At 40.7% G+C, this 208218-nt stretch overlaps 7 protein-coding genes across 17 annotated transcripts; 4 read left to right on the top strand and 3 right to left on the bottom strand.

Annotated features, from left to right (window-relative positions):
- Positions 1 to 2704: 2704 nt before the first annotated feature.
- Positions 2705 to 66061, top strand: plcb4b (phospholipase C, beta 4b). 2 transcript variants are annotated; one of them, XM_079365532.1, is made up of 40 exons: positions 2706 to 2969; positions 6453 to 6498; positions 21362 to 21428; positions 35963 to 36060; positions 40643 to 40723; positions 41440 to 41499; positions 43673 to 43816; positions 46614 to 46693; positions 46863 to 46916; positions 47158 to 47239; positions 47347 to 47447; positions 47873 to 47930; positions 48774 to 48882; positions 49209 to 49419; positions 49631 to 49724; positions 49916 to 49995; positions 50087 to 50171; positions 50277 to 50367; positions 50458 to 50553; positions 51289 to 51437; positions 51673 to 51768; positions 51907 to 52057; positions 52236 to 52320; positions 53258 to 53382; positions 54299 to 54350; positions 54914 to 55016; positions 55264 to 55428; positions 56622 to 56826; positions 57559 to 57647; positions 57801 to 57957; positions 58051 to 58100; positions 58553 to 58618; positions 58992 to 59107; positions 59271 to 59346; positions 59449 to 59624; positions 59775 to 59876; positions 60132 to 60189; positions 60831 to 60917; positions 61509 to 61545; positions 62721 to 66061. In XM_079365532.1, exons 4-40 carry the CDS (start codon positions 35977 to 35979, stop codon positions 62795 to 62797), a joined length of 3732 nt encoding a protein of 1243 aa, XP_079221658.1. In that variant the 5' UTR covers positions 2706 to 2969; positions 6453 to 6498; positions 21362 to 21428; positions 35963 to 35976; the 3' UTR covers positions 62798 to 66061. The 2 variants fall into 2 exon arrangements, with proteins under 2 accessions (XP_079221659.1, XP_079221658.1); XM_079365533.1 differs by lacking the exon at positions 61509 to 61545 and having other exon boundaries at positions 2705 to 2969.
- Positions 66062 to 66661: 600 nt separating this feature from the next.
- LOC306829863 (uncharacterized protein) lies at positions 66662 to 68457 on the top strand. The gene has a single exon (XM_079353059.1). The coding sequence runs from the start codon at positions 66820 to 66822 to the stop codon at positions 68428 to 68430; it is 1611 nt and encodes a 536-aa protein (XP_079209185.1). The 5' UTR covers positions 66662 to 66819; the 3' UTR covers positions 68431 to 68457.
- An 858-nt stretch (positions 68458 to 69315) lies between these two features.
- Positions 69316 to 75155, top strand: lamp5 (lysosomal associated membrane protein family member 5). The gene is made up of 6 exons (XM_079339173.1): positions 69316 to 69846; positions 70371 to 70549; positions 71106 to 71237; positions 71659 to 71755; positions 72449 to 72637; positions 74053 to 75155. The coding sequence occupies exons 1-6, from the start codon at positions 69795 to 69797 to the stop codon at positions 74226 to 74228; spliced, it is 825 nt and encodes a 274-aa protein (XP_079195299.1). The 5' UTR covers positions 69316 to 69794; the 3' UTR covers positions 74229 to 75155.
- Positions 75156 to 79483: 4328 nt separating this feature from the next.
- Positions 79484 to 126616, bottom strand: pak5 (p21 protein (Cdc42/Rac)-activated kinase 5). 3 transcript variants are annotated; one of them, XM_079354521.1, is made up of 12 exons: positions 125994 to 126616; positions 119762 to 119985; positions 117958 to 118002; positions 93607 to 94443; positions 88848 to 89057; positions 88523 to 88664; positions 88265 to 88419; positions 86998 to 87131; positions 83532 to 83658; positions 82291 to 82416; positions 82036 to 82170; positions 79484 to 81303 (listed from the first exon to the last, which is right to left on the bottom strand). In XM_079354521.1, the coding sequence occupies exons 1-12, from the start codon at positions 126046 to 126048 to the stop codon at positions 81148 to 81150; spliced, it is 2346 nt and encodes a 781-aa protein (XP_079210647.1). In that variant the 5' UTR covers positions 126049 to 126616; the 3' UTR covers positions 79484 to 81147. The 3 variants fall into 3 exon arrangements, with proteins under 3 accessions (XP_079210647.1, XP_079210648.1, XP_079210649.1); XM_079354522.1 differs by lacking the exon at positions 117958 to 118002 and having other exon boundaries at positions 125994 to 126615; XM_079354523.1 differs by lacking the exons at positions 117958 to 118002; positions 119762 to 119985; positions 125994 to 126616 and adding an exon at positions 110112 to 110345.
- Positions 126617 to 152885: 26269 nt separating this feature from the next.
- On the top strand, positions 152886 to 163076 carry LOC306830841 (uncharacterized protein). Of its 2 annotated transcripts, XM_079354548.1 has the most exons (8): positions 152886 to 152928; positions 157402 to 157558; positions 158622 to 158664; positions 158893 to 159504; positions 160500 to 160588; positions 160658 to 160832; positions 162173 to 162267; positions 162607 to 162691. In XM_079354548.1, exons 3-8 carry the CDS (start codon positions 158623 to 158625, stop codon positions 162608 to 162610), a joined length of 1017 nt encoding a protein of 338 aa, XP_079210674.1. In that variant the 5' UTR covers positions 152886 to 152928; positions 157402 to 157558; position 158622; the 3' UTR covers positions 162611 to 162691. The 2 variants fall into 2 exon arrangements, with proteins under 2 accessions (XP_079210674.1, XP_079210673.1); XM_079354547.1 differs by lacking the exon at positions 162173 to 162267 and having other exon boundaries at positions 162607 to 163076.
- A 72-nt stretch (positions 163077 to 163148) lies between these two features.
- LOC306830804 (mitogen-activated protein kinase-binding protein 1-like) lies at positions 163149 to 188144 on the bottom strand. 3 transcript variants are annotated; one of them, XM_079354495.1, is made up of 33 exons: positions 187878 to 188144; positions 186710 to 186801; positions 184781 to 184840; positions 183722 to 183779; positions 182641 to 182811; positions 182084 to 182221; positions 181642 to 181824; positions 180599 to 180759; positions 179396 to 179585; positions 178445 to 178576; positions 178137 to 178324; positions 177962 to 178053; positions 177745 to 177870; positions 177222 to 177292; positions 175687 to 175808; positions 175472 to 175547; positions 175102 to 175213; positions 174899 to 174962; positions 174412 to 174522; positions 174099 to 174256; positions 173855 to 173892; positions 172430 to 172630; positions 171798 to 171937; positions 171516 to 171655; positions 169600 to 169791; positions 168506 to 168572; positions 167622 to 167777; positions 167019 to 167185; positions 166101 to 166727; positions 165916 to 166003; positions 165555 to 165802; positions 164603 to 164688; positions 163149 to 164108 (listed from the first exon to the last, which is right to left on the bottom strand). In XM_079354495.1, exons 1-33 carry the CDS (start codon positions 187980 to 187982, stop codon positions 163863 to 163865), a joined length of 4806 nt encoding a protein of 1601 aa, XP_079210621.1. In that variant the 5' UTR covers positions 187983 to 188144; the 3' UTR covers positions 163149 to 163862. The 3 variants fall into 3 exon arrangements, with proteins under 3 accessions (XP_079210621.1, XP_079210623.1, XP_079210622.1); XM_079354497.1 differs by having other exon boundaries at positions 165714 to 165802; XM_079354496.1 differs by having other exon boundaries at positions 167019 to 167182.
- Positions 188145 to 189017: 873 nt separating this feature from the next.
- mgab (MAX dimerization protein MGA b) lies at positions 189018 to 205311 on the bottom strand. Of its 5 annotated transcripts, none has more exons than XM_079369267.1 (22): positions 204764 to 205311; positions 201862 to 203243; positions 200195 to 200660; positions 199903 to 199999; positions 198962 to 199075; positions 198735 to 198854; positions 198022 to 198132; positions 197597 to 197909; positions 196209 to 196416; positions 195875 to 196112; positions 195495 to 195673; positions 195145 to 195346; positions 194826 to 195055; positions 194496 to 194738; positions 194140 to 194401; positions 192780 to 193471; positions 192603 to 192700; positions 192437 to 192476; positions 192177 to 192344; positions 191624 to 191735; positions 190713 to 191357; positions 189018 to 190629 (listed from the first exon to the last, which is right to left on the bottom strand). In XM_079369267.1, the coding sequence occupies exons 2-22, from the start codon at positions 203181 to 203183 to the stop codon at positions 189749 to 189751; spliced, it is 6741 nt and encodes a 2246-aa protein (XP_079225393.1). In that variant the 5' UTR covers positions 203184 to 203243; positions 204764 to 205311; the 3' UTR covers positions 189018 to 189748. The 5 variants fall into 5 exon arrangements, with proteins under 5 accessions (XP_079225393.1, XP_079225394.1, XP_079225395.1 ...); XM_079369268.1 differs by having other exon boundaries at positions 205178 to 205311; XM_079369269.1 differs by having other exon boundaries at positions 205197 to 205311.
- Positions 205312 to 208218: the final 2907 nt, after the last annotated feature.

The following is a 208218-nucleotide window of genomic DNA, read 5'->3' as shown; positions in this document are numbered from 1 at the left end:
TTGTTTTATTCAGTCCTTAATTGGGTTATGTTTGTCCCTTGTTTTTGTCTTATCATGACTTTTTTTTTTTTAAATTTACTGAAAGTAGAGATTTCAATGTTGTTGTTGTTGTTGCTTTACACCTGAAGAGGATTGCTTGTGTGCAACTAAAGTGTGTTACTGCATTACAAGAAAACAGACTGCATGAAGGTGTGTGTGGCAGCATCCTTGTGGCGACGGGACATGTATGTACAGTGGTGGAAAGTGTGTGTATGGTATGTACTTATGTCCCTCTTCGTGTTCGAGTTTAGTGGAGGAAGCTTTGTTGACCTACTTCCTATGATCACCTTGGTAACAGGATGTTTCAAATAGCCCAAAGAGGAACATGTATTTGATCACTTTCATGATTGGATCAATGGTAGCCACCTTGAAGACTGAAAAGCACTTATATGGGTCATGCAAATTAGCTTGGATGTCTGTCGCTATGCAAACACACAATTAGGACTTGAGCCTGACGATGCATGACCACTTGTGTGTGGAGAGTACAGGGGAAATTGTGCATGCGCGTAAATGTCATTGGGCGTGTTTGTTTTGTTCATCTTGTTCCTGAAAAGTTAACTGAATCACCTTATTCGGGTTACCTTTTTCATTGAGTGTCATTTTACTGTGGATGGGAATATTACTGTGTGCCTTCTTTGCTTTAACGTTGACAGTGTTAACACATTTTGAATCTTCAACACAAACCTGTTACTCATTGTGTGAGTGTTTTTGGCTTGGTGCATGTTTACCATAACCTTCAAGCTTGTGCTGTAGAGTGTGATTTTTCAGCTATGTGTTGTGCGTGTGTGCATGTGCGTGTGTGTTTTCCGGACTGCATAAACTCTGTCCTTTCCAATCTCAGCTTCTCAGCAGAATCCCAATAGACAACAGAAGATAAGACAGGCCAGTCCCCCATAACAACCACTGTGACAGAGGCCTCCATGCATACCGGCAACTAGGAAGTGAGCTCATTAACCCAGAGTTCAGGATGGAAGGAGGGCGGCTTTTTAATAAGAATCTCTGGGTTATATAAACAGTGAAGCCCTCCCAAACTCCCAGGAATATTATCACCCTGTGTCTGTCCATCTGCTGCGAGTTTGAAGAGGAGGGCAAGGAGGAGGTGTCCTGTAACTGGGTTTTAATGAGACACTACAGGACAGCAGAAGAGGAGAGGACCACAGGGTGCTGCTTGGAAGGTACAGTAAGAAGCCACACGGACACACAGACACGTTAACAGACATGCCATAGTACTACTTAAAAATGATAACAGACTCCTTTCAGTCCTCGGTCTTAAATCTAATCCCAGCCCTCTGCACTGTGCATTGAATATTTAAACCTAATCCAGTCTTAAAACAAAACCCAAGCTGTAAGCCTGAAGTAATTCTTATTTTCCTTCTATCTATTCTGAATTGATTCTAATTCTAGTATCTATAAAACCATGACCTACAATGTCCTCTCAAGAAGGATGAGAAAAAGCACTGTGACCTTGCTTTGAAGGACTCCCCTCATCCCTCTCCACATCTTTCTCTTCTTCATAACGGTATAAATGTAGGAGCATGCCCTGTATCAGAGGGACTTTCCTTCTAATTTTACAGCAGGTTTATTCTAGTTGTGTCTTTCTTGTCACGGATTGCTACCTAATAATCAAAGAATTATTGACTTGCACAGGGTACTCCATCGATTTCAAAAATGAGGATCAGTTTGTTCCCAAAATAACCCTTCTGATGTCATCAAGCTTACTTTGGGTTGCTGTGGAGACTGCAGATTATGAAAACAAAGCCTGTGTGAGCACTGACATTCATATACAGGGGCAGGGAGGGAATAATGAACTGCACAGTTGCTGTGCATAATGACAAATGCAGGAATGTCTGAGCTCTGTTCCCAACATGCATCTATTGTGAACATGACATGCAGAACTTCATTGTTGGAACAGACCACTGTTGATTAGTGCCTCTCCAATTTCCAAAAAAGTTGCATTTTATTTCTCTAAAGCACCCATTAGGCACCATTTCTGGCTTCCTCATTTGTTTGTTCTCCTCATCCTGTTTTAACAGCAAACCTTGGAAATCAATCATAGAATCATAGACCATATTAATCAATGGCAGAAGTATTGCGATAAAAACTGATAATACTGTAATATGGTGTTGTCCATTATATAGAGAGTACTTTTCAACATCAATTATAATCCAATACAAAGTGCTACTCAGTGGTGGAAAAATCATCTAGAGAAATCATATTTTCAATATGTTTTTTAAAGAAAATAGGTATCAATACAGCCTTAAGGATTAGAAATGAAAACAATAGAAATACGATTCGACTAAAATAAGGTACAAAGACTTGTGTCAACCTACAAAGATGGGTAAACTCTGTCTGTCGCATATTTGCAAAAACGAATAGTCTACTCATTCAGTGGGGCCGTACTTAGAAATACAGTCAGAGACATGCAGACTGTACAGTAGCCTGTAGTGGAAACACAGAGCAGTATTACTGTGGCTTTAGGCTGCAGAGGGAGGAGGGGGAGGCCGTGTTTGTCTTTTTCAACGCATGGCGACTACAGTAGTCAGCTGTTAGAAAAGCAGGGAGGAGCTGGGTCTAGTTCTGCTGGATGACTCACTCTGTCAACCCTAGTAGATAGGTACAGTCATTCACTGTCGTGCACGCGTACATGCTTTTCGTCAGTCACTCACGCGCAGGCACGTTTTAGAGGGAGCGCGCGCTGCTGAAGAGGGGTTCCTGATCAAAGCGCATCAGGGCCGCTCAGTCTCCACTGGAGGGCGAGTGGTACAAGAGCACCGGGACACTCCGACAGCACAGAGACACGGCAGAGAGTCAGAGGGAGACGGGACGCAGACAGAAAGAAAACACGGACCCTGACTCTGCAGAGCATCTTTTCTTTTTTTTCGCCGCTGGATTAAAACCCGTCCCGAGCCGCAACCAAACACCGAAATCACGTAAGAATCAAACACACTGTAAGGCTGCGTCCGAAATGTCTCTCGCATTGCTGCTGAGGATTTATTCAGAAGTATTGTGCAGATGACTCCTTTTGAAATAGTCTAGACTGCTCTCTATGTAACGTTATTTAAAAATGGTCACGGCTGCTGCTGAGACAGGACCTTTCATTTAAACTCCCATCACGTTAGCTTCAGTCAAAATCCTGCTCGCATCATTCAGACATCGCACATCCTCTCCCTGCCTGTCTCTCTCTGTCTCTCTCTGTCACACACACAACTACTGGAGACTGGAGCCTTTGCTAGCTTGTTAGCAAGACACATTAAAATGAGCTTTTAGCAATTTGGTATTGCATTTGCTCTCGCCTTGCTGGACGTGATAGCTTCGTTTTTAGGTAAATTGGATACAAAGGAGAGCCTCTGTGGATTAAAAAAACTTGATAAAACGCATCGGTTATTGGTGTTTCCAGCGTCTCTGAGGTTAGCCTTGGGAGCTAGCTGTAGCGGGACAGATGACAGGCACTCTGCACACAGCTGCACAGTAACCATAAAAGTCACCCGACAAACCGGACTAGCATGTCTTCTCATCTCTAATATGTACACAGTCGTGTTTACATTGTGGGTTTTCACCTTTAGTATTTGCATCCTGTTTACCTAAGCAATTTTTGTTCTATATGTAATGTTGATTTAATCTGTTGAATTGGTGCATTCAAAGACTGATGCCGCACAGACTGGAAGGCAGCACGTTGAATGTGTGTGTGCTGCAGCTGCCGTGCATGCATACATCTCAGACTGCAAGGTGTCATTGAGTCCCTGTCAGAGCAAAGTACAAGTAAAGAACAGAAACAGTGCCTTTAAGTCTTTATTCAATATCAAATATTATTTTCACAAATTCAGTGCAAGCAATGGATATGTACATTTGACAGTATCGAATGTATAGTTCTTATAATCACCAACATGTCTGTTAATATTTGATCTCTTTTAAGGGAATATATAATCCTCTGTCATGAAAGTTATTGAGGACTACACATTTTAGTCTTGAAGCGGTGACATTGACTCGAGGTTGAACATCACTGTGCACTTTCTGCAGCTTCTAATCTTTTTTTTTTTTTTTAGGGTATGTTTAAAAGAAGGTGTCAGTCTTTTCTGACAGTTTAAATGTCAACTATACAGAGGTTGACAGAGTCAGTCAGGTGGTTCCTTTTTTAAAAAACAAACAAACAAGAAAAAAAAAAACCTGTTTTATCGCACACACCCAAAAGGAAGACAGTGCTATTTGTTCAGTTCAAATCCCCATATGCTTATTTGCGGTGCAAATAGCCTGTCATGTAGGATTTAATGGAAGCTTTCTGATTGGCAGCCTGAAAAAGGTTAATTGATTGATGTGTTTACGTGGGACCATGAGAGGCTTGTTGCATCATCTGTGCTTCTGCTCGCACTGAAAGGGGTTTTTACTTACAGGTTAGGAGCCTTATATTTGCAAAGGAACAATTATTCTGAATAAGCAAAGATGTCATCTAATTTGACCTCCTGTGACTTTTACTGGAAAAGCACAAAAGGTTTATCCCCACCTCTCCATTTGCAAACTTTTCCTCTGCTGCTAATGAAAGATCACAACTATTATGTAAAGAAAAGAAAAAAAAACAAATTGTGCTCTGTGCTTATTGACACTGGCACGGAGACGCTTCTCTAGTGATTATGGAGGCAAACATCACCCTCCCCTCACACAGCGACAATCCCTTACCTGTGGCTTAAAGCCGGACTGTGAAGCATTTTGATGAATCGAGGGGGACTAAGAAGCTTAAAGGCTAACTGAGGGCATGCAGGTGTGTTTATTGTGTTCTTCTTTTAACCAGATGACACTCATCTAGAATTTTGCTTGGTCAGTACCTTTCATGGAAATATTTAATTACACTCTGGAGATGCAGCGTAGTACACTGCTGTCATGTTGCCTTCATTTTCATAACAGGAAAACTACATATTTAAGTCTTTAATGGAAACCCTCGCTGTTTTTCTACTGCACTTATTTTGACCAGGATTTTGGCCCATCATAAAAAAAATACATGAAAAAAACAAAAATCATCCTTTGCAACCCATGATTGACCTTCTATTATCAAGCTGCTGAACAACCTTTATTACATCTTAAATTAAATTTTGCCAGCACTGATGTGCTGTATTATTCTCAGGAGAATTTTGTCTATTTGGTGAGTGCCGACTGTCCCAATTTTGAGAGTTTCCTGGGTATTTCTGAAAGCAACTCTTAACTTGTGTTGCCTGCTCTCTGCTTTTTTTTTTTTTTTTTTCCTTTACTAAGTGAAGTAAAAAAAATAGCATGGATTGAAATGCAGAGCATGGCCGTGTGCTCTGTGTGAGATACAGACAGCGGGAGTGCAATTCAATTTACTGTTTGGAATTGGATAGATTTGAGCGACGTTCCGGTGTTCGTTTAAACTTTGTGTGCGTTCAAGCAGGCACAATCCCAATATTTTCCTCTGAGTCAGAGAAAGGTCGACAGAAAAGCGAGATTTTGGCTCTTTGAGGAACATATAGCGAATAACTGAGATGGTTGAACAGTATATCCAAGTCCTGGCACGTACACGTCTGACATTAAGTCCATGTTTCTTCACAGACTGTGTTGCAGACATATAGTGTTATGTTGATGAGGCTATCAAGTATATCACATATCAAATGTTGCACTTCTATGGGAAGCTATTTGGGAAACCTGTTTCTCTCTGTTTGTATGTTTTCACTTCCACTTACAGATGGAACTGCTCTGAAAATAGAGATTTATCCTTCTTAGGTTTCCCTTGAAGTCCATCTCCCTGCAATGCCAGTTTAGTTCACATCACCATTTCTTTTTCTTTTTTTTTCTTTCAATGATTACTGTCGTGCCACCTCATTCGTTTCCTATCTTTCTTTATTTGCGCTGCTTCTTTTTATAATTACAATAGTCTGGTCTTGGGACGCGTGCTGTCTGCAGCTCCATCACACTGTTTTGATGGAGATGATGAGGGTTTTTTTATTTATTTATTTTTTTATCACGATGCAGTTTTCTTCCCACAGCAGCCTGAACAACCTGTCACTCATCCTCAGGGATGTTTTAAAGCCTGATGGTGAGATCTTTTTGAACGTGGAAGTGACAGACAGGCAGCCAGATGCAGCGATAGGTTAACAGAGAAGCAGCCTGGCACACAAACTGACAGACGTGTATTGAGGGAGAATGTTGAATCACAGCCCTGGATATGTCTGCCCCTTTAGTCAAAGGCTTGCATGAAGCAGTTTGTCGATATAGTGATTTACTTTGCGTTTTTCTTGGCAGGGAAGAAGCGGTTTGTGCTCATCCCTCTGTGTGGTTTGCCTCCGCTCCTGCCCTTTTATATTGCATAGCAGGATTTTAGACCTTCAACCAAATAAGTCCACATTCATGCCATTGTGATTCATGAAATTCTCTTCCTTCCTTCTCTATGTCCTTTTTTGTCTCTGCAGGCAAAGACATGAGCTTCTCCCGCTGAGCCTCGTTGATGCTGAGCTGGTGAGTTTTGATCGTGTTTTTGACTAGGTTACATTCACTCAGTCCTCGTTAGCTTCTCTCCAACCACACTGCTGGCTAACACCATCTGGGAGCGAGTGATGGAAATGCTCTGTTCCTTTTGCCTCTTCATTTTTAGCTTCCAATTTCCAGAGCACCCGGTTCATGCTTGCATATTAATAGCTTAGACTGCATTAAGTAAATTAATTAAAGTGTATGCATAATGTGTATGAAACATATGGCCTCATCCAGCCCACAGGCTTACCTGAAAAGTGATGTAATCTATTTGGATGCGTCAGTGTAATTTAACGCACAAAAAAAAAAAAAGAGGCTGAGGCTCGAAAAATAATCTGCTTCAAGCAGGTGAGGAATGGGGAGGATCGTCCTGCTACTTATTATTAAGCACAGCCATCCAGCCGTCTCATACTTTACCTTTTTATACACGGTGTAGTTGCTTTCATAAACAGATGCTCTTCTTTAAATTATTCAGTATTGCAAACACGAAGCATCAAGAGATGGAAACATTTTGACATCACATTTTTACTACGAGATGAAGAGCACATGAGCATTGACAAGCATTTTGCGTGGATGCTGCTGAGTGCTTCCCTCATGCTCAGGAATTTTTTTTTTTAAAGGGACTGAGAGGTGATTTCTCTCTTTAATATGTTCTGTATTAATGTCATCTGTATTCATGATGTGATGTAGCATGCAGGCTGTCTGCGGCTTCATTTCTAGATTCTTAAAGCTTTATTTTTAATAGAATGTAGAGTTATACATTTTAATTCATCGTATGTACCCGTTCAAAGGCCGGGGAAACTGTATGAAAGGGCAATACATGAAAACAGACACTTTTTTCCAACATTAGCAATTGTGAACGTACTTTAGTAGACACATAAAATAGATACATTAACATAACATGGGACCTTTAAGCACAATACATTTTGATAAATGGGAAAATACCACCACATATGATACTGTTTGGAGGCAGATATGTTTGTCTATCTTAAAGAAGCCTTGAAGTTAAATCATGTGGCTCACTCCAGTGTTAAAGCTAGAACAGCATTATCGCTGTTTGTTTTACAAGCATGGTGTCTGTAGTGACATACATGTATCATAAAAGGCGTTCATATCCCAAGTTTCAACGTGAAGTTTCATACTTTATTCACAGGTTCATCATTCTTTCTCAGATCATACACATTCTGTATACCTAAGATTATCCTGCTGGCTTTTCAAATTGCCTATCTGCTTCTTGGTTTGCCTGGAGCTGATACATTTTGTATGAATTACTTTTTTTTTTTTTTAAATGACTGCACTTTGCAGTAGCATGCTGAGGAGAGGAAAAGATGATATAGCACCTTCTATTGAAAAATCAAAAATGTAATAAGATCATGTAAACTCTATAAGTCACATTCAAATCATGTGAACATTGTTGATGTTGTAAGAAAACCCTCTTTAGAAATATAAATATCTATGATCGATTGCCGTAAATGAATCAGGTTTGTTTTGAAAATACTAAATCTTTAAGGGGTGCAGATGGCCTAGTGGTTTTATTGTGTCTGATGTACGGAGGCTATCATCCTCGAAGTGGGTGGCTGAAGTCCGATGTGCAGGACTTTACCTGCATGTCATTCCCCACTCTCTCTCTCTCTCACTATCTTCTATGGTATCTGAATAAAGCCCCCCCCCCCAAAAAAAAAGAAGAAAAAAAATTGCTAAGCTAATTGTTCTTATGGAAGAGAACAGAAGTAGCTAGTAATTCTGAAAGTCAGCTTCAACCTGAACACTATTTCATTTGCACTAGCCAATGCAAAGCGGTTGCTCATATCTCCCTCAAAATCGCTGTTGACCATCTTCACACCTTGACCATACTACCATTTGAAGCTCAAAGGCCTGCGTCAAAAGCTGCTGTGTTGTTCGCCATCATACAGGAAAGTAGTTAATTGAGGGGTTATAAATTGCTTAACAAATACACAAAAAGTCATAAACATCATCCCAGTGGGATAGTAAAACTATTCATGTGGGTGCAGTGAGTGGGCGTGGCCTAAGGGCTCAGTGGCGCGCTTAGAAAAGCCTCCCTTAAGAGGTTTCTTTCACCTACATGCATGACATTTTTTAGCCATAGCTGTGTCTCAGTGCATCTTGCAGCTCAGTCTTCCTTATTGAAACTAAAAAATCACACTTGATGATTTTTGCGCGTGCGTTTTAATGAAACTGCAGGTCCTAATGATTATAATGAGACATGCTTCCTTCAGAGCTGCAACCCTTTATTGTTGCAAACTTTAAAGTTACACATCACAGATGTTTAAATTGAAAATTCAAAAAGGTGTGATCTCTTTTTTCTTTTTGATAAAAAAAATATGTCAGAAGTAAAAAATGTAGAGCAAATGAAGCAGAAAAGATTTAAAAGTATAGAAATGAATTGAAGTATAATACGATTCAGTGATATCGCTGAACCCGATCGTTACCCCAGTGACCCTGCTGAAGGCTGTCTGTTTCTCGTGCTGGTAAAATTGTCCCTTAAAGTCAAAAATCTGCGACGAGCACGCCTATTAAACGAGCCTGAACTCCAAGTGAAATGACGGTGAAGACGATAGAGTGTGTGTTGCACATAGCTGTGTGTTTTCCCTGCAGCCTGAACGCAGACACTCATGTCGGGAACACGTGTACCAGCAGAATACCACAAAGCCACCCCCCTGACCTGCAAATTTCCACTTCAATCATAAAACTTAAATGGCTGACATTGCTCCAAGATGTGGTTATGCATGAAGTGAATCCATTGAGTCATCTGTCCTAGTTTAATGGCTCTCATTTAGTCGCTGTCATTACATTATAACATGTGATGACACTTAAGTACGGATGATTGTTAAAAATCAATCCTTATATTTTTGAAGACAGTAGTAATATTCCTCAAATACTCTTTTGTTGTTCAACATAAATACAATCTGAGCCTTAACCAAAGTTTAGAAAATAAGGATTTTCTCTTAATGTTTCCTATTCAAGGCAAAACATTTCTTCCTCTTTGTGAAGCGAATGATCTGTGGCTCTCATGCAGCCCGATCCTCGCGTGGTCATCCAATCAGAACATCTGTGACATTAAAATGTTTTGGGGTTTTTTTGCTCCAAAAAGGTGAAATCATTTACGACAAACTCTCAACATTGACACTCTTGTTTCTCTTGGACAAATTAAAACAATGATCTGAAATCACGTATACACAACGTGCAATTGTTTTTACGTAGAATCATGTCTTTGTTGTTTGATTGTTTGTTTGTTTGTTTTTTTTCTATATCTCAACATTTTTGTAAACGACGGAAACCTCAAAATCATTCTCAAACACCTCAATGATTCTTCTCAATTGATACTTCTCAGTGACAGTGACTCTCAATTCTAAGTGATTGTCAAGGCTTACATAAAAATCAAATCAAATGAAAAGTCCAGAATAGTTCGTTCTTCCAAATATTCATCCTAAAACTTCAGGAAACATCTTGAGCCATACTCTCTCTCTCTCTCTCTCTCTCTCTCTCTCTCTCTCTCTCTCTCTCTCTCTCTCTCTCTCTCTCTCTCTCTCTATATATATATATATATATATATATATATATATATATATATATATATATATATATATATATATATATATATATAAACGAACACCATCTGCTACACTTAGACCTACAGGCAATGTAAAGTCACCATTTAACCAAAGTCTTTGGACTGTGGAGGGCAGCCAAAGTACCCAGAGTAAACCCAGACATTAATATGAATAACCTGCACAGAAGCCCTGTCAACAGGGATTCAAACCAGGAACCTCCTCACTGTGAGGAGGTTACCTTGACCACCACCTGCAAACAAACAACGGTCTTTCAACTTACCATTTTAAAGCTAAACTCTCCTGATCATAATAATCCACGAATCCAGTAAAAGGTAAAAGATTTAAACCAAACGCATTAACGTGCCCTAACTAGTCATTGTTAGAAATAAGCTCTACTGTATTTCCAGTGAAATCATCCTGGTTTGGATTTAGGCTTTGTTCCTTTTCTGTAATCAAAGTAAAACGTGATTTTGTATCAAGTCTGTCAAATGAGGTCACAGGGTGACCACTTGGCAAGGAATCCTTCTCACATACTCAACGAATCACTTTGGGATCATGGATGCTCACTCTTGTCGGTCTTATCCACTTTTCAAAGGCTCGGTTAATCCCAGCATCGCCCTTTGCTCTCGAGCCTGATATAACTCAACACCACTCCCTCAGTGTCAGCTTCAAATATCACATAACTGATCAAAACTCAACATCAGCGTCACTGTTCCAGATGTTGTAGATAAATCTGCTAGAACAGTGTTGGAGGCTGAACGAGAGAGAGAGAGAGATCAATGATGAGTGTGTCTTCACTACAAGGGTAAGTGTGGCTCCAGGGTGAATATAATGACAGGGGTATTCTCTGCAGACTCGCAGAGAGAAATATAGAGAGAGATGAAGCGCAAGAGAGAACGGGGAGGAAGCTGCTTACTTTCACTCCAACTGTTGAGAGCTGCCGTCATCAAGTCAATATTTACTCTGTCTTAATAAAAAAAGAAATGGCAGCTTTAGCTTAGCTGATTCAGTAGCAGGCAGGGGGGGAGCATCCTGGTTTGTGTTGAAGGTTTTGAAGAGAAAACGGCACATGAGTGATATTAAGTGTAGCTCAGATACATGTGTGACTGTAAACTAGATATGAACTGAAAAGGAAAGCTGCTAACACCCCTCCTCTACTCCTTTGTTGCTTTCCCTCTTGCTCCTTTTTAGATGCACTCACGCTGTCAGTGTGCACACTCACTTTACCCGTGGCTCAATCCACTGTGGGGATACATGTGAACGCAATTTGCACTTCCAATTAAACTGTCGACCTTCGCTCCAGAATGCAAAACTTGATTTTGCACCGTCCTCTCCTGGATAGCTATTTTTACCCAGCCAGCCCAATGATAAAGAATGGGAGCTTCACAATTCACTGACAGGGATGATTGAAGTCAGCAAAATGATAAGTACATTTTTCATCCTGTCAGTATTTGAGAAAGGAGAGCTATTTAAACACTAAACTAAAGTCATAATTGATTTTTAAAATGTTTTTTCTGTTAACTTTTATTCTCTAATCTCTAAAATAGAGCAAAAGTCACCAGGCAGAGAAAAAGAGAAATATTAGTAGTGGTAGTAGGATAAGAATTGTTACATCAATGAATACGCATTTTCCCAGAGACATGAATGAGTCCCAAACTTAATAAACGCCTTGACTCTTAAGCTGCAGTATTTGTATTTGTTTATTTTTTTTCAGAATATTTTTTATCATTGCCAGGTACATTTACATCTACGAGGAATTTGTCTTGGTGTATTGGTTTGAAGAAAAAACGAGGCTAAAATAACAAGTACTTGAATAAAACATACCATACCATACCACATTTATTTATATAGCACTTTAAATACAACCAACATTGTGCTTTACAATACACAATACAACAATCGTCCAAGATCAATCATACAAGATACAAAGCCACAAAATATCAAATACTCATCATGAAACTGTTGGGAAAGCCAGAGTGTATAAATGAGATTTGAGGCGTGTCTTAAAGACCTGAAGGGTAGGAGCTTGTCCTATACTCAGGGGCAGATTGTTCCAGAGCCTCGGGAACATGAGAAGCAATTACCAATATATAAAATAATGTCAAATATAAAGGATATTAAAAAAGGTTGCATGAAAGAAAACATTGTTTATGTTGTTGTGTGATTGTACACAGAACTGCAGCTTCTACTCACTTCATTCTGGCAAAGGCACATCATCCCACTGTGAGTTGTTTTTGAAGACCAGAATCGTTGAAATGGACCCAGTGATTAAAACCAACCCATCAATAAAGTCACAGAATGCTGCTGCTTCAACTTAGAAACTTGTGATTCTCTGACTCTTGCATTGTTTTGGTGCTGAACTTGTTTCATGGTTAGATCGCCTTCATCGTTCATTTCATCAATCCTTGAGTTCTCTTTAGTTATAGAGGTTGTTGCCTCTTTAAAAAAACACAACAGCTGATTAAACTCTGTATAAACACTGAATGAAACATTATCAAGTTAAAGCACTTTGAACTACAGGCCACATTGTTGCCAATGTTAGCATCAAGACAGTACCTGATGGAAACTCTGTAAAGGTCTGGCTGATAGCCGGTGCTCATAGCAAACTGACAAATGGGCCTTCTATGTGTAAAACATGAGACCCATGAAGCTCAGTAGATCGTGGCACCAAACTGAAAAAAGAGGAACAAATTGTTAAAGCTTTGAATCAAACTGCCAAACTCAATGTAATTGACAACACACGGAAGTACAGCCCAAAATTATCTGTAAGCTCGGTTGTTTGTGGTGCAGCCATAAACAGTTTTCCACATCATAAATGAAAGTGTCTAATCTTAATATAACTGGACCCAAAACCAGTGCAACTGCAACTTTTGCGTCTTTCAGAGACAATATGAGTTCTTCAAATGATTAAAAAAGCAGTTTGAAGACATGGCTGAATGCTGATAAACAGCAGAATCGAGCGAGCTAGCCTAAAGCATGCAGAGCCTCTAACTCAGCTCCAACACATGACTGGCTGGTCAGATCAGATGACTTGATTAACAGCAGGAATGTGCCTTCCTCCTCTGTCTACAGCGCTGCTCTTGTCTTCCTGGGACTGGTGAGGTGTGTGTGTGTGCGTGTGTGTGTGTGTTTGTGTGCGCGTTGCATGTGCCAGAAGAGCATCTTTAATCAGCCCACTTCTTTACGGAAAAAAACCCAAAAACGAGTCCAAGTAATGATGTAACATTTAGCAGCTGAGCTTATCACTTATCCTGCTCAGCTAAGTTGAAATGCAGAATGTGGAGCACAGCACAATTGTCTCTATTTTATTATTGACTTGCATAATCTAATGGCTGCGAGGGAATGCCTGCTTTTCTACAGATAATCCCAGAGTGCAGGAATGAAAGGTATTTAATATGAGCCTAATTTATGCCTTTAATTGTTTTTATGCAGCCAAAGACAAAGTGGACTTTTTATGTTTATTCTTTATCTAAGCATTTACAGTTCATAAATGAAAGGAGAAAAGCCCCTCTGACTGTTGGACCAAGGGAAACAAACACATCTGTGGCTGAGTATAAACGAGGGACATAACAAACAGCTCACTCACATGGGTCTCTGAACTGTGCCAGAAGTCCAAGGTCATCGGCCGTTTTTCTTTCGACACTACTTGTATGTCATTTAAACAAACCTCGAGTTAGGGACATGAATCTGTTAGATGGCTTTTCATGAATAACTGAAATAACATCAGGAGAAGAGTGTTATGGATCTTAATTTAGTTGATGCTGTGGGACAGAGTTTAGATCATACATACATATATATGTGTGTGTGTGTATATATATATATATATATATATATATATATATATATATATCACACATTTGTTTGAGAGTTGAGTAAGCTTAACTTAATCTAAGAAAGACAGAGCTGGTTAGTTATTCAACAACAAAGTTTATCTAACCAGAACTTTAAGTTGATGATAAAGTTTGTCTGACTGATTTTAATTTTGATACAAATATCTTGAAGAAAAGACTGTAATTGTTGAATTATTCAAATCCTTTGACTTAATTCTATGAAAGTGTTGACAGTTTTTTAAATTAAATGTCACTTTCATCGTTCACGGCCACACTCTCCGTCACACTTACAGGCCTTGTTACTTTAATCCCACTTTGTTCAATGCCACCTGTCTGCACTCTGAATGACGTTGTCATCCCTGAGTGGTGCGGGTTGCAGGCTGATTTGGCACCTAAACAACCTTGGGAAGTATAGTTCAGCACAGTGTAGTACTACATGTACTGACATTGTTTGGGCAGAAAGACTCTTTTATTACAGCTCATGAGTATGAGAACTCGTTTAACCGAAACCGTCATCAATATCTATCATGGTTTTTTAATTAAATAGAGGATTCTTCCTGTTTTCTAAATTATTTTACATTTATAATAGAGGTCAATAGTGACTGCCCACTTTTTCAGTTAAAGTCCTTTTTTTATTAATATTGAATGTTTTCCCATTCACATCCTCTACTGACATGTCACACAATCCTTACATCAAGATATTGGCGCCTTGTACAAGACAACCAGCAAACATGTACGTATACTCGTGACTAGGACTGGACCTGAGAAAAATGAGATCGCCATAATTACCGTTTTATCACCCAGGCCTACTCGTGACTATAGTACATATGAAGCTTGACACCTATGAGTCGATTTTTCACGATTTCATGATTAATCTTTACGCCCCTTTTGTAATGCTAACTTTATTTGTACAGCGCCATGAAAAAGAAATGTTTACAAAGTGCTTTGATAGTCGAAGCGAAAGAAGGGAGTCAGGACAATAACAGAATGAATATCAACAGTCAGGCAAAAAAAAAGTAACACAATAGTATGAATGCAAATACAAGGAATAAGAAAGATGCAACAGGCAGGTAAAACTACGAAGCAACTCCATGAAAAAAAAATCCAATAAAAACAACCAGCAGACGTGCCTAATGAGGGCATAGCACACATATGTGCTTCTTCGGTTTAAATCTCAAGTAAACGTGAGCCAATGTAAGAACACTACGAGAGATCACGGTACATTCTTTCTTCTCTCGGTGTTCCTTCTGGATCATATGTGTTCTTGAGCAGGGCACGCCAAGCTCTGCCAGATACCGAACACGCTGCGTGAAACAACCAGAGTCAAATAAAGGCGAGTCCTACTCCAGTAGCTTCTTCATCTTTCTACATACAGCATACAGCAACATGGAATTATTGTATTCTCGAGGCTTCATCTGTTTCATACCTGCACAGAGTATGCTGCTGTGTAATGGTCGTTGATATCAGCTGAGGTTCATTCGTTTTCTTTCTCTATCATGTTCATTTGTTTGTGATTGTAGCTTTAAATCCTGGATAACTTTGCTGTTAATGTCATCCTAAAAATGAGGCCGTTTGAAGGGGAGACGGGCTCTCCCAGTGTGCATGCGTGCGTGCGCGTGTGCAGAGACACCCAGATGTCATTTGGTCCGAGTTAAAGAGCGTCATCCATCACTCCTCAATGCGAAAGATGTGAGGCTTTCTGTGCGAGCTCACTCTGAATCACTAAGGAGAAAAACTCTCCCTCTCACCTCTCTCTCTCTCTCTCTCTGTCTCTCTCTCTCTCTCTCTCTGCCGTCTCCTGACAGCATCACGTAAAGAAGAAAAAAAATGGAGAAGTTAAAGTGTGTGTGAAATGTTTTAGTGTGTGCGCAGCTCTCTCTTTGTCTGGCTGCCTCCTCTTCCTCCACCCTCGCTCTCTGCTTCTCTCAGGACTCGTCTCCTCTTTCTTTACCTCCCATTTCAATTTCACCCACGTTCTACTGAGAAGACAGCCAGGAAAAAAAAAAGTGTTGTTTCAAGACAGTCATTCATTCAAGCCAGAGCTGGAGTTTCATTTCATTCGTTGTTCTTTTTTTTTTGTTTTTCTTAAGATGTGAGAAATAGATCGCAAACATCGTAAGAGCCATTTGATTAATGAGGAAGTCTGTTCTGCATTATCACCTCGCCAAATGTTGCACAGTGAAATGTATACAGACAACACAATCATCATCTCAGGTTTACAGACTCTCCACACAGTAAACAAAACGTTGTGCAAACACATACATATATGTGCATGCACTCAAGCTTTTTTTTTTTACAATCAACGTATTTTAGGAAATGGAAGAATGAAAGAAAGGACACTCACATCATCAGTGTGACTTTACATGGTTAAAAGCTAAGTTGTTAAAGCTATATAAGGTATAGGGGATCTTATTTCCTGTAGGATCTTTATGGTCAAATGTCCACTTTATGTTTTGTGTCTGCAGTGTAATCTGTTGAAATCCTCTGCACTCTCAAATGAATGATCGGTATATATTTCAAGGTTTGTGTAGAGTTATTGGCTATTAGTCCAAACATGTCCCTTCAGTCCACAGAAAACTTTTCACTTCTCATTCTCCCGTCACTTTTTCCTCTTCGGCATTTTTGACAGCACTTGAACTTCGCTGTCGTATTCACCTGACTACGACACAGTGCGGAAACCACATGGTCGCAATTGCAGTTAGAAATGGCGAATTCACCAAGCGTTGTCCTTGGGAAACCTTGGTCTTCATGATAACACGCGTCAAGACTCTGACGAGGGCTGGAGGGTGGAACAAAATATGCCGTATGCGGCTGCCTTGCACTTTTTTTTTATGTGCAGGAAAAACCCTGAATAGCTTCTCTGAGTATCAGCTGGTTACCTGGCAACAGCACAACAGCAAGTCAATAGGTTCTCAAGATTACAGGAAAAAAGTGTCTCAATAAGTGGTCTTGAAAGTCCTAAAAGTTCTTTTTTAATCTCTGTTGGACTTTTGAACAGAGCAGGCTGTCCTGTTCTTTCCTCTATTCACCTTTTTCATTTAACTCGTACACCATGAAACTACTTCTCCGTGTGTTTATATTTCTGACAGACCGTTAGAATAAACCTGCCTTCGTCACATCTTAGTTCTTCAGCACTTTCCAATCTGAACCCTGCAGCTGTATGGGACAGCAGCTTTATAAACAGTTGCGCTGGGATTTGTCAAAGGGTTCCTCTCCTCCGGTCACAAAAGTGGTGTTGTTTATTTCCCCTTCACAGAGACTCTCAAAAGAGCGATATAGAAGGAAGAAAAAAGAAAAAAAAATCTGACATCCGGGATGATATGAGAGTGTCCTCCTCTGCAGTACACTGACGGGTGCTGTTTGTTGCTGCCAAGCAGGCAACAGAGAGTCCCACAGAGAGCTGCGTGTCAGGCTCCCAGCTGGCTCGATCTCTTGAGTTGGGGTCACATGCTTTTAGCTCTTGATTCTCCAGTCACTTTCTTCGCACCTAAACAAGCTTCCTGTCACTGTTCTGGTCTTTTGCCTCTCAAAACACACAGCTCTATTTGTCTATGGCTTATCTGCAGACATTAAAAGTAAGCCCAACTTTCCTGTATGTGTGTGTGTGAAAGTATGTGTGCTATTTTAAAAACTGGACTATTCATAGTAACATTGATAATGTCACTTCCCCCGCCACATCCCATCTACTGATATCTGTGTGGATGTGTGTGTGTGTGTGTGTGTGTGTGTGTGTGTGTGTGTGTGTGTGTGTGTGTGTGTGTGTGTGTGTGTGTGTGTGTGTGTGTGTGTGTGTGTGTGTGTGTGTGTGTGTGTGTGTGTGTGTGTGTGTGTGTGTGTGTGTGTGTGTGATAACAGTGCTGTCCTTTTAATCAGCACCCCGCTGTGGTTCCCCTGTGGAGCTGTGTGATGATGGTGGAGCTGCCTCTGTTTACACCGTTTCAATCCTGCGGCAGGTGGGGGTGAGATTACCAGCCTCTCACCTGTTGCCCTAATCAAAGGAATTATTGCCACACAATTAATGAAAGTCACGCGGAATGGCACCTTTTGGGGGGGGGGGGACACATACTGTAATCTCACCCACTGAACGTGCCTTTCAGACTGTAAGCACGTTCTTTGTGGCACATTGTGTATCCGTTCCTCGACTCTGCTTTAAGTTGGATCAGCTGTGATTTTCCGTGCTGACACTCGTGCATGTTGAGTTCTGTTTGGTTGAAGTTGTCGAATCTTACTTTTTCAAACCAACAAACGGAACAGAAAGTAACAGTGCTGTTTATTTTCACTCTGCAGGACCTGAAGTAGGAACAGTGTCCTCCGTTTGGAATAATCTGTTTTGTATTCTGTCACTTTTGTTGCCTTGCTTTGATGACGGATGACTGCTGGAAGCATTTTCTACTTCATAAAAAAACCACGAGCACTGACGGTGTGTTTTTAGTGTGGTTCAGTTCAGTCCCGTCTCTGAGCTTTTGAAATGAAAAAGCTTAAGGGTTAAACTAAACTAAAAGAATCTGCCATTGTGTATTAATGCAATGAAGATATGTCGTGGAATCGATATGAATTTCCTTTCCTAAACGTTCATGCTTGCCAACCTCAGAGAAAAATGAAAAGCACTTTTTAGAGAATCCAAACACTGTGGCCTTCACCTTATTGGTCAGAAACAAGCATGTCAGATGTGTTGATAACATTATTTTCTCCTTTTTTGGGCTTTAGGCACTCAGCAGACTTCAGGATGCATATTGTTATGTAGATAAAGATCATTAGAAGGACTATTTGAGCAGAGGTCCTGGACTGTTAAAATGTGGCCTATGGTTGCCCACCATGTGTTTGGCTTATAAAACAACCGGGGGCACATTGACCCCCTTTGGATCCAGAATAGGCTGATTTAATGTTGAAATAAAAAGAACATTCGCTGCTAGTTTCCTTACTGCACCTGTGCTACTTTACACCTCATGTAAGACCATTTAAACCCTCATCTTATCCCTCTCACAGTCCAGCCTTTGACCTCCGTGAGGGCGTCTCTGTAGCTTCATCACTGGTTTATTAAATGACGATTCCCCTGTTTGTCCACCAGCTGTCCCTTGAACTCTCTGGATCTCACTGTTGAGTTCTCACCAGGAGGCTCAGCTGAACATTCAATACTGGTTTCTGCATACATGACACAACTTCCCTTTTTTTTTCTCTCTCTCTCTCGGTGCAGAGTATCCACTGATCCTCTCCCACGGTGGAAGAGGCCTGTGAACAGCTCTCAGCCGTTAAGGCCACTTGACATGTGGAATATTTGATCTACACAAGCTGCCACTGTGGGAGAGGATCACTCACATGAAGAGGAGATGAAACTGAGAGAGCCCATAGATGAGTCCAAACACAGAATGGATTAAGCACGATCAATACTGAGTCAATCAATGACTGATTACCTGTCGAAGAAATGTCAGCTCCCGAAATTACTTCCTGATTACTAATTGATGTAATTGATTTGTGTTGAACTCTTTCATGAAGCAACTCGTTTTTGGTTCAAAGACCAATAAAGACCATTTCATCACGGTAGTCTGAAGCCCAGATTTCCTTTGATACAGCTTTAGGTCTTCCCGCCCTTCAGGTAGCAAAAGAGGCACAAATATTTCAGTTTTACAAAATCAGCTCTTCAACCAACACGGCATGTCCAGGTTTGCTGCATTCTGAGTCACCACTAACAGCAGCCATGCGTGTTTCAAGCAGCTCTGTGTCTTACTAAGTAAATACAAGATTGTCTTTCTGTCCAAAATGAATGTGACATTAAACACCAGCGGAGTAACTGAATAAAGCAGTGTCCAGTAAAGATGTCTTTAGAAGGAACAACATGCCCATTGAGTAGCGTCCCTGCCATGGTATCACTGTATTATTTTTTTCATATCAGTTTCCTCCTCTTTGGATGACAGTTGAAGTTGCGTTCAATGCAAGTGCGCCCTACAATTCCACCATATTGTCCGAACTATTTAAAGTATAAGTAAGTAAAGCATCAATGTCAGCATAAGTTTCATCCCACCTTCATCTAAATGAGAACGTTACATGGACAGCAACTTCATTCAGTGTCCTCCCTTCCATTCATTTATAACGGTGCCCCTCAGACGCACCAAATGTTTTTATATCCTCGTTTCACTGCAGCAGGGCGCCAGCATCTTTTTTTTTTCTTTCTTTCTTTCTTTTTTGTGCGTTCATCTTTCCTAAGAAAGACATGTGTCTCATGAGGGCGAGTTTTCTTCTTAGAGACACATGTCCTTTACGGTTTTAATCAAGTCTTGTTATGGGTGTTCATGAAACGCAGATAGTTGAGCGTCTCTAAAGACGGTTCCCCTGGGAACGACACATCGTTCAGGAAACGGGCATCCAGGACGTAATGGACAGAGAGCCGGTGTAAATGACCAAACAGTGGGAATGAAAAATGTCTCCAGGATAACATCCTTAGGATGCTGTGATAGCATATATTTGTAATTTAATATATGCTGACATCAGAACGCGTGTTCAGTAATCTGGTACATGTTACAGTGTTGTCGTCATTCGACACTCATTGAGTCTCTTTCAATTCTCTTAGAAATAAAAACCTTTTGATTGTCTGTATGATAATCCTTCTGCAAACCGGAACAGAGTCTCCAGTCACAGGATACGCTTTTATACTGAGCTCACAAAAATAAACATGAATAAGAAGGCAAACTCCTGGATGTAAATAGACTCTGCTTCTCCATATATGGTTCTTGACATCCATCCTGTCGTGTCTTCATTTATCTATCAAAGTGTATATCTGGCATGAAGAGAGCGTTCCTCTCCTGTGTCAGAGCAGTGACGATGAGGCGAGGTAAGAAACTCGGAAGTGTTGGACAATCTGTTTTGTCTTTGGTTCGGAGGCGTGAGGATATAAGCAGTCCTGCCTTCTTTACCACCTTAGTCTTCTTCCTTTTTATAGCTGCGTCTCACTGACCATCGCTCTGACCCGATCTGTCCTGAGCAGATACGTTTGATGCTTCCAGTTGACTCCGAGCAGACACGGAGGTGCTGCCTTTTGTCTCATTCCCACCTCGCTCTCTGACGAAGGCAGCCGTTCTTTAGGGAAGCTTTTTTTTTTTTTCCGAATAAAAGTTTATTAAGCAGAAACCAGAGGAATGATTAAAAATCTACAAACGCCAAATAGGATGAGAAGAACGAGAGAGAGAGAGAGAGTGATTACACCCCTGTGTGTGTGTGTGTGTGTGTGTGTGTGTGTGTGTATGTGTGTGTGTGTGACGAGCTTGTTTGTGTGTCAGTGTCTCCCCTGAAGGCATCACGAGTATCTGTAATAACTGTAAGTGTACAAGATGCAGCTGAATAATGAACTGAAACTGGAAGCTGGATTTGTGCAAATTACACGTCACTAATATCATGTTTGCTCCATCCCCCCCCCTTTCCTCTCTCTTTCCATTATCTCTCTGATCTTCTGTCTAGAGTGGTCCAGTGCTGTCCTCCGTCGTGTCCCCTCCCCTCAGTTTTCTGTCCCTCTGTCTCTTACCTGGTAAGTGCAATTTTATTTAACTCCCACATATACATCACAGAAGCTTTCAAGGTGTTTCAGTCCTTTACATAATCGTCAGCTCACAGCCTTGCATCAACAGCAAATCGCTGTGGCCATTAAAACACACTCGGTCATTTTATTGTGCGTCGAAGGGGGTTGTGATGGCGACCTAGTGCTTTGCTTTCTTCAGATTCAGACAGATGTACGATTTAGAAAGAGTTAGAAAAGTGCAGAAGACAATGCTTTGTTGTTACACAGTGACAAAAACAATTACACACAGTTCAAATTCAATAGCACGGATGCAGTGGTCTAATATTGATCAGTTCTGGACTTCTTAATATGAATGGATCAAACAGAGGAAATGGCCACAAAAGCCAGTTAGTCTGCTGTTTGTTTGTTGTTTTTTAGCTTGGATGTAAAGTACAATCCAGAGTTCATGCCTCCATATAACTGCAAACTGTTGTTTAAAGTGTGGCTGAAGGGAGGAGAAATCTGCTGTAAAAGAGGAAAAAAGAAACTAAAAATGACAAGGAAAGCTACACAAGCCACATTTTAGCCTGCAGTACGTTTTTTTTGGAACAATAATGTGTTATATCGGTCCAATTTATTTCCTTGTAAAAAACAAAATCAGTGTATTTTCTTGTTGGAGCTCGTACTTAGGTTAGAGTGTCTCTAATCCAGGTGTTATTCGTGTTAAACAGTCAGCTACAGTCCTGAGCCTTACAAAAGACGACTGATACGACTGACTTTAGTAAAGATCACAGAGGAGCTTGACGGATCAGTTTTTTACTGAAGCCATTTTTTGACCTCTAAATAATCGTTACAGTGCCAAACAAGGAGAAAAAAAAGGTCTGTCTGTATACACAGCCGGCTCTACATCCACAAACTTGCACCTGTAACCTGCTGAGTTCAGTTTGAATGAGGATTTTATCACGAAGTCAAGCTCGTAAAAGCTTATCAAACTTCACACCTGGCTCTCACCTTATCTCATCAGTCGTCTGTAAACGACCTCATCTTGTTAAAGGGTAGGTATATGAACCTTCTTCTTCTTCTTGTAAACTTAGTTATAGTAAAGAATACAACATACAGAGTCGTCTTTCATCTGATGAGGCAGAGATTCTGCCTTTACAGAATGTAACAAACAACTTCCAAGTGCCAGGAAAGGTCTGATGTTTTGGCGATGTAGGAAATAAAAGCAATGTTTAGCAGGAGCTAAATGCAGCAACACAACACACTAGCTTTAGTTACAGGACACTATCATCTGCATTAAAGACCATTCCTCGCTAAATGTACATTTAATGTTGAAATGAGTCCCCTCTTTGGATCCTCTCAGGCACTGCTTTTTTTTTTGTAGAGAATTAAGGGACTGTGTGTGTGTGTGTGTGTGTGTGTGTGTGTGTGTGTGTGTGTGTGTGTGTGTGTGTGTGTGTGTGTGTGTGTGTGTGTGTGTGTGTGTGTGTGTGTGTGTGTGTGTGTGTGTGTGTGTGTGTGTGTGTGTGTGTGTGTGTGTGTGTGTGTGTGTGTGTGTGTTCTCTGGTAAGGCATGAGGGTTGGTTGGTTTGGGTGGGCTACACTGTCCTTCTGTCTCTATAAATACCCAGTATCCCATTCAAAGCAAAAATGTGCTTGTTGTGTGTGTGTGTGTGTGTGTGTGTGTGTGTGTGTCTTTATGACGCCACTGCAGCCAGGCAAGCTAGAGGCTATTACTGGCCGGCCAGGTTGCTATGGAGACCAATGGTGTCAGAGCAGAGCAACATCTGTGATGTGTTTGTCAAGAAAGGTTTTCCTCTCTCGGTTTTTACCTTCCCTGTCGCTCTGCCAGTCTCGTTCTTAAACTCTTCGACTGATGAAAAAAAAAAAAAAAAAAAACTCCAGCCTCTCACCGTTAGGGTTTTCAAATATTAGTAAACCGGACACTTGAATGTTGAAACGATTTTGAAGCTTGTTATTTCTTGGCCAATTGTTCAGCTGCTCTGTGCTCAGTGGTGCTCACAGTCGGCCCTCAGGGCGAGTCAGTCAGCGGGGACCCCGGGACTCTTTCACTGGCGCTCACACCAGTGGAAAGCACACATTCTAGGGAAGCATTTAACCCCTGCTCCCTGTCTTACCCCCTTCCTGCACCCTCTCTCAACAGCTCCCCTCTCTATATGGACATGTTCTATTTCCACCGCTCCTTTCTCCTGGCTGCCTTATCTTCAGCTCAGCGGGGCACAAATTCTCTTTTAATAGGTACTTATTTGGGCAACAGGAGAAATCCCATAGTTTTGAGTAAGTGCTTCTCCCTCCCACTATCATCCCCTTTGCTCAGTTCTCCTCATCATAACATCTCAAGCTTCTGTTTGTTACTTACTTTCTCCTTGGCTGGGTAATCCCTCACACCCCATGTTTCTCTATGAGAGCGGTATCAGTCAGGAGAATGGAGGAAATGCTGCTATTTTAGCAGTTTACATTCTCTGAGATGGAGATGACCCGTGTTGTGGAGTTGATAGTATCATGTATTCTAAAGAAACATTTTAATCATCGAAAGGCACTGTGTCAGGGATGCTATAAATTCTTCTTTGTCATATCCAGCAAAACCGTAAATTTTAATGTGGAGGGAGAAAAGCGAGGGAAAAATGTAATCCCTGATAAATGATTTACATACGTGTAAAAATAACTTCACATGGGTCAATGAGAATATGTTGTGTCTCAGTGTGTGTGTGTCCTCCATATCTTTGACCATGTTTGGGCAAACCTGGCTGACGAAGGTCTTCTGCAGTAAATGTGTGGCTGGGCAAACTGAACCTTTGACTTCTTAATCTGGTCTAATTGAGACCGTCACACACAGGACAGAGCAGCACAGGGGGCTGTGATGTAACATTCATTTTGGGATCATTTGGTATTTTTCACTCGGCGGGCATTCCTTTTGCAGAGGCCAGTTATCTAACATCCATTCTAAAATTAACTGGCTTGTGCAGGTTGCCCTGAACCCACCTTCATCACCTCCAAGTGAAACATCATCCATACGATCAGACGAAGCCTTTATTAGATTCTGGCTGTGTCCTCACATGCCTCCTGGAATATTATACTACTGATTTGAAATGTTACCTCTTGAGGAAGAGCGTGGACCAAAGAGACTTGAACTCTTAAGAAGGTGTGTGATTGATTTAGTTCACACTGATCACAGATGTGCTGTTTACTCAAACTCTTTCATTTGATCAACACCTTGCTAATGTTTACATATTATGGAGTTTACACACATATATCAAGTCTTTCAATGCAAATGTTCCAGTTAAATGTCCTTTTTATTAACCAAACGTGGATGCTTCGCCTCATGATAAATGACTTTTACATATTCCATTTGGTGCCTTTATTTACAAACCTCATGTAAAGGACAAATAAGGTACTGAAACCCAATTGCACAAAACAAATACAATGTTTATTTAAGCAAAAAGGCAGAAGGCAATCGAAAACGCGCTTATTTTCAATGTCCAAACTGAAATAACTACAGCGGTAATAAGTACACGAACCACGAGGAATCACCGGGAACCACAGAAAAAAAAAACAATATGAACACACAAGGGAAACAAGCAACACTATGATTGACTGACCAAATTAGAGCAGAACATAACAAATAAGCAATACGAAACAAATACACAAACAACAAAACTAAACAAGTCCAAATCATGACAACAAATATTTATCATTGTGCTAAACAAAGCTGCTTAAACCAGCTATATTGCGGGGATTCCCATAGTTAGCTTAAATCTTTTGTTCATTACAATTCCCTGCCTCAAGGTTTATTTGTATTTTTTATTTTATTTTTTTGCTCTGCTTAATTAGAAATAAAAGTAGTGCAGGTACAGTTCTGCCGTCTGTTTACAGAACGCAGGCGAGGTTTTGAGCACAGAGCTGTGTTCTAGTCACAGGGTACAGTTATGTGTGCTAATGCGTCAGCCTGGCCCCTCCACTTCATTACATTCAGGGAACTCCCTGACTAAGTGCCTTTTTAAACAAACACACAAACAAATTCATACACACACAGCGTCCAACATGCCATGTGCTCTAAATAACTCTGATGAAGATGGTGGATAATCTGGGGATAGCCCTAACCCTTCTCTCTTACCTCCTCTGCTTTAATCCTTCTGCACACATAAACAGACACAGACACACACTCAACATTCATTTCACAAAGACTGTAGACCCTTATTTATGAGTGGAAGGCTCTGTCCATTAGGCCATGTGTTTAATTCTTTGTGTAACTGAATTTGGCAGAGGGCAGAAGTGGATGACTATATATAGAACTCTTGAGTATGGTTGTGTGTTTTATGATCTCATTTACATCCACATCTGCTGTTCAGTCGGGATGAACCCTGGAGACTGGCCTAACAAAGCACTTGTTTTTCATAGTGAGGGAGATCCTTACTGCTGCATTTGAATAGTGAGGAGTGTACATGTTTTGTGTGTTACCGGTGTGTTGTTAGTGCTTGTGTGTGCACATATATGTTTTGTCGGACCACAGTTGGTCACTGTCAGTGTGTGGGACTAAAAGTCATCCCATGCTCGAGTTAATTATGTAACCCAGGGCCAGGAGCGTGATGGTGATCCTCAACTATAAAAGGCAAAGAAGAGAACCGAAAGGGTCATTCGGCTTGGAAAAAGACATTCTTCCCTTCAGCAGCATATTACTTCCTCAACAACAATCCCATAGAAACAAACATTGATACCGATTTTTTTGCATGTAACCAAAGAAAGGCTTATGTCAGCCAGAGGACAGCAAAAACTTTTCTTTTTTTTTTATCTCCATGAAATAGCCCTTTATATCTCCCCATCAATTCTGCACACATAGAGCATATTATTCATTTATGTGGGATCACAAACATATGTGTTTCAAAATAAAACGTTGTTGTCTACTAAAGACAAGAGAGACAGACTTTTTTGTTTTTGTTAAGAGAGACTCGACCTTTTCATATTACACACAATATATAAATTAGAATTCTTCATGGAAGAATACCAGAATAAATGTACTATATTAATATATATATATATATATATAATGTTTGTTGTATATATATTAGTTTTTATGTTGCACATTTTGTGTTTAGGAAAAAATAATAATTAGTGTAGCAACATACAGTAATTACCTTTTTTGAGGGTATAAATGGTATGGGATTTAAGTCAGTGTTTGACACATATGCACCTGAGGCTACCCAAATTCATGGATACCATCTAATGGACTGGGTTCATGATTTTCAAACACTAGCAGGATTTTGAAAGTAGCATTCTCAGTGTGCCGTCTTCACCCACACCTCCCCTCTGCACTCCCTCAAAAACCACGTCTCTCAAGTTCATGCACTTGCACCATCTATCCAGAAGCGGACCTCAGCTCATGCTTTGAGTGTGGGCTCGTGCATGCATGGGGTAGAGATCGAGCAGGGAGACAGGGAGGCTTGATTGGTTCATCAAACTGGTACCTCTTGGCAGACTTACAGAATTACAGCTCCTATAGATGACGGATTTCCTTAGTTCTTTGTCAGATCACATGAATTATTAATTACTGTCAGGACCTAAAGACAATTTCAACCAAAATCTTAAAAAAGTGTATCTGGAGGAAATGATCAACTCTGCCTTTAGGACTATTTCAGCTTCACTCGAGCTGTTTGCTCTACCAAAAAAAACATCTACAACTCCCCCACACTCACCTCCTTCAAGAAATCTCTAAGAAGTCACCTTTTCAACACTGCCTACAATCACTAACTCCCATCCTCCGCTCTTACATTGATCACTTGTTTTTGTTTGTTTTTTTGTCAAACGGTATTTAGAAAAGTGCTTTATAATGTATTATTATTATAACACCAGATGCATGATTCTGAGATGTTAAAAGACACAAAATAACAAATTAAAACAGAAAATATTTGTTCAAAATAACTCATAAATATATTTGGCGTACATACAACATCTACAGCCAGGTGTGTCTGCCTTAAAGTCATTTAACATTCCGACAAAAAGCGTGGAACTTTCTGGTAAGAAGAGAGGAGGCGAAATCTGCTTCTACATAAACATAGGTTGGTGTACAGCTTTCCCAGTCGGGAGTTCTCATTTGTTCTGGTCAGTGTTTCCATCCCTCCTCAGGCCTGTGTAACAGAGGTTACAGCACCGAGCTCACCAGATTAGAGATGTGGAGGAAAAACTCCCACAATTGCTGCTCATCATTCTGAGGGATATTGACTCGCCATATCTCACCCATAAACTTCCAAAATACAGACAACATATAAAGCGTCCAACCAGGGATGTTAACACACTGGGTCGCTGCAATGTCATTTTAAATGGACTCATTGCTCTGTTCCCTATTCAACTTTATAATGGGTCAGAAGACAACACAGTCCTTTCGCAGACACTGCTATTAATTATACTTTATACATAAATATAAAGAATGTATACATATATATGTGAAGAACGTTTGGGCAGTCTTATGATTGGCATACATTGCTTTTAGTGTGGGACTTTATCAAGTTTAAATTTAGTACTGCGGGTCGTTAGTAACACATTGTTTGGATTCTACAAAGCTCCTCACAAGTGACCGAGCCCAAAAGTTGTTTTCCTCCAACTCCATTAAGTTTACTCACAAAGGAACTCGAGTATTGTCAGATTTTGTCTGACATCAGACTTGTAATGGCACAAGCCATTGATCCAACAAATAGTCAGACTGTACGCTTAGAGACATTGTAGAAAGTATACAAAAAACAAGGTTTCAAGAACATTTAACCTCTTTTTGGTGAACATCCATTTATTTATTGGCTCACAGCGCAGGAAGTCTTATTTAGAGCTGTTTTACATTTGAAGTTCAGATTTGTGACTCCAGAAATGTAAATCGGCCATCAAATAAAGAGAACTGTTGGCAAATGGGACCAGTGTTAAGTGAAACATTATTGGCTATCCCCGTGGTGTATCTTTGGGCTGAGAAGCCTGAGTGGGCTGAATAAAAAAGAATAAACTTAGAAACACTTGGGTCAACAGAAGTTGGCAGGCAGTGGAGTTGAGGGCGTGCTCCTGTAAAGATCTCCCAGAGTTCACACAGGCACAAACATGCAGGATCTCCATCCTTGTTCAGCTCGGTATATGTTTACTCAGGGATGCTTCCAGCACCATGCTGTTAATGACTGAATGAAAAATGAAAACAGATGCAGGTTATAGTAGCATTGATTTTACTGCCATATGTGCTGTTTGCTCCAAGAACAGAGGTCTCTGGGGTGTTATATAACACCGAGACTCTTATTGAATTAAAGACTGCTTTATTCAGTGTAAACACTAACAGTTTTGATGATATTTTTCTGTGACTCACCATCTGAGTGTTGTTTGACTGACGTGTGCAAACTATGGGCGAGCAGGAAGCCTTCTGCTAACTGGATTCTATCTGATAGCACAGAGTTTAATCCAATTCATGGTAATGTCATTTTAAAAGCCAGAGCCAGAAAGCTGTAGTCTGTCTACAGTCTTCAAATTAACATCGCCTCAGGGCAACCTGTTGAAGCTTCTTTCCAGGATGTTGTGCATGTGCTTGTTGTGTGTGTGGATCCTGGTTGGTCATTATCATGCCAGACAGATGTAACTAAAGCAGGTGACTTGAATTTTTGTTTTGTTTTTCCATCCTTGCTAATCCTCTTTATAGGTATGCTGGGAACATGACACAACATTTTCAACACTCACTGTAAAATGACTACCATCATGAAGCTTTGATTCAGTTTGTATTTTTAAGTGCATCAGTTGGACAAAACGGCACATTTTGAGTCTTCAGTGTACAGTTCAACATAACTGCTGTTGCTTATTGAAGCTCTTTTCTGCAGGATTGGTCTCCCTCCGGCCTCAAGGTTTCTCCTCATTTCCTCCCTTCCCCCCCTCCTGCTGATCACACTCAGTGCCACAAAAACTAATATGACATGTTGTTATTTCTCCGACATTGAAATGAGACTTGTCTTTGGTATTTCAGTGTAATACAACAGGCAGGAGGCAGCTGTGTTAAGGCGTAGGCTAGATAAGGGATGTCCTATGAAGATAAATAATGTGTGTTGAATGAGTGTTCAACTTGTGGAGAAAACTATCCTCAAGTGTCTCTGTGGTTACACGCGTTAAATCTTTTGCACGCTTGAAATGATAAAACAGGGATTTTAGTTTGCGCTCAGATCAGACTAATCACACATATTACTTGTTTTATGAGTGACAACAATGCAACAGACTCGACATTTGGAGTTCTACAGTACTTCATACCCCATCAAGACCTCGCTCTTTCTCACTCTGTTTCATTTGTCTGTTATTCCAAATCGTCCCCCAAACTGTACGAGTCCCTCACACATTGTTCACACACGTTCGTCCAAGTGTTCCATTGTGGAAAACATTCAGGCTTATCTCGTTTCATGTTGTTATCACTCAGCAGTTTTCTGCCGTTTGTTTGTGAACGCACGGGAGCAGTGTATGGTGTGTACTTACTTTCAAGCTCCTGTAGCCAGAAGAAAAGACAAATATCCTTGACAAACAGATAAGCCTTAACGACAGTCAAGTTTACAGGGTAGACTGGAGACCCGGATGCAGCCTTGAGACAGTAATGCGATTGTGCTGCATTTGTGTGCAGTAAAACATAATTGTATGTAGGCCAAGCAAGTTGGGAACGGAAAGACAATGCTATATCCGACCAGATGTTATTGTTATAGCATGCTAAGCTAAGTACAAATATAGATCTGCTTTTTCTTTTGTTTTGTTCAAAACTACCATGAGTTTAGTGATTTTAACAACCTCATCATGTTCACACGCCTTTGAGAAATATTGAAGAAATCCAATCAGACAATCAGAATTTAGTGTCAGGAGTGATTTGATTTGTTCTTCTAGTAGTGTCAACCATCAATGTATCTGTGGGCATTAACTGTAGTAATCCACCCTGTTCTTGCTTGTTGATGGGTTCTGAGTTGGCTAAATGACCAATATAGCAAAGAGACTGAAGTTATAGATGGCAATACAGAATCAAGATGCACCTACTGTGAACAAGTAGATAACTCTGTCGGAGGGGAAAACTTCACCGTACATCTCGTGTTAAGGAAAGTTCATGCAATTTATATTTTCAGATCATAAAGACATTTTTTTGGAGCAGCCTAGATCAAACACTGACACTTTTACTGGGATTTTTCAGTCAATCCATACATGGTCAAACCCAGAGCACCTTGGCAATCACTGTCAAGCTGCATGATGAAGACCACTGTATGTGAAACAATTATCATGAGCTTTAACTCTGAGCAGCTGTCAGAGAGAACATAAAACACTGAGCGAAGGAACCTGTGTTTCTTTCCTCTGAGGCTACAGAAGAAAACATTAGAGAGAAATTATCTTCAACTGGAATTTGAATTATTTTAGAAGTTGAAGGAAGGCAGAAATGGAAAGGGGGGGGGTCATTAGTTTGATTGATTACTGCTACTTGTTATGTATCAGGGTTCACTTTGCCTTATTGACTGGTTAGCGTATGATTCATCAAAGTGCTGTATTTAAACTGCAATGTTCTGGCTATCATCCCAGTCAAAGAAACAACAACAAGTATGACAACAACGGTGAGTAGTAGTCATAATTAGGTTTGATTTATCGTCAAGTGGTAAATGTTTAACGGTGAGTTTTATAGTCCTGGCAATGTTGATTCAATCATTAAACCTTTATTTATACTGGAGAGATTATTTAGTGGAACACTCATTGTCAACGCCATAGACCCAGCGACTAAATCCAATAAAAGACCGACAGCAGGGCAGAGAAATAAAAGGTCATTGATGTCTTTAAAATTAGAATTATTTTCACAAAACGGACAGAATTAAAAAAAAAAAAAAAAAAGATACAGGTATTTAAGAAAAAGTCCACGAAACTCAGTTCAGTCTGAATCATCTAATTTGTTGGAATATTAAGAGCCTTAGCTCTTGTAATGTAGATTAATCTGAGATACTGTAGTTCTTTTTGTACTTGTAAGATCTCCATTTCCAGTCGGGTTAGATGAGGTGACATTTTAAACGAATGCATGATGATGGTAACACAGAAATCATCAGGTGATGATTTGAACCGTTCGATCAAACGAGGCATGAAAGTGAGTATGACTTAAAAGGCCTGTTTTTTTCTCTCTCTCTCTCTCTCTCTCTCTCTCTCTCTCTCTCTCTCTCTCTCTCTCTCTCTCTCTCTCTCTCTCAGTTTTTCGAGTTTCACTCTGTTGGACAGAGTTTCAAAACATGTTGTTTGTAATGTTTAAGCCTCTTTAATCCCCAACAGGTATTAAGTAAAGGAGCGCTTTGGTTCATGTGCACGCCTCGTCAGATCTGTGTGTCTGTGTGTTGTTCACCCTCGTCCATTTCAGCGTGTCCCCAGTCAACCCTTCCACCACTGGCTGACTGATGTAGCAGTAGCCTAATTTTAGTTTATGAGGTGTGGGACCGCTGGGTGTTACCCTAGCTGCCATTTTAGATGAGGAAGCTGGGAACGGCGTGCCTCATGAGGCCCCCATCTATCGTAATTATCTCATCGTCAGGGGTTGGACAGGGGGCTCGGACCTCGCTCGCCTCCTCCAGCTTCCCTCAGCTCCTCACATGCACGATCACACGTACAGGAGCGCACGCCCGGCGGGGGTGCTGCTGTTGCCTCACAGAACCTCTGCATGCCTTGCTCCTATTGGACAGATTCGGTTTCGCTGAGGAAAAATGTTATCTAATGCATACTGTTGAGAGTGGAAAGATCTAGGCTACCACAGGACAGCACAACCCAATTAGTCCAAATTAGGCATGTGAGTGTGCTATCTAAATCATTTAGAATCTGATTAAGGATATCATCTTCATCGACAGACTCAGGAGTCCATTAAAAACAACATTCCTAATCCCTAAATATTCACGATTCGTCATTTCTCTCAGAATTGCTTTTTATGTTGTTTGATCATCTACGCAGGGTGCAGCGCATCTCCGCTCGCCTTCTCTCTGTGGGTTGGTGTTTTTGGCGCTCTGCCTGGTTTCAGTTCTTAATCTCCACAGGAAGAGTGCATCTGTGTTGTCATTCCCCTGACAGGATGTGTGTGTGTGGTGGTCCCCTGGTAGGATGACACAGATGGAGGAGGGCTGGGTTTGATGCTGTTAGATTCTTTGTCATATATAACCCGGTGCATTCACCCTTGTGACGCTTCAACATTCGGCAGAATTGATTGTAGAGCAGTTTAAATTGATGCATTGACATTTTGATCGTCAACATCTTAATAAGCAGGATCTGTGATTTTCAGTACTTGAATGTCTCCTGCCCACTTCCTGTGTCTGTCGACATCAGACTGAGAAACCATTTTAAAGATGATGCAGCAGAGCTCACCAGGAGCTCCAGGCTGTACTTGTGAAGATATCCTGGCCACTGCAGGGATGACAGAGAAAAAGTCAGACCAGGTCAACACATGTGGGAAATCCTCCTTCTTCCTTTAGTCATGGTTGTGGAAATGTCGCGTTCACCTCGAGGTTAAACAAATCTAACTGTATTATTGTAACCGATGTGTTTGCATGCAGAAACACGTTTATTGTTGCCCTTATTCTGAAAGAGACACCCTTCTCAGCTTTGATCTGGACACATTCAAATAAACAGTCCTCTTACATGCTGTTAACATAGAGCTCTGCATACTGTGATTAGTTGGTTTGTCCTCCAGCTGAAACGATTCCTTGACTCAATCGAGTACTTTCATTTCTAAAAGAAGCCTCGAGGCAAATCATTAACCTTCGATTAAATCCAGATTATGATACAGCGCTCTGTCAGCAGCCAGGCATGAAATACTAAGTATATGAAATTTACAAAGTCTTATTTACGTTCAGCAGAGCACGAGATGTCTCAGGCCAACCATGAAGACATATTACATATGTTGTGATAATATGATAATATGCTGTTTACATGCCTGGTCTGCTGTTTGAGCAGTTTTGATGTCACATCTTAAATACATCAGGCCTATTTTATAAAAGTAACTGCATTATTTTATTATTAAATGCACTGCGTCCCTAAGAGATGAACACAATAGTACATGGTCTTAACCATAACGCTAATAAATAAATACATCTCAGGTGAACAGGTATACTCTTCAGTATAAATTACAAATCAAATTGAATCTGGATGATATAATCTAAAGTCAAAATCCAGTCATTGACATCAAGAATAATGAGGCCTCTAATCAAGAGTTATTACGTCTTAATGAATCTGCACACTGGGGGTGGGTTTATCTCTGAGGAGTAATCATCCACACACTTTGACTCGCTCACGTCCTGAAGCCTCTCTTCAGCTGCGTCTGTCATACCGGCTGCCCACCCGGCTCGTGCGTTTCTGTAATGTCTGTTTTTGATGTTGTTTCTGATCTGTGATCCCGACATCAAAAGCAGACCACCCCCCCCCCCCCCCCCCCCCCCCCCCCCCGCCACGCTGCCCCCACCCCCCCGCCATGTCACAAACAGCTGTCTACCTCGTCCATCTCCCCCTGCCCACAACTGTTCTGTTTTATCTCTCCCCACACTTCTTATTTCACTCTCTCACTCTCTCTCTCTCTCTCTCTCTCTCTCTCTCTCTCTCTCTCTCTCTTTTCCCTTCTTGCCCCCTCTCCCCTGCTTTGTGTCTTCATTTACACCCTGTGCTTTTCTTTTCTTTGGTCTCTGTCTGATGTGTCTCTTGCCTTTAATCTCTCTCCCTTTAACGGCATCTCGAGCACTCTGTAACTATTTCTCACTGCTTCTGCATCAACCTCAATCTATCTACCACTTCTTTCCTCCTGTCTGTCGACTTCCAGTTTACACTTTCAGCTTTTTGCTGGGCGGTAAATCGATGGTTTCATCATGCACTGTAATGTGCAGACGCAGGCAAGTACACACCCACTCATGTCGCCTCAACTGGAATCGACTTTTCACCACCTAAAACCTGTTGTGAAAACTTTGAAAAGAATCACACCTTCGTTCCACCTCTGCTGCTTGATAGAGTCGATATTGCTGCAGCCTCTACTGTTCTTTTTCTTTTCATTAGAACATATGTCGTCTGTGATTATTAGTGTAGCCCTAAAGACTGAAACAAGTCCTTATGAAACCCCATCTCACAGTATTCCCATAATGACTTCATACCAGATGAGCTCCCACACTATACATAGTCTGTCACGTTCTCAGTTTTGCCTGACACATTTGCAGCTGACGTCAAGAGAGCCTATATTTGGGTGGTGTCATCAACAATATAACAGTTTCCTGAAAAGACCCCCCTCCCCTCCCTGAGCTGGATATGCTGCGTGATGCTGCACGTGCAGGCGTGGCACATGAACCGTGTGTGTGTGTGTGTGTGTGTGTGTGTGTGTGTGTGTGTGTGTGTGTGTGTGTGTGTGTGTGTGTGTGTGTGTGTGTGTGTGTGTGTGTGTGTGTGTGTGTGTGTGTGTGTGTGTGTGTGTGTGTGCGTGCGTGCGTGTGTGTGTGTTCATTTTACATCTCTTGAATCTTACATGACTGGCTTTATGAGCCTGGTCATGTGATCAGTAGCTTCACCTGGGCGGAGGTGATGACAGCAGAGGGAAACAGACAGCCGTGACACGACCTGTTTGCAAACAGGGTACCCAACAATGAGCACTTCAGAAAAGTTCCTGTAAACGCTTTTTGATAAGGTTACCAGGGTTTGAATTGTTTTTATGTCTGTATTTAAACCCAGAATTTCATTTTAGGAGCTAAAGGATGATAGTGAGAGACAAAGCAAAGCAAAGCCATCCTGAGCTTCAAAACATTTTTTTTAACGTTCTGTTGTTGTGCCAGTAACTGCATTATCAAGCGTTTGCAAGACAGAGCCTTGTGAAGATTTTTATAACCACAAAGATTGATTTGTTTCTTCTTTAAAAGAAAAAACGAACATGAGGCTAGCCCATAGTCTTGTCTAGACTTTGTTTAAAATCGCTGTCTATTAAAAATCCCATATCGGCTGAGAGAATGTCTGCACAGCTTAATGTTTGACAACTGGATTTATTCCAAAGGAATATCCAAGTGCACACATCTCGAGCTGACAGTCGGACTGAGTAATAAAAGCCTCTGAGAACGTAACCACCACCTTCCTCTCTGTTCGGGGTCAATGATGATCCCATGAAAAACTACATTTTGTGTTGCTGATAGTTCATACTCATTGTCTTGCAGTTGTGGATCATTTAGATCCAGTTTTTGTCCCCAACATTTGATGGATTAATTAATGTTCTATTCAGTATTTGTTTGCGGGCAGTGATCAGGATATACACACTTGAAAACTGAAGTGTCTGTTCTTAATTGTATCCTTAATAATCCGAACTAATAATATCTCCCAAATCCTACATATCAGATCTTATCCATTTGTAACTGATTTGTTGTTTATACTTTAGGATGCCGCCCTAAAGGACCTTGTACAGTAACAATGACAGACAGAGGAAGGCCGATGTTGTGCGTTAAATGTACTGTACCATGAAACCTCTATACACCTGCTGCAGTGCTTTAACTACTGACTTTTTGTCCGTTTGTGTCCATGTTCCCCCTCCCTGTTTGTTTCAGGTCTGTGAGCAGCCATGACGAAGTCCTACGAGTTCAACTGGCAGAAGCACCTGCCTGAATTCATGCAGGAAGGCGCCTCCTTCGACAGGTTTGATGAGGTAAAAATGAAGTGTTGGATCCTTGTGACGTTTCCCCACTGAAAGAAACAAAACTGTTCATGGTATATTTATCATATTATTATTATTATTATCTATTATTATATGTAGAATGGAAAATCATGAGATTTACCCATGAAGGTTTAGCTCTGCAAAGAATAACCTTGTGGACCCTGAGAAAGGTCTTAATGATCATCTTTAATGCTTAATGATTGTCCACAGCTCAGTCAATAGTATGCACACTCACAATATAGCCTCGCGAAGGTGTTTCCTCTGACCTAATTCCTTATTGTTGTAGTGAGGGATGTAGGTGTAGAGAAGCCCCGGTGATCAGCCTCAGTCAGAGGCGTGAGCATGGCGACTGCTTGTCTGCAGCAAGAAAAAACCCCCATCTATGTGAGATCTCAGAGAAAGATCATATTGTTTGTTTTTATCGACAATTAAGGATTTGATCTCACGGATCTCCTGGTCTTCACTGATCATTATTTATTTTGTAAGATTGAAATCAGTGGAAAATCGGGATGGATTACTACGTCGTATGACTTCACAGTTAAAGGGCTTCACTAAAGACAAAACACCAACAATGCGGTAACAAGATAATAACAAAATATGATTATCTACTGCTCAGTTTCAGTCACAACCCAGTTATTCTATCCAACATCACTGGACCAAAATGATACATCATCATTATCAGACATCCCTTTGTAAGCTCCGTAGGTTTGTCTTCAGTGTACTGTACATATGACCCCATGATCATCCTTTTCTCCTTTTGCCCACGTTTCCTCTCGCTAACTTAATCAGGACACTTAGCTGGGACATTAGCAGAGCAAAAGCAAAGTGTGTCACACACATGCCTGCCCACACACACACACACACACACACACACACACACACACAGGGTGTGGATACGACCGGATACAGTCGCCTTGCACACATCAGGAAATCCTCCTCGGTCCTCTCCGTTTATGTGGGCGACGGCGGGCGGGAGGAGGATCCCTCTAAGGCAGAGGAGAAAAAAAAACTTGAGAAAGTGGAGGGAAAAGCATTGTCAAATCCACAGCCGTGTCAAAGGGAGCTGTGAAAGTGGGCCGGCATGCCTCTGAAGAGACTCCTCAGTGCGTTGCTGCTGTGAATATGAGCCAGGCCGAGGCAGGACAGGGTTAGGACTGGCCTGAATCTTAATAAGGTCGACCTCTGTCAGTCGCCTTAAAGGCTCAAATTAGAGTTCACCTGGGAGATACCACAACCCCCTTAACACTGCAATTAATGGTTTATCCATGTCATACATGTTATAAATCACTTACATTGATAATTGTTTCATATTGACTCTGTCTTACTCTGGTGATATATTCTGACTGAAGCACAATCTTTGTGTACGTGAGTGAGTGGATGGCAAATAACATGGCCTGCAGGGGACATCTGCTTCTATCGACTTCAGCTGGGTCCACCGACAGTCACACACACACACACACACACACACACACACACACACACACACACACACACGCTCTTTAGAATTACCTGTGATACACATACACACAATAATGCTAAACAGCATGCATCTCTTACACAAAACATTCTCCACTGAGTGACACCCCATAGAGTAACAGATGGGCGAGTCAGGTGATGTTTATTTGTGTGTGTTAAAGTGTTCCTGCGTCTTTTTTTTTTTGTGCAATTCAAAGCATTTTAAGGGACTTCTATCGTTACAGGAATCTCTAAATGCTACATATAGTAACTATTTCTCTGTAGGACAAAACATATGAAATATTTAGTCTATGCATGAATACTATAATGAATGATGTGACACTTACTCTTATTAATACCAGCAATTGTGTTTTCGATTTTCTTATTCTTATTTTGTTCTTGCTTTTTTTTTTTTAATTTTGGCTGGCGCTAATAAAAGTGTCATGTGACTTCTTTACCTCTCCTGTTTAGCCTAGAATATGTAGAGCACAGGAAGAACCTTAACATGCTCTATAGATGACCCATAATGCATCAGAGTCCGTCCTAAAGTGAGATATTTCAGATGTGCGTCCCTTGTGTGACATTTCCAAAGTAGGTCAAAGGTCAATGAGGCATGATCAGTCAAGTGTGTGTCTGTGTGTGTGTGTGTGTGTGAGAGAGAAAGGGGGAGTGCCATCTTGTCGAAATTATTCGAAATCAATCACTAAGATCGACCTGATGGTTTGTTACCATGGGAACTGCACAGCCTGGACAGGAGACCCTTGTTTCTACAGCTCAATCATTTAATAATTTAGTATTTACACAGTGATGAAACTGCTGTCTTGATAGTCATTTGTTCTCAGTCAGTACTTCCGTATTTTAGTGTAAGATCCCACTAAGACATTGATCACTCTAACTGGGTCAAATGTTGCCTTTAACTGTTTGTTGAAATCTTGCATCCATCTAAAAATACTAAAACGAAAATCGTACATGAACATGGAGGCGGAGAAGGCAATCTCAAAAAATAGCATACTTTACAAAATCTTATAATGGAACTGATCACCTTCTCTTTGAGGCTTCAGAAACTGGACATTGCATATAAATCTGAGACAACCTTCTTTCCATTTGATCCTGAAGTTTTTAACACCTGTGTGTACACACCAACAAAAAATAAAAAGCCTTTTTTGTTTTGCCTCATTTTGTTCCGTTTTATAACGGTATCGTAAATAATATACTCTATATATAAACTGTAAAAGATGGATCACGGGAAGTTGTCTTCCCAATGATGACAGTCTAATAATGTTTGACTGTGGGATTCCAAATAAAGTATAAAATTCAATTGGGAAGAAAATCAAAGTGTATATCTCTAAAATCAGTTGTATCTGGTGTCATCGACTCCATTTTTGACAAAGAGTCTCGGGTGAATACAGCTCTGTACTTTTTCCGGTAACGAGTAATATTAAAAAAAAAGACATTAAAGTTGGCAATATGAGCATATGATACATGCAGTGTGGGTTTTGTACTCCTCTTCATGAATATGTATGACATAAATAAAATTCATTGTGACACACCTTTATAGGACATGGGAACATAGAAGACAGGTTAAGACGTTTGGCAGGTGTTACACAGATGATCCAGTGTGAGCTTCATGAGAACAAGATAAGAGAATTAAATGGCTCTCTGCCTCTCACTGATAAACACGAGGTGGTCTGTGGTGACAGTGACACGACGTGCAACACACGTTGCTTGACTCAACCTAAAGGAATGGTTAGTTCAGTATTTTTGAAGTGGGACTGTATGAGGTCATTATGAAGTATCTTAGCCACAGCAGATGCCAGTCAGCACCAGTATCTATCCCTTTAATAAAGTGACTGCTGACATGGCCACTAAAAACATGAAATCATCTTAACTGCATGCTTATTGGAATATAATCACGTTAATGTTGTTCCCCATGAACAGTCTTTATTCCATATTTGTAAACATCTGGTTTTTGGATTTTTTTTTTGTTTAGTTTAAAAGCTCCTTGTTATGGACAGGACAAGAACAGAGAGGGATCAACAGACACATCCAAACACATGCTGAGCTCCACTCGACCAGACACTAAGCATCCATCCAAACCATCCATAGATGGTCGTGTCTTTAACTAATTGTTCCCTTGTGTGTGGAAAGGCTGAGTGTTCCCATAAAGCCGTCTGTGAGTGTAACACTAGCCTGCTGTACATAAAGTGTTGAACAGTCAGGACTCATGTGGGAGCCTCTCTCTCACAGAGTCCTCCTCTGGATGTGCAGCTGAAGCCTCTGTCAGGTTTGATTCACATGAAAGCGACTCAAGCTTTTAACGGCACTTACAGAAGTCTCCATCTATCCTAAATGGAAATAGGATTGTTTAATTGGTTTTAATGACCGTTTTAGATTACATGACAGAACCAAATAGATTGCTGTCTCAGTCCTATTCACACAGAGGCAATATCCTTAATTAATAATACATGATGTGTGTGTGAGTGTGTTAGGCTTTTCCCTTATTGTTAATAGTGAAAATGTGACTGAGCACGACCCGACATCCCTACTCTCTCATGTCTCTCTCTTTTCTTCTCCTAAGATATATTCAATATATATATTATATATTCTATTCAGATATGCTATAGGGGTGTTTAAATTAGTCGTTTCTACAATACATCACGATGCAGACTTGGACGGTTGATGCAGTGACAGAACATCATCGATTTTCGGGTACTTGTAGACTTCGGCCTCAGCTGGACCTATATTATTTATTTATTTGGTTTACAATGTAAATACATTTATGTTGACAGAGAGCACTTTCTAAATAATAAAAAAGGGAGTCCATGTTTATCTGACTGCTTGTCTTCATCGATAAGGAAGTAGCGAAGTGCTGTCATATAGAAAACTGAGGATGAAACCTATCGTGATGAGTCGCGATATTGAATTGAAACACGTGACAGGAACATCATAATTGGATCGATGGGGAGACCAGTGATGCACAGCCCTAATAGGCCTAATAGTGTGCGTGTGTGTGTGTGTGTTTCTCTTACAGAGTAGCTGTTTAATGTGTCTCCATATCAAAAGAACTGTCGAATGAAAAGAACGATGACGCCTGTTCTCTCTGTTCCCTCCTTTGCAGGATCCGTTCATGTTTGAGCCCAACTGTCAGATGAGAGTCGACGAGTTTGGCTTCTTCATCACCTGGAAGAGTGAGGGGAAGGTACAACGTCACACTCTTCTGTCTTAAAGGGAATCTGTCTGAGAAAGAAAAAGTTTTCTTGTGTCTGATATAAACAAAGAAAAAATATCTAGCTCATCTTGATTGAAATATTCTTTAAACACATGTTCCTGAAAATAAAAAAGCCTACCATTGTAGAGCTGTAATATTGTAATATGAACTTCATAATTGTCTCAACACATAAACATCCGGTGGTTGTAGCTACAGGTGGGGGTTTTTAACACTCGAAACTGGGAAGTTAAATCAAACAATGTGACACAACTTTCATCACAATGTCTGATTCATGTGAGCTATAAAAAAAACATCTCAAAACCAAGAAGCATAAAGTAGACACTTTACGGTGACACGGTTTCTACACGTTTATACAGACGACAAAGCCTTATTCATGACTACTTCTCTCAGAACAGTTGTTACAGTCAGTGACTATAGTTGTTAACACGACATGCCAGTTCAGTACTAAACAAGTCAATCATAGCCTGTGTGTGCAGCGTAGAAGCTAAAGCTATAAAAGCTACAACCTCCTTATCTCATGCGATGTCGTCAGAGACTGCAGACTGTCATACTGAGAATCAAGCCCTGGATAGTTTATCATAATGTCTAATGTAAAAAAAAAAAAAAAACATGTCATCAGAGAAAGGATTGCAGAACCAGTCGCTGTGACTCTTCACCTTCTTTTCTCTCTCTTGTTGTTTCGACAGGAAGGCCAGGTTCTCGAGTGTTCACTCATCAACAGCATTCGAGTTGGTGCTGTCCCAAAGGTGAGACCTCGGGAAACACAGCGTCCTCACTTCTGTTTTCACAATACTCACTCTCCCTCAGCCCATCCCTCCCATCATTCAGTGACTCACTCCCACAGTCAGACACTTATGTTATGCTTTACCGAGCCAAGGCGATGTGACTTCTTCTATTGACTGACTGAATGATCTTGGACTCTCACTGCTGAGCTGTGTCAAAGAACTAGAAGAACACAAACCTGATATCTTTATTTCACTTTCTGCAAACCTAGTGTTGTTCCGTGCGTATGAAATATGAACTATTGACAGTGACACATGATGTTGTAGTATTTTGCATCATGCAGAACAGATTCATTTTAAACGCTGCTTGGGAATGCCTGCTTTTAATTGGGACGCAAGCCAGTTAAAGTCAGCAGGCTGACAGGAGTCACTTGTGTACACAGAGCACACAGCGATTACCATGTTGTGTATGCAATGTTGACAGCAGGAGGTGGTCTGTTTGCTTGGTGCAGACGTGTACATGTGTGTGTATGTGCATGTGCATGTGTAAGGGCACGTACACAGATGCTGCAGCCTGATAGCAGCTCCTCCTGTTTGTTCAAAGGCTCTCTGCTGAAGCAAACTAAGAGGAACTGATAGCAGGGCTTCTCCTCAGAGGCTAACTCGGTTACACAAGCCCCCAGAGCTGTTTCACATAATCCAATGAGCTGGGAGAGATGAATTGTATTGGATGATTGCTGGCCGAGGCATTGAGATAGGAGAGCCTGTTGCCTGTTGTTGTTAATTCAATCGTACAACTAAAGTACTTTACTGTCTTCTGTGGTGATGATGGTGGCAGACTGACTGCTGTTTTCTTCACTGATTAATCAGGGGATTGTCGTTGTATGTATCCTTTATTGTGTCTTAGAGAGCTCAAGTGATTTGTTGTGTTTATTGTTTTATCATCAGACATAAATGTTGTTCATTCTGCATCAAGTAAAAACAATGAATCATAAAGTACAGTACATTTTACAAATTATAACATTTTTCAGATTTTTTATTTTTTTTTGTCAAATGAGATGATGTAAGATGATTGGTGGAGAGAAGTAGGACAAGAAAACAAAAGCATGAGCCATGATTCATGTCATTCATAATGTGAATAAACTATTATTGGGTCCCGAAGACTTTCTTTAGAGAGAAGGGTAGTATAAACCAAACCAAAGTTATTATCTAAGGCTAGCACTAACTCTGTTAGCAGTGTACTTCCTGAATTGAAAGTAACTGTGATATTTTTTCTAATGCTAATTTTGTTTTGTTTTGTTTTTTTCAAAATATCCGTACAAACATTACGTCTCTGATCATTGCAATTGTGTTCTGAAGAGAGCACTTCTCTGGTTTTGACTTTTGAAAAACAAGGTAGCCCACCCTTAAGTTTTTTTTTTCTTTATAAATTTTCAGACCATTTTTAAGTTAGTGCTAAAAATAATGACAGTTAAATTATAAACTCCTCAGGAGATTGTTTACAGAGGGACCAAATCAACTGAGAATCACCCCCTGCTGGCTTTTACATATACTGCTGGTCTGTGTTCCCTTCATTTATCAAACCCTAAAAGCAAAGCATTGTTCATCTAGAATAAGTTCTTAGTAGAGCTGACCTGTTTACATCACATTATCCACTGGTATGATATTTACATCAACAGTTGTGCAAATAACACAAACAACTTGCATTTCTCTTTTCTGAGGTGTGGACCCCACAGTCATTTCTGCTTACACTCTCAGTCCTCCTCTAATAAAGAGGCATCTCAAGTCATGTTCAACACATTTAAAGCTGTTTTCATTAGAACTGTCCTTCATGCTGATTGTACTTGTATGCCTCTTTAGTTGAATAAACCGGCAGCAAATATCATCCGCGTTAACACTGATGCATTTTAACAAATGCAAAGAAGCATCCCGCTCGTTTTCTTGAACCATCTCTCTCAGTGGGTTTTCTTATCAGAGACTGTTAACTTTAAGACCTACACGAGTACACTTCCCTTTTTACATTTCTTCTTCTTACTCTCAGTCACTGAGGCTATCCAACAAGTTAACCACTACGTTTGTTTTCTATCTTTTTCTTCCAGTTTCTCTCTCTCTGCCTGCGTCTGTTTCCTTATCTTTACGTCTCTCCCACAGGATCCCTTTTAACTGTCTAGCTTGTTTTTTTTTGTTTTTTTTGCAGGACCCCAAGATCTTGTCGTCATTCGAGACCATTGGAAAAACAGAGGCAGACTTGGAGGGCTGTATCATCTGCATCTGCAGCGGCACAGACCTGGTCAACCTCAGCTTCATGTTCATGGTGGCAGAGAATCCAGACACAGCAAGGGTAAAAACATGCATTGTTTCCTTTCTGATCCTTCCTTTAATACTTTTCATTTGATACTGGTGATGTGAAGTCCTTGAAAATCAAGGATATTTTACATCAATATATCTTCACATCTCTCTCTCTCTTTCTCTGTGAGGTTGCAGAAGCTGCCTGCCGGCTTCCCATTAATCCATACACTTTCTACAGATGGCAATTTGACTCATATCCATGATGGTCAGGAAACATATGCGGTCCAGAAGCCGTGTCTCAGAACGTCTTCTAAGCATCTGTAGTACATCCTGTGTTCATTCAACATTTCCACATGACATAAAAGCTAATAGAGCACAGCAACACAGCAGATATTTGATTCACAGACGAAGCAAATTGCCATGTGAATGGTTCATATGCCATCTCCCACACACAGCAGATCTGGCCTTGGTTCACTCTGATAAATAGACACATTTGGAATGAGTCATTTTTCTCTGTCTCACCCGATCGCTTTCTCCCTCAGTCCTTCCTGCACTCTCGCTTTTACAGTTATTTTCTCATCCTTTTTCTCTTTTTTAGCTCTCTCTCTCTCTCTCTGTATTTTGTCTTTTTGTTTCTCTTCCCGCTCATTAAGGAAAAAGCTCTTAAGCAATTCTCACTGCCTTGTTTCATTTCTTCTCACCATAATGCCATCTTTTTTTTTTTTATAGATGAATAGGCAGACATTATTAATGCTGACCCCTGCTGGCATACATCCAAACATTGTACTAACCATCCATAGTCCACAATACACACATGTATCTGCAGATTAAACGTCAATTTTTTTGGGCTGAATTGATCCATATTTGAAGATCAAACATTCTAACAAACAATACAAAAAGTCAGTCTCATTGGTGACAGAATGAAAATGCTAAACAAAGAGAATTAAAGCCTATGTTGGGTTTCTCCTTCAAAGCAGAAAGTTTTTTTTTGTTTGTTTTTATTACAAATCTTATAAAAAGACATGAACACGAAATAGATCTTTTCTGTTTCCTCTGTTGCACAAAACCTGTTTGTTCCTGATGAAGTTGTTCATCTTTGATAATTAGTCCCCAAAATGGGCTCCATTTGTAAAGGAAAAGTGTTTTCCTGAAACAGCTGGGCACTGCAGCTTTTCTAAAACAGTACTCACTTGTTGGGGACTATTTATAGCTGAGATTAATTCACATTTCACACACTAGTAAGCATTTACTGCAGCAGGATTTTGTGTGTGGGATTGAGTCAAATGAGTCTGGACTGCCGCTGTTCCTTATAATAGAAGGGTTAGCTGTAACAATGTGGCTCATTGACATGCTTTTAATAGTTTGGAAAATGACTGGGCTTGTACTTTGATATTGTTGCAAAGCTTTAGAAAATAAAGCAGACATGACCTGTGAGGAGGAGTACAAAACGATCAAGCTTTTGGGTAAATATCAGGAGTTTTTTTACAGGAGATTTCTGCATTTGTGAAAGCCCTAAAAGTGAGATACATTTTTATCATTTATATAGTGGCAGGCACATTGCTGCCCAGTTATTAAATATCAAGGAGCTCGAGCAAGAACTATTCAATTGACAACTTGTCAGACCGAAATTAATAGCAAACAGCAAACAGATACCTCTTGACTTACCTACTCCTTCACTATAGTTGTTGTCATTAATTGCTTTTAATTATGTTATTAATATGCTGATTACACACAGCTAACTCACCACATGACAATATCTCACACACACACACACACACACACACACACACACACACACACATTATGTCATGTATTCAATGTTGTCAGATCAGATGAAAAAATGTTGACAGAATTTAAAAACTCAACCAGTTTCAAACCAGATTGAGCTGAAAGGGATTTTTCTTGGCACCAGTGTTAGTGTTTATGTGTTTCCCATGAAGGGATGTTTTTGAGTTGCCGGCTGTTTTAAATGATGTTAGCACTCCAGGGAGTTCACGGCCACAGGCCTGCCAACGATATCATACAACAGCCTGCAGCACAGAGCCCTGATGGGTGAAAGGAACAGACACATAGATTCAGGTACACAATTGAATACACATTCATTCTCTCTCACAACATGACACACATACACGCACACCGTCAGCACCTCCCAGCATGCAGGTGGCCCTGAGTAGCAGACCTCGGGAGATGACTGGGTTATTTACCTCAGCCGACACACAGTGTGTCACACACACACACACACACACACACACACACACACACACACACACACACACACATATAACTTCCTCATGCCCAAACAGACTTCCCCTGCTGCTCCTGTGATCTCGTTAATGTTTTAATACTTATGACAGAAGAACAGTTGCTACAGAGAAAGTCAAAGACAGTCAGAGACGGAGAGTAAGAAGGGTCAAAAATGTTCCGAATGTTGTCCTCAGTGATGTTTTTGTTGATGAAGATAGCAGTGTGTTCACGTCGAGCTCCAAGGTCTCATCTCTGACTGTTTGTTTAATGTCACTGTGTGTAACCTTGCTACAGCCCACTGACTTTATCAGTGTGTGTGTGTGTGTGTATTGCAGTCTAGGCATTTCCCCACTGGTGTGTCTGTTTGTGTGTGTGTGTGTGTGTGTGTGTGTGTGTGTGTGTGTGTATTGCAGTCTAGGCATTTCCCCACTGGTGTGTCTGTTTGTGTGTGTAAAATACTCTGTCCAATTGCTATGTGTTTATTTCCCAGAAGACCCCCATGTCTATACACACTCTTCCCCTCTTGGATGCAGCGTTGGTGTGGTCTCTGTAGTCAATGTGTTGGTCGAGTGTGCGCTCAATCCTTGTTCTTGTTTTTTTGGCAGAAATGGATCGAGGGTTTGAGGTCGGTGATACACAACTTTAAGGCCAACAACGTCTGTCCAATGACCTGCCTGAAGAAACAGTGAGTGCAGGAAATAGAACTCTCCAAGTTTGCCTTTAGATATTTAGATTTTGTGCCTGGAGAGTCAAGTAATAGTTCTTCCCAATGCGTGTCATAAACTCTAGTAAGAAATCACCTGTTTTTCTAATCTTTGCCGGCCTCTGTGTTTTCATTTCCTCCTCTCATGTAGTTGGATGAGAATGTGCTTCCTGACTAATGTGAATGGCAAGATTCCTGTAAGAGGGTAAGAATACATTTAAAGGGATATTCGGTCGAAGTGTCAAATAATGTTAAAATATATTGTTAAGAAATATCACAAATGTTTTCTCTATTGATATAGTTAATTAAGTTTTTTCCAATATAGCACAATATTTTGAATCCAAACCTCTTTTTTCTGAATTATTTTACAACTCAGAATTGTTGCCACTTGATGGCCCTTATATTTGATCGACCAGTGTGCCAACATATTTGTCTTCCTTTCACAGCATCACTCGAACATTTGCATCAGGAAAGACAGAGAAGGGGATTTTTCAGGCTCTGAAGGATCTTGGCCTCCCGAGTGGAAAGGTCGAACAAAACAGACTTTTGCCATCAGATAGAGCATGCACGCCACACTAAACTATTCGCTGTGTTTCCCTTGTATTCACACATGTGCGCTTGATTGTCTTCCACAGAATGACGAGATCGAACCAGAAGATTTCCCCTTTGACATGTTCTACATGCTCACACAAAAGATCTGCCCTCGAACAGACATCGAGGAACTCTTCAAGAAGATGTGAGATTCTCCCCCCCCCTTCTTATTTGTCAGTGTTACTTGTGACTGATATTGTAATTAAAGTTAAGACATAATAAAACCCCCAGACAATGAAGTTAACAGTAGATCATTTTGGTATAACCCTTTTACCTGTGCCTCAATAAAACAATGATATTCACTTGAAAATATTCCCTCAGTTTGAGCTACTGCACCATGTTGAAATAATCTGGACAAATATTTCCGCGCCTGCTGCACTAACTAATGTCTGGACAGCCTAACCTGCTTTGACAACAAAACATCATCTGAAAATCAAGATTAACATATTATCACTAAGAGTGTAACGTTCAAGTCTGATGCCCTTGTTCTAATTTTAACTGGATGAATGTCTGTGAGGATGTTTATTTTAAGAAGCATAACTTTTTGTTTTCTAATTAATTCCTTTGCAGCAATGGGAACAAAACTGATTATTTAACTGTAGACCAGTTAGTCAGCTTTCTGAATGAAGTAAGCTCTTTATCATTCATTAACTTCTCTGTGTATTTTGCTTGCCCCTGCCCCTCTCTGCGCCCCCCTCCCCCCTCCTGCTGTGGTTAGAAGTTGCCTTCCAGCTGAACTGGACATCAGCCACTTCTCATGAAACCATCATGTATCAGAACTGCTGACTTCCATTCAGCCTGTGAGGGCAACTTCAACCAACTCCCCAATCCTGAATTCCCACCCTCGTCTTACTCCCCGCCTTGCCTCCCTGTGTCTGATTGGTGTTGTCATGGCAATAGGAGGGTAGAGGCTTTTTATCCTGTTGCTTCCTGCTGTCTGCGTCTGTTTTCTGTGGCTGTGCTCCTCCGTGTGGCTGAATACCTGCTTAGTCTCCCACTGCATGTGTGCTGCCTCATCACAGTCTAGACCAGCCAGTGGAGCCAAAGCTTTGGTTAGATGAATTCCCACCTGGCTGCATGAGTGGGCAGCCACATTGTAACGATGTTTTGAAGCTGATTTGATTGATAAGAGCTGCCTTGAACCTCCACAACACATTCAACCTCTTCGCTCTCAAGCAAACACGTAATCATTGCACCTGTTAGTCTGGCTCTCAGTTTTGTAAACATCTTAAGAATTATTTTGTTTGATACATTCTGGTTTAAATGAGGTAATTTCTCAAAGTACTGCACTGATTCACTTGAGAGCAATCCAAGTAAGGAAAAAACTGTTTTTGAATTGAGCACCTTTGGCACCCTGCCCCTTGTTGCATTAAGTTGACCCCCCCCCCTCCCCCGCCAATTTGTTGCATCTCATTTGTTTGACAGTAAGTTGAAAATATGTTCCTTTATCAAGTCGTGTGTTACCCCTCAGAACCAGCGTGACCCCCGGTTAAATGAAATCCTGTTCCCATTCTACGACCCCAAGAGGGTGATGCAGATCATCGAGAAATACGAGAGGGATGAAGAGCTCAAGAAGAAAGGTAATGGATGTGCAGGAAAACAAGAGGCTGGGAGTTACTTTAGACGGCACTGCCACCTGCCTGTGAACCTTTAAAACTACAGTGTCATGTAAAATCACCAGCACAGTTACACACCAGTGACGTTTTATTTTCTTTTTTTCCCTGTTCTGGGCTTTTCAATAGTTATAGTAAGTGGTGCTACTCTGTAACAAATGTAGCATCATTGGGAAAAGTGATACATTTTAGCAACCTTTCTTTAACATCTTTATTCGAAATTCTTGACTACATTCAGCTACTTTACTCTTTAACCCCGTTCTGACTTTCACTGCTCGTTCTGTCTGCTCCAGGTTGTATGTCCAGTGACGGCTTCTGCAGATACCTGATGTCAGATGAAAATGCTCCAGTTTTCTTGGACCGTTTGGAGCTGTACCAAGAAATGGACCAGCCTCTGGCCCACTACTTCATCAGTTCCTCCCACAACACATACCTGACGGGGCGACAGTTTGGAGGAAAGTCTTCAGTAGAGATGTATCGCCAGGTTCTGCTCTCTGGATCCAGGTAAAGTGTTTCCTGGACTGTTGAGGCGGTGATTACTCTTCAAGGCAGAAACATTAACACCCAACATAGAGGCTTTGGCAAAGCTGTTCTTATTCTACAGACATATATGCATGTGCAGAATCTGCTTTGTTAACATGTGCAGCCTGAACAGGAGAACATTTTTTGAAATAAAAGTGAAAGCAGGTTTGTGTGCGTTTTTCCATCCCGTCAGATGTGTGGAGTTGGATTGCTGGGATGGAAAAGGAGAGGACCAGGAGCCCATCATCACCCACGGCAAGGCCATGTGCACAGACATCCTGTTCAAGGTAAACGCACAAACACAACAGTGCGAGTCTGTTTTCTTCCCGCTTCAGTTCAGTATAACTCAATGAGGTTTCACTGCCCTCTGCTGTTGAGAGTATGAAATGCACAAGTCTTGGTACGTCATCACATTTCTTCTTTTGTTTTTGTGCTTCATCTTTATCTTTTGTTTCTTTCTTCTCCTCTGCCCTAACAGGATGTTATTCAAGCCATCAAGGAGACAGCATTTGTCACTTCAGATTACCCTGTTATTTTGTCTTTCGAAAACCATTGCAGGTGTGTATACAACGAGTTATTAGCGAGGTGTTGATGGGTAGGGATCATTATCCTTTACAGATATTTCACATCTCTGTGTTTGTATCACCAGTAAACCACAGCAGTACAAGATGGCCAAGTATTGTGAGGAGATCTTTGGGGATCTCCTCCTCAAACAGCCTCTGGAAAACTTCCCGGTAAGGACTCTCCTTTTATTTCACAAAGTCTTTCAGAGTTGATTGCCTTTAGAGGATTGTCTTCTATATTTGAACTCGTGATTTTTTTTCCTCTCTTTTGGGCAGATTGAACCTGGGCGCCCTTTACCCTCTCCAAATGACCTCAAACGTAAAATCCTCATCAAAAACAAACGTTTAAAACCTGAAGTTGAGCAGAGTGAGTACATGACTCCCACTGTTGACCTGTTCCTGTTCTTTTACGATTTATGTTTTTGTAACGAGTCATGTGCGTGTATGTGTCATACAGAACAGCTCGAGGCCTTTAAGAAACACATGGAGGCAGGAGAGACCAACACTACAGCCATCATCATGGGAGAGGAGACTCAAGAGGAAACAGAGAATGGTCAGTTTAATGCGACTACGTTTGTACAAAGGCCATCTTTTTTGTTGACGGACGCTGTGGGGGCCGGACTTTTAGAAGTTGGTGTTGGGTGGAAATGTAACACAAGTATTTCAGCCTTGTGGTGTTAGTATTAGTATTAGTTTATTTAAAAGGGAACAGTGCAATTTCATAAAACACATGATAATACATGGTTAAAAAAAAGCCAGAATTAGCCAGAAGGCTAGTTTTCATCTGTAGTCCCCTGGCCATGATGGGATAAAAATTACAATTTAAAAGTAAGAAAAGAAAAAGTGGAAGAGAGAGAGAGTAAAAAAAGCACACAATGCATGTACAATATAATACAAAATATACCTTTACAATTAAGAAAAAAATACATCATAACACAAAATAATATCAAAACATCACGACAGGCTTTATTTGTGTGTTTATTGTTTAATCACCCACAATCATTAATGTTCTGGAGGCGAGATGGAAAGCCTCAGGGGGCCAGTTGATGATCACTGGTTTAATGTGCAATGTTTAGGACTCTCTTCAATTAGAGAGTAGAGAAGGACACAGAATTTAACGTACACAACATGACACAAAGAATAGACACTTTCAAAAGGGGCATTGGTGCTCAGTTAGGTGAAATTTCTTTGAAGCCAAGCTTGTAAAAAAAAAAAAAAAAAGACTGAATGCATCAATAAAAACATTTTGTGCTCTGGACTTAATGTGTTTTTGTGTTTGTTTGTGTAGGAGAAAAAGAGGCTGAGGATAAAGATCTGAATTCAGAGGCTCCCAGCATCCTATCAGAGACGCCCAGTGAGAAAGAGGCCAACAGTGTTTCTCAGAGTAACGCCGTCAGCTCCGGGAAAGAGGAACAACGCACTAACAGTATCAAGAAGGTGTGTGTGTGTGTGTGTGTGTGTCTTTCCTTGAAACTGTTACAACAATGTTTCTTTTCACCTTTAAGATTCTCTTAGTTTTTCAATGATTTTGATATTTTTGTTGTTTATTTTGTAGGATCCTTTTTTTGATCATTGATTATCATGGAAGAATGAAAGTGCTGACACTGATGCCAAGAGGGAACATTTAAATTCAGTTGTGTGTGGGTTGGGTTTTTTTCCTGTCTGTTTCCAGGTGCCAGATGATGATGTGACAGAGATATCAGAAGCCACAGAAGCAACAGATAACACAGATATCTCAGAAGCATCTGACAAAGAAAATAACAAAAAGGCAAGGGCAAAGACTGCAAATACACTTTTTCCTTTACAACGAATTAACTACTTCTTGGGAAAAGCATAATGTTTGTTTTTTTTAAATCAGATATATTGAAATGTCCTAAGAATATTTGATTGTACCTGTCCTGTGCAGGGTGGAGAAGGGGGAGAAGAGGAGAACGCTGAGGAGGCTCTGATAGCGCAGTATACGTATGTTGGAGCTACCACAAACATCCACCCATACCTGTCAGCCATGGTCAACTACGCACAACCCATCAAGTTTCAGAGTTTCGACATGGCCGAGGGTTAGCTTCTCCTGTTCTTACCGTCTTGAAATTTTACATTTGTTTTGATTGTGACCCTGACAGATTTTTGTTCATTAATACAAAGAATGAAATCAAGGATGTTCAGTGAATATTTAGGTCACACGTGTGGCTGTGGATTAAAACACCATGTCATGAGCTCTTTTCTTCTCTCTTTCAGAAAAGAACATCCACCATAACATGTCGTCTTTTAACGAGTCTGTTGGTCTGGGCTACCTGAAGACCAATGCCATAGAGTTTGTCAAGTATCTTTTGAGCTTAAAGTCCCAGCTGTGCTGCATTTCTCTCAACACGTGTCTCGAAAGGCCTTTCAACAGTGTAGCATGTAACTGCTAATCACTCAGTGCCACATCCCTTTAAGTATTAAAGGGTGATTAAAATGACTCTTCTATGCTACCAGAAACTTCAAACCTGCACTTAGGGGCCGAGGAAACAAGTTGAAAAAACAAGATTGGAATATCACAGTATACGTTTGATTAACATTAGCTTTTTAACATTTGCAGTTATTCAGCGTCATTATCAGACACTTCAGCATATTTTATTTTTATGTCTCACTTAAACTTTGGAGGGAATATTTGGCCTTTTAACAGCTACTGTTTTTCTGTAATCCTTTGCTGTGTGCATACTGTGTCCTAACGTTAGCTTCTGTAAAGAAGGTTTTCCATCTGTCAAAAACAGATGACATTTAGAGAGCACTGATAGTGAACCAGGCCAGAAGCTGAACATCAACACTGACACATGAGACGTAAAGATGAATGGAGTTGCTGATTCAGTCTGGTTCATCACTACAAGGAAAGCTCTTTCACTTTGTAACATTGACGTCTGATACATGTGTTGTTGAAAGTAAAGATATGTCTTTAAAAGTGTGAGTTTTAACTGAATAGATTGAGGTCACCTCAATAAGAACTGATGGTGGGTCAGAGCTGCTGTCGGAAAGAACACGAGGCCTCTTGAGGCCGTTGTGCCTTTGGACTATGTGACTTGGCCAGACACACAAACTATTTGACTCTCTCTCCCCCCCAATGGAACTACTTGACCCAGGCTGTTCACACTAAAAATAGTCCTGCAGTCTATTTACCACACATATACACACAAGCACTAACATGCGTACTCACACATGCGCTGGAACACAGATGCTCTCTCCCCCCCCCTTTCATTTTTTTTTCCTGAACTTCAGTGCAGCTACAACAAGCGTCAGATGAGCCGGATCTACCCCAAAGGAGGCCGGGTGGATTCCAGTAATTACATGCCTCAGATTTTCTGGAACGCGGGCTGCCAGATGGTCTCACTGAACTTCCAGACCCCAGGTACCACAGCACACAACACAGGACCTCTGACCCCACACCCACACACGCTCACAGTATGAACGTATTACAAGCACATACATACTGTATACAGATGTAAGCGCTTGATCAACCCTCTGATTCAAAGAGGACAGAAGATGAGCTTGTGACCTCGCGTATTCAGACATCATACTGTGAGCATCATGAAGACACGCGTGTCACCTCCAGCCCAACTTATACATGCACATGTCCAATTAAGTGCAAACTTACTTCAAGATAAACAAAACTTAATCACACTTCAAATGAAGATCCTTTTTGAAATGATATGTGAGCTTGATGGGTCACATCAGCCAGATTACAACAGAGCGAGTCATCTCAGTGTAACTGACAAAACATGTGCCTGATAAATGTTCCTGAAACCTCCAACATAAACTTTACAAAAATGTTGCAGCTTCCAAAGATTATCCCCGATTCTTGTTGTGAATATTTCTAAGGTAGATCAGGAAAACTGCCCACATCAAACCCTCTGGTCTGGTTTTTGTTTTTGATGATCTGAACCTTTAAGCATAAACAGTTTGTATGTCATTTTGTAACTTCCATTTTCCCTTTTCTTGATTTCGTGACGCACAGCCACATTTTTTTTTTTATAAAGTATTAGTGCCACACACACACAGACCAATACAGTGAGTGACGCCTGACAGCAGACAGCTGCTACCCCACGGCTGGAGGCAAAAGAAGTCAGACCATATGGCCTGCTGGGAGCGGAGCATGTGTAGTGCTTAGGGGAAAGTGAAAAAAAAAAAGCAACAACAACAAAAAAAAAATACTTCCACAGAAAATGAAGCAAATGAACTGAATTGAACATTGAAAAAAATATTTGCTGTTCCTGTAGGTATGGTTAGCAGCTGATTGATGTGTCTGCTCTCCCTTTCTCTCTTAGATCTGTCCATGCAGCTGAATCAGGGGAAGTTTGAGTACAACGGCTCCTGCGGGTGAGAGCAGCTCTTTACTTCATTCTCCCTCGCTCATTCTTCTCCTATCCCTCCATTCTCCGCCCCTTTCTCGAGCTCATCAATTAAAGCATGTCACATCCCATTAGTTGTTGCCAGAAGCAACCAAAGCTCCCGTCTGCCCTGAGGGCCAGTGAGTGCTTCAGGGATTTGAGCTCCTCTTCGCCCGCCTCTAAAGTTCTCTGCAGTCATCTATCTCCTCTTCTCTCCATCACTGTCTCCATCCCTCGGCTCTAATACTGTCCCGGAGGGCAGAGATTTCACTGCTAATGCTGGAAATCTCATATGTGGGAAGATGGGAGCTTTTGAAGACACCCATCATTACTAATGTCACTCTGCCGGGCCCGAGGTTAACACACACACACACACAGGCTCCCACACACAAAGCTGCAGTACCTTCCTGTTCCCAGTAGATTATAACAGAGCTTAGTTTCAACTACAATTCTCTGAAATCAAATATTGTGCTGCTGAATAAAATCCTCTATTGATTTTTTCTGTGCACTCATTTCCTCCGTTTGTTTTCTGTGTTTGTGTTTGTGTTTCAGGTACCTGCTGAAGCCTGATTTCATGCGGCGATCAGACAGGATGTTTGACCCTTTCTCAGAGACACCGGTGGATGGTGTCATTGCTGCAACCTGCAGCGTACAGGTCAGGTCATGTGATACCTCTCCCAAGCTCAGAATGTTTCACTAAAAACAAAGATACAATGAAATTACAACATTTGACTCAAAATGTTGTATTTAGTTTTAAACAGAGCTTTTGCCTTGTCACACCCATCAGCACTTGGTTACTTGGCAATACTGATCGTGCTTTGTTGTAACTCATACCTGCAGTGTGGAGATCCAATGCACAGCTGTTTTTAATAGTCATTGTTGTGTTTTTTTCTTTTCTTCAGGTGTTTTCTGGACAGTTCTTGTCAGACAAGAAAATCGGGACGTACGTTGAGGTCGACATGTACGGGCTGCCGACGGACACCATCAGGAAGGAGTTCAAGACACGCATGGTGATGAACAACGGCCTGAACCCAGCATACAACGAGGAACCCTTCGTCTTCAGAAAGGTACGGAGAGACGCGTGGCCAGGGCTTGTTAGGTGAGGTGTGACAAACGATAGCGGGGCAAGACCAGGAAGCAGTATTTGTTTTCCTTATTGTGTTTTTAGGAGAGGAAGAAGAGCGGTAAACAAAGAGCAGCAAGAACAAAGGAACAATGTGGAGAAACAGAGAAAGAAACAATTAGTGAAGGTGGAAAGATATTAGAGATATAGAGCAAAGGAGAGAGAGAGAGAAAAGTGTGTGTTATAGTGCTGCTCTCAGCAGAATGAGGAGTCTCTCAGCCATGACTGTGACTCCAGCTTCCTAATACACACCATCAATCACAGGCTGCCGCAGTGCTGCCCTGCTCACACACACACACACACACACACACCACTATCAAAGAGGGGCATCACAAGCAGAGCTGCAGGCAAGATCAGTGTCTTATATCTAAACACAAACGCCCCCAAACACTGACACACCTTTAACATGCGTGCACACGCAACACAGTCAGAGCGAGCGATGGCACACCAGCAGCACACTTACAGATCCGCAAGGTTACGTTTCCTTCAGCACATACACAAGGAGGAGCTTCCACCCATTCATCTCCAGCGAGTATTTTCTGGCCTTATCTCTTACCTTCCCTCTCGTATACATATTATTCATCCTCCTCTCTCCGCGTTCACGTCTCCACACACAATGCCAGTTAAGAGTCTTTTTTTTTTTTTCCCCCAGTGTAGTGACATACAAGCTCATGCACAGACACAAGTTACACACATTTATATGCAAGATATGCTCTGCTCCCTGTATGCATGCTAGCTAGGATGATGGCTTTGTCAAAAGTAAGATATGCTGTCCTGTGTCCTATCCGGTGTGAGGTGCTATCTTGAGTTTTCCTGTATCACACTCAGACTGTCCCCTGATAGTATCCTCTGCTCTGTCATCTTGCCCTTGCCCTCAATGATGCTGTTTCTTGTTTAGCTTAAAAAAAGTGAGTCTTTATGCTGCACCGGTAGTAAAATAGTTTGTCATTTACCTGTTTCCACCGCAGAATGAGTAAAGTAGAGAGTTGCACAGTTCTGATCCGACTCCTTCATTTCTGACTTACTTTTTGTCCCCACACTGCCTTTTCCTTATCCTTCCTCCATCACATCTTTTTTCACCATTATCCCATGCTCCCCCATCCCCATCCGACATTTCCATACCTCCCTCCCTCCCAGGTGATATTACCGGACCTGGCAGTGCTGCGTATCGCAGTTTACGACGACAACAACAAGCTGATTGGCCAGCGCCTCCTGCCTCTGGACGGTCTGCAGGCTGGCTACCGTCACATCTCGCTGAGGAACGAGGGTAACAAACCTCTGTCGTTGCCCACCATCTTCTGCCAAATCATTCTCAAGACTTACGTGCCAGACGGATTTGGAGGTGAGGGAAGCAGACACACTCAAAAATATGCTGATGCAATAGTTAAAGTTTGTGGTACATGTTCTCCTCTTTGTTTGTGTAGGTTTGTTCGATACTTTCTGAGTTTGGCTTCCACGTACTCTTACTCTCTGCCTCTGGTTAGTTTGAACATGCAGGGTAATGGCATGGTACAAATGATGATGGCAGTGAATCTGCAGTGTAAGACTGTTTAAAACACGCAGCAGCATACTAATGATCTGGACAGTTGGAATTGTCATTAAATAAAGCCAAGGGGCTTGCACTGAGAAACCATTACTGTAACCATTAGCTGTCTTCTCGGCCAGACATGCAGCACAGTACTAGGAGCTAAAAAAAACCTCTTTCTTTAAAAAGTGTAAGACTACTTCAAACAAGATTATAGCCCGGTATCTGCCTACATCCTTTCTCTGAATAATGACTCCGTTTTTCATCATGTAAGGGGACAGCCTTTGTGAAGGATCTTCTTTAAAAGGATTAAATGTTACTTGTTAAAAAGAGGTGCTTTAAACCCTCTTTAAAAAAATCCTAATTTGTCATTAGTCAATACAAGCAGCATCTGTTGCATGTGAATGTCCTCAGAGAGTCAACCTGCTCAGAGGCTCTTTCTGATGTTCTTTTCATTTACACATTATGAAAACTACTGAGCCAAATTGGGATTTTCTACAAAACAAACAAAAGAAGAAATCATTTTAAGTATTGTTGCATTTGTTTCAGCATTTGTGGATGCACTATCAGACCCAAAGAAGTTCTTGACCATAGCAGAAAAGAGAGCAGACCAGATGAAGGCGCTGGGGATCGACACGGTACACATGACACACACACACACATACACACACACACACACAATGTTTTTCTTTGTACTGATAGAAACTCTTATGGACAACCTGCATGAACGTCCATACTGAGCTACAACTGCATTCATCCAATAACCTAAAGTGATGATTTCCATTTTGTAGAATGACATTGCAGATGTTCCCAGTGGAAGCTCTAAGAACGACAAGAAGGGAAAGGGCAAAGGAGACACCGTGAAGGCCAATGTGACACCACAAGCCAGCTCAGATACTGCCCAGACCTCGAACTCTTCCCAAAATAACACCGCAGAATCCAAGAAGGGTACAGTCTCTCTTAATCTCATAAACATTTTTTAAAACAATATATTAATGCTAATTGGATGGTGTTTTTATCAATTTTCCTTTTCCGTTTCAGATACTGCACTCGTGCCTAATGTCAGCATTGATGACTTAAAACAAATGAAGGTTGGTAACTTAACTCTGCAAAAACTCTCCAACAGCTCCGTCTGTGTGTCAATAATGATAACGTTCAAACATTTCCAGAAAGAACACTCCAATTATGAGGCAAGAGTGAAGTTGTTCATCATTTATTTTATTCAAGTACAGAGTATGCAAGTGTAGTATGACCATAGTGAAATAAATCTAAGTGTTTTTTGTTTTTTTTAAAAAGGAAGATAACAGAGTACCTTCAACTGAAGAGTAAGAGAGAGCAGTTCAGTTTTAGAGAGCAGCGATTTCTAAAAACTGTTCCTCAGCTTTAACTCCCAATATTATCTCTTCAAAAAAAGAGATACCTCAGAAGATGCTGCACAGATGGAACTACTGTTCTGTAGACATATCCTGAAGTGTCTGTAACCCTCTCTCATGCTGGCCCAGTCTGCTCCCGTTAACAAACACACAACTCTCTCTCTCTGCAGACGTACCTTAAACTGATTAAAAAGCAACAGAAGGAGCTCAACACTTTAAAGAAGAAACACTCAAAGGTGAGTGATTGTTTTCATGGTGAGCTGCTGTGTGACGCTAATGCAAACAGGCTGCTGCTTATTCTGAACAGTCATTGAAGCTCAAAGGGGCGAACACGGGAGGGGGGGGGGGGGGGGGGGGGGGGGGGGTCATAGTGGCTGATTAATGATCACACTATTAAATCCTATTGTATAACTCATGGTAGAATAATACCATGCACTACTCATCTGTTGATCCAGTGAAGGGTGCTGCTGTCTCATTGCTCATGTCAACAACAACGTAATGCAGTACGGCTACGTGATTTGTATCCATATCCGTATCTCTTAATGGTTTGATCACACTGAAAACATACTAAAGTGATGTATGTTTTTTTGATTTTTTTTTTTTTAACAGGATCAAAATACAATGCAGAAATCTCACTGCACACAGGTGGACAAGATGGTGTCTGCACATGATAAGGAAAAGTCAACACTGGAGAAACTACTAGAGAAAGCCATCAAGAAACGAGGGTGAGTTGGAGAAAATGCCGAGCATAATGCATCGTGTTACGTACTGAATCGTGTTTCGTTCCCATTAGCGAACGTGAATCATCCCTGTGCCTTTCATTCTTTTCTGATCAAAGCGCCATGACTAAATGTGACATGAATATATTTTCATATTTTTTTCTCTCAGAGAAAACAACTGCCAAGAGCTGAAGAAGGAGACAGAGGATAAAATCCAAACTCTGGTCGCCGATCACAAAGTCAAGGTAACACTAAACCAGCACCTGTGAAACAATTATTTGAGCTTGATGCTAGTATGATGCTGACTCAAGTTTGTACGGCTGGTTTCTGTGTGTGTTTGTGTTTAGGTAAAGGACATCACAGCACAGCACACAAAAGAGTGGTCAGAGCTGATCAGTAGTCACAGCAGTGAGGAGCAGGAGATGAAGGACAGCCACGTCACACAGCAGTGTGAACACCTCAAGAAACTTCTGGCAACTGTCCAGGAGCAGCAGACGATGCAGCTAAAACTCATCCATGAACGGTGAGACACTCTCTCACACACACACACACACACACACACATTCAGATGCTTGCATATACACTCAGAAATGCTTCTAAAAGTATTATTGCTTTTGTAAAGGTTGCTTTTTGTGCTCAAGTTTCCTTTCCTTTTTTTGTCCCACAATTTTAGGCAGAGCAAAGAGATGAGAGCCAACCAGGCCAAGATGTCCATGGAAAACAGTAAAGCCATCAGCCAGGACAAGAGCATCAAAAACAAGGCAGAGAGAGAGAGGTGGGTCACACATAAATAAGAATAAATATATTAGCATAGCCTCTTTTTAACACCCTCTCTCTCTCTCTCTCTCTCTCTCTCTCTCGCTCTCGCTCTCTCGCTCTCTCGCTCTCTCGCTCTCTCTCTCTCTCGCTCTCTCTCTCTCTCTCTCTCTCTCTCTCTCTCTCTCTCTCTCTCTCTCTCTCTCTCTCTCTCTCTCTCTCTCTCTCTCTCTCTCTCTCTCTCTCTCTCTCTCTCTCTCTCCCTCCTGTTTAGGAGAGTGCGCGAGTTAAACAGCAGCAACACTAAGAAGTTCCTGGATGAGAGGAAGAGGGTATGTTCTTTCAACTTAAAAGATAAAAAAAACATACAAGTGACTCTCTCCTTTGAGGCATAATGATGCTGTTTAGCTTCTTGTAGTTTGTTTTACAGAATAAACACAAGAATCATTTCTGATTTCTAAAGAGAAGCAGCGTTTGTAATGTTGTCGGGAAAGATCTCCAAACATTATCTCAAATCGTTTTCATCTTGATATTTAGGATATAAGTGTTTTCTTTTTTAAGTTACAATACCATCAGCCTGATTTATATGTGAAGCAACCATTCTAAACCTTTTGAATGTAGATGTTTCACACTAAGAGCATGATGAATTTGAAACAGTATGATATGGGGCGGCTGTGGCTCAGTGGTCTGGGTTTGATCACAAGCTCCTGCAGCCTCATGTCCAAGTGTCAAAGGAGATACTGAACCCCAGATTGTTCCCTCTGCTAAGACAGCAGCGTCTGAGTGTGTATAAATGTGTAGGCGTGTCCTGCTGTGTCAAAAGCACTTTGAGTGGTCAGAAGAAAACCACTCAAGTCCACAAGTAAGCAATGCTTCATGAGTGTAGTATTAAATATGAATCATGCCTTGAGTTTTGTGGTTAAACTTATTGAAGTTGTGAAACAGTTACTGAATGTGTCCTGTGTGTGTGCAGCTGGCTATGAAGCTTCAGAAGGAGATGGAGCAGCTAGAGAAAAATCAGAAGGACCAGGTGGAGAAACTGGAGAAGTTCAACGAGCAGGTACACAACTCAGTAACAATGAACCACAAACTGGAACCCTTATAGGCATTAAACTGTAATTCTCCATCTCCACACAGCTGAACTCAAGCAGACCCTCTCTCTGTTTATGGTCCTTTGTGCTCCACTGCTTCTTAACTGTTCGTGAAACTTGAGACTGGAGACAAGTGCAGCTCCCTGGCTGATTTGGTCTCCAGATAATGGCTGCAGTTTGTATCACTTGTGATGTAAACTGGAATTAGTTCTAGTTTGGCAGGAAGTCTTTCATATAGTTGGGATTATTGTTGCCACACAGTCTACACTCTACAGAAAAATAAAACTGGTCCCAAATACTAAACACTCAGCTCAGATTGAAGAATCCAAAACGCAGCTCTCTTATCACGATTCACCATTACAGACACATCTGCTTTACATGTTCTCAATGTCAACAACACACAAGTAGAAACTAGAGTTCATATTGCATGTACAAGTATATATAAAGGTCTCGTATCTCCATCTGTCCATTTGATTTTTGCCATAATTCACCCTCTGTTATCTGTGTGTCACATGTATGTACATGTTTGTTTTTAATATCATTTGCTTTTTCCGGCACAGCTTTTGAAATCACACCATGCAAACAAACAGGTTCAAGGTAGGCCTCTGCATCTCATCCCACACTACCTCTGATACCATCCGTCTGTCGGTGCATCACTAAATGATCATGTGCCTCTTTTTTTCTTTGCCTTCTTTCTTTCAGTCATGTTCATCACTTGTTGCACTTAGCCTGTTAAAACCCGTATTAAAGCGTCTACTATCAGGAGCAGTCTCGAGGTGATTCACCTCCGAGTAAAGCCGGGAAATAGTAGACACCAAGTCTGTCTGAAGAAATGACACGATGAAATACAGAAAGAAAGTGATTCATTAGTCTTTGAAAGCCCATTCCCATACTTAACTCTGCAGCTCTCAGGGTGTGAGCAGTGCCAACTACAAGCTTGAGTCATTTATCACCATGACTCACCAGCTATTACTAAGCAAAAACAGCCAGCTCCCAACCTGCCCCACTGTGCTTTCACTCCAGCTTTGTGTCATTAGTTTTCATAGTATGTGACAATGTCCCTCTGCGCTCATTGTGTGGTCAAAATTACTCATCACTCCTGCTGAGCATAAGGTTTGTGTTACCTGCAAACAGAAGCAAGGACATTGACGCAGCAGGAGAGATAGAGGCTGAGACACAAACAGGTTCGTGATTCTCATATCAGAATCTGATTCAGCCTGAAATGAGGATCAGTGAGTCTTAGGAAGCCATATTCAATTCAATTCAGTAAACTTTATTGACATGAATATGACAATATTGACAGGCAATGCATATAATAAGGAATACAATACTGAATAGTTATAAGTCTTAATAATTATGTGTGAAGAAACACTTTACACAGGGGATTTATCATGTACATAGCATATGACAACAAAGCAGAAGAAGTAGAGAAGAGGACTTGAGTCTCTGTGAAGCAGACATTGATGTGTTCAAATGTGTTCTCTGCGTAGAGTTGTTTTTTATTCATAGGTAAACGTGCTGGTGTTATGTATCAGTTCAGTCAGGCTAAGGATTAAAACGTATTGTCAGGCTTTCATTCTCTTGATTTATTTGACTAATGGACTTCACCTGAGCCAGGCCAAACCAGAGCATACTGTACAATCATATCTCAGACATACAGCTTATTATTGTCGCTCTTTTGTTTGCATAAGGTAAATAAAGGTAGTGTCAAATCAAGTTAGTGCTTCAGTTTCTGCGTCTGTATTTCTCTGACTTTTTTTGTCTCCTCAAAGGCCAAGGACATGCAGCAGATGGCGAAGTTGGAGGAGGAGATGGACCGCAGACCTGCCACGGTGGTGTGAGCCCCTGAGATCGAGACACAAGCACACAAACACAGCCACACACTTGCACACACGTTCACTCATCTACATACGCAGGTGCAGGTGCAGAAACACTCAACCCGCAGAAAGCCCTCCACAACCTCTCCACATCATTGTCTCTGTATTTAGTTTTTCTATTCAGACATAAACTCGCAGTAGCCCACCTCACCTCTCCATTTCTGCACCGATCCCTCCCACTTCCTTTACACCACTGAGCCACTGGCGCTTCTCACTGTCTGACAGGGTTTAACCACTTATTGAACGAGGGAGTGTAACCTCGGAGACGACGCATCGTAGAATGAGACGAATCCCCTCCTCCACTGTATGTACAACTACATTTTCTATCACCTTTCGCGTTCTCCACTTCTTACGGGCAACATAAGATGCAGCTTTTGGTGTAGACGTACACGAACACAGTCACTCACAGGGAGTGGATCGCTTCTCACCTTTTCACTTGTTTTGTTTTGTTTTTTTAAATCGGTACCTGAACAGTCTCTTCAGAAACAGGGAGAGAGGGGACGAGTATGTTTAAGATTAAATGTCAATTCAGCACAAACAAGTAACTTTGTGAGAGTACACTGTATGCTACACACCAGTCGTGTCCTGAGCACTTTGTATGTTATAGGCCATCCTAACAATGTGGAACATGTAGCAGTGCACTACTGTAGGATTACTGTATTTCAGTTAGAATGTATTTTTAAAAGAAATTCACTGTATGGAGGAGTGACAACGCGCCCCATGTCACCTCCTCCTACGATGAAAGCTGTTTAACTTAAAGATGTATCACTGACTTGTTTTATTGTTCGACAATGATTGAGCCCCCGTGAAAAGGCTTATTATCCTGCCAAGTCAGAAGACTATGAAGGGATCACAATGCTTTGTTTGTCAGCGATGATTCCTCTGTAAAAACTTTTACAACGACAAACGCAAAACCCCAGAGCTGACTTGTAACCTTTTACCCGGTACGTTCATGCCTAATTGAGACGTACCATTTCTTTTTTTAAACTTCTCGTGCGTAGTCATCCCAAATTTTAAACTCGCAAACCTTTTACTCCACTTTGTGGCTTAAAAAGACAAACGTGATTTGCTCCGAATTTGATGTGTACAAAATACAGAAAAGGACACTAAATGAATTTGCTAATCAAAGAGAAGTTGTGGTCAGATCCTTATATCAGAAGAAACAGAATTGTGCTTCACTTTTGCCTTCAATGGGGTTATTTCACTGTTGCATCCCTGCAAATAAATAGTAATAACCCTTTTTAAAAATGTATTGATAATACAAAGGGAACATGTTACACTATGTTAAAAGGTCAAATAGGATTGAAATAGGTCCTTGTATTGAAGAGTTGTGCATTCGGATCTCTTGTCATGTGTGCCCAACCTGTACTACACTGGTAACAATATAATCGTCTCTCGGCAGCACATCATTCATTTTGCTTTTTTTTTTTTTTTTAAGTCAACAAGAACTTGGCAGAAGTCAAAGCCGCTCAATCATTTATTAAAGATGTTGTTGAGTTGAAGATCTCCCTTAATAGCCTCTTGACTGCACATTTGCAACCTGAGCTTGTAATCCTCACACTCCTGCTGGCCGTCGGTCCGAGGAGATCACGCTGAAGAGCCACATTAGATTTGTTACAAGGCCTGTGACATTGTAACCAAACACTATACATTGTTAATGGGCCAGATGTCCCTCTGTGTGTCAGAGGTTATATGTACATTAGGGCTGAACCAGATTCCCAGTTTTGTCAGCGGGATCAGATTTGACTAAATAAAAACCTTCGACCATCATTCCAATCAGTCTCAAGTTTAGTCAGACACGGCTGCAGTCGGCAGGACATTCAGCATGTCAGGCTCACTACTTTCTTACTGTTTGAAGCCATTTCATCCTTGAAGCGTTGAGTAGACACAAACTGTGAACTGTGTTTTTCCTGGTTTTAATAACTCGTGCTATCTGTTTTAAACTTTAACCTGTAGGAATGAATGGGCTCAAAGTAAAAACCTTGTTAGCAAACACTGAAGGTTCATTTGTTATTTGGTTTACAAAGTTAATTGCTTGTCATGCTGCTGTCCTGGATTGCTCAGTGATTAATGACATCCAAAAAAAACTTCCTAATCCCGGAATTCAACTAACAAAAAGAGAGTTGATTCAATTTGAATCTGTAGTCTGACAGACTGAGGATCTACAAAGATGATGGGAGCAGCCTCGCTGTTAAAGTAACGGTTTATGGGACTACAAAAATGTAGAAGCACTTCAGTACACAGACCTGCTCAACAAACAGCCAGTAGAGAAAAAGAAATATGAAGAATTATTTGAAGTTGTGTGGGGTGATGAAGGATTTGTGCACAAATGTTCACATAACAAAGATCTACCAAAAAGACTAAAATTATCGAAATGTAATATGAAAACCATAAAACTAGGGGATAATAGCACCTCTAGGGGTCTTTGGCCTTTTGAAACCGTTTTGTTTTTCTTTTATTCTGCTGTAACACACACAAAGGGTAGATGGGACGTTATTGTATATACTGGAATGTATGTAGTTGAACTGACTCTTTTGACCAATTGTGTTCTGTCATACAAGGGCTCAGGGGATGGAGTGGGTCTGAGTGATGTTGGGGAAAAACATTTATCAACCACTGGGTTTTTTGTTTTTTTTGGTTTGTTCTTTTTTTGTTTGTGTTTTTCCGGTCTGCCCTTAATGCACCACACAACACAGTATGAAGCTCTCACCACATATCTAGTGCAGAGATAAAAAGGTAAAAGTGCTTTTAAATTTATTTCATCGCTTTCAAATGTGCCACTCAGTGTCTGTTAGGAAGTTAAAATTATTTTATGAATGATAAAATGCCAAATTAAGGGGTTATTTATATGAAGATATATATATATAAATAAATGAATATATATATTATATATATTAGATATGTGTAGTTTGATATTATTATGTTTGTTAGAGGCTTTTTTGCACTAGTTGAATGTTTCTGTTGTGTGATACATGTAACCTTCTGCTATCTAGTTTGTCAAAAAGCAGATTATTTTTGCAGAGCAACTTCACTGATTTGATTTCCTGGTTTCTACTGTATCTCCTCTTTGTTTTCTATTTGAACTGTAGCTTGTCATCAAACCATTCTGTGCGTGTTTTTTGTATTTATATTGTATTGTTGAACTTCAAGCAATGAAAATACTGTTGTTATCCAGCTCCTTTAATACTGTTTTATAGTATATGTACCAATAAAACAAGGTGTAAAATGGGACATAACCACATGGCTCTGTTGTGATTCTTTTAAGTGTGGGTCATTGTTACTTTTTATTTTTTATTTTTTTTAAGGCTTGGTGTATCAGAACAGCTTCACAAATGAATTATCTGACAATTATTATTGTATTTGTATCTGTCACTGTGTCCGCAGATCATTTATGGTTGACATTAGGAGCATCTACAACAGTGAGTTCCAACCAAGCAATCTGATTGGACAGGAGGCATCCTGTGCGTCACAATAAAGGAGAAGACAGCACTGGGACTTTTTATGGTTAGTCGTTCAAAACAAGAAGTTCTGAATACTTGGATTTAACATTTAGAGCTGACACGAATTTTTTTATTTATCAATCTCAGAGGAATCACAAAACAGACTTATTTTTATGATCGAATTAATTCATTTTAACATAGAAGTAATGTTTGGTCCCAAGTAGCTGCTCTGTGGTAATCATCGACAGGAGCAGAGTATAAAGAGAATAATAGAATAGAACATATGGGTTGCTTGGCAACAGTTTCGTTTCGGTGAAATTGTGAAACGAGTTAAGTTCGAATCACAGCAGTGCTAATATTCCGCAGCCTGCAGCATCATTCCGTCCCGTGTTCGCACAGCTCCGCTCTTTAAAAAAAAAAATCACATTCAACAATTGACATCTCTGATTAAAAAACCAGATCCACTTTGAACACAGGCAGCACTGCAGCTCTTGATTTTGAATACACGCAGAGAAGCCTATTTACATTACAAAGACGAACAAAGAGCGCTAATTATGTTTGCGTTGCCCGGCAACTCAGAGGCGCCACCTTTCACTATAAAACAAGCGTCAGCACTATTCTGCGGGACAGATTCAAACATACTCAGTGATAGGATAAAAAAAAATGTAGGCTACTTTCTCCAATATTTTTTTTCCCCCAGAATCATGCTGAAAGCTCAGATGAAGTCGGATGAACAAACGGGTATTAAGATCCTCCTGGAGGCGATGTCCAGAGACAAAGTCCACCTCGCCAAGTTCGTTCTAGATGCGCTGGATGGAGAAATCGTGGACTTCAAAACAGAGAGTGCACAGACTCCTCTAATTGCTTCGATCTTGCTACCTGACCGTCGGACGCGGTGCAGGTTCATAGAGCTCCTCCTCCAGAGAGGAGCCAATGTGAACAGTCAGGACGGAGACGGACGCACCGCTCTCAGTCACGCCTGTGAGAAAGGCTGCCTGGACGCTGTAAAGCTCCTTGTCCGGAACAACGCAGACCCAGAGATTGTTGACGCGTGGGGAAACACTGCGCTCATGTATGCAGCAGTGGCAGGTGATTCAGCTGTGGTTGAGTTTCTGGTGAGAGCTTTCAAGAGGCTGGGTCTTCAGGTAGACCGTCAGAATAAAGCAGGAAACTCAGCAGTGGAGGTGGCGAAGTTTCTTGGTCACACTGAGTGCATCTCTGCGCTCACTTACAGCTCCAAGAAATATCGTGAGGTACATGGAAGTAGTTTGAGTTGCGGGGATACAAATGAAAAGGTCGAAATTAAACTTGGACATGTATCGGAAAAACTTGAGGCTATCCAAACACATAACCACACAAATTGTCAGTCGGTTCAAAAATGCATCTGGCAAACAAGGCCTCGGATAAAGAAGAATCGGCTGTCATCAATGGACTCCATAGAAGAGTTTGAAAGAGAGGATGACCTTTCCCTTTCGCTTATAAGTGAGCAGGTCTTCTCCGGAGTCCTCACCCCTAAACCCCCTCCAAGGACTTTCGACCACTCTCCTTTCTCTAAGCAGAGAGAGGTAGAAGGACTGACTACCTCTGATGATTCCCTCCATCCTCTGATACAAAGCGGTGAAGCTCAAAAAACCGTGTTCCTTTCACCCCGGCCAAGCAGCAACTGTCCAAAACACAGCACTCCATCTGCTCCTGGCATCTTGCTGACCGCCAACGAAAGTGACAATAAATCCAAGAGAATCCAAAAGAAGCCAGACTTCCGTATTAGGAGATTTCACGCGAGCTACTATCAGAAAAGAAGTAGTCTGCCAACCAGTATCCTTAGCCCCTCTCCTCCAGAGCGCACATTGGAGCCTTTGCGTAAATCCAGAACCGAGACAAGGCGCGAAACTTCCCCGTGCAGGGCTGAACATCTTCAAAGTGCCACATCAACCGCGACTTTTTCTGCGTTTAGCGGTAAACTCTTTCGCAGATTTACTTCCCCGGAGTTTAAAGAAGGGGGCGTGAAGGAGCTTGAGCAGGATGCGGTTGTGATGTCAGGAAGAATGCCGCGATCGGAAACTTTTCCACAGATCATGAAACATCCAAAGGTGGGCAGCAAACCCAGCGTCGACAGCATCAGCTCAGTCCAATGCGAGTTTGACTTTCACTTCAGAATTCCGTAAAGAAACTACTGTGCGTTATGCGTAAAAGGTGTTGTGTTGTCCTTACCGTAAAACAACAAAATTATAATTCAAGAAAAACGTTTTCCAATTTTAATATCCTGACGCCATCAAAGGACAAAGTAAAGGGAAATTAAGCGGAATTATTTGAAATAAGTCTGACACTTTGTGAAGGTTGTGTGCGTAGAGCCACTGAGCCTCCAGTCTGACACTGTATAGCAGCTTCTGAGTGAAATCGGTAGAGAAGAAGTCTAACTTAGTTTTACTGTGAATGGTGTTCAGCAGTATACGCCACTCCTTTTGGAGAGGGTGGGGGGTTGCATGATAGGGGGAGGACTGCTGGGCAATGAAAAACAAATGATCCTCTAAAAAACATTTACTTGCCCTGTGCTTAGCCTCTTCAACTGTTTTCATTTTTCAGCGCATCTGTGTAATATTCAATTTTGGGTGCAGTGAATAAATGATTACTTGTGAACTAATCACGGTCTGATGTTGGGTTTGTGTGTGTGTGTGTGTGTGTTTGGGTGGGCACTTAGGTTATTGTTGTGTACAGTGTTTTACGTACATTTATGTAGGTAATAATCTGTATGTGCGTGTCAAGTCTAGAACTGACCGCTCGTAAATTCAAGGGCAGGGCTTTAGCGGTTCTTGTTGTAGAATCACTTGTGTCGTTAATTCTAAAACATATCACTGTAAAAAAAATGGCTGTAAAACTCCATCTGTCCAAATGTGCTTTTAAAAGGCGTTTTAAAGTTTCCCGTGCTTATGAGGTGATTTTTTTTCAGCACTCATTTTCATGAACTCTCAGCTTCAACCTTGCAGTTGTGAAGTTTGACAGAGGAAGGAGGGGGGAGGAGGGAGGGCGGGGGTGTTGCCGGCGTTTCCCCAAACATACATCATTTCAGCCCAACCTACAGCAGCTAGAGATGGAGACCACAGCAATGCGGGGATAACTGAGACTGGCTGCCTGCTCCTTCTCTACAGAAGACAAACTCAGGTGACGGACTTTTTTTTACCCTGATAAAAATGCGCAGGAGCTCAGTCCTGCAGCTGTCACGGGGTTAGAAAACAGCCAACCTTGCAGTGAGAGGTCGGTGTGGATTGTTAAGGACAGCTCCGAGCTCCTAGACCGGATCTCACGTCCGACCTGGAGACGTTTTTGCTGCATTCACGATGATCGGAGCATGACTTCTGGGCGCTGAGTTGAGGCATCCCTCCTCCCTCTCTCTCTCTCTCTCTCTCTTTCTCTCTTTCTGCTCCCGCCCCCCTCTCTGCCTGTCTTTTTTTGTAATTTCTTTCCGTGGGTTCAGTACCGGCAGCCCAGTCACTGAGCCCATTTTGTTGCAGTACCGGGGAAGCTAAGAGCGATGGGTCCACTCGGTTTCAGCACCACGGAGAGCGCCAGACTTCTGTTTTTTGGTAAGACAGCGTGTGTGCGTGCGTGTGTGCGTGTGTGTGTGTGTGTGTGTGCGTGTGTGCGTGAGTGTATATGTGCAGTTGTCGTGACTCCTTACTGCAGTGTGTGCGTGCGTGCGCGCGTGCACGTGTGTGCATCCTGTAAGCACGACTTTAGTATGTGGACGTTCGTATATTTCACCTGATATTTCACCCTCACATGATTCTAAAAGTGCTTCAAACATGATCGGAGTTTCACTTCGTCACTTTCGGACGCTGTTTAGTCTGCAGCCAGGCGCGTGCTGTTGCTCCCCTGATGCTGCAGATTTCTCTCACCGATATTTCCACTTGATTTTGACTTTGTCGTGAGAAAACTGGGGCGATAAACACCGGTATCGGGGTGTGGGGAAACATCCGCTTACCATAACATTTCTGCTGATTCTGCAGATACTCGTGTGTGTCTCTCTTGTGTGGGTGCATGAGCATGTGTGGACCCCATCTGTTTCACCGCTGTCCCCTCTTTATATTCTGCTCATCTCCGTGGTCAGGTGTACTCGCGCTGTCCGTGGTGCTGGCGGAGCAGGAAGGAGAGAATCTGTCCGGTCTCTCCAATAACCCGGACAAAGCCATCTTCGCTGTCCGGGAGAACGGCACGACATGCCTGATGGTGGAATTCGCCGTAAGATTCCTCGTGCCATATGACGTGCTCGCGCTCAACGGGATAGACGTAAGGAATCCCCTCGTGCATTTTATTACATGTGGAGCCTTCAGAAAGAGGGAAAAAACCTGAAAAGACGCTGATTGTTTTAGGCATTTTAGCTGCATGTTGCTTTGTGTCGGTGAGATTCAAGGTTTAATGATATGCGTAACCATGGTTTCAGAACCGGGGAAATTATAAATATACGAATTAGTCTTCCATTTTCTTTAACATTACTGTTGATTTTTTTATATAAGCTCAAATGTATTTTTAAAACATTGAAACTGTATTTTTAAGCAGCTCCTTTTGTGTGCAGTCGTGCGTAAAATGGTCACGACGCACCAGAGCCACCATTCTTCGAAATTAAAGTGTTTATAATAACTTTAAACGATCATTTTTGCTTTGATTTTGCCTGTGTTAAAAGTTTGTTCAATAACCATGCCTGTTTGGGTAGCTTTTCACACGTTTAGGTTGGTGCGTAAAAACGAGGTGCCAATTTTTTCACCTTTTCTATAGTGATAAATAGTCCCTGAGAGGTCCCAATGAATCTGTCAACTTTAAAGTTTTTTTTTTATATTTCTTGCAGCTGATCACCGAGCAGGCCGCATTCACTCTGCCCCTTGGTGCAGAAATCGAGGGGAAATGTGCGAGCACGGAGTCGGAGATCCATATATCCTGGAAGAACAAAGCCTACATTCTTAGCATCTACTTTTCTAAGGTGGGCGAGAAACGGCTTTGACGTGTCAAAACATGCACCAAAAAGACTGAATCAGCGACTGAATAATAAAGACACCACACATCATTTCAATATATTTTTACAAATTAGATGTCCACTGTCCACGGAGTGTCGCATTTCTGTGGAGACAGAAGCATAGAAATTCTTCCAGTTTTAGTCAAATTGATAAACAGGGACTATTTTCCTTGAACTGGATTGAAAACCGTACTGCGGGTTGATATCTGTATGTAACAGAATATCCGCAAGAAATGTAAGTTGTCTCATCGTCATATGATTATACAGATGTTTAAATATCATCAGTGGACAGCAGACAAGAAGGGACAAAGGGGTCTCTGTGTACAGTAGAAAGGCCCACTCCGACACTCGTAGGTCAAAGTGTGTGTCTCCTCCCTTTGTGTTGCAGGAGTTCCGAGAGAAAGGCATCGAGGTGTGGAAGATTAGCAAGGTCCAGTTCGTTTACGACACCTCGGAGACATCGCATTTCATCAACGCTTACAACCGTGAGTGTGTGTGTGTGTGTGTGTGTGTGTGTGTGTGTGTGTGTGTGTGTGTGTAGTAGCGGCTCAGCATGTTTGTATCCTGCTCTCAACACAAGCACATTTCATTCATGTCACATTGGCATTCATCTTGAATCAGAGGCTGATTCATACAGGATTTATTATTTCCACCCACGTGTTGGAAAGAGTTTGAACAAGAATGATTGTAGATGTAAGATGATCCTGGTGAGAGGCTTCCAGCTTGAGAAAAAAAAAACGTGTTTTACAACATAAAATAAGAAGGCTTCATTTGTAATGAAATCACTGTTATAAACATTATGAATATCAATATTATTACATTTAATTTCTCCACAATATAATCATTTAAAGGTGGATTTTTTTATTCACTGAACTCTTCCACTAAACTCCTCATATAGGTTAACAAATGTACATTTTAAAAAATTTGAATATCTGAGTTTTTTGGGGTTTTTCATTTTATTTTATTTTGGAGGGTTTGTTTCCTGTTATTTTGTGGTTCATCCAACTGATTTATTTTTGAAATGGTTAGACTTTTGGAATTGGCTTGAATGTTTTCTTACCTCGGCCTCTTCTCGCTCACCCTCTCTCCCTTACTCACACACAACTGTACACACACACAGTTTCATAAGAAGGCCCTCATGTCTTTATATTCTCACATGACTCATCCTTTCTCTCCAGCTGGGAGGCACACAGCCAGCACTCACCGCCTGTCAGCCCTGGTGACACCTGCTGGGCACTCCTTTGTGTGCACGGCCCAACAGACCCTCACCCTCATCTCCAGCGATCACCAGAAGGGCATCACCATGTCCATGTACGACATCCAGATTCAACCCTTTGACATCGCCTCTGACTTCATGTTCAGTGAACGTAAGGAAAACACAACTTCTTTTTTTTTTTTAGGCAATCGTAAAAAAACAGCAAACATCCAGGAGGGTGGTGAGGCAGAGACAACTTTACATCTCTTTCTTTGCTATGACTCATTCACTCACACAGACACACACACACACACAGACACACACACACACACACACAGACACACACACACACACACACACACACACACACTCACACAGACACACAGACACACAGACACACACACACACACTCACACACACACACACACAAACACACACACACACACACGCATGCACTATGCTACTGAGAGGGAGAGGAACTAATAGGAGAAAAAAGGCGGTGGGGAATAAAGAGTGATATATGACACAGAGAGAGCGACAGAGAATGGGGTGGGTGTCATTAGGACTTAATGACTGTGGTTCGATCCTCACCCTGAATGCAGCTTTTACAGACTGAATTTACCTGCACGCCGTCCTCTGGAGCTGATCACCTTGAAAGAATCATTTGCAGTAAGCTGCTGTAAACCAGGCAGTGCTCTGCTTCACAGCCTCCTCCTGGTGTGCATTACCGTCAACTGTCCACAGGGAGAAACCCCTCCAACTATGAAACACACACATGCAGACACACACACACACACACACACACACACACACACACACACATACACACACACACACACATACACACACACACACACACACACACACACACACACACACACACACACACACACACACACACACACACACACACACACACTCGTCTTCTCCACTCTCTGTAACCTAAAAACATACAGTATGTGTTAATTGTCAAAGATGTAAGAAAAAAAACACACTTCTCCATTTTCCATAAACATGTATGAATCCAAAACTACACTGCAGATACAATATATTAGCACTATGCACTGGCCAACATTATCATTACAGGCCAAGAAATATGACTCGGATTAAGTCCGAAAATTTACCAGACTGGTTTTCAACTGTAACATAATAAGAAAGCCCTTTTGATGCATGTGCAACACAAACATATGTATCCACTAACTGTTTTCTGTGGTCACATCAAGTTATGAAGTTGAATTTTTCAAATTCACGTGCTGCAGGTTCTCAAACATGAATGTTAGCTGGTTTCTTTCCACTTATTCAAATTTAGGCATTTAGATAGTGGTTGGACAAAACTATTCATAGACAAAAGTATCTCAGATCAAAATGAAATGAAAAGCGTAATTAGTTGCAGAATTTTGCAAATGAAAACATGATATAATAATATGATGTAGAAACCATAAGGACTTGGGTAAAGGTTGATAAATGTGACAGAAATTGAAAAATATTATAATATTAATCTATTTAAAGACACTAGAAAAGCATACTACATCTTAAAATCAATTACAGCTCAGCAGCTGACTGTGTTCATAATTCCTCTATCTGCAGCCTACAAGTGCATCACCGACCAGAGGGAGCGCCTAGAGGAGACCCTCCCCCTCATATTGGGCTTCATTCTGGGCTTAATAATCATTATCACGCTCACCGTCTACCACTTCCACCTGAAGCTGACAGCGAACCAGCCGCAGTTCCCCCGAGATACCTCCATGTACAAGAACATGTAGCCCCCCCACCCCCCACCCCCCCAAAGCTAAACCGATAATAAAAGACTTCTTTCTCCTCGATGTCCCAGGCCGACAACACCACAGAGGAACTTGCTGTACAATGGACTGAATCCCTGACAGAGAGGTAGTGTTGCCTTTACTGCAGGCCATCTGAAAACACTGGGAGTTAATGGCACAGCTTGAGGCCTAGAATGGTTGTAGTGGCGGGGTAAACCAACAAAAAAAACACATTTGACTGCTCAATTTAACCTTAAGATCATAAAATCCTTTTCCCCTTCAAAAAAGAGAAATTTCATGAAAACAAAGACATAGGTTTGTGCTTTTATGACACCTACTTTTTCCATGACAACACTTGGGTCAAGTGAATTATCATTCAAGCCAACTTATCGATCTTCTTTATCAAGAAAAGCCAGAAATTGTCAGAGCTTCTGCTGTCATCTGTCAACACTTTGTCGTCTTCTCCTACCTATCTCTCTGTCTCTCTCAAACTGCTGCTAAATATTTCAAACACCTACTGTTGGTTCTGTATTTGCTGATCTTGGTATGTCTTTTTTTTCTGAGAATCTCCTTAGTTATATTTTTGAATGCAGCCATAGTGTTTCACAGTGGACCAGTCTTGTAGTGTGTGCAGTACAGTGGCATTCAGATTCGCTGTTTTTGCTTTGACTTCTATAAAAAATCTTTTTGTCATGCCATCTAATGGAACATATCAAAAAGAAAGATATATGAAAAGATCTGACAACAATTCTGCACTAAATGAATTGATCAGAATGCCATATAAGAGTGTTTATGAATATTCAGAGAGGTAATTCAATTAAAAAAAAAAAGTGTGTGTTATATTTTCAGAATCAAAGTCTATGCATAAACCTCTGCTGATGCAATTTTGTGCAGTATTGTTCTGTTCATTGAAATAAATTGCTGAACTCATCTTTAAACACCTGTCAATTTTTTTAATATCCTGCGAAATAAATAAGCTATGTTGTAAAAAAAAAAGGAAAAAAAAGACTACAAGACTAACTAATGAATCAGAGCGTCTGTAAAAAGGTGACTGATGGTCCTGTCAGAGGAGACGCTGCAGGAATGAGGTATTGATTTTGTCGTTGGACTCTCGCCCTTCGGAAACGCAATATGAACAATTCTAATTGAAAATAAACAGAGTATTTGTGTCAGCTACACCTATTTGTTTTCGTAGCGTGGATGCCATACATCATTCTCGGTCAAAACCTTGAATCCAGCTTTTCACTCAGACTTGCCATGTGGGAAATGGTCTAACAGACAAAATGTCACCTAAAGACATTAGACTTTTTATGACCTAGGCCTACTATTTGAGAGAGATTGTTCAGTTAACACATCAGACTTTCTTCTTTTACATCTGTACCAACCACATCTTTAGGGCAGAATATTTGTGTCTCAGCTGTCACTTTAAGATATATCTGCACATTCAAAGATAAAAGCCCTTTTCATTCATTCTACTTAAGGTTTTTAAAATCAAAAGGTAATAAATGAAAGCTAGATAAAAATAAATAAAATAAAATAAAAAAAACATCACCCAACACAAGTCAAGACCCAGACGCAGCAAACAATCATGGACATCAAACAATGATGATCTGGTGCTTGTTTTGCTCAACAATAAAAGAAAGAAAAAAACAAGGCAAGTGGGTGAATCCCATTTTGAAGAGGAGTGAGGAACTTGGTGACTTTCACTGTTAGGTTCAGGAGCTGAAACTTTACCACAGCTGCTTCAGGACCTACTTCAGGATGTCTGTGGGACAGTTTGAAATACTGCTTCAACAGCTAGCTCCAAGCTGAGGAGGCAGAGCAACAATTTTAGGAAACCGATAGACCCGGAGCAGCAATTAGCCGTATGTCTGAGGTAAGAGGATACTCTGCTGTAAAATGTATCACGTGTTGACTTGTCTTGACTTGAGTGGCGTGATGTTTTTTTTTTTTGTTTTTTTTTAATTGCGTTGCCAATGTGCATAGACAGGCGTGTCAAAATATGCCTCAGAATTATTCACAATTTGGTGCGCTTATTCGCGTTGACCTTGGTGTGCAAAGGCCTTAAATCTCAGGGTTAAACATTTCATTTTTATTTGTGAATTAAATGGTGTTTAGTGTTGGAGTTGTTTCAGTGTTGATCCATTGGTGTTAGCCTCACTCTGCACAGAGTTAATTAATAACTGAGCTCTGCCAGGTCTCCCGCTCATTTCACATCGTAGTTGGAGAGACAGAAGAGTTGAGTTTTGCTTCTGTGAAGTTCTCCATGGTAAGTAAAATACAATCTAATTTAATGAAATAAAGTGAATTAATTCTTTGAACTACTGTAAAATATTATATTTGTGGAGAATATGTACTTTGAAACACCTTGTTTTTTGCTATGAACTAAATGGCTAGAGTTACATGTCACATTGACAAGCTAATGTTAGCGAGCTGTATCTTGCAGTCAGCTAACCATTAAAATCATTAAGCTATCAATGAATGCAAACAACTTTAAACCTTTTAGCAAGTATGTGTTTTTATGGTTACGTTCTTTCTTTCTTTTCACTGCACTGTTCAAGCATTATGGCTGTCCTCTTTGCCCATTCATTGTTGGCCACAGTACTATATGTGTGATGCATTTATTGACCTATATTTGTGTTGTAATTTGTCCTTTTTGTCTCTCAGAAAATCGGTGGACTGAAAAACAGGAATCACTGAGGATACTGATATATATATATATATATATATATATATATATATATATATATATATATATATATATATATATATACACACACACACACCCAGTGATTCGATGGTGACCAGTGTTTTCTTGACAGTGTTTTATCATATTCTCTCGACCTTATTGCTTAATATAAACTCAAAACACGCCTGATGTCGGGAATATTACAAACGCATGTTTTGTGGTCAATTAAATTTATTTTTGAAGAAAAATGTTCGTCCTCTGTCTCTATCGTCTCAGATGTTTTATTGTTTGGTAAGTGTCAGTTACTCAAAATAAATGTAAGAAATTACATTTATTGCATACTTTACATAGTTTAAAGCAGACTCTAAGCTGTGTCTGTTTATTACTAAAAACCTTTTGAGCTGGAATCTTTGTTGTGTGTAGCCTACAGAATAATAAAGTTGTATTCTTAGTTGCACTGATATTATAAATCTTTAAAACGCTGAATTTAGTTATTTTATCATCTATAGTGCCTATTCATCGTAAACTGTGATAAGTTGAAGTAACATCAAAGTTCTTTGCATCAAAGTTCCCTGCCGGCCCTCCGTCGTGGGTGTGGGAGGCAGGCAGGTTCAGCGGAGGTCGTCCGAAAAAATTCAGAGGGGCATCATCATTATTGACACTATTATCCCTCGACTGGTTGACATCTTTTATCCAGATCAAGACAAATGCATGACGTATATCTGGCATCTCTGCTCCGACTTTTTACTGTAACATCTACTTAATATTTTTGTTTAAATTTGATTTATTTGTTTGTGTGCTGTATTTGAATCTACTCAATAGGTTATTCTTTAGTAACTGATTTGAGTTATATTAACTCAACTTTTAACAAAGTTAGATTTCATTAATAATAATGTGTGCAATCTGTTGCCTCAATTTTATTGAGTAGTTAATGTGTATCTCTTTAAACAGTGAAACAAAATATGCTCGTATTAAAACATCGGAAACTGCACAGCTCCTACTTAAACTGCTAACTAGCAAAATATTCAGAGACTAAGGCTTTATTTAGAAATCCAAGAAATGTGCCTGTAAGTCCGCCCAGAGCTTTAATAACAGCCGGGAGTCACTAAACAAAGTTCACAGAAAAACTTCAACTGTTGAGCTTCAAGTTCTTCAAACATGGCGCCGTCTTCAGCCCACTTTGTTTGGTTTATAGTAGTGGCTGGTATATGCGCCAAAAAAAAACCCCATCCCCTTTATTTATTTTAAAAGAAATCCCCTGACATTTAATGGAGACAAGTAGAGCCAACATGGTGGAGCAAAGCATTACTTCCTGGACTCAAGAGGTCACCACTTCCCTCCAACTCATCAATGACCAAATCAAAATAGGAATGAGCAAGTTAAAAGGCAAAGTAATTCATATTAGCAATGTATACTGTTTTACCTTATCTAAAAATTACGTTTCATTTAAATTACCGAAACTCATCAAAAGAGCTTACACTCGGGTCTGCAAAATTTTCTCCAGTAAAAGTCCACATTAAAACAGAAACGACACAGGTGTGACAACTTAGGTTAATTAGTAACACTGTTGCCCCGTCCCCCCAAGAAATACGGTGATTGCACTTTCAAAACCTTGTTTTAATTAAAATTACATAATTTGGAGACAGCCCTTCTTTCTCTGTCGCCCCCACTGATTCAAAATAAGATTTTGAGGGACGACATAGTGAATTTCTTCTTTTTATATTAAGATGTGTTTTTGTTGGAAAAAAGTCATATTTAAAGATACAGATACTGGCAAACACATTTTCAGGCTGATACAATTAAAGGAAATGACCTAAATCTTCATGATAGATGGCTCCGACTGTAAGCTATGACATAATCAATTATATTAATTAGGCCCGCCTCTTTTTTTGTGGGCCGTCTAAAGATCTGCTTTGAAAAGGATGAGTATTAGATTAAAAAACATTTTCACAGATGTCATTTGGCTGTACACATTCACAGCTGTTTGGTTAATGGTGTCTTTAATGTAACTGGGGCTCCTCTGTTTGAAGCAGTTCAGTGTACTCTGTGGATGTTTGATATTATTCACCTTAATGTGACTTCACAGCGTTGAGTTTGATCTTCATTGATGCCCTGGAGTCTCACTGGCCTCGACACTAGTGCTTTTATTTACTGGGCCGTCAGCAGAGGTATCTTTCTCTGAGAAAGAAGCTCCATTCTCTGTCCGAGCTAAATCAATATTCCATTATAGTGCTTTAGAGGGAAATAGCTTAGAGGAAAGAAAGAGAAATAACCTCGTACATTAAAGCAACACCCATCCACAAATGTGTCTTTCTGCTTCTCCGATCTGTGGCGAGGTTAGGTTGAGAAAGTTGGAAATGAGAACTGTTGAATTTAAAGATTATGGGGCATCCAAACAACAAAGAAAAACAGTTGATGGCTGAAAGGAAGTACTTGGATCTGACAGTGTGCTGTTTAAACAAATCTCTGCTTGATATGAAACACAGGGAGGAAAAGAAGAAGGTGAGGGAGAAGAAGAAGAAGAAGTAGACTGTAGCGGTTGATGGAGGAAAAATCCATGCAACACATCTCAATGTTTTAATGGGCGTTTTTTAATTGAAACCAGCTTCACTGATAACAAACATGCAATATCACTGTACAAGCCAACACCACAGATAAGTGTTACTCATTCAGGCCCTGACACAGTGTCGAGGATAAGCCAGCACACACGCAAACACACACGCACACTTTCAGATGTTGTACAGAGATAAACACACTCTACATCTTTTGCTCTTTGACATACAAACAAACACACTCACACACACGTTCACAAACACACAGTCATATTTACATATCACAGTGAATTATGGTTAAAAACTATGCAGGGTGGAGGATTACACTGTTGTCCCGGTCCGACCACAGATGAGGATGGGAGCACAGCTTCAGTGATAGCGAGTGTGTGTGTCTGACTGAGGCGGGATAAGGAGTGAGATGACGACAGTGAGGATGTGAGTAGAAAATGAGACCTTTTATCAGCGGGCTGAAATCTTGACGACAAGCAGGCTTCACTTTAGAAACAGGATGAGACTCGTTATATAGAGAAAAGAAAATGGACCTGCTCACTCATTCTGTGCTACATTTAAATGCATGGTGTAATTACAGTATCATAAATACAGGGCTTCATAAAGAGGATTGGGGGTATTGCTTGGATGATATGACAACTGATATCACTGTCTGCCAATGCGCTTTAAGAAATGTAAAACAACTCCCAACAAAAACAGAACAAATGAAAAGAAAACAAAAGGCCACACTACCAAAAAATAAACCTTCAGTTCCAATAAATAAATAAATACTTTAAAACGTCATACAAAATTCTGAAATTACCCTTTTTCCCAACATTTAATGGAAGTTCTGTCTACAAATGTAAGATAATAAATATATTTAATATTTTCAGTAACAGTTAGGTTGAGTTGTTTTATTTGGGATATCTCTTATATCTTTAAGCAAAAACTGGATTATAAACAGTAGGAAAGATCTCTGCAGAAATTCTATTTAATACTGCTCATATCACAATGGTTACGACACGATAAAATACTGCAAATTATCAAAACTGTACAGAAAAACTTACAAGTTTCTCTAAAATACATTTTCACTGTTAGTTTGTGAGAAGAGAGAAAGCTCATCTCCGTTCGACTAGCGGTGCAGCAGCCCCGCCCTTCATGTGGACAGACGACACCACTTTACGAGTCCAAAAAAAAGCCCCAACCTCTGTGCTGATTGTTCTGCAATCTGCTGCTCTGGTCTGAAGCACAGTGCAATGTTCCAGGGTCCCTCCACCTTGTCAACAGTTTGCATCGCCTTCCTCTGCTCTGACGCTCCTGCTACTGGCTACTTCAAGTCTACATATGGATGAAGACTCAGTGTAGGAAGAAAAAGGACTGCAGCAGGACATTTCTACTGGACATCTGGATAGTTCCTCTGTCAGAATCCACTCTTCTTCTCCAGTTCTAAGTTTCAAAATGGTAGACTTGTTTTCTTCTTTTCTCCATCCTGTGTTCTTTAAATGTTTCTTTAGATATTCCTCTAGCTAATCTACGTCACGGTTACAAGTGAGAGTGTTAGTGTCTTGCCACCGAGCGGTGGGTTGTTTGGCTGGGTGAGGGCACTGACACCCCGGTTGTGTGTGTATGTGTGTGTGGTTTTTTTTGTTTGTTTTTTTTTAGTGTAGAGGATGGCAGTTCTGGGGCTGGAAAGTCAGCGGTGGCGATAGTGTCTCATGAGGGGCACAATGCAAGAAGGAGGTCCAGACAGCTTAAGGAAGGGGTGCTGGAGGAGTTCCTGAGCTGTGGCTCTCTGAGACGGCTCCCTCACCAGCATGAGGTCCAGGAAGGAGCGCAGTACCGACGATACCTGAAGATGTAAAGAAAGGCTTCAGATCTGCTACTTTACATGAATGAAAAGCCCATAGTCGTTCTAACACAGAATTATTTCCAAAACTCTGATTTACGGACAAAGACATTAAAATCTGATGACACTCCTGTCAGGCTCCTTTGTATTTTTCTAACATCCAATTGTTAGCATTCTAAGTTGCTAAACTGGGATGTTGAACATGAAAAAAAAAAATCCCATGTTTTCATGACAAAAGACTTATGTCAGTCAAAGTCAAAGAAAAAACCCTGTCAAAAACAAATATCAAATATAAAAAGGACAAAAACAAACAGTGGAACTGGAATACAGTAAAACGTTATCGTTGTGACATTATCCCTAACTTCAGAACTGTGCCATTGAACAGCCTAAAAGAACTTCTAGTAATCAGGTTTCAAGTCTCACCTTCCAACAAGTTTACGAAATACCAAGGAAAACTACAACTGATCTCATCCCATTCATACAAATCCACGTGCCACTAACAAAACAGCAGTAGCAACCTGGGGTTACAGTAATTGTCTTGCTCAAGGACACATTATACAGATGGCTGCAGGAGCTGGGGATCGAACTCCCAACCTTTTGGTTAAGAGAAGACACTTCTGAGCCACAATCGTATGGTTTAATTGCATTTCAGATTGAAAATAATATATATATATTTTTCATTTAATCAGGAACGCTAACATCTTAAAACCCTTGCCATGTATTTATCTTTCTCACCTTGTGTGACTCTTTTAGCCGCGGGGGTAGGTTGTCTCGTATCCTCCTCATGGCCTGCAGAGGGGGTTCGTTGAAGTATGGGGGTTCTCCATCCACCATCTCGATCACCATGATGCCTAGAGACCAGATATCCACCTGGATACACAAATGAGAAAAATCGATATTTTTACCGTAGCTAAAAATGTGCTATGACTTAAGAAGTCTCCGAGGCCCTTGGGGCAAAAATGCCAATCCATTCGTGTGTGTCCTTCTCACCTCGGTGCCGTAAGGCAGTCTGGAAATGACCTCCGGCGCCATCCAGTAGGGCGTCCCCACGAGGGACTTCCTCTTGGGCACCTCTTTGGAAACTTGGGCACAAAAGCCGAAGTCTGAAAGTTTGATCTGCACACACACACACACACACACACACACACACACACACACACACACACACACAATGCTGTGTTCAGGTAATACTCTTCATCATGATGCACGAGTGGGGGACTTACAGTAGAGTGTGTTTAAGTTCAGAGCCTCTTTGTTTGATGCTGAGAAGTGCACTAACCCATTGTGATGAAGAGCTTTCATAGAAGACACTAATCTCCCGTATTAGGGGTTAATTATCCTTCAATTAATCACGTCTTATCAGCTCGTTATGAGGAGTTAGGCAAGATTTAATTACTGGGACACAAGGGGTAATAGATGATGATGAGTTTCTGGCACTGGCTGGTGACAAGCAGCAGGAGTGGCCCCTCCATGGAGAAGGGCAGTGAGTGTGTGTATTAGACTGAAATCACCACTGACAGAAACAAGGTTTGCAGTATTGGTTATGAATAAGATTTTAGATACTGAAGTGTATTATACTTGCGACACAGTGTGATATGAACAATTATGTGAACTGTAAGTGTGCTGCTAAAATGTGAACTTCTGGTAAAGCAATTAGTGTTCTGAAGGAAGAGCTTGATTTACCATCAAAGAGAATGAAGTGGTTTATTAAGAATGTGAAGGATAACATTTGGGTCTAAACAGGAGTAAACAGATGTTGACCTCAAGCTACACAGGTGGAGATGAAATTAGGGAGTCAACTCTGCATGGAATTGTAAACCTTAAGGCCATAAGTCCAGAATAAACATAAGGAGAGTAACATGTATGAGAAGGTGTTGACCTGAATGACATTTGTTGACCTATAAGGTCCAAATAAGGACATGGATGTTCTGCTGTTGCTTTGACCAATGCTGTATAAATACCAGTCTGTTTCTTTGTTCGAGAGGGATCACAACTGGCTGGTGACTCTCCCAGGTACCATGGCTAACCTGGATTGATGCTGTTTCTTGACTTTGTTAATAAACTTCTTATATTACAAGCAAGTCAGTGTCAGCGGCTATTTCTTCATCATCTACACATCATCATCAAAGACGGGGTAACTACAATATCTTCAGGACGTTTATTAACGTCCTGTTGGGAGGAGCGTGGTTTGCAAATATACACAGACACAAAGACTGATGATGTGCACTCACCCTGCCATCACTGGTCAGGAGGATGGAGTCGCTCTTGATGTCACGGTGGATGACGCCCTGGGTGTGCAGGTAGGACAAAGCCCTCAACACCGAGAGACACACGGTCGCTATCTGCTCCTCATTCATCCTGTTATGACACGCACAACACCAATGTGTAAGCAATGAAGGAAGACGAGGGGCATAAACGACCATACTTGACATGAAATTAAATGCATGTAGTCCAGAACAATGACTTAGAAACTCCATAATGAAGTTTAGTTTTTAGCTACAATGACAAGTATTCATTAAAGGACCAAACCATCAATGGGATGCAATTTGACAATTATAATTACAAAATAATGTAATGATGATTCTGAATCTTGTGGAGTCTTTCTCTCAGTCCATCCACTCAGACCACACAACTGACAACTTAATCATTATGTCTCAACGTTCATGGTCATTTACTAAGCAGCTCTTACACAGAGTGTCCTTACGAGTGTATATTTCTACAGTGAGCATAATTCTCTATATTCATAACTGAATATTTGTTCATTCATCACTTTATATACAATAAATACACTTTTACTGTATAGTTTGTAGTTTATTGCATGTGATACTGTTTCCTCTAGTTTGCTTCTGTACTACATTTCTCTCCAGTGCATTATGGGAAAATGTATGAGGGGTAAAGGAGGACAAAGGATGTTATATTAGTCATAAATATGAAAAACAAATTGAGGAAGCTGAAATATCCGATTTATTTTGAAAGTTAGTGATGACTGTTGACTGGCCGAGGTCTTTGCTGTTATTTTGTAGCATTACAGACATTACAGTTAAACACAGCTAAGATGAACAGGATGTTTCCCCGTGTAGCCTGCAGCGGCTGTAGCTGTGATGTGCAGAGTGAGCAGGAGGGTCCCATATGGAGAGCCGGGGCGATGCAGTGCGACTGACTGAACTTAAACTCACAGCTCCACTGAACATTTGACATCCCGACCCAGCTGGCCGGGCCACTCTGTGTTTATGAGTGTGTGCGTGCCTTTTACATACAGTACATGTGCAGGGACGGAGATAAGGTCTTTGCATGTAGTATAGATGCATGGTTTTGTTTGCATATAAAGTACTCATTAAAGACCATTCAATCTAACGCTCAAAATCACACACATAAAAACCCCTTCATCTGCTTCAGTTTGGAAGATCTCACTGTCACTTGTAACCTTTTTATTATGAGAATCATCCCGTAGGCACAACCACACACATGCACACATATATGAATACAGATTGCACCAGATTTAACTGTCACACATGTATGCGTCAGATAAATGAGCTTTCAGCTAATGGGAAAACAACCGGCGAAGTCAAAGTGAACAGGATTGAGATGTGTTTGCAAAAAAATAAATAATAATATTTCACCTCTCGCTGTCCCCCTTTTACCTACCCCCCCCCCCCCCCCCACCACCACCACCACACACACACACACACACACACACACACACACACACACACACACACACACACACACACACACACACACACTTTTAAAAGGGAAACAGGATCACTGAAATAGAAAATTGTTTCAAACACAAAGTGAAAAACAATTTTAATAAGCCTGGAAGGGTTGCCAAAGGGAGGAGAATTACACACGCACCTACGCACACCAACACACACACTCCAGCGAGCACAAATACATCTGCTTGTGCACTTACATTGAGTAAAGTCCCTATGAAGTACAGCTCATTAACAATCTCTGGAGTATAATTGAAAATTGAACGTGATAGAAATAGTTAAGGTACACAGACACCAACTGTGCTGCTGTGGACACGGTGTGTGTGTGTGTGTGTGTGTTCATGGAGTTCCTCGTGTGCGTGGATGTTGGGTGTGTGTAACTCAAACAACCCTGCAACCTGACGAGGTTTGCGAGGCAAGCAGCAGTTATTTCCACAACAAAAGGCTCAACAGAAATAGCACAAAGGTTACACCTGGACAAATACAGCTGAAATGCAGAGAAAAAAAAACAAGCTGCCATGTTTGTGACATCATCCGTTTGGATAAACATAAGGCCTACAATAAAAACCGAGAGGTTCAAATCTCATCGAGCTCATTTGCAACAACAAACTTGTGAAAAGGATTAAAGGGTGTGTTTGAAAGAGAGAAATTAATGCCCTATAATATCCTCTTTGGTGAAATTTCCATCAGTGCTTCTAAACGCACTTGTGCATACTGAAACTGTCGGCCTCACACAGACACAAACACTGAACACACAAACAGGCCAACATCTGTGTGGGAGATGGTTCAAAGTACTTGATGGTAGCAGCGGTGCTCAGTCTCACCAAAGCGTGTTATTAGCATCCAACACTGCGCAGCGCTAATGCTGACACTCCACGCAAATGACTGTAATTAAACACCAAGCTCAAAGTAAGCTTAAAACAATGAGGCAGCAGCTCAGACACACGACTCGACAACGGAGAAGCAATTAGTGAAAAGTTTGAGAACAATAATCCTTAAACTATCAAACAGTGGAGTGGATTACAACCCATCTGCTTCTTTCTGCTTCTCCTTTCGTGACATCAAGTTGTTGTGAAGTTTCTGATGCGCGGGGGAAAATGTAATAACCTCATGATAATAAAGCACATCTTTTTCCTCACACTATTAAAACCCATCTCATGTCAGCTCCTTCACTTCCTTATTCTGGGTAAAGTGCTGAATGGTTTTTGTGAAAAAAGCTTTGATTAAAAAAAACAATCTAATATGAAGCTGAAGACGGTAATATTGAAGCTTGGCTCCGTTTACAAATGAAGACTAGAACACAGGGAATAAGGAAGCCTTACTCTGTGAAAAAGTAACATGAACCAGCCAACCATGCATCTCACACTCACAAAGCGTTGACTCGTCTGGTTTCCAGGCAACTTCCTCAGAAACTGGTCACGTACATTTCAGGTTCAAAGTTTTGGATGTGATGGTGGGTTGATTGTGTTGCTTTTGGGAGTTAGGCAAGCCTTTTCTCTTTTTCAAGGCTCAAATCAAAGTCATTCATCAGCAAAGGACAGTTGGTATTTATCTTACTATACAAACCAGTATGTCAGAAACATTACCGATAAGCCTCTTGTTTAAAATGTAAAGAATGTTTGCTTAAATCAGTTACTGGTCCTATTTCTCGTAAAGATCGTTCTCCAAGTTATACTTCATACAACTACTTGAGAAACAATCAGCTATGTTTTTTTTTCTTCTCCAAGATCTGTTTCTTTGTTTGTTTGTGCCTGTTTTCAGCATGTGTCTGTCTTGTCTTTCATTGTTTCTGCTTTTTAACATGTTATCATGCATGTACAACACTTTCGACTCACAGTAGAACAAGTCATTGTTCATTGTGCAGAGTTGTTTCTTCATGCAGGTCAATCTTCTAAAGTCACATTGCACATTTACTTCAGGCTATTTTGTGTTTTGAACACAGAAGGTCCTTGGTACTTTTTTCTTAACATTTAGGAGAGGTTACCTGGTGTGAGTCACAATGTCTGTGAGAGCCCCGCCCTCAAGAAACTCCATGACAACCCACAGCTCGTCTCCCACCAGGTAGCTGTTGTACATGTCAACAACGTTCTCATGATGGTAGTCCCTCATGATCACCACCTGAAACACACAGGAAAATAATGCCGGCTCACACATCAGTATGTATGGATATTAGGTGTTTGATTGGAATGTTAACTGATAGAGAGCTAACAAAAAACATCCAATAAACTATATTTATTCTTATCACAAATGTACTATTTAACATAGTAGATTGAATAATGTTAAATATCTTATTCCATTTGTTTATTGAATTTCAGTTAATCTATCAACTCAACGTATACGAATGTGTTCTGGAGGCTGAACTATAAAAAGGTTGAATTCAGGGATTAATAGGATTACACAAAGCAAATTAGTTCCCAACTGAACACCCACTGCTTCACATCTGTGTTCACTGTACACACACTAACACACATCAATGCATTCCTTATCTCATGCTTCTACAAACACACACACACACACACACACACACACACACACAGAAATCCAAAAATAGAACAGTGCAATAAAACTAAATAAAAGAAATCCAGGGGTCGACCTTTGCTTAATTCAATATTTTTTTAAGCAAACAAGCAATCAAGTCTGTCTTCAAATGTGGTTAATTTCAGTGAAAATGGCACAGAGCTCATTTTTCAACATTTAGGTTACTATGAATAAAAAATGCTCCGTATAGATCTATTGCCTCGGGTTTTCAGTGTGAATGGAACTTAGGAAATAAATGCAATTAAAGATGTAAAAACGTGCTGTGGTTTAATTACTATGTATATGGATGTATGGCAGTGAAAAGAAGCTATTTAATGTGTGTGTTTTTTAATCACTAAGCCTGTTTGTGTTCTGCTGTAGGATCGTGAGATTTATTTTCATCTATGTGGCACAAAATGAGTCATTTTAATGGTGTTATTTAAACCAGCTTCATTCCTTTTTTGCTGCCTTTTTTTAAACTATGAACAATCAATGACTAATGTGACTCTGAATTTGTTTGGGTCAAAGTGATCTACAGTAACATAAGAACATCAGACAACTGGTCTGAATGAAAAAATGCAAATGTATAAAAGCCAATCTATGGAAAATGTGCTGCTGTAATAACGAAAAACATTCAGCGATATTAGTCAGTGTAAAATGTCACTGTCGTATATATGTGACCATGCCAGAGTTAAGTGTACTGCAATTTGTCCCATCTCTGTCAGGCTTCACACCTCATTAAAGAGCAGCTCTCTCCTCTGCTGTTTCCTCAGGTCCATCTTCTTCACAGCTACCTGCTTGCCGCTGTGTTTCTCGCTTGCGATGCACACGATACCTGTGGAGCCTTCGCCAATTTTAATAAAGCTGTCCAGGTATTCTCGAGGGTCACCTGTATCCAAACACAATCACAGCACAATTTTGAAAGCCACCCCAGGACAACAAAAAGTTTCTATCTGGCATGTCGGTGTCATTGTGTGATGTTCATTTCTCACCTGGGTTTACGACGAGTTGAAGTGCGGCTCTGAACTGCTCATGGGAGACTCTGGAAGGTTGGGTGTCAGAGCTGGAGCCCCAGGAAGGAGGCGGGTATGCCCCCGGGGGTATGTAGGGTGATGAAGGCTGTGAGTAAGCCCCCTGTGTTTTAAACCGACACATACAGGATGTACCATTGACAGGGAGACAGAGTGAGGCGAGTGTTATTTATTTAAAATAAATTCAATTTAAAAGTAGAATTCAATCTGTATCAGTTGTAAAAAAAAAAAGCCTTCCTGTAGCTTCTCTCACATGTTGGTCATTGATTTTATGTGTATACTGTACCTGAGGGGTGTACGGCGGGCTGGGCTGAGAGGGGGGGTGGTGGTACGGTGAAGGTTTGTAATGGTGAAATACAGGAGGGTAGGGTAGGTGTGCTGGGGGGTAACCAGGCGGCTTGGGGTGACTCAGAGTCTGCTTAAGAGGCCCTCTGGGGTAGGTTTCACCGCCTGTAACCTGAGGACTGCCATCACGTAATGGACGCTCGTAGTCGCCCTGGAGAACAGAGCAAAACAACAACGCTTTTATTGATTGATCATGATATACATGGTGTGGTGGAATGGTGTTCATGTCTGACTGTAGGATTGTCCTGTGTTGCCCACATCGGCTTCAACGCATGACCACCTAAACTCCATCAGTAGTAAAATGTCAGCTCTACTTCTAGGTATGTCTGCATATACATCAACCTGTGACAGAGCAAACAGAGGACTTCAGTCCAGAGAACATGGACCATACATTATCATAACCCCCCAGAAGGCTCCACAGCTACTCCATTCATCCACCAGGAGCACAGGGAGCATCCAGATCTAGGACACACCTCTTCCTTAAGATCCCATACACACACAGTAAGACTGTATTAAAAGACCTACCAAAAATTCAGTTGCATGACTCAGCAGAACTGGTCTGACTCATAATAGTCCAGGTTTACACTCACATATGGGCGCGCACACACACACACACACACACACACACACACGAAAATCTTTAGGAAAATATGAACTAAGTACTTTTTAGACCTCATTTTTATGCCGTGACCAAATATATCCTATATACAAATGTAAATAAATATATAATATAAATCACAGCTAATGAAAAAGAGGAGAGAGTTTAAAAACAAATCGTGGGTCTTTCATTGTCTTTGACATGTTTGATACAAAACACACTTGAAAAAGGCCAAGCTATGGTTGATACTGCACCACAGCAACATCAGAACAATAATCACCTTTTGTGTACATTGGTTATTATATATCTGCTACAATACTAAATCCAAACAAGCGCAGCCATCAACACCATGACGCTGTCAATGGGTCAACTTAAGCCAGTTCAGCATGGATGCTTTGCTCACTCAGTTAATAGGTTCGAGGTTTCATATAAAAAAAGGAGAGGAATGACAGGACTAAGCATGCACATAAATAAAGTGTGTCGTGTCAGAAATATCAAAAAATGAAAAAAAGATGGCATAATGGCTTAACATCAGTAGTCCAGAGGGAACTTTTTTAAGACAAAGTACAGTGACACAAAAGGATTGGATTAAACTGCCTCTGCCACACCTTCCAGTAATGATCTTTAAGCAGCATGTGTTTCCTCCTTATAATTCTCAAGAAAAGGATAAGAAAAAAACTCCTTCCTTTTCACTTTGCATTTATTTGGTTCTCTCACAGTGCTGCTCGCTCTTCCTCCACGTTCTCTCTCTCTCTCTCACGCACACACACACACAGGGCAGGAGGAGGAGCCCTGATGTGTTGGGATGGTGTATAATTACATGGTGTGAACCCCTTTAATCAATCACTCTCAGGCAGGTGTAGGAAGAAGGGAGGAAGTTGGGGAGGGGGGATGCCTGGCTGCTGGGACAGCCCCGTCTTCAGCCCCCCTATCACTGGCCGGCACTGCTGGCTGGCTGTCAGCCAAGGGTCTCCTGATCCATGTTGGTTAAACGCGCATTAATCTGAGTTTGGCAGGGTAATCAACAACCTAACTCAACTGTGAAATTGAATTCCGCGGTGGAACATCGTTCGGCCGCTTTTATGCTAAGGCTGCAGAAAGGGAAAGTGCCGCAACATCAATTTGTCACCGAGAGCTGCTGCACTGAGCTCGCAATGCCACAAAACACAGAGAGAGAGAGAGAGAGAGAGAGAGAGAGAGAGAGAGGGAGGGAGTGTATTTGCGTGTGTGTGTGGCCAAGTCTCCATGCGGTCTACTGTTATATCCCCATCGGCTCCAAACAACAGCAGGGAGAAAGAAGGATTTACTTCAGCGGTGTGAGTGGGCTGAATGAAGGAGAGAGAAGAAAGGCAGAGAAAGAGAGGGGAGAGAGAGAGTGGGGTGGGTTTGTTACAAGGTCCATGAGCCGAGAAGAATAGTTATTCTTAAGCTGCAGGATGACTCCTTGTTTCTCTTTTTTTTTTCTCACCACTGAAACTAAATCTACAAACATCACAAGACAAATTAGGGGTTTTTATTCCTGAGACAGATTTTCACAATGGTCTATATTTAATTCAGGATTTTGCCTGAATTAAATACACACCTCAGAAAGTCTTTTCGCAACGTCAGCTATTTGGATGTATAGACGAGCATTTTGGAGTCTTTAATCTTGACATCCCTGAACAAACTGCACATTCAGGAAGCAAATGAGCCTCATAAAGCAACACTTTGCAGAAAATGTATGAAAAAAATGACCTTCTCCTGCATCATTTTCAATCCTGCTTCTCTTGCACTCTCCATGGCATTTCTCTCTATGAGTGGCTATTTACTGAAGCATGCAGGTTAAATGGTTTTTCATCAAGGCACCCTGGGATCTACATCAGCAAACTCAGTTTTCTTCTCAGCAACTGGACTCACAGTGTGACAAGATGGGGGATGGTGGAGGGTTGCGATAGGAGCAAGCTCACCTGTATGATGAGCCTAATGGGGCACTGAAAGAATGATACTAATGACATATAAAGAAATAAAACAAAGAACGTATTTTAACGTATCTTTTGCCCCCCCACTACTTTATAACCTATTCGAGAATCTTCGCCTGTAGCCACTGCAGTTCAGTTTGACGATATTGGTTTTAAAAACTCAGCAGGGGAAACACACACTGGAAACATATGGCTACATTACACAGCCATAACACACGGGAGGTTTGTTTTCTCTTGTCAGTCTGACTCTGTGTGTGAAGGGATCTCTGGAGTATCTCAGCCTTTTCCCGCTGCTCCATTGGAGCAAATCACAGGCTGCGTCAAGCTCTGCAAGTGCCAACGTACTTACAGTGAGGATGTTTGTCAGACAACGGGACGCTTTGAGAGATGGTATTAATGTCAAGACATGTAGATATTTGTTTTAACAATAGAGTCAAACACAGAATTTGTCTTTTCAACCAGTTGGACACCAAATGTGTTGTATGCAAAGCTTTCAATAAAAACAAACACTCTCTCTTGTTCTCTTTCAGCAGAATTGTACAGTAGAAATTAAAGAAGAAATGCAGTTGTGTGCTGTTTTAGGATGCTCTGGGTGTAAATCGCAAGTATAGATACAATACCTTATTATACGGATTTAAAGACAAAGGAAGTATCTTTGACTATTTACATTTGTATATTTTACATCACACAGTCTGTTATAACATGACTTTAACTTTATGAGGGCCTACAGATCCAACTCACACCATAAGCTGCATTTGTATCAACTCAAAACATTTAATTTATAATTAATATATTCATTATTGGACTCCTCCAATGAAATGAAATTTAAAAAAAATAAATAAAAAATTGTTTTATATAGTACAGTTGTAGTTATATTGTTATCGATGCAAGGCTTCAGAAAAGATTTCAGAGGTAAACATTTTTTACTTTAGTTAACGCCACTATTCTTATCATTAATATCTATTTTTAGAAAGCTACACTTCGAACATTTTAGTCCAGAAACCTGACCGAGCAAAATCTATATTCTCTTGTGACTTACTCTTAAAAGTTTACAGTTGTGACAACACATTTCTGTAAAGCTATATGTTTTCTTTTCATGCCAATATTATATGATCACATTTAAATTCTTCAATAAATATAAACATGTTTTAGATGTTTATTTTATACAGCTTTGCCAGGTCTACTCTCGTCTTATCATTTTATCGAGATCTGGGATTCTATTATCACTTTCTTCTTTCTTCCTTTCGTACATCAACCACAAACTGTTTTTATTTCCTTCTTTCTCTTGGACCTGTATTTGGATCTTAGACACTGCCAGCTCGAGGCGATACCCTTACACCTCTGTTACATTTCACCTGCAATGTGTAACGCACAGAAATTGAATGGTGGGGGCAAAGTTATTCTGCCTCTGATCTGCCATCGGAGCCACTTCCTGAGATGAAATGGGGGAAGAAGGTGGCGATGTACAACATTGGAGCTGGCGAGGCTAAACAATGGTGTGTGTGTTCATGTCTATGTATGAGTGCATGTGAAGCTCCTACTGTTGTCGTTCCACAACACTGTAATGCAACGTGAATTCACACATAGGGACACAAATATGAAACCATATCATATGCAATGTGTAAGATCAAAGGCGTAATGATAGCTAAACTTCATTAACGCTGTGAAGGAACTGCATTCCAAAAAAGACTCTTTTCTTGACTCTATAACTGGCTGTAATTCAGGGCGTCCTGATCGATGGTCAGCATCAGCCTTAATTGATTTGTGCGCAGATTAAGTGGCTGCTGAAGAGGACTGATTCTGTATGTGGCAGCTACTGCCTTCACCACTAAGAGTAGATTAACTGCTGTCACTGTCTATCAGGCAAGAGGGCAAAAAAAATGTGGAGAGCAGGAAAGAGAAACAGGAAGAGAACTAGATAAAAGGCTGAATATTGGAAAGAGACTGAAGGAGAATAGGGACTAAATGTTGGCATAATCCTGTTATTTTCTCTGAACATGGGGGGTGTTCTGTAATCAAACATATTTTCACATCAGACATTGAAGTCATCTATATCCTGCTGATTGAAATAACTATATTAAAAAGTTAGACTTATTAATTTATACTAGAAATAACAGTTATTTTTTTGAGATTGGTGTGGTTACCTTGGTTAAGGTCTGTGAGTTACCAAGACTCTCTGATAGGCGGGGGTAAGTGTAGGAGCTGTACGGATGGGCCTGTGGGGGGTTCTTGAATGCCCCGCTGGCGGCATAGGGAACATTTGGCTCCTGCAGTCCAGAACCTGACCGAGACCGCTGCCTGATAGCCGGCGTGGGGCTGGTCTGTGTGACATAAGAACTCTTTGGCCGCTTGTCGTATTCTCCCAAGCCGCCATAGCTCCACTCACTGTCCGGGTAGTTAATCTGCTCGCTGTGAAGCGAGGCTCGAGAAGGCGTTCCTACCGAAGTGTCCCTGTAGTCCTGACTGGACGAGCCACCCACAGAAGCCCGGTAGTAGCCGCTGGAGCCCACTCCGCTCCCCACCGTGGAGGCCACCTCATCTGCTGAGCGTCCTTTGCTCTCCAGGTAGGTGTGGTAGTCGGGGGGAAGCTTGCCATAGTCTGATTTTTGGGGCATGGCATCTGGGTAGAAGGGGCTGCGGATGGTGTGTGAGTGACCATTCTGCTTAGTGAACCGATAATGCCTCCCAACAGCCCACTCCCCATCTATGGAGAAGTTGGGCCTGCTGGGATCGAGAGAGAAGTCCCTGCTGGAGCCGTCGAGGTCACAGGAGTAGCGAGAGTAGTAGTGGTTGAATCCGTTCTCCTCTGGGGCGTTCGGATGACCGCTGATGGAGGGTTTGGAGCTGGTTCCTGCTTGATGGGGGCCTGGTGGGCTCTCTTTACGCAGGGAGTTGGAGCGCGTCACTGAGATGTTGTCAAACTCCTCCAGCAGGCCGTTGATAGATGCGTCTTTGGGAGGCCGGTTCCCTCGAACGATCGTCTGTGGTAAGAAGAAACAATTACACTTAATATACAAGAGAGTTTTGAGCCAGAGAGTATGACGGAGACAGCCCTGATACACTCAGTTACAGTACATTCAATTTAAGTATAATCATTCCTGCATGAAAACTGAATGAATTGAAATTCCTATTTCATCAAAGTTAATCTTTTAAGGTAAAACACATCAATTTCCAGGCTGGAATTTCAATTCATGTGTATCAGGGCTTTGTGACAAGTATGACATCAATCATCACTTGGAATAAATGAACACAGATGCTGGAAAAGAACGGCAGGCTTCACAACCACTTTGTGTTGTGGGTTTGGATGCGGCTTCAAAATGCATGGAAATAACTGGCGGGTTTCCTCAGATGCTAAAAGGAAACCAGTGGTGGACTGAAAGTACTAATTCCTGCCCCATTTCCCTCGCAACAGATTAGCTTCATTTTCGGTGGGCTGATCAGGATGCATTAATAGTCGTGACATTCGGCACAGCGCTCGTGAGGTGCACACCAGCACACGAGAGAGAGAGAAAGTGAAAACACGCTCACATCTGCTTCAAAGCAAAGACAGCTTAAACATTTGGGTGCTGCTGATCCCCTCCTACCTTGTGTTAAGCCCTTTTCACGGATGTGTCGTGAGACATTTGAAACTGGTGCTACAGCACTGAACCACACATTTGCTGTATTTGTGGGGTTGATTACGAGGATCGCCACCTCCGTACTGTGAAAATCGTGAGACTTTATGACAAAAGCCATAAACACTTCTTCTATCCACCTGCTTGTGCCACTTGGACATTTCAGGAAACACTGCATTACAACAATAGCCACATGTTGCGTGACTGCTGTGAGCTGAGAGGAGGATTTCAGACTCACATTTATATAATCTGAGCGATTCTGTGATTCTGCTCAATTTTATTTTTGGTCATCTCACTGTAACTCAGTGGTTCTTTGAAGCCTCTAAGTACCTCAAGCATCAAATCTATACACAATGTTGTAGGTGTTTTTTGTAATATTTTTCACGATCCCTGCTGTTCTATAAATCCTTTTATGTGATTACAACACTTTTCATTCCTTTATTTGCTTTAATCGTGATTTGCTTGCTTGCTCCGTCATATTTTAGTCAATGCGAGGATTAGCACGACTTTTCTACATGTGAAGGCAAACTCGTGGCTTTAACATAAAAAATCATAAAAAATCCCATAATCCTACGAATTGTATTTACAATAAAATCATGAAATGAAGATGTTTGTTAAAGCTTTGGGAATAAAAAAGTCGAATAAAGCTGACCTAAACTTTAGCAGCTAAATCAGCTACAGTAATTGTTACCCAAATTCCTTCTTCATTGTTTTTTTTTATTACATTTGTTCTAAAGAAAAAGTTTCCTCTTGCGTATTCAAAGATTTTGTTTTTAGAACAAATGGTTTTAAAGATTGGTTTAAGTTAGAATCATAATAACATTTTAAGAAAGGAATTTCCTCGTACAGTGAATGACTGAGAACCATTGGCTGTACACTTCATGATTTTAGCTGCTTAGCAGTAGTTAGCTTAGTGAGTAGGTAGTGTACACTGAATGTGAAGCACTTCTAATGAAACAAGTTGTGTAGTATGGGACGCTAACAAGCTAGTTTGGGGTTCAAACTGGTTCAATAGATAAGTCAATGTCTTATATTTCCGTAAAAGTTTGAAAACTTTGAGTAAAGTTTGACTTAAGAGGTTTGTGTTTGCTGATTGTGTCAAAGCGTTTCTGAGAACTGAATGTTACTATAACAAAACAAAAACTGACGAATGCTCCCTCTCCCCCCAACACACACAAATCCTTTCTATTTCCACTCAAATAAATCTCATGTTCATTTTCCTTTGTAACATTGTAACCACGACAGTCTTGTCCACCTCTTGAGGTGTTTGCTGGAGTGTACTCTCAGGTCTGACTGCCATATCAGCAGGTTCTTTGACGTTGTTACAGTGCTCACGCCTCGCTGTCTGTCACTGTCATGTCATTCTTGTCTCTGTTGTAGTTTGTCCGTGTCACATGTGCTGAGGCTGAGTCTCAGAAAAACAGATAATCATCATCTCTCAGAAACATTGTGCTGACACAGATACATCACGACTCCCTCACTTACCGACCAGCAAACTGTCAACACAAGTCACTGCACTCATCTTATCCCCATTATCTGAGGCTGCGGCTGGCTCATTGTTTTAAAGGAGTATTATTAGTGTTTAGAAAAATAGGTAGATTTCTTTTTCATCCATTATAAAAGAACATTTTAGGGTGATGTTAACTAAAACCACTTCAGTTCAAACTAGGACTTTCAAACGATGAATTTTGAAAATGGCAATTTATCATTAGAATTTCAAAAGTTCATCACAACGAATAGCTTTGTAAAAGCTGTTTTACTTTTAGATGTATTATTTAAACTCTAAACTTACTGGCCTGTTACTCCACTGTGTTCTCAAACTCTCAAAACTAATTCTGTGAAATACAGTGTTCTAATTTAAAATACAATACTGTAACACACAAAGAAATAGGCAGGAGTGCATATAGAAAAGGACTCACCAACATCCAATGATCCGGTCATATACCGGTCCTGTACGAATGAAACTTTTGAGACTGTTGAGGATATAACTGGTCACAACTTGCCAACCTGGGGACCTGTTTATGAAGCACTTCAGTTCAAGCCTTTTATTTGGTTTAATCCACAGTTCTTTAACACTTCACATTAGTGCCTTGCCAGCTCTGGTGATGCAGGTACCCGCGGAAATCAGGCCGTCTGATTTCTTTTACCTTTTAAAGGAAGAGTATGCAACTATTTGATCCAGTAGATGTCGCTCTTGAGCACCAGCATGAATCCAAAACAACTCGAGCTGCATTCTTGAGATGGCATGCTAGTGGTATGCTCATTAGTTTGCTCGTAGCTTTATGTGAATTTATACAAAATGCTCATGATCTAAAAAGGCTTATGTGAAATTAAAATAAGTAGTGAGTACAGTTTATTATTATTTTCTCTAGTCCCTCAATTAAACAACTTTTATACGCATGGGCAGAGCCGGCTGGCCGACCCGTCCACGAACACATGATGCAGATATGTCTCAGACAGAATCACAGACGACGTTGTCACACTCACACCGCTTTGATTTGATGATATTGTGTCGATGTATCATGCTCTTATGAACTGGACTGTACTTCTATTAACTCATATTTTGAATTTATTAGCATGTCTACAGGCTAAACCTGGTTAAAAACAATATTCACTTAAAAGTTAGCATTGGAAGTGTATGCACCTGATTTTATTTCTTGTATCTGTAAGTTAATTTTTCCATTCTTAAGTTGCATTTTCAAATTTATAAATGATTGAATCCAAACTAAAATGAAAGTCTCTGCATAAGTCCTTACTATTACTTGATACTTTCATACATCATTTACTCCTCCCATTTTGTTACTCAGTGGGTACAGTATGTCTCCCCTCTCCCTCTTGAGCTCAAACTTAAAGGCTGTTTGATGCTGTGACCTGGAACCCAAGGTGAAATGGCCTATAAAAGCAGTGAGTAAAGTCTTGCTGAAAGGATATAGGCTGCAGGATGGATGGTCTTTTAAACAAGTCGGTGAGTGGAAATCCATCACACTCTGGACAGATGTTGGAGTGCAAAGAGCAGGCTCAGGCTGACATAAAAGATTACAAGTCATACATTCATGAACAAAACCACAGGGGTTGAGTCTGTGTTTTTCATAAACACTGCACTGCTGCCACTTATTACAACTGCTGCCTTAGTGATAAGAAATATTCCCCTCTGAACCAGGCCTATTCACTTTCTTTTTTAAAGGGTCACATTTTAAAACAGCAAAGTAACAAGCGGTTAGGAGGCTAGGGGTTTAGAGGGGTTTTGAAGGTCTCTTTCTAAATCTTGAAGTATGTGTACGATGGAACTGGGTGCAGGGCTTTTAAAATACACACTTTTTAAATTCAGCTTCACTTTCTTGAGTCTTTTCTGATTCACTGGGCTCAAACGTTTAAAATATATCAGCATTATGTGCTTCAGGACAGCTACTTCTAATATGTTAACATTCGACGAGTGTATGGGTTGGAGGGTTTTGAAAACTGTTCGGAGCAGGTAAGGGTTGCATATTTGAACGGCACAGACACCCACAATAATTAGAGACAAAGGTGAAAGAAACAAATCTAAACAAATAAAGTGAAAGCCCCTATTAGGATTCTTCAGCTTTTTATCAAACAGACTCAAGCATATGTTGAAGTGTCTTTATAACCTACAAAAGAAAATAAGACTTATAATGACAAAAGGATACATTTTTAAATAGTTCATTTTAATACCAGTATTTCACTGAAATTCTTTTAAAACACTATAACAGACTTGTCTTGGGGAAGACCAGTGACAAGAAAGTATCTGAAGTTCATACTTGATAAACAGTTTATTTTTGAAAAATGATCACAGGGACAGATTCTGGGTTTTCGATGTCCAGTTGGATAACATGTGCTCTAAACCGTGCACTGAATTTGTGAACCCTAAAGTGAGGCACAGTCAGTATCATGTTACGCTACATAGACACGAGTGATTTAGAGCTAATTCAATTGGCGTACAACAGTAGGGAGTGTCAGTTATCTAATAAAACATCATCATCCTAGTTTGGTTCATAATCAATAAGAGCGTGTCAGGGAGCGTGACAGGTGCAGGGGGTAGAGCGAGAGAGGGAGAACACAAGGAGGTGGATGAAAGCAAGGAGGTGAAGAGAGTGCAGAGGGGAGAGGGAGACAAGGTTAATTGTGTGCCAAATCACTGTCAAATGTTCAGCATCAGGCCTGAAAATCTTCCCATTAATTTGAATTAGTGGGCTCATACTGGCTTCCATACTCTCCCCCCCCTTCCCCTTTTTCTTCACCCTGTCCTTACAGCTCTGTGCAAGAGCTGTGTTCGGCGGGGTCTGTGACAGCAGCCATATTTCACCAGCTTGCAGCGTTTGCCTGTCCTTTAGTGATAAGCTGTAATAGATCTACTCTCTCCACTCACTACAGCCTGTTCAAGGTAAGCACAGGAGAGAGAGGGGGGAGACGAGGAGACGAGGGCGGTAGAGAGGAGGAGACGAAAGACGCGGAGAGAATGAAAAGAAATATACAGTAAATAAAAGCAATCATAAAGAACGAACAAGGTTGATGCAAAACGAGCAGCGGAAGAAGCAGCGCAGGAAAGCGGACGGAGAAAAGGTGACGAGGAGGGAGGTAGGGCTGGAGGGAGTGAGGTAGTGAGGGGAGGAGGGAGGGAGGGTGAGGAGGTGTCGTGGACGTGGAGCCATGAAAAATGAGGCTCATTGGGAGATAACGGGGGATTAACCTTGCTGGTAATGAAGGGAGGGTGTTATGGGAGGATGGAGGGAGGAAGAGAAAGAGAGATAATTAATGAGCTTGACCTTCCTGTGACTTCTTACTAGAACCCTGGTTTGGAGGCTGCGCTTCACTGGCCAGCAGGGTTCTGGGACGACTGAGAGACCGAGAAAGATGTGAAAAGAGGAGAAGCAGAAGGCTCTGCAGCATGGCTTCTCTGCACTCCTGTTTTATCCGTTTACTAAGACATTTTCAGAGCGAGTTCTGCAACTAATTTAACTAATTTTTCAAGTTTTCAAATAAATAGAGTTGATTTAAATGTTTTAACTGTACACTGTAAAAAAAAAAAAAGCTGACTTTTAGTGCCTGGTTATGGTCGCTCCTTACAAGTCTATAGGATGAGTTGTCGTCCATTCTACAAATTAAAAGAGTTTGTGGCTGTTCAGAAAAGCAAAACCGCCCATCTATAGATGAGGTCTGACCATGAGGTCCCTGAAAACTTTTTTTTTTTCTGACTGCATTTGCACCACCATGATAGTTTGGCGCAGCAGGTAAAAAGGTTCTTCTAAACAGAGTTCCAGGAACTGAAATAGTGCATTGTTCCTTTGGTGTGAAATCAACAAAAAAGGGGGAGGGTTCCAAGAGTTCTATGAACTATGAAAAGCAGTCCTGTAGTCCAAACATTAGTTACATCCTGCTACTTCTTTATAGCAGCGAATGAGGACTTTCTGCAGAAAATGTCCGAGGGGGTTGAGAAACTCTGTGTGTGAAACATGTGGCTGTTTGCATTTACACATGCAGCTCACACTGAAACTGAAGGCAAAGGCCAAAACAAATGAAGAAGTCTAAAGAGAAACACACACACACACACACACACACACACACACACACACACACACACACACACACACACACACACACACACACACACACACACACACACACACACACACACACACACACACACACACACACACACACACACACACACAGTTAAGAGTGGACAGTTCATGCAGGGAACTATAGACCCATTCAAGACCCAACAATAAAGCAACATCTAATTTACAAACCTGATATATTCTTCATATATATATCTTTATTTTATTCTTCTCCTTATAATCATCCTGATTGAATGTGAGCCTGTACTATATTAAAAAAAGAAAAAAAAGAAAAAGACTGATAACAAATTACTGGAACAAAAAGGTGTCATGTTTTGTTCAACACCAATCCTAAGAGATTCAGGCCATACTTGATGAATCACTTCATTGATCATAATTTAGAATACATTCTTTTCTGATCATTACACACACACACACACACACACACACACACACACACACACACACACACACACACAGATACATTAGTAAATAACTTGACAGATTTCAAAAGACTTCCACACAACAGAGACAGATGTGAAGCCCGTCCCATTCTCGAGTCTTTAGTCACACATGAGGGCTCATCACCTTCCACGCCCCAACTCTCTATCTACACCTACCTGCACACACACACACACACACACACACACACACACGCACACACACACACACACACACACACACACACACACACACACACACACACACAAACCTACTGCAGAACATCACCTGCTCAACACAGTCCGTCAAAACTTTAAATCCTGCCAAAATAAAATCACACACAAATGATATAAATCTGACTGGTAAAGCTGCTAATGTGCAATTAAATATATTTATTTCACGTCTGAGCACAGCAGAAATATTTCCCCCTCTCAATCCACGTAACTAAACTCTATTTCATCTCAGTGACCATCATTACTGTGAGAATCTTTCTGTCACGACTCTCCCTGCAGAGCACAAGCACGAGTGGTTTTACACACACGCACACATAGCACTCAGATTAACTACGACTGTTTCTCCTAAAATGTGGCTTCCTTCTGCATTAGAGACCGATTTGTGAACAGAAGCTCATTCACAGCCGTCTGAGAGAGAAAACATCATGGAGTCCTCGAGATGGCAGAGAAAGAGATACTCACAACTACAAAAAGTATCGACTAACAAAGCATCAAATAAAGTGTTGTTTCAGATAGAAATGTGGTTTTATGTCTAACATCCATCAATAAGAGATAGATGAACATGTGTGGTGTCTTTGTCATTGTTATATTTCAGCTTCTCTCTGATACAGGACACAGGCTCCTATCTGTTCCAACAGGACATGAATCCACAGCAAATCTACAGCAAACATTACGTGGATTCAAACAGATTATCTCTGACAATTCAGGTAAGAAGCACGATGAAGGCTAACAGTGTTCCTATCCTTTAACTCCCTCTGCTGGATGAAAAGAGTAAGAGCAACTACAACTTGAGCTACAATGTTAAACCTCATCATCCATCCTCACAAGTTATCTCACCACTGCATCCAAAGTTAGTATGTTTCTCATGAGCAGGTGGTGGGTAACGACCTTAATGAAATTAAGCATAAATAAGTTAGAGGTCATCAGTGTGTTGAAAATAAATTTGATCTTGTTTGTTGTGTATGGATACAAACATGTTTCCTTATATACGGTCGCATGCTTTCAATCCTAAGTAACTTCGGCAGCAGGCCGAAGTTCTTCTGCGAGAAGTGTGTACTGCTTTATGCCACCAGTTCACACACCAGCCCTCAGCTAAAACGAAGCCAGTTAGCACGTCTCTGTACTGTTTGATATAATGGCTGTGACAAGTTAATAAAATGAGAAAGTGATTCAGCAACTTGCCCGACTGTATTGGACCTTGTCCATCAACGTGGTTCTTTGGCCTTTCACGTCTGTGCCTCATCTACGACAGTGCAAAACAACAGCAGAGACTGTACAAACCACCAGTGAAATAATTCAGAGTCAGGAAGCATCATTTGGTCCTCTATGAAGATTTCAGGGGATGTGTATCTAGAATAAATAATGATCCCAGAACAGAATCACTTAAACACACCACTCGTCACTGCTTTTTAAAGGAAACAGAAAACACGTTTTGATATTTAAAAACAAACATGATTTCAGTTTTAACAACAGGGGTACTTAATTGGCGGACTATGGGCCACTTACACATTTTGTGCCCATGTTTAGTGGCACAAAAAAAGTGTCACGTTTCATACTGATGTGGACAGAACACATTTTATTTGCGTATTTAATGCCTTTTTTTGTTCTGATTTCTAATTTTGGAATTACAAGTCACTGTTCCGGACCCTGGACAGACTGGAAATTTGATGAGTGGACTTTTTGAGTGTCTAATACCTGTGGTTTAGAGGATGCATATCTTCCAATCTAAGCCACAATTTAATGATGCTCTCTGTTCTGCCCAGAGCTGCAGGGTAGCACATCTTAATGGGTAGCAGTATTTGACAGCACACCTGTCACATCGCTTGTCAACTACTGCATGATGTCTATGAGGAGGAAGTGTAACAGCACTACGTGGGTTTTACAAAAGGGCAGACCTTCAGTTGGTGCCGAAGCACACGAAAACAAAATTCCTCCATGTTGTTGCTTTAATGCATAGAATTGAAACTGATCCAATTCTCACCTAACTTGACATAATGACAACATATAGTCAAAGTGAGAGTGCAATGTCTAAATCACATTATAATTTAGGTTCCTGTAGATCCGTTGGTGTTCAGAATTAACCCTCTGTTGCAGCACATCCTGAACAAACGTTTGGTGTTAAGCCCATTGCCACTCTCAGCTTCATTTATATATATATATGTATATTTTTAAATCTTACTATTATACTGAAATAGCTAGTAGATCTGATCAACTATTACTCAAAGCACAGTATATAATCTGTTTGTTTAGTACATATTAAAATGAAAATAAGTGTTAAAAGATTAAAACATTGTGGTGTTGTGCTTCCCTCTGCTGGTCTGACTTGGTATTGAATTACTCATGCGGCACAGTCCCTGTGAAATCAGCATGAATTAAAATGATGTGGATGTTAATTCCACTGATTAAGGGGAGTACAGTGAATCGTCTGGTAATCAGTGCGATCTTCATTCTTAATTTATAATAATGATGACTAGTCCTAACCCTAAGCCGAGGCGGATATGACCTCATTTTAGTGTGAAGACTGACAGGTTGACCCACCTGAACAGTGTCTCAGATTTCTTGACATGTTATTCATCTAAGTACATACAAGGTCAAAGCAAACATGAGCAGGATTATTGAAGGAGCGGATTTAAAAACGTCTTCATGATTAATAGGCTGTGAGCTGACCTGTTTCCTCGGGCCATCGTGCTGCCTATTAGCTAGTGTGTTTAATACCCATCATCTGTACATGAGCATGCAGCTCCACCTTATAATCAAACTGAATTAATAATTACGATTACATTATTAAACATCAAATGTTTGTTAAGTCAATGTAAAGGAATGTCATGCTAAAAGGACAAAAAGTAGGAATAAAGACGTCTTTGCACTAATGAATTAATAATAATAATAATAATAAAAAACAATGAGTATAAAAGGAGATCCATGTAGTTATATTTAAATTAGCTTTATACTTATAGGACAGTGACACATGGGCTGATATGTGTCAGAAGTCTCAGAAATTGTCTTAAAAATGGAGCAAAACTTTGATCTCCATCTTATCTTTTAATACAGTCTAGTTCGGGGTTGCAGGGGGAGGAGCTGATCCCAGCTGTCATTGGGAGAGAGGCGGGGTTACACCTTGTACTAGTCAATCACAGGGCTGACATTTTGGCCTTGTTCACATTTCACCTCCAAATCTGAATTTTAGCACATTCAGATTTTATGAGGTTTATTTCTTTGCCAGTCTGGACACAAGAAGCCACATGAGATCTGATCCAAACCACGTACGCAGGTGGTTTTGAATGCAACTCCTACAGATCCGACTCAATCTGAACGTCTCGGCTGATAAAAAGTGTCTTCTGCTTCACTCACAATGCGACACTATCGACAATAACAACGACGTAGACCTGGCAAGCCAGAAGTTAACTTTGATCAGTGGAAGAAAACAGGACGGACTGCTCCACAAGACTGTTTGTGACAAAAAGAGACACACTTCTCAGTCATCCATTTTGCTGTTGTTTGTGCTGCTGGGCGTAACCTGTTACCATAGAAATCAATGTGGATCAGACCATGTCAATACGGACGGGCAGATCGGAGCTGGTCACTTGCAATTTGTAATGTGGACAGTCAAATAGAGACAGACAACCAGCCACACTCACGTTCACAGCTGCGGGCAGTTAATGTAACCAATCAATCTAAAGAGTCAGGGTGCGTTTGGATTGTCCCTATCTCCGTTCACTCTCCTTTTTACTTTAATCCCAGAAATGTTTAGGTGGCGGCCATGATAAGAGCAGTTCAAAATCTCTAAAAGCTAAGGAAAGGTGGTTCAATGCTTCCTTTATAACCTCCTTAGCAAATGAAACACTGGACCATCCTTTACCAAAGTAGATACGAACGTGCCGCCCCACAATTCCTTGCGGCCTCAACTTTTAAAGCAACTTGAGCATCTGAGTGTTCATGAAAACTAACGATCTGTTGGAGGAGAAATGTGAAGAATATCTGCATTTGATTTGTATACTGATTTGACTTATAATTTGTTACTGCCTTTGTGTCTATTTTATCTGTTTACGTTTGTTGTGTGTTTGTGAACATTGCTTTTAGACATTCTTGTATCATGTTTGTGAAGATGCTTTGCTGTTGTTTGATGTTGATTTAATACGAGAAATTGTAATAGGCCTATACAACCTTGTTAATAAAAAAAGAAAAATGGGACGCAGATCATGGAAGTTAGAGCGACAATAGTTTGCCTGAAACAACTTTAAACAATCTTAAACCCAGAGGTAAACCTCATGCTGATGTTTTAAAACGATCAAAGTGAAGTATCCTGGTAGCTTATATAGCCTACCTTATATTTTAATTGACACCTTGTGATTATTGGGATTATTTCATCGGTAAGAAGGAACAGATGAGCTTTTTGTGGTCCATTTTCTGAAAACTGTAGTTTCACCACGGCAGACAACGCAATCACCTTTTCCCTCAGTCCTTTATGAATTCTCCTCACACCTTTCCTTAACCCTGGGATGTTTTCACAGGGTTAACGAAAAGTCGCTAGTGAAAGTAGATAGGGGGGATAATCTGAATGCACCCCATGTCTCGTGACTGTGGGGGGAAACCGGAGCACCAGGAGGGAACAAGTACAAGGACAGAACAGGAACCTTGAACCAGAAACCTCCTCGTTGTGAGGCAGCATTGCTAACCACTGCACCCCCGTGCAAACTTTAACCTGTGAGGCAAAAAAGTTCAACAGTGTTTACGGATGACATTTTTTTTAAAGAATTTTCTTTTGGGATTTCAGTGTGAGTGTGCGCCCATTAAACACAGCCTGCAGTCTTTGTGGCTGTCCTGAGTTAAAGTCTGACCCTCAACATTTTCTGCACTTCTCATTCTCTCACTCTTCCCTGTACTATCCATATTAAGGCATAACATTATAATCTACAACACACGTTTTATTTTGTTTGCAAACTCTAAAGAGTCCTTCAAATAAATGATTGTTGATGCAGCTGAAGAGATTCTTTAAAGAACATTTACAAAGTATGAAACCTCAAACATGTTAAAGACATCTCACGATGTTATGTGGGAAAAAAACCCTCACAAACCTCATGAAGAATTAGTGGGGAAAAAACGAGCAAATCAAATCCTCACTTAGAGTCTTTTTGGAAAGAAACTTAGTGTGCTGATAGTCGAGGCTTCATGCAAAACATAGCGTTCTGCAGCACATGATCCAACATGTTAGAGTGCTCTACAAATATAATATAGCTGTGATTTTATCATAAGCAAGAGGAGATCTTTTTTATGACTTTGTCCCAACATTTAATGTTTGTGGTAAGAGTGATTACTGGGAGGAGACTAAGTATTCAGACCATGTGTACAAGTCTGCATTTGGCAGCCTATTTCAGATGGATTTATCTTCCCTTCAGTTGTTTGCTTTTATTGTTTCAAAAGCGTGTCACTAGTAGAGAAACAAATACAACCTCCAGGCAAGTGAGCTGCCGTCTGAAAAAGGAACGTTTTGACAGCGATATGGATCGCACAATTATGTCTAGTAACTTAAGAAATGATGGAGTTTTCTATAAGCTGTTATAATGTCAGAGGCATATCCTCCCAATATCCAAATAAAAAAAAAAAAACAGAAATGTATAAACATGAGGATTTTTGATAGTCAGTCCCACAATACAACCTGATGAAGCCTGTCTTCAAATCATCAATGAATGTATCGTGTGTGTTTATCACATCATGCTGCTAGTGGGAGACAGTGGAGTCCCTTGCACAAGCCAGTGATTATTTGTGGTCATGTTTTTTTCTCCTCTGACGTGATCCTCCAACCCCCACAGCTACCCAGCTGGCAGCTCAGACCTCCATGACCCAGTCACCTTTGACCTCAGCCGGGCAGAGCCTCATGAGCAAGCTGCAGGGTCCATGAAGCACACAACGCAAAGAATCAGGAAGGTTTCCAGCTAAATGGATTAGTAGTGGAGCCATAATGAAATACAAACATACAGTCAGAGCAAATCCCCGACCTTAAGCACATTAGGGCTGTAAAGCCTGGACATCCTTTTTTTTTTTTTCATCCCTCATAGCAGCAGCAGACTTTGGCTGGTAACAAACACAGCCAGCAGAAATCGGTTTCATATAAAGATGACAAGAGAAGTAATAAACTTCATTATAAAATGACACTTTCAAGTATCATCAACCATATGATCTACTTCTTTTTAGAAGTTTCAAAGAGCCAGGAAACTTTCCGATCCAAAGGAGAAGAGAGGAGAGAGACACAAAGATAGAAGAGGGGATCAATTAGAAGTCCCTCAGATCATCTTCTTGTCAACCCTGAGACAGATAAACAGACAGCTGCCTACTATAGATTAATTACTCACAGCAGCACTCATTAATCTGAGGCCCGTCACAGAAACCTCTCCACCATCTTTATTCATCCTCACTTTGCACTCCACTTTCAGCTCGATAGCACATTTTCCTGATGTCTGTTCGACGATCTTTTCAAACACACGTTCGATCTGTAGGCTATACAGCGATTTTCAAGGTCACTATCAGACTAAGGATAAAGGTATCTTATGATATGACTGGAGGGATAGGTTACAAATATATGCCTATATCATAATTTATTAATTTAAAAAAACTGCTACGTAAGCACCAAAAGCTAAGCTTTTGTTGGCTATCATTTCTATCTCTGAAGAATTTGTATTAACTTGTTGATTCTTAAATAGCACAGCTAATAATATTTAAACAACACGAAGGCATTAACATGAGAAGTACAAGCCACAGTGAATCTCAACATGAACTTCATTAATTACAAACGATTTTTCCACTTGTGATATTTAAATATATATATATATATATATATAAAATAAAAAGACAGAAAATATAGGGGAAATCAAATTCCTGATTTCTATGACATCATTTACAATGCTGCAATTATTCAAGCTGTGAATAATCTCATGTTATCCATATTGATTTGTGCTGGATGACTTGAAAAACTGTCTGTTGCAGTTTGCTCTGTGGCCACATGAGGATACTGCAGGTCCAGTCTTTAAAAATAACCTCACACCAAACGTAAAGTAGCATCTCCAGAGTGAGAAACAAAGAATGATATCATATCTACAGAGACCATGTTATGACACTTTGAGATGCTAGCTTGTCAACAGTGATCATGCAGGTGTTCAAATGCTGTGGTCCAATTTAATAAGGATGCACATTTTCAATTCATAGTTATAGAGAGAAAAAAGAGAGCATCATTATCCTTTTATAAGCAGGGCACAAAGTCTTCATGTGTCAGATGATAAAAAAGGGCAGCATTCTCATTAAGAGAGCGCAACACTTCTCATCTATTACAACTAAGTTTATTAATATGACACTCCAGTCATCTCAAATCAGTTTTTCTTCAAACAATCGTTCTCTGTTTAAAATTCACAGCCGATATGTTCTTCCAAAAAAGAAAAAAAAAAAAACCCACATTCAGACACTGAACGATGGTTGTTCGCCAGGACATTTTGAGCCGCCCTGGCAAAGTATGGCGCTCGCAGTCGAAAGCCAAAATTCCCCCACCGACTGCGGCTCCCGAAGGCTCCATGAGAGGTGATTTGCAGAGTGTGACTGTGAATGGCAGCCGCTTTAGAGGAGACAAAGTGGGGAAAGTGAAGGAGGAGGAGGAGGAGGAGCAGAGTAGAGGAAGGAATGAGAGAGGTCTAAATCAATGCCATCTACTTCAGCTCAGTGCCAAGAAAGACAGATGCTCTCTCTGTCTGGTTGTGTGCGCGTGGAGTGCACACCCGCACAGACGCACATCAATCAGGAGTCATTTTTCCTTCAAGTCTATTTCTGCTTTGACCAATTTATTCCTTTATCAACATAAGAGGGAATGTAATAGACACTGAAGATTAAACTCACATTGATCACAACATCCAACTTTCTTCCGTCCACCAAGAAGCTGAATGAATGCAGCAGTCACTGTGTACGATGGGCAAGACCACAAATGCACTTTGGCAGATTTGGAGCAAAGAAATACTATATATGACTGTGTGTCTGTGAACTGTAATGGAGGAGAAACTCTCATTCCACGTTCCTTTAAAACATCTGTACAGAAGGTAGAATATCAGAAAGGATTTTAGAACTTTTAAGAAGAGAAGACGTTAGAGATTCTGGTCTTGCTCCACATCTAAGCACTTGTCTAGACCTCATTCATTCTCAGTCCAGGCACTTCACAACCTTGGAACACTCCCAGTATGATTAAAGCCCGGCTTCACTAAAATGCCTCCTCAAATTAGCAGCTCTCTGCGTGCACATGTCAAAACCATAATAGCACACTTCCCTTTTCAATAAAGACACAAGGTTTGCATTTCTGACCCTGGAGCAAGGACTGGGTGACCCTGTTCAATCAGAAACACTATCTCTCTGAGCTCCATTTCCATATGTATACATACAGCAAACCAAGCAAAGCTACAAAAATAACTCTGTCGTGCACAAACCTGTCCTCTCTGTGGAAACATGAGCAAACAACCAGCACTCTGTACAGCTATAATTTATGGCGTGTCAAAGTTTAGTGTTAAAAATGCAACAAAAATAGAAGCAGTTTTTGAAAACGGTGAACAATGTGACCTTTTAAAACGCTGCAGTGTCAGCAAAACATGACAAATGCTTCATGGAGCAGATCCCTGCTGCAACATCACTGTTTAGTCTTGTATGTTTTTCAGTCAGTGCTGGCAGTGAGAGGAGACCTGTTGCACACTCAAATCTGCATCGCCAGCATACCAGCATGCGGTCTTGGCTCTTTAGAAAGAGAAACAGTCGAACACCCCACCTGTAACTGTTTATGAACAGTCTGTGGCTGAGGTTGAAACACCAACGCCTCCTCAGTCTTTTCCTGCAGCTCCAGCCTCATCTGCTTCAGCTTCCCTGTCTCTTTCAGCATTCCCTCAGCCGTTCTGCTGCTCACTACGGCCACGGTCTGTGCCGCTCCTCGCCCACCTGCCATGACAAGTTGACTCTGGCCCTGCTGCAGCTGAACTCAGCCCGGACCGACTGGAAGTCTGGCACTAGCTCACTCCAATGATCGAGTTTCTGCCTCAGTCACCTGCCAAAGAGCTGGTGGGGGGGGGGGGGGGGGGGGGGGCTGCTGCTCTCAATGACCCACTGACATTTTCAGTAGTGTTGTACCAGTTATCACCCTTCATGTCATGCCCATTGTCACATGCCTTTTAATGTTGCCAGTGCACTGTTACACATACTGTGTCAGCTCTTCTCTTCTGAATGAATTAAGTAGAAATCCAAAAGTTGTGTTTTGAAGTGACAAAAAAACACAATTCTTGTTTCTTCAAGGGGCTCAAACTAATCATAAAAAAACTACATTTTAAAAGTCCCCTAACAGTATTTTGTTAAAACATTAGAGATAACTTCCAATCCATTAGAACTTTAAGTATACTTCTGTTATCTTAACTCAGTCTTTCCTGCAACCTTTCTTTCCTGTCGAAGTGTCTCAGCCACAATGGTCGTGTTCCTTTTACTCTCATTCTGTTGAACATTTACCGTGAAATAAACCCACTTCTAAAGATGATCTTATCATTGATATTTATAACAGCATTTCCTTCAGTCTATACGATATTCTCAATACAATGAATTATAATTTCAACTTCCAAAGACAAATGTAATCACTTTTGTAATTGACGTACGGTATATTTGGTTTTTAATTTCAGATAATTTAAAGTTAGTCTTACTTTAGTCTGGATATCTGCCATATAAAACCCTGTGGAATACACTCAACGTATTTAAATTACAGCTACAGGCAATGTACGTTACAAATCAGAGTGCATTCGGTTGCTTTCTTCTCTCTGTGTGATGTAATATTCTCAGGGCTGCTTTATAATGGCTTTGACAGCACAGGGATGTTCAGCTACCTAAAATATCATCGAGCTCTCTCCACCTACACTCCTTACAGCACATGTAACCCACTGCTCAATGCAAGAAGTTTAGGCATACACTCTGGAGGCTTTCAGCAGGCACATTGGGTAATGTATGAAATGAACAACACAAGAAGAGGAAGAAAAGGCAGGCTGCAGAGAAGAAGACATCCAAATGTAAATGTGATTCCTTCCTTATAATCTCAGTGTTTGTTTCATGGTGTTAGATTTTACCATCAAGTCTTAATCACGAAACATATAGTCATGCACATATCTCAAAGACCTGCTTCGGCTTTGAACCAAAGACCAAGTTGAAACATAAACAAGTGATGCCCACAACATGCCGTACGATCACTCTGCACATGCTTCCTTTTCTAAAGAATCTGCAGCAGACACACCAAACAACCTCCTGACTGAAACATTGTCTTAGAACAGACGTCATCCTTACAACCACCTTCTTTGACCTTCACATAAAAAGATGTTACTTTGAACAAGTAACCTTCAGTGCATTGTAGTATTCAAGTATTCAAATCCCTACTGTATAAGTCCCCATTTTTATTAGGATACAACTGCAAATTAAAATGGATTTTATTTTGGTTGATTGTAAAGCTCCAAAACAGGAAACAAAGCATGTTTTATATTCTCTTGTTTGTTAATCAACCAGTAAATGACCTACAGTAGTAAGTGTATTTATATTTCAGGTTGTGAAACTTTGTGTAATGTGTCCTTTGGCGGTGAATATGCCAGGTACTTTAAATGCACACAGCCTGCTTTAATAGTACACATTCTTTGAAGGCAGCTGTAACAAAATGGTACAAACAAGATAAACATTGAAGACAGAATGATAGATAGTATCTATCTATCTATCTATCTATCTATCTATCTATCTATCTATCTATCTATCTATCTATCTATCTATCTATCTATCTATCTATCTATCTATCTATCTATTTGCCTATGGGAGTTTTGCATTGGATTTTGGATCATTGCAGAAAATAAGCTCTGTGGTAAACACATGTTTCTGATGTGTGGCTGTTTAGTTCAGCTGAATAATCTTCACAAATGAACATAATTTTTATGATGTTTGAAGCGTTAATGCAGCCGACAGAAGTAAAAAGCTAACGCTGTGCTATAGTGAATTACACCACGGTCAGTTGATTTTGACATTACTACAGTCATTCTTCATCGATGTAATAAGCGGTTTTAATAATCTAGTGAAACTGCAGCTTATTACATTTTTATTAACTTAATATTTGTAAGAGCACTGAAAAACATGACTAGAGGCTGTAGGGCGTACTAGTAAGAGAGTTCCTGGTACGATGACGCTGAATGTCCCGACAACCACTGTAGTCTCATTTAGCCACAAGTTAGCAATCGCCGTCTTAAGGATGTTCAGACTCCCAAATGGTACTTTATTTCAGGCTTCTAACCACAATCCCATTCAAACTCCCCAGTGAGTTTAAGAGGATAGACCCCATGGGGGGGGGGGGCATAGATTACTTTCGGGTTTTAGGGCTCATCCTGTAGCGCCCTATTTTGGGGAATATTTTTTTCTTCTCTCATTGGCTTTTATGAAGACTTGAAACATGGATCAAGAAAATAATTGTAATGTATTTCTTATAAAACGTGTTTTAAAGTAGAAATAAAATGAAGCTCAGTGGAAATTCAATCAGAAAGACTGACATTGACATATACTTTCTCAGATTTAACTCTCTCTCTCTCCCTTTTTTAAAATTTTAAATAATAATAATACATTTATTTATGGGCACCTTTAAAAACCCAAGGACACTTTACAAGCAAGGTTTAAAATAAAAAATATAAAACATAAAACTGAGAAGTTTTCATTAAATTAAACGTTATTAAAAATCAATCACATTTCTCCACGACCTCGATAAATCAATCATCTCATTGCTGTCATAGTTTCAAAAGGTTACTCTTTGGTGCTGTCACATGTTATTTAAAACCAAATTGGTATGACCTGGTATGGTATGTCCTCATTCCTTTTAGCACCCTGAAAGGCGCAACTCTCACCCTGTGACTCATATCCATCAGGATCGTCAGCCTGCACCCCAGCCACACCAGCAGTGTCAAGTAGCCATCAGGGGGGATATTCTTAGTAAAAAAGGAATCGATTTCCTTTTGATCAATACATCATACATTATTTTTGTATCATGGGTATGAGTTACTTATCACTTTTTCAGTCTCCTCTATTGACTGATGATGCCGTCATTTACTTTGGCATCTCAGCTGCTGCTGGAGAAGATCTCAACATATTTATTTAACAACATGCTCTCCAGGTCCTGTGCTGTTCGCCAAGGGGTTTCACAGGGGTCTGTATTGGGTCCTTTATTGTTTTTGCCGTAAATGTTGCCACTGGATCAGATGTTGTTTGGGATTGCGTTCCACTGTTATGAAGATGATTTGCAGCTGTATATGCCAGTAGCCTTAGGAAGAGGGTCTGATACAGCTAAATATGAAGCCTGTTTATTGGCTTTTAGGAGCTGGGGATTAACACCTTTCTTAACTCAGCTAAAAAAGACATCATCATTATCAGACCTTCAAGACTGAAGCATGTGTTCAACCATTTTAATTAGTCTCGAGATGACTGTGTTATTTATTGCAGAGACAGACTTAAGCACTTTCGTTTGATCTACATATAAAGGAGGTGACAAGAGAAGCCTTTTTTCATCTCAGGAACATCTCCAAGATCAATCCTGTCGTTTAAGGATTTTGATCTCCTTGTTAGATTACTGTCACGTATGCCAAAAAGAAGTTTTCAGGGTCTGCAGATGGTTCAGGATTCAACAGCTTGTGTTCTAAGTGGAGCGTGAAATGACCTCCAGGTGAGAGCTGACTTTAAGGTAATGCTGCAAACTTATAAAATTGGAAATGTCAATGCATCAGCATATCTGAGCGACCTGGTGACCCTGTGAGGGCCTGCACGGACTCTGTGTTCCCACGGGACTGGTCTTGTTAGTGCCCCTTAATAAAAAAGAAGACTTTTTCATTCATTTTAATTTTCCTCTGTGCTCAGCTTTGTGGAACAGTTTACCTCTGGACATCAGCCAAGCATGTTCTGTTGAAGTGTTGAAAGCAAAGCTAAAGACCCACTTGTTCATTTTTGCGTGTGAGTGGTCTGTATTTTTTTTTTTTACATCTTTTTAACTGTATTTAAATTGTCTGTTTCATAAGCTATGTATAACACTGATAAAAAGTGTTATATAAATCAATTTATTATTATTATCATTATGACGGTTAGTGAACAGTTTTACCGATTAGTATGTAATTCTGATTAGAGAATATCTTTGTTTTTTTTTGTAGCTTGTTAAAGCCCAAGATGCTAAATTATTCAAATAAAATAGGCAGAGGCAAGTTGAACCCTTTAAAGGTAGGTAAAAAAAAGAGCTTATTAGAGGGAGGAAATAAAGTTCTTATGCAATACTGATTAAAGAATCAGCTGCCAATAAACTCTTTCCTTTTACATGAGTGTGGCCTTTCCTACAAGGCTATTATTTATCTCATTTACAAGCACCCAGTCATCTAATTCTGGCTCCCGGCAGAGGAAACATGAACACACATACCATATTAGCCAGCACGCACTAACACATGCAAGCCAACTTTTTCGCACTCACAGACAAACACACACACTCACACAAACAAACACCATCATGGTAAATTACCTCCACAGCTCCATAGGAGTCGGCAATTTGAGAGTGTCAAAGTCAAGGTGCAACATGAGAGCGCCATTAATAATAGCCACGGCACTGGCCCTGCTGCTGCCAATGAATGCAACACATTAACACACATGTAATCTCCAGTCACGTGTGCACAATTCAACCATCAACACGTCAACATCAACATCAACAGATGCAACATAAAAACACTGCTTTGTGCAGCTACAGTGCACGAAGCAATGTGTGGTGCAACTCGTGCACCCCACACACACACACACAGACACACAGACACACACACACACACACACACACACACACACACACACACACACACACACACACACGCAAGCATACAGAGTGCAAAAGAAACTTTAAGAGCACAATGTCTAAAACATGGAAATGCTGTTAGGGCATGGTGTCAGCCTATACTACTGGATTAGCATGTGTGCTGACTGAGGGCTGCTGGTGGAGAAGGGGAAGGGGGGGTGGGGGGAGCGAGGGGGAGAAAAAGAGATGAGAGTCAAGGCTTTGAGCAATACTAATGCTCAGCTGAGATGAGCGCACTGACAACAAAGCTACAAGCCTCGTGAATAAACGATGAGCGCACGAGCCAGAGGGCAGAGGTAGTAGTTATTTCAGCATGAAAGCCACGTCGACCTCTCACTTTTCAACCTACGGACATACACACACACACACACACACACACACACACACACACACACACAACATTGACCTTCTACTGTACTCTGTCCCTCTTCACTGTTTGTTGAGGACGGAACTGGTGGTCTGCCAGACTTGAGGATGCTGCATTCTCTGCCCTGCCCTTCCCTGCACTCCACACACACACACACACACACACACACACACACACACACACACACACACACACACACACACACACACACACACACACACACACACACACACACACACACACACACACACACACACAAATACTGTGTCTGAAGACAGACGTCTGTCATTCAAGTGTCATGGCTACCAGGGGTAGGAATATATCAGTCCATGGCTTGGACACTATAAATAACCCCAGCCCACCTTTGGAGTCAGAGTCACACACACACACCAATGCACTTGCACACAGGGACACAAACATACATACACACACACACACACACAGGCACACACACATTGTACATACAAACACACACACACACGTCTGATAGATACTCTTATTTATTTTTATCAACTTACAGATATAGACTAAAATCATGTCCTACATTTTCAGTCTTACTAGTTTAGAGCAAAAAAAGATGGCTTCCTTCATTTGCCTCCTCAAACTAGAAAACTCACACACGAGTAGCACACAAATGCCCTTGTTGGTATTCTCTGCCTGCACACTGACACGAGTGAGTGCAATGCATAATCCTTTGGATTTGACGTGGGAGTGAAGTGACCGAAGAAACTTCAGAGTAACATCGAACTTTCCACTGAGACTCTGATCAGATTTTTGATTTGAATAGAAGACTCAAAGTAGAGCTGCATTCACACAGGATTTCTTTTCCCTCTGGGGGAGGCTGGGGAATTCTACATTCACAAGCTCATCAATGATTTTAATTCAGTCAGGAAGTTAAATGTCTGTTATTCCCTTTCCCTACACCAGTAGCAAATTTCAGTCTTCAGTCAATTCAGACAGCATGTTGTTCCTCTGTTTGTTATTACATTACCGATACTTCAATTCAGCAAAATGGTCACTTGGTTATTCCTTTGAATAAAATATACAACCTCATATTTAGCACTGCTAAAAAGTTCCCTCAAACTGTGACTTTAGTTTAGGAGCATAACATACATTTTATTATCTATCTCTCTTTATTATCTTAGTTCATTTCAAGGGTGTTTGCACATTGTAGGGTGGTGTCACATTGTTACTTTTGTTCGTGCTCAAGCTGCTTAAATAGCTGGAGAAAACTTCAGGAAAAATCTGAATTTCACTGTCAAAACTTGCTTTGAACCTGCAACTCAAAACCCCAAATCCTGTTTTGTCCTTTTTCATTAACAAATGGCCTTTTAAATCTTCAACAATCAGGCGCGAGGATATGTAACAAGATACATGGTCTATGATGGAATTTATTTTTGCCATTAAGTAGGATAATAAGATGTATTGGATGCAAGTTCCAAAGGCCTGTATACTTCACAAATACTTAATGAACAGATGCGCTGAATCTCTGCATAAACACAGTACAAAAGAATAAAATGCTCTACGAATGAATCCAGTTATAACCCCACCTTTGACTTTTTGTCTTTTTTGTCTTGGAACAATCTTTTTGGGGTTTGGGTTAGAAAATTCAGTATTACAATTATCTTCCTTGTACATTGCCAAACTGGCACTATGACACTAAACGGTATAATATTGTATTCCTTGACTCTTAATAATAATCTCTAATATCTTAGCATGATTGCTTACAAGACTGAAGATGTTTTACATTTATAGGTGTTTATCGACATATTTCTATATGTGTATTTGTGTGGTTAGTAGATGTTAAAAAAGAGAGATGCACCTCTGAACGTGTGCAGGCATGATGTAGAGAAGAGGAGAGACCCGCTGGATTCAGATCACGACGTGGACTGTAAAAAGGTTTCTGCTAACACATGCAAACCCTTTATGACCCGTTTCTACAAAGTGAAGGGCTTACGGCAGAGCAAAATCAGCTGTCATGGCAACATGCACTTCACATCTCAGCACCCATCATCATCATCATCATCAACATAACCATGATTATCGCCATCATTATCAATGGCGCTCCATAGCAAGAGGGAGAAATAAGGAAACATGCTGCTACGGTTAGTCTCCTCATTTCTGGGAGAACATGCGAATGGAAGAAGAGGAGAGTGGAGATGAGCCTAAGAAAGAAGACTTTGGCAGAGAAATGTAGTTATGTCATGTGTGTGAAGTCATTCTCAGTGTTCCTCCCTGTTCCTGCTGACACACCACCTCCACCTGAATGCATGGAAGCAGGCAACGGAGAGGAGATGTGGAAACAAAACAGCGGAGTTGACTGACCAAAGAAAAATCAAAAGGAAGGGGGTGTTAAAAACAGAAGGGAAGAAAAAGTCATACTTTGGGCAACGGCGTTTCGGATGACCGGACTTTCTTGGGAGATATCTGTGAAGAGAGCAAGAGAATTAATTTCTTGTTTCCCCCTCTTCAGAGATATCTCCTGCGGCATATTGCTGTTCTCTGCTACTTGTGTGAATGTCTGAACATGTGTGTGTGTGTGTGTGTGTGTGTGTGTCATGAGATCTAAATGTGACAAAAAAAAAGTGAGCCTTATGATTAATGCTCACAATACTACTTTTATTCTGAAGTGCAACAAAGTGCTGCAGCGATGTCAACGTTCAACACAAAAGGTGAGAAAACAGTTGTCATTTGTGTGAGTGTTCTTTAAGTGTCATCAAAGTAAAAAAAAAAAACAGAGAGCGCATGTGTTGTAACACACACTAGATAAAACTGAAGGGCAGTGGGTCACACATGTAGTATGATGGGACCACAGACAGTAAAATGAAAGAGAAAAAAAAAAAACATTGCCCTTGAAAAGACCCCACGAGGCCCCATTAAAACCTCAAATACCTCCAGTGTGGAAGAGAAGGGCCTAACGTGTAACATGTGTTCTGCTACGACCCAGAGAAAGGTGCAGAGAAGAATTGAGGAGCGTTTCGCCTCACAGTTTGGTGTGTATGAATCAGTCACAGACCTTTTTCAGTTAACTCAATGTGTTCAGGTGTGATTATGTTGAGAGGAACTGATGAACAACAACACATCAGAGGAGACACTCAGAAGGTTGGGAGACAAGAGGAGACAAACAATCACAGTCACAGAAGGGGTCAGAATGACAAAGAAATACTAGTTTGCAGTGTTTTTTTTTTCTTTTCATGAGATAAGTTAAATAAAGTTCTGTCTTCTTTGAAGCTGCATTAAGCAATTTTTTGACCAGCAGGGGGCAGACAGATGATAAATTTAACAAACATCAAAGCTGGACCAGTATTGGTCCTTTTAAGTCATGTTCACTATCAATAATAATTTTAGTAACTCAATCAGTGAAAACATGGGGAAATGATGACCAACAAGTCCTCACATCCTTATATTTGATTTGCACACCGGAAACACATCAGAACAACATTCTAAACACACAGTATGATGACACATGGTGATACAATGACAGTAGGGATGTAACGATTCATTCAACTCACGATGCCATTCACAATACTGAGTCCACGATACGATTCTCTCACGATTTATTTGAAGAGAATCTGGAGGTGATTGGAGCGTCTCATTGTGCTGTCGATTAAATGCTGCAGCATGTTGGTGGTGCTGTTTGTGAAGTCTTGTTGTAAAATGTGCTTTTAGTTTTTTTTTATAACGCCTGCTTATCACAATCAACCTCCTCTGCTCTACAGCTGCTGACGCTTCACAATACAACAGCGATTCATTTTGGCACCTTTGAATCGATTTTGAACTGCCTCATGATTAATCTTTACTGTACATCCTTCAATGACAGTGTTACTTGTGTGTCAAAAAATGGCTTAATGCAGGTTTAAAGCAAAAAAAAATAATAATTATAACATTTTAGAATTAATGTCTTTGGCAAATGCAGTTGGAATCGTGTGAAGTGGCCAGATGGGACCGGAGAATTATCTACAACAGTTTAGACAACACAGTGTAACAAGTAGAGGATGGAGCGGTGAGATACAGTGAAGAAAAGAACAGATATGCAAAGTGAGAAGATCAAGAACAAAAGACTTTTATAACAGTGTTGGAGGAGAAAATAATTCAGATATGAAGATAAAGAGAGAGTCACAACAATGCAAGAAAGGCAATAAGACTTTTTCCCCATATCAACGCCCTCTGTCCATTCACACTCTACCTTCATTGGTGCCAGCTGGATGGGGGTGATGTAGGAGGGGTCCACCATGGGTTTAGGTCTGTTGGCAGTGTCCGCCAGGAGGCTCTGCCATTGCTGTGGAAGCCCCGTGAACTTCTGCTCCCGCGGGTCGAAGCCTGTGTGGACCCGGTGCTCAAAGTTAGACGGAGCTGAGATCTCCAGCCGTTTCTTCTTTTTCCCAAACATGCTGGAAAACCCTGGCAAACCTGGAGAAACAAAGGAAACACATCAGGAATAATGACTTCATTAATCAATTACACTCCCTGTAACCTTAAGTATTCGATCAAAAGTCTTATTATTAAATGCAGAGGCTTCCTTTCAGAGATTTTCCTTAATTCTTCCTCTATCAGCGCTCCTGTTTTCATCACCACGAAAGTGGTGTCATTGGATTGGGGAAGTACATGCTGCATTGAACCAGGACTTTTCCTCTAACAATACTGTATACTGTACATTGCTGTACACATTTTGTTGCACACATCAGAGCTCAAGCAAATGCTTATCAAAGTTTTGACATTTAATTAGCATGATTTTTTCAAGGCTACTTAAAGATGCCATTTCTTAAAGAGAAAAAATGTCAAGCACAACCTTTATTAAGCCTTACTGAATGTCATTACAGACAGTGTGAATGTCATTACAGACAGTGTGAATGTCATTACAGACAGTGATGTGCTCAGGTTTTCATTAGAGGTGAACACAGACTTCATTCAAAGCTCTCACCATTTTAAATATTGCTTCTTAACCCTTTGTTGTTTTCATGAGAATCTTCAACTTGGAATTAGCCCGACAGTCTTCCTACAAAATAGTCCTCCACACACTAGTTCTTACCAAAAGACCAGTAAGTGTGTCATCATTATTTGAGTTAAAATGTGCACTTCAGGCTCGCATGCATCTCACAATCTAAATCTTTGTGGATGATATGCTCTCTGCTTCTTAGTTTAGCATTATGACCCTGCAGGATACAAAGTAGTAAAGAACAAGCAAAAATGTCCAAAAATACGAAAACAAGTGTCCACTTTGGTTATGTAATATATCACCGAAAAAATTAAACAATGCCTAGTGAGGAGGAAAGAGAAACAATATGACACCAAGTTAGGACTTTTATGAAAGTTTTGATTTTGATGCCGTAATAAACAACAGATCAAATCATTACTTTGCAACACCACCAACAGGAAATGTGTTTACCCAGATGTTGTGGTTTGGCTGATGATGACTCCCAGTCCCAGAACAGAATGTCATGGTGTTGTTGGTGTTTCTGTGAATGGACTCGATTGTGCTGCTCCCTTCTAGGAGCCATTGTCCTCAGACAAAACCAAAGTCCTACCCCCCCCCCTGTAATTCTTTCATTGTGCCCCTCCCTCTGTTAGGGCTTTTGTACAAATTATGTTAAATGTCCATAAAAAAACGTTCATCCATGTCCAAAAATGAATTTTGCCACGCAGTGTAAAAAATAATTTAGCCTAAACTGTGGTTGCAGATTTTCCCTAAACTTGTACATGGTGAATAATCCAGTCTGTAGCTATCATTTTTTAAACACAAAACAACAAAAAGTTATACTTGTCAGTGACATGGCCCTTGTCTTGGCATGAACACTTGATAAGCTGAGAGGACTCGCATGCGAACATTTATCATGTAGAGCAGAAAAACCCCATTAATGATTCACTCCTTTATACGTCACACTCTAACTCTTTATTTTGTTAAAGCTAAAACTATTTTATTACTCTTAAATGACGTCATTGTGTAGAATATATGTCACTATGTGTGAATCAGTCAATCATTACATGCATGCTCATGAATAGCTCCAGAGTGTCTGTTTAGTGAGTTCATCTTTGGAAGAAGAAGAACCTCCTGAGCGGCTGTCATGAAAGAAGTCGCCAGAGTCTTTTTTTAAATGAAACTTCAAACTGACGAGGGTAAAACTGATTTAATCACGGAAATCTTTCATAATCATTTCCTTTGCTGCCCTGCAGGAGAGCCAGACAGAACAAATTAATGGCCTCAAACAGGAAAGATGGAGAGATAGTTTGATGGGAGAGAGAGAGAGAGAGAGTGTGTGGGGTGGAAGATAACACAGAAGCACATGCAAGCTAGAGAGGTTAAAGAGTGAGAGAGAGAGAGAGAGAGAGAGAGAGAGAGAGAGAGAGAGAGAGAGAGAGAGAGAGAGAGAGAGAGAGAGAGAGAGAGAGAGATGGAGGAGGAAACGAGGGGAGGAGGAAGAAGCAAAAATGTAAAGAGTCATGCAGAGAGTGTGGAAGCTGAGAGGGCTGAAGGCTCTTTGTGATGCATAGTGCAGCACTATTATAGCACAACAGATTATTATGCAGCACACTGCTGCCTTTAGAAAACTCAATACAGGATCAAAAAGGTGTTAAATCAGAGATAGAAACTTCATCCCACAGGCATGTTTACACAACTCTGCCCTCTAACCTGCATTCACTGTTGGCCTTGGTTTACACTGTAAAGATTTACTGCATCACAAAAATAGAAATCCATCTTTGTTGGTTGAAAAAAAAAGACAAGAAAAGAAGAAAAAGGGCATGTTAACAATCGAAGACTAAATGTATACTGATGTGATTGTGATCTCAATTCTTGAATGCAAACGTTCAGATGTGTTTTAAAAGCTTGAGTTATGTTTTAGTCACGAGAAAACAACCTCAAAGAGTTTGCATCCTACACCCAAAACGTCCACAGCAGGATGTTGAGCTTTATTCCTAAAGGGCAAAACAGTGTCTCATAAAGACTGCTTTATGCAACTACTGTATTAGATCCCCCTACTAGTCACAGGGTTATAAATACAGACGTGTATTTTGGTGAAGCAAGCCTTGAAATTGCATGGATCACCTGAAAAATGTAATGTATCCATTTATTTTTCCAGAATAATCCAACAAAACTTTGAATAAAGCTGTCGTTTCAGGCAATGATGCCCATGAATGATATGGTTGGTTCGCTGGCCTGCACCTTTACATGTTTCTTTCTTAAACTGATCGAAAGCATTTAAAAACATCAAAGACACAAAAAAAACTTCTAATTCTTTTTTTTTTTTTTTCTTCTTCAGATCCGGTCACAGTTTTAAATACTCCTCAAGGGTATCCCAGAATAGAAACAGAACAAACAAATGCATACAAATCTTCATCTCATCCACTTAAAGCTGAGCAATGACACCCTAATTCAACGCACACGTGTCAGCAACTCCTTCCACTTTTGGCTGATGTCCACTGAAACCTCCACAGATCGACACCAGGTTTCTGACCTTGTTACTATTTTCAGTCTGTGAACACTAAGTGGCTCCTGCCTGATGAAACACTGACCTATAGATATTTAACTGATCACAAATGACATTCACAAAATGAAGTATATCAGAACAATGCAAAGGATGAAGGACGTAGACAAATGTTTTGTACACATCGACAGGCACGGGTCGGCGTCTTGCACTGAATCATCTGCTGACAAATGCCACCGCTGATGGACTTGAACATTACCTTTCAGCCAAAACCTCAAACAGGTGTCATAGAAGTGATTTTACACCCTTACCAGTTCTTATTTTCTAACAATCTATTTGAAGACTTAAAAAAAGTTCATTTTTGGCGTACTGCTCAAAGCATGCTCTGTAAACTTCAGGGTGACAAATTCTGCCTATAATCTGCAAATAGCTACTATTATGCCAAACTGGAACTGAAAGCTTGAATGGCAACATTAACAAAGGAAGACAGGTTCAGCTCAGAAGTAGAGGTTTCTTAACGAAATGGTTTTTTAATGATGAACAAAATTGTTTTGGCACACCATCTTTCTTTGTATCAGGCATTGTGGAGCTGGAAACCCCTGACCTGGATTGTACTCCACGGAGATGAATAATTTATCTAGTCAGGATTGAATTGTCTCGAAGGCCAAGCTCAACTGCTGAGACACAACAACACGCGCACACAAAAATACACAAAGCAAGTAAAGGTGCTTGATCATGCCCTCGCATAGCTCAAAAAACGTCATGCTTTCCAGCGTGTAGCAGAGACCCTCTCACAACACAGGGTGACGTGTAGAGACCCCCCCCCCTCTGGGAATGCCTGCCTGCATGCATGCATGCACACACCAATAAACGACTTAGTGCACAACTCCTGCCTGCAAAAGAAGCACCTCTTGAACTGTAATTTATGGTCAGATTGTAAAGCACTTTGGGAAGTTTCAGACTAATGCTTGCAAGGTTATTCTGCCAAAGAGTAACGATGTGACTGAGACGAGAGAGTGCACCTCCAAAGACGTGGCAGAGATTATGGGACTCCATTCATCCAGGTGTGTGAGACAGGAATGAGACTGTGTGTGTGCGTGTGTGTGTGTGTGTGTGTGTGTGTGTGTGTGTGTGTGTGCGTGTGTGTGTGTGTGTTCTAAATTTATTTTAGCTTTAAATTACTTTAGGGGGTTTTTTGCCTTACAAATATCTTGGAAACCGAGAGCATTTTAATGCATATTAAAGCTAAGTGTTCTCTGTTATTTACTGCTGTACTAGAAGCCTTACATAACACAAGTAGGCTACACATTCACACATGATAGATTTAACCTTATGCGCACACACACACACACACACACACACACACACACACACACACACACACACACACAGATGCTCAGTCATGCAAAGACACTCAAACTAAATTATACAACGGTTTGCTCAGACCGAGAATTGATCGGTTAAAACACACTCTATGAGTGCTGCTGATACACACAAAAAGAGACTTAAAGGTATCGCTGTAAGGTTGTGAACACTGTTTATTTATGTCACAGCAAACAGTAGCCCAATTCAGTCTGACGTTTAAAGTGCAATATTTACGAGCCGATCAAGATGTACCTCCTATCTCACAAGCAGCGTGCTACATAGAAACCTACTGATACATGTTTAAAATGTAAAGTCGCTGATGTGCTAAAACAAGCAGAAACACTCAAAATACCAAGTGTGTATTTATGTTGAGGCAAAAGTCCAGCTCCAGTGAGGTTGCAGATCTATGGATTTTTAGAGTCAAATGACTGATCAGTTAATGTACAAATAATCTGTGGTTGCATATAACTGCTGTGTAAAAGCAATACTGCACTCCTGGTCATGCATGCTGTCGTCGGATTTCAAATACTTGTATAACAATAAGTGCTTGAGTAACAATAAAAATCATGAACGTGATCGCATTTACAAGAGCACACACTAGACTCAAAGATACTCAAAAGACAACTAGTCCGAGGGCAGAGATCCTGACTCCCAGGATGATTTGTCTCTGAACCATCTGTCACCATCTGAGCCTCCACAGGCATTTCCCTTTTTGTACGACACCACCTGAACATACACACACACAGACAGAAACAAGGACCTTATGCATGTGGGTGTTGGTGTTTGTCAATACACTCTGTCTATTTTTGGTTGCTGCGTGCATGTCCACAGTCTGCTGCAGCATGATGTATTCATGTGTTCTCCTAACATCCACGTTCATTTTCTATTCCTCAGATTGTAATTTAGAGTCATAAATTGGTTTTGAGCTGCAGATCACTCCCTTTCGTGCGTAAACATGCACATTCATCTCATACATAATTGAAAATGCAACATGAAAAGGACACATGTTCCCTTCAGATAAACAAGATGAGGGAGGGGCGATGTGTCCTGCTTCAGTCACCATGGAGGAGGAGAAGAAGAGGAGTTCTAATTTATAAAGAAGGTGAAACGTGAGGAAGACTTATGGTACACTTTCCTTGAAGGGTATCATCCTTTTCCTGGTGTACGTGAGTGCAGCTGTACTTGATCAGAGTGAGAGGAAACAGGCACAAAGTGAGGCAAAATGTGCTCATCGTTAATTTCATGGTTCAACTCCTTTGTCGTGCCCTGCTTTGTTGTTCAATTCTGTCCACTTCTCATCCCACTTGTCCTCTCCAGATCTTGCTACTTGAGATGATTTAATTTGCTCAAAAACCGTTCGCCCACACATTTCACCTTTTTTTCACTCCCAGGAGTTATGTTTGTAGAACAGTGAACAGCATCGTGTGAAAAAGAAGCTTTTCATCATTTGCAGCGCTTGCAACACGCTGAGAAGTGTGTAGCATCTCTCACTGAAATCATGTTTTAAGACTGGTAATCAAGAAATCCACAGGATGTTAAATTATAGCTTTGGCGAAGAATATATTTCATCCAAGTGCACTTACATTTATAATTCCACCCACATGAAAATACTCATTACATCACAGCTCTTACCTGGCCAAAAACGCACAGTTTCTTTCAGAAAATCAAAGTGCTCTGGATAAGCCATGGTGAGGACTATCAGAGCCTCATCGAAGTCACATTTCACTCCAAGAAATCCATTTTGCTCAAGTGCCTTTTAAAAAAAAAAAAACATGACAAATGTAATCCCATGCTCGAATTATTGAGCAATTGATTTCCAAAGAGGAGAGACCCTTCAGTGAAGTAATCAGATTGACCAATCAGGAAGCCTCTGCAGCCCCAGGAGTTTCTACTACTACTACTGCTGCTCGTCTGCTGCTGTGACTCTCCCTGCCTGCACGCTCTGATAACTCCCAATGTGAGACACACAGGGCACAAAAAAGTGCCTACGCCAGCAGCCTGGACCAAGGCATGGCCAGACAGCTTTAGCCCGGACCCATCCCATTTCACTTTCATTGTTCTCTAACTGAGTTTGATTGGCCACATCCCAAACTGAGCAACCCTCTGACCTTTACTGTCCTCCCACTTGTCCATCTGTCAACAGAACCACAAAAGCAACAAAAAGTCTAAGTGTCTTCTGTGGCCTGACTGTTTGTGTCCTGACTGCCCTGTCAAACAAACACTCACAGAGACACACACACACACACACACACACACACACACACACACACACACACACACACACACACACAGACAGACACACACACACATACACACACACACAAGAGGCTCCCACTGATGCCAGCATGTGTGGATATCAACTTTGGTGTCAAGTGCAGCACCACCAGGCGCCCTATCGCTGCCTCTTCCACAGGGAGGAAGACAGATAGTGTGACGGAGCTGATAAGATGGAAGAAAAGGGAAACAAACAGCTGGTGCAGTCCGCGGCTGTGACAGAGCTTGGCTATTTGCCGATGCTAAGGGGACAGTCAGCGGTGGCAGCCAGGGACAGGCCCTGTACTGAGGGCAAACACACAAACACACACCAGCAGCGGCAGGCTGTCAGGATTACATGAGACTTAGAGAGAGAGAGAGAGAGTGTGTCGGTAGGTAGAGGCTGCAGCGGGCTTGTTCTCTGACTTGTCTGCTAGAGATGTCACTGGTATTCAATAGTTTTTAACACAATTTGAGAGTCTCAAAAAGATTTTAGTATTACAGTATACTATCAGTAGTCTAAACAACTAGCTTAATAACTAAACAAAGAGTCGTTTGCTCATGACTTCACACTGGTGTATAGAGTTTTGACCATTGGTGAGTACTAACATATGAGAAAAAAAACACGAGTGCATGCTATGTTTAGGAAAACGCTATATCACTATAATGAACGTCTAGTAAAAAAGTGTTATTTACAAGCTGCATAAAAGTGGATGTTAGCCATGGTCTTATCGTCTTTATCTGAACTTTCATGCTTTCATAATTTGTCCAGCATCAAATGTCCTCTTCTAGTCTTATTTCAGTTAGCATTCAGGTAAAAGTTAGACACACAGTAATAACCTACTATAGCATCACAGATCTGGCTGTCGGGAGGATATGAACATCCAACACTTGTTTTCACCCTTTTGAACATTACTGTCATTTTTCCAGGATGAGAAAACTGAGATTTCTGGGCACTGAAAAAAAAGACCTGACACATCCTTTCTGAATGAACAGGCAGCGAGGTGATAGTTACAGAGAGGTGATGCAGCTCTTACATCATTTATCAGCTCATGTTGGATGAAATATTCAGTGTCAAACTAAAACAAACAACATGATGAAATGAAACAGTCCACAGAGTCACATTATTGGACAGGTGTTGGCTGTTAGGTGTTTTTAATGCCTCGCTTTGAAGCGGATGTCACTTTGTAATGAAGCAGGGCTGTTGTCAAAGTCAGTTTGCAGCTATAGGGAATGAACATTTAAAGTCTAAAAATCATTTTACAAAGACCTATCTCACCTACTTTAAATGATACAGCCCTGCAACAAAAACTTATATTGACCAATGACCAAACTTTTAAAATCAAATCTATAATCAGTAAAAATGAAAAATCCTGGAGTCGAGTGTCTATTTGATGTTTTTTTTTTTCTCACTTGACCAATAGTCCAAAGTCCCTTGAAGGATGTCATACTTAGCACCAGCCTCTCAAACAGAATCCAAGCTGTCCCTTCAGCGCAGCGCTTCCCCACCTCCCCTCCTCACTTTACTGAGTGCAGCCTTCTCTCCAGCTGATCTCCACTCAGTTATGCAGCCCACAGTTGATTTAGTACTGAGCTCTTTGAGGTATTCTTAACAAGAAAAGGTCTCCTCTTCAGTACGTGATGTCTGTTGGTTCTCTAGGTACCAAGCTTCGCTGTGACGCCACAATTGACAGCGTCCCCGAGTGACCGGGGAAGTCTGTCTCTCCCCCCCCCACATGTTGGCAGGACTAACGGCTGGACAGGGAGGAGGTATCGTGAATGAAACACGTTCCAGTCTCTGAGTGAAACATTACAATTTGATGGAAGCGGCGGCCCGACCCATATGAACACAGAGCTGAGAACAACAAGTTCTGAGGGACACTGAATTCATTTTTGTTTAAAAAGGCGTTCATTTATGATCCCCTTCACAAAGTGCTATATCTGCTATGTTAAACATTTAAAATGTTGCATTTTATACCTTTAAAGATGAATGTTTCAGCCCTAAAACTAAATACAAAAGTTCTCAAGTTCTATGGCGGCTAAATATCTTCAAACCAGTGGACCAGTTAAATTGACGCCTTGTTGCACCCTTTAAATAGTGCAACATCTAAAGGCATGCATGGATCTGGACCTACTGTATCTGAGCAAGCCCAGTTTCCCACTGAGCCGCTTTTACATCATGAGAAGGCAGAATGTTTTTAATGGTTAAAACACTTGAGCAGTGGACACACCCCTCCACCAGCACTACAGGATATAAATACACATGCCACTTTCAAGGGTCTTATCCAGGCCATCTGTATCTCTCTCTCTCTCTCTCTCTCTCTCTCTCTCTCTCTCTCTCTCTCTCTCGAACACAAGCACACATGCAGAGGGGTAATGGAAGCGCTCTGGAGGTGGGAAGCTGCAGGGACAGCTGCAGACTAAAAGGAGAAAGAGACATCTAGAATTATAGCAGTTGAGGCTGATTTGGTTATGCTAAGTACCCCACTCTTTAAAAGCAGCAGTGCAGCACATTGCAAACAGCTAATGGGCAGCTTCATCATAACTGTCACAAGATGAATGCTTGTTAGAGAGATGAATGATCATTCCTGCAAAGTGTTTAAGTGCAAAGTGCAGGCTGTTACTCTTTGGCGGGGCAACGCATGGCAAATTTATTGTGAAAGGATGAATGAAAGGGAACTATCCAGTTCAGTCACTGCCTTAAACCGTCACTGATCTTTCACTGAGGTAAAAAGTGAAAGGATCGTCACGTGTTAACTAACATAAGGGATGAATACAGCAAGGAGGGGGGAGCTCAGAGGGTACTGAGAGATCAGGTGAGTTATCTAAATGAGATCTCTGCAGACCTGAAGACAGAGTAGCGTGTGTCACTGTCTGAGGAAGAGCATGTGTATACCAGGGTGTGTGTGTGTGTGTGTGTGTGTGTGTGTGTGTGTGTGTGTGTGTGTCTGTCTGTCTGTCTGTCTGTCTGTCTGTCTGTCTGTCTGTCTGTCTGTCTGTCTGTCTGTCTGTCCTGGCTTTTTAGGCACAAGTAAGCAAACCAGAGCTAAAGCAAGAATCTGATCGAGTCTCGTCTTTTAATTTGTTTTATGTTGATGTCAGACTAAATCTCACAGGACAATTTAGATTGTTTATAATGAGTTTTTTTTTTCAATAAAGCAACGGTTCAAAGAACAAAAGGAGGCTGCTTCTTTTACTTCTCTTTAAAAGAAAAGAATCAGGAATTATTTGAGAGGAAAACAGGGAGAGAGATGGAATGTTATCCCTCCAGCATGCTCTATACCAGGGGTCTCCAACAGGTAGCTCGTTGGCTGGTTTTCAGTAGCTCGCTGAGAGGTTGAACGATGGTGTTAAAACAAACAAAATAAATGAATTTAAGGTTTATGGCAATTTCACACAATTGATTTCACGTCAGCTGATGTGCGCTATCTGAATAAATGCAAGTGATGCATTTTTTTCAAAGTAGCTTTCAGACGAAGAAAGGTTGGAGACCCAGCTGCTCGATACAGTAGGGTCTACTTCCAGGAGTAGTTGAAATATAAACACAGGCTTTCCGTCTTCTTTCAACACCCAGGAAGAACTGTAAACCTAACTATTTCAGTAAACTCAAGAAACTAGCTTCTCTTTAGCTTCTTGTTTGCCACTGAGAGCTCGCTGTCTGCTCCACTTCATTGAGGTTCCATTCAGAAAAGTAGACGTATCTTTGCTTTCATCACTGCCCAAACCTTTTGTGCTGATCAGTTCTGTGTGACATGTTGATGAGTTTGTTTTTTTGGAACACCGGCATAATAACAGAGTATGAGTACTGACTTTTCTAAACAATATAAACCTTTAATGTTCTGACTGCAGACAAAGTTTTCTGCCATACCCAACCAAAACGTACCACATCTATAGGCACCTTCTCAGGTAAAAACTCTATTCTTTATTTTTCAGATGAGGGTGTATGAGGTGTATTAGTACACAGGGACATCGGTTGTAACGAGTGGTTATTTGATTTTACTGTTGTTCTATCAGATCGAACCAGTCTGGCCATTCTCCTCTGACCTCTGACCTCTGACCTCTGGCATCAACAAGGCATTCTCGCCCAGAGAGAACTGTCACTCACTGAATATTTTCTTTTTTCAGACCTATCTCTGTAAACTCTTTAGATGATTGTGTGTGTGGAAATCCTGTTCGACGAGCTGAACTACTCAAACCAGCCTGTTAGGCACCACCAACCATGTCACATTCACAGTCACTTAAACCACCTTTCTTCACCATTCTGATGCTCAGTTTGAACTTCAGCAGGTCGTCTTGACCATGTCTATGTATAAATGCATTGAGTTGCTGCAATGTGATTGACTGATTAGATATTTGCACTGAGGCACACTTGATCAGCTGTACCTCATAAAATGGCTGGTGATTGTATTTCAAAAGTACAGTTGCGCATGTTGCCTTCACACTTTGATGTTTCTGGTGGGGTTTTTCTCATGCTGACTCTAAAGTAGTACACCTGAGGTCCATCAATCCGTATAAATCAGTCCCAAACAAAAGCAGATAAAGCCATGTTATTGTGCTGCACAACTGAGCCTTCACACTGATGAAGACTTCAGGAAGAATCATTTCTCCGTCCAGCTACTAACACTAGCAAGGATGTGAAAAGGACACAGTGCCATATGGTGTTAGTTTCAGTGCTCCAGGGTTAACATCTGTATGCAGACTGAATCCTCATCCAGACTGAAGAGACCAAATGTTTCTTCTATGAAAACAGAGAGCAGTCTTTTCATAGTCCTGCCATTTCAATGAGAATCAGCCAGACATAAAGAGAATGACTGGCATCACTGCAGGGCACTGACTATGTTTATGTTAGCATCTGAGTGTGTGTGTGTGTGTGTGTGTGTGTGTGTGTGTGTGTGTGTGTGTGTGTGTGTGTGTGTGTGTGTGTGTGTGTACAGTTTTATCTGTCAGATCAGTGAAGACACTGAACACGAAGCGATGGCAGATTAGGTGAGATTATAAACTGTGTGATTACTCATCACAGCAGACAACATGTCACCTGGTGATACAAGGCAGCTCTATTTCATTTTCAATAAAAGCTCAGAGAATTCTTAGAGGTTTTGTTTTTTCCTGATGCACATTTTCTGTATTGACTATAGTGTCAGAAAGCTCCTCTCTGTTAGGCTTCACGTGTTGCTTGTTTGATTGTTAGTATCATGTTAAGCTGCACAATGACTGACATTGTGTTTTGATGATTCTCCATTTGAACTGCTCCTGACCCTGAAGACTCTGCAGGAACTAGGTAGGTTACTTTAGAGGAGGTCACAATGTTACAACCTATTAAAGAAATACACTTTATTATGAAGGGGAAAAGTGAACACTCTTTTCATTCTCCTTTCAAAGATGCATGTGAGTAATGTTTGAAGATCAGAAAGACCTTTATGTCGATGTGCAGCAGATCGACTCTTATAATACATTAGAATAAAGTAGTTAAATAATACTTTTTTAAACCCGAAAAATAATACTTTCTTAAATTTTTGTTCACATTTTAAAACTGTTTAACCAGATTTCCCAATAACTGAATCTTCTTTTACTTCTACTACTTTTTAATCTCCCACACGACCCTCTACTGTGGGAACATAACAAAAAAGGAAGATACCCCCGTCATAGCAGCATCACAGAATAATCTGATACATCTATTGTCATCAGTCCACAGCAGTCAACAACTTCTTTCTTTAACTCAGGAATCCTGGAAACCCTGAAAACTCTGATGACTGGAATATTGTACGTCTTATTCTGACACTTGATTGCTGAAATTGCCAACTGGAGCGGAGGAACCAGAATTAAAAAAATTAAAATGTATATGTATGTATTAAATTTAATATTCCCTTACAGTATCTTGTCATTAATTTAAAAAATCCCTTCAAAATGGTTAAAATCTCATTCATTCATTTTAAAAACATGCTTCGACATCCACTTGAATACATGTATCCAACTCTATTAAAACAATACTGTACATTGTTTTGAATGATTTCTTTTTTAAAAGGTCATTAACCCTTTGTAACCTCAGCCTTCAGGTGCTGACCCTTAAATCTCTGCAGCCTCCCTCCTGCTGCGTGATCGTGGGACTAAAAGCACTCTGTTCTTTGAAAGCTTCCTCCTTTCCACTCCATTATCTACACAAGCATGTTAAACCCTCATCTTAATCGTTTATTATTGATAGCTCTGCAGGAAGTCTTCCCTCCTGGTGTGATGGGGGGGGGGGATGGTTAAGGCTGAGATGTAAAAGAAGTAGGTGAGGGAAGAAGCAGACACTGCAAGCAGAGTGCCGGCATGTTCAACTCAAAAACTCCTCGAAGGCAATCGATGCAAACTCTAAACGAACACTGGAGCAAAAAATGTCAGCGCTCACATTTCAGTATCTAACTTTTCATAATGAAGACAAACCGCAGCTGGAGGAAATGAAAGTCAGCATTTCAAAGACAGCACAAGCAGAAAGTGCACACTGGCAGCATTATCCAGGATTACCTGTAAGTAGGATGTGAATGTTCTTCAGCGGGGGAAAGGTGTATATTATATGGATGAACCAGCATGTTTCATTTATGAGAGTAGGTGTGACTCGTAAAAAAAAAGAATTTTTGTTTTACCCTGTATAACTTTGGCTAAGGCGTGTACAGAAAAGTACACCCGTCCTCATTCATGCACGGCCTGCCCTGAAAACCACCTCAGCAACGAGGAAGTGTGGACAACAGGAGTGTATACAAAACAGAAATCCTTCCCACAGCTAATTACATTTCTCATTTCTAATTTCTGTCTTTTACCTGCTCTTTTGTAAAACGCCTCGAGATAACATTTAAATATGAATTGGCGCTACTCAATGAATGATTGATTGATTGAGAGTAAGAGAGCGGTAGAGAGATTCAAAGAGTTTGACTTTTTGAGGAGTTCATTTTCTTTGGATAGCATTAGCTTCATTTCATGGATGAAGACCCCAGACTTTATAAACAAGAGTACATAAAGCCACTGTGATGTCACCAATTGGTTTTTAAACTGCTGTTTCAAAGCCTCTGTTTGGCGTAATGGTCATGAAAGTCTTGTTGTTTTCTTTGGAGCCAGGAGTTACCATATTTAAACAAGAGGGAGAGCTGGTGAGTAGTGATGGCTTTGTAAACCCTAATTTATCAACATTACAGAGAACTAAACCCCTTCTATAGGGAATTCATGTGTGGCAACAGGAAAACAAATGAGTGTTAATGAGGGCGTCCGAAGCTGCACCATTTTTAGGCTGGAGAAACTGAATTCATCGTCACGAGGAAATAAACAGTCCCACAAAACTGTTGAGTGACCCTTAAATTTCTTTGGATTAAAAGCATCCGGCTGGGAATGAATGTTTCACGATGTCTTCTCGATTCATGATAACCGTGTAAAATTATTTTACAGAAGCAATCAAAGGCAACACAAATAACTTCAAGATTGAGACTTTTAACTTTTAGCAGTAAAAAAAGGTTCAGGCTTAGTTTGATTCAATGCTACCTTGGTTAACGCCTTTGATTGCAGCTTTACTAATCCACATCCTGACACAGTAGTATCCAGAACAGGCCACCAGACAAGGAGTAAAAGCTTTACAGTAAATGTGTTTCTGTTACTTGCCAGTGGAGCTGGAGAAGAAAGTAAGCTAATTATGTTTGTTAATGTTCGCTTAATGTTTGAGCTCAATCAAATAAACAGAATTGGCAAATGCAAATCGTGACTAAACTGCAGTTCTGTTCACTAAGTCATTAAATGGCCTTTAAGTGCAGGAGTGTCGAGAATAGTCAGACAATCATAAATACAACTCTTCTTCCTTCTGTAAGTTGACAGCTTTCCAACTAATCCCTGTGAAACACCAGGACAGCATCCATACGTGAGGCCAGTGTAGCCGGGGTCACAGCTTTGTTAAAGCTGTGGCAAGGCCTGCTCTTTATGAGCTGAGTGACACGAGTCTGACATCTTATCAATCCCTCACAATTCAAGCCAAGGACGCAGAGAGAAACGTCAGCTTTGACGGATGATGCAGCCTGGGATTTTTGACAGAACAGCGGAGGACTGTCCAGTTTACACCCCCGCTTTGAGCCACTTGTAGTACGACCATTAATCCTCAGAAAGCCACACACGCGCTGCACAGAATCCCCTACTTGATCTCATTTTGAAAAATCATGTGACCATGCACTTTTGAATTGAAAAGGGAAAGATAAAGAACATGAGAAAAACCATGAAATCATAAAAGACAATAGAACATCTTGATCCTTGTTTTGGAACAATTTGCAGCTCCTTGTGTGATGAAATGATTTACATCTTTACGGCTTTAATCATTTGCAACCTTCTGCTACAACAAACCGACCGATTTCAGGAAGAAGAATCGATGTTCAGCATTGAGTGTCATAAATTTAAAGGAAAGCTCTCCAAATAAAAGTAATGGCGGTTGATGGCGGTTTCTTTTATTTATGTGAAACAACAAACACAAAGAGACACAATACAGGGGGTTATCTGGACGACACAGCCCAGTGTGACTCACATCTCCACCATTAGCCCACACATGGGAGGAGAAAGATAAGTCTAACCTACAAACAGAGTAGTGATACTTATAAAACATTGATCAGACCACCACTACAGCCTGTGGAGCAATCATGCCCCCCCCCCCCCTCCTCCTCCGCTATCTGTCCTCTGTGTTCGAGGCTTACATCCCACTGCCTCCTCTTCCACCCCACTTGTCTTTAGCTGTGGATGGTGGATGGAAGCTTATACCTGTTGACCTACATTACAGAGTCATAGCCTGAGCAGAGAGAGTTACATCTGTCCTATTGAGAGCACAGTAATGTATGGGAGACAGGCCATCCTTTTAATGGAGTGACAAGAAGCTTTTGGTAGCATACAGGCAGATATGCTTTTTTACTGAAAGACATGAGGAAACAACACATTTTTAAAAAAGCTGAATTTTTGGTGCTTTGAAATATGCCATGTGTCTGCGTTTGTCAGAATAAAACAAAACAAAATATTCAGCATGAGCCTCTCTTTGGACATGTATGCACTCTGACACTTTTCTTTCCTTTTTGCAAAGCCTAGCATGTTTTTAACATAAAGCAGCAAACACTAAAGCTCACATGCAAGATGGTTGTTGCCAGGGGAATCTGTGTCAAAAACATTGATTGGACCAAGGCTTGTGTAGTGGTGTGATGAACCGGGTATTGTACCTCTGAAAAGGCTTTTATTGTGAAGATTAGCAGCGTTTAACCTGTATTCAAGCTGTGTAAACCACCTTCAGGAATTGCTGTGAGAGGGTTTATTGTAGAGCATGTTCAGGTTTGACATCTCAGAGCAAATTGTTGCGCTTTTATGCCATTTTGGACTTTCTACCCCCTCTTTTACTCTGTGATTTTCTTTTTTAATAAAAGTGTGCAGAGAGCATGTGTGTAATAGAAAACCTGGGGTATGTTTCGTTTCTTTTTGTTTCTCTGCAACTGCAGTTAACGTCAAAATTCTGAAATGTTTTTTTAAGGTAATATTTGAACTCACATTTTTTGGTGATATTTGAACATGAAGACAGTTTACGAAGACAATAAAGGAAACTACGTGCAGAATGCTGCACGATTAAAAGCTCTGTAGGACTCTACGAGCAGGGCAGCAGTAAATCTTCAATCGTTAGTAAAGATTCACATGAGTACATTTTCCACATTATATGTTAATAAACACATGCATACAATGCTTGAAGTTGACAGGAGCTTGTAAAATTTTACCCGACAGCAGCGGTGTGCCAGCAGACTTTGCTCTGCAACCTAAAAATGTTGACTTGTGTCTCACTCCCTTTTATCCTGACAGTGTGTGAACACATGTCCAGAGCCATTTATGGACAAGAAGTCAACGCTTTGTGGCTTTCAGCTTTTTACAAACAATGACGCCTGCAGGCTCCTTCTGTTGTCCAATACAACTATATGAGAAGTGTTTGCACAGTGCAAATACAAATACACTGCAGAGGTACAGACAACACATGGAAACATAAATCCATGTCTACAGAGAAATAGTGTAAAAAACATTTCTTTCAGTAGAATTTATGAAAAAGCCAAATGAAAATGATCAGTATTAACAAAAGGCTGCAAGTATGAGCTCTTTATTGATCTACAAAGCGGTAATTTAAAAAAAGGCACCGGCCTAAATAATAATGCAGTCTTTCAGTCCAGACTCCAAACTAAGTCACAAACTCTGCCAGCTCCAAAAAAACAGCACCAGATTCAGCACCACTCTATAAAAAACATCTGCATCACTCCTCAGCATCCTTTCATCTTTGAAAGGTAATGCTGATATTCATTTTACTTTTGCTTTGAAATATTCCCTTTCATTTTAACAGCCGGCTTTTCTCTAAAAGCGCTCCAGCACTTTGTGTCCTGGGTTGTCAGTTGGTGCCATGTCAGGCACTTAATTAGAACATGTTGCTACTGCAGGATTAAGTATGAAGCTTTTAAGAAAGATCAAGTGAAACGTATGCATTTAAAATCAACTCTCATCAATACCGTTGGAAAGGTAAACATGCACAAACAAAGAGGTTAAAGGTAAAAAAAAAAAAAAATCCTTCTGTATGAACCTGCATGTACACTATGACAGTGCTTCTTAACTGGAGCGTACACAGTGAGATATGACAGTGAGAAAACTGAACAAAAGACACATATAAATAGTCCTGACACTGAGATCAGTGTTGGTATCATCCCAGGTTCTTTTGTCTGACAATGTTTTTGTATGTTAACCATGTCAGGAAATAATAATAATATTGATACTCATGGTTAGGTTTCCAAATCGGTATCTGTAAGGAAAACACATTATAGGATCGTTGTTTTCTTGAAGATTTAGATGAGTATAAACTTCATAGGCAGAATTGTTGTGTCTGTGTGTGTGGAAGAAAACTAAACTGCATATGAAAGTTTTCCAAAAGTTGAGAATTCTTACAACATGTAACTTTTCTACATGAAATCTCAATATATCCCATTTTCTTGCTCCTCTGAGCTAATGTGTGCTGCGAGGTGATGGAGGCTCAGGGTGTGAAAGAATGACATTGGAGATTCTCTCATCACCGGATCTCAGCTGCACAGAGTTTAAGGCTCAGCCGCTGACTCATACCAGTCCACATGACTTCACACACTGATGCTCGCTGATAACATGCCGGGATTAGGGACACTGCGTGTGCATGTGTGTGTGTTATTATGTGAGTGCGTACATGAATGCGTGTGTGTGTGTTTGTGTACTGTTCCAGGCCTAACATCCGTGGAAAACCCTGAGCTATACCGTCACTGATTCCTGCCGTTGGCACCCACCAGCGGATATGTGACCGGAATTTAGGGACGGTCTGTGGTGTTAGCTCCTAAACTGGGGGTTGGGATGCGCCTTAGGGGTCACAACATGAATTCAAGGGATCACGAGCTGTATAACACACAGGAAAAAGTACAAAAAATATATATTTCCTTCTCACAAAAGACATTGCAGTTAAAAGATGAAAAACATTTGTTCAGTGTTTGCTGCTAGTGTTAATTAGTGCTTTACATGAAATTACTTAAAATAACTGTGACCAAAAATGAAAGTGTATGTGTATGTCATCATTACTCTGAGCTAACATAACATGAAGCAGAGCAGACACTTGATACACTCAAAAGCAGCTCTAAATGTCTTCTAATTGTATTCAAGTGTAAAAGCCATTTCTTATTCTCTGCTGCATTAGCTCTATTTTCTCTCTTTCTGCTGCAGAAATGAGCTGATCATATCATTAGAGCCTCTTTTAATCAAATGAAACTCATTCATAGTGATACCGGGTTTGATCTAATATATCACACAGGGAGTCTAAGCTTATCCCCAAATGTCTTTCTGTTCATTTAATTTGTCTTTCATTGTTTCATCAGCTCATCTTTTTATTCAAAGCAGGCTATCATTTGAGTAAATCAATCTTCACAGAATCCCTCCAATGTCTGACAACAAAGTCAGTCCAAATTCATGTTTTGTATAAGTTTAAATGTGACAGACAACGTCACATCACCAGTAAGTATGCTTACATGTCATATCAACTTCTTCTAAAGAGACGCTATAAACAGACAGCACATCCACATATAATCCACACAGATCGATTCACAAATACAAGGATTAGCATGTGTGAAACACAGACATTTGTGATCACATTGTTATTATTATTTTGTATATTTTTGTGTAATTGGGAGCATTTGTTTAGTCTTAAATATTATTTAGTGTGGTTTCAATTTGTGCCACAAGGAGGCATAACCTCCAGATGAGACAGCTTAGTGTGCGTGTCAGCCTTCGTCTTCAGACTGGCAGAAGCAAGGAAAGGAAACACACTATGTTTGCTTGTCTCAGTATTTCCCTGTTATTTGTGTGTAGAAGTGAAAGACATCTGTGAGTGTGTGTCAGGATGTGTTATGAATGTGTTTTGAAAGTTTTAAGTTACATTAGCTTTGAAGCTCATGAGCACTAGCTTAGCTCATCGCCATGTTCATTTTGGTCATGACTTGTCCCGAGCTTCCATGTTGTTTTGCTAGTTTTGTAAAGCTCCTGTATCTCTGTTAAAGGAACCGTGAGTTCATGAAGTATATTCGTTTTCATATTTGTACTTATTCTCATGTAAAAAAAAGTGTAGCGCTAACTTCGCTAGCTTCGGCGCTTCTCTGTGGGGTTTCCCCTGTGATTTGTTGGCATAGATAGATAGATAGATAGATAGATAGATAGATAGATAGATAGATAGATAGATAGATAGATAGATAGATAGATAGATAGATAGATAGATAGATAGATAGATAGATAGATAGATAGATAGATAGATAGATAGATAGATAGATAGATAGATAGATAGATACTTTATTGATCCCGAGGGAAATTCAGGAATATAATGCTATAATATAATAATAATAATAATGCTAAGCGAGGATTTAGCTCCTCCTGTATGAACATGTATGCAACAGCATTGCATTGATAAGAATCTCTGAAGTAACAGAACTGAATTACTTTGTATTTGTGAAAAGAATAGTAACACAGAAACATTTATTTTGAAGTTATATGATCTTTTGTATGTAATTTAAGATAATGTATAAATTGGTGAATATTTCTGTGTATCCTGAGTTGAAATGTGGAAAAAATGTTGTTCTTGAAGAAAGAAATGAAAACCAAAATACAGTTAAGTAAAACTGGAATACATCTACATATAAGTTAAAATAAAGACTGACAGAAGCAAGGAAAGGAAACACACTACAACCCGAGGAGCTAATTATCAAAAACCACCCAGTCAGGTCAAGCTAATGTAAATAATGAAGTAAAACTTATTCAGGAAGCTAACGTTGCAAAATGTAAGTAGCTAGCCACAGCTGTTCAAGTCTGCTACAAACATTCAGATGATACAGAAGATATCTGGATAATCTGCTCAAGCTTCTGTGTGTCAACAAGACAGCTTTAGATCCATTTCCCACCACTCAGTCAGTACACACACACACACACACACACACACACACACACACACACACACACACACACATTCTTCAGGGGGATTGACTGGACCTGGCTGAGAAAGTAGCAGCCATCATTACCTTGTCTGCTTGTAAACCACGAGGGCCAAAGCAATCATCACCCTTAAACACAACGTTTCCTATTACTCAGTGTGCACACGCAGACACACACAAACACCCCTCCACACACACGCAAACACACACACACACGGTCCATGTCTGCAGATGGATAAATTACAGGGAGGGAAATGCACAGTGCAGCCATCACAGGCAGAGGAAATGAAGAGGCTTAGCCAGAAGCGTAACAGAAGAACAGAAAAAAAACAAAGCCAAATAATTTATAATGCATTGTAGCATGCTGCATAACTGCACAATCTGGAGAACTGCCTCTTTCCTGGAGCGTTACAAAAGAGACGAGACAGCTGCATGCAGGCCTGGAAGAGGTGAAGACCTACTTTCTGCTGCTAGCTTTTAGGTGAAGGAGGGCATGCTATTTTTAAACACACCATGCAAAGGGGAACAACTGACCACTCAATGCTTCAACATGTGACAACACAAATGCCTTATCTACCAAAATAGGTTCAGGGTCAATAACGTTTACCTGATCTCTTTGTTAATAATTAGAACTTGGGGCTTAAATGTTGCCTTTAGAGGGGTTCACCATTCTGTTGTAATGTGCTGCAGTAAAACTCTGAAACAAAGAAAGACTTGCAGCCCATTTATATTTCAGCAGCATTCAGCTTCATCCTCATCCTCTTCAAGCATCTCTTGCCTGACTTAGGGAGTTGTTGTTTTTCATCCTGAAACACACAGGGGGTTTGAAGGAAACGCATGCCTGCCTTAATTAGACCTAATGCTAACAGCCCTGTGAATGACACAAAATCAGAACCCTGCAAGGCAACTGAAGCACCAACCAAAAAATGAAAAAGCGTGACAACCAAGCGCACAACAAACCCCCATTGAGTCCATACAGGTTACAAGCCTATATCCTGCACATTTAGCATTTCTTAATTGATAGCAACATTTAACCCAACTATGAATTAGCAAGTCAGTCCAATCACATGAGAAATAACTTAAATGTTTTGACATGTAGGTTTGTAAGTTCATGGTTCTGTTTAGGTCTAACGGTCTAAAATATTACACAGACTTCACAGGCTATCAATCAATCTAAAAGGGCACCCTTGATGAGCTTCAGCCTGCAGCTGCTGCTCTGACAAGTTACACAGCTGTACACGTCAGAGTGGATTCCTTTTTTTTTTATATCAGCTAAGTCTCTGCAACCCTCTTTCGTTGCAATTTCCTGCAGTTTCATGCCCGAGCATCAAAGAGAGCACAGCTGTGTCACTGTATGAATGCTTTAATCTATTCAGCCGGCACATCTGTGCGCCCCCGTCTTACACTACATCATTAGCCGTCTGCCCTAATATGTGTATTTGTGTGTTAGCGTGTGAAGCTGGTTAGAATTTTGTGAGTATTCGTGATTACAGCCATGCTGCATATAAATACAATTTGTGCTGCATATGAGCTTGCACATGACGTTCATGAATCAGGCTAAAAAAGCAGCACACACTCTACACAGACACACACAGAGGTTGACATGAGAGGATAATGAGGGACTTTTTTATGCCTGAAGTCGTGTTGGGTTCCCTGCTGGAGGCCACATCGGGACATCACATCAAAGACACCAATTTATGTCGTGGAAAAGTGTCCAAGCAGTGCTAAATTTAGGTTAGATTACTGATTTTATGACTGATGAGGGACTAGCTGTCACAGAAGAAAAAAAAGAGGGAAGGAGAATGAGTGGTGGTGAGATAAGATGGAGAGTTCCACAGGAGTTCCCCTTAAGCCACAACATCCTCATCACAGAGGTTTTAAAAGTGTTTGGATGCATTTATTCAAAACAACATGTCTGTATTTATAATCAGATCAGCTGACACATGAACACGTCCACCATGTTGACTGAAAGCACGGGAGGAATCTAGATTGACTCTGGGATAGGAAAGGAGTCCATTTTTATAGAGCCACAAACCACAAACAATAGATTAGACTGTCTTCCTGGCTCATATAAATCATTGTCAACTGACTGTGTCTCATCAGAAAGGCATCTACTCTGTGTAATTAGCTACAAACAGGATGTTGTTTGTCCTCTACAATGCTGATTGAATGAATTTCTCTCAGATTCCAAGCACTCACTGGTCAATAAATAAATACAGATGTCAAGCTTAAGTTCAGTGACTTTAAATACTATAGGTGTGGGATTCATTTAAATCCAAATGTAACATTACTGAGCATTAACAATGCTGACTTAATACTAGATCCTAGCTAAAAGTGAACTTTTAAAAGGTAAAAAGATCAAACTCTTTATTCCTCCACATGGTAAAGTAGTGTTCATGCGGACGAGTAAGAGCTATACACTGAATTTGAAGAGCACTGTGGGTGGTGTCTTTTTTTAGGCCTTTTCTAAATCGGAGATGAAAAAGAGTCTCTTCCTCTGCTTTACATTACTGCAAAGGTTAACATGTCCAGCTGACTAAAACTTTCAAAAATCCAACATTACTTTTAGTACCAGGGAAACATTGTTTACTACATAAGCTTCTGTGCTTAAAGGTTATTTTACAGACAGGCCTTTTCACAACCAGCACCAGCAGGTATAGCATCTATTTCCCTACTGCCGGCTTTATTTTTAACATAGCTGTGGACCTGATGTTCGCTAAATTGGTGCAGTGCCCGTTCAGAATGTGCTTTTTGGTAAAAATGTTTGGTCAGAGCAACGTTGGTCAGGAAGTTCTCGGTGTAGTGTTGTGCTCAGCGAAATAACTGTACATGTAAGACAGCACATCTTTAGGCGTTGGAAAATACACCTGTCATGACATAGCTGTCGAGAAACCTGAGCGTATCCTAACTTCACAATCAGCACTGCACTTCCTCAGCAACACACCAGCCAAGCGTGACGCCAATAGGATGAATGCTTGTCAAGAAACTCGACTAACAAACACACAGATTCCTTTACAGAGTAGTAGTCACTAGTTTAAGCTAGCAGGGTAAAGCTGATACAGTCAGATTTAGATTTTATTCTAAATTTACAAAATCAATAGTTGCTGGATATGGGATATGTTTTGTCGACAGATTTATGAAAACAACAACCAAGTGATTTAAAAATGTTGACACTACTACATTTTTTGTGTTAAATTGTTATTACCATAAACTACATATGTGCTTTGAAAAATGGAGCTTGCATTAAGGGTTGACGCTAAGGTGCACTCACTGGCGTCGACATCTCCACCAATGATGCTATGGTTCTAGCACACCTTCATTACCCAAATAAAAGCTTTACGACACATTGTAAGGATACAATCTCTTTCATTTTAATGACTGACAATTCAAAACTCTATTTCATAAGAAAGGTGCACACGAGAAGAATGAGTCCATAAAAATGTTCAGGCAAACAACTGCTTACTTTATTATGACAATTGTGACTTATAAACACAGATTTATTCCAGGTCCCTTAAGGTCCCTTCCACTATTGGGGTACGACGTGGTCAGTCCCACTGTTAAGGAAACATGCGATGTTTAAGTGCTGGCTTCTCTGTCAACAACACACCAGCCAGTATGTCTTCCTAAGTTTTGGAATGGACTGCATTTTTTTGTCAGCAAATGGCGCCCACAGAGGGTGGGCGGTTTTAAGGCATTTCGCTTTGCCAGGCAAACAGCAAATGCGATGGAAGCAGGCAAGCAAACTGGTTCAGTTATAACTGATTCTACCCAAACTAAAAAGCCTCAGCATGAGCACCACGGTCAGAAATGTGACAGAACTAGGATAAATTATTTGAAAAATAGAGAGAGGTCAAAACGCAGAAAGGTTTCAAACCCAATGCGGTCTTGCTAAAATCTGAAGCGTCCATGACGGTGACATGGCAACCCGTGTGCCAGGGAGGAAGGAGTTGGGCTCAGCTCTATCCAATGTTTTGACATTAGAAAGTACACCTTTGAAACACTACGTGTCAGAGTTACATGTCGCTACTTTTACATCAGTCAGGTTTTTGCCATTTTTGCACGTCATCTCATCAACACCGTACATTTCCGAAAGAGGATACAGTGTGGATGGCAGAGACGATGCTGTGATATAAGCCTCAGTGCGATAGCAGGCCGCATCTTCACCCTCTCAGTTTCCTTTGAAGTCTCCCAATGGGGAAGTGGGAGCTGGGGGTTGGTAATGAATCAAGCTGAGCCATAATGAATCGCCTTATTCAAGTCTGCTTTGATGAAATTCCACCTTACTGATCTCAAATCACAGAACAAAACAGCGAGAGCTTGCTGACAACTGTTATGAAAGATATTGTAGCTGGCAACGGGATGGAGAGTGTCGAGCGACTTCGAGGATCCCTCCAGGATGCAAGTCTTTGTTTCTTCCCTTCACTTGTTCTTCTCTTCTTTCCAACTTCCTCTGTGATCACTGAGTAGGCTGAATTCAGATGAGTGCCACGTTTCATGAGATGAGTTGGTTTCAGTCTACAAAACGGCTATTTCTGTCTTTTAGAATACACCCAGAGGAGAATTTAAACAGAAACAACAACATTTATTGTTGTAATCCTTTTTTTTTTTTTTTTTTTTTGGGCTTTTTAGCCTTTAATGGACAGGACAGTGGATAGAGTCAGAAAGTGGAAAGAGAGTGGGCCACGGGTCGGATGCGAACCCGGGTCGCCCGCACAAGGACTATAGGCTCGATACATGGGAGCCACCAGCGCTCCCTTATTGTTGTAATCCTAAACTAGGAATAGGACCAGTGGCAACAAATCGAGTTATTTACCATGCGTAAGTCAAGATTTACACAACACGTGCATTTAAACATGATCAAACACTTAACTTATTTTTCCTGAACAACAATCGCCCTGTAAAAAAAAGGCTGCATAATGAACACATTAAAATCTGGGGTCTCAATCATTTTTTGATTCTCACTACAGCATAAGGCCAAAGAAGAAAGCAGAAAAGCTTTTTTTTTTTTTACACTTCATAAGAGAGTATGAGCACAGAACAGTCGACACACTTTGTTAAAGTCTGGAGCCCATCTGAAAGCCTGCGGTATTCAAGCAAGGTGGAAGAGACTGCCAGGAGTAAGAAAAGAAGTAAGTAATGAAAGAATGCAATCTCATAGACAAAGCATGCAATAGACTGCTCACAGCATAATGTAGCCGTGCGTAGCTGCGACTGCTGCTGCTCCTTTGTTAAGAGTTTGTTTTTGAGCTTTACACTGGCGGTGTCTAACTGGACTTGTAACCATCACTGCTGCAAGATTCCCTTTTCAGCCAGAAAGAAAACAAGGTTTTTGTAAGGTTTTCAACAACTGAAGAATTTATTCAGTCAGAATGAATTGGAGAATTTGGAAAATACGAGAGTAGGCATGCGTTGAAGCTACGGTGTGATACTAAAGTCATTAATCGGCTTGACAAGCTTATTTTGAATATTTCTAACTCTCATTTCTCTGAAATATTCTGTAACAGTTTCAAGGAGCTAAATAAACTCCCAGTCTGCAGAATTGTCATAGAAAATAACTGACATTGGTTTCATTTTACATATATATGGATTCATGAAACTTTGTTAATAGTCCTGGTACAGTTTCAATAAGTCCTCTGCTGGGGAAGGGCGCAGACACAGCAATAAGCTTTCTAAGGCTGCCCTTTCCAAAGAGGTATCAGAGTGATCAAACTGGAATTAGGCTTCAAATGGTGTCTACAGCAGTTGTAGAACAAAAGCAAAAGGAAGTGCGAAATGTTTGACAACATGCAACAGATTTTGGCCCCTATTACACACCCAGCAGCATGCACAATCCATGTCCTCATTTTTGGAGAAACAAAGGGCAAACACACAAGTTCAGAACCATGCAGACACGCACAAACGCTTCTACAGAGAAAGTGCCTCTCCTTCAGCCCGCAGGGTGGGTGACAGAGCTGTGAGGGCCAGCGCTGCGTTTGGGCAGCAGCAGAGGCAGATGCAGCATTCAGTCGCCTGAGGGCATCGCTGGGTATTCAAGCTTCACTGGGCCTCTTCATCATTGCCCTCTGATGCCTTAGACCAATGACCAACACCACAAAATGCACACACACACACACATGGCCCGCACAGAGCCAGTCAGGCCTCTCAGCCCTCTCGGACATGAGGGGGAATTTGGAAGGAAGTAGAACAGCCTCAATGAGCGCAGACACAGGCGAGTAAAAACTGGCTATGATAGCCTGGGTCTCTTATACTACATCTAATGCTATGTGAGTATCTAGGTTAACTCTGTGTGTGTGTGCGTGTGTGCGTGGGGGGGCAGACATGACACATCGATATGATGGTTGGCACAACATTATTTGACACATCTTTTTATTTGGGTTTATAAAGTCAGTAATTGTCATTTTATGACATTGATTTATAAATCAAAATAACAAAAAATGCTACACAGTCTGTAAAAAAAAAAAAAACTAGAGCCATAACAATGTTCAATTACATATCTGAATTGGCAAGGGGATTTATTTTTTACTACTTTGGCCAACATTATTATTCCTTAAGATTAATTAACAATGATTAACCCTTTCCATGTGGATTGTAATCTGCTTCATACGACTATGTGTTCTCTGAATATTTAGTTTTCTTTAACAAACAACTGAGATACACTGTAGACCGACTCACAGTCAGAGCTGCTGGGCTCACAGCTGTGATTCACGTGCTGCAGACAGTGCGGAGAGTATGACAACTCTGTAGTCATAGCATGCTCTGCTGGACAATATACATCCTACCTTTAATAACATGAGGGCTGGGTTTGTACTGAGCCGATACTAAAAATCTTTTAAAAACAAACAACTGAACAACAACAACTGTACCTTTCAAGTAAGCAGGCTTATGTTCGTGACATGTGAAGTGTTTTTTAAACAAGGTGCCAGATCCACAAAAGCAATGTGCTACTTTTGCTAAAATAAACCCTGAGAAAGTTTCCCCTCCTAGCTCATCATCTTCATGTGGGCAAAACAGCTCCATCAGCTTAGAGTGAATCTCTGCTCAGAGCAAAAGTGCAGACAGCTTTTCTCAAAATCCCGACGCAAAACAAGAGCAAACTGCACGGAGCACGTCAACAAAAGTAGCTTGTATTGCAAATCACATATCTTGTGGATAACCACAGACAATGCTACTACCAGAGAGCTGAAAGAATATACACACAGAACTCAATAAACTGAGGACAGAAGAAGAAGAGATATCATTTTTATTTACAAAAATAAACAAACCCAGATACAGCTCTAGATTAGAAACCTAGTAAATCCCACATTACTGAACTAAAGGCCGATTAATCAAATATAACTGACAAAGAGGAGGAAGCAGAGTGATCCGCAAAACTGAACAAGACATTACAGTATATGATGATGATAATACAGAAAAAAAACAAAAAACAGACAAACTCATGTTAAGACAAGTAACCTCTGAACAGAAATCATTCTACAACTTATAAAAGGGCAAAACACCAGGCGATGACAAATACACAAATAAGTTTGACTGAGTTCAGTGTATCAGTGACACCAGGCCTACATAAGATTATGCAACAGGGCACCAGCCTGGAACTCATCAGGGACTGTCGCAATCATAAAACAAGACAAAGACCTAAGTGTTCATCCTGCAGACGACTTTCTCTGCCAAACGCAGCCCAAAAAACACTATAAGAATAACAACAGAGAGGCTAAAAGATAAAATGCCAAGCATAACAGATAAGACCTGTGTGGTCTTGTCTATAACACATATTTAGCTGACAATATGAAGCGGACTCCATAATATAACTGATCATTGCGAAAAGGATAATACAGATTTACTCTTGGTAACGATCAGTGGAGAATAAGCGTTTATGTTTAGTCCTGAAAAAAGCCTTTGTTTTTCACAGTGAATATTACTGGATGAAGCCTGAGCGACATCACCCTTCTGTTATGGCGCGGGCCGCAGGGTTCCTGAGGCTCATCGGCAGCAGCCGCCATGCTGGAAATCCAGTCTCTGCCTAACTGTGAGTGAACGTAACGACAGGCTGAGAACTGGAGCTGAGGAGGGTTTTATGCCTCCTGATCGTTACATCACGCCCACCTGTCAATCAGGCCTATAACTACGGTTAACAGGTTTCCTCACATCAAAACGGATATAGTATCAGCAGTGACATGGGATCACAAACTTGAACCAAACAGAACTGATAACATACTGCAACTGCTATGTGTATCTATTTATTTGTTTATTGATAACCATGACAAAGTCATCAACATTTCACTCTTTAAAAAACACATTAAGCTCTGAAACTTAAAAAGGTCACCATCCAAAACATCCAACCAAAATAGACCTGTCAAAAAGAAACCAAACTGAGAAGAATGGAAGCAAGTGTGCTAAGAAATTGATCAAACAAACTCTAAATATTGCAGCAAATGTGCACGTAAATGATCTGAAGACTCGTCATCACTCCTAACATTCATTGAAAAATAAACACATCCGTGAACTGCTGGAGAGAAATGCCACCAAACAAAGGCAAGCTATGCACACACCCTCTTCTTCTGCTCAGTTTGATTTTTTTTCTGGCACTCTGTCATAACGACAGCTATCTCCATTTGATTTGATCAAGCAACTTAACCCCATGTATATTATGTTACAAAAGTCACCTCCAGAGCTTTCAAAGGAAACAGAATAGTCTGACCAGCCATGAAGCAATAGCTCCAGTAAGTGTTAACCCACCAGTCTGAATATTTACATCATGAAAGTGTGAAAGGCAGGAACATGAAGTCAAATTGCAAACTGCTCACTAGATTGCTTTATGTTCATCTCTTTACCTTCATCATAAAGTCTACTTCATCTACTCTTCTCTCTCTCTCTCTCTCTCTCTCTCTCTCTCCCACACACACACACACACACACACACACACACACACAGACATCTCATTTTGTTACCAACATGTCAAGTCATGCAGAAAACACAGTCCCAGGATAAAAACAGCTAAAAGCAATAACCTGGGGAAAAAGTGCTGACATCTGAGGATGAGTCTGGCTTTCAGATAGACTGATTGGCTGCAGCTCAAACAAGCAGGAGGACCCCCCCCCCCACTACAGACTCAGATAGAAAGAGAAACAGACAGGGACTTCTATATTCTTTCAAGACTGATCCTCTTATTCTCCCGCTTCCTTTTCCCTCATCTTTATTCTTCACTTCCCCATTTTCAAATCCCAACACTTTTACCTTCTCCCTATCTGTAAAACCACCACCAGCCTGCGGATTATCTCTCCATCCTCCTCCACCTCCTATGGTCACCTGTCCTACAGTTTCTTACATCTTGCTTCTCATCTTATCCTCCTCCCCCGCATTGCTTTTTTTTGTCTCTCTTCTCCTCTGAACCTTGTTTGCATGCTTCCTCACTCGGCTCCTTGATTAGAGAGATCGACCAGCCAAAGTGTGCCAGACACTTGGTTAAAACAGAGATTCTTATGTAATTGTGAATTTGTTCAAGGCTGCCTCCTCACAGACAGCCAACGCAGTCCAGTGCAGAGCCATAGGGACAAAAATAGTCATTGTGTTTATTATCCCTTTCCTCTTGTGCTCACCTTGGATCCAGAAACATTAAACAGGAGAGGACCTTAGAGTAAGTCCAAGCGTGTGTGTAAATGTTAGTGAGAGAGTCAGAGTATGAGGGGACTGAGGTTGTGGGATTGTGATAACTTCAAAGGTTATTATTATTATTACTGCAGGCTGAAGCCATGCTCTGGCATCCCTCAAGCTTTGATCATTATGTAAAGCTGTAGTGCTCAGTGCTGGCACTGAATACATTACAGAGTGGATAACCAACGAGAGCACACGTACGAACACATTGACTCAGCTGCTGAGTTACATCTGACTTCAACATAGCAAACATCACATCATCTCTGACGAACAAATAAAGTAAATGTTTGATCTTAGCTCACCTTGACGTGTGATCCGAATGTAAAGATGGTTAGAGAAAGTCTACGCCGCTATCTCTAGTATTCAAAGGGCCACTCCACAGATTTTATACCTGATTATAGTTTGTACAGTCCAATACTACCAAAACCCTGAGAGACTGAAAAGGTCAAGCAGGAGTTTCACCAGCATAGTTTTCTGCAGGATATAGATGCACAACATCTTATTTATTATTTATATTTGTACACAAACTGTTACTGTACCTCACAGTCTTGGAAGCAGCACACATTGCTCTTTGAAAAAAAAAAACATTTCTGAGGTTTTGCAGGGCTGAAACTAGATTTTAAATAATACAATTTTACGTATTTTGAGCAGTACACCCTCTAGTGTCCATAACAGGAAACAGCTTTTTTTTTAAAAAGATTTTATTAGAAATAAATGCCAGCTGTTGATTTACAATCCAGGATTATCAAGCCAATAATTAATTAATTGTAATTCAACGTAAGGTTACATTCTCAGATGATAGTTAGCTTTCCAATCCAATGATGAGAATGATTTTTCACATAAACAAGCAAAACCTACCCCTCACATAAGTGTCAATCATGTTTAGCATTTTCTTTTAAACATAAATGAATGAATTGATCTATTATCAAAATGGTACCAGTTAATTTCTAGAGTTAGAGGACCTGTTCTCATTCCTCCCCTGTGCAATCCACTGGGTTTGTTGTTGACTGGAGGTGATAGTAAGCTCCATTGACAGGAGGCTACTGCTAACAATGAAAATAATGCATTCTAACCTTCGAGAGACATAGGCCTAACACAATTAGCACATTATTCTAAAACCCATTTTTGGGTTCAAAACATAGGCCTGCTAAAAGCTTTTAGGTTTGATGCTAAGTGTCGTCCTTGTCCCTAAAATTGTGGTGCTGTTAGGGTGATTATAAGCTTAGGAGGAAAACCCCATCTCACAAGGCCCAGCCACCACTTTTAATTTTCGTCTACAGATTCTAATCCTAAAAAGCCATATTGAACTTGAAAACAAGCCATCTGCTCCTGCTCCTACCTGGCCTACATTAGCTCTGTGCACACACAATCTCTGTCCGGCTGTAAGGGGGAAAACATGGCACTGCAAATTAATGTCTTGCACTGTCATCATCACTGTCATGACAGTGAAGCTATAAATACGGAGGAGTGCTACAATAAAAGAGGTGCTGCCACGGTAGAGAATAAAGACATGTAACAACACACGAGTGGTCCATTAAGGCTGTTAACTCAGCATTCAGCACCACACTGAACCCATGCTATGGATTATAATAGGCTGTAGATTCTTCACAGTGATATTTTTATTCGATCGTCGATAACAATTGCTCCTCGTTTAGGCAACAATTACAGCATCAAGGACAATCAAGCACAAACAGGCGTCCAGAGACTATTTGCAACATGTTAAGGTGTAATGCTGCCCACCCAGTTCAATACCAAGGACAGCGGCCGACGCACAGAGAGCCTGACAGCCATGACAACACATGCACTACAAAATGACAGATTTATCTCTGCACGAATGCATCGTCAGCAGCGACACAAACCTACTCTCAATGACACTGCTGTTTCCGTGGGATGCACTTAACCCGCGGACATCGACACATGGACATACACTAAACCCCTAGAAAAGATTTCGCCTTCCCAAAGCGGATTTTTTTGTAGCCCCCCCATGAAACAAGAACCAGCAGCCACATTCACCCTAAATCACATCATCATGAGCGTGTTTTGTCAGAATCAAAATGATTCGTACATACCTGCTTTCAGCGGTCGAAGAGATCACATTTCCCGTCGTTTAATTGGGTTTGTTGTTGTGGATAATATTATTATAGTAGGCACCGTTATGTGTCTGCCAGCGCCATGTTATTCTCACTGTGAGGAGGACTGTGCGGTCCTGTGCGCTACATCCGGGCTGTTGAGAGGAGCGAATGAGCGCAGTGTGTGGCGGCGGAGAGGGCGGAGAGCACCTGTGCAACAGGGCGAGGACAACTTTCACATGCATAGGCTACTACTACTGTGGGGACTACCTCAATGTATTAACAAATAGAATTAAACTACTTTCACTGCAAGTCAAATCATTGTATTAATAAATAATTATATACAATAAATGGCTGAAAATTTCTCTAAAGCAGATTGAAACATGGTGAAAAAATATTGAATATTCAGAGATGGCTAGATTATTTTAAAGATAAACTGATGGAAGAAATGTTGAAATTGAGCTTGATAAAGACTAAAATCGATGATAATTGTGTTGAGTGTTTACTTCGAAACATTAATTAAACACTAACCATAGATCAAGAAATAAAGTAGACAAATAAGTATATTGGTTACAGGCAGAACAGTTAAACTAAATGTAATGTAGTCTAGCCTAATAGAAAAAGTGGGTGAAAAATATTTTGAGGTAGCTAAACGCTAATGGTTGAAACTGAATGAAAGTAAGCCTAAGCAAAAGTTAAATAGCTTTTTATATTACAGCATACATTGCAAGTTGAAATTTAATGGTTGAAATTGAGAGGCCTAGCAAAAAGAGGGTTCAAAAAGGATTGTTCTTAGACTGTTAAAATGACCTGTGAAAAGTGAAGTCAATATTTTTTATCAAAAAAGTAGCCTATATGCTAATTAAATAAAGGGCTGGACTAGTTAGCTGAAATGAATAGATACAAGTCTGGAAACATGTATTAAAAATACATTTTACCAATACAAGGATTATAATGATAGCTAAATAGTCGTCTATTATTTAGATGGATGAATTGTTAGAATAGAGAAGTTAGCTTAAAAAAGCTAAGCCTCTCTAGCATAGAGAGGCTTAGCTAGCTAAGGTGTTTCTGTCTAAATAAATTTTAATTTGTAGATGGTAGAAGGTGAGTGACTCAATTACTGAGATAAAACTAAAATAAATATAATGATGATAAATGAAAACAAGTAAATGACAAAGCTTGAATGTTGTCTTTAAACTTACTGTTAAGAGTCATGTCAGCGTAGTTTAGACTTTAATGCTGAAGGTCTTATATCTACATTTTTGCAGAGAATTTCAAAGACAGTATCAAGATCGATTGCATGGGATAACATTTAAAAATAAACAGTTTTATGTGATTCATTCTGAATTGATTTGTTGCTTCAGATGAGAAACTGAGCCATGGCCTACATACTAGTGCTTTGTTATACAGAATTGTCTGTGGAGTATGTTAGACATAACTTTACAAGTAAAGTCAGACAACGGCTGTAGACCCAGAGCATTGAGGATTCACACAGTGTGACAGTCTCTGCCTGCTCTCAGTGTCACAGCCCTCATTGATCTCCCACCTGTTTCTGATGAGCTGTTAGTCGAACAGGGTTCTTCCCCAGACTACAGTATATGTGAATGGGCAAGGGCACAAGTTAATTTCTCTTGCTGTGACCGAAAAGTCGGAATGAAAAGGGAGGCAGAGAGTGTCCATCATTATGCCAAGATCTAGCTTTTGTGTTGTTGTTAAACATATAGGGACCAATGAGAGAGTTGTTTCAACATTTTCTTCCCTTTTGCCAACTTTTCTCAGCTTCATTAGCCAATAAATTGCACCACGGTTATCTGACTTGCAAAGATACCCAGCCCTCCCTAATGTGTAATACAGGTGTAGACCTTAAATCTCATCCTGACTCACTCAAAATAGAATCAGAAATGCTTCTCTGAGCTTGTCGCACATTTGTGCAGCATATGTCTAACAGGCATAGATGGATGCCAGCAAAAGTTGACATGCACTTTGCAAACAGACAAACTGTCTTTTCAACTAGATCCTCTTTGCTTTGATGATTTGTCCCCTTGTGATGAAACTGTCCTTGTCTGCTCCACCTCCCATGTGGCCTCCCTACCACCCATAAATCCCCTTGGGAAATATGAGCCAAGACTGTACTCAGTGGGAACAACCCTCCAGTGCAGACTGTGCTACACTTATTATGGGCGTCATGAGGCCACATCTATCCTCATAAAGCCACATGGGAGTAAGATGGGGATCCCTAGATACATTTCTGTCAGTGGGCTAAATATATTATGTGACTGTGAATCCTTTTACCTCTCTGAGATGAAGCATAATACATTTTTAGATGTTTTTAGTAAGAGGCAGAAGAGGTGTTAATCCTTAACCCATCTTGACTACCCCTTTGGTGAAATTGACATCTCCCTCTAGTGGTAAAAATAAAACACCTATGTTTCCATTTATTTTTGTGTGAGTGTCTGCAGGTTGTACCGGCTTACATCTCTGAGAGAATAATGCATCCTTTTTGTAATATTAGATTGATCTCATATTGATATAATGATGATTTTCACACACATAACACAAATGCAGAAAAACACTCAGGTCCCTGCTTAAACATGTTGCTGTCCCCATGGCAACTAGAAATTTCTTTAAAACCATCTCTATTGCTTTTACTCAACTCTTACACAAGCTCTTGGATTTTATCTGTCTTTCTTGCTCATTCTTTGTAATGGCACGCAGCCACAGGTTATTGAAAAACACTATCTCAGAGAAAACACTCCTTAGAGTATTACCTTTTGGGGGGAGTAATACTTAAATGGCTCTCTTTTATACTGCAATTAACCTGTTATTGCATCTTTGAAAGGAAATAAGTGTTTAAGAGGAGTGAAAAGAGGGAATATATGGAGGTAAAGAGGTTGTAGTTTACTAGTGTTGGAACAAGGCCCAGAGCTTATCAGAGGCTAATGCCACCACTGTCACTCTGGAAAACCCTGCTCCTGCCAGATTGCTCTCTTCTGCCTAACAGCAGCATGCCTCATAGTTTCTTCTTCCCTCAACTCCCTCATTGGCTGAAAGTAGAAGATCTCCCTTACAAATGACATCATTAGTACCTCTCTCATCACATCTTGTGTCATGACCACATGGTGAACATAAACTCAAATGACGCACTCTCTGCTTACCTATTTTGCTCCCAACTGGAATAATTGATACACTTGCATGATTATTTTAATGCATCTATAACACATTATTCAATAAGAGCAGATTGGCTTGAGTGTGTAGAAGAAAAATGTTGCCAGATTCAGCTCCTAACAGACCAGACCTGGACACAAACCATGGACCAAATGTTCGGGATTGTTTCTTGGCAAGACATCTCATCTGACAATATGCAGCACAAACAAAACAATTCCCCATCATCCTCACTTAGAGATTCATCTTGTGCTGTCTAAAGCCTGAAAATATGACAATGTGGGCTCATTTTCTTTTATGGAATGAACATGAATAAGTAAATATTATGATAAATTGACTGGATTGAGGGATTTCTTTACTATGAGAAAACAAGCTATGCCTGTCTTAAGATTGAGAGAAGAACATTCCTGTAAGTGGAAGGCTTACAACTGTTAAAGTTGTGTTAATCCACTGCTGGTCTCACTTACCCATTCACATCCTTTCACACAATGATCGCAGAGGTTGCTTTGTTAAGTGACGATCAGAAGTTACTAATCCTATTTATGGACATTGATACGCCACTGATGAAGATTCTTATTGTGAGAGCAATTTGGGGTTAAGTGTTTTGCCGTAGGACACATTGGACATTTGGCTGCAAGAGCTGGGGTTAGAACCCCCAACCTGCTGGTTAAGAGACAACCGACTCTACCAACAGCCGCCCTCGACAACAATTACATTTAATAACATAATTTATCTATTCATGTGGAACTGTTTCAATTAGCCGACATCAACAGTTGTTTCTTTTTTAAATTGTGGCTAACGGACAGTTAAACATCTGTTATCTGAGGAGCTATTTAGTCAAATTCAAATTAGATAGATATCTTACTGATCCCGAGGGAAATTCAAAAGGCTTAACTATTTGGTTTACATGTACAATAATATGCATCAGTCACACACGTACAGCTAGAGGCCCTAACTTTTAAAACTGTCCTAAAACCACCCCCTTCACTGACTTCTTTGAACATCCAGAGGTCAGAACTCATGAAAAATTAACAAGTGTGTCTTTGCTTGTACACGTGTACCTTTTTATTGTACAAGAGGTTCAAATGCTGTTGTTTTTAACTGTTTTCTGTGGTTTTTCATTTTGTTAGCACATCTTGCAATCAGAAGGTCAGGTGTTCAATTCCCTGCTCCTTGAACAAGACATTGAACTATTGCTACTGCTGCTGTGTCCAACATGACTTGACAAAGCTAATTATTGATTGAAAAAGTCACTGTATTTTTACATTGTGTGTGATGGCTTTGAGCAGAGAACAATATAAAGGAGAGTGATGTCATGCTAAATTCTAACATTTAATGTTTGCATAAAGCAAGCAAAGGCCAGGGTTTTTAATTGTAAAATCACATTTAATTATTTTATTTATTTACCCCTTTGGTGTAGGTGTTAAGTAAATCACGATGACAGATGTGATTTCTTTCTTTCTTTGAAGTAGTCAAAAAATGTAAAGTGAATTGTGTGAATTAAATCTTATAGTATAGATTTGTCTGTTTCCCAGTTGGGAAAATGCAAGCACTGGATTCTTGGAGGATTGAGTTTTTGCATTCCAGGAGTTTCTCCAATTTCAGCTCAGGTGATACTAATCTAATAACAGAGTGAGGACAATCAGAGCATCTGTGTGACTCCACATCTATGGTGTCATCTGTTATGACTGTTGCCTTGGAAATGTAGTTGATTACGTGAGTATTAATTTAGCTGCTGTTTTAAAGCAATGACAAATACCAGAATCTTTCAGTCAGCAATCATCCTGAGAGTAATATTCAATGTGAAGTATGAACCCCAATACAGCGATTTGACCCAAGTGTGAATGTACATAGCAGACCTGTCTGACTGTTCAGCTGTCAGTGTCTGAGTCATTGAAACATACAGATAACAGCTCTGAGCTCTGACTGCTTTGTCTGCTGTAATTGTGTTACTCTGTAAGTGTTACACTGTCCCATGACTACTCAAACACATCAGCACAAAAACATGTCTAAATGTTTTCAGTGAAGCCAGAAGAAGAAGTAAAGAAAATGAATGTCATATTGCTGAAATACAACATTATACAAAGTCTGTACATTTCTTTTTACAATATTTACTCCAAACAAGCATAACACTATTTTTCTTTCTCAGTAATTGTAACATAAACTCATTTTTAAGCAATCTTTCTTGGTATAGGATTTTTTTTTTTTTTTTTTAAAAAGCAGGTATATACATCGTTAAATTAAAGTCATGATACTTAAAACATAACTTTCATTTTTAGATGACTATTGGGAATTCAGACTTCTGTGAAAAAGGCAATAAAGATAACAACAAAAACATGTGAAGCCTGTATATATTATTGGTCTTAAATACATACATCTTATAACATATGAGGGTTTGGTCTCTTCCTCTGACAGTGGAATGACGGGCTGAGGTGTGGCCATGTGGTGAGAGAGACTGGGCCTATAAAAGAGAGTTTCCATTTGTTTGGATACCAGCTGACTGATTGACTTGGACTTCATCACAGCCTGCATCCCGCTCCTGTGTACATCTGAGAACTAAACACAAGAAAAGGTAACTGCTTCTGCTTTTTTATTTTGTATACAAAAAGGACAAAAAGGTCTTTTGAGCCAATCCAAGAAAATTTTCAAAGTGCCAGCTTGGCTAATGTCCTGCTGTAAAGCAAGACGTGTATACAGTGTGATAGTGCACTTAATGAACGGCTCATAAGAATGCACATTATTTATCTTCATTTATATTTTTTTTTCATGAGTTTAATTGCAATCAACCAGCTGTTAGTTGACTATTATAATAAATAATGCCACTTGAAATTTTAAATCACACTGTATTGATTCAAAAAGTCATTCTATATACTTTAAGATGAGCTATTATACTTTTCTTGAGTTTACATGTTTTTCAACTTTTGTGTGGATCATTAGGGATCATTGATGGTATCCCTCCTGATAAAATCATATTTCTCAAATACATAAACAAGAAAAAAAAACATTACAAGTTGAGTAGTTTGAATCAGAACTTTTAATAAAACTATTAATGGTGTTAATAAAAACACCATTAATAGTTGAATAACTACAAGAACAAAAACTTTTCAGTGTTTAGTTGTAGGTGAGTTCAGGTAAAAATAAACATCAGTAGTGAAATTATTAAATGGTGGGACTAGGTAGTTGCTTTGGTAACAGATATTGCATTGGCAGTCACAGGACATAATAAATAATAGTGGTGTGACTTAAGAGTCATTGTTGCTGCACATTCCTGTCTAAGTCATTGAATCAATAATCCATTATGTCTCTGCATGAGTCAGAGGTCTATCTGCAGCCATCATTCAAATAATGCATTCCATGTAATCAGGTAACAGTGTGCAGCTTTATGGAGACAAACAATCATACAGCGTGTGCTGATATCTTGAAAAGCAGTAGAGTCCTCTAGTGGTCACATGGAGAACTATTTCTTCTTTCTACAGAATATGAAACTCAGTAAATGCTGTCTAATTTCTATCTGGAAAATATAGAAGCCTTGTGACAAGTCTTTGATTGAAACAGGCTACTATTTTGTGTTGTTTTTTGCTCTCTCCTTCAAAAAGCTGTAATATGTTAAAAAAGGATCTTTTTCTTTCCCGCAGCATGGATGTAAGTACATCTACAAATTCTCAGATCTCTACTCTGGTAAGAATGACATAAATTAATTTATGTACTCTACATTTACCATCTAAATAGAAATGTTTAAATCTTTGCTTATGTCAAACGGCCATGTGCAACTGCAAGTTGGTGTCCTCCATCCTGTCCACCCTCTCTCTCCCCCGTCTCTCCATTCTGGCCCCTGACCCCTCTACTCCTTCATCATCCCTCCCTCCTCCTCCTCCTCCTCCTCCTCCTCCTCCTCCTCCTCCTCAGTACTCTGATGCTCTATGTGGCAGCTGCCCGTCCAATGGTTCTGCCCCACAGCCTAACGGCCTCTGGCCCACCCTGCCCCCATCTTCAACCACTTTCCCTACCTGGCCAGCACCACCCAACCAGCCCTCACCCTGCTGGCCTGGTCAGCCCAACACACCATGCTGGCCTGGCATACAACCAGCCCCTTACTCTCTTCCTGCACCATATTCAGTACCAGCTCCGACTCAATCTGTAACACCCGCCCCTGCACCCACCACACCAATGGTTGCCACTCCGGCTCCAGCTCCAGCCTCAGGCCAGGTTCAAGCCCTTGGACCAGCTCCAGGGCAGCCCTGCCAGTCTTACTGGCCTGGCACCCAATGTCAGCCTCTCCAGCCTCTCCAGCCTCTCCAGCCTCTCCAGCCCACCCAGCCCCAAGCTCCAATTCAAGCTCAAGTCCCTGGACAAGTCCCGACACCAACTCCAACTCCAGCTCCGGTCCCAGCACCCCCTCCATCCTCCAGGTGGCCCACCCACCCTGGATGGCATTATAACCCAGGACAGTCAGGATGGCCAGGGCAGAGTCCAAATTTCATGCCTCCACACTGGCTCCCTCCCACATCTGGACCTCTGGTAAGTCTAACCTGGATGCATATTTCAATCCTGATCATTTTTTTCTTTCATAGCACAAGAACATAATACAAGTAACAAACATTATGAGATCCCTTTCGGAATTTAACCAATACAATTATTGGTATAAACTTATGACAGGTGGTGCTTCTAAGATTTATGTGACACCATTCACTCTCAACAATTCGCATTGTATATATGTTGTTGTAGTTAGTGGAGATTTTTTTTAAAGAATAAGATTTTCTAAAGATTTTAGCAACATATAGAACTTAACTTAGCAGTAAATTATAATGTCACCAATCAGAATAATATCATTTATTATCAGACATATTTAAAGTTACGAGTTTAAGTTACATCGCTTTAGTCTTTTTTTTCTTTTTTTTTTACATTTGTCTAGACACTAGCAACAAATGGACAGTATAAGACTGATATATCTGATCTAATCAATATAATTACGATTGTTCATTTTCATCAACTAGAAATTTCCAGCTGATGATTGAAACGTATTGTTTAGCAAATTGTTCTGAAAATTACTATCAGGGCTTAAAATGTTAAATTCACTTTCCACACAGTGCAGATTGTATGTGGAAAATGTATCTGCTCTTAATTAATGAGTGCACAGACTGTGAGTCAGTATCTATTTTTTGTCTGTAAACAGGAATTGGGGATTGTAGCAATCAACATATTGAAATTAAGGTTGAAACCTGACAATTGTAAAAACAACTAATTGTTCCTGAAATATTTTCAACAAAAGGATTTATGTTTATACTTCTTTGTCCATCCCTAATACTTGATTTTAGTCGTCCGCGTTGGGGGATTTTAGACAGTTTAAAACCACTAAAACTTTGATACAGCTCTGATCATCTTCAATAATTTTCTGCAAACAGAGACGCAAATAGGATGATAAAAGTTGTTGTAAAAATATGTGTGGAAATCATTCTGTGTGTTTAAACACTTGATGCTTAATAATGAAATGTGTCTGACCTGTTGCTTTAAAGAGTGTGCCCTACAATTTGAACCTGGCCCGGGGAGTCTATGACAAGATGATGATGACCATCCTTGGCCATGTCAAACCCAATGCTAAAATGTAAGACATTTAATATCAAACTTGCACACCTGTGTTGATGAAAGCCTAACCAGCATTAGTCTCTTTCAGGTTCACAGTGAACTTCCTGAGAGGCAACGACATCGCCTTTCACATCAACCCCCGCTTCTGTGAGGGGGGTAAACAGGTGTTGGTCCGCAATCACAAGCTGGGAGAGCGCTGGGGTCCAGAGGAGAGGGAGCTGAAGCCAGGACCCTTCCCTTTCGCCCTTGGGAGCCCGTTCGAGGTAAGATGAGGAAGGAGTAATCAGGCAATGTGGTGGATTTTAAGGCGGTATCTGAAGATACTATGTGTAGCATGTTCACGTCCATATATTATTACAACAATTAATTGGAGATTTGTGTTCTCCTGAAACGAAGATTGTGCTGCTGCTCACTATTTATCAGAAACACACAGTAGTCATTTTCCTCAGAGGTGTGTGTGTGTGTGTGTGTGTGTGTGTGTGTGTGTGTGTGTGTGTGTGTGTGTGTGTGTGTGTGTGTGTGTGTGTGTGTGTGTGTGTGTGTGTGTGTGTGTGTGTGTGTGTAAGCAAAGCATGTTACTCTTTCAAATCCAACATCAATCCAAAAGGTCCAAGAAAAATCCATGAGGGAACATATTACAGAACATGGGTAGGAAGACAAATTAACTGACATCCAGAGGCCCTGAAAACACAGGTGAAGGCAATCAGGGAAATGATGAATGAAACCAGATAAAGGGAGCAAGGCAAGACAAGAAACACTGGGACGAGAACTTCAAAATAAAGATACATGGTGAACTCAAGAATGTAACAGTAACAATACACATGTGACATAGAGAAACACAGGGATAAGAAATAAAGAAATAAACCAGGAAACACTAAAGGCTAAACTTTGAAATAAAGAAATGAACCAGGAAACACTAAAGGCTTAACTTGGAAATAAAGAAATGAACCAGGAAACACTAAAGGCTAAACTTTGAAATAAAGAAATGAACCAGGAAACACTAAAGGCTAAACTTTGAAATAAAGAAATGAACCTGGAAACACTAAAGGCTTAACTTGGAAATAAAGCAACTAAACACAAGGGAGTCAGCCAAGAATTCACTTTCTTGCTATTAACAAATCATTTAAGAATATACTTAAAAAGCAATTAGAGCTAGGAGATGGAAAAATGCTATCATGACCCATCGTCTAATTCTATCAGACAAAAGTTTTTAGCTTTTAAATATTCCATTGTTATTTCAGTTGCTAATAATCAAACAGTGAAATAATCGTTTGATAATGTGTCTGATCTTCTTGATGAATACAATTTGAAACCTAGAGCACAGCAGTATTAATTTATGCTTGTATGATTTTAGCATTTGAGCTAGTCCATATATTTGTTCCTTATGAGAATAAGGCTGAAATGTGAATATGATCATATGTTATTCAAAACAATAACAGTGTTCCACAATGAAAACAGATAAAACTATCACGAAATACCATCATTTAAAACAAAACCCACTCATATTTGCTTACCCTAAGACTTTTAAAATTAATGTTGTTTAAAAATGCTACACATGGCGCCTTTAACTGACTCTAGGTCACTTTCTCATGGTTAACGTCAGGATAACGCTGGGAAAAGATGGAAAGGGTTGGAAAGTCGTTTGTGCAGGAGGTTCCTAGAAAAAGGAGCTGCTGCCTTGCAGGGAGGCTCCTGGAGGTCAGTGGGGGTCTCATGTTGCTCAATAACATCAATAATACTTGTGTTTTACAGGCAACACCATATGGTAACTAATCAAAAGAGAAATTTTTCCTTTGTGTCCATGATCACCCTCAGCATGAACAACATGTATTATGAATAAGTAAGGTTTAATCGTCTGGAACTTGGCATTAAAATGAAACAGTACTTATTGTGCACAAGATATATTTTCCATCAGGGGGATTTCAATAGAAAGATTTGGCACTAAAGAATGAGTTTCCCTAAACAATATAATCAATGTTTGCCAGTCGACAGTCTTGATAAAAGTTGTGCTTAATTTCTACTTCTGCTCTGTTCCAGATGAAGATCCTGTGCAATCAGGAGGGGTTCCGGGTGGCAGTGAACAACATCCCGCTCTTTGAGTTCAGACATCGTATCAGAGAGCTCAACCAGATCGACAGGATCAACATCCTCCATGATGTCGTCCTTACCTACGTCAATGTGGAGACACTTCCATAGGAAGCACGTTATGACTCACAGTGCATAAATCATCGCATTTAAGAATGCATGTAAGTGTGTGAATGCATATCAAGACATGTAAAACGTTGCTCACAGCAAATGATCTTGAAACAAGGCTACTTGAAACAAGTGTGTGTAAAATATTGACATGCACTGAGCTCAATTTCTAATGTGCTAAAATAAGCTCAAACTACTCTGACACATAGTTAACCTCTTAATGCACACAATGCTTTCTTTTTCAGCACATGTATTTATTTCCTACAATGTTTTCAATATTTTTAACTAACTGATAATTATTTGTGTATCTATATTGTAATTATATCCATTTAAGAGATTGAATAAATATTTGTTCGTCAACAAAAAAATCAGTCTGAAATCTGGTCCCATGTTTGCACATTTAATTCATTAGATTTAAAAGATGAGTGCAACGGTATGCAATCACAAAAATATATTTAAGATACACAAAGAGTAGACAAACATTTACAAAAAGCAATGAAAAATGATTGAAAGTCACTATTACGGAGAATCCATAAGCAAAAAAAAACGAATAAAGAAAACCTTTCTTCACCTTCTGTAGCACACAACATACATAACCATTTTCTAATAACAAATAAAAGAGCCTCTGGTTCCACAGGAGCAGGGTCTGAAGAAAAACAGAAGTTGTTGACAAAGCAAATGAGTCTGCTATATACAGTATGTTATCACCTGGGGTGCCCATGCAGATTTGAAGGGGGGCCCTTTTCCAGCCACGCACATGCTCAGGCCACCTGCATCGGCTCACCCCCTTTGAAGTTACCACACCCCCCTTGTGGCCACGCCCCAAAGTTTAAGGAGCACTGTTCTAGTGGATGCTAATAAGGTTTTAGACTTAATGAAATTTCTTAAACAATAAAATACTGATGCATTTCAGGAACTTCCTTGTGTCTTTGTTACAATTATTAATTATTACACAAAATGACAAGTCTTACTGCATAGATAAATAAGGCGACTATTTTAACTCTCTCTTTGTTCAGTGCGTAAAACTCATGTTGTGCCATTCAAAGTGCTGCATGAGTCCGTTTTGACTGACATGTGTTCATACACATCAGTCCCTCATCTCAGGTCTTGGTGTCCAGTTTCCTCTCCACAGACTTCAGCAGCAGTTCAGCGTACTGCTCCAGCAAAGCCAGAGCTTTCTCCCCCTCCAGTCCTGGGTCCACTCGGAGGCCCTCACACTGAGAGGAGGAGGAAGAGGGGGGCTGAGGCAGAGAGTCCAGCTCTGCTTTGACAGTGAAAAGAGTGTTGGACAGGAGACCCCTCATTTCTTGTTGATCCTTGCTGGGCTCCTGGCCACACTGTAGCACCTGGTTTAAAAGAAGGCATACATGGGATTTACTCAGGGGAAAGAAAAAACTGTAATTTTTTGATTAATATGACATTTCAGAGACAATAAGAAGGAAAATAATAAGTATATGAATGGACTATGATTTTTTTTTTCTGTCAGTTGACCTAGAGAAAACTTTAATTGTTTTTTTTGACCATACAAAACAGACAAAACCCCAAAATATTTAGCTTTCCACCACATAAGATAAAGAACATTCTCACACATGACACACACAAAGATGTAATTACATTTTTATTTAAAAACATATTAAGTTTTAAATACTTTCAGATTGTTTTTTTTTTAAATCCAGTACCCAGTCCATTTGTTGTTATAGCTACTTTATATATATAAGTAACATTAAAAGAGTTTTTTTTTCCCACAAAAAGGAATAACATGCATGTGGTATATTTCTTTTATATTTATTTCTCTTCCTCATTTCTAAACTAAAATACACGTTAAGACACACACTCTGACCTTAGTGTAGAGCATGACAGTTTTCCTCAGACTGCTGTGAAGCTCGGAGACAGCCTGCCGACAAGTTTCCACAGTGATAGAGAGATCTGCAGACAGAAAGGGCGAAAGAAGAAAGATGTGTTTCCACACATACAAACACCTTATTGAGCGAGTAAGTGCAAAGTCAGCGTGAAAGACTAATAAAATAAAAAATGAAAACTCAGTGGCAAATGGAAAGAAACACCAGGAAAGCAGGCGCAGTTTGAGAGCTGAATCTGAGACAAATGATTTCACAGCTTACATACAGCAGCAAAGCACAGATGTTAGTACACATGTGGGGTGGATGCCACAAAATGAAAGGATAGCTGTCTATGTGAGGCTGTCATGGTCAACAAAACCACCAGTGTAGAGGCAAATAGAACAAAGGCAGTGATTCATCTCAGCAGTTTAACTCTTTGAGATACGTTTAAAGACGTAAATGTTAAGGCTTGAGCTGAGCACGTTTGATTGCAATCAGCTAATAAGATTTCAAAATGTTCCAAATCAATGATCACACCTGTTGTACTTAATCCTGCAGCTTGTTCTTGTTTTTGGTAATAAAAAAAAATACAACCTTTCTATATTCTAAAGGGACAGAACAGTCTTTTGTCCCCTTACACATCGGATTATTATATGTGCTTCTGCCTCGAGGTCTTCAAAAGTTGCAAATATGATGGACCTGAGCCCTTATCAGCCTGCAGAATCTTTTTCACAGATGGGCTTTTTTTGTTAAATATATATATGACTGGCACTTTGTTTCCTACTCCTTGTTTGAAAAGGGAAAGATTAATAGGAATTTGTAAATTGAAAGAAATGGGACTGATGAACCGTAAAGCTACTGGGTTGGGTCTCGGTCAGACACCAAAAACAATCCACAACTAACAGATCTTAAAAATGAACAAATCTATCCCTGTCCCTCTATCAGTGGACTCACTGTTGTAATTGCAGTGCTGACAGCAGGAGGGCACAGGGACAGACGGAGGAACATAACAGATAGGCCAGAAGTTTGAAGGCGAGCAGGGTGAAGAGGAACAGCGTTGAGGAGGAGTTGTAGAGACAGACAGGTTAGCAAGAAAGCTGTCTGAAGCCACACCTTGCTGGGGGTCAGCGCTGGATGTGTGGGTCTTTTCAGGGACCAGAGGGCCCTCTTTGGTTACAGCCGCCTTTGCTGGCTCCTTGGCCCTGTGAAGAAACGTTACACATATGCATCAGTCACTGTGACAGTTGTAATCTAAGAAAGAAGAGAATGAAAACATTAAACAAAATTTCACTAAGAGGGTAACAAAAAGTTGTACATCTCTAGAACCGAGCCTCTCTTTGGATTTGCTCGGAATGAACTTGGAATACTTGGATCAACTCGCAGAGAGAGCCGCCTTCCCAGTGCTGAAGAAAAAGAAGATGATACATGAAAATCTGCTTCTTAAACTCTTTCTCTGTGCGTATATGTGTCACATCTACAGTGTGGGTGTGTATGTCTCACCTCTGTGTCCTTGTGTTGCTGCAGCTTCACATCCAGAGTTTATTGTAGGATTAGAACCCCTCACTGAGCCTCCAGACCAACCTGAGGTGGATATCAAGTCCAGGCTGCGTCGGGGGCTGAGAGGCTGCTTGGGGAGAGGGATGCGAGATAGTGGGGGGTTCTGGGTGAAAGGACTGGGTGAAACTGCAGCTGTAGGATGGGGATGAGTGGGAGAGGGACTGTTTGACGGAGGACACGAGAAGAGGGATGATGTTGACGAGGCGGTAGAGGGGAAAGCACTGACAGGGGATGAGGTGAGCAGATGAGGTTGGATGTCCAGCTCCCCGTATGACCTCCTGCTCTTGGAAAAAGAAGGGGAGCAAGGTGGAGAGCTGATGTTGATAACTTCCCCCACAGAGGATGAGCGACTGCTTTTGGCCGTGGAGCTGGCGGTGGGGTTCATGTAGGACTGCTGGGGCCTAAGGTTGGGGCTCTCCCAGGGCAGGGGGGATGGAGGAGACTGTGAAGACCCAGAGGAAGGGGAAGGTATTTGGGATGAAGGTCTGGGAGTGTCTGGATCTAGGAAGAGCTGCTGAGGTCTCTTGCACAACTCCCTTTGGTCACTAGAGGGCTCTGGTGAGTGAGGAGCTGCAGAAAAGAAGCAGAGTTGTGATTAATACGAATTTTTTGTCAAGAAAATTAATGTTTATAATAAACTTAGTTTAAATGTAGAATTACATCATATACATGCAGGTAATTACCCCAAAGTATGACCAACCTATATGCATATTTGGCAGATGATCCTCTTCCCTTTAGTGTTTACATTCAGTCTTAGGGAGCTTAAATGTCTCACAACGAACTCCTCATGTAACTGACACTACTTGTGAAATATCATGTAAATGTTGAGTGCTTAATTAACACATTGTTGATGAAACTTACAGTCTGAGATCAGATTTTGAACAGAGTGTGACTTCTGTAAACATGATTCTCTGTCAAATGGCAGAGGAGATCTGACTGGAGGACTGGATAACCTCCACAGGTGGGATCCCCTTTTCTTCAGAAGTCTGAGAGTTGGAGCTCTCTCACCCTTCGGAGAGCTGACCCTGCTGAGAGGAAACACCAGCTTTCAGATTAATTATCAATTCAAATACAAAAATGGCACACACAAAAAAAAACACAGCTTAGCAAGTGTGCCGCTGTTAATTAGTTTATTTTGTCTGTTTTGCATGTATTTTGCATTATAAAGTCAAACGAATTTCTCAGCTCCTCAGTGATTTTGTTTACTGTAATTTATCATTAATCTGCAAGTAACAGTATTAGTCTGTTTGTAAATGGAGTAATAAAATGTTTAAACAATATAGCCCAGCGTGACCCCAGAAATGTCTCCTATCTTTAGAATATCATGCGTTACATTCCTTGCCATGTGGATTAATGAAACGTTTGTCATCCTTTTTCATTCAAGCACAGCACTTTTGGAGCTTCTTGATTTTGTGATTCAAGTTTGCCGAAGGAGCAGTCTTAAAGCCTTTGATTTTTTCTTACCTTGGCTCCACAATCCTTGTAGGGGAGACAGGGATCTTGTCTTCCGTGTTTCTGCTATGGCTATCATCCATCATGGGCCGAACCTTTGACACAGGGGGCTTAGCAAAGTTGCAGCCTTGTTCCTTTCCATGCGCTTTGACAAACGGGGGCACAGTCCTACAGAACAAAATAACAAAACACAGGGTAAGTGGGGCGAGGTGAGTAAAACACAACATGTATCGCTTGACAGGAAGTTGATGGAATAGTTTCCCATTTTGAGACACCTGTGTCTGTGCCCTGAATTTGAAAGTACAGCTCGAAGCTGGTTAGCTTAGTTATTAAAATGGTAACAGCTACAACAGCTAACTTATGTGCTTAACAAAGAAGTATCCCAACCCATTTCCCCTAGCAAACCCCAAAATGTCTTTCTCGACAATAAACGTTTTTGAACAGATGAAACAAATCAAGATAAAACATAAAAATCAGTTATCAGTTTTCATCACCTCTGATTTGGACTAGGTCAGGCTAAATGCTTCCAGACACGAACCCTTTAAAAACAGTTTTTAGGTTACCGAGCTTTAAAGTTGTTTCCCATGTTTAGAGTCTGTGCTGATCTAAAGTAGGCAGCTGGGGTAAAGAGCTAAGCTGAGGAGCTACTGGTTGTAGCTTCATATTTATCAAACAGAGTTGTGAAAATTGTCACTTTACTCTGAGGAAGAAAAGACTCAGTTATAGTTCTTGCTTGACACAAACTAAAGTAGCATTATACACAATCTTCAGCTTGACAGCTTGGCTACACATCAGGAAGCCACACAGAAGGTTTCACAGAGCAGTATGCGTTCATCTACATGTGGGTATAATTATAGCTGTGTGAGTCCACATAGGACTGAAGTGGTCAACAATACCTGTTACTATGTCCTCTGGCCAGAAAGCGTGAAGACATACTGAGCCGTGGGACTCTGCTCTGCTCGGCTGTGGAAAGACAACAAGAATTAGGAAATAAAAACAGGAGAAGAGATATGTGGCAGACAGAGGTCCAAACAGAGTGAGTAAAAGAAAGAGAACAGACAGTGGATCTGACAAATACAACTCTACTTACATCAAATGTAAGTAGGGTATAGGGATTATATATATATGTGTATATATATATATATATATATATATATATATATATATATATATATATACACACACACATATACATACACATATATACACACACACACACACACATTTAGTTTTAACTTCCTTTGTGATGGAGCAGAATTTTAAAATTTTAAACTTTGACTTTAAAACTTCAAATTGCAAACATGAACTCTGAACACATCCCAACATTTGACCAAGTTTAAAGTAATGGATGACGTTATGTGTAGACCTAAATATTCCCTCCTCATTGTTATTTATCATAAAGACGAAATGTGCGATGATGTCTACGATGAATACAGTGTGCTCTCTGATGGTCTAATTTTCTAATCTTGACATTAAATCAATCATTATCCTGACAACAATCCACGAGTAGGGACTTCAATAAAACATAGTCTCTTTGCTGTTTTAAATTATATTCATATATTATTATATTTATATATTAGATATCTTTATTGTCACTGTACAAACTACAATGAAATACTGTTGGAGCAAACCTGTCTATTTGTCTGCCAAAGGACTTTACAAAACCAGCCTGTGACTTAGAATGGTGTATCTTTGCCATGGCTTTATGAGAGCTACATGTGTAACAGAGGGCTGAGCGGAGAGAAACACTAAGCATGCAGGATGAAGTTAGATTTAGACTGCTTACAGCTCCTTCCTGGGCTTCTGTGCAGTGGTTGGGATGTGTTTATAAGTTCTTTGGAGCACAAAAATAATGAATTTGTATTTCAGCTGTTCATTAGCAGAGTTTGCTCTCTTGACTTCTCCTCTATGTCACAGTCACAGCTGATCTCCTTCTTTTGCTTGCAGCGGCTTTGAGCTATGACTAAGAGTTGTGTTTAACCTTTCGTACCCATACTGGAGCTCTCTGCCAGTGTTTCGTAGTTCTGCTTGAGGAAATGTTCTTGGCTGCGCTCAGCTGTATCAGTCACTGTCCTCAGAGCCTCGTCCATACTCGTCACTTCTGTCTTTTGCTCCTCTTCCTCTGTGTCTTCGTTCTCTTCATCAGAGCTGTCCTGGCACAGGGACTCCACATCAGCAGACTCTGTAGCATGAAAGACAAAAAGGTACAACTGAGGCACAAGAGAAAAAAGAAAAAAAAACAACCTAAACCCTCCTTGACCTTGTAACATCAACTGGATCCTGCAAGGTCTCAGATAATCCTTTACAAATGACAGGCTTACGTAGTATACATGTCTAATTTATATAAGCTTAATTCAACTAGGTAATTAACCCGTTGAGATCAAGATCTCTTTGACAAGGGGGACCTGGCCAAGAGGGCAGCAGCACACGTCATAATCAACATTACTGACATATTATCATTAGATCTAAAACTGGAAGAAAAATCCCAGGCTCTGTGAACTCAAATCCCACCCGGTTGGTTTCTGCTTTATTCTATGTTGAAGAGATATCAGGGCTTTCGTGTATATTTGAGCTTTTCATTTTACATCTAGAACTTGACACAATTTGAGGAGACATTTATAAAATGCAGCAATAAATCATACAAGTGGGCCTTTGATATCTACGCAAAATTTCTCAAACATTATTCTGTATTATTTAAACTTGCTCTACTATTTAGCTGCCTGCACGTTGCAGGGAGGGGAAACTACGTGGAGACCGAAAACATGATTTTACCATCTCACATTGTTAGCCGTACTAAATACCCTATATTATTTAGGCATATCAGTTGTCTTTGAAGAACACTTACCCTTTATCATTTGCTTTATTATTTACATGAATTTCCCTGGATGAAATATTCCACAGACTACTTCTCATTCTGTGCTGATTACAGAGATGTTTCATGTGTTTTACAAACAAGGGGTATTTCTCAGCATATTCTAGACTGGACTTTTACTTTGAAAATCACCATGGAATTGTAACTATACTTTTCTTTTCATGCCTGTCGCATATTCTACCTATGTCGATATACACGTTGCTCACACAATGTGTAAGATCTCTACATTTCTTTTTTTTTCTGTCTATTTTGGCCGGAAAAAAATGGGAAAGGTCAGTAAAAAGATAAAAAGCCTTCGTTCTTTTGACTTTTGGTGCATCATACACACAAAAAACTTGTATGAACCACATTGCTAGTGCTGGCCGAATGATAGCTCTGACTTGTATAAACATGTCACAATGAAAACAGAGCTGTCACGCAGCCGGTCTGAATCAGGGGAAAACCTTTCCACAACTACAGCTTTCATTATCTGAAAACAAGAACAACTTTCTAACCTGAACTTCTTCAAATAAGGAAAAAACAAAACATATTTTCTTCAGCACTTTAACAACAACAAGATCTCACATCTGATATTTTTTACTTAAGTATAAATTGAAACGCTTTGTACTGATGACTTTAAGTCCATTATTGTGCATATCCAGTGTTGTTCTTGTTGAATTTACAAATCCATACTAGGTAAATTCAAACTAAATAATCCTTGCTCTAAATATCTAATAATAATAATCTAATAATCTTCATTCTCTACACAAGGTGCAATTTATTGTTTCCCAAAGTCAGCCATAAATTGAGAGAAGCATTCTTGGGTTTTTTTGCACCCTAGGAACCCTTAATGTATGTGTGTTAATGCTTCAGCCTTATTGTTTTAATATTACTCTAACATGTGTATACGTTTTATCGATGAACCTATGGGTGCTGATTGGTTAGGGACATATCTGGTCAAAAAAAAGGTCAAACACAAGAAAAAACAACAACTGTATGCTTTGAATGTTTTTAAAGTTATTCATGTTATTGCTGACATCAGCGTAAGAACTCACCATCCAGGAGTTGATCTGGGCTGGACTCCCTGCTGTCATAGTCCAGGGAGCAGGCGCTGTCAGGGCTGCGGCTCTTCTTACTCTCACTGCGGGTCCCTCGGCCCTTAATCCTGCAGTGCTGCTCCTTCACCTTGTAATCACTGATGGATAAAAACAGAGAGAGGCAGAAAGAAATGAAAAACACAGGCAAAGGAAAATATACCAAGAATAGAAATGCACTTTTTTTCCCCTTTTAGTGTCTTTGGGATCGCTTGAATGAGAGTTAATACTGAGGGGATTTACCTGCCATGTAGACCTGTATGGTTCTTGTTCTCCTCCGGATACAGCACGGCTCCATCAGTCACTCTGATACCCTTGGATTGGTGGGAGGACAGCCAGTCAGCGTGTGGCCAGTGCCATTGCCTCTTGAGTCTCTCCTCTGACTGCAGTGGCCAAAAATGGGCAAAAGAAACTCAGTTGTGCAGGTTCTAGGGATCTAAAGATTCACTAAACTTAGAATACGATGCGATTCACGATTTGTGTTGAGAGAATCTGGAGGTGATCGGAGCGTCTCATTGTGATGTCGATTAAATGCTGCATCATGTCGGTTGTGCTATTTGTAAAGTTCTTTGTCTTGTTATAAAATTTGCACACAGTTTTTGTCTCGTCTGTTATCTCTTCACTTTTTCATTTTCAAAATGCTTCCACTGCCATGACAACGCCTGCTTATTACAAACCTCCTGCCTCTGCTCTACAGCTGCTGACGCTCACAATATCACTGCGATTCATTTTTCAGGGCACTGATTCGAACCATGGCACCTTTGAATCGATTTTTAACTGCCTGACGATTCATCTTGACATCGCGAGCAGGTACTCACACAAATCTATTCCGAAAGATTTGTCTTTTTCTCTCTCAGACACAGATTCATGCATACCTCTGGCTCCTGGAGGCTGGACGTGCTCTGTCGCTCTCTGTCATGGCGGGGGCAGTTGGGGTTCTTCTTGTGAGAAAAGGAATCGAGCTGCCTCAGGTCCAGCATTGATTTAACCATCACCTCCAGGGAGCCCATACGATTAGACCAGCGTCTCCGAGGGCGCTTGGAGGGGTTTGGAGTTGCTTGGCTGGCATCTGCATGCTAGAACAAACAAGTCGGTGGAAGAAGACACGGTAAACCATGATTTATTTTGCTACAACATCTGCAAATTAAAGTTGAAGGGAACTTAAAAGTGGCCGTCTTTTTCTATATTAACTCATTTGTGTGATGTAGTTTTAAACACTCCGACTGTTGCTGCTCATTTCAGAACAGATTTGAGTTAGCCTTTATCACTTTTAGGCCTCAGCAGGCTACTGCCCCCTCTGGTGCATCACAGAGGATTATATCTCATGTGGTGGAGTGGCCGAGATTCTTTCAAACATTTCAGCTCCTCTGAAGTAATGACAGATAACTTCAAAAGATTTCAAATAAAAAAAGACAGCTCAACTTTCTATTAACTGTTTACTGCATTTACTGTAAGCATTTGCTGATCCTTACATTGCGTACATGCACTGTTGGGACACACAAACAAAAACCTGAATTATACTGGACCACCACTGAAAATCTGTTGTTTTTTACTTTAATTCAAGCAATAACATTTTTTTGTAATAAAAAAACAAAACCTTTGACTTCTTTAAAGTCAAAGCTACTTATATTGTTCAGTCGGCAGGCCTTGTGCACTGTACACCCATAGACTAAATCATGTCCTCATTTATTAGGCAAATCCTAACCTGCTTCCCCCTCATTTACCTTCCTCTTATGTTTTTTTATTTATCTAAAAAATGCTGGAAACTACAGCCTTAGTTCTTTGACCCATTCACAAGACTTTTTTTTTGCAATCTGTCACCAAAGTGTTGAAATGGAAGTTTTTTAAGTACGCTGCTCCTGCAGGAAGATTCAGATCTGGGAAAGCTAATCTGTTTACATTGTTTTTAGAAGTAGATTTGAGACACTGGAGGAAGACGCATCAGGTTGGACATGTTATGACTTAAGACTTTCTGCTGTTACCAAGGATATGTTGACTTGTGCTAGTATTTGTTATGTGTTGTATGTCTGCATGTGTTTCAAAATGTGCTGCTGCCTATCTTGACCAGGAGACTCTTGTAAAAGAGATGCTAATCTTAACAGAGCTCTTCCTGGTTCAGTACATTTTAAATAAATGGAAAAGTATGCTTTGTCCCAGTTTGTTTAGATGTGAAATTACCAAGACGCCGTCCTCTTAGTTTTGGCTAATTGTAATTCAATCTTTAATCTTTTAATCTTTAATTAGACAAAAGCATAATTAGATTTTAGATATATCTCTTCACACCACATGTAACCACCAACCTTTGTCAGCTCCCAGTCGTGTCCTTCATCTGAGCCACCTGTTGTATGAAAGAGGACACCAATCAGAAGTTTGAAAATAATTGAAAAACACTTCTTTGGTGCCTTGATTGTTTCATCAAAGCTTCTCTTCACAGAGAGGAGAAAGGTCAGAATGACTCCATGTGGCAGATTCTTTCCAACACAACACAACCTTGACAAAAACCTGGAATGAAAGTCAACATTGTGTTTGTATTTTTTAAACTACCTGTTTCCTCCTCTCCATGGCTGCTGTCGGAGGAAGTATTTGTTGCGATGTCCTCTGAGTCGTTGTGGTTGTCATTCGTAGCTCCGTCTTCGTCCTCATTCTCTCGGTCACTGTCAGAGGACAGGCCACCCAGGATAGGGGCGCTGTACACCTCTCGCCTGGAAATGCAGGCATGAAGTTGAGAATTTTGATATCATTCTGGCAGTCTTTTTGTATTGGCACATTTATTGTATACTCAGCACAAGGGTTATTTAATGACTGTGACCAATGGACGTTCCTCTGAGAGAGCAGGGTGGTGCATTTGTGTCCTCACCTGAGGCTGGAGGTCTTTCCGGGTGATGAGTTTTGGTTTTGTTGGAGCTGGCAGAGCCTCTCTCTCATGCTGATTGTCAGCTCTGGAGCCAGCCGCCACACAAAGATACAGCTGGGAGATAAAAGCATTCAGGCATTAAAAATTCAACATTTCATCTCAGCTCCACTATTGTGGAAACTGTCTGCAAACACATGTCTCCGCTCATGTCCTCTGGCAGCAGAGGCTGAAGAGGATTTCAATTTGGGTGATGCTCTCTAGCTGGTTTTCTACAGTAGTTTTATTTTAGCAGGCTATTCATATTTGGATGACTAATGTAATTAGAGTTGTGATTGGCATATAGCACTGATGCTTGTTGTTCTTTCAATAATGAGCCTGAGCTTGATTTGAAATACAAATGCTGGATCTCTTCCTGTATGTGTGGGATTGGTTGAGCCAATGCGAACTTCAGGGAGACAAAATTAAGAACACAAACACGACTGTTTCTCACCTGTCGCCTGACACAGAGATCAAATGTTTGCAGTCGTTGGTAAACTTAATCCCAGTGACGACCTCTGCAAATAAAATATATGAAAGGTTAGTTATATTACTGCCTGTCCATGTCAGAGGATGATCTTATAGTTTGCTTCTTTAAAACACAACACTCACAAATAAACTGCGTCTATGTGAGGTGTAGATGTGTGTTTTGCTTACCAGAGTGTCCAGACATGGTGGCGACACATTCGCCAGTAAAGAAGTCAAAGATGCTGATGTTTTTATCAGAGCAGCTGGTGGCCACATACTGACCTGAGGGATCAAGTTGAACCTGCCAGGACAAAGAGTTTTACCGTCAATCAGAAATGGCCACGTCTTTAAGTCTTGGAGGGCAGGCACAAGTTTGAGTCAAGTGTCTTGTACTTTTAATACGTATAATAATAGTAAGATAAGAGTAATAATGCTGATAATAAGATATTCATATGCAGTATGTTTATTAAAAACAGTGGATTAAAAGGAAATAGACTTATACTCAGGGTAATAGGCAAATATTGCTTTCATTATGAGTAGTGACTGTGTAGAAAGTTACCCTGAGCAGACTGCCGTCCTCACTTAGAGATCCTTTGTAGAACTTTTTCTGTTTGCCACTGCTAATGTTTAAAATCCTGCAAGCAGAGGGAAATCAAATATAAAGCTCTTCTTATTAAAAAAAAAAAAAAAAAAAATTCTTCTAGCATTCAATAACCATTGCTTACCCTGTGGACTCTTTGATTAAAAAAGCACTGTACAGGTGCACACACTCACCTGATGCTGCGGTCCTGACAGGCGACAGCAGCGTACTTGCAGGTGGGGTCTACGCCCATATCATACAGCGTGGTCTTTCTCACATTGTGATGGGAACACCTGAACTCTGTTCCTCTGTCAGTCTGTGAAACAAAATATAAGGAACAGAATTCTGGTCACACCTTCTATATGTTTCAGTTACATCTATACTCATTGCCTTGAGCTTTATTTTTTGCATGCAGCTTTGTCTTTTACGTTAGGTCTCTCTTCTCAGTTACAATCCATTAATTATTTCCTATTTCAAGGAACAGCACTCATCAGAGGCTGTTACATACTAAATGCAACAAAGTAGTACCATGACCTTCAAATTTAGAAAGACAGAAGTTGAAAAGATTAGTTTAAACAATATGTTTATGTACATGTATTAGTTGGTATGCATAATCAAAACAGCATTTAAGACAAACATGAGGTCTTTTCAAGTTATATCGTTTTTAAGTTTTGTCACAGTGTTTGTGCAGCCAGCAGGTTTTATCTGTCTTTAAAAAAACTGTAATCGCAAATTTCAACAAGTAATCCAGTAAACATCTGAATGCAGAGCCTAAGTCTATTGTTTATTGTGCTCCGCAGAACCTCCTGTCCACGACTCACTTTAGTGGCCTAAATATTGTCTTAAGTTTAAGAAGAATGTTTTACCACTGAGCAAACACATAATTGTCCCAGTGACCCAGAAGCAGATTGAAAAGGACAAACTGCATCATGTAGTTATGCAAGTGCTGTTGAAAAGGTTCTTTTGTGGTTCACCTGTAGAGTCCTTCTCACACAGAGAAGATTAATAGATTGTGTTGTCATTGTGCTGCACATTGAGTCTTTAATTTAAGGTTTTCTGTCAAAGCAATAAAGCAGCAATTAAAGCTGAACAAAAGTGTCCTTCTTTTTCTGTATTTAACAGTCAGTCACAATTACCTGAGTTTTTTTTAGAGACATTTTTTATTGTGTGGCTTTTGTTTAGCCAGAGAGCTCCTCATTCAAAGTTGAGCATCACATCTATCTGGAAGGAACAACTAACGCAAATCAAACTGAAAATCAAATAAAACAATGTGACATACTAAAATAATGGCTTAAATATGTTGAATCATTCACTTTAATTGCTTCCTTGCCAAGCTTTAGACAAAAGGATCGTTACTTCTCATTGATCTGTTGGGAAAACCTGTAGCTGGAGCCGCTAGCTTGGCTTAGCGTCGAGACTGACAACAAGGTGAAACAGCCAACATGTTACTTTTGCAATTTATGTGTAGAATTAAAAAAAGATTAAGTGTGAGCAGAAAATATGCATTTTCAGAGCCAGGCTTGCCATTTCCCTCTGGTTAAACACACACACCGTGCTGACTCCAGCTACAGGCAGTCCTGATAGCAGGGACACAAATAAACACTATACTTCTGGTTGTGGTATAAGACGGTTATTTCATTTTAAGTATAACATTTTTATAGTCACTAAGGAAAAAATGTTGATCGGATATGCAGAAATATGTAAAGAGAAATGCTTGAACCTGTCTTACCTTATGTGCAGTGCGGAAATAGATGCTCTTGTCTGCCCCGCAGCTGATCATCCTCACCTTGTTGTCATTGGCTGAATAATGACATATATTGAAGAGTTTACTAATCTTTAAAATAACCTTGAAATCTAAGGAACTGTAGGTAGGTGATGCAAAGGATATGCCACCATTTAGCTACTAGTAGCACATGTAGTCCCATAATACAATGTGATAATAAAAGTCTCAATAATAACATTCAAAGAGAACGATGTAAGTGTCGAGACTTAGTTTACACAAATTCAAAGTCAAATACAGATTATAACATAAGGAGTGTGGTTGAAAGAAAGGAGAGTACACATGAGAAAAGGCTTTGCTTTAACAAACAAGCCTCCCCCTTTCTACACATGTATAGTTGTCTTCTATTGTTTAAATCAACACGGCTGCAACGGAAAGAAAAGAGGGACTTTGTTTGGGGCTGAATGGAGATGAAAGCTAGGATTAAGCAAAGACTAGCTGTCAGATGTTGACAATGTCTCAAGAGGCTCACCAGCAAAGCGTACGGCTGTTATGGATGACGAGTGCTCGTCAAGAGTCTGTACCAGACTGTATTCATCCTCAGCGTCCAAAACGTGGATCAGGCGGTCCCTGCTAGCTGTGGCCAGAAGCTTAAGGCCTGACAGTAAAATAAAAAAAACAAATATGTCACATGTATACACAACCAAAGCACATATAGTCATCACTTACACAGTGACACACACACTGACCTGTTTCTGGTTTACTGTATTCAAGGCAGAGAATCTCTGCATCGTGGGCCTCCACTTTAAGAACCTCGTCCATGCTGCTGAGGTCATAAACCCTGGAATATATATTCATATTGCTTATGAAGGTGGTGGTCCTCTTATTCTGTCTTACGTTTCTGATTTAGTGTTGATGTCTTACCTAAGCATCCCATTGCGATCTCCAGATGCCAGGTGTTTGCCGTCTGGACTGACACAGATGGTCTTGATGCCTGTCCTGCTCTCTGCTGTCTGTCCATCCCCAGCTTTGTCTGGGTTCACATTAGTCGTACACTCCGGATCCAACAAGGCACTGGTGTTTCCGTCTGCATAAATTATTTTCAGGAGATCCTGTGGAGCATTAACATATACAGTACAGAAATGAGCAATTAAAGGGAGAAATTGTGTGTCTGAAATGAATATATTTCCTTCTATACAACAAGAAGACATGGTTTATAAAATCCCACTCACGCTGCTGAGGATGTTCTGAGAGTTAGTCCAGTCGTCTATGCGCCAAAGTCTGATGGTGTTATCGGCTGAGCAAGTAAAGAACGCACCGGATGTCAAACCAGCACCAAATTCTCCAGGAACATCTGGGACCATCTAAAGGAAAGATCAGAGAAAGTGTTCAGCTGATGGGGAACTGGGAATATTAATTACATGAGGCTAAACACAATGGACTTTGAAAGATCCATGTTGTGCCATAGACTTAAATCCCTGTGGTACTATTTGATTTCAAATGTTTTTTACAGTTCCATAACTAATAACTAAGGTTCAAATCACAGATAAAAAAAGCTGAAACTTTCTATCTAAAAGGCTAAATGGAAAATGACCGGGATCTGCCATTCAAATGCCTTTTTGTAACAGTCAATGTACACAACTTATTTAAAGTGTATTTATTGAGTCAAAGAGTCAAATGTGGTAATAAACTGCGTAAACTGACACAACATAAGTAACAGGTGGGGCATCTTTATTCCCTGAAAAAAAATGCTCCAAATTCTACCAAAGAGTTTAACTATTAAAGCTCCTGTAATGAACTCTTGGTTTAAGTTGATTGTGGCGCCCCCTGTGGACAAAGAGGTACCCTTTACTACTTTGCTGATCTTGTCCTTGTCCATGTGTAAGTACTTTTTCTGACAAAGAAATCTCACTTCAAAGCGCTGTTACTCGCCTTATTTAACACCTACCCTGCATACGTGTTTAAAAGCGTTTAAATTACCATGTAGAAAAAAGCTGTCCTCTATGCTGATTATCTGGTTTGCTTTTCTTGGTTACATAGAGGCATAACTACTTATTTCAGTCTGTTTAATATCTAGTTAGAAACTCCTCACAGGAGCTTTAACTACACAATGAATCAGTGCTCATTTGTATTTAACGTGTCATTGCGGTTAAAGAGGCTTGTTTCATGGCCTTCCTGTTTACCTCCAGATCTCCAACACAAGCGGCGTGGAAGAGTGCAGAGTGCACCTTCCCCACCCTGTTGACATCTTTCACATCCCACACGTACAGACTGTGGTCATTATAAACACAGCTGAGCCAGTGGCTGACGGGGTCATAGGTCACAGCAATGGCATCTGGGTAACGGGCATCTGTCTTGGTGGAAAACAGATGGCTGACAGGAAAGAGATGAAGCACATATTTAAAAATCATGGAATGTGAGGCCTTCTTAACACAAAAATATCATCAGAAACATTGTTCATAAACAAAGCTGAGAAAACGTCCCGAAGTACAACGACTGAATGAGAAACAAACCTGTAACACCAGTTCACACTGATTTATAACAGGCTCTTATTAGAAGCCTCTGTGCTATACATTTAATATTCTCAAACTATCTCTGCCTTTAAATGGTGCAAATTAAAACTAACTAGGGCCATAAAATACTTCAGTCCTCCAAAAACAGCATATAATACAATACCCTCCAGTATAATACATTATACATTATGTTGTTAAATCACTCAGTGAGATACGCTCAACTAAGTTTGTATCTTTCCTATGTTGTGTGTTTTATCTTACAGTCAGCTGGGACTTACTTCCTCTTTATTCTCTACAGAGTTTTTTTTGTTTTTTTTTTCAAAAACAAGGAAGGAATTTGTCTGCTAGTCGCAGATGCTATAGCAGCCAAACTGAACACAGTCAGCAGAATATTCATGAAACACCCACAACAGGATCCCTACACTCCAACCAACTCCAACACAGCCTTTTGTTTTCACACAGGAGAACCTGCCAGTGAAGCTAAAACAAAAAACCAACACACGACATGATCTGCACCAAAAAAGTATCAAAGCGTCCAATTTTCAGTTGTGCAGTCCTTCCTTACTCACGGCAAAGAAAAGATTCCTGATTCAACCTTTAAAATCAACAGAAAACTGTGAAACTAAGGGTGCAAACCACCTTTATTGGAAAAAAAATCCAAAATGTATTTCAGTGTTAAAATAATTATATTCAGAGGAAGATGTGTGCAAGTCTTACACTTATTTTGACTCCAGCTGCCCCAGAATTCAGAAACATTTAGGCGTTGTTGTGAAAGATAACACTTGATAAAGGAGGCTCTAAAAATAGACAGTATCTGATCCTGCAGTGGATCCCTGCCATGAAAGGATCTGTTCCCTCTGAGCTCTTCCTCACCTGGCTTCTGTGATGGCTGAGACGTCAGAGCCGAGAGGATGTGGCCTGGGCAGCGTGCAGACGAAGTGCAGGTCAACGGGGCTGAAGGCTCGCACCGTTCCATCAGAACAGCCACAGAAGATTAAATCCTCCGACAGAGACAGACACTGAGCCACACCCGTCTACAAAGCAACAGATCACCCCATTTATAGGCGGATGCATTTAAGCCAGCAAATAAAGTCATAATTGAACACAGTTAGGTCAGCATCAGTCCTGCCTGTAAGGACAGAGGTTACATAAGGTAGCTGCTAAGCATGAATGAGTCCTGATTGGAATATTACCAAACAAATCCTCTGTTGTCCTCGTGCCCATTGTTAATCCGTTTTTGAACTTCTGACAGAATTTAGGAGCAGAACTAGCACACCTACATCGATGAAACACCACAACTGGACTACGATGTATCAAAAGAACCCAGCAACACACAGAAACAGATACATTAACATCCTGTAGATTGAACACTGCTAAAAGGTTAGTTCTTTGACTGAAATCTCCCAATTATGATGTCGATACCTATCCAATGAATACTATGACCTTTCGAGGACAATCATTGCCATGACAGGCTCATCAGTTAGGGGGGGGGGGCTTGTCACCAGCGTGGGGGGTGAGGGGTAGGAGGAGAGTCACTGAAGAGAGTTCATTCTCTCTAGCCTTTCTCACAAATGCGCTCCTGCAAATTCCAAGAGGATTTCACGAGGACTGCTCCTAAAATCCTCCTGATGTGGTTGTTTGCATTATTGCACCTCACAGCAGGAGTCTATCTCTCAATCTAATTTGGGGGTCAGTGGGGAGGGGTGGTGGTGGCTGGCTAAGAATTTTTTAATTCATATCAATGCTATGTGTCGTTGACAGAATCACATTGTCAACAAAAGCCCATGAGAAGAACATACTGGGGATTATACCAAACATTTGGTGGAATGCTGGCCCACGAGAAGAAAAAAAACAGAAGCTAAAAAACCTGAACAACAACTGTTGTCACTTTTTGTTACTTGCTGTCACTCACTTACCCGTAGGTCCACCCACTTGTCCAACATCCTTTTGCTGTCAAACTCACACAGCAGGCCTGAGGAGGTGATGCAGAAGGTGGAGTCAGAGGTAGAGCCTCGCCCACAGGCCACATCGCAGAAGAAGTTGTTTCTCAGCTCTCCCAGCAGCCCCGAGCGGCCCAGCAGAGGGACAGGAGCACTGGCCTGGATACCAAAGAAGGGACGTGGGTTTTGGAAGTTGTTACAGATTATCAGTTAGACTTTAACATTTAACTTTCTAATTTCTGTTTATTTCTAAATAATATCTCTAAATTAGTGTTTACTAGACCTTTATGTGTCTCATTTTATGTACTAGATGTATGAAAAAACGTTTTTCGAACACCTTTCAGCTTCGCTAAGATTGCTATATGTACAAGACAAACTCCTACATGGAGCACAGTTAAGCAACCCAACACCTTCATACCTTACTAGCCTTGCAGTGGTCCAGATACCAGAACTTGACATGTCTGTTCCCAACAGTAACAAAGTACGAGCTGTCCTCTGAGAAAGACACACCTGTCACCTTACTGGACACCTTGTTGGCAGCCACTACGACATCTTTCTGCAAGAGAAGAATGCACCTACATGTGTTAAGAGTCACACCTAAATTACACTTTGATTTGTAACTTCAAATACAAAGTAAACTTTATGTCTAGGAACAACCAGGCCAGCTGTCTCCTCCTATTTCCAGTCTTACTATTATTACTTAACATTACAAGGAGTGTGTATTGAACCATATTATATTTGCTCAGAATAACAATAGCTCTTAGGTTATCAAACATGTTGTTTCGACTTGAAATAAGGCTAGATGGCTCTTCAGAATCTTCCTATCTGTTGTCTTTTTTTATGCTTTACTGCCACTTTAATTGATAAAGCCACTTGGAACACATCAAAACAACATCATACCAACATCTGAGCCCCCCACCCTGAGTGTGATCCCAACAAAGAGGTGGACTTTTGGCTAAAACTTCAGAGAGCTACCTTCCAGGCCCAGACGTTGACCATCATGTCATGCTGGTTTCCGACACTGACGATGTATTTGCCGTTGGGAGAAAAGGCCACACATGAGATGCCATATTTGTGTGTCTGGAGCTCAACCACATGCCTTCGTTCTGCCACGTCCCAGAGTCTCACTGCAGGGAGGTGACCGCTCTGACAGAAGAGGAAGAGAGATAATGCGAGTGGGGATTATTTTGTTTAAACAGGCAAAGTTGTGAGAATTTCATTTATTTCTGTCAATGTAAGTACTGTTTTAGAGTCTTTGCATTACAGTTCTATCTCTGTTCTGTAAGTCCACAGAAAGAGGCAGGCTGTAGTAGTCACCTGTCAGTACAGTCGATTCAGCTCTCCTAAGAGATTATCTTCTCTGACCTCTGCTCACTGCAAACAGTTACTTATCCTTCGACATGCTCTCATTATTCTCTCTCAGGGATCAAAAGGTGAGCAAGCAATTCATGTAGTCTCCTTTTTGAATGTAGTAGAATAACCTTTAAAATGTCAATTCTAATAGGTGGGAGTAAAAGCAGCATGAAAGATGCTGGAAAGGGACCATATTCAACTAATGACTACACCGCAGACAAAGGAGACCGAGAGAAAGGAAAAAGAAAAGATATGTGTGATGTAATCTTGTTCATTATATAAATTAGCAACCCCCACACCTTTGGAGGATTTTAGGAACTCCTTTGACAGAGCTGCGATTCTCTCAGCTTTAATCATACCAACAAAACATTTAAAAACAGTTTACAAAATCTGTCATTTTGAAATGGCAGCATCGCACTTCCTCCACATGATCTTTTGAACCCTGGTCTCTGCTGTCATTGCAACGACTGCGACTTTATCCACTTACAGAGAGAAGTCTTTAATCGGCTTTGATTGGCTCGAGAGGATTTAGATACTGTGTTGTGTGAGGAACACACTGTTACTACAACAGAACTGTAGACTGTCAACACATTACAGGGGGAAATGAAGGAGATCTGACTTTGACCCAACATTTACAAAGTAGAGTTGACAGTTTGTTAAATAGTTTTAAAAGATGCTGCAGACTGAGTGTACAAAGACTCACCTCTCCTGTGACCAAGTACTTTCCATCGGGGGAAAAGGAAAGAGCTGTGATGGTCTTTCTGTGAAAATTGGAAAGAATTGAAGGGATATTATTTGATATTTGTCCCGCTTGATTTACCCCCTGTACGAAGAAATGGACAGCGCCTCTTTGTAAGGCCAAAAGTGTCACATAAATGATTAATGCATACCATTAAAAGAACCATAGTGCATAGTTTTTTTAAAGCTGAAAAGAGAGAAAATGTTGGGAGGAGAGTGCAAGGGATGACATGCAGCAAAGGGCCATGAACCCACGGCCTCTGCGACAAGGACTACAGCCACCGTTCATGGGGTGCTTAACATAACCGCTAGGCTATCCAGTGCCCCCATAACACAGGTTCAAAAGGTTTTATCAATCCAATCCAATCCACTTTATTTATATAGCACATTTAAACAACAAAGAAATGTCTCCAAAGTGCTGTACATATAATAATAAAAACAATTAAACAAAAATTTCCAAGGCGATTCCATAAATAAAACAATAAAATCAATAAAAGACGTAGTAAACTAGTAAAATAAGTAAAAGACACAGAGGACCACAAAACACACGCAAAGTTAAAAAGCCAGGGAATAAAAATGGGTCTTAAGACGAGACTTAAAACACTCCACCGTGGGGGCTGTTCGGACATGGAGGGGGAGAGCGTTCCAGAGTCGGGGGCCCACCACAGAGAAAGCCCTGTCCCCCCTCGTTTTAAGTCTCGCCCCAGGCACCATGAGCTGGAGCTGGCCCTCGGACCTCAAGTCACGCGCCGGTGTATAAATTTGGACATGGTCCTTAATGTACTGTGGGGCCAGTCCATTCAAAACTTTAAAAACAAACAATAAAATCTTAAAATCGATTCGAAAATGAACAGGGAGCCAGTGCAAAGAAGCGAGGATTGGGGTGATGTGCTCTCGCTTTTTGGTCCCTGTTAAAAGTCGTGCTGCTGCGTTTTAAAAAGGAAGTCCACAATATGATCATGACGTCTCCTTCTTTTAAACAGTCTCTTTTTATATTTGCAGATTGAATTCGGATTAAACTCACCTTGAAGTGATAATGTGGTGCTGCCTGTTCTTTTTGGGGTTCAGCAAGACAACGGCACACCTACACGGAGGAAAGGAGAGTTTAATGTAAGTGGACAGCTTCCATGAAACAACTTTCAAGTCTTTTAAATGTATTTAATGAAGGTGTTAGTCGGAAATGCATAAACTTGTCTAACCCAGGACTTTTAGATCAACAAAAGTACACTTAATCTCCTTCTCTACAGTGCATACTTGTTATACAGCTTACAGATACTTAGTTAAGCACCATGACCTTATAAACACTGAAACTGTGATATAACACAGGAATCCATACAGCATTACTCGAATAGTGGCAAATATGCACTGAGTAAGCCAGAGTTTACTAATCTCAGTTGATCCCAAATGAAACTTCATTCAGTGACCTGTTTACGCCTTTTACAGAAGATAAATGCCTTAAATAGAAAACACTTTCATTATTCATGCATTAATCATTTTAGGCATTTATTTAACACCTTTTTTGTTTCACTCTAAAGTAATCCTGTGCTAACAATAATCAAGATAAATATCAGTTTCATGACATAAGGAACATAAACAGCTTTTCTCCCTCAGTCAATATTTAAAGTGCATTTGCACAGTTCAGTATGTTGAAATACTAGGCCTAAGTGTGTAAGCTGTGAAATTTAAGACCCTGTTTGAGTTTTCCTTTTACTTCAGGCATTCATCCAAAGTGTCTTATTTGATTCTATCAACTGCATTTTAAAAAGAAAAATAATTTAATTTAATTCTAATATTCGAACTGAAAAGAACTTTATAATAAGGAAAACAGTAATCAGAAGACACTGGAGACATTGATCATTTATCAATGTTAAGGTGACTCAGACTTAAATAAAACAATGTATCAGCTAAATGGACTGACATGTTGTAATCGATACTGGCAGACTGCTTATCATAGTAAAATGAGAAGTTATATCATCATGTCTGTAAGCTAAAATCGCCCCCTGCCGATTTAACGCATAAAAATGGAAACGGGTAGCTCTGTTAAAAATGTACACAGGTAAATTAAAGATAACAAACAGATTGTTAATCATTTAAGTTCCTCTTTACAATTTGTGCAAGAGCAACATATGAGTAACAAACAGCAATCCACCTGTTATTTGTGGTACAGCAGCTTGTGCTGATTTAACTGAGACTGTAGGTGGGTTGCCAGATTGTGCAAAAATGTGTAAAGTATAAAGCTCGATAAAGCAAAAGTCAGACCCAGATTTATACACACACACACTTACCCACCCACCTATGTGCACAGGAATGTCCATGCATACACACACACACACAGACACACACTCACTCACACACACACACACACACAGACATTGCATTCTTACAGAACAATATGGCACACAGTCATTGACCTTCTTAGTATTAATTCAGCTTTCTCAGAAGATTTGAGAACAACACAAAAGACGCTCAGTGCACTGTTTCTGTAACAGCCTCGTGGGAGCCAGCCTGCCCATTTTAAACTCAGTTTTCAACCTCGTAGCTCTGAGGACCTTGAGCAGCACCACTGTAGGTCTATGTCCTCTAACCTGCAGCTCACACGTCTCATTTGTATTATATTCTGCAATGAGCAAGTTAACACAGTCAGTGCCACTGTTTGCACAGATTTAATAACGCTACACAAGGCTTTTTAATTCAGTGAATCACAGAGTGTCGGAGGAATCCTCCCTGAGGAGAGGATAAAAGGAGCTTTGGAGTTTCTCTGAGAAAGCCCACAGAGCTCTTCTCTGCAGTTCCTCTGAGGTAGTGCAAAGATAACTCACACAGACACAGACAGTTGCACACTAAGACCTGTGTGAGGTAGATATGCAGCGGAGAGTGATTATGACTCAAAGGTCACATGTGGAAATTAGGATGCAAAAATGGAGAAGCCGATATCTCTCTTTTTTCCTCTTACCCTGCAGGATAGGCCACAAGTCCAGATCGGGGGTCACAGGCCAGACCGCAGTTTCCTGAAGCAGTGATTCCTAGAACCTTCTCTAAAGTCACCTGTGGACACAAAGAGGATTTCTTTTTGCTTCATCACAAAGACAAGAGGAAGAAGAGTCTAACACTAAGCACCTTGTCGATCAAAGAAACAAATAGAGGAATTTACAAGACTGTTCACAACATGTGTAGAGGCTGTTTTGTTTCAAATGATTTGATAGTTGTCTGAAAAACAACACCTTTGTCACTTTGAGATACAGAAAACAATGATCTACCTCGAATGGAATCATCTCATCTTGTGACAGACGCTCCATTCGACCAGCGTGTGCAACCTGTATTCAACTAGTTTGTCTTTCATGGACAATTTAGCTGCAGGGTTTTAATTTTGTATTCAACATGTCCAACAACAAGCTTGACACCATATATGATATATGTAATATTATATATGTCATGTTTTGGTTTCAATAGATGTGGAAAAAAAATAGTAAGCAGGTCATGTTGTAGAGATTCAACTTGACAGCTGGTTTGACAAGTCCTGCTGTCTGTCCTGGGACTTAGAAAGCAGCTGTAAAGCTAACTGATTACCTTAATGAAGCTGACTTTACTGCGTCCCAGATACACAATGTCATTCATAAAAATCACAGAAAACGCAAGGATTATAAACACATGACACTTTCCTGAGTATATCCTACTAATGATGTCCCTCATATTGTACATAATAATAATTTCATATAATTTACTGGGTTTAGACAGACAGACAGACAGACAGACAGACAGACAGACAGACAGACAGACAGACAGACAGACAGACAGAATTGACACAAATCAATTGTTACAATAAACAACAAATAAGTGATTCATAAATTTGAACAAAGTTTATGTTTCTACATAATCAGATTCTACATAGTTTTTGCAATAAAGAAGTTATAGTCCAATAAAAGTCAACTATCTGTTAATAACTAGTCAATAAAGTTACTTTATCAAAGGTGCTCTTATGTTTAGCTATTACGTTGTACATGTCAATTTTTCTACTGTTTGGTTCAGTATGAAGTCGACGACCTTCTTCACATTGCAAGACATCTAAGTCAAGTCAAACACTAAATAGACTCTGATCTGTTTTGAATGTAGTGCATTAATACCTTGCTGAGATCTTGTTTCCTGTTCTTCCGGGTCCTTTGTTTAATGGATGGGGAACGAAGCAGATTTCTGATTCGACTTTTGATGGCGAATCCCTCTCCTGGCATTGTGTTTTATGCCCGGGGTCACTTCTTAAAGTATAGCTGCACACTGTCCTCTGTCACAAACCACCAGCAGCAGCAGCAGCAGCAGCAGCAAGAGGAGGAGGAGGAGCAGTGGAGTGTGCATGCAGGCTGAAGGAGTCGTTGAACTTCTGTAACGATCCTCCCATAAACAATACTCCGGCAGAGACGCAACACGGCAGCGGTTTAGTTTTCCTGCGGCCGGGACATGTGGACGCTAATCTCTTGAGTGGGTTTATCGTTGTCCTCTGCTCTCTCCTGTCTCTTTAGATCTGACAACGTTCAGCAAGTTGCAATGACTACAAAAACAAAGCAACTCAGCTGTTTCCTCGATCGACACCAGTAGTTAAATCTGCACTGGTCTTATGATTACATCAATGATTGCTTTTGTAGCTGTTGTACCTAATTGATTTAATAGGATTAGTACGAGAGAGAGAGAGAGACAGCGTCTTGAAGCTGAATGGCGGATGTTTGAGCTGTGACTGCTGATTGGTCGATAGAACTTATCTTTTTTATGCACATTAAGGTCCATTTAATCTTTTGTATGCATGTTTTCTTAAGTTAATTGTATCAGGAGCTTACTGTGAGGCCTGGATTGCATGGTTTTCAGTCCTTCAAATAGTTTATACAATCTCATTCTCATGGCCTTTAAGTAAATCACATAGCCTATGTCTCTTTTTTCTTTGACCATATAGTATTATAGAGGTCAAATATATATATATATATATACACACACACACACACACACACATATAATAGAGGAAGTTCAAATAATGCCAGCCATGACTTTAGCCTGCATTCTTTCCGAGTTGATTTAAAACTGTAAACATTTTCCTAATAGTGGGAAATAGAGTAATTTCTTGTCTTAAGAGGAACATTTTTCTATTTATTTTACAAGTCATTCTTCTTTTCTCTCCAATACTCTCTTTCATTGATTTCTATTTAAACAAACTAAACATCCAAAATGAACAAAAATCAAAGTGTGCATGTCTTTTAGTGACTGAGGGCCGCTTCAATAAATGCATGTAGTATTTTTTTTTATTAATTATAAAGGCCACATGATTTCCCACATTTTAAATGTAACTGGAGTAACAGGGACAACCAGCGTTTCAAAAACACCCACACAATACTTGTACTTGAATAAAAAAAAAGAAAAAAAGAAACAATATTTACAGGCTAATTTCATAAGATACAATTTATGGCTAATAGCTTTCATCTTGATTGCTCGTGACACATCATCAGGAGTTCATACGGAATTAACTCCTCAAACAGCAGATTAACCTTAACCACACAGATTAAAGCAAAGACATCATGGATTGTTTCTACAAAACAAACAAAGTGCTTCTACAGATGATCTCCACTGAGTTATTAATGAAGAACAGTCTTAATTAGGACAACAAACTACTTCTGAATAAAAATGGAAACAGACATAAATTAACATTTACATTCCACAGAGGTGATGAAGTTGTGACATCTGATCTGGTATTTTCTTGCATGTTTGATTAACGCAGTCCTCACAGTGTTATTTCCTTTTGTGTAAAACAGATATAGTAATAAATGACTTTAACCATTCTAGTTAAAGAAGCCTTTTAGAAAAAAACATTATCAAAACTGAACAAAAGGAGGTATTATTAACTTTCAGTCATACATTCAGCAGGTCAATGAATTCCACTGAGTTTTGTTATCACAAAAAAAAAAAGAGCAGCACCAAGCACTTAGAGGTCAGTCAACTGTGTGCGTTGATGTATGGTTTATTCAGACTCCAGTTCAGACTCCAGTTCTGGTTCCAGTTCCCTCTCTACGTCTATCCATGAGCGTCTCTTGGCGCTGGGGAAGTTCTTTCCTAATGCAGCTCGAGTTAGAGGCCTGGATGTGCTTGAATGTTCCAAAAGGGTTTCTTCTGTCTTGCATTGAACTTCTGGGCTTTGAAAAGAGTCTGGAATCCTGTCAGGACTGACTTCCTCTGATTTTGGTCGCTTAATTCTCATTATATTATTTGGAGGTTTCCACATTGATATGAATCTTCCCTGATGGCTACTCTTCTTCGGTCTCCCTCTGCCTCTCTTGTTTGGTGGACAGTAGTCCTCAGCTTGTGTATTTGTCACCTGTACAGGTTCTTTCTCTGGTTTGACATCTGCAATCAGTATTGATGTCTCACCTTCACCGGTCACAGCATGTTGAGCGTTTTCACCGACAAGAGGAAGACGGTGCTTTCGAGGTCTTCCTCTCGCCCGGTGGGCTACAGGAGGATCAGGATCAGGCTTTGGCTCGACCGCGTCTCTAGGAACCTGACGCGTGTGCTGGAAAGACAGGCGGGCAGCTCCACGTGTTTTCATTTCACCCGCTTCAGTGCTCCACCCCACGTTTGTTTTCAAATCCACTAAAGGCACAACGATTTCTTTGTTGAGGACGACACCGTCGCCCACAGGTGCTGGTGCAACTTGAGGCTTTGGTTGAGGTTCAGCGGTTGGGACGGGTTTGTCTGAAATGGGAATGTTTTCTAAAGCTGGAAGTTGGTTGGATTCAGAAAGGTTCTTGTCTTTGCTTTTGGATGGGTCCAGATCTGAGGGCTCACCCCCTGCTCCATCCTCCTTAGGCTTCATGATCATCAGAGTGTAGTACCCTTGACCAACTGTGAGAAAAGAACAATTATTAGTAAGGTTAGAACATCAAGAGAACTTGAATCAGGGATTACGTTCTGACCTCTTCACTTACGTGGTTTGAGAGAGGCAGGTAGTATGATTCTGCCGGTCTTGGAGCGGATTAGAGGGAGAGGCAGAGGTTTTGGAGGAGTACCACGCTTCTTGGAATTGCTGGAAGAGGAGACAGGTGGGGCTCCAGCCTGGGCTTTTGTAACCTGAGACGTAGCTGCTTTAGTGACCTGAGGTGGAACTACAAATATTGGTTTCTGGAGCTTTGTTTGAAGTTTTAGTTTATCGTCAGCCGTCTTCATCTGGCTCAAAGTCTCCTGCTCTCCCACTGTCTCCTTCACATTAGACTCTTCACCATGCAGGTCCTTAGGGTCCTCTGACTGCTTCTTTGCCTGTGGTGGGGCCGCATTAAAGTTAAGCATTGCTTCAGAAAACAATGCGAGAGGCCCGCAATTTGGCTTTGGTGCAGGATTCTTTTGCACAGTCTCAAGTGCTGCAGCAACTAATGGGTGAAGAGGAGGCTTGTTCGTGAAGAAGTCAGACATAGTTGAGAGCTGCGGCTTGGACTCAGACGAAGTGGCTTCAAGTAAAGCGGCTCTGGACTGGAGGAGATTGGAAAAGAAGGGCTTCCACTTTGAGTTCTTTTCTCGGACTTTCTGCTTCTCAAAGATCTCGTTCAGCTTGTGTTTTATCTGCTCATCCGGCTTCCCTGAGGAGTGGAAATTTCAGAAGAAATAAGTTTCAATAAAAGCCGATGAGTGCTGTATTTGCTATAACCTTTCTGTTAAACCAGACATGAGCAGGAGCCGTTTCTTTTAAACAGCTACAACATTTGGATTCGCTTCATTCAGACAACATCAGATGAGCAACAGAACGTTTAAACTTCCTTCAGGGCAATTTCCTTTACTAAAAAAAAAAAAATAATAATACTTGAACTGATTTTGATTCTAATAATGCATGAATCAGTGCACACACCAGACAAAGTGCAGAGCTTCTTCAAATAGAAGGACTGCATTGACTCCTGCCTCCTCTTCTGCTCCTCCAGACTTTTGGACGTCTCAACCAGATTTTGGATTTCATTTACAGCCTGCAAACACGACACAGATGGAGACAGTGACAAGGAGAGGATCATCATGACAGAAAAACAGCATAAATTTGTCTGCAAAACAGTTTGTGTGGGCAGTTATTCAACATGGACTTATTTACATGGGAAAAAAAACAAATTTGAAGTTAGCCGTCTGTCTTTTTTCTTTTTACCTACGCTAGTTGTTACCGCTAAATTGTGAACATAAGAAGGGAAATCTATGGTTTCTGTACATACGAATGAAGAAAATGCAACATTTATTTATTTTATAGTCACTTAAACATTTATGCCTTGATTAATAAAGTAACAGATTTGTTGTGAAGGCCAGAGGTGGTCAATCAGATTTGTTCAATAAGATAACACTTCCTTTGTCATCATCTTTATAGCAGATTTCACATAATTTGTCGACCATCATAGGGTCAACTGTTGCTGAGGTGAACTGACCAGTGAGAGGAGGCGGAGCCTGGGGGCTTTGGGGTCGCTCTTAAGGACTCCCTGCAGTTTGTCGTAGAGCTCCCGCATCTCAGATCGTCTTTGCCTCTCTAGCACGGAGTGTGTAGCTCTCCTCTTTGTATCCTTCGACCCCTCGTCAATTTGTTCCTCCAACTGACTCTGAAATCGAGAGAGAGAAGATGAAATAAATACAGCTAATGCTGACACCACTCCAAACAGAAAGTGTGTTGTGAAACAATGTAAGGCTTTACCATGGCCAGTTTGCTGATTAATCCAATGGAACTGGTATCTCTGAAGGTGGGGAAGATTCAAAAGGTTTTTAAGGACAGAAATGTGAAACTTCTCATTCAGGGGATGAAAAAAACTAATTAGATAAAATTGTGTGCATCCTTTAGTTTTAACATTGACATGTTGTACCGTGAGTCCTGTAATGCCGTGCGCACTGCTGCTTTCATTTTGGTGATGGCCATTCCTTGTCCCACTTCTTCCACAGTCTCGATGTCCACAAGCTCATCCTGAAGGACAACATGCAGATGATATAAAGACTGTTACAATCATAAAAAAAGGGATATTGTTGAATCTTAAATTGAAAACCTTAAAAAAGCAGTTCTTATTCCTCACACTTAGATCCTGGTCAAACTCTCCATCGTAGACGGAGAAGTCGGAGTCTGAGTCCTCAGAAGTGTTGTCCAAGTTAAAATCTCCCTTTCTTGCCCTCAAGCGTTCATTCCTAACTGATCGCATCTTCTCATCAAACATCTGTTTCGTGAAAGCTCCCGGCTGTGGTGATCGGATGTCTGACAGCTCCTTAGCTCGGGCAAATATGTCAAATTCAAGCCATTTAGTAACCGGATTATGTGCAGAATGTCCAGAGTTAAACAAACCAGACTTTTGTGGTGGTGCATCAATCACAGCGACTCTTTTTTTAGTGTTCCCAGCTTGAGCCTGCTGTTCAGCTCCCTTCCCTCCAGGTTTGGGAAGCTGAATGAGAGTGAAGCCTCCAGGCAGGGAGACACCAGGTAGGTTCTTGCCTGCGGTACCCTGGTTAGCTGGAGGGCAGATCCTGAATGAATATGTCCCGCTCTGTGCCAGGAAGCTCGGGTTCTTCAGTGCGGGTGAGACAGTGAGAGAGACAGGCTGGGACACGGAGCTGCTCTGGTGAGGGTTCAGTGAGCTGAGCTGGCTTTTGATCAAAGGCTGGACAGGGTTGACGGAAGAGGAGTTAAGTGAATTCTGTGGCAAGGTGATGGATCCTTTTCTCCACAAGTCTGATTGGAATAGCTTAGCTGCGTAAAACAGAGAATGAAGGACAAAATGATGAGGGAAAGACTCAAACCTGCTGGATTTGTATAACTCAATAAACAATCTTTGCATGAAGTCAGTAAAGACGTTTGGCAGTTTTTCCTTTTTGGAAACAAAATGATTTAAAGTAAACAAATTATCTTCCACTTGGAGGCAGCCACTAATTTACATCCTATTTTTTGCTTCTTTAAACTTCATGTCCCTTCCCCGAGAATCTCAAAACAATCTATCTCTTGTTCACCGTGTTTGTGTTTGAAGGATGTAATGATCTCATATCTAGTGCTGATAGCTGCGTCAAACAACAATATAAGTCTGCTGCTTATTTTGTGCTTAAAAGAATGAAACAGCTCTCTCGCAGTTATTTTAATGAGCACTTCAAAGCTACACCCTGAAGTATATAAAACATGATGTGTTATCATGATTGGAGCTGTTAGAAAACGCTTCTTTATCTCTGTGTTGAGATGAAATCCAGGACTGAAAAGATGCCTCACACTCACATCTGTTGGGAACTACTGTAGGTCATTTACAGTGAGCAGCACGTCTATGTAGAGCTAGTTTTGATTCCTGCAGTGGCTGCGGGTCTCCACGTTGGAGTCCTCCAAAACGTCTAAAACACTTTGTGCTTTTGCAGAGATCTGAAGGCCATTTTTACCTGGTGGCGGTGCAGTAGTCTTCAGATCAGTGGTATTCCATGCGGTGACAACAGGAGGGACGACTGTGCCTGCTGACTTTATGTGCGGGCCACCAAGACTGTTGATTTTGTTTGTAGGTTCTGATTCCTCCGAGATTTTAAGAGAAATGTTAGCAGGCGCTTTCAGTCGGCCTGTGATGTATGCTGCAAGGCGGTTGGCTGGATGCAGAGATCCCATGTTCCCCAGCAGCAGTCTGGCCTGATTGTAGGATTTGCCGTTTACCTGCATTGTTAAAAAAAATAAAATGAAGTATAGTAGAGATTAAACAAGCTTACACTACAGTATTCTAGATGGATGACAGTTCATTGATCCTCACCTGTACGACTCCGTTGACTTGAGAGCCGACAGGTTTGGTCCTGGCTCTCAGTCTGCCGGCGGGTGTCACTCCACAGAGAAACGGTGTGACCCCAAAGTGCATCTTTGGCTTTTCAGCTTGGCTGTTTTCCAGCTCCGTATCCGTGTTATCCAAAAGGCTTTTACCGGCATGGCTCTCCTCATCACTGTCATCAGATTCATCTTCATCATTATCACTGGCTTTGGATGGTTTGCTGATCTGCACCTAGAAGGACATACACAAGATCAGGAGACTCTTACAATCCAATCCCTCGATAATGTCACACAGATTCATCATTGTGCAGACACGAACCCTGTATGTGACCACTGAGCCGCTTGGCTTCCGTATGGAAATCTTGGCGAGCGGGTGGATGCAGTAAGGTCCGATATAGAAGCGGCGAGACAGGCGATTCTGCGTCATGCGTTCGTACAAAACTTCAAGGATTACTTTGCGGTCCTTGTCCCACTGACACGCTGACTGGATCTCGATTTTCTTTTTCACTCCTGCCTCCCTGACGGTTGATCCATGAGAAGTTGTTTCTTCTGCGGAGGCGTAACAAGACACAATTATCTTTAAAGTCAGAATTTTCAGTTGCTGGGCAAACTAAACGTTGCATCAACGGATGTGTCACCTGATTTATGAACACGGTCATGTTTCTGCAGGTAATCTGAGCTTGTGTCCTCTGGTTCTCCAGTGGGGCTCGGGGCTTCAGGATCGGGGATGCGAGGCTCTGCGACTTGAAGGGGAGGCTTGCTGTTGTACCCTCTTACACGTGCACAAGTCATCATGTTCTCAAAGTATTTATACACCGGACTCTTATCCTCCTCTTTGATCTGAAATCAGGATTTTTATGTATATTTTAGAGCAAGGAACGAAAAAGAAACTTGTACCTTTCATTTCTTAAACGGGAAAGATTTGATTCATCATAAATCATAATTTTGCTACAAACAGGTGGAAAAGCCTGAAAAATAAATGTTTTACCAGTTGTACTGAACAAGGAGCAGAGCTGCGTCTCACGGCCTTAGCTGGTGCTGTCCACAGAGGAGCCATTTTGGGGGCAGAGAGTGGATCTGTATCCTTGTCACGAATGTCACACTTCCACAGTTTTTTAGCATGGGAGCCCAGGCACGGCTGGACCACATGTTCCACATTAGTCATAGCTGAGGAGGGATAAAGCATCTCATTAACACCTCTGAGTTACAGCTAGGTGTTTTAACAAACAGATACCATCATTTATGCATTAAGATAAAGTTAAAAAAAAATAAAAAAAATTAAAAGCTTAAATTAAAATGCTGCATTCCATCAACATAAAGTCAAGAATTCAATGAAGAATGTAGCTGCATGACAAATGTAGCTCTTACAGTAAACAGCTCTGTTCTGGGGTTCACTCTCCCCCGTGGTCATTTGCTTAGTGGTCTTCTTTTTGATGCAGGCGCAGCCAAACATGCAGTCAGGCCGCCTGCAGTGGGCGGGACCTTGGTTAGGGTTCTGCAGGCTGGAACACACACAGCCCAGTCTGCAGAAGTCCTGACCACATTCAGGTCCCTCAGCCTTTTGAGTGGGATACTGAGCCATCTTCAAGAGCTGACTCGGCTGCATCTGATCAAGAGGGTGGGGGGGTGGGGGGGGGGGGGGGAATTAGTAAAGACCCATCCTTCAGTTCACCGTACAAACAAACTAAGTTATGCGGCGTACCTGTTTGGTTAGTATAACAGACAGAGCCACTGACAGTCTGTCTGGAGCCAGCTGGGTTCTGTGCAGACCCTCATTCATGGCTCCGAGCTCCATCTGCAGCAGGTTGAACTGGGACTTAGTAAAGCCTGGAGGTTTATGTGACATCACCTGGTTCTGCCTAAAGCTCACCACCGGCCTCTGGCTCACCCCGGGGAGGTGTGGAGACGATCTGAAGAGGCAGGAGGAATGGAACAGGTAAGTGCTGCTCATAGCATTCTTCTTTTTCTTGAAACAGTCCACGGCTGCATCAATGAAGCGTTCCTACAAGGGAAGAACTCAAAACCCTTCGAGGTTCAATCGAGTGCTGCTCTGAAACGCGTAGCTCTCTATTATGAACTATGGCGATGCTTTTTAAACGCACACATCCTCGCCACGCCAACACGCGCTGAATACGGTTTGCCATGAGGCCCTGAGGTTGGTCTCCAATCTTAAAGGCCTTACTCACCACTGCGCCTCGAACACTTTTCAAAATCTTCGCTCCCAGGATTTATGCCTTTTACCTATTCCTAAGGCCCATGTTGAATTGGAAAAAAGGGCGTTTGAGTATGCTGTTCCCTCTTTTTGGAATTGGTTGAGAGATACTTGAAATCTTTGGGAGCTGGTGTTCTTGGATGTTTTTAAAGGTCTTCTTAGACATATCGGGCTGTAGACGTTTAAACTAACTCGTGTTCCCCTTTTTGATCACCTTGTTGTGATGATTTACGGCTCATTTTGATTGATGGTTCTTACATTTTGCAATTCCTTTCTTTGTGTTGATTGTTGTAAAGTCTAAAACTCTGTATGTAGGTTGTGCTGCTGCCCGTCTCGACCAGGACGCTCTTAATCTCAGTGAGACTCTTTTTGGTTAAGTCAATGTGTAAAAAAACATTTTAAAATGCACAGACACTGATTTCATATTTTTGAGGACAAGTGTACATAAAAGATACAAATTTGCTAAAGTTTGATATCTGCTGAACAGCAGCCATTTTCCTTAGAGTAGAGATCTAAAAGGAGGAAGAAAGGAATGAAAATACCCTTTAAACAAACAGCTGGTGAAAGCTGTGAAACTGTAAATTGGCATGACAAAAAAAAAAGAAAAAAGAAAAGGAGTGGACACTAAATGAAGTCAAACGTGTGATGACATGTCAGGCCGATGACTAAAATGCTACGCGTTGCTTTTATTGAACACATTAAATCAAAGTGACACCAAAGAACTACGAAGAGGCCAATTATTGATTCAACATATCAGGAAATAAAGGCGTTCCTGAGTCGATGATGAAACTCAATAAGTGAAGAACAAAACAACCTGAAAAGTATGACAAAAGTGAAACTGGTCTTAAAACAGGGATAAATAACAAACAAGTCCTCACCTCTGACTTGGCCATGAAGTGTTCTTCGTTGTAATCTCGGCTGTTGACTCCTGAACGTCACCGGAGCAGCGAACAGCTTTGTGGGAAAGAGGGCAGGGTCTGTCGCCCACCGCAGGAAAAGTAGTGCTTCGATGCTTGAGCACACTGTCCAGGGTTTTTACGTAGCTGGAGCTCTTGGCAGGCAGCTGATAGGACACCAGGCCCTCGGGCTTTGTGGAGAAGGCAGCAGCACGCTCACTTATATACTGAGCTTCACTCTCCAAGTACTCATCCAGCATGTTGCTGCAGAAGGCAGATAGGTTTTTTAGTGATCCTTTAGGGGGGGGGGGGGGGGAGAGAGAGAGAGAGAGAGAGAGAGAGAGAGGTTAACGCATCGAAACGGCTGTTCATCACTACTGAAAATAAATACTGCCGCTACAACTCACCATCACCGATCGAGGGCGATGAGTCTTTGTTTTTTATGAACTTGTTTCTCCATCCCTTTATCTTTGTCATGTCATTGGTCTTTCCAGTGCGTGAGATAAAGGGTACTCCTTCTGTGAAGGAAACGAGAGCAAAGCTTTACGTACACAGCACTCATATTCAACGCATCCCGACAGCTCCGTTTCCACAGTAGAATCTCGTAGATTCCTTTGCACAGGAGATGTGATGATGGTGGGGCCTAAACGTGTGTGACTGGTTGAGTAAATCATAGCAGCGTATTTCTGCAACCATCAAGAAACACATAGAACAGACAGAGGAGTCACTGAGCGAAGTGTTAAAGCTAGATATTATCCAGCGTGTGATCACCATTCCCTCCTATCGAGCAGGCAGAGTACCAACATGAACCCTAACAAAGCTGATCAGCACTGACTGTACAGTTTGTCCAGTTTTTTGCCAAATGACACTCAAATATTGTCAAACGTACAACCGATGATGAAATCTAGAGCTGCTTTTAAAGGAGGGGATGTCTACAAGGAGACATTTCCATAATAGCAGTTATTGAATAAATATAAGTCTGAATCCTGTATGTTCATGAAACCAGGTAAAAACACTGGGAAACATTTGTTTCCCAGTCAAAATGCAATTAAATGCCCCTAAAACAAGCATATAACCCCAAATGAGCATCTGCAGTCTGTCCAATATCTTTCTCACTTACCACCAGAAAACGTGATCGTGACTTTTCTTGGTAGGTTTGGGGGAGGCAGCGGCAGGAGAACCCCCAGGTACTTCAGGTCGACAGGCTTGGTCGGGTCCACAGAGGACAGCTTCAAGCCCACTAGGAAAAAAAAAAGAGTTTATAAAAAGAGAAAACATGAGCACTTTTTATGTCTTATGAAAGACACTCAGCCTCTGGGAGGTTTGGCGGTGTTTGTGTGAACTCACCCTCCTGCAGCACAGGATGGATGACCTGTCTGTGTTTGAAGAGTCTGAGGTTCTGCAGCAGGGCGGCCTCCAAGCGCGTTATCTTCTCCTCGTCTACCTCTCTGATCTCCTCCACTGAAATACATTAGAATGGTTTTTGTGAGATGTGATTTTAGGCTCGCCACTGAAAAGCTGTGAATTTAAAATCATGAGTTCAGAAGGTGGCAGAATGTTCGTAAGTAGATGCCAGATGTCAGACCGGTCAAACCATTCAAGGGAGAGAAACAGAGACTCTTCATTCAGCTGGTTAAGATCCTTTACCTGGTGTCATTATTTAGTTTAGGCTGACTTAGCAGTTACAGCAATAGCAGATATTCAAAGTGAATTGCTAGCCATACCGTGCTGTACTTAAACACGATTGCCCCCCCCCGCTGCGCTATTCCCCCACTGGCCAGCACGGCATCAGGATTCATGGAGCATGATTACCTCTAGGACATAACGTCATAATACAGCAAATGCACATTACATTATTATGAAGCCTGCTCAGTTAACAAACAGGTGCAATCGAGATTTTTTTTTTTTTAAACGGATGCGCATTCGAGTTTGCATCTGCACATCAGAGAACAACAAGGAGAACGCGAGTGAACAGCTGCTTTGACAACGTCTTTTAAAACTCTGGATTCCTCCATGATGAAGGCTGTCAGTGGTGTGCACCCACATGCTTGTGCTCATGCATGAAGTGTGCCGGGCTCACTGGCCAAACAAACTGGACTTTAGGGGTGAAGCGTGCTTGGGCATAGTTGAGTCAAATGACAAAATACTAAGTTGTCCAAAGACAATGTCACTAGTATGAAACATAAAGAGGCAATGCAGGATTTTACATTTTAGATACAGGACAGCAGCGCAGCATTTCATTATGTGTTGCTGAGACGAGCCGAATGAAAGACATCACTCCAACTGACCTGTTTGGTTCCAGTCTGTAGTTGTTGTTTGGAAGACAGGGGAGGAAAAAGATGGCCTATTGGTCTGCTTGTCCCCAACATGAACCTCGAGAGCTTCCTGTCAAATCAGAAGAACATAAAAGCTTTGACTCTTTACAGAACTTTGAGTGACAGTGTGAAACACACTTTGACGATATTAGGAGACAACGCAGCAGGATGAAACAGACCTTTGGGTGCCATGCAAATCAGCATTTAAAAAAAAAAAAACAAAAAAAAAAAAAGAAGCACAACTTGCAACAAAATATACTGTTACCTTTGAGGTAAATGATACAAACAGCAGGCCTTCTACTTCATCCAGCTCTGGTTGCATAGCGACAGTTAATGAAGGGCTGTGGACGACTGTGGGGGAGGCATCTGCAGCTTTCCACAGTTTTCCCCGGGAATTTGCCCAGCCCCTGTTGATCTTCTTCCTTCTCTTGTGATACCCGAGTGATGATGCCGGGGTGGAAGTTTTGAACTTTGACGTCCTGGATAACGCTTTCGGTGTAAATCTGAAGCCCTTCCGTATCTTGGGGGTTACGCTGATGGCAGCTGGTTCCTCCTTGGTTTCATCCGTTGGACGTTTTTGAACGAGCACCAGCTCACCCAGGGCATGGTTTCCTCTCAAACAGGGGACATATGGGTCGTCCTTATTAGCAAAGGAAGACATTATGGGCTTCAGGACAAGTCGAGTTTCTTGCTCAGGGGAGACAGAAGGAGGGACGGCTTCATCATTTGTGCTGCAACACAAAAAACACACAACACGATGTCGTGTTAAGTAAGCAAGTGGTAATTATCATAGCAAAGAAAGATGAACTTCAGAAAGAAACGTATTTATAAAGCTTCTGAAGAAGGCAGATGAATAGAGCTTTTTCAGAGATTATATTTAAGAACAGCACAAATGCATCATTTAAAAATCCCTGGCTGACAAACAGCCCAGTGGTGAATAATGTGGCGTGCACCGAGGCCAGTTGGCAACCTGCATCTGTTGTGTCGCATCAATTAAATGTTACAAACAGTTGACCTAACCACTGACTCACAGAAGAGTTTGTTTTTCTTGGTTTATTGGGAGGAAGGCAGCAGTTAAACAAACTCTGATTTCTTATCACGGTGAAAACTGTGAAAGGATAAATGTGCAGTGTAGGAGTCGTATTCGGCTGTCTCTGCCAAAGATCCCCAACATGCAGTTTGTAAGTCATAATCCAGTGACATTTCATCTTTGAGCTCATTTAAAAAACAGACACTAAGCATTGAGGAGAGGCGATTAAGGGGAGATACCGAACATATAAGTAGATCGCTATAACAAGCCATTATTCATAATTGATTTGAAGTGTGACAGATATATGAAATCAAAGTTAGAGGGCTGGACTGAAGGTAGTCAATAAGTTTGTATAACTAAGAAAACGACAAAGAACACTGAAAAGTAGGGCTTTTTGATTGATGTACATACATTACACTTTATTCGTTGTAATTGACTTCTTTTAAGGCGTTATATCACAGAATATAAAAATATTGTTCAGCCCTAATTCACACCATGCATTAACCCTTTACAGGGCACTCATTGAAATTCAAAAATTCAACCTCATAGTGTTATTCAGGGACATAACAGAACTTTATTTCTGTTAAAACATTTTTTCAAAAATTGTACGTGTCATAAACATTGACAAAGTTACCATATTTTGGTTTGTGGGAATGACCAAAAACAGTCACTTGCCCTTTAAAGGGTTAACATGATTTTTCCCTCTTCGGTAATTTTACACTTGGATCACACTCCATACCATTGGGTTGTTGTTGTAACAAAAATCAATCTTACTTTCTCTCCTTGGCTGGAAATAATAGCTGAGATATTGTACTGAATCCCATAACTTTCAAGTCACTCTGCAAGACTGTATTCCAACAGGTTTCCGAGAGAAAGACAAATAACTATAAAACTAAACTCACCTGAAATTCACAGCCCCCTGGTTGTCATTCGTTTCAGCAGGTATTAAAACAGTAGACTGAGTAGTATCCAACTTCACAACAGGATGAGCACCATTTGCGCCCCGCTGTAGGCGAGGGTTGTTCCCGTCCTCCCTGAAGCCTTTTGCGAACGGATTATGATTAATTTTCAGCTGTGTAATGCGAAAGTTCTGATACGTTGTCACCGCCATGAATTCGGTTTGCGGAAAGGTGAAGGTCATGCTCTCTGGTCCCATAACCACAGGCTTGTCTGGAGTGAATACGTCCCCATCTGGGACTGGAATCACGTGAATCCTGGGAATGTAGCGCTGCATGGAGTGTAGGATTATATGCCCATCCTGATCCTGGGGATTATTGGTCAGTTTGAGTTTGTAGAAGGATACCAAGCCGCCCATCCAGTCCGAGCCTCGACTGGGTGAGTAATGGTGAGCAAACGCACGAATCAGACCCTGCGTCTGGTGCTCTACAGCTCCAGTAATCTCCCATTTTAACTGGTTCCAGCGATACCTGTACTGGTCTGCAGGAACTATGGACAAAACCAGACTATACAACCGATCGGGATCCAGACCTGCCAATCGATATCTGCAGTACGGAAACATGCGGCGCCCCTGTTTGGTAAGAATCATTTCCGTCCCACAGTTGTTAAATTGCTTCCACACACTGTTATTCTCCAGTGTGATGCTAACTCCTTTGAATGTCAAAACATGAGGAAAATCCTCCTGCTGGTCTCTGTTGCCAAATGTGGTGGATGGCATAACAGGCAATGTCGGTGACAGCGCTTCTGACAGGTTTATAAGGCTCGTCCCTGCGGTTGTCAGAGAGTCAGACGCTGAGGCGATATGTGAGGTATCTGGGCTGGTTTCAATAGTCCCATCAAAGGTAGAGGGCGGTGTTTCAGGAGGTTTGGCTGGACTGGCTTCAGTAGGAGAATTGAGAGCTTGGCTATAGTCGTTTTTCGCGACTGAGACAGCTTTCGGTTCCATCACTGTCTCACTTGGGAAACAAGATATTGTAGTGGTTTGAACAAGAGGGGATGAGGACGGGATATGTGATGCATCTGGGTTGGTTTCAACAGTCCCATCAACGGTCACAGCTGGTGCTACAACAGGTTTGGTTGGCCTGGCTTCAGCAGGCAAAGAGAGAGCGGGGTCACAGTTGTTCTTTTCCAACGAGACAGCTTTATGATCCATCACAGTCTCACTTGAAGATGAAGAAGGGACGGTAGGAGGAGAATTTGATGAAGGGATGATTGTCAGACTCCCCTCCACCTCCTTCTCTTCAGTCGATGCAGGTGGGTCCTCCATTGCTATGGGTTCAGAGTCTTTAGCAGTCACGACCAACGACTGCCCCACTTCATATGACACCTAACAAAAAGGAGATAGAATTGTAATTACACTGTACAGTGGTGTTCTGAGTTACAGTACCCTTTTCAGGGGTTACTACATAAACATAAGCAATAACATCAGAAAAAAACACATCCAATAAATAAATATATAAATCAAACAACTGCTGGGTGGTTCTTAAAAGTAATTAGTTGACATTTGAAAAGGGTGTAACCTGACAGAGTATACATTCTAAAGCCTCTTATATGTAGTGCTGGACAATTCATTGAGTGTCAAAAGGGATTTAAGTTTCACACAGTTGTGAAAACATGATCATCAAGTTCCAATTATTACTGTGCTGCATGTCATGTTGTGCTTGTTTTGTCCGTAGGTTTTGTTTTTTGTCATGCGTTGTCACAAGAGTACATCCCCACTACAGTTAGTTTTATTTATTTTTAACGGCATATTCTTTATGTGTAATAGAAAATCAAGAAGAATCAAACTATAGACAATTCCCTTCTGAAAAATGAAATTAACTTCTAATGGAGCAATTTATTGACATGCTTCTGTGATATGTAGTTTTTTTTTTTACTGTATTGATCCCTTAAGGGGAAATAAGGTGTTACACTCTGGTGAACATGCAACACACATAGGCTGAAATATATCAGGCAGCTTTATAAAACTGTTTGCAGGCGCATTTGTTTAAGTATATGTATAATGTGTCATTTGTTTTGCCACATGTATCATGACAAGCTATAAAAACAACCCACTAAGCATATTTGTCTCCTTTTCTTTCGAAGTGTGGCTTCATAAAAACATTCAGGATATTTTAATGAACTGCCAAAACAGGACCATGGTGTGATGGGGAAATCAGGTTGTAGAAATACTGAACCAGCATGTTACAAATTGAAGAGGAAATCAGAAAGAAAAAAGATTGACTCAAAAACAAACGAATAAAAATACCCAACACAACGCTGACGGTGCACTCATTACCGTTTTTACCTGACGAATTCTCTAAATATCAACAAATTGAAGTTTTCGGATTCAAATAAAAGTTTAAATTGCTTTGCCTGGCAGTCAAATTAAAGAGGACTTTGCCTTCGTGAAAAGAATCTAACTGACCAATAGCCTGCCTGAGAGCCATCCGAGGACATGGCTGAAATACTCGGGCAGGCCTATGTTGTTGTTGTTTTTTTTTTAAGTATATTCAAAACACACGTTTTTTTTAATGCTCTGATTATATACCTCTTTGATAAAATAATATCACTCGACCACGTTGATAAGCAGGACGAGTTCCCTGTTTCTTGTTTTCCTGCCGGATCAGTTTCTCCTTCCACAGTCACACCAGCTCACAGCTGTGGTCTAAAGGTGTTCATCGACCGACACAAATGTAACCGGCATTATTACCACGCAAACTACCAACTGTCCTCCGTCTAATTGTTTATTTTATTTTTTTACTATTTACATAAAAACGCAAGCAAAAAAATGAAGTTGCTCAACAGCAGCTTTCTTCCTCACACAGTGCACATATACAGGCCGCCCGCTCCACCACTAACACTAACCAAGTTGGAAAAGTTGCAGGTTTCACGAACCTTTCGACATCCGCTGAATGTCTCGTGCCGACCGTCGGTGAGATCACAAACCCTTCACGGTGAAACTTCAACTGTTGCACGTCGTCGTGGCCGTTGTTGGGCTCTCGTTGAATCCCTCGACGGTAAACACAAACTGGCAAATGGAGGCCGAGAGCCACGCCAGTGTGCTCGCATCGACCGACCCGAGCGTGCACTCACGGGAGCCAAAGCGCATGCACAGTATTCCCCCCCCCCCTTCAATGGCGCGTGATTCCCGTGCCGCCGGAGTGAGGGACGCGGGAGTCCAACATCCCGGAGCTTTTTTTTCGCCCGTGTTCCCACCTCTGTGCACCGGTATGGACAACTCCAGCAGCAAGTTTGCGCAAGGTTGTTATCGGAAGTTACCTAAATGTAGCGCTCAGACCTGTAATTTGTATCTCCTTTACTTCCACCTTTTCTATCACATTTCTGTTCTCACCCTCCCTGAACCGCACACACACTCTCCTCACTCCCTCTCTCTCTCAACACACACACACGAAGTCGTGCTGTCGGGCGATGACGTCACGCGTTTACCATGGCGGTAGAGCTCCAGTAGCCAATGCGCGAGCTCCTTCAGGAGGACTTTACCGGACACTTTTTTCAACATGGTGTCAATGGCCTCAAAAGTAACCTTAAACACACTCATTTTATAATAACTTTTTTCCATTAAATAAGCAGAGCATCTTGTTTGTTGATAAAAGCCCCAATAAACTATTTAAAGGGCATACAGGATTAATTACAGTTTATGATATGTGTCCTCTGTAACTTGGACTCTCCAAAGTGACTTTTCTCCAAAATGGCGGTGGACAGTCTATGGGTGGGACGTGGACGTGCGGTTGGAACAACTTAAACAAAATTAAACACTATTGCTTTACAATTGAGTTATTGGCTCAATGTGAAGTGACGCTATTGTTTATTCACTAATAGCAGACCTCTGCAATCATGTGCTGCTCTAGAAACACCTTCTGATAGTTTGTAGCTGTTTTAGGTGGCAGTCGATAGCTATTAAAATAGCCGAGTAATACCAACCTATATTTACACTCCCCAAAAAAAGGTATCTTCGAGGATTTCGCCATCTATACATAAAAGCTATCACTTTCTTTGAACCTATGGCGCAACCCAACTTTAGCAACAGTTTCTCTTTTTGGTCCCTGTCGAGAACTATCATGTGCACTAAAGGTGTTTATCATCTGATCTGTGACATTTATTTATTTTTTAATCTGGGAGTTCCTCCATGGATCCGAACAAAAACTAATAAAGGACCAGCAAACCAAACCACCATGTAGCCTAACTGACTTTGTGAGTAACAAGAAAATACGAAAGTAAAATGTAAACGTGATGAGGGGAGTGGCTTTAGCCATGACGGATCTTATGACATTCTATAATTGGAATAAATGGCCTAAATAAAAAATATATGGCAATTATGCAGCACATCTGTGAACAAAGCCATTTTCACATTACAAACTTATACAATTAAAATTTCGCTGGATAAATGGGAACGTTGAGGCATTTTTGTTCTTCCTGCTTGGGTAATAAACATTAAATAAAACAGCACAGCTAACAAAAGGATTTCTCCATAAATATTTCAAAAGGCTATATTATAGGTTAATAACTCACCATACATGGGGAGAGAGGTAAAATAAATGTTTTAAACAAAAAGGGCGGAGTCTTAGGATTTTGAGGAAGTGAGAAACGCTCATGACTCATGAGCCTACATGTCTTTTGTTCTCCACGTGGAGCTCTCGTGGCGGTAGACTGCAACTCGTCCCTGCTGGGGAGCATCTCTCACTCACTTCATCAAAATCTTTACATTGATTAACTCTTGAAAACATGGAACACGATTCAAACACATGTTAATAATTAATAAAGGGGGATATTCTAAAAATCGACAGGCTGCCGCCATACTTTCCCCTCATATTAATATACATCATGCAATCATTCTGCACAAAGCAACACTTGGCAGTGACTTCACATTTCCTTCAGGATTACGTTGTATTGAAATCCGTAGGCATTTTGTTAAAAAAAAGAAAGAAATATTGTCAGACCAAAAATATTTATTATATTAGCTTCAATATTTTTATAGTGTATCCTAAATTATGGTTTTATAATGAGATGATGTGTTTTATTCCAGGTATTAAAAAACCCAGCAGAGTAAGTAAACACAGACAAATAGCTACAACTCCAGACAGGTTGCTTTAATGAGAGTCTCTATGTCTATTGATTAATTGATATGGTATTATTTTTTACTTTTTGTCTCTTGTTTTTCAAATACCCCCTCTGGGTTGTTGTTACATTAAGCTGTTGCTTTCCATATGCTATGTGAGAGTGCATTAAAAAAAACAAAAAACCTCATTTAGATATTTGCAAACTGCTTTGAAACTTGCAAAGGATAGATGAATAAAAAAAAATTGTGACATCACCTTTGTAAAATCAGCAGTGGCAGCGCAGATAAAGAATAATGCTCAGGCTTTGAACTGCTGTTTCAAGTCCTGCATGTTACAGCTGTCAAAAGAAGGTTGAAATTACCATGTGCAGGCATAATATTGAGTCAATCATCACAATTTTCAAATATGATCAGGGAATGTTTTTTTTTTCAATTTTTTTCAATTAAGATCATGGACATGATGTGTAATTTGAAAGTCGTTTATATTTTGCAAGGTAAAATTCAAGGTACAAATTAAGATGTCAAAACATAATAACACAGGTCTTCACAGTTCTGAGATAGTCTTTTTTCTGTCACGTTTTGTCATATTTGAGATCCAAACTGCACAGTTCTTTTAATAAATAAATCTGAATGAGGAATTTGGATTGCAACTTTTCATTAAGGAGTCAGTAGGCCCTGAGTATAGACTGTGTTACAGCATGGTACACGGCAACTGGGCCGAGTGTGAGTGCATCCTTATAGTGATGTTTTGAGAGCCTAATGTGGACATTACAACAACTAAGCTCTGTCTTTATCTGCAAAAGTGGGTTTGTAATAATGTTGATAATAAGGTTAAAATTTCTATTTAAAAAGGTCAGCTTTTTTCCAAACTAAAGTTCAAATATAATGTTGGAGATCAAGTTTGAAATGTTAAGAGAATTCAGTTGAAATTCATATTCTCGACATTTTGACTTTTGTCAAGACATTTAAACTTTTTTGACGAAGTTCCTAATAAAAAAAAGAACTTCCTCCTCTCGTCATTTATTTCTCATGCACAGCCCTCATCCTCTTAAGTAGGTTTGTATACTTGTGTCGTTATGGTTATACAGCTGTTATGTGAGGGATTGCGTTTAAAAAATAAGGCTATTTTTGAGTTTAGTGTTATCAGAGAAAAACAGACATGTTATGTCTTTGGTGTTTATTTGGGGTCAAACTGCTTTGCATAAGATTTGCCTGCCCTAATTGCTAGACTGTAAGTGAGAAG

Source organism: Symphodus melops (assembly GCF_947650265.1).
Source record: "Symphodus melops genome assembly, chromosome: 1".
NCBI classification, from domain to species: Eukaryota; Metazoa; Chordata; class Actinopteri; order Labriformes; family Labridae; genus Symphodus; species Symphodus melops.
Note: the sequence above shows the minus strand (reverse complement) of the source record. Positions and strands in the feature narration are given on the sequence as shown.

Bases quoted from the DNA above. Each gene is read 5' to 3' on its own strand.
- plcb4b (XM_079365532.1), top strand. From the start codon at position 35,977: ATGACGAAGTCCTACGAGTTCAACTGGCAGAAGCACCTGCCTGAATTC. The intron at 50,368-50,457 runs GTGAGTACATGA...TGTGTCATACAG, and splicing joins AAAACCTGAAGTTGAGCAGA to AACAGCTCGAGGCCTTTAAG. The intron at 59,877-60,131 runs GTGGGTCACACA...CCTCCTGTTTAG, and splicing joins AACAAGGCAGAGAGAGAGAG to GAGAGTGCGCGAGTTAAACA.
- LOC306829863 (XM_079353059.1), top strand. From the start codon at position 66,820: ATGTTTGCGTTGCCCGGCAACTCAGAGGCGCCACCTTTCACTATAAAA.
- lamp5 (XM_079339173.1), top strand. From the start codon at position 69,795: ATGGGTCCACTCGGTTTCAGCACCACGGAGAGCGCCAGACTTCTGTTT. The intron at 69,847-70,370 runs GTAAGACAGCGT...CTCCGTGGTCAG, and splicing joins CGCCAGACTTCTGTTTTTTG to GTGTACTCGCGCTGTCCGTG. The intron at 70,550-71,105 runs GTAAGGAATCCC...TATTTCTTGCAG, and splicing joins TCGCGCTCAACGGGATAGAC to CTGATCACCGAGCAGGCCGC.
- pak5 (XM_079354521.1), bottom strand. From the start codon at position 126,048: ATGGCTTATCCAGAGCACTTTGATTTTCTGAAAGAAACTGTGCGTTTT. The intron at 89,058-93,606 runs GTAACCACACCA...TCTGTTCTCCAG, and splicing joins ACTCACAGACCTTAACCAAG to GGCGACTACGAGCGTCCATT. The intron at 81,304-82,035 runs GTGAGAAAGATA...TTACATCTTCAG, and splicing joins GGCTAAAAGAGTCACACAAG to GTATCGTCGGTACTGCGCTC.
- LOC306830841 (XM_079354547.1), top strand. From the start codon at position 158,623: ATGGATGTAAGTACATCTACAAATTCTCAGATCTCTACTCTG. The intron at 158,665-158,892 runs GTAAGAATGACA...CCTCCTCCTCAG, and splicing joins ATTCTCAGATCTCTACTCTG to TACTCTGATGCTCTATGTGG. The intron at 159,505-160,499 runs GTAAGTCTAACC...GTTGCTTTAAAG, and splicing joins CTCCCACATCTGGACCTCTG to AGTGTGCCCTACAATTTGAA.
- LOC306830804 (XM_079354495.1), bottom strand. From the start codon at position 187,982: ATGCCAGGAGAGGGATTCGCCATCAAAAGTCGAATCAGAAATCTGCTT. The intron at 177,293-177,744 runs GTGAGCCTCTTG...GTCATTATTCAG, and splicing joins AACAGCCGTACGCTTTGCTG to CCAATGACAACAAGGTGAGG. The intron at 165,803-165,915 runs GTACAACTTTTT...GTTTCTTCACAG, and splicing joins AGAGGCTCGGTTCTAGAGAT to GGCCAAGGAGCCAGCAAAGG.
- mgab (XM_079369267.1), bottom strand. From the start codon at position 203,183: ATGGAGGACCCACCTGCATCGACTGAAGAGAAGGAGGTGGAGGGGAGT. The intron at 195,347-195,494 runs GTAAAACATTTA...TCCTGATTTCAG, and splicing joins CTCCTTGTTCAGTACAACTG to ATCAAAGAGGAGGATAAGAG. The intron at 193,472-194,139 runs GTAAAAATGGCC...TGTTTTACGCAG, and splicing joins GACTACTGCACCGCCACCAG to CTAAGCTATTCCAATCAGAC.